Here is a 288,358-nt window from a genome sequence, read left to right on the forward strand (position 1 = left end):
GTAGATGACTGCACACACATTTTTATAAGAAATGTGCAAAACAGGAGAAATCACATTTTAATTCAAATATTGGTCTGAAAGTCTGAAATTTGCTAAGTTCACATTAAAATGTGAGTTAAACTACTGACTCTGACAAATTGTATCAGAACTATAGCTATCAAAAGCATTGGACTTAGGAGGAAGGATCTAGAAAGACTAATATATTATGAAACCTTTTGTTTTAATATTTGTTGAAGAAAAATGGAAAGAGTGTCCTCTTGTGGGTAGGAATATGAATAAAATGAAACAAAGGGTAATAATTTTAAGTGAGGGACTATTATAAACATACATCAGTTGTACTTTTAAAATTAAGCAAGTTTGTATCTGACATCTGACTAAATAATAATGCAAATAGAACTCATAACTGGAACTGTACATTACTATATTAAAGGTAGTAGATAATCCATTTAGTTCCTGCTTGAAATATTGTTCCTGTTCTCTGCTTCTTGATATGTTTTTCCCATTTTTTTTTACCACCAAGAGATATCTCAGCCAATAGTAATTCACAGAATTTGATGAAAGCCTTGAAGTTTTCTTCCACTTATTCTCCTCCAGTGTTTCTTCAATAATTTCTTCCATATTTTTAGCTCTTTTTCCCACCAAAGAATAGGCACATTTATTGAGGAAGAAAATAATAGCTGTTGCCATTTGATTAGTTGTACTAGGAACTTCCAGTGTACAACTTCACATCTACTGACTCTAGATTTTATTTATTCAAAAGACTCTTTCCAATAGATTTTAATAAAAATTAATAAGTAAAAATGTGAAGATGCTTTCAGTAAGTATTAATTTATTGATACATTTCTAAATCTTATTTAGTGCAGTTTAAGTTAAGTTATTGATCTCTTCTTATGATTGGATAAGGACTTCAGAGTCCTTCAGACAGAAGTTTCTCTGCCCTGTTAGGTAGCAGCCCATACCTATCCTTGAGTGACCTGAAAAAGCTAAGCAAAATCACATCTAGTTAGCACTTGGGTGTGGGATCACCAGGAAGTAGCAGGGCTGTAGACTACGGTGGAAAGTCAGAACATCCCAGAAGGCAGTCACAAACCCAATTCTATATTCTTTTCCAAGAAAATTGATTACTATGTGTATGTTATCAGGACTCAAAGGTGACTCAAACAAACTTTGGTTGCTGAACAGATTATGATGATGGTAAGTAATAAGTATAAGAGAGACCTAAAATGTGCCTCTTCTCCAGGACCATGATCCTAATCAGATAAATCTATATCCTCTGGCCTTTGTAATTAACCTTACAAATTAATGGTTGGAAGAAATTGACTTGGGAGTTACCACATTCACTACATACAAAATAATGTAATATTTATAGCCAAGCCATGATATGTATCAGCCCTGCAGACTAAATCTGCCTAGAGTTTGATTCCTTCAATCTTAACTGGCTCAAGGTTGATTCAGCTTTCCATCCCTCCAAGGTTTGTAAAATGAAAACCTAGATTGTTGGGGCCAATATGCTAACTTTGTAAATTGCTTAGAGAGAGCTGTAAAGCACTATGAAGCGGTATATAAGTCTAAGTGCTATTGCTATGTATCCATGAAGTTTTTCCCATTTACACATACATAAAAAAAAAAATTCAGCTGTATTGTATAACTATTTTTCTTTGAGCAACAAATTATTATGTGCAGCTGAAGATTCAACCACAGCTCCTGAATTAAATGGAGTTTTCACACACAGAGCCTGTACTTCTAATCCCATGTTTAAGTGACAAACGGAAAAGGCCAACCCTTGATGACCTGCTTTGAAGCTTCTCCAGGCTTATAGCTGGCCTCTTCTTTCCAATTCATTCCTGCCCCTTCAGTTCATTTATTCCATATAATTAATTGCCTCATCTATTTTCCAACCCCCATAATTGTGAGCAGACAATTTCAAGTTTCCCACCAGCAGCTCTCTCTCCCTAGCTCCCTCAGTTACCTTTTTCAGATTCTTCTCACTTAGTGCAGTCAGTTCCTTGGTAGGAAAAAAAGATTTACACAACTTTAAATTAGCAACTGCTGACTGACTAGTAGCATCTTTTTCCTGCCCTGCAAGGTCTTTTATGCTCTGCCCCTTTGTATTCAGTTCCAATCTATGGAAGAATTAGGATCTGAAGGTTGCTTTTTTGAGGGAAGGATTTGTTTTTCCCCATTCTGCTCTCAAACCCATTTTTAAGATGTGTGCCAAGGCAACTGACTTTCTATACTAGTGCTGTTACGAAATTTTAAAATTGAGATGTTCTATGTTTTATCAGTGCCACTGTTTAAATAAATATTTGTGTTAGATTAATTATATTGTGTTAGTCCCTTTGTAGCTGTTATTCCTTTGGCAAAACACAACATAAATATTTGATTTTTTAAAAAATGCTGATTATTCTCATATAGATTCATTTTTAAGAATTTCTTCAACAAGATCAGTTGGCACATTGAATGAAAATAAAAAAAAGGCCTAGGCTATATAGTGTTTCCCTACCATGACGGAGGAGGAGAGGAGGAGAGGAGGAGGTCCTGGTGGTCAGGATAATTAAAGGTGATATACAGGAATATTCATCTTTCATTAACTTTGCTATATTTCAATAAAATCAGTGCACTTAGTCTCCTTGAAGCTCCAATGCATCTCAGACCATCAGACTGGGAAAGCCAGCCCAGATTTGGTGATGCCAAGCAACTAGTACCAATCAAAAAGGATAATCGCGCCCTGTTCTTCTTCCTGGCAGGTCTCACGTGCTTATAATTAGAGCTCTATCACAATCAACCAGTTCCTGCAGCTCCCCAATAGAAGGGGTGAAGGAACTTCTCCGGTGGACTTTGTTGAATGACCAACCTGCAGCTGCTCTTCAAAATGTTCTGCTGGGAAAAGGCGCCCGTTGAACAGAAAAGGGAAGGAACTTCGTCACCTTGCCCTCAGAGCATTTAGACAAAAGAGGCGCCTCGGAAACCGGAACAGCCCTTAAAACCCAAACTCTGAGACGAGAGCGAAGCTCAGCGACGGAAGAGAAGCAGTAACTGCCAACACGGGGACGACGCTCTGGGCACCAATTGCGCCAACGCAATAGGAAGACCTCCTATCCAGCGACTCCAGCTAAGCCAGCTTTGATCGACGCCTGCCTATTGCTGGTGCGCCATGGCTGAGGGGACAGGCTGCGAGGCGCCCAAGGCATGCTTGGCCAAGATAGTGATGGTGGGTGACTCCTTCGTGGGGAAAACCTCCGTCCTGAGGCGATACACCGACCTTTGCCCCACTGCCCGGGGGCTGCCGCCTTCCTATATCACCACCGTCGGTGAGTAATAAACGCGCCCCGACGTCGCCCGTTTCCTGTGCCTGGTATGCCCAAGACGCTGGGCGAAATTACACTGGGCGAGCTTAGCCCCGTATTTCCTTTGAGCATGCGAACCTGGGTTAATTTAGCCAGCGAAATCGAAGGGCGTACCCGCCACGTCCCGCCCGCTTTATTTCCTGGTTAATTATAAACTAAACGCCGGTAGTCGCTGAGATTTCATTCAGCGAGATACGGTTATATTCTGTCAATGTCTCCAAAGTGTGAGATTTAACAATTTGCACTTGAAACCTTTGCACCTCACACACAGTACAGTAAACCATACTAAGATTTATGTATCTAACTTGATATTCTGTCAGTCTGGGTTTGAGTTAATGTAGGAACCCAGACACTGTGGCTTGTAAATCATGGTTTATGACTTAGTTCTGGATGTTAAGGAAACCATGACTTCGCTTGTGGGGCATTTTCCACTAGTGACTTAAAACATCTTCCAGCATTACCCAGTCCCCAGGCAAATATAAAGAGTATTCCCATTGCTGTTATATTGTCGCAGCAATATAACAGAACCCCTCTTGTATCATTAGTAAGAAGATACCCCTTTCACCACTATGCGTACATAATAAACAAAAACAAAATCTTTCCTCTGTTGCCTTGGATATAACTTTGTTCTTCTGCACTCTTCTAACTTTATCTGAAAGTAAATTGCAATCATTAAGGAAGAGAGAACCAAGGTCTGAATAAGGATACCTCCTCCTAGTTAGTAATCTGTGACTCTGTGTATAAAACTCTAAACTAGAATGAGATATTTTGGACTTAAAGGTATACAAATTCAGCTAAATATGCAAATCATAATGAAATACATCCTGTGGACATAGCTCACAGATTTTAGTTTTTTAGTTTTTTCAGATAAAAACTAAAAGCCTAGGGTCAGTTGCTTTTGTTGTGTATAACATATGGACTACGTTTTCAGGATATGTTAAGCTATAAATTTCTGTTAACAAGCATAGATTACCATTATTACATAAACCTAGCCTTTTAAGTAAAGTCTCTGGTTTATCATATCCGTAGTGAAATGCATGTCACCTTTGAGTTCCAAACTCAAGACTTTGTCCCCAAGCTTTATCCTAGGTTTCAAATTCCATTTCAGATCTGCTCAAAAGTAGGGATGCCACATACAAGTGGGGACGGGTAAATATGGATGTAGAGGGAGTTTAGTGGTATGATATTCTATTAACTGAATTTTACAACTTAACATTTCATGTGAATAAAGTCATAGTTATGTTTGAACTAAGCATAAGTCTATATTGTGAGGCAAGCACATTTTCTTCTTCCTGTTTCCTATGTTGAAACTGAAACTCTAAATTATTTAAGCAGGGCAAAGGCATGATCAGTCTATTTTCTATATGTGTTATGTATCCCCGTGTTGGTGAGTTGTTCTAAACTAGGAAATTACTTGGTATTTTAAGGGTTTCATCCGCAAAAAAATCCATGGTCCTGTCTTTAAAGACAATACACTGAACATTCTGATAGTGATAGCTGAAGAAGGAAAGGTAGTGGATAAACACTGGTAAGTGCAATTATCCTTGCTTACAGATAAGGTTATAATTGACATGGGAAATCTATTGCCTATCTTAATAGTATGAGAGATTTAATTGTATCTATTGACTATAATCCAACCCTGAATAGGTTATGTTTGTTAAATTGATTATGCAAGTCCAATTCTGTGCTTCATTGTGACCATGAAGTTTAAAAATTCTTTATGCATGTTTATGTGAACATACATGGAATCTCTTTGATTTCTGTAATGGCATGGACATATACTATAAATAAAACAATTCATTCACATATAAATTATACTATTTCTCTAAGCATTCTTCAGTCCCATTGATTTCCATTTGGTTGTCAAACTGAATAAAAGTTTCAGAATCTTTATGGGAGATAGATGAATTAAGACTAGGTTCTGTCAATCAAATTTAAATATGCTAATGAAGATCTGCTCTTTATAGTCAACCCCATCTGGAAGTTTACTGTTAAAGCAGCTCTCACCAGATCATTGATTCTAGAAAGGAACTCACTGGCAGTTGGTTTTGTGAAAGAGAAGAGATTTATTGAAAACCAGGCTGTACATTTGTAGAGATATTCGTGTAGTTATCCTGGCAGAAAACAGATTAATAGAAAAAATAAACTGATTTAGCTTAAGTGGCTTCTCATGTATTTGACTTGAATTTCAGAAAATGCATATTAAAAGCCACCAGGTAAAAAGATTATATGTGGACAAATTAAGCATAGGCTTTACAACACAGCTGCCGTATTAGTACAAAACAAATGTTTAGAGTATTCTCCTTTCCCAAATAAATCAATACAATGTTTTTTAAATTATTTATAGAATGTGGTTGTACACACACATATTTTATTTTCATATACACATAACAATTTAGCAATTCATATTTTTGGGAAAATATTTTATTGATATTTTTAAGAGAATAACAAATATGTCAATATTGTACTTGGAAGGTGGAAGAATATCAGTTTTGGATTCTAAGATTGTGGGATGCCTCTGCCACAGGAGAGGGCTAGTTTTGTTTTCAGACAAAAGACTGTAGTAGTTAGTTAATGTGCTAGAGCCACACTTTAAGCTGGGACAAAAGTATTTTCAGTTTATTTATTTTAGATGTAATTAAAATAATATTACCACAAATATTATTTAAATTTCTCTGTACCTATACTGTACCAAAGCACTGTTGTTATTATTATTGCCCTGATTCAATTTTTCAGCAGAGGTAGGGCAAAACATATTTTGAGATCAGAACTTTTTGAATGCAAAATCCTTTTGTATGTCTCTATTTTGAATAAAATAAAGTATGTATCAAAGTAGAGGGAAATACATCAAAGAAGAAAGAAGGTTTTGTGCATGGATGAAAATTCAACAAAAGATTCACAGTAGGAGAATTTTTTTTAAAAAAAAATCCAAATTAAATTAATTTTTCTTTATTTTCTTTTCCATAATGCTTAGTCTTGAATTATCAGAACTGAAAGTTCTTCAGACCAATTCTCAATTAGAATTTAAAAATTCATCTTTGGAGTTGGAAAGCAAGGTTCTCAACACAAAATAGTATGTACAAAAATAAAGTTATCAAATATTCTAGCTTTAAGGAAGAACTAATTGTGCCAATGACATTTTTTGAAAAGAAGGATCATATGACAGTTCACAAACTTTTGCAATGGCATGATAATTTGTAATCTGTATGCATGATAACATCGAACAATAATACTTCAGCAAGTTCACATTCAGTTTGGGTTGAATAAATTCCTGTTATTAATTAAAAAGCCAATTTGCTTGATTGCAGAAAAATCTCATGCATAATATTTAGATTGTAGGGTTGCATATGTGGGGAAGGAAAAATCTTTGATTTTTGGTGTGCGGGCGAGCATTATTGTGAATCAACACCACACCGGAAGTCAGCATGCCCCGATGCTTGTTATGGATGGCTCGTCTGAGTTTTCGTAACATTTCACAGTAGACTTCTGGATTGATGGTCAAACCATGCTCCATGAACTTCACTAGCAGTACTCCTTTGGCATCTTCATATTTGGCAGGATTTTCTATGGCACCACTTCCGGTGTGGTGTTGCTTCATGATAATGCTCCCCTGCACACCACTAGATGCACCCAAGAACCTTTGAAGCAGTTCTTTTGGATGTTTTTGAACACCCCCCATAGCCTAGATTTGGCGCCAAGCGACTACTACTAAGGAATTTCAAACCTTGTAAGACATTATGACAAGTGCCTCAATTTGAATGGTGATCATGTCGAAAAGTCTTGTAATGTTGGAGTTTTCTAATGTGCATAATAAAAATTCTGTATCTGCGAGTATCTGTCATTGATAACCAAATGGAGGTTTATTTCCGAATTGCCCTTGTAGAATGCCCATCAATATGAAATAATCCACATTATATGCAGAATAAATATAGCTTTTTTTCCAGAATAACCTCTGGAGTAGCAACTGAGCTAAAAGTTAATCAGCTCAACTTTCAAAGCTCTCTGGAAGTATCTTAGCATTATGGAAACGTGGGCGCATCATCTGTCTCAGTGTAAAAGGGAACATAGTTTGATTAGATGTAATGGGCATCATTCTGATGGAAAAGTGATTCGGAACCTGTGAATCAAAGGATCTCAGCAAGATAGAGAAGTAGCAGTATCTAAACTGAATATTCTCATAATACATGAGAATCTGCCTTCAAGTTTTAATTGTCCTTCTTTTGGCATATAGGAACAGCAAACTACTCAGTCATGGAAAGTCATTACTGCAATTGAAATGGAAAAAACAGCTTCACTTCTTTCCAACCATGTTTTTACCTTGGGCAAATATTTCTGCCATAGCTAAACTCTGCAAAATATTCTGATAGTTTATCTTGATATAGTTCGCTGAGGGCAATACATGCTCTCTTGTATTTGATTTCAAAATCCAGCCAAGGCATAGAGGATTAATCACTCCTGGGCCATTCTGAGCGGAAGAGCATATTCTCTTCTTGCAGCACCTGCTGTACTATTGGATAAGCTGTGTGGGAGGAATTGTCCTATAACACAGCAAGAGGAGTCTGTGATTTTTGAAATGTTGAGTTATTATGTTGAGCATGACCCTGACCTTTCCCCCCCAAAAAATCTTGCCTCAACAACCCACTGATTCAACTTACCTGTTTGCCTCTATTGCTCCATTTCTTTTGATTGCATAGCTTTTTCAAGATTCTTTTGATGCATGACCAAAACAATTACCTGTGAAATAGATATAGATATACAAAATATAATAAAATGAGTTACTTTTAGATTTGAAATAAAGGGACATAAACAAGCAGAATTTTCATTTAATATGACCAAAATGTTTATACTTGAGCAATCATTTCAGTGTTAAAATAGATAAGATTCATAACGTACTATAAATAAATCATGTGGCGGTATCATCTAAAGCTAATTCTTGAAGGTTTTAGATACAGCAGCTTTGTGCATGCTTTGGACTGATTTAGGCTGTTCAGCTAGACTTGATGTTTAAAAGGCCTATTACAGTATGTGACTAGCTTTAAAATCCTCTTACAAATTGTTTTCTAGCTAGGGCATATCTAAAACAGTGTACGTAGGTGAAAATCTGCAGACTGGTTGCTTACATTGGCTACACAGCAATTCACAACCAAGTTATAGAATGTACTGTACATAGTGGAACAGTTGCTGGTGTGATTGTTGTGCTCACATCAACATGGCATCAGGATCCATGTCAAAGCTGGATTGTGATTTTAAAAGTATAATTTATTATTGTGACTTTTGCCTAATTTCTGTCCTTCAAAAGAATGAAAAAAATTACTGAGACTGCAGCTCAAGCTGTGATTCTTTTACCAGGAAATATGGTTTATGTCTATTGTCTCTCATTCTGTTTTTCCCTTCTTGCAAATAACTTTATAGGTAATAAAGTGTAATACCTTGCTCTTTTGCTCCCTATCTGAAAAATGGACAGTGGCTACCAGTCTCAGGACTCTCCTGCACAGCAGCCTTAATTACTGACCCCATGGTAAAATCGGTTGGAAATAATCCAGCTTAAAAAGTAGTTGTCGTTCTTCAGCTTTGACAATGAAGTACTAAAGGTACTTGTGCGTTATACCCAACTGGTGTTATTTCCCTGCTTCTTTAGCCATCTTTCCTAACCATGCTAAGAGAACAAGTACCATATTGAAGGCATGTGGTTTCCATTGTCAGAACTTTTATATGAACCCTCCTCCACTCCCTAATACTTGACACTTTCCATCTGTGGAACACACTGCTTTACTATTCTTACTATATTAGGTTAGAACTAAAACTCTTATCAGTTTCTCCCTTTTTAAAAAATAAGGGAAAGTTCTCCATTTTAGTGGCCCACCAGTGAAGCTGTTTTGGGAATAGGAGCAGGGGAGAGTCACATGACTCTATTGCTGCCCCCTAACTGTTGCAACAATGGTTAAGCATCAATGAACTGGTGTTTCAGAGTACAACTTATTAGAGATACAGAAGGAATCCACATAATGCCCGAGGGAGAAGCATAGTGTGATTCAGAAGTTGGAATGGTCTGTTTCTTAGATGGATGTCCTGTAATTGGTTATTGATGGCAGTAACCACTGACCAGAAAAAAGAGGATATGCTGGCAAATCTACCCAGTGATCAGTAGGAACTTAAAATGCAGCAGAGAAACTGCATGAGGAGGTTCAGCCTAGGCAAGACTGAAAATATTTGAAATGGAGTGAGAAGACATGATTGCAGGCTGCCTCCACACCAGGATAAGAGTGATTTGATGGTGATATCATCATTAAAACTCTCTCAATGTGACTGGTGAAGCATTGCTCACCCACGGTCGGTAGATTATATAGAAGAGCTATTAGGAATGGGAAGTGGCAATGGGTGCGATAGCCATACAATTGCAATTCATACTTGAATTGGATCTTGCCAAAGGGTGGGGTGCAATTCAGATGCCATCTATAATACATAATAGTAATAACACTTAGACTTATATAACGCTCCATAGTGCTTTACAGCCCTTTCTAAGAAGTTTACAGAGTCAGCATATTGCCTCCAACAATCTGGGTCCTCATTTTACCAACCCCGGAAGGATGGAAGGATGAGTCAACCTTGAGCCAGTGAGAATCGAACTCCTGGAGTGAGTAGTGAGTTAGTCTGCAGTACTGCATACTAAGTAGCTAAGTATCCAGTTGTATAGATAGGCTAATGTAGTTTTTATTTCTCTACATATTTGAAATGTTTAAAGATAAGAGGGGCTATTTGTGCCTAGCTAGTGTTTTATGTTTTCCAACTATAAATTACAAATTAAAAATATAGTTGTGGAGTTTTATAATACTACACAACTTTGTAGCAAGAGCTCAGTGTCAATTTTTTAAAAAGTAACTATGAAAATGTCAGATCAGATTTCAAAAAAAGAGGACTTTTAATGTCAAAGTCCTCTCTCATCTCCCCCTAGAATTTCCTCTCTGAAAGAAATGGGAGTTCCCTCACTTAGCTTAGAGACAAAGAAATACAGTGAGTAAGATAATATGATAAAATGTCATTTCTTGGTGCTTAAATGCCTGTTTCTCATAGTTTGGGGCACTTCAACTCCTGCTCACAATTCCAGTGTTATAATTGCATGTTGCTAATTTGCTAGCAATATTGGAGGTTGCAGCTGTGGGTAGTGTGTTTAGTTGTTCAAGATTTGCTTTCCTTAAAAAAACAAAAAAGCATTCACAGTAAATTTTCATTGAAAGCACTTTATTCAGCACTTAAACTCTCAGGGATGGTTGCCCTTCTTCCTCTTCAATTATACAGTTTTTGTGAATTATAAGCAGCTATAGTTTTCTAATTAAACTTATACGGATCATAAGGCAGACTCATCACATTGAGAATAGCAGACTATAAAGAATAACTGTTTTTTGTTTAAACAATGGCACCTCATTGAACACCAGGGAAAAAGTTTATGGCAAGAAAGATTTGCATGTCCAAGTGAACAAGGAGATGCTTCGCCAGATAAATTTTTGAAATATTCTGTGACATATTTTCTTGCAATGAATATTGTATTAGGAAGTATATTCAAGAAAGTACTGAGTTTTTAGAACTCTTTAGAGGTAAAACTTATTTTCTGCAGAGGAATTATGGGCCAACAGGATCCTTTCTTTCATCTTTGCTGTCAAAGTAGAGGCACACATACACACACACACACATACATCGCACGGGCTCTCATCTAAATACTGGCCAAATATGGCCCTTCCTCAATATGGTGGTTGCATCATGTATCTTCATCTGTTTTCATGAACATTCTTTCAATTGCTTTGTGGCAATACTGAAATGCATTCTTACATTGTTTTTTCCTCCTAGAATTTTCAGATAATTACATACTTATTAATAATGTCTCAAATGTCAGTCCTCCAAGGCAAACCAGATAGGAAACATGACAAGACAAACTAATTTTATTTTGTTGCAAGGCTAGATTGATAGAATCTTGAAAGTGAAAGCTAAATTTCCTGCCACCATTTTAAACCACTTGATGCATTAGGGCAGGTTCTTCCTGTGTTTCTTTCTCTGACTATTAAGCCACTGGCAGCTCTTGCTTCTCTTTGTCTAATTGTTTCCAAGGCAGCGTCTCTTTCCCCAAGGTCTTTCCTACATTCCATTACATCTTTTCATCTACTCAGAGATGAACATACACTTAAACAACATATGTTATTGAGAAATGTATAACTGTTTGGACTTCCGAGAGCAGCAATGGCAGATTGGTGAAAATAGGATCCGGTGAATGGATTGGCTCCTCAAAATTCCTCTTTGGATCAAGAGGACAACAAGGGTCGCCCACAAGTTTGCTCCATACAGAATTTCCCTGCAAAGAGATTGTAAAATAGCGATTTCCAGTTCCACTTCCTCTCTTAATTACTTTGGGAAGCTGCTTATTATTGACTTCTTAGAAGTTAAGAATCTTCCAAACAGCCAGTTCTATTACAAAAATCCCATCTTTTTTAAAAAGCCTGGTAGCATGCAAGTTAGTCATGACCGACTTAGCTTAGAAAGGGACTAGCAAAAATGTGGAGATGGATTAGAACAGCCCTCTTAAATTCTCTGCAGTTTCATCTCCAGTTTAGTAGCTACCCAAAATATTCTGGAATATTTTGCTTAGGAACTGAGGATACAGTGTGCCATTTATTATTCTTTTTCAAGGTCTCAATCCTAACTGATAATTCAGTGTTTTTCAACCTTGGCAATCAGGAATTGAAGTCCATCTGTCTTCAAGTTGCTAAGGTTGAGAAACATAGTGATAATTCATCCATACTGGAAGGAATAAGATGTTGAAGTCTTCTTCTTTACTCTCTCATTTACTGTTTCAGGTGTTGAAGGAATCTAGGTGTGCCTCTTAGAATTAGGTTTGGATTGTTGTGTACCATATTTATAATAACTTTTAAAAGGCAGGATGAAAATTAGGGAAAATACATTACGATAGATTTAACTTTTTACAGCCATGCAATTGGATTGCTGAGTACTATTGGTGATACAACTGGTACTCTTATTTCTTTCTCTTTTTCCCTATTTCAACCTTGTCCATTTGTGAAATTTGTTTAAAATTTTATATAAAGCTATGAATAACTCATGCATGCAATGCTTATTGACTTCTGTTTTTCACTAACATTCATTGGCCCTGTAGGTCAATAAATGTAAAGTTGATTTAAGAAGTCAATATGCCTTATTTTAATTTAGATTAAATTTTTGTCTGATTCAGCACTTTAGCTGTCTTATATAAATAAAAATCTCATGTCAATTTATTATTAAAATGTATGTCAATATAAAATGTTTTCTGTAGGACTGGAAATCCCCTGTTGACTTAATATTTTTTAAGCATTTCCAACCAATGACCTTCCTGTTTTTATTGTGCCCTTTTATATGCTGCCTCAGCTATTGATCAAAAGAAATTCAAACATTAATTTATGCAACTGGCTCCCTACAATAAGGGCACACTTTATTTTTTATTTTTTATAGATCTTACAGTACAGAAATATCAATGTATTAGACTTAGATAATCATTTTCATTTTTATGTTATCTTTCTGGAACTGAAGTTTTAATAAAATGATTACTTGTTGAACTTAAACTAAACCAGACTTCTAAATATGCATTAAATGCAAAAAGATAATTTAATTTAGTTAAATAGTGTGCTGCAGAATGTTTCTGAGGATGAGATGATTTCTCAATGGGAAAATATAGCTGGGGAGTTTCCATTTATGTGAAAATTGCTCTTTTACTGTGTACTCCCCTAGATAAGATTATATTTTTTCTCTGTCTTTTGATTTTTTTATTAATAGTTACATTAATACATTTGTTTTTCTTCTTAGGCATTGATTTTAAAGTGAAAACAATTTCATGTGATAACACAACTATGAAACTTCAAATATGGTAAGTTTTATAAGAAATATAATTAGTTTTGGTCTTCTAAGAGTTGATCATAAATAGCTACCTTTAGCAGAGAAAAAACAATGAATATATTGTTGTTTTCAAATGCATGCTAACCAATGGATTAAGGTTGCTAATGTTCCAGTTAGGTATCAAATGTCCTTGTGAACAGCTCCACTGTTGTCTTCCAGATCCTCCAGAACATCTGAATTCCTGAATTTGTGAACATTTAAAAAAATAATTTCATGCAGAACTTTGGCACATCACAAAACACCAGTCTTTGGCATCATCTTACATCTAAAAATATTTGTGGGCTTCACATGTAAAGAATTTAGAGCACAGGTATCAAATTTGATTGCATCACATGAACTATTGTGACGTATGATTTTTTTGCCTTTGCGGAGCCAGGGTAGGCATGGCCTGCGTATGACATATTTGGCCTACGGGCCACCAGTTTTATACCCCTGATCTAGAGGATACCCTTGATCAGCACAGGCAAGATCTGCAAATATCTGTGGGTTAAGCCAAACCAAGAAAAAGATTTATGAAAACAACTCAGAGAAGTACCCCCACACACATTAACTATTGTTCTAAAAAAAGTAATTTTAGGCCTAACAATGTCCATTTCTTAGTCTGGTCTATCCTACTGGATGGACATTTCCCCATAACAACCATTTACATTTCACTCATGTCTTCCTTGAATATATGGAGATTCTTGATGTATAAATCAGGATATTTATATTTACAAACCTAATGTGTAGCTCCTGATGACTACCTGGATGACGCCCTGGAGCTTTCTTGGCAAGATTTTGGGAGTGATTTGCCATTGTCTCCTTCCTAGGCTGAGATAACTGGCCCAAGGTCACCCAGGTGGCTTCATGCCTCAGAGTGGGATTAGATCTCATGGCCTCCCAAATTATAGTCTGGTGCCTTAACCACAGCACCAGACTGGTTCTGGTGTATTCAGAATAGGCTATAAACTGGGTGTAAAGAAACTTTACTTCATAGAGCAAGTCTTCAGATTAAGAATATTTTCTATAGCCATAGTTCCAGTTTTGAAAAGCGTCTGCTCTGGAACAAATCTCTTGTTTAGAAGGCCTAAGATTTAGAATTGCCCCGATTACATGTGGCTCTTTGTCCACATTTCTGCAGTGAAAACTAGTGCTAAATTATCTATTATAATGTATTTTAGGGATACAGCTGGCCAGGAAAGATTTCATACCTTTACTACTAATTTTTTTCGAGGAGCACATGGATTTGTTCTTGTTTATGATATCACAGATGCAAAAAGCTTTCAAGGAATTTCACACTGGATGAAAGATATATATGAGGTAAGCTTCTGCTCTTCTGGACACAAAATACATTACATAATAATAATAAGCAGATTCAGGGAAGCTAACGAGACCACAAGGTTCCTTTATGTATTATTCAAACACTTTTGGAGCAAAGCAACACCTTCTTGAAGTCACCTGTCTCTTTTTATAACTGTTTCCATCTGTGCACTAATTCAACTGACTACTCAATTATTAGTAGCTGAACTCAATTACTTGTTTGTTCTTTCCATTCTCAGCCCATCTTGATTTGTGCAGACAGAAAGGCCATACATTGGCACACATATGCCCACTATTATATTGTATCCCATAAAATGAGATCGATACGTAGTTGTATAGATTTTTTAATACTATTTATGAAGCATCAATGTAGCTCTATACTCACTTCAGTTCCAAGAAGAAAAAACCATGGATATAGAAATGTACAAAATTAACTATAGGAAAATGAAAGATAAGGTTGCTGATATAAACCATGGCAGTTTCTCCAAGTGTAGCTCTTCATTTATCTCCAAAGAAGATCTCCCTGTCCCTCTTTTTTGACATTCATTATTTGTTGCTATCATCTATCATTTTCAAGACTAGACCAAATTCTATATTTTCTAAACCAAAGTAGTCTGTTAATGAACTTAGATATACACAGGGAGCTCTTCAAAAATTTTGTGATACTGAGACCTCCCTTCTCCAAGAATAAACTTAATGGTCAGCCGAAATAGGAGACCACCTAATACTGCTGTTATTGAGATTGGCTATAATAACAGAATTTTGCAAGTTTGATTCTCCTGATTTCCTCCCTCTTCTTTTACTCCAGTGAATCAGGGTGGTAAGTTTCTGAGCTGCTTTTGAATATTTTCTCCTTTCTGTGGACTTAAAAAGCACTTCAGCCTATTTTGCCTAATTAATGTTTCTTGCACATTATCATCAAGGCCATTTTCCTTATTCTCCATTAGCCCAAGGAATATACAGGTAGTCCTTCCTTACTGACCAGTTGTTCAGCAACCATTCAGTGTTGTGAGTTTGTTGAATGAAGAGTACTTATGATCAGTCCTTGAGGTTCCAGCCACTGCATCTCTCCCATGGTCACATGTTCATTATTTGCAGGGTTGGCAACTGGCTCGCATTTACAACAGTTGCCATGTTCCATGTTAAGGTGACTTCCATTTATAATCTTTTCTGCCAGCTTCCCACAAGCAAAGTCAATGGGAACGCTGGCAGGGAAAGTCACAAGTCACTCTGGTAAGCCCCCCACCCCCAGCTTTCCTGCATACCATGCTGCATCCTCCTTCCCTCACCCTCCCTGTACTCCCATGTGCTCACACCATACTATGTACTACTTCCCTCAGCCTTCCTGCACTCATACAAACCTGTGCCCTCCTTCCCTCAGCTTTCCTGTGCATCAAAGCACGTTCTCCCCCAACTTGTATGTGACCTGCACTTGGGCCTCCCAGGGCCACTTAACAATCTGTGTGTCTTTTACAATGGCAGCCAAGTTTATAATGGCAACTAAGCAATGTGGTCATGTGACATTACAGTTTACAACTGCATCACTTAGCAATGACAATCCCAGTCCCAATTGCCATCATAATACAAGGAATACCTATACTACTTTAAGTAATTAAGACTATCCAATATAGCAATGATAGAACTTTACAACTTTATAAAATTAAAAAAAACATCTTATAGCAGTAAAATATCAAAATTTATTTTAATGAAAAGAATTTATTTTAATGAAAAGAAATTCACTAATTTTTGCCTACTTAGTGAAATTGAGGTTTCATTTTCATTTATCAGTTATCCAAAAATAAAAAGGGTGTTTCTTTGCCTTAAATTAGATTCTCTTAAGTTACTGTAGCTTGCAAAGAATTAGTAGGTATAAAGTTTTTTTGATGTCTCCCCCAGCATAACTATACTGAGATAACGGCCACCATTCCCTCTGTGCATCTATTAGTGCTTCAATAATTCTTTGACCATCAAGTGCCATTATTTGTAGTCATTGCCATTCCAGGCACCATTAGAAAATACATAAAATTATTTATGCAATTTTCTTTATCCTGTGTGTTTGAAATAAACTTAACAGAAAATTTCTTAGGATTCCTTCATCATCTGAATGAGACTAGCAAGTATAGTGTCAAATGTCTCAAAACATTTGACCCCTATGATTTCATCAGTGGTTATTATAGATACCTATGACCCCAAAAAAGAACTGTGTCAGCTGGATGCAGAATTAGTGGAATTAGCTTTTAAATATCTCTGCTGTACCCAGAGGAACTGCTAAAAGTTATCTTGGTAGATAAGACCATAGACCAGAAAGTATAATTTGTCAGATGTGAGGAGCTAGGGCAGTTGCCATAAATCAAGCTAGATAACTTTCTTTGAAAACCCAACAGAATCTATCTCTATTCCAAATCCTGGAATATATCATCTGATGGTTGGACTATTGTAATGTGCTCTACATAGGGCTATTCTTGAAGAGCATTCAGAAGTTACACTGGTTCAGAGTGTAGCAGCAGGCAGTTCTTAGAGCCCCAAGAACGGCCTGTGTAACAAAGCTCTGCGAGATGCATTGGCTGCTAGTTTACTTCTGGGTGCAATTCAAGGTGTTGGTAATCACCTTTAAAGCTCTTTATAGCAGGGTATTTGAGGAACTGTCTTATCCCATTGGGATTGGTCAACCTAATGTGTCCAAAATGAAACAAAAGATAAAATGGGTTAAATGTTTCAAATATTTTGGGTGGTATTTCACTGTTCAGGAATTATATTAGGCAAAAGCAACCAAAATCATTCATGACAAGTCTCAACAGTAGTTTTATTTCTAATTTATTTTATTTATTTATTTATTTATTAAAATTTATAGACCGCCCCACTCCCGCAGGAATCTGGGCGGTTTACAATAAAAACACAACATAACTTAACAAACAAACAATACAATAACATTCATCCAGGGGTCAGATTTTATAAACCCCAGGCCTGCTGGAAAAGCCAGGTCTTAAGCAGCTTGCAGAAAACCAACAGGGTGGGAGCGGTCCTAATCTCCGGGGGGAGCTGATTCTAACACGTGGGCGCCATCACAGAGAAAGCCCTCCCCCGCAGCCCCGCCAAATGGCACTGCTTGGCTGACGGGACCTGAAGGAGGCCCAGCCTGTGGGATCTAACCGGACGAAGGGAACTATGAGGTAGTTAAATAAACTATGTAACAAAAATCTTGCCAGACTGGCTGCTTTCTCTTCAGACCAGCAACATAAGGCTTCAAAGAATCAGGGAACAGTCCAGTCTGTGCCACTTACTGCAGTGTAAAGACTCTAAATTTGGGTCTCTTTAGGGCCCTCCCTCAAGTCCATCACAAAGTGTGAATCCACAAATGGCACATGCAGCACAGGAAATCAAAATGAGCACAAAAGCTAAATTTGAATTTTTTTCTCTATATGGGGGAGGGAATTGGTATTTGCCAGCATTAAATTGTTGTAAACAAAATCAGTGTTCCAACTTTCGTATTGTGCTCATTTATCTCCTATTTCAATTATGGAATCCTTAGAGGTAAAATTCCTTTGCAGAATTTTATGGCTATCCAGATATATCTGGATATCTCCAAAAAGCCCACAAATAAGTGTGATAGTAATAAACTTCGTATGCTGTTGCTACTTCGGTATTGTATTCACTGAAATGTTCCTGTAACAGTTAAAGTTTCCTTTAGCCAGTACTGCTAATAACTTGATAGCTAATTTTCCATGCTATTGTTTATGATATTATTTAATAAAGCTACTAAAACCAGCAATTCTTATTTTGTAGTGTTGAAATCCATGTATTAATCATTATGAAATAGAAGCACTTCTTCCAATTTGTTTCAAATTTACAATTTCATTGAGTGAACATGCATTTCAGATTTAAAAAAATTAAAGTATTCTTTTCTTAATATTCTGCTCTAGTAATTAACTTGAGCTAAATATTAGTCCTCTTAGATGAGTGACTATAACCTGTCGAACTGCATGCTAATCTAACTGAAATAAATGACGTATTTACAAAACTGCAATCTTCATGTTAGGAGCTTATGGCTTACGAAGCACTTTATGCATCTTAGGGAGCCCTCTTAAGGACATTTCAATTTCTTGCTATTACTTTTTAATAGCAAGAATTAATCTCTCCTTCAAGCAATTACAAATATTTTGTTAGTACAAAGTATTTACACATGTTCCTGTTCTATGCATGAGGTATACAGAATTGCTATTGTGACATTTTCTTGCAGTATGTATATTGTATGGATGTTTGGATGTGAAGGATACTTGTGGTTATTTACTGGGCAAAATATGTGCTCCTTGCTCCTAAACAAAATTAATTCCTCACCTCCTAATTAAGTGGCTGTATGTAAACTTTAATCCACCAGGTGATTTGGAGTGATTAACAATTAAGGAATAAAACATTTATTTAAAAAATAGGGAAAAGATTAAATGAGGTTAAAAAGCAGTTAAGCAACTAAAACCATGGTTCCTTCAGTTGCACTAATTATAATAATTCAAGCAGTTGCTACCGATTGTGTCAAATCACATCTCTCTGCATGTTAATTACAAAGATATGTTAAATAGCAGATCTGCTTAGGCTCTCACATTTTTCAGATAATCCAGAACAAAGCTGCCCTTGCATTGAGCATCTCTATGTAATCAATTGTTTTTGTATACTACTATTGAACTACTCCTCCTAGTGGCTGATAAAAAAAAACATAATGCTGCTCATAAGGAATCCAAAATATGAATTAATTGTTCTTAATTTTTAGAGCTGAAAAATGAGTCTCAGGTTCTCCTGGAATGAAGAAGCTACCTGCCCTTGGTTTAAGGAATAATTGGGAAAAGAAACCAAATTAAATTCTAGATTTCTCAAAGCAATGAATTGTGCAAATAGCCACACAATGAAGGAATCTGTGTTAAGATTTTAATAATAATAATAATAATAGTAGTAAAGTTGGAAGGGACCTTGGAGGTCATCTAGTCCAACCCCCTGCTCAGGCAGGAAACCCTACACCATTTCGGACAAATGGCTGTCCAGTCTCTTCTTAAAAACTTCCAGTGTTGGAGCATTTACTGCTTCTGGAGGCAGGCTGTTCCACTGATTAATTGTTCTCACTGTCAGGAAGTTTCTCCTTAGTTCTAGGTTGCTTCTCTCCTTGATTAGTTTCCACCCGTTGCTTCTTGTCCTGCCTTCAGGTGCTTTGGAAAATAGCTTAATTCCCTCTTCTTATGGCAGCCCTTGAGATATTGGAATACTGCTATCATGTCCCCCCTTGTCCTTCTCTTCGTTAAACTAGACATACCCAATTCTAGCAACCGTTCCTTATATGTTTTAGCCTCCAGTCCCCTAATCATCTTTGTTGCCTTCTCTGTACTCTTTCTAGAGACTCAACATCTTTTTTACATCGTGGTGACCAAAACTGGATGCAGTATTCCAAGTGTGGCCTTACCAAGGCATTGAAGAGTGGTATTAATACTTCACGTGATCTTGATTCTATCCCTCTGTTAATGCAGCCTAGCACTGTGTTGGCCTTTTTGGCAGCTGCAGCACACTGCTGGCTCATATTTAGTGATTGTCTACTAGGACTCCGAGGTCCCTCTCACAGTTACTACTATTGAGCATGGTGCCACCTATGCTGTACTTGTGCATTTGGTTTTTCTTGCTTTTTTCACCATTGAATTTCATTTTGTTAGTTAGTGCCCAGTGTTCAAGTCTGTCCAGATCCTTCTGTATCTTAAGCCTGTCTTCTGGAGTGTTGGCTATTCCTGCCAGCTTGGTGTCGTCTGCAAATTTGATGAATTCCCCATCTATCCCTTTGTCCAAATCGTTGATGAAGATGTTGAAGAGCACTGGGCCCAGAACAGAGCCCTGGGGCACCCCACTACACACTTCTCTCCTTATAGATGCAGTTCCATTGAGGACCACTCGCTGAGTACGGCTGGTCAGCCAGCTACGGATCCATCTGGTGGTGATTCTGTCTACCCCACATTTTTCTATCTTATCAAGTAGTAGGTTGTGATCTACTTTATCAAATGCCTTACTGAAGTCCAAGTAAATTATGTCCACAGCATTCCTCTGATCCACTAATTTTGTCACTTGGTCAAAGAATGCAATAAGATTTGTCTGGCATGATCTATTTTTGACAAACCCATGTTGGCTTTTAGTAATGACTTTGTTTGCCTCTAGGTGTTCGTTGATTCGTTGTTTGATTATCTTTTCCAGGATCTTCCCAGGTATTGAGGTCAGGCTGATAGGTCTGTAATTTCCTGGATCCATTTTTTTTCCTTTTTTGAGGATGGGAACTACATCAGCTCTTTTCCAGTCCTCTGGTAGTTCCCCTGTGTTCCAGGATCTTTGAAAAATATAGTTTAGTGGTTCCGATATCACATCTGCCAGTTCCTTGAGAACCTTGGGGTGTAATCCATCTGGTCCTGGCAATTTGAACTCATCTAGGCTGGACAAGTGCTCACTTACCATTTTCTTGCCTATCTTAACTTGTGTTTCTATTTTGTTTTTTATGGCACTATTTTTGATAGTCTGTTTTTTCCCTTTGTGTAAAGACAGATGCAAAAAACTAGTTAAATAGTTCTGCTTTCTCCCTGTTGCTTGTCACCTTCTTGCCACTTCCACCCACTAATGGACCAATCATTTCCTTCACTTTTTTCTTGTTTTTTACATGTTGAAAGAAGCTTTTTTTGTTATTTTTGACTTTGGTCGCAAGCCTTAGTTCATTTTGAGCCTTGGCTTTCTTCACTTCATCTTTGCAGGCTCGGGCTATTTGCTGATATTCTGACTTAGTTATGTTCCCCTCTTTCCACTTTCTATACTTGTCCTTTTTATCTTTCAATTTGTCAGAGAGTTCTTTATGCAGCCATGCTGGTTTCTTTTGAGAGCTGTTGTTTTTCCTCTTTGTTGGTATTGTGCTAGACTGTGCTTTTATTATCTCATTTTTCAAAATTTCCCAAGCTTCTTGAGTTGTTTTCCCCTTGAGGATTCTCATCCATGGAATCCTTCCCAAGCCCTCTCTAAGTTTATTGAAATTAGCTCTCTTGAAGTCCAAGACTCTAGTTTGACTGTGTTCTATTGCTTGTGCTTCTATAATGTTGAATTCTAATATTGCATGATCACTTCCTCCCAGGGTTCCTATGGCTTCAACACCGTCTATCATTTCATCTCTGTTAGTGAGAATTAGATCCAAAATGGCTAATCCCCTAGTTCCCTTCTCTACTTTTTGGGATACAAAGTTGTCTGCTAGGTTTGCCAGGAACCTGTTTGATCTTCCACTTGGTGCGGAGTTTGTCTCCCAGTTGATGTCAGGGTAGTTAAAGTCCCCCATTACTATTGTGATGTGCCTCCTACATACCTTAGTTAGCTGACTAGCAAAAAGTTCATCTATTTCCTTTGTTTGGTTGGGTGGTCTCTAGTATACACCTATGGCAATGTCATTTTCCCCCCCCCTTTTATATTGACCCAAATGCATTCAAGACAGTTTTTTATCATTGTTGTGCTCTATTTCTGTAGAGATGTAGTTATTTCTTATATAGAGAGCAACTCCACCTCCTCTTTTATTTGGTCTGTTTCTTTTAAATAATTTAAATCCCTCTAGCTGTGTGTTCCATGTGTGGGTTTCATCCCACCATGTTTCCGTAATGGCAACAATATCGTATCTGCCCTCATTAACCTGAATTTCTAGTTCATCCTGTTTGCTGTTCATACTCTGTGCATTGGTGTATAAACATTTGAGTCCTTTGTGAGTGGCCCTGTTTCCTTTCTACATAACCTGTGTGGTGGCTGAGTTCCCCTATTGTCTTATCACCTATTTGGTTAGTGCACTTTGTGTGGCACTCGCTATTAGAGGCTTCATTTTGCTTGATAGCAAGGTTGGTATTCTTGTCCACACACATACTTTAATTTAAAGTAATATGTAACTGTATTTTTTGGGGAAAAAAATAAGTTTGTTATGTATTTTCTGATACGACTACTTTAAATCAATATTAAAGTTAAATAAAGATACACATATCTAAAAAGTAGGGAAGAATGTCATTGTTTTTCAAATGTTAGAATTTTTAGTCAGTTTTTAGAAAGCAAATAAAATTAAATATCTTTTCTAATTATTACAAATTATCGTATGATATACTTATCTATTCACAATTCTGAGTTTAGGAATATAATATAATTTTATGTAAAGGAGCCATTGATTTTAATGAGTAAAGCTCCAATGCCTACTGAAAAAAATCAACATTTTGGTCTACCACAGGTTAGATCGATTCATTATTTTAAGCCTGTACTCTGATAATGAGGTTATTTCATTTTAGAAACTGCATTATCTTGAACATCAGCTGCATTTATGAAATGAGATTAGCTGAGTAAATTAGAAAAGATAGAATGGCAGACCTTAATAAATCTTGTCTAGAGCTTTGCTACTAAAACTAAGCAATACAGTTATGAGTAGGTATGCAGGATGCTAATAACTCCATTGACTGTCATGAATAACAATGTTGCTCCTTTGCATCTTTTCTGTTTGTTGGAATGGCATTTCAGTTTTAGGCTAAAATATATGAAACCACTGTACTAATGCAAAGGTACTCACGTAACTTAACAGATGCAAAGCAAGTGGTCTTCTTATTTTATTCTATTTATATGTCTTTCTTTTTGCTAGGAGTTAATTATGTCACCTTTCCTGGTTTAGGCTTGAGCAACATCATAATTCCATTATAATTCTATAGACTTTTTTTTAATCTAAGGGCAAACTGACACTCTTCTTTAGGGTCACATCAGTTCTTGGAATCCTTAGGTGGGAATTGGGATCTATAAATTTTGAAAGAAGTGGTAAAGTCCATACTTTGGGAGGTCATTGATACATTTACATATAAACTTCCAAATTTCAGATTTAATTTTTGGAATACACAGAAGAACTTTGATTTTACAGTCCTTCATTTAATGGATTTCAGATGCAACAACAGAAAAAAATGCACACTGTATGCTTTTGCTAATGTGTAACATCCAATTGGCCACGTTACGCATGGGTGAAAATACATAAAATTTGAATGAATAAAATGCCATTTCAGTTTTATATAAGGTTAAAATAAGCACATGTAAAATCCCATTCCCATTTTATGCATGCATAAAGTACATAAAGTACATTTAAATTTAAGTCTGCTCTGAAGACTTATTGTATTTTTTAAAAATGTTCATGTGTGTCTATATGCAATTAATCTTTTTGAAGAAGAAAGTTTCCATTGTATATCATATTTTATATTAATGTCTTAAAGAAGCATAATATCTTTTTCTTACTTTGACTTCAAAGAATTTCTCAGTTGTCAGGAAGCAGCAGGAACAATTTGTAAGTCAGTGACTAGAATTAGAAAGTTTCCATTCCTAAAATAATAGATTCCTATTTCACAAATACTTTTTAAAATATCCACTTATTATTTATTTATCTATACAGGACAAATAGAGGAAAGCCCAGCCAAGGCTTCGTTCCATTGTGTGTGTGTCTGTGTGTGGTATGTATGTGTGTGTGTCTGTGTGTGTGTTTGTATGAGTTGCCTTATTTTGGCTAGAACAATAGATTCTATCCCATCCTTAGTGAAGTAAAGTGTGTTTTGAGGAAGATGATCAGATTCTATCAAAACTTACTGTTTCAAGGTAAACCTGCTAAGTGAGGAAACTGAAAGCAAAGCCTTTCATAATGGTGGTTTGTGGAAGCTGTGGATTTTTATTACATCTTTCTTGAAGTATCTACCAAGTGTTTGCAAAATTTCTAGTGTAGGATGGTTACTTATTAGGCAATACAGCACCTTGGATACAGGGTCTGAAAAGTCTTTCAGAACATGGGGGATGCAATGCATCCCCATCTATATTATTTTAAAGCAGTTGTATCCTTCCCTTCTATCATATGGCTGAATACAATTGGAGATTTATGCTGTGCATAACTGTTGGTTGTCTTAACCTAAGAATTAAAATTAAAGCATTGCAAAATCGGAGGACTGATCATCTTCATTACCCTGTGAAATTATGTGCACTGTGAACAGATACCTGTGGTGTTTGTTCTTTTTGTTTGCTATAGGTAATGTCTAATTCATCTGGTCCATATTGTATTGAGTAATATGTGACTTGTTTTAAAAGTATTTCATGCATAATTACTTCTAATTTGTGACTATTTTTTAATAGTTAACTATCTGGCTTGGCTCAAGTTTTCCTAAACATCTGTAGAAATGTTGTAAAGTTCATAACATCAGTGCAATGCCAGAATGGGCTAAAGACTGGGCATTTTCTTATTAACCCAAAAGCAAATAAGGAATGAGGTGTTCATTTGTTCAGTATTCATTCATTGAATATTTTGTTCTCTTGATTAGTTGAATTTTTCCTTAAGTTTACATTTTCTCTTTGCGTATAGTAAGATTTTATTTTTCAGATAGAGAAAATGTATATTGTAAGACTAAGCAAAAGAATACTATAGCTATATTTCAATGTATTGATTCTCATTTTCTGTCTATTTATAGAAAGTAGGTGAAAATACAGATATAATATTGCTGGGTAACAAGTGCGATAAGGAGGCAGAACGTGTAATTTCAAAAAACAGAGGAGAAAAGGTAGGCATGTATTATAGGAGATTGCCTTGTTGCTTAAATATTTTGGAATGTATTATAAAAATATACATACAATATGATCATAAAATGCAGTTATTTACTATTGCAGAATAGCAGCATGTTTCAATAGTAAAAAGCAACATAGTGAGGAATTATTTCAAACACTGCTTCTATACTTCGTAAACTGCAAAAATAAACCAACAACAAAAAAAGCTTAGGCATTTAATCTGAAACTTCTATTTTTTTTAATTTCATCAATTTTTTAAAAACATCATTTAAAATTTGTGGGAGCTTTTAAAAAAAAGCATGACCCACCTGCTAAGATTTATGTTATGCCTTTCAACCTTATTAAGAATGCTAGAAAGTAGAAAATAGAACATTTTTAGAAACTATTATATTTCTATCTTCTTCCACTCTACATATTTAACTTTTAAAATAATATCTGTAATTAGGAATTATATAATTATTCAATATAATTATATAATAATTAAATAATTCCCTTCAGTGCAAAAGAAAACCAGTTCATTTGTGGCTTCCAGAATTCCTTCCATTTCAGCTGTGAAAAACCAGTGTTCCTGCATTTTATAACTCCTCAAATGAGTAGAAAAAGAGAAAGTGGCCCAACAGACATACCCAAGGAAAAACACCTTAATGGCATAGATTGAACTTGGCTTCATGACAGGTATTTCAAGTGGCATCCCAAGAAATTACAGTAGTTCTTTTTTAAGTATTTGCAACCACACAACTATGGTAAAAATCATCATGATAGACGATCACAAGGTGGCAGTGCTGAGAGATCTCATTGGCTCACTTAAAATGTTTCAGCTCATTTTCCAATTTTCTATGACTACCCTGCAATTAAGTTAATTTACTAATGGAACAAAATTCATGGTACCTTTCCTTAATTTGCCTCCTGCCTCGGTTTTCTTTATGTTTTGAATTGCTTTTCTATTTCTTTGTCAGAATATGAAAGATTCTGATTTTTTTTTATTACATTTTTATGCTGAACATCTTAACTTCATTAATGAAAGCTTCCTATGAAGCACTATTGGACTAGTTCTGGGCAGCCGCAACTTCAAGTCCACTCTTGGAAACTTACTTAATGACTTTATGTTAGTCACATTATCTCAGCCCAACATACTTCACCAGGTTGCTGTTACAATAAAAGGAAGGGTGGTCCCATGTTAGCTGCCTTAAGGTCATGAAGGAAAGATTGGCTACAAAGCTGAATGAACTAATGTCATTTCTTATAATAGTATTAATAAACCGACAAAAGTATATTAATTACATTACATTTGTAACAGCAGACAATAGTGACTAAAAACACTGTAAGAGGCATTTGAAGAACAAAACAGCTTTCAACATTTCTGCTTTCTCTCTTCACTGTTGTACGCATAATTTATTGACTTCTTTATGATCTAAGGTGGCAATTTTAAATCATTGCTGAGATCAGTTTTTAAACAATTAACTTGAACCAAATTTCCATTAAGGAAATTCATGTAAGGGAAAATTCTTGTTTCCTTCTCTACCATATCCAAGTCTCTCATGATTCTTTTTTTCCCCTTTCACATTAGATTTATAACTTGAACATATAAACATCAGTCACTTTATTTTTGCAAATTATCATATAAGTACTTTATTTTGTTTTTAACTGTGATTGTAGGATACATCTGTGGCACAGGTGTCCAACCTTTTGGTTTGCCTGGACCACTTTGAGTGAAGAGAAATTGTCTTGGGTGGCATATAAAATATATAATATGGTCAATGTATATAAATTCTATAATAATGTTAAAAGTTTACAATCTGGTATGGCTGCACTACCCAAGGGCTGCATGTGGTCCAAGGGCCATGGGTTGGACTCGCTTATCTATGATTTTCTTATTAAACCAAACTTATCTCTTGGATTCACACAGTACACTGAACCATACACTCACCACATGAACTGGCTTCACATAACATACTCGGTTGAAACCTAGCTGTTAGTGTGCAAACCCAGAAGAATCTTCCTTATTCTTTTAATTGAAAATATAAAATGAGTCAACAGGCAATGTTAGATGATTAAAACAGAAAAGGAAGGCACTTTTTTTTCATTCACACAACAGTTTCTAGATTTCTTTTAATACAATTTTCATAGCATGAAAAAGAAGTTCATAAAATGAAAGATACAAGCCAGGCTTTCACTTGAGCGAGATTGTAGAAATCTTTCTGTTATCCATGTTTTCATTTGCTTCCCTCAGATTTGCTTGTGTTATTATTCCAAACAATCAATTATAGAAACTAGACAAATTACAGGTGCTCAAAATAGCTATACATTCTCTGCTTTCCCCCATACTAACCTGAAAAAAAAGATATTTGCCATGGAGCTATACTGAATTCAGGTGACACAATGATATTTGCTACTCAAAAAAGCAGTCTTTTTTCCCAACTCAAAATATTTGTCTTTTCTTTCCTATTTTTCCAAAGTCTCTCACAAATGGTAGCGTGAAGAATATTAAACATCTGAAATCATATTATTTAGTTACTTCTGCAGACTCATTGATGGCTCGTGGGGGGGTTTATGTTCATAGAGACATCAACCGGGAGTATGAGAACTGTCTATAGGATTACTGTCAATTGAAAATATACTTGGAAAGTTTTACATATCTTGGAATGTAGTACATTTTTTTAAAAAAATATTAAGTCCCTAATAAAGTGATTATAATCAAACATTGGGCTAAAACTCTTAATCTCAATTATAAGTACCTTGCATTTTTAATCCAAAAAGAGAGATGTATGCTTGGAGGAAGACTTTACATTTTCTGAAATTATTGTATATGATTTTAAAACATTTGTATTTAAATAGTTTGAAGCTTAAAGAATTTTTCAATTCTGTAGGCTTATCTAGCTCAGTTCAATCTGGCAAAGATCCTTCACATCATTCACTATCTGATCTTTTTACTGGGTATCTCAACAACTAAACATGATTGTGCTTGCATTCAAACCATATGCTGCACCATATGCTCCATAATGATATATTTTCATCATTTTAATGTAAAGTATCTGCTGATTATAAGTAACAAATGTACCATCTTTGAGAATGCCAATCTTTGTGTACTGCAGATTTGAACCTAGTTAATAAAGGAAGTATCTGCTACAGGTTAAAGAAAGCTAGATAAACTGAAAGTGAAGAAGCATCCCTTCAATCATTACTTAAGTATCCCATAATAAGTTTTAATTTAAAATTTTAATTCAATAAATAAAGGAGCAAATATGTGTAGTTGGATGGTCCACAACTTCACCATGGGAATTAGTTTATAATCACAGTGTATGAGCCATCTTTTGAGTTAATTTTACTAAGAATTATATTTTAAAGCAAAGCATTCCTTTATTTCATTTTTTTGCATTCCAGCTTGCTTGGGAATATGGAATACCTTTCTTTGAGACCAGTGCAAAGGATAATATAAATATTGAAAATGCATTTTCAGTTCTAGCCAAAGAAATATTGAACAAGGTAATCTAATTGAAAAACTTTTTTTCTTAAACCATTTCATATGAATTAAAAGAGACTTTCCAATGTAAGAGATCTACCTCCTACCTTTGTGTATTTTATCATAATAATCAAAAAGCTTTAAACAAAGAAAAAATAAACCAGAAAGGCTCAATTTTCAAAAGGTCTGCAATTATTATTACTGGTTTGTTCACTGAATACAATTCTATGGCTTTTCCCCCCATCAGAATTCCTGTGTATTTCTTGACGTAAACGTGGTGGACCTAAATGAAAAACTACAAACAAGATCTTGCTGTAAATTGTGACTGTACAAAGAAAGAAAAAGCTACTAATATTGGTAACTTGGTACATATCAATCCCTAACATATAAATTACTCAATTAAAGTACTGATACTAACTAACAAATGAACAGGTTCTTTATCCATTATCATTTTATTTATTTGCTGTTATAAACCAAATATTAGATTTACATTATACATCATGACTGTAAAAGTTATTCAGAATGGAAGAGTAAAAAAAAATACAAATGATCTTTGAATGTTGGCCATCATAGCTTGTTTATGCAATAAATCTAAAAGGTAAACATGACATCTTTGTGAAGATTTGAATTCATATTTCCTAGTGAGCACTTTTAAACACTTTATAAAATGAGAATAAGGAATAATCTAGAGTGAACTCAGGAATGGTGGTCACTTCAAAGTCTCCAAAGCAACCCAAAATCATAGACGAACACCCAAGAATGACCTGCAAATAGAGATTGAGCAACAACTGATTTCTCCATCTCTCTCCAAGATTCCCAAATGCTTTTACAACACATACTTCTTCTAAGGCTGCTACCAGTTCTCCAGCACCTCTAATTTCCATCAGGAAGGGACAGAATCTTATAAGTAAGAATGCCTCAGATTTTATACTTAGGATATGCCTTTTAACAGTAATTGGAGACAGTTGTTTCTATTTTTGACTACTTACCAATAAGCAACAATTTCAATTCTTTTAAAAAGCCTTTTACCAGAAACAAGTAGAGAAACTAACCACTTACAGAAGCACAAACATTGAGAACAGCGTGGATTTAACAGAAAAGATACTTAAACTCCAATAGGAGAGAAATTCCCTATTACTGTATGATGAAAAGAGGGAGGGGGCAATTAACAGTTCGCTCCTTCAGCATATCCAGGTTAGGTTTTCCTACTTATCAGAGCTTATAAGAGTTGTTGGGACAACAAAAGGGCTCTTGTTTTATCTTTAAGCAAATTCCTCCAATGTTAACTGCATCTGATATACTTACAAGCAGCGAAATGGTTACCCAGTAAAATAGGATGTAAAAGAGATTTGTTAACATTCAAATACCCTATAATCAAAATGATGGATATATTTCACACACTCATTTTTTTTCATTCAACTATACAAGTTGGAGATCTCTCTGTAGATACAAGGGTAAAAAGCTGCCCACTGCAAATAGCCTTAACAAAGAGAAAATCAGATATGCTACTTTTTGACAATTAACAACATAGATTACAGATGAAGCTGTAGAAGTATGGCTGATTCATTCTTTTACAACACTGCCAAATTGTGTGTAGCTCATCTAGCAATGTTCCTGTCTTGTCTACCTCGTACGGCGCTGGAGACTTACATAATAACCTATGAAAGCACTGTAGCTTAAGCTACAGATGGCCTGATTTGCCTTTGGCTACTGGAGGCTTGCAGTGGTTAGATTGCAGTATTGCAGGCTAACTCTCCTCACAGCCTGAAGTTCAATCCTCACCAACTCAAGGTTGACTCAGCCTTCCATCCTTTCGAGGTTGATAAAACAAGGACCCAGATTGTTGAGAGCAATATGCTGACTCTGTAAACCACTCAGAGTATGGGCCAGTACATAAGTTTAAGTGCTATTGTTATTGCTATATTTATATCCTTACTTAAAAAAATAAGAAATATTGGGGCGTCCAAGATAAACTATTGTAATTCTCACATGTAATTAACTTGTACTGTATATTACTAGGAAGATTGTGGTTTTCATATCAAAGACCACTCTGAAGAGGATAACCTAGAACACATTGGGGTTATCTTGAGGGTGATTATTTATTATGAATATGTCCTATTGTTTTCTCTGTATTGTTTTTATAGCTTATTGACATGGTCAATGACTAAGCAATTAAAACATTAATCATATAATTATACAATTTTAGATAATTTGCCATTGAAGGAAAATTCTAATGGTGCTTTTTAAATTAAAGCAGGGGTCCCCATCCCCCAAGCTGTGAGCTGTTCAGAACTGGGCCACCCAAAGTAGTGGGTGAGCACACATGTGCGTGTCCATGCCTACTTGCATGAGCAGCGGGCAAGCATGTTTGTGAGTGCTCCATTTGCATGAGCAGCTGGCACATGTGCCCGCTGGTCACACAAATGGAGCTGTGTGCGTGTGCTTGCTCCCATGGAACAGCCCCTCCCCCCGCCAGTCCACAAAGCCGGAAAGGTTGGGGAACTCTGAATTAAAATTTATCTCAAAGTTACCAGCCTATCTTTCTAATATAAAATAGAATATTACTTCCAAATATTCCTTACGGATTTTTTTTTAAAGCCCCTGAATATTAAATATTTACCCCCCCTTTTGAGAATTAACATTAGGATAGCTTTGATATCCTCACACTTGCAGCTTTCATGGGCTTAAAAATTATTACATCTTTTTAAAGAACCGGATAAAGCAAGTGAAAAGAAGAGATGAAAATATATTACCTATTTCTTATCCCATTATTAAGGCAGCAGGAAACCTCAGGCTCCCACATGAATCATTGTTAAGTTCAAATGTTCAGGCAGCATTTATAACATAAGTCACTTTCAGTTCCACTTTGCTCAGGAATAATTTTATTACCTCCCTGGATGAGGAAGGTGGTTATCATGGCTGGCAAAAAATGCTATTGGTTAGTTAGGAAGATAAATTTATTTCTGTGTAAATAATGACACTTATAAAACTTGTTATACCAACCGCCAGAAGTTGAGGTCATTTGAGGATTTAAGTTGAATGCAGAAACATTGGAAAACAATCATATCTTGAGTTCACACCAAAGTTTAGTAGCAGAGGCCAGTTCCACTGTATCATGCTTTACAGAAGAGTTAAATAGGTCAGGCATAATGTTACAAAGATTCTGATCCTTCATGGTAGAAGACTCTCAAAAGGTTTGTGCTAGAAAATTTCTGTTCCACTTCACGATTATCAGCTAAGAAGTGCTGTAAAGTTCCATCTTGTGACCCAAGTTGTAATGAATCTGTACGTTCTGGGGAAAGTCAGTATGATTGTCACATTTACCTTTCACTTCTATCTACTTACCCCATGAAACTACAGAACTCTTAAAGGAGCATCACAAGGCTTCTTGTCATGGACAACAATGAATTTAAGGAGGCTTAGATCAGGTCTTTGATGAGGCTGTATATTTGAAGGATTGTATATTTTGAGAAACTTTTGCCATCCCATTACATCAGCCCATCCCAATCGATCAGGCAGGGAAAATACATTGCAGATCCTGTCAGTTAAAGAACTCTGACTGCTGGGATCTAGAAAGAGAAAGAACCATCTCTGCCGTTGCCCCTGCCCGGTGGAGTATTTTCCCCACTGAGGTAAGGCAACCCCCTACTCTTCTGACTTTCTGAAAAGGAGTCAAAGCATGGTTCTGTGGCCTTGCATGGAGAATCCAAAGGAGCACATAGCCATGGAGTTGGCTGATACCCTGAGAACCTTGCCTTCAACTTTTTAACTAATTTTAACAGTGTATAATCATCCTTGATTGCCTCTAAATCTATAATTTTTATATATAATTTTTATATTTTAACATTTTATTGTACACTGCCCAGAGACTTTCTCTGAGGGAGATGGGCAGTTCAAAAATGTAATAAATGAACAAACAAGCATTCTGTACAAAGCTGCCTTTAAAGATTATCTGCAAACTTGAATTGGTGTTAGAATCTAAATACCCAGGAGTTGGTAAGAACAAGAAGTCAGAACATATGATACCTGTAGGGCACTAACTATGATTTCCAAAGCTAATTAAAATTGTTGGTATTCTGGGACCAAGATACGTGAATAATAGTTTTCACCTATATCAACATGTCAATACTTTTTAAGACAGGAAGGGGGACTCATCACATTTACAAGTTGTTCTCTTGGTTTCCATAGGCTGTGATATCCATATGGATTGCCGTCTCAGTAAATTCTGACATTTTTCATGAAAGCCCTAGAGTCCTATCTGTTCCTTCAAAGTTCCCCATGACTGGCTCTCTTTTGAGATTTAGCTGCAATACAGTCTGTTTTCAATACTCTAGGGCAATGTTTTTCAACTTTGGCAGCGTTAAGATGTGTGGACTTTCATTCCCAAAATTCCCCAGCCAGCATGCTTTTTTATTCTTAAGAGCTTGAAATTACTTTAAGTATAGGCAGCACTCATTCATAGTTGTATGACCACAGTTATAAAAACCCTATTTTTTTAAAGATCTACCTAATATGCCTGACTTCTTTAGTTCAAAAACTTATTTCTGCCTTTCCTTTGGGAGACAGTGTCAGCAAGGCAGGCTTGAGATGTTGTCACATTGAACTAGGTATATTTTCTGTCAGACATAACTTACTTTACTGAACAAAACAACATCTGTGACATTCCCATTGGTAACCAGTCAATTACCTTAACGCATGAGAGAGCACTAGAAGTGAACATCAGTTCTTTCCCATGTCATTTTTTCAAAGCAGTCATAATACCAAAAGAGAGGATATATTTATGTATTTTACCATAGAGAATCTAATGGTAAAGGCACTAGGCTAGAAAGCAGGAGACTGTGAGTTCTAGTTCCTACTTAGGCATGAAAGCTGGCTAGTTGATTTGGGCCAGACACTATGTCAGTACAGCCCACCACATAGAGTTATTGCTGTTGTGGGAAAAACAAGGAGAAGGATTTTTAGATCTGTTCACTGCCTTGAGTTATTTATAAAAATAATAAATATGTTGGATAAAAATCAAATATATTTTTAAAAGCTATATTATATATTAATTATTCTATATAAATTGTGTAACTCCAGGGGCTCTTGGCTAACTATTGAATTGAAACTATATAATGAATAATGGTTAAAAGCAATTACAGGTAGTTCTCACTTAACTAGTCACTGTACTATTTGAAGTTATGATAGCCACAGAATGGATTTTTTTATGGCCTGATAACCACCCCTGGGCTGTCATAAATGGTCATGCTGCCCTCCCATGGTCACTCAGCCGCATTTGGGGGGGGGGGTTATGGTGTTCCAGTCACATTTTGCAATTTTTTTTTTTTTTTTGCAGTTTCTGGCTTTTTTTGTTGTTGTTGGTTACCAGCAAAAAGAGCCCATTCAAATGAATGTGTTCACTTAACAATTGTGGTGTTCACTTAATGACTACTATGAAAAAGGCTAGAAAATTACTTCTGGTCACATGGCTTGATTTATGACTACAATGACTTACAATTGTAATTCCAGGCTGAATGATGATTGTAAGTCGAGGACTGTCTGTAAAATCTTAAAAAAATACCAAACAATGATGGCCTACTTAGTCACTAAAATTGTAACTGTTCTTTCGATGGCCTTGGAGGGGGGAACTCTTGTGCCTCAGGGAAAAGGAAAGCAGCCACCAATAACACCTCCCTACATGCCCCCTTCAGTCATACCTTTTGATAAGAAGGGCCTTCAGGCAAGGACTCCCTATTCTCCTGGATCGGTTGGGCAGAATTTACTTAGGATAGCTAGTCTCCAAGAGACCTGTAGCTTTATTGACAATAACCAGCATATTGAATTGCACTTGGAAACAGCAGTAACTAGCACAGCCCCCATAACTGTGATGTTGTTAGACAATACCGCATTGCACAGTAAGCACACAGGCTGTTGCATTATGTATTAACTGAAGTTTCAGAGTGGTCTTCAAGAGCAACTACCCCTCCCCCAAGTTAACTGCAATAATCCAGGCATGAGATGACAAAGGTATGTATAACCATACTGAGAGCATCCTGTTCTAATTAAGACTGCAGCTGAAATACCAGCTGGGCAAAGGGCCTCTTGGGCATGGTTTATACTTGGTCTAATTTGGATAGAGCAGGGGTAGGCAACCTTGGCTCTTTTATGACTTGTGGACTTCAACTCCCAGAATTCCTGAGCCAGCTATCCACGAGTCATAAAAGAGCCAAGGTTGCCTACTCTGGGCTAGAGTGAAGACAAAAAAACAAAACACAAAACACTAAACTGCCAATACATAAAATAAGTATATCTCTTTTAACTTATGGCCATCTGCCACAATTGCTACAAATGCTAACATTTTAGGGTCATTATCTCATTGTTTACCTGAAGCAGTACACACATTCCTCCAAAGCAATAGTTTTAATCAAAAATGTCTTTAAGTTATATACATGAATTTTCTAAACTGAAAGATTCAATTCCATCTTCAATTACAAGAAAATCTTGTGTAATACTTATGTTTAATGGTGTATAATATGGATTCTACTGTGCTTTAGAACTAAGAACAAAAGTACAGTGGCATGAATGTGGCACCTGTCTGTAATTTATAAAAATATACATGTCTTTTTTTGAGATTACATGGTTGGCTTCCACCACTGCCATTTGATTCTGAGGTAAAAAAGCATTTGGTTTAAGAAACTGCAGAAAGGTGTGTGTGTGTAATATTTTTTAAAAAACAGGGCTACCATACATTATATTAGTTGTAAAATCTAGATGTCCGTTTTAACAGTTAAGTATTAGTTCTTTCTAATGTCTCTGCCATCCTTGATTAGCTGGATTTTTGTAATCTAAAAATAGTAACCCTAGGTTTTGAACCTTGTAATTCTCATTACATTGACATGTACTTGTTATTTGTAATAGACCACTACCTTAAACGTAATATATACCGTATTTTCCGGCATATAAGACGACTTTCTAAACCATGAAAATTTTCTCAAAAGTTGGGGGTCGTCTTATATGCCCAGTTGTCTTATACGCCGGAAAATATGGTACATCAAAGCAAGCTCCCCCATATCCTGCGCCCCATGCTCCTCACCCCTTGGCACGGGGATTGGCTGTCCGGATGAGTTTAAGTGTCCCACACAGCCAAACAGCCCTAGAAAAGTGTCCCTCCGAGAAACAGCTGGGAGGAAGGGGCGAGGTTGGAGTGTTGGCAGACCAATGGTGGAAGAGGAGCACTGGGGGAGAGCCAGCTGAGTAAGAATGCCCGTGTTGGGTTAGCGGCGGGGGTTTCCCGAGAAGAAGTGCCCCTGCCCCCCTTGCTGCCGAAGTGCTGCTCAGTGCTTGCAGGCCAGTGATTTTGCAGAAGCTGGGAGGGGCAGCTCAGGCGGGGATCCTGCCCCTCCCAGTTTAGGGCGGTGGAGGGAGGCAGTGCGAGCAGGGCTTTTCCTCCCCAGGGGAAATCCCCCTGCCACCAGCCTCTGCTCGGGTGGGCGGCAGGAGCAGCTGGTGGGAGCCGTCGGGCTGCACAGAGGGTGCCGCTTCCTCGGGGTTGACAGCATCCGGTGCCGTCGCGCTGAGCGCCAGAAGCCCTGGGACCCCGACTGACCGACGCTCAGAGTTTCCTCCTCTGTGCTTGGCCGCTTCTTTGACAACCTGCTGCCGTGGCTGGTGCTCTTGCTGCGCAGATGACAGAGCGATCCGCCCGCAGGGTGTCATCCCAGAAGCGGTCTGTTGGACAGCTGGGCTTGGCTAGTGCCGCGACCTGCTTTCGTCCCCCCTTTAAACCTCCCTGATCAGCACCTGGAAGAATGACCTCAGCTCCACCATGGAGATCAACAGCGTCGGTAACACGGGGGTGTTCAGCTGCCTCTACAAAACAGCAGTCTCGGCTCCGACAATCCCATCTGGCCATCCCCGCCGCAGGGCATCCAGCACCAGGGGCCCCAGCCCACCTTTGGCTTCACTGGAACTTCTGGCTCTGCCAGAAGGCCAGGATTGTGTTCCTGTGTGTCTGGGGGGGGGGAATCTCACCTCTGATGGTAGAATATTCTGGGGGGGGCACAACAGAAATCTTCTCTTGGAGCCCAGCAGCAGAAATTCTTTGGCCAGTAGGATCCAAATTAGGCTGCTTCCACTGGAATGAGAGGGGCCAGCTAGTCCCATTGCTAGTTCCTCATATACTGCAAAGCTTCACAAGTGCACTCCCATGCTTATTATGGGATGTTACCCAGCTACATTTATCTTCAGCAGATCAGGAACAAGCGATGAAATATAATGAAATGCTAATGTGTTTAGGGCTTACATTACTTTTATTAGAAAGTTAAAGTACCCGTATTTTCCGGCATATAAGATGACTTGCTAAACCATGGAAATCTTTTCAAAAGTTGGGGGTCATCTTATATGCCCAGTCGTCTTATACGCCGGAAAATACGGTATAGTAATCAGAATTAAAACCAAATAAGTTTTCTAATTAAATATGGATATATATTTTGAAGAGAAATTTCATTTTAATTTGCATGTTTTGTAAGGGTACTACTCTGAAGAGATTATCCAGGATTGGATAATCCTGTTTTCTTGGTAGCTCTTCCTGGTACTTATCTACTTAGCATTTAACAAACCTATAATGCCGAGTTACTTCAAAGGAATATTGTTCTAACACAATTATTTATACCATATTGAACCATCATTGTTATGTTTCATTCCTCTGGTAACATTTACTGCCTTTATCACATTTGCAGAACTGGAATAGTTTTCAATTAAATCATTGGGTTACCTTAAACTTTGCAAGGTTGTGGGATACCAAGCATTTTTTATGAGAAATACCTAGGGCATTCTTTTTTAGCTGTGTTTTTAACCTTAGTGTATAGGTTAGCTCACCAATTCACCAGCTGAAAGCTGCTTTTCTCCCACTTTTTAAAAATATACGAACTGCTTTTATTGGGACTTTTCTTGTGGGAAAGGAGCGAGATTTGACCCTCTGTTATACCTGCTGCTGTTCTACATTGTTTTATCTTGTCCCAATGCTGATGCAGAATGTCACACTTGCCTTTCAGAGACTGGAATGGAGCAGGTATAGATGATAAGACTGATGGCAACAGGGCTGGGTTCTGGCTGGAATGCAGACACACTTGCTGTGAGGTGAGGGCTGGAAACATAGGGAACATCTTACTGCCTTCCTCCTTGCTGTTTTCATAATTCTCTGGTAGAGGATCATAACCAGTGGGGCTGAGCTCAAAAAATACATGACTTAAATCTTTATTACAGTCATAGACCAGCATTTGTGACTTACATTCTGTCTTTCCTCCAGCAGCTCAGGGTGATATACATATCAGTTCTTGGGCTTTAATTTCCTCATCCCATCACACCCCCAGCAATGTTATCAACTAGGAAGAGTTGAGAATGACTGGTGCAAAGTTGCACAGCTAATTTCCATGGCTGAAGGTAGATTTGAACTTGGGTTTCTCTGCTGCTGATCACTGTTATAACCATTAACTTTCTCAGTAAGTAGTATAAGGCTGCATGTCATGCTAGGCTGTGTGCGTTTTGGATCAGTTGTGCTCATATGGTTCACAGTGCTAATAGTTCACATAAGATATATTAAAAAGCACTGTACCAGCATCTTCTATAATGGCTGTCATTGTGTCCTACTCCACATCTTTATATGTTTTCAATCATTTTGAAAGAATAGTAAAAATTGTCCTTGGTTTGCCCTATAACAAAAAACTTGGGTCAAGATTACAAGCAGGTTGAGCAAGTACCCGCAAGTACATTTTGTGCAACTCAATCACAACTGGTTTAATTTGAAAAACTACATTAACCATGATTTAGTGTATTGTGTGAACATAGCTTCAAGGAATTCAAGGGGATTTAACTCCCAAATGAGGCTGTTCTGCTGCAGCAGAACACAGCAGCCAAAAAAATATTGGTCAGGCTTTCTCATTATGATCGGCACAAGCTATTTCTTCTGAAGGTAAATCCCAGTTTTTTCTGCTTCTTTCCTTTAAGCCGAAGCACCGAAGCTTGCAGTTTTAAGAAAAAATAAATAACAATAGTAACATTTTACTGATTCCAGCCTGAACTGGGGTAGCCAAACTGCATGCCTTTTTAGCGGTCGGGAGAGGGAGCGAGAGGGCCAGAATTGGCGGCAGGCGGGCGGGCGGTTGTCCGTCCCTCTCCCCCCCCCTTCCCTGGTTGATTAGGGAAGGAGGGAGCGCCGGGGCTTCACTTTCCCTGGGAGTGGAGAAGAGGAGGAGCGCAAACTGCGCAGGCGTCTCTCGCACCTTGTTGATTAGTCAGTCCCCTGTGCTGGGATGGCGTTTACTGGGTCAACTGGAGCTACTAGCGAAAGAGTCAGGGGGAGCGACAGCAGCCGCCTTTGCAACCCACGCCGCGGCCGGCGGAGTAGCAGCGGTCGGTGCCAAGTCACCTTGCCGTTGAGCCAAGTCCAGAATGGCTCGGGAAGGCGACCGCAGCAACACTAGAGGCTGAGGGAAGAGTGCAGCTTTCCCCAAAGACTTCGCCGCCGCTTGGATCTTCCGATCGAAAGAAGGGCGGGAAGATGGATGCGGCCCCCTCGCCGGGCTTCAGTCTGAAGGATGTGAAATGGAGCTCCGTGTCCATCCCTTTGGACCTTCTGGTTAGCACTTACCGCTTGCCCCAGGTCGTCAAGCTGGACGGCGGTAAGTGGAACCGCAGCGGCCGGCGGGGCAGAAAGCAGCCTGACATGCCGCTCGGCGAGAGCTTTGGCTGCGCTTGGGAGCGATAGAAGGGGCAAGAAGCCGAGCCGTCAGGGGAGCCTTTGCGCGGCAGCGGCGGCGGCAGGAGAGACCCACTCCTGTCCCTAGTGAGGCGCCGCCAGCGCTGCCTCCCTCCGCTTGAACGCTGGCCAAACTCCAGTTCCCGGCCGCTAGTCCTTCTGGGGAGAAGAGCCCATTGGGGAAAGCGGCCACGTGACCAAAATATGAATGGGCCCTAACGAGGGGGGAACGCCAGGGCTTTCAGCCGGTGGAGTAATGCGGTCGGGAGGGAGGTCAACTCTGTCGCCCAGAGAGGCTGGTGCCGTCTGTGCGCGACGCCGGGAGAAGATCCTTGAGCTGCGCTTGAATGATACTGTTGGCTCCTTTGGAGTCCAATTCGAGCAATTGCTATTAGCAAATGCGGCAGCTTAAAGTCCTGATATTTTGGATGGAAACAACCAAAGAGAGAAGCAACCTAGAACTAAGGAGAAATTTCTTCACAGTTAGAACAATTAATCAGTGGAACAACCTGCCTTCAGAAGTTGTGAATGCTCCAACATTGGAAATTTTTAAGAAGAGACTGGACAACCCATTTGTCTGAAATGGTATACTATAGGGTTTCTGCCTGAGCAGAGGGTTGGACTAGAAGACCTCCAAGGTCCCTTCCAACTCTAGTAGTAGTAGTAGTAGTAGTAGTAGTAGTAGTAGTAGTAGTAGTAGTAGTAGTAGTAGTAGTAGTAGTAAAATTCAACTCCATTCCTACTGAGTTTTCTTAGCAAGTGCATTACCATTACCTTCTTTCTAATCCAGACAAATTCAACCTGGTTTGTGTGTATGTCTGTGTATGCAAATACACTTGCCCAATGTAGGGGGGGGGGGGTGTTAAAAGTTAGGACTGAGCTCCTGAGCAATGTAATTGGAAATTAAATCCCATAAAGATCTTTGGGGATGGAAAAGTAACATCAGTGGATGGAATCCAACTTAAGAATTAAGTATACTAAATTTGTTTGAAATAAGTGGAAAACTGCAGAGAGACTTGGATTATGGCCGAATCCTCAAAAGAGTATTGAAGGTAAAGGTTGGCTTGGTACAAAGCGGTGGTTTGTTGAACTACTAGCCATAGACTGGGCTATTACCGTAGATCTGAGCTACAAAAATCCAAATGAAAAGATACAAAAAATGCTGCTATTTAGTGGTCACTTGGATTTTTGCAACCCAGATCTTGTAGCTCTCCACACTAAATCTAAGCAGGAATTATTTATTTCTATGTATGATCCTAGTCTAAATCAACTTTGTTTTAATTCATCCTAATTGGGTCTGTAGGGAGAGAAATTAGAAGATTGAAGTAAAAATAAACATTCACCCCTCCATCCATCCTGTATGCAGAAACCGTGATCTTCACTTGGGCTAGCATTTTTTTTATGAACAAACTTTGATGCTCCACCAAGTTCAAATAGAAGAAACCTTGACCACCGGTAGTTTGTTTAGTTTGTTTGTTGTCCAGCATGCATTTGTCCACAATTAATGTTACATTATGTCTCATGCCATGCCAGAGTGCTCTGTGACATAGTAAGAGGCTTGAATCCAACTGAAATTTAAAAATAGTCTTAGCTGTTAATCTTTTAAAATGATTTTGTTTCCCAAATTCTCAGAAATATAACTCTATATTTAAAGACCCATTAATATATTAGCTTATTCTGACAGGTTATATTTAACTTTGAAAGAATGCATTTCGAGAAACTGCTGTTCATGAAATACATTATAGTAATAGTGACAGCTATTGCACACTCCTGAAGTCTCACTGTGCTTCCAAAGTGAGTCAGAAGCACTCACAATGGTTTGTGATAGGTGTCTTTTGACTGCTTGTTTTGAAGAAAAACTTTCTTATACTGATTCTGAATGTTTACTTTCTGTGCCAAGTGTTAAGTAAAATTTTACTCTTTGAAAACATTTATGTTATGCGTTTTTGAGACACAAATACAGTTTATAGTAAAATGCAACAGATTACAATGTTTACTAATTTGAAGTTTAATGTCTACATACCGGTAGCAGTATTTATGCCTTCTTTAAATATTAAATAGATTCTTACATCACCTGTTCATCCATTCTTACATCACCTGTTCATCCAGATCTGTCAAGTATTTTCTGAACTGATTATATCAGATCTTCAGTAAATCAGAAACAGTGCCTTTCATAAGTATTTAATTTTTTTCTGTAATATTAGTTTATACTTAGTTCTAATGCAATATAAATTTGCGTAATATTGCATTAGAACTAAAGCAAAAAACCAAACTGCATATCGTGTTTTGCTAAAGTGCACAAAGGGTGATTGGCGTTTTCATTGCTGGGAATTCCAATTTTATGTTTTTCTCTGCACCTTTTATTTTCTCTCATATGCAGCAGTACTAACAATGATATTGATGTTCACCTTTCTTTCCTTTTAAATAAATTGATTTCTAAATCTAGACCAGCCTCAGTTGTGATTTATATATCTGAAGTAGGGAGATTTTTCATTGAATTTAGATTTACGTACCTGCCAAGTTAAATACAGTTATGTAGTTTATTTAATATCAATGTGTTCTATTGAAGTTATAAAACTTTACAGCTTGGTATTATATGTAAAATAGTCACTGAGTTTTTCAACAAACCATGGTTTAAAAGCAGGGCTTTCCAACCTTTTCACCCATTGTATCACTTTTAGGATATGGCAACATTCGAGTACCACCAGCCACCTAGCAAGGTGTCAAAAACTTGATGACCCCCCCCCCAAAAAAGGAAAAAAGTGATGAAGTACAGGTAATCCTCAACTTACAACAGTTCGCTTAGTGACTGTTCGAAGTTACAATGGCACTGAAAAAAGTGTCCCCCAAGCCTCAGCCGAGCAAGACACCTGCCTGCCCGCCTGGCGGCTCTCTTCCTCCTGTCCGAGTTTTCATTGTTGTGAGCATTTCTGTTGAGGGTTGGCAGCGGGGTTGGGGGGGGTTGGTTTTTATTCCCCCCGTCTGCTGGGTGGTTGCAGCAGGTTTTGGTCCCATGACCCTGGGACACTGTGACCGTCATAAATATGAATCAGTTGCCAAGCATCTGAATGTAAATCACAAGACCCTGAAGATGCTGCAACATTCGAGCTGATCGGCACTTCTTTTGGGCTCAGCAGAAGTGTCAGGATTAGTGCTGCTTTCCAGCTGATTGGTGCTTCTTCAGGACTCAGCAGAAGCGCCAGGATCAGCGCCAAGCTCCAGCTGGAGCCTGGCGCTGATCCTGGAGCTTCCGCTGAGCCCTGACAGCCCTGAAGCGCTGATCAGCTGGAAAGCGGCACTGATCCTGGCGCTTCCGCTGAGCCCTGACAGCTCTGCAGCTCCAGCCATTTCTTGCTCAGGCTTGTGCGGTGCTGCCACCAGTTCAGCTCATTCCCGTCCCCTGCTACTTTTCTAGGGTGGTCGCATACCACCTGCCAGGTGCCAATATACCACAGGTGGTACCCGTACCACTGGTTGAGAAGCCCTGGTTTAAAAGGACAAAGACCTAGTGTTATATGTGGCGTCAACTACTTTCTGTTTCCTGTATGTATTGCTCCCAAATGTTTTCAGCAATATTTCCTGAAATCATAATTTTATCTTGGCATTCATCCCATTATCTTATTTACTACTTTCTATTTTATTCATTTATATCTCCTGTCTCGGCTGCAATTCTTTGAAATCATGTGGACATCTTACCAAATCTACTGGCCATTCTGTCTTTTATAGTCATTTCGTTTGTACCTAGTAGCACCATTATATGGATATCAGTTCAACAGTCAGTGCCATTGAGTTCAGCGAGGCTTATTCTTAATTGCTTAATTATTTCATTACACCAAAATCTTTGCTCCAGAGTTTTCTGTTCTTTCATGCAGTGGCTACATGTTCAAATACACTTATGTAAGACTTTCTTTGCTTAACATTTTACTTACTTATTCTGTTTGCATATTACCAAACCAATACAGACTCGGAAGAGTTTATAGAACTCCAATAAAAACAGGTGGTCAATTAAAATAACCACAATTGGTATTATAAACAATCTAAAAGACCATTAAGTAACACCTGCCTATCCCAGGTCCTTGGGAGGGACTCGATAGGTGGATTAAAATGCCAAATCCAGTCTGGCTGGCTATACAGTGAACCATAATAAATAATGAAGCTGAACAAACAGTGGACTACCTAGTTAGCTGCTGCAAGAAGATCACACAGATTTAGGCAAATATTTGCAAAACAAAGTATCAACAATGGTACATCAGAATGTCTGTAATAAATACCTGGTGGGACCACAAAATAGACAAATAAATAAACTAAAGTGCTTTGGCACTTTAGAATTCAAATAGACAAATACCTGCTACATAAAACCCCAGATTTAACACTTATCTGTAAGAAAGACAAAAGAGTCTGGATGGTGGACATTGCTGTATTTGGAGAGGAGCAAAATCACAAAATACAAAGTTCTGCAAATAGAACAACTGTGGCAAAAGAAACTAAGGATAATACCAATAGTAATAGGCACTTTGGGTACAATCACAAATCAACTGGAACTCCAGCTGAACATCAGCATTGACAAAGATCACTATCAGTCAATTGCAAAAGGCAGCTTTGCTTGGAACAATTTACATCCTATGACATAATACCATTAAACAACATCTGCCTATTCCAGATCCATAGGAAGGAATCAGGGGGTGGATAAAAATGCTAAATCCAGTCTGGCTGGCTGGCTCTGTGACCAACCATTATTATTTGTTTGTTAAATTTATTTGCCACCCATCTCACTATGGGGCTACTCTGGATGGCTTACAACAATGGAAAAAAAGATAAAAAATGTAAAAATAATAGCAAAGCAACAGTTAGCAAAACATAAATTAAACCCTGGAAGAGGAAAGGGCTTTAGAAAGAAACTTAAAATGAACCTGTCTTGATTTGCTTTTGGTATAAGAGGGAGGGGAAAAAATGCTGTCAGGTTTTCAAAATGTTGTCAGCCTTTGAGGCAGGTCAAGAAACGTACTCCACAAGAAATACTGGAATTTTATTTTACTAATATAAATTATAATAACAGAATCTTGAAAGAGTGTCAACTTCCATTCTTTCTCTCTTAATTCATGTTTGCTAATTGCTACCATCTTCCTTCCCCAAGATCTCTGTGGTTCTGTATAGCATCAAATGCTTTATGAAAGACTTCCCTCTAAAGTTGGTCCCAAAACATTAAGAGAGTTGATGCAAGCCTTAATTTCAAGAGGGTCTATTCCACAAAACTCAAATAGTGATTGGAATACAGAGCCTTTCACCCATCATTCCCTTTATCTCATGAGAGGGGGAGGGGGTATAAACAGATCCTTTCCCCAGGAAAAACTAGATAGATGACTGAAAGTCACTATTGGGGCATTAACACATTTTTAAAAACTTGATTGGTTAAAGCCAATACTTTGGATTGCATCTAGAAATCTATTGACAACTAATGTAGCAGAGCTTGAAGTACAGTTGTAATGTGCTGGGGAAATAATATATCACTTGAAATGGGTAACTTGTAATCTCTATAAGGTTTGTACTCTTATACTTATCATTGCAGGCAGTTCCAGAGAGTGTGGCTGATAGTATTATAGTGAAAAATATCTCAAAAGATAAAGCCCAGATAAGATTTTTGGAGAAATTAAAGGTTGCTCATTATGTTGTAACAATTTAGTTGATCCAGTATTATCAGGTTTTCCGCCTCAAAACTAGTGCACGGTATTTTTTGCTATTACTGAATAAAGTAGAACATCAGACAATAATTCTCATTAGCATTTGAAATACTTTTCCTTAGTTCTGAAGATAACTCACATGTTATTTCATAAATATCTGGAAAGTGAACAATAGTTTTCTTTATTATTTACAGATCTGTGTCACTCACAGCTTATATTTCATTCACTAAACCTCTAAACTATGTGCTATTTATTCCCTTAATTCTGGTTTTTTTTTGTTTTGTTTTTTTTGCCTATATTCACTACTGATTTTGTGATCTGGTGTATAAATCATTTCAGCATAGTGGTTTAAACATAAGGACTACCAATTTTGCAGGAAATTGTTCAGTCACCGGGTTGGTCACTGGAACCAGAGGTTTTTGTCTTCCGAGCTTTGGGATTCGTGCTGGAGCCCCCATCCTCGGGAAGATCCTCTCTAGCCTAGAAGATGAAACCTCTGATTCCATTGATTGACCCAGATTGAATTCTGCACATTATCCTGGACACTTATATTTGTCTTCATTCGTACTATCAATTTTGCTTCCTTTTAGATTTCTCCTTTCAGTATTTCCAGTCCCTGAAAAAGATCTTCATAATGAAGCTGAAAGATATGGTCTTGTATCAGTATTTCTTTTTTCTTTTTGGGGGGTGTGTGTCTCGTGCTATCAAAATACATACCTGAATGTGAAAATGTCCCATGTGTTTTTACCCTTCCCAAATTAATGATTAATCTTGATAATTTATAGAGAAGGGTGGGATGAGCATTCTACCCCAGTGCATCTTGACTTGGACTCTTAGAAGAAGAAAAGCTACAGTATCTAGAACAGGGGTCCTCAACCTTGGCAACTTTAAGACTTGTGGACTTCAATTCCCAGAATTCCTGAGGCAGCTTTGCTGGCTGAGGAATTCTGGGAATTGAAGTCCACAAGTCTTAAAGTTGCCAAGGTTGAGGACCCCTGATCTAGAACATATATTGCATGTTGTATTTCTAGACAATTTTTATTTTATTTTACTTATGTTACTGACTTAACTGCATCTAATTTACTGATTAATCTGCATCTACCACTGTTGACTGAGAAAATTAAATAACTTCATGATTAAAATTTATGACAACATTTTAATATGAGAGTGATTCCTGAGAGAAATATATACAGAAACATAGTTAAAATGAACAATACCAAGTCAATTATGATGACTTTGCCTGAAAGATTAGCAAGCTTTTAAAAAGAGGCTTGAAAAGAAATGAGTGAGAATGGAATGTCTCTATAGGAATCTTGTACGTCCTTGCAGGAGGATGACAATGAACATATATCAGTTTCAGTGTGTAGGCTTAATAAAAACTCATAAAGCATAAACTTATAACAGCTGGCCAGTGCACATATGCACTGCAGTGTAGAAAATGAATATAGCTGGTCTTTCTGTTTCAGTGCAGCTTACGTGGGTTTCCTTCCTGTATAAAGGAGCAATGAAAGAAATTTTAGTTATGTTCAGATAAATTAATTTTGCCTTAATAAATTAGAATGTGTTCTACTTTTGGTTCATTAAGTTTTTACCTTTTTAAAGCTAAACTAATTCATTCTTTGTAATTTGTGCTTATGAGTGAAATATGTTAATATTTCCAAAAACTGCAGCTTGAGATGTGGCAGTCTAATGCAGTCATTGATTTTGTACAAATAATCATTACATATTTTAGTAATCTATAAATCTGTGGGAGACAAGGCTGTAGAAAAGCCTGCTTATTGAAGAATGTGGTCATATAGCTGTGAAATGAAACTCTTCCTAATAAAAGGTTTTCTGTATCAACACATACTAAATAGCATCCAATGGATATTAAGATCTTCCACCCCGAGCCACTCATACTGTTCTCTGCATTCTGTGGATTCTATTATGTAAATCAGAGGGCAAAAGCAACACTGATTTGACTTTTCTATGAAGAGACTGGTTTGTAACTTGATAGGAAAATGTGTGGTTTATTTTAAACTCCTGCTTCTCCGTTGTATTTGCAAATGAGTGTCACAGAGTTGCTATGTTGGTTTGAAGTTATTGTTTTGGAGTTAGTGTCTAAATAAATAGTTACACTTCAGAGTCAGCATTCACGTTTTGAAGATAGATTGTGTTTTGCTTCTCACTGCAAGGTACAATTGGATGTGAAATGTATTTGTGAGAAAATCGCCCTGAACTCAGTGGGTTTTAAATGACATATTCAACATTTCAAGTGTTGCCTTTTTAACTGAGAAAACATCTTAAGTTCAGAAGTAAATAGGTCAGCTGTGGCCACTTCCACCACATTACACTGCCTTTACTTTTTCCAAGTCCCATGGTGTGGTTAATGTGTGGAAATAACTTTCAGTAAGAAGCAGAGGGTTTTATTCCTTAGCACTTTAATGTTGTCAGAGGAAGCCCAGAATAGTCTTCCTTTATATTTCTATTTTTGCTACCAGTTTTCTAAACTCTTGAAAATGAAATTCCTTCATCTAGATTTCATACATGGTGCAGCTGTCTTAGGAAGAGGCTTTTAAAATGTATTTTATCAGCTATAATTATAGCCTTCTTCCTTTCTGTTATGGAATTCAAGATTGGGGTACTTGGTATCATTCTCTCCTCCATCCCCATTCCTGTTCCTCTAACAGCAAATTGAGGTTTAGAAATTGGCCATAAAGCATTCTATAACTTAATAAGCACACTTCGTTAGAGGTAACTATAGTGACCAGTTGAAATTAAAACAATGTTGTTCTTTACAAAAGTGAATTGTTCCTAAGCTTTGTTGGCATCTAAGAAAAGTTACTAAGTTTGTTTAGCAAGTACCTGGTCCTTAGTTGCAAATGTTATTATTTTCATAGCTTCTGTTTTTTCTTTTTTTTTTCCAGAATTTTTTTGTGCCTTTAGATCATTGTCAAAGTCCCTGCAAATTTCTTGGCAAGTTTTTCGAATTAGCTTGCCATTGGCTTCTTCTTAGGGCTCAGAGAGACTGACTGAACTAAAGCTGCTCAGCTGATTTTGTGCCTAAGATGAGACTAGAACTCATGGTTTCCCAGTCTCTAGCCTGGTGCCCTAATCTCTTACCCCAGATTGGCTCTTTTTTTTTAGGCAGTAGGTAGCCAGAATTCTCTTGATATTTCAGCTGACCAGTAGTTTAAAAAAATCTTCCAGTGTGCAAAATACCCATTGTGTGTCAGCCTATCCATTCAGAATTCTATTGAAAAGGACCCCCACACTAACACACATAAGAATTTCTGATCTGTGGCAGAGAAGAATGAAAGATCTTGCTTGATATCTTGCAAAAAGAGTCTAGTATCTTACCTTTAATTCTCTTTCTGTCTTGGAGCTGGGAACTAACTGGATTCTTTAGTTTTCAGGATTTCTTTCTGATGCTAAAGCAAGCATGTGTAAGGGTTAAGTACACATATAAATTAAACCAATTTCCTGTATATCATTTTGCAACTTACTGTATATCCCATCCATGCCTCTGCCACTGTTTGGAATTTTCACAAAAAGCGGTGTGCTGCAAAATATACATTCAAATAATGCAATACATTATTTCCTAACAATCCAGTGATTGTAGTAGCATTTCTATAATATGCCTAGACAACCTGTCAGGTTAAAAAACATTTCCCAATGGAAATGATTGTCAGTGATCTCTAAATATTTCCCAGAATCTGTCTAGGGGAAGTCTGAATGAATGAATGAATGAATGAAGCTGGAGTAAGAAAATGGAAGTTCCTTGTACAATAGATACTCGTATAAGTTGTATTAAAATTCCCCAAAAGTTGTATTAGCAGATATTGGATTTGCATCTTTCATTATCCTGTGAGGAGAGAGGTAAGGGAAAGATTTAATTTTACTTGGGTCTTAATGTTTGGTAAAAATACCTTTATAGCTGCTAGATTTCTCCAGTGTTTAAGCTCTTTTTAAAAGAATAATGGGAAAATATTTAATTGCTGTAATTGTTTGTTCTGGAATTGTATATACTGTAAACCTAAGCCTGACATAGCATGATGTCTGACATAGTGGTATTACTTGGTGTATTGCTGTAAACATTGATTCCTGTTATCAGAGAAGGAAAAGATTGTTCATATGTGTACATGAGGATCATGTGCCTTTTCCTAAAAATATTTACTTTATTCAATACCACTCTGTTGAATGCTGTGTGGAATATGTTCTGCACTAGGTAGCTACTATGCATTCTTAACATTACCAAAGCCATTACAGTCAAATGTTAAGTATGTATGGAGTGGAAGGAAATTCAAATATCTAATATCCTTTGTACCCTCTAGCATAACATGATACATGTAATTTGGTTGTTTTGGTTCTAATGCAATATTAGACATACTCTTAAGTACAACTAATGTTATAGAAAAAATTAAATACTTAATGAAAAGCGCTGTTTCTGATTAACTGAATATCTGATATAATCAGTTCAGAAAATCCTTGACAGATCTGGATGAACAGATGATGTAAGAATGAAAATCTTTTTTATTTAATATTTTAAAAAGGCGTAAATACTACAGTATAGCTCTTGGTCTGTTGTTTTATGTAGATAAAAAGCTTCAAACTAATAGATAATCTAATCTGTTGCATTTTACTGTAAAATGTATTTGTGTCTCAAAAGTGCACAACACAAATGTTTTCGAAAAGTAAAATTCTACTTACACTCAGGATAGAAAATAAACATTCAGAATCAGTATAAGAATTTTTTTTTTTTCAAAACAAGCAGTCAAAAGACATCTATTACAAACCACTGTAAGTGAGTGCTTCTGACTCACTTTGGAAACACAGTGAGATTTCTGGAGTACAGTGTGCAATAGCTATCACTATTCATCATCATTAGTTTAGCCATTGTCTATCCACTGCAGGATGAAGGCCTCTTCCGCATGTTTCCAGCCAATATGGTCCTGAGCTTTCCTTTGCCAATTGGGCCCACAATACTTGCAGATGTCATCGATCCATCTTTTAAATTTCATTTGCAGACACTTTTTATCAAGTGGGATCCATTCTATGACTGTCTTGATCCACCTGCCATCAGTTCTTCTTGCTATCACAATTACTATAATGTATTTAATGAACAGCAATTTCTCAAAATGCATTCTTTTCAAAGTTAAATATAACCTGTCAGAATAAGCTGATATATCAATGGCTCTTTAAATATAGAATTATATTTTTGAGAATTTGAGAGACAAAATCATTTAATAGATTAACAGCTAAGATTGTTATTTTTGAATTTTAGTTGGATTCATGCCTCTTGTTATGTCACAAAGCACTCTGGCAGACATGAGACATAGTGTAACATTAACCATTGACAAATGCGCACCGTATAACAAAACACTGCCGGTGGTCAAGGATTCTTTTACTTGAGCCAGCTGGAGCATTAATATTTATTCATTTTTTAAAAATGCTAGCCCAATGAAGGTCACAGCTTCTGCACGCAGGATGGATGGAGGGGTGAAGTTTATTTTCGCTCCAAGTCTTTTAATTTCACTTTCTACACATCCAATTTTATTTTATTTAACTGCAAGGCCAAGGACAAAAATCATGAACTATATCTCCAGTTTTCCAGTAACTAGGAAGGCAGACAGACTAACTGGCTGGTTTTGAAGCAAGTCTTTTACTGTGTACATAGAAGAGATTAATACAGGAAGAATTCATCACAGATGAAATAAGATATGGATAATAGTGTCTGTTTTGGTTGTAAGCTGGGTAAAAATTAATACATAGTTCTTTAATAGGTGGGATCCTGATATGCTGTTTTCATTTGTACATCTAATTTAGTTTTTAGTAAAAGATCTCAGCTTTTGTTTGTGTCAGAAGCACAGAAGATATAAGGATATAAACTAAAATGGTTTTAGATGAAAAAGGCTACTTGGTTGGGTATAAATATTGATACACTTTCTTTGCTGCTGTGATGTACAAAATAGTCCCATATCTGAGACGTTTCTTACCTGTTTTGCAATTTCCACCTATTAACTCTAATATTTCAAAAAAAAAAAAAAAAGGCAGAGGAAAATAGACTGCTTGGATCATTTTGCCTTTTTCAAGTTGTTAAACTCCTTTATAATAGATAAAACAGATTTTGTAAAAATCATAATAGCTGTAGATTCAATTGTACCTATCGTGGCATTTAAAAATAGAATAATGCATATGCTGTGGCTATACATTGCCTGTATTATACCTATATCATATAACAGGCAGAGAGTTTCTTTTATTGGAAAGTATAAATATTTATAAAGTGCTGGCATTATTACTATCATTGTTATTACTATTATTTCTGTATTATTTTAAAAAGAATAAAATCTTTATCAGGAGACTTTGATGGGTCAAGTTAACTAATGCGGTGGCATTTTCATTGTGGATGAGAAAGTTCAGCTGAGAAATGACTCAAAGCAATGTTCATGCAGCCACTTCATTGCAATGTATCCAGCCGTTTTGTTGTACTTCTGTCAATTTCTTCTCTCCAAGTGGCCACAGCATGGAATTACTGATTGGACAGATGCTGCCAAGTCGCCTCAACACAGATTTGCATAGCTTTGCTGTGCAGTATCACAATTCCTTCAGGCTGAGCATCAAACATGGACAAGCAGAAACCACCAAAGGTTGCCAATTAAACCAGCATTCTCAGTACACACAGACTATTATTAGTAGGCAAGATCATAGCCAGCATAAAACTTCCTGGTACAGGTAACAGTGCAGTTACCAGATGCACCCACCCCAAGTTACAGCTCAAAGTAGAAGTTATAGGCCTGGTGCTTAACAATCTTTGTGAACTTACACATCCCCTGAACCAGCCATGTCACTGGACAGAACTAGACTCAACACTTATATCCAAGACACTTCACTTTGGACAATATTCTACCTTGGCTGTCTTCTCAGAGAAGATCTGCCAGTTCTGATTTGCTAGCCTTTGCTGCTATTGATATTTCCTTCTGCTAGTGGCTGGAAGAAGAGATACAACAAGGAGCCAGGATCATCAGCTGCCAACATGCCATAGTTGCCTACGCATCATGTTCATTGCACATCATGTTACTTTCCTGATTGGAAAAAGTTGATGTTCAGGAAAAGGAATATGTTGCAGCCAGGATTGGCCTCTAACAATCTAGTTTTAGATTATTTTGGTACTTGGGCTGCCTATCCTGTTCTAAATGGACAATTTAAATGACCTATTCTAATCAGGGCTGATCTAACAGTTCAAACCCATAAGATAGTCACATGCATTCTGGTGAATAAGATTAAGAAGCAGTTGTAAGATGCTAGATACTTGGTGCTTCTGAATGTGGACATAATGCGAAATTGACTTCAATAAAAATCAGTTGCAGCATAAAGAAAATAAACATCCTATAAACTTAGTAATAAAAAATAGCATGTGGAAATAATCAAAAAAACAATGTTAAACCAAGCACATCCTCAAAGCAGAAAAGAGGGGCCCTTGGTGCTCTCTCAGCTTGATCATGTTACCTAGTTTGGGTAATGTAACATCTGCAAGAAAGCAAACAAGCTCAGAGAGCACCAGGGCCCTCATTTCAATCCTGAGCTACAAATATTATCCTTTACTGATCTCAAAAAGACATGGTAAAATATACATTCAATACAGAGTACAGAATAACAGAGTTGGAAGGGACCTTGGAGGTCTAGTCCAATCCCTGCTCGGGCAGGAAGCCCTATACCATTTTAGACAAATGGTTGTCCAGTCTCTTCTTAAAAATTTCCAGTGCTGGAGCATTCACAATTTCTGGAAGCAAGTTGTTCCACTGATTAACTGTTCTAACAGTCAGGAAATTTCTCCTTAGTTCTAAGTTGCTTTTCTCCTTCATTAGCTTCCATCCATTGTTTCTTGTCCTGCCTTCAGGTGCTTTGGAGAATAGGTTGATTCCCTCTTTTTTGTGGTAGCCCCTTAGATATTGGAACATTGCTATCATGTCATCCCTAGTTCTTTTCATTAAACTAGACATACCAATTCCTGCTACCATTCTTCATATGTTTTAGCTTCCAGTCTCCTAATCATCTTTGTTGCTCCTATTTGCACTCTTTCTAGAGCAGGGATCCCCAATCTATGGTCCGCGGCCTGGGACTGGGCTGCGGGCTCTTGGCCAGCAGGCATGGAAATGGCTGGCCGGTACACGCATGCATGGGCGCGCATTTCCTCCCACTTGTGCTAGCGCCCACGACTGTTTGCGCATACACATGGATGCAAACAGGAATGATAGCGCGGGACAGGTGTCTGCAGCCCGTTTGCGCATGCACTGCTAGCCTGGGCAGTTTGTACAGCCTGTTTGTGCATGCGGGAACGGGCTGCTAACTGCCGTGGGGATGTGTGGCTGTTCGTGCATGCACACGGCGCCAGCACATGCCACATGCGCAAATGGGGCTGCTAGTGCCACACCAGTGTGCGTGGCCCTGTGCACGCATGTGCACACGCACACTAATTTTGAAACTGCTCTCCTTCCCTCTGGTCCTCAAGTGCGGAAAGGTTGGAGACCTCTGTTCTAGAGTCTCATTATCTTTTTTACATTGTGGGAACCAAAACTGGATACAGTATTCAAAGTGTGGTTTTACCAAGGTTTTATAAAGTGGTATTAACACTTCACATGATCTTGATTTATCCCTCTGTTAATGCAGCCTAGAACTCTGTTGGCTTTTTTGGCAGCTGCAGCACACTGCTGGCTCATATTTAAGTGATTGTCCATTAGGACTCCAAGATCCCTCTCACAGTTATTGAACAAGTTACCACCTTTACAGTACCTGTGCATTTGTTTTTTCTTGCCTAAATGTAGAACCTTATTTTTTTCACCATTGAATTTCATTTTGTTAGATAGGGCCCAATGTTCAAGTCTGTCAAGAGCCTTCTGTATTTTAAGCCTATTCAATAGATGGGATTGGCTTAAAAACAGTGCTAAGTATGGTTTGTTAAATAAGGTGTAAAAGTTGCATTCACACTTACTGAGAAGTTAAACCAATCATGTTATAGTTTAAAACAATGTATGAATCCAGCTAGGAAGGCTTAAAATATTTTATACAGAGGGTAGGCTTGAGATTTATGGACATATTGCTATAATTTGTAATAGCATATTTCTAAGAAATATAGAATTCTAAGTGAACTCTGATTTTTGTAGTATGAATGAACACATTTTCAAAAATGTTAAATGATGGCTTCAGTAATGTGATAAATTTTGGGCAGATTCAGGCATACTGCAGTACTACAATTTTGTGCTCTGTATTGTGTTTTTGGTCTCATGATTTGAAAAAATACACGAAGATTCTTTTACAGTCCCAAGCATGTAATGTTTATTGCATTGGGTCTGGTAAAACAAGGGTTCATTGTATCTGTATGACACTATACACAGTCTGTTCAATAGAAGAGACTCTGCAGTTTGTTCACGTTTGAAAATGTTTCCATGATGCCAGATAGGACATTCATTTTTTTAACCATAATAAAAATAGTCTTTAAGAAGCATAGGTACAATTGTGGCTGTCCAAGTTATGATTTTGGTTTGTTTAATTTTAATTAAATTAAAAAATTAAAAACACCTGTCTCAACTACTTTTACTGATTTTTTACAGTTGAGCACGGAGATAAATAGTATGGAATACCATAAATGATGTGACCATATATGCATACAAACATAAATCTAATTAAAGCTGCTTCCTTTGAGCAAGCAGGTAGCTTTTTTGTTTCCTCAAACTTGTCTGAAAGATCATGTGCTAAATACTTTGGGCATGGGCATACAATGAAATGAGTGATTTATTTCATATCTGCTCATTTTTCTCCCACGTAGGCACAGAAAATATCATTTCAATGAATGGGGAAATGGGTTTATTATCATTTGCTCCCATACTAGGGCAAAAAGGCAGTGGCCTTGTACTGTTTACAGAGCTGTAAAAGCAGTATCTTTCCCCTGCCATTTATGATAATGACATCTCCAGTCAATTGATTTACAAAAAAATTCCCTGCATATCTCCCTCTCTCTCTCTCTCTCTCTCTCTCTCTCTCTCTCTCTCTCTCTCTCTCTCTCTCTCTCTCTCTTGAATATTAAAAGGCAGAGTTGGAATATTAATCCCTTCCCCCATGTTCTTGCATCTTCTCATTGCTAATTTATATAATTTATGAAGTTATACCGCTCAGACCCTGCCTCCCTGAGATGCCTTTTACCATTTCAGCTTATCTTCCAGGAAGTGCAATGAATTAAAGGCAGCCACTCTTTTTATTTTCTAAGATTGCATCTCAGTAAATCTTAGAAAATAAAATAAGAACCATTCTTGGAAGTAAAAATGGTGCCTGGGGTTAGTACAACATGCTAACTTCCTACAGCATTTCTTTATTTGGAATATATATTCATTCCAAATAAAATTAGATAGAGCCTGGTTGATACTAAGGCAAGTAGGTGAATCTGCTGTAGGAATAAGCAATTTTTCAAGTCTATGTCTGCATTCATTCATAGGTAGTATGATGAACTACTTGTGCAATCAAACCTCTGTGATGACGGGCACACAGAAAACTTCTTCCTCACAATCAGGTAGGGATAAAAAGGAGACCTCTTCTCTAGCATGACAGCATACTTCCTAGCAATAGGCCAAGCAGATGAATGAGGATCAGCAATACTTACACACGCCCAGTGCATACCTGCTATATAATATAATATAGTCTGAAGTAACATTCCTTAAATATACTGTGTGCATTTTGTAAGCATAGAAAAAAAATGCTTTTTATTTTATTCTCTAAGATTTATTGAGATGCAATTTTAGAAAATAAAAAGAGTGGTTGCCTTTAATTCATTGCTTAATGGCACCTAGATATATGAATTTCTGTTTTATGTTCCTAACATTAATTTATCAGAAACCCCTCCATTTCTTTTCCACTTTTCATTGTATATAGCAGACATGTCAAACACAAGGCCCGGGGGCCGGATGCGGCTCGCAAAGTGGTTTCATGTGGCCCGCGAAGCCATCCTGGAAACAGTGAGGGAACGGCCCCCTCTGCCTTGGCCCTGGCCCAGGCCACCTGGGAGCCAATGTACAATTTTGTGGTGGCCATCTATGCTGAAACACATTCAGTCTTAGCTCCATAACCCCCCCCCCCTCCGCATGGCCTGAGAGGAACAGCGAGGCTCCTCCAGTTGACCATGCCTTGGCACTTGTCCTGATCTCACCTCCTTCTGTCAGAGACCCTCAGATCTGTCCCATTCCTGCCCAGGCCCCCACAGGCACCCTTGATGCAAACAATGTAGTGCTGGCCACGCCTACTCCATCCATGCCCACCCAGTAGGCCACACCTACCCTGGCCACACCCATCAGCCCCCTGAGGGCAACCACAATGCTGATGCGGCCCTCAATGAAATTGAGTTTGACACCCCTGGTATATAGTAATCCAGCTTTAATATATTAGCAAACAGATATTATTGGGAATATTTTTCATATATTATATTATATTGCGTAGTATTGTATTATATACTATATATGCATACACACATACATACAAATACACATACATACTTACATACTGCTTTGGGACTGAATTATGTTTAATTTCAAAAATATAAACATACATACAAGTAATGAACTTATAGCTACAAGCAAATACCACCTTTTTTAATCCTTAAAGTTCAGTGATAGCAAAACTCTAGTTGAAACCTAAGCTATAGTATAAATTAGAAGCTACTTCTTATTGAATATAAAATTGTTATTGATACATGGGCCACATGATTGAAGAAAAAACATATGTAATTAAATATATTATGCCTATTTGTATAAAATACAAAAGATGTCTAATATGTGAGAGCAGTAAATAGCTCAAGTTACAAACTGAAATTGCCCTGTTGAAAAAGATAAGTTTCTTTAACTGTAGCTGCCCATCAGACAAGCTATATGTGATTTGATTAATATACTAAATATACTAAAATTCAAATAGTTTAATTAAAATTAAAGTTGATTAAAGGGCTATGTTCATTCTATGTTACTGGTTAAAAACAGAAATGATAGCATTATTTACACATTTTCCATGATTTCTGTCAGAAAAGATGTGCTCTGAAAATTGATGTGGCTGTGGAATCACAAGCAGAGAATCAGGCAAAGGAGCATATGTGGAGAGAAGAAACTGAAGAAATGCTGACAGAAAAGAAATTTATGTTATGATGATGAATAAATCAAGTAGAGTACTTACTATGTGTTTCACTAGGATAGACAAAGGAAGGAGAAGGAAGGGAGAGAGAAAGAAAGAAAAGAAAGAAAAAGAAAGAAAAGAAAGAAAGAAAGAAAGATTTGGCTGCCTTTAATTGCCGTTTGTGAATGCTGTAAGCTGAGTCTGTTCTTTTCCTTCCATCATGTCCTCTTCAAATACCTCCTCAGAAAACTTGCTTAACTTTTTGTTTAGAAGGGGGATGCAATTTTTTGATCAATGAGGAACAACAATAAATTATCTGCCATTTCTTGATAGAGAAAGCTACAGTACAAGAGGCAGTTGCTAGCATTTTAAAAAAAATTCTTTTAAAGATTGTAGCCTTATAAAATTTGTACCTAGTCAAGCATATATGAAAGATCAAATCTTTTCCAAACCTGTCATTATATAGAATGCTATATTGAACAGGCCCTCAAATAATACTTTCATTGTTTGCAAAATATTTTTATTTTTAAGAGTTTAACTGAGCTTACATTTGAATTTTTACACAAAAATACCAAAGAACAATATTTGCCTTTCACCTGTTTGTCTCATCACCTGAAAATGGAATATTTTCAAACTGTTACATTTTGGTCGCATCTATCTAGACCAAATTTCAAATATTTATAGACATATTTTCTTACTGCTGTTAAGTATGTGTCAGGATTTGTCTTACAGCTCTTAAAATATTGAGGAAAAAACCTTCACAATATTCTCTCCAGTTACTAATTTGGAAAAATTATTATGTTTGTTGAATTGGTGACATGGGAAACTGCTGTTGATAGGAAATTCAGCTATACATGTGAATCCTAATTGCAAACACAATCTTGCTATAGCCACTAAACTGGATATTTGTTTGCAATTTGTGGATGAATCATAATGAACAACTCCCTCTCTTCACAACATAGAAACTGTTCTGTTTGTCTGACAGTCAAATCCAGTTCTGTTTGGAAGGCTCTGAAACAAACACTTCAACAAAGAACTACCGTAGATACTTCAGGGAAGTTAAGATCAAGATTTACCATGATATGAGCATAGTCAAAACAGCAAGGTTATGAGATTAAAAGATTGAAGAGTTACTTTCAAGTATTATTTTAGCAGTCTGCAAGCCTGACTTATACAGCCTGATCTCTTAAGTTCCAGCAAAGTTCGTGTATGTATGGATGCATCTCAACCAATAGCAGAGGTTTGGCTCTTTTTTTCAAGACGACTTCTGCTTCTGACTTCTAGATGGTGTGGACTGCCTAGGTTTCACCCTTTGATGCCAGTGCTCTTTACTAGGGTAATTCAGATCCTCTCCCTGTACCCAGATAGAATTCCTTTTATCTCAGTAGAGCATATTCTAGCTGAGTAGAACCTCCTTGATGAAGCATTACCTTGGATCTTCTGGTTCAGAGTGATATGATTTTTCCTTCAAAAAAGAATTGGCCAGTAAAAGAATGATAAAAATACTGTATAACAAAGTATGGCCTTACATTAATTTGTGAGCTTCTCTTTTACCAGGAGAAGTTAAAATATTATATGTAGGTAGGTAATCATCTTGAAATCACACATTATAATTTTGCCATCCAACAACAGTGAATAGGAAGGCGGTACAGGTCAGATGAGTTTGCCATGAACATAGTTTTCAGTGACCTGGTTCCCACATAAGAGGAATTACAAAGCAGAAAGGGAAGCAGCTAAACTATACTGGAGTATAACAGTAACATGGTGTTTGTTGGTGTTGCACAACCAAAAAATATCTGCTTGAATCACAAAACAGGAATTTGTGATGGATAATTTTTAAGTTGGGAAAGAGCAGGAAAGTATAATTTTCTGTAAAATTAACTATAAAAATGATTGAAACCATTTTAGTTTTGAAGAATCTTTAAGAAGAATAGCGATGAATTTTCATGAATGAAAATGGATAATGTTAATATATAATTATCCTGTCTAAAATAGATGAATATGTTTGGGAGGTTGGGAACTGTGATAGGTATGTTTGCTTCTGATGATATGGGGATGACTCCGTATTATTAGCTTCATAAGCCCAAGGCAGTAAAATCTAACTTAAGTCATAGTAAATTAACTAATTGGTTTAATGAAGAGAAGGACGAGGAGGAACATTATAGCAGTGTTCCAATATCTCAGGGGCTGCCACAAAGAAGAGGGAGTCAAGCTATTTTCCAAGGATGGAAACTAATCAAGGAGAGAAGCAACTAGAACTAAGGAGAAACTTCCTGACAGTTAAAACAATTAACTAGTGGAACAACCTGCCTCCAGAAGTGGTGAATGCTCCAACACTGGAAGTTTTTAAGACGAGACTGGACAGCCATTTGTCTGAAATGGTATAGGGTTTCCTGCCTGAGCAGGGGGTTAGACTAGATGACCTCCAAGGTCCCTTCCAACATCATCATCATCATCATCATCATCATCATCATTATTATTATTATTATTATTATATAGACGAAGTTGGATACAAAATAATGCTATTTTCCAAATGAAACTGGATTCTGCTGGGTGCTTCACAATTTAAAGCCTCTTTTTGTATATGATATATATTATTGATATTTAATATTTATATTTTAATATTTAGGAAAAACATGATGTAACAATGGAAGGTCTCTTTGAACTGCAGTACTTTAAAAGAGAAGGCTTGCATGGTTCTTTGTAGTTTCCTGAGTTGGTGAAACACACTATATTTTTTCACAGAAATTAGAATTTTTCTGAGAAAAGGGGCCCTCATTTATTAAAAAATGTCATGTTACAATTTCTACTTGCATAAAATTAATTACCTCGTACCATACATTGTATAGCGACAGAAGGACTGTTAGAATTTTCCTTGTCTCTAGACATCCTTGGTCCTGCTTTGCATCCTTTTCTTTGCTGGGGCAGCGTGGGGAATAGAAGGAAAAGCTGAAGGATTTCAGTGGAAACTGAAGACGTACATAAATCTTGGTAATCTAGCTGCTATTGTGACATTAATTAATATCTCATCATTCCCCTGAAAGCTCATCAGTCTGGGTTTTTCCTAATTTTATTTTCAAAAGACTTAGTGAGGTGGTTGGATTGAGGTAAGAGGTACCTATCCACCCAATCATATACAGATAGCATCTCTTTATAGCAGTGGTTCTCAACCTTTTTAATGCCGCGACCCCTCCCAACTGGTCGTAAGTCGAGGACTACTCAACTGGTGCAGCACCGTTTGCAGAATGGGACTTTTGGCGGGCTCAGCAGGGCAGAGACAGCCTGGACAATTCCTATTGGCTTTTGAAAGCCAATAGAATTAGACTCTATTCAAGAGAGTCTATTCTATTGGCTTTCAAAAGCCAATAGAATAAAAGGGAGTAGCACAGCTAAGGAAAAGGGGAAAAAAATGGCGGACTGCGTTGTTTGGCGACCCCCATGAAATGGTCATTCGACCCCAAATGGGGTCCTGACCCACAGGTTGAGAACCACTACTTTATAGGCTGGGGCATATTTAATATTTTGAGGAAAGAAGAGAGGCATGGGCTCTGTTACTGTTTCTTTCCAGCAATATTTTGTGAAAATATACTTTGTTATTAAAACAATTTTAAATCTAGTTTAGAGACTCTACTACATTTGCACAATTTCCTCAATAGGGAGAAAACCATGTTTCTGATTTTCAGCAACTGTAGATGAAGAGAGCCTAGGCCCTAAAGAGTTGTAAAAGACAAAGGGGGATGTCCATGGTCTCAGAAGAACTTGAATTTAGATCTTCCCAGTCCAATAACTTAGCCACTACACCAGAGATTTGAAGTGATTTCAAGAGGCAAAATGGCTATGGCATCTTAATGTCTCCTAAAAATCCAGAACTCTCCCCCCCATTGGACATTTTTTCACATTTTTGGGTAGTTTAAGCAGCACACTAGTGCTTTAAACCTCCACAATTTTAGTCCTTAACTCTCCCCCCAAAAAAAAACATTTCTAAAAGGATTTGTAGTTCTGCAAATATTGCCCAAGCCACTTGGATGGCACCCCTCATCCTTTGGCTTCAAAACAGTCTTCAGATGAAAAAGTACTGTCCAGCTTCTAATTGAAATGATGGTGAAAAATATCTGACTTGCAAAGTATCAACATAGTTGTAATAATGCATAGCATTGAATTTGTATATAAAGCATTTCCTGTAAATTCCATAATCCTTATAACAGCTCTAAAGAGTATTCAGGTTTGCCTAATATTGTAGTTTGTAGGACAGAGTTAACAGGAAATGGTCTTGTAATAAATCTTAGATTAGATTAGAGAGATTAGATTAGATTAGAACAGAATTTTGGGCTTAGATTTTAGTTTCTACAACATACAATCTAAAGGATTAGAGTTGAAGATTAATTTACTTTAATGATTAATCAATCATGACTTAAATTTCAATCTCTTTTTGTAGGAGAACCTATAGAAGGTCTTCGAGAGAGTGATTACCTATTGATTCATTCATGCCGACAGTGGACAACTATTACAGCTCATAGTCTAGAGGAGGGCCATTACGTCATAGGACCGAAGATAGAAATTCCAGTGCATTATGCCGGTAAGTGTAACTTCAGCTGTGGACTTCAGAAAACTGAATAGTTAGCTGCCCAGTTTATCAGCTACAAAAAAACTACCCCTGAGAGAAACCATGACAATTTTAGCAAATTAAGACATAGAAATATTGTAATTTATCTCTACAGCTTCTGATATGCTTCTGTTAAGAGGTGTGATTTATCTAATAAAGTTTCATTGACTGCTGAAGGAAAATAGTATTTGTCTTATGCAAAGCTATTACAATGTACAACAAAGATTTTGCTTCCTGAACACTTTTGGGTATATCTTGCAGATTTTGGGCTATTAATTAAACATGAACATAAACTCAAATTCAGCTTATCACATACCATTTTATAGAAATCTGTTTTTACAAGTGGCAATGTACACTTTCAGTACCTTTTGACTAGGCTGAATATATAAAAGAAACATACTAGAACTTGGAACTATTGTTGAAGCACATTCAGTACAACAAGATCTCCAATATCTGTGGAGATCTAAAAGTAATGACTCTACTACTTGGAATGGAGCTCAGATATACCAAGCACTGTTGTTACACATGCAAATGAGACAGCCGTGCAAGAGAGTTGCATTACATGAAAAAGAAATGGCTACTCCAAAAGAATTTGATTCCAGGACCAAAAAACATGGCACATGAACCACTTGTTGATCCAAGAAAGATATTTTTGCCTCCACTTCACATAAAACCTGGACTGGATGAAAATTTTTGTGAAGGTAATGAACAAGGAAGGCTCTTGTTATTTGAGACAGATGTTTCCAAAAATAATTGATGTCACGACTGAGGAAGGCATTTTTGTTGGTCCATAATCAGATATATCATCAATGACAAGTGGTTTGAAGATCTGTTAGTGGGGCCAGAAAAAAAATGCCTGAAAAGCATTCAGGAATGTCTTTAAGAATTTTCTAGGCAGATACAGACCACCAAACTACATTCACCTGGTTGACAAACATCTTACAGCACACAAGACTATGAACTTGCAATATGTCACTGAATATTCATTTTCTGCATTCACACTTGGCTTCCTTTCCCAAAAATATAGGTGCAGTCAGTGATGAACATGCTGAAAGTTTTAACCAGGACATTGTCACAGTGGAAAAATGGTATCATGGAAACTGGAATCCATCAAAGTTAACAGGCTCTTGTTTGACTATGCAATGAAATGCATCAAAAACTGAGTACAAATGAAAACCAGCAGCAAAACACTTTTAGCCCTGTTGAACTCATGCTGCATGTCAGAAACATTATGCGATTACAGTACATTATAGTCATGAAAATTTTATTTCATATTTCTCAAGATTCCCACGTAATATAATTATTTTGAAATTATAAGTGATTCGGTGATTCAGTTTGAAGGGGTATATCATAAAAAGTTTTTCAGGAAGCAAATTTTTTGAAAGAAAATGTCTACTGATCAGAAGATATTGCAAAAAATGGTCAAGATTCAGCTGTATTGTGTTTAAAATGTTTAAGGACATGATACCCTTCTATTCTCCATGTGAGCTGTGGAAAAGGTGTCAGCAGAGAACATATAGTTATTGATTGATTCTGTTGTAAACAAGTATTGGGTAGCCTCTTCCGGTGTACTTAGATTGCACTTAATCTTTGTGGGTAACTATGTTGATGATGCAGATTGGGTGGAGGCAATCTATAAAATTTTATTGGGTTTATGGGATAAGCCTGGATTTTCTTTTTTCTTTAAAAAAACTACTTTAAGCATGTTTTAGGGGTTACAATTTTAAGTTTTTCTCATTTCAAAATGGAAGGATATTTTTTTATAATTTTCAACAACCACAAATAAGGTGTATCTGAAATTGCAAAAAATTATTCAATGATAGTAAATTGCATATCATTGCTGTACTCATTACATTATTTAAAGCTCATCCTGATCTTTTCTTTCTAGCAAACTACAGGAATTCAGTGTTCAACAGGTTCTTGTTCAAGGCAGACTTACTGCATTATCATCCCATAGATATAATTTTCTTTCATTTCTGGAGCAATCAAGACTTTATTTACTACTATAAACTTTGTCAGCCATACATATCTCTGCATTTGTTCTTAAAGACAAACACATTCAAATGGCAACCCCCTTTTTTTACTATCTTTCAGTAAAAATATTGTATTCCCACTATTTAATAAAGGGCAAAAAATATCAGTAACTCCAAAAAAGATCATGTCTTAAAATTTCTGTGCACAGCACAGACAGTAATAAAATCATTGCTGTTGTATGGCAGTAAAATCAATTACAGTTTGATTTAACATTGAATAGCCCATAAATCAATTTCCCCATGTTCATGTTCTGCATTTGTATAGTATAGTATAGCCAAGCCTTTTTTTTTTCTCTTCCTCCCTGGAGACTGTTGTGAGAGAGTAGAAGAATACAGTGGAGAAATTGTGCAGGAAGGAAGGAAGGATAAGAATAGGGTAAGTTTCATGGCAGAAGGAAGTGGCTGGAGGAAAAGAAAGACATCAGATTGGATTTATCATCTGGAGAAATGGTATTAGAAGGCAAAATTTGAAGATTGGTTGGCAAACTAGAGACTTGAGACAGTGTTTGGTAAAAAGAAGATAGACACCCCCCCCCCAGAGCTCTATCCTCTGAAGAGCTGCCTAAAAGCAAATATAGCATGTGGTGGAAAAGATGAGAGTCTGTGACACTCCTGCCTCAAATTTGATCAGCTGGATAAGGCTAATGCAATAAGTTAACATTGAGTCCCCTGGGAAGATGTGCCTGAATTGGGCCACTTCAGGATTTGCTGGCCTGGGTGAAAGGCAAGGAATAACTCAGAGAGCTCTTTCTAGAATGAGAGAACAAGGAAGCTGATCCCAGACTGAGGTCTTTAATGAAAGCAGAGCCCTGTGTGAGAGGATCACCGTAGAATTGTTGGAAAGATTAGCAATGTAATTAAAGAGTTGTTTCATGGGATATAAACTTGAGGTGGTTGAGAGATAGCAATAGGTGGGCTAGTTGGAGTAGTTTTGCTTGATTTCCAGCCCATCCATGGAATGATTGAGAAAGTGGGGGTGGTCGAGAAGAAGGAGGCAGAGGCTCTTGCAGTGGTCCTGTTCCCATAAAATGGATGTTGGGAAGGACATTTGGAGGGGCTGGGGAAGAAGAGTTGAAAAGTGGGTGAAATTAGGTTATGGTGATCAAGGAAGTTATAGTGCAAAATAGTGGGCTGGCTGGTCCAAGTAAAAAAAAAAAATGAGGTTGATTTCCTTTTCCACTCAACTGCCTAAGTCCTGAGTTTGAGTGGCTAGAATACTGGAAGCTGGGAACCCTGGCCTGTTCCTGATAAATGACACAATTTATAATTATATTCACAATTCAACTGCATTCATTTGTGCCTTGATCATAGATGGCACCTGGTATTATTACTGAAATCTGTTGGATGGATGTGGCCTATCAGTAATTTGCTCTTCCAGCTTTTAGATCCCAAAACAAAAGCAGTTCCACGATAGGAAAAGTGAGAAGATAATGAACCACAATTTATCTTATAGTGACCAGAAGCCCTTCTATAGAGGTGACAGGCTATGAAAGCTGTATATGAAATTGAGTTGTAGGGCGAAAATTGGGATTGTGTGACATCTTGCTGTATGGCAGAATGTCAGCCTGAGTTCTTAGACCTCAGTGCAGGGTTTGTTTTTGGAATATTATTGTCTATTGACACTGGAGGATTTAGAATCCATTATTGTGTAAGGAGATTGATTTCCACTGGTCTTGTTTAAGAAAATCTTACTCTCCTTTTGGGGTTAAGGTGCAGGGAAGTTGTCTTATTGGCTGCCAGGAGATACTGCAATACTGTACCAATAGAAGTGCTAAAATTCTCCCAGATTCCATGAGCCCTTCCTGGATCTGGAGGTCCTGGTGGGAGTACCTCTTACCCTTTAGTACTTAAGGATTGACTACTTCAATTCACTTACTATGGGCTATTTATGAAGACTACCTTAAGGTAACATTAATATAAAATACAGTGCCTACCTGTTGTTTTCATATTATGATTAGTTCTGTGTGCTGCATTGGTTTTCAGTAAGCTTCTGACCAGAAATTGAAAAGCTGCTTTTAACCTATACAACCCTTAATGACTTGACACCCAGCTACTTTCAGGATCACCTTCTTCAGGTAGAACCTGTTTACCTGGTTCACTCTTCTTGAATTGGGCTACTGAGGTTTTCTCAGCATGTGGGATTGCAGGGAAATGGCCAGGAAATAGTATTGTGCCATCTTTTATTCATCCAGCTTCCATAACCTCCATCTGGAAAATCAGATGACATGAACTCTGATTGTCTTCAGAGAGGCATTTAAGACAGAACTTTTCCGTAGCATTTTAATACCTGGTTGTTGGATTGCAGGTATCACTGTGGATAAATGTTTTCATAATTGATTTATTTTATATATTTGGTTTTTTATGGGATGTTGTAAATTCACAGAGTCCTTGTGGATTTGGCAGTACATCAGTATCTTAATATACTTTAAATAAATGTCTAGTTAAAGAGTTCTTCCAAAAGCCTTTATAATTTGACCATTATATAATAAATTACCTTACATTTGTTTAAAACAATGTATATCTCAAATTAAATTCAATTCAAGTTTAAATGTAAAACAAAACGTTTTTCTAGATCAGTACCTTAAACATGCAAAGATGCAGTTTAGAAAAAAAAATCCTATTACATATTATTACTTCTTTTTCCAGAACAATGTGATTTCTTTCAAACTCAAATCTGCTTAATTTGAAATGGCAGGGCAAAAATGTTTATTCTGTGTAGAACAAACGTAAACATTTCAAATGTTCTAGCCTACCTGCACTCTCATCTCTCATTTCAAAGCCACAAAAGTAGATAAGATAGTAGTCTGCGTTGACTGGTACTTACCACTTAGCCTAACTGATCAACCAAGGAGATGATTTTTATTTTTTCTTATTAAAAAAAAAACCAATTAGTAGAAACAGCATCTTTAGCAAGACTGCGTGCTTTGCATTTCTTGCCTGCCTATAAGATACAATTATTTTTTTTCAATATATTTTGGTACTGGCAGATTTATATTTTATTTTAGGTATCCTTAGCTACTTTAGGATGCTATCATTTGGACACCTCTTTGGAGAAACCAAATGTCATATACTTTGTGCTATGTAGTAGCCAGATCCAAGCAGGCAAGGTGTTTCAGAACTGGCATGGGCACCCTCACTGTGCCTGTTGAGAATTCCTTAAAAGGAGCCATACCTTTTCTTAGGTTGGCACTGCAGTTACAGGGTTTGGAAAATATTTTGAGTTTGGGTGGTGTTATGGATGTGTTGATGGGATGCAGTCAAATATTGCCACCTCCTTAATACCTCTGTAATTCAAACATATATTTTCCTGAGTCGATTAGCTACTTTGCAATCTCCGAAAAGGGTAAGATTTCTCACAGGAGCTGTTAACACGTACGAGGTACCCACAGTGAATCCAAAGCACCTTTAGCCATTCCACATCTCTGATGAGAATCACACTTTAAAATGAAATCTAAAATATTGCGTGTGAAGCCTCATTTGTTTTTTATATTGTGTTATTGTCCACATTTGTTAAAGAGTGAAATTCTAATATGGGAATTACTTTGTTGTGAAATAGTTCAGGAGATGTTTACTATCAGTATGCATTCTGAATAAACAACTATTTATCTGCTTAATGTTCCAAGGTAGACGTGTGAGGATGACTGATTTTGTCAGACTTCATGCCAGGCACAGCTGTTAAACTGAGGCTGAGGTTCAAGAGCAGATAGGAAATTTCCAGTATATCTAGATAATATATTGCTTTATTAGGGACAAAAGATGTGGCAAAAATCTGCCTGCTATAAAATTCAGTAATCAAGCCCTTTATGTAAGTGTGTTACGTGTTTTGTAGAAGATCTGTGTGAGTTTACGATGGCAAAAAATCAGGACGAATCTAGCAGTACTTCTTCCAACTAACCACTTTTATTAAAAGGCATAAACTTTTTGCCTCTGTTCATTAGAAGCATAGTCTTTTATAGGATTTGAATTGGGATGAAGGCTTTAATTCTTTAAACATTCTTTTCTCCTTCCCTATTCTGAAAAGGACTTTGACTTTTTCTTTCCCAATATTAAGACTCTGATGAATATTCTCCTTATTCATACTGTCTGGCTTGAGCAACACTGGTTGTCACTATATCAGCTTCAGTCATTACAGATGATAGTTGCCTTTTACTTAGAAACAAGCCAGTTTTAAGATCTTTTCATTAGATTGTCTATTCATGTCGGAAATTTAAGAATGTAACTAGTTGAACGTACATCCTTGTTCTCCTCGTTACTGAAGAGTAGAAAAGTTATACTGATTGAAATTATGCAGTATCGAGGCTGCTCCGAGGTAGAATATTACATGCATTACTCTGTGTGTGTGTGTGTGTGTGTGTTTTAGAAACCTTAACATTTAAGACAAATGGTTGCTGGAATTAGGCCACCTTCTTTTTAAGGCCAACAAAGGAGTATACATTTTGTTTATACTCTTCTTTAGTTGTTGACTGTCTGGTTCTTTGTTATAGAATTTCTAAATTATACATGTACATATGTTTGTAAAACATCTGGAGTCAAATTTTTCATTAAATTCCAGACACATAAAAGCGGAAGCTAGGCTTGCTGCCAGATAAGGGTAAGGTCTGTCACAAGACATCTCTCTTCATTTCTTATTTATTTGTTTGTTTACAATAAATAATGCCACTATTCTGTGAGAAATATGCCTCCTGCATTTCAGAGCGTTATCTTTTATTGAGCTTAAGCATAGATAGCATTATGATCGCCTCAATGGCCTCAGCAGCAACTTTTATCAAATCTTCCTTATTTCTTACAGTTTCTAAAGTGAATGGTGGGAAATGGCTGTCCATGAACAATGTATCCATTATTCTAGGGCAGAGATTTCCAAACTTTTTCCGTTCATGGCACCTATTGTGTCTCAGGAATTTTTTCATAGCATTCTTAGGCAAAAAACAACAACAACCTGCTAACAGTTGTGCTTATTAAACAATTGGGTCCAAACAACTTAATAACTGAACATTTTGTTACCAGGCTAGGTAACATCTTCAGCAGAGTTAGGGGATGTCAGTGTTCTTCTGTTTATAAGGGCTTCAAAGGGGCAGTCAAATGCCACAATCCCAAATGCCTAATCTCTTCACAAGCAATTCTATCAACAGACACATTGACCTACAACAAGCCTACAAACCCCTCAGGATCCAAATCAACCACAGAGCCAACAAGAGACAGCATCGACCCTCAACCAACCCACGTGAGCCCCCTCTCCCACCAGCAGTTCACCTCCCAATGACCCTGACCTGATGTAACCTCCCCATCACAAGACCCACTTATGACTCACACCTGACCCATCACAGACCCTCACTTGACACAGCCACACCTGAACCCCATATAAACAGAAGAACACTGGCATCCCCTAAACTCTGCTGAAGATATTATCTAGCCTGGTACCAAAACATTCAGAAATCAACTCATAAGCTCAGAGAATAAATTTTCACCCTCATCCTATACCTGAGCTACAGATATTCGCCACTATTGCCAATTTAATAACTATTTACATTTTAACAAAGCAGTCAATTGAAAAAACAATCCAGATAAAAGAAAATATTTTTATTTCATTCTTAAATAACTACATTTTTACCAACAGGATATGTATGCCTATTATGTAAATGCAAATCTTTGAAACTTGTTTCCTGTTCCACATTGATTTTTGCTTAATACTTGCTGTTCATCACAACAACTAGAAAAAACCTGGATTCACAAAGAAGTACATCAAAAATGGATGTTGCAAAACCCATCTTCGCAAATGCAGTTGCAAAAATTTTAAATATCCCATAGTGCCTCTGTGAGTTTACTGTGGTGCCCTAGAGCATTATGACACAGTTTGGGAACCACATAAATAATATATCTTGCTTGCTTTCTTGCATAGTAATATATAGTGAATGTTGAAAGCATAATGCCTCGGGATGTATTGGAAGTATGTACTCCACATTCAATCAGTGCACGTCCCATCATGTTACTTTTATGAATATTTCTAAATTTCTTCTTTTGCAACTTCTAATTTGCTAGCTAAATTTGAATGTATGTCAGACATAGATTGAAGAATGAGTGGTAATGCTGATTGGTTCAAGATAACTTCCATATGGTGTTCTCACAGTAACTTCCTGATGACTTCTGGCAGGAGCATGGTTTCTCTGGCAGTGTAGTACGTGCATACTGGCTCTTCTTGACCTTTTGATGGCATTTGATATCATCAACCATGGTATCCATTTGGGTCAGCTTTGGGAGTTGGGCATGGGAGCCACAGTTTTGTGCTGCTTCACCATCTTCCTCCGAGACTAATCTCAGTCAGTGTAGATAAGGAGCAAGAGGTTCTGCCCACAGCCCCTGCTTTGAGGGGTTTGATGCTCTTTCTGCTCCTTTTTAATATACTTCTAACAATATACATCTATAATATACATTTCTGTCATTCTTGCCCTTTGGTGCATCTTGCCCCCAGAAGTGAGGTATGCCCCCACTCTTCTGGCCTTCCAGATGGCTCAACCAACTGTTATGGGGGTCGAAAGGTAATATGTGATCCTGCAGGGTGGCTTGTGACATGAAGGTAGTCCCACACCTTTTTTAACTTGTAGTATCTTAATTTTAACTTTGTTTTTAACTCTGTTTTAACTGTTTTGCATTTACATACCACTTTTTATTTTGATTGTAAACTGTCCAGAGCCACTTAGGTGAGATGAGTGGTGTAGAAATGTGATAGATAGATAGATAGATAGATAGATAGATAGATGGATGGATGGATGGATGGATGGATGGATGGATGGATGGATGGATGGATGGATAGATAAAGTTTCATCTTAATTGTAAATTCAGCTATTCAACAAACACAGATAACTGAGTATATTATGTATGACAGAGGCCCCCAACCTTATGGGCACCAGGGATCAGTTCTATGGAGAAAGATTTTTCCGCAGACTGGAGGGGGCTTGATTTTTTGTGCTGCCTGCATCCCGCGGATAGGGCTTTGCTTGTTTGCGCAGCCCTGGAGGTTGGGAACCCCTGATGTATGAGCTCTTACAATATTTGTTACTTTTAGGCAAGTTAGCTTCACCTTCCCCATCCCAGATACATCAAGGGGATGTCCCCTTTCCCATCTCAACTCTTAAAAATTTCTAGCCGGCAAGAGCAGTAATAGTTCTAACACATCTGGACAGCAGGTTGGGGAAGGCTGGAGGAGATCATTGCAGCTTCTTAGAAATAAAACGGAGTGGAATGTTGTAGGGATCAAATTTCCATTGAAACAAATGGCTGGCTACCGAGACAGAAGTTTGGGCTTTTTTCCCCCAACATCATGTGACTTCCATACATGAATTATATTTCAAGGCTAATCTACTGCTGTTCTGCTGCTTCTAAGTGAGAAAGATATTTTCTGTGTCAAATAAATAATACTTGGGTCAGGGCAAAAACTTGGCAAGGAATTGAGTGTGTGAGCCAAAGTAATCTTCTACAAAGATCACTTTAACAGCCAAGCCTGAAAAGGCAAGAAGGGAGAATCTGCGAGTGGGAGGGAGAAAGAGGAAGAGTGAGACTCCACAGCTGTCTTCCAGCTGGCTAGGATTGCCATGGCCTTTGGATGGGGGAGAAGTCAACTTCTAAACGTTTTGCTTCCCCTGCCATTTACTCTACTAAAAGTAACCCTCTGTTATTTCATCTGTAGATCTGGTTATCCTTGTCAGTTACATTTTCCTTATTGCCATTCTTAACCATTGATACAAAATTATAGAACTAAATTATAGTCACACTCTTTCTTTTCTCCTCTTCTCTCATCTATTCTTTTCCCCTCTTCTCTCATCTGTTCTTTTCAAAGAGCTATTTGGGAGATTTATCAGCCTGCACTAACTTGCTGCTTTTGGAAATAATTGGAGTTCTGGTCAAACATATCTTGAAAGCTCCCAGTTGGCTGCTTGTACATATTTAACATTTTTTGTGGTTAGTCTTTGAGAGGAAAAGGAATAGATACATCTCCTTCATGCAGGAAGTGAACAAAGGTGCTCTAGTTGTTCCCATTTATCTGTGTCTCAAGGCTTGGCACTTCAGACTATTAACAAGGAACAGTCTATAGCCAAACGCTCTGTTCCAGACTATGCCCCAGTTATATCTCTTTGCTAATACACCTTTTTCAGGTTCCTTTCTTTGTCATATTACCAACATCGGTGCTCTTTCTCTGTTTCATTCTATTTAATCCCCAAATATTCTTTTTTCATTTACTGACTCAGCTTTTCCTTTATTTTTGTTTTCATGGCAGACACTCATTTGCTACTTATCTGTTTGAATTCATCTGTTTGTGTGTGTGAGAGGGAGGGAGGGAGGGAGACAGGGAGACAGGGAGAATATGAGTGTGGAGATTGATCCTACACTATATCCTGAATGTTGTTGTTGTTGTTGTTAATTGCGAAGTCGTGTCCGACCCATCGCGACCCCATGGACAACATTCCTCCAGGTCTTCCTGTCCTCTACCATCTTCTGGAGTCCATTTAAATTCACACCTACTGCTTCAGTGACTCCATCCAGCCATCTCATTCTCTGTCGTCCCCTTCTTCTATTGCCCTCAATCTTTCCCAGCATTAGGCTCTTCTCCAGTGAATCCTTCCTTCTCATTAGGTGGCCAAAGTACTTGAGTTTCAACTTCAGGATCTGGCCTTCTAAAGAGCAGTCGGGGTTGATCTCTTCTAGGACCGACCGGTTTGAACGCCTTGCAGTCCAAGGGACTCGCAGGAGTCTTCTCCAGCACCACAGTTCAAAGGCCTCAATTCTTTTGCGCTCAGCCTTTCTTATGGTCCAACTTTCACAGCCATACATTGCAACTGGGAAAACCATGGCCTGGACTATACGCACTTTTGTTGGCAGGGTGATGTCTCTGCTTTTTAGAATGCTGTCTAGATTTGCCATAGCTTTCCTCCCCAGGAGCAAGCGTCTTTTAATTTCTTGGCTGCAGTCCCCATCTGAGGTGATCTTGGAGCCCAGAAAAATAAAATCTGTCACTACCTCCATTTCTTCCCCATCTATTTGCCAGGAATTGAGAGGGCCGGATGCCATGATTTTGGTTTTCTTAATGTTGAGTTTCAAGCCAACTTTTGCACTCTCCTTCTTCACCCGCATCAAGAGGCTCTTTAGTTCCTCTTCACTTTCTGCCATTAGAGTGGTATCATCTGCATATCTTAGGTTGTTGATATTTCTCCCGGCAATCTTAATTCCAACTTTTGATTCATCTAGCCCTGCCTTTCTCATGATGTGCTCTGCATATAAGTTAAATAGGCAGGGCGACAGTATACAGCCTTGCCGGACTCCTTTTCCAATTTTGAACCAATCAGTGGTTCCGTGTTCAGTTCTCACTGTTGCTTCTTGACCTGCATATAGGTTTCTCAAGAGACAAATGAGATGGTCTGGTACTCCCATCTCTTTAAGAACTTGCCACAATTTGTTGTGATCCACACAATCAAAGGCTTTTGCATAGTCAATGAAGCAGAAGTAGATGTTTTTCTGGAACTCCCTAGCTTTCTCCATGATCCAGCGTATGTTGGCAATTTGATCTCTAGTTCCTCTGCCTCTTTGAAATCCTGCCTGTACTTCTGGTAGTTCTCGATCCACATACTGCTGGAGTCTAGCTTGTAGGATTTTAAGCATAACTTTACTAGCATGTGAAATGAGTGCAATGGTGCGATAGTTTGAACATTCTTTGGCATTGCCTTTCTTTGGAATTGGAATGTAAACTGACCTTTTCCAATCCTGTGGCCACTGTTGAGTTTTCCAAATTTGCTGGCAAATTGAGTGTAGCACTTTTACTGCATCTTCTTTTAAGATTTTGAATAGCTCAGCTGGAATACTGTCACCTCCACTAGCTTTGTTGTTGCTCAGATTTTCTAAGGCCCATTTCACTTCACATTCTAGGATGTCTGGTTCGAGGTCAATGACCATCTCATTGTGGTTATCTGGGATGTTAAGCTCATTCTTGTATAGTTCTTCTGTGTAGTTTTGCCATCTCTTCTTAATCTCTTCTGCCTCTGTTAGGTCTCTGCCATTTTGGTCCTTTATCATGCCCATCTTTGCATGAAACGTTCCCTTCATATCTCCAATTTTCTTGAAGAGATCTCTGGTCCTCCCTGTTCTGTTGTTTTCTTCTATTTCTTTGCACTGTTCATTTAAGAAGGCATTCTTATCTCTTCTAGCTACTCTCTGGAATTCTGCATTCAATTGGGTGTATCTTTCTCTTTCTCCTTTGCCTTTCGCTTCCCTTCTTTCCTCAGCTATTTGCAAAGCTTCCTGAGACAGCCATTTTGCTTTCTTGCATTTCTTTTTCTTTGGGATGGTTTTAGTTGCTACCTCTTGTACAATGTTGCGAACTTCCATCCATAGTTCTTCAGGCACTCTGTCTATCAGATCCAGTTCCTTAAATCTATTTGTCACCTCTACTGTATATTCATCAGGAATATGATTTAGTTCATACCTGAGTGGCCTAGTGCTTTTCCCTACTTTTTTCAATTTAAGCCTAAATTTTGCAACGAGAAGCTCATGATCTGAGCCACAGTCAGCTCCTGGTCTTGTTTTTACTGACTGTATAGAGCTTCTCCATCTTTGGCTGCAGAGTACATAGTCAATCTGATTTCTATGTTGACCGTCTGGTGATGTCCATGTGTAGAGCCGTCTCTTGGGTTGTTGGAAAAGAGTGTTTGTTATGACCATCGTATTCTCTTGACAAAATTCTATTAGCCTGTGCCCTGCTTCATTTTGTACTCCAAGGCCAAACTTGCCTGTTATTCCGGTTATCTTTTGGCTTCCTACCTTAGCATTCCAATCCCCCATGATGATAAGGACATCATTTTTTGGTGTTAATTCTATAAGGTGCTGTAGGGCTTCATAGAACCGGTCAATTTCATCCTCTTCAGCACCAGTGGTTGGGGCATAGATTTGGACTACTGTGATATTGAATGGTTTGCCTTGGATTCGAATTGAGATCATTCTGTCATTTTGGGGATTGTATCCCAGTATTGCTTTTCCTATTCTTTTATTGACTATGAAGGCTACTCCATTTCTTCTGAGGGATTCTTGCCCACAGTAGTATACCTGATGGTCATCTGAGTTAAATTCACCCATTCCTGTCCATTTTAGTTCGCTGATTCCTAAGATGTCGATGTTCATTCTTGTCATCTCTTTTTTGACTACGTCTAGCTTGCCTTGATTCATGGATCTTACATTCCAGGTTCCTATGGAGAAAAAATCTTTACAGCATCGGACTTTCCTTTCACCACCAGATATATCCACAGCTGAGCGTCCTTTCGGCTTTGGCCCAGTCGCTTCATTCTTTCTGGCGCTACTAGTACTAGCCCTCTGCTCTTCCCCAGTAGCATATTGGACACCTTCCGACCTGAGGGGCTCATCTTCCAGCGTCATATCTTTTTTCCTTTTAGTACTGTCCATGGGGTTTTCATGGCAAAGATACTGGAGTGGTTTGCCATTTCCTTCTCCAGTGGATCACATTTTGTCAGAACTCTCTGCTATAACCTGTCCGTCTTGGGTGGCCCTGCACGGCATAGCTTATAGCTTCATTGAGTTACGCAAGCCCCTTCGTCACGACAAGGCAGTAATCCATAAAGGGGATATCCTGAATAGATGAATTTAAAAACAACATTTTATCCAGATCTGATTTCAGCAGTGATGAACCCAAATAAGCCATCATTGCCTTTTGTCATGTGTTTCCCTTTTTCTCTTGGATGTGGATTTTCTTTGGGGTGGCTTCTGAATTTGGAAATTATTGTGATAAAGATGGTCTCCATAGGAACTCCAAAATAATTTTGATAGGAAAAAGTATATGGAGTCCCTGGTTGCCAATTATATTCATTTGATTAAGAAGGATTTTTTTAATGACTATTAAGTACAGTATGTATTATATTCGAGGCTTGCTGCTTTAAGAGGAAGGTGCTGAAAAAAATCTGTCTATGGTGTTGGATTAAGTCATCCTATTTAATGTCTGCTCAGATGTTCAAAAATATGTGTGGCTAGATTTAGAAAATGCTGGTAAGTGTGGTTGGAATACCTCAATCAGCATCCTCCCTATGGAAACCAAAAGCAGTTCATGTCTGGAAACCAATGCCAGTCACGTCAGCCTTATTTATTAAAGCAACTGACATCATAGATTTCTCAGACTGTGACTGAATTGTGGTACCAGGCAATGTCTGTTGCTGAACTGAAGCTTGCTGCTTGAGCAATTTGTGAACAAATGCTTATTGTGTACATTATTCATAATATACAGTCACAGAAAACTAATTGGTATATGTATATGGAAGAGTACTCCATTTCATTATGAAAAGCAAGTAATGAAAAATAAATTATTCTTAAAAAAGTGTTCACATAATGCGCTGGGTGTTCTCATTTAACTTGAATTAATTTAAGGTGTGTGTCTAAATAAAGCTTATCTTCTTGCCATTATAATAAAAAAATTACATTACACTCTGTACAACGGAAAAGCCTGAGGAAAAACTATGATCTTGTTTGACTAATAGATAATAGATGAGATACTAAACAAATCCTGAAAGTTTTCACCTTTGTAAATTAGAATTTAAAGTTCTACCAAAAGCTGCTATAGTGAGCTAGTGGGATCTGTTGCCCATAAAAATGTACCTTGTTGACATAGTTGGTTTCCTGCATTAAAATCTTAAAAAGAAAATACCGTAAATGCCGGCGTACAAGGTGACCCGGAGTATAAGACGACCCCCATCTTTATAGCCGGACCGCATTCCTAGAACGTCGTCTTATACGCCGGAAACTACCAGTATTTCCGGCGTATAAGACGACTCGGCGTGTAAGACGACTCCCGTCTTTGGCGCCGATTTCAGCACTCGCAGAAGTCGCCTTATACGCCGGCATTTACGGTAAGTCACCTTGTTGATACTGAAGTTATTATTTATTAGTTTTTCAAGAATCTTTTCTAGATTTAATGAATTTCTAATATAAAAGAACAGACTAATATTAATTTGCCAGTTGTATGAGAAAAACATATAGCATTGGACTTAGTAATATGATTCCACTCAGTAGTGGGCTGCTCTTTCAATTGGATTGAGGGAAGTTAGCCCAGAGAAGGAAATATTAAAAGAGCAGAAAAATATATTTTTCCTCAAAAGGATTTTTTAAACCAAAAACCAATCCTGGCCTCATCTCTTTGCCGCAAGCAGTAGCCAGCACTATACAAATGCAAATGTAAAACCATCAGGAAGGCTGGAGCCAGGGAACTCAAAAAGACAAAGGGACTTAAAATCTGCATACCCCAGCCATTAGCCCCATCACCAGGGAAGCAGGATATGACTTTTGGAACATAATAGGACTAACCCATTACCATCAAGTATACCAGAGAGGCACACCTAGGATCAAATCAGAATACGTGACACAGGAAATAGCCTCAAAGTTCATGCCACAGGAACAGGAAACTTCCAAACAAAAGGCTAGAGAGGGTATAAAAAAACTCTTGCCCATGTGCTCAGCCCTTCTCTCCTCTGCTCTTTCCTGCAAGAACCATCTTTCTGCTTCTTCAATATTTATTTATTCCCAGCTTGGATGAACCAGGATTAAGACTTTACTTCTAACAGGATAATAAAAAAAACCAAATGCATTATATTTTTATTCTGATTTTAAAGGGGAAAAATAATGTCATCAGAAAGCTAGGAACACAGACTACAGAACATCAACAGCTACAGAAAAATATAATGAATGTTTACTCAAAAGCAATCCTCACAGAAATCAGTGGATCACACTTCTATATTTTCAGCTTAAATTTCTGTAGTTAAGGCCATCTGAGCTGTAAACACATTGAAGATAATGGGCAATCAGTACGATTCAGTATGGAATTGTTCAGATGGATTTGCCAAATAAACATTACATGTAATCCTCAACTTATGACTATAATTGAGGCCAGAATTACAGCCATAAGTTATGTCAGTCATGTCTGCACCTGATTTTATGAATTTTTTGTAGATGTTGTTAAATAAAGTGGTCATGGTCATTAAGCAAACACTGCAGCTGTTAAGCAAATTCATTGTCCACAATGGGCATTTTTATTAGAAAGTGGAATCAAGTTTAATAAGGCTACATTTAATAAGAAACAACTGATTAAGAGGTGACACAAGGTTCAGCACTACCATGATTTCACTGCAAAAACAAAATTGGCTAAATCAACAGCTATAGAATTTTCAAATCATAGGGAAAAAATGTTCCATTTTATTGGTGAGGCCCCATCTGAAGAATTGAGTTGCTCATTCTAACGAGGATTTAGTGAAACTGTAATAGGTTCAGACAATAGCAGTGAAACTGACTGGGAACTAAAAATGAAAAAAGTTGGCCACAATTAACTTTGAGATTGCAGACAGTTCTCTAGTTATGACCATGATTGAGTCTGGCAATCCCAGTTTCAATTGTAAAGCAGGTCTCTATATGCTTTTACAACTTTTTTTTTTGCAGTGGTCATAAAGTGAATGCAGCATTCATTAAGTAAACACAGTGGTTACTATAGGATGGGTTTTGCCAGAAACTGGAAGTAAATGTTTGTTTCTGGCAAAACTGTTATAAATTGCGGTCACAGGACTATGAGGCACTGCAAATGATGTAAATGCAGGCCAGTTGCCAAGAGCCCAAAGCACAGGGAGGCAATTTCAGAACTTCAGAACGGGTCTGTCATAACTTTGGTTTCTAAGCAACAGGTCATAAGTCAAGAATTACTTGCAAATGAATTGGGTGGGCACTGATATCCCTCATCAGACACCTAAAGCCACGTGCCATTTACAAGAAATAGATTTCCCACTGGAACTTAGAAAAAAGAACATTATAAGAGCAACTGATAATACAGTTACATGGAGAGAGGATATTTTCTTCACTGGGTGTTTTGAAGCAGAGAATACATAACTATTGGTTAGGAAAGAGTTAATAAGTTCTGAGTTAAACTTTATGACCTAAATGCCCTTTCCAATTCTGTGATGTCCTCCCTTTTTGAGAGCTATCTAAGGATGAACTTGGGCCAGTGCTTATCATGAATCCTGAGAGTAGGTGGAGATTGTTGATCAACAGCAGCAAAACTAAGTGTGTAAAATACATTTCTCTGCTCTCATAATATATAACGGTGGCATTATATTTCTGGGATTAGAAGGCAAAGTTCAGAGGAAATGACTTCCTTTATCCTGCCACCCACTCCCACTTCTTCAACAAGGTTGATTTCTAGTTCTGTTATTGGCCTCCTGCCATTCTTCATTATTTTTATTATTTGAGGTATCTGAGTTCATTTTTTCTGGGCAGTCTTGGTCAGTTTAATTCTTGAATTAATTTATTTTTATGTGGGGGGGGGGAACCCTTTTCATTTACATTCACAGAGATGTCTTCCCTACCATATATTATTGTGTTGTTGACTAAGCTTTTTCATGAAGTAAATTGAAATCCAAAGAGACACATTAAGAAATTACTTTCAGAAAATGATACAGTCTACCCGATCTAAGAAAACAACATCTATTTATTTTGGTTTTTATTATTTCTTTTCTCTTTTACTTTTTTATTTTTGCTTTTTAGTTCCAATTTACAGTGTATGAAAGAGACAACTTTTTTTTGGATGACATTTCCATCTTTGTTGTCGTAAGTCAGCGGTTCTCAATCTTCGTGTGACGGTGACCCCCATCACACGGATGCGGCGTGCATGCGCAGCGCGCATGCGCGGTGGCGGCACCCCCATGCGCGGCGCGCCCCCTGAGGGGGAAAAATGGCAGATCGCATTGTTTCGCGACCCCCGTAAAATGGTCGTTCGACCCCAAATGGGGTCGCGACCCATAGGTTGAGAACCGCTGTCGTAAGTGGTAATGAGGTGGAGAACTATTATTTGTCTCTTGATTTTTATTTCATTGTATGATATTTTCACCTCCATTATCAGAAAGAATGAATAAACTATTCATGGATTGAATCAGTGGTTTGCTTCCTTAGGACCATTCTCTAAGTAGAGCAGAGATCTAGTGGCCTTCCAGGTAGTTGATTAACTACCTTCTAAGGATCTCTCACAATCACCATCACTTACGTTGGCTTTAGAATGCTATGAGTTAACAATTCAGCAATCCCAACAGAATATAAAATCTCTCCACCCCAAACAGAAGATTGTTTAAAATATTCCCATTGGCAGAAAGCCAGAAAGTACTTTTTGCCAAATTTCCTGTTGCCTGCACATATCATACACAACCTCAGTTCTGGCAGGTCCTGAGTAGATTATCTGGACAAAAAGGAGACAAGGTGGGGAAAATGAAGAAAGCACATTTTTTACCAGCAGGATTGGGTTAAAACTTTTTTCCTGGTATAATGTGTGCATTTTTTTCTAAGATACCAGTATTGGGTTATATATAAGAAAGCAAGCTTTGGTGTGTTTTGAATTGGGTCAGTCTCTACTTCTGTAATGAATTTGATTATTAGGAGTCACTAGTCCTGCAACCCAACTGAGACCTCATTTTTATGACAGTTTTTAAATGTTCTATTCTTCCATTTTAGGTTGCAGTTTCATAATTTGGTGTAGTTCTAGCATATTTTTGTTTAAAAAGTAACTATTTCTGTTTTGCTGTGACCCTAATGATATACTTTGTGCCTGTCATGGTGAATTTCAAACAAATCTGCCTTTTTAGAAGGAAGAACACTTCTGAGAATTTGTAAGGACAGTAGGGAATTCTTTGTTGTCCTTTAATCACATTTCCAAGGCTTTTATCTTTACTGAGGAACAGTAAACTGATAGATGTGGACATAATCTTGACTGTTAACATGTCATTTAGGGTTTATAAAAATGTAGTTGAGTCAGCATCTGGAGAAAGGTTATCTTAATGAATATAAATTGATATTTAATATCAACAAGTTACTGTGCTAATTTTTAAGAAGGGAAACAGGATAATATTGAAGTATTCTTCATATAATATATAAATCTTTTCCACTGATTTTTTTAAAATTTTCCTTTTCCTTCAAGGCAAACCTTGAATTCATTCCTCATTTGCAAGAAATTATCAAATTAAAATTTAGAACTAGCACTACTCATTTTAATGTATGTTAAACAAAACATTCCTATTTTGTTCCTACTAAACTGCATGAAACAATTGGTAAATAAAGAAAATTCAGAAATCTGTTAGTGTATTTTATATTTATTAGAACAATAAATGTTTAGATGCTGCTTAATTATGGTTTCTCCTAACTAAGCTTCTCCATCCCCTTCTCTTGCAACCTTCCCAGCCACCTTTCTTGGGAAGTTGGCAGAGAAGATTGCAAATGGCAGCCACATGATAACAGAGTACTTGGTAACCAATCGTAAATGTGAACAGGTTGCCAAGCACCCAAAATGTGGTCACGTAACTATGGGAGCAAATGCTGTTGTAAATGCAAACAGTAGTAAGTCAAGGACTGCCTGTATACCTAGGAAATGCTATTATGGAAGCAAGGACCTCCAGATCTTGATTAGAGTAGTGTACCAATGGTCAAAGCCTCCCACAATTAGTATTAAACAAGAGGGAAGAAAATCATAGTCCTGCTTCCCTTTTTAAATTTAAACATGAAAATAAATAGAAAAAAGGGAGGATAAGATAAAAAGGTCCATACTGTATCTTTTTGAGAAGTTTACTATATTCCTATGAGAGTTGTATAAGACTTAGAATCTTGACTGATCCTAAATCATACTAGTATTTACATATGTATAATGAACTCCTGCTATAGGTGTTTCCTTCCACTTGGTAATGAATGATAAGGGTTTATTAATTTATATATCAAGTACTCAAAGCTAACAAAATTTTAAAAACTGGAACACAATTTGAAAACTTTAAATATAAATTAATATTACTATTGTCTGTTTTAATAGATAATATGTCAGAAGTTCTCACCTTCTCCATTGCTCCAAGGGCTATAAAAATATATCAGACTGACTTATGTATTTGGCCCTGGGGTCAAGTACATCTCCCAGTGGAATGTATTTCATAATCTTGCCTTTTAGATTTGTGTCAGGTTTAGAAATAAATGTAATATTGCTCAGTTACCTATAGTGTTTTTATGTTCTGCTACATTTCCAGCTTGCAAACCTCTTGGGTTCCAACTTTCCTCGTTTTCAGTTTGCTTTTTTTTTTTTTTTTTTTTTTATTGAAATTTTTCAAAAGTTTTACAAATAAGAATCCACCCCCCCCTCCCCAACCACCCCACCCCCCCCCGACTTCCCAGAACTGAATATAGGATTATTTAACAAATATTTTAAAAATAACATTTGCAATTTATAAAATAATTAATAATAATAATAAAAATCACAGTAATAATATATATAATAATAATATACATAACATAAACTTTAAAATGAATAATATATACTAAAAAAGAAAAAAAAGAAATAAGAAAAGAAGAGAGAGAGAGAAAGAAGAAAGAAGAAAGTAGACGAAGAATAAAGCATATATATATATAAAAAAAAATATATATATATGAATAATAATACGTAAAAAATGTATATATATAAAAAAGAAAAAGAAGAAAGAAAGAAAGAAAAAACAATCATTACAAATTATAAAAAGGCTAAATAATATTTTTCCATATCCAAATTATGTTGTATAAAATTTATCCATTTTTCCCATACCGCAAAAAATTTTTCTTGAGATTGCTCCTTTAAGAAAGCCGAAATCTTTGCCATTTCTGCCAAATACGAAACTTTATGAAACCATTCTTGTAAAGTAGGCAAAGATTCCTTCTTCCAATATTGTCCTATTAACAACCTAGCGGCTGTAATCAAATTTAACATCAATATAACCTCCTTAGCATCACAGTCAATAACAATACCTAGTAAAAATAATTGCGGAGTAAATTTTACCCTCCTTTTAAAAATTCTTTGAATATTCCACCATATCTTAATCCAAAAAGCTTTTATATGCTTACACGTCCACCAAATATGGTAATAGGTAGCATCCAAATATCCACAGCATTTCGGCTGTAGATTAGGGTACATAATGGACATTTTCTTTGAGTCAAGGTGCCATCTATAAAACATCTTATAAAAATTCTCTCTTAAATTTTGCGCTTGTGTGAATTTAACATTTCTTATCCAAATAAGTTCCCAAGTATCCATTGAAATCGTTTCACCAATATTCTGTGCCCATTTAATCATACAATCTTTAACTAGTTCAGGTTCTGAATCTAATTCCACTAAAACCCCATAAACTCTCTTAATATGGGTTGGCCTTTGATCTCTTACTTGTTTTAAAAAAATTTCATCTTCTCTAAGCCAGCCCGTTTTACAATCCATCTTCCATCTATCCACTATTTGTCTATATTGGAACCATGAATAAGTTAAATTTTCATGTGTTAATTCTTCCAAAGATTTTAACTGCCAGTCTTGGCCATCCCATCTTAGTAACTGTACGTAAGAGACCTTGTCCATATTTACCCCTTTCCTTATACCTTCTATGGCATGCCGAGGTATAGCCCATAATGGTATTTTGAAGTCACTTTTATAATACTTTCTCCACACTCTTAGCAAAGAGTTTCTTATAATATGAGACTTAAAAACCCAATCCACTTTTTTATTAAATATTAAATAGGCATGCCATCCAAAAAGTAGGTCCCAGCCTTCCAAATGAAGTATTTCTGTATTTGTTAAATTCACCCAGTCGCTAATCAATGTCAATACTACAGCATCATAATACAATTTCATATTTGGTACCTTGAGTCCACCTCTCTCACGAAAATCTTGCATTATTTTAAGTTTCACCCTTGGTTTTTTCCCTGCCCAAACAAATTTATTAATACCTTTTTGCCATTCATCTAAATTACGTTCGTTCTTTAAGATAGGTAACATTTGAAACAAAAAAATAAACTTTGGCAGGACATTCATTTTAATAACTGCAATTCTGCCCATAAGGGATAACTGTAAATTATTCCAGTTTTTTAAATCCTTCTGTACCTCCATCCACAGCTTTTCATAATTATTTTTATACAATTTTACATTAGAAGCAGATAATGTAACCCCCAAATATTTTACCTTATCAACGATTTCAAAGTCTGTTAAGTTAACTAAAGCCTGTTTATCACCATTAGTCATATTTTTAGCTAATATTTTGGTCTTATTATTATTAATTTTAAAGCCAGAAACACGTCCATATTGTTGAATCAATTGTAATAATTTCACCACCGAAGAAACAGGTTGAGACAAAGTAACAACCAAGTCATCTGCAAAGGCTCTTAATTTATATTCTTTTTTATTAATTTCTATTCCTTTTATTTCTTGAGACTCCCGAATTTTAATCAACAAAATTTCCATTGTTAAAACAAACAATAACGGAGACAACGGGCATCCCTGTCTTGTTCCTTTTTCTATTACAAAAGCCTCTGACAAACCCCCATTTACAATAATTTGAGCAGTCTGTTTTTGATATATATTGGATAATACTTGTAATATATTTTGTCCAAAATTCATCTCCTTAATTAAACACAGCATAAACTGCCAATTCACTTGGTCAAAGGCTTTTTCAGCATCCAAAAATATCAGGCCTGCAGAGACTTGGTTATTCTTTTCTAAATACTCTAATAAATTAATAATTTGTCTAACGTTATTCTTCATATACCTTCCAGTTATAAAACCCGATTGATCCCTATGTATAAACTGCTGCAAGATCCCCATAAGCCTGTTAGCTAAAATTTTTGCAAAAATTTTATAATCCACATTTAAAAGAGATATAGGCCTATAATTTTTAGGCAAAGTAAGATCTTGACTATCTTTTGGAATCAATGATATAAATGCATTACGCCAGGATGGAGGGATCTCTAACCCCTGTAATAAATTATTAAACAGTTCACACAACGGTTGAATCATCTCTTCTACTAAAGCTTTATAATAAATAGATGTCAACCCATCCGTACCCGGCGCTTTGCCCAATTTCAATTGTTTAATAGCTGTAACAATTTCTTCCTTAGTAATTAAACCGTTAATCTTTTTTTCCTGATCTTCTGTTAATTTAGGAAAGTTAACTTTGCCTAAATAATTATTTATATCTGTAATTTGAATATTAGTACCCTTATATAATTTTTGATAGTATTCTAAAAAAGATTTCTTAATCAATTCTTTCTGATAAACCAATTTACCATTATAATTTATTTTATCTATATTCCTCTGTTTCTGTTTTTTTCTTAACTGATAAGCCAACCATCTCCCTGGTTTATTAGCATTACAAAATGTATTTTGTTTCATAAATAGCAAATTAGTTGCAGCTTGATCAGCCATCAGCATGTTAAATTGTGTTTTTAACAATTTTAAAGCTCCTTTAACCTTTTCATCTAAGGGATTTGAAATTAAAAGTTTCTCTTTTAATTTAATCTCCTCTTCCAAGTCTTTCCGTTTCTGAGTCTGTTTCTGTCTATGCAAATTATTCATTTTTATCAAAATACCACGCATAAAAGCTTTACTTGCATCCCAGACCATTGACATTGATGTTCCCTTGTTCATATTTAAAGTAAAATATTCCTTTAAACATTCCTTTAATTTATGAACATTTTTTTCTTGTTTAAATAAATTCTCATTCACCCTCCAGGATCTCCTATCTTCCTTCTCTACAAACAGTTCCATCCAAACTGGACTATGATCGGACAATGTCCTAGGAAAAATTTTTACATTCTTCACCCTGTTGTATAAATCTGTTGTGATCAAAAAGAAATCAATTCTTGAGAAAGATTGGTGTCTATCTGAGAAAAACGTAAAATCCTTTTCTTCTTGATTACGTTCACGCCAATAGTCTCTCAATTCCCAATCTTCTTTCATATCAAAAAAGGCTTTAGGTAATTTAGCCTGTTTAAAAAAGGTAGAAGAGCCTTTTTTGTCCATTTGTATATCTAAGACACCATTCCAGTCTCCCATTAAAATCACAGATCTATAGTCCAACAAAGTTATTTTCTGATGTAGTAACCTATAAAATTGCTCCTGTTGCTGGTTTGGTACATACAACCCCACAATAAGAATTTTCTTGCCATATAAACCAAGTTCAAGCATAACATATCTTCCGTAAGGATCTGATTCTAACAAGGTAGCAGATAAATTCTGTTTAACATAGATTACCACACCCCCTTTCTTCCCAGGGGCGGGAGATACAAAATGAGATCCCAAGCGAGGATTATTTAAATATTTTTGATCTTTAGCTGTAATATGAGTTTCTTGCAAGCAAATAATATCATTGTTATGTTGTTTCAAATAGTGGTAAATTTTTTTTCTCTTTTGAGGAATGTTTAATCCATTAACATTCCAGGACAGGAGCTTTGCCATCTCCCTTGGCCTTCAGCCTGGAGAAGATCCGCTCAAATTCTGCTGCTGATGAATATGTAGCAGAGCTTTTGGGTCTTGCTCCTCCCACCGGCACTGAAGCAATTTGCTGAGTAGATTCTTCAATTTCTTTTTCTTTTTCTTTTTTCTGTTGTTCTTTTTCTTTACGTTTATGTGCTGCACGGGTCATTCTCTGTTCTTTAACCTCTGGTTGAGAAATCCATACCACCTGTCCAGCAGTCATCATCCCTGTACCTTCAGATTTCTGTTCCATCTCTTTGTCACTCAAGACTTTATGCATCATGGGCAAAGGAGAGCCTGCTCCCAGGACCGTTTTATAAAATTCCTTAGCTTTAGCAACTGTATTAAGTCTATAACGTGTCCCCGCATGGCTCAAAACAATGCCCATCGGAATCTCCCATCTAAATGGCATTTGTCTTGCTTTAAGTTCATTTACTAAAAAAGCAAAATCTTTTCTGCTTCTTAAAATTTTAGGTGGAATTTCCTTTAAAATAATAATATCTTGGGCAGCAATCTGAAATCTTTTATTATAAAAAATTTGTAGAATCTGATTTCGCAGAGACTTCTTAGCAAAATATATCACCACATCTCTAGGCAAATTCCTCTGTTTTGCAATCCAAGAATTAACTCTATAAATTCTTTCCACATCCCCACGTAACTCTTCTTTATCAATATTCAAAATAACAGCCAAGTCATTAATCACCATTTCCATCAAATCTTGAGTTTTATCTTCTTTCAGACCCCTTATTCTCAAAGCATATTCCATCTGTCTATACTGGAACATAAGAATATCATCTTGTGAAGTCTCCACTTTTTTCTCCATATCTTGAAATTTATAATCCAAAAGTTCAACTGTTTCTTCAATTTCCTCTACTCTGGAGTCCAGCTTCACAACCACTGAGGCCATTCCAGATAGAGCTAGAAGTATATCATCCCTCAAAATAGCATTATTCTGTTCTAAAAGCTCCTTCATCTCTTTCTTCATTTCCTCCTTAGTTTCAGATTTATTCTGGTCCAAAAGTTGTTTCATTTCCTCCCTAAACTGTGAGACAGCACTTACCATTATTTCTTTAATGTCTTGTGCTGATGTGCCAGATGGGGGAGGTGAAGGTGGAGTGGATTTAGGTTGCTGCACTGAGGGTATTATTTTAAGTTGTTGTTGCACAGTAGAAGTAGCAGGAGAAGAAGTTACTTTAGAAGCTGCAGTAGCTGGTTGTCGTTTTGAAGCCATTTTAATTTATCTTCCTTTCTTCTTAAAAATACCAATAAAAATAAGTAATCCAAAAAAAAATTAAAAATAAGATAAAATAGAATAAAATAAGATCAATCTAAAAGTCCCCAAGAATAAAAAAGTAAAAAAGTAAAAAAAAAGCAGTATTAAACAACAATTCAGCCGATCCGTCTTTTAAAGGAAAAAACTTTCAAAACGCCATTTTACTTTCACTCTCACTTTTCCGCCCGAAAAAAAAAGAGAAAGCTCAAAAAAATAAAAAAAAATCAACACATACTAAATAAACTAAATAAACTAAAAAAAAATAAAATAAAGCTAAACTATAAATAAAATCCTTTAAACAGTTCTGTCCGGTTTAAGATTACTCACGGTTTCTTTAAGTACGGAGATGGTAGCGGCGTCTCGCTTTGTTTCCGAAGAAACAAAGACAGCTGAGAGGCGGAGAAGGCAATGAACTCCGAGGGAACCCTCTTTCTACCCCCCTAAAAATAAAAATCCAGGGAGAGTTAAGAGGTTCTACCTCTATTCATGCGATCTCTACCCCTTCCCTTCGCCCGGGAAGGGGATTGCGAGCCGCGGGCCAGCTGGTAAACGCTGTGCTCCGCGGATCTGACACCTTCTCAGGAGGACGGCTACAAAGTAGCCGCCATCTCCACCGCTTTAACCACCGGAAGTCCTCAGTTTGCTTTGATATGTTTCGAATTTACTTCCTAACATGGTTTAGAGAGACAATAATGTTCAGTGATGGAAAAAGACACAGCCCATTAGGAAGGAGGGAATCAAATGCACATGCTCTTTCAGCTTGGTGGCTTTGTAATGGTGGGGGGAGGAAATGAGAAAGGGAACATATGGAGTTGTGCTTTCCTAGGATGAAAGCAGAGAATAATGTTCAAGGCGTAATAAAATATAATTTAGAACATCTTAAGACATTCACCCTGGCATAGCATCAATTAAAAAAATGTGTTATGTGGCCCGCACACTCTTACAGTAATGTCTGATTTGCTTCCCCATTGCTCCTTTCCCACATATCTCTCCAACTGCTGTTGCCAAGTCTTTCAATGAAGGGAGAGCTTGGTGAGAAATGAATTTAGAATAATTACATCTTAAATCATAATCTCTTCCAAAGTCTGAAATTAAAGATTTGGACAGCCACTCTCAGAAATAATGTGGTCTACCTTGACCCTTAATCCAGCTTCCCAATAGCTGGGTTATGATGCAACTGAGGGGTAAAGGGATTATGTGCCATCAAATCAGTGTCAACTCTAAGAAATCACACAGATTTTGCCCATGACAATCTGTTCCTAACCTGACTCTTTTGGTTTTAGAATGGTGTAATCCATCCACCTTGATGTTGGTCATCTTCCTCTCTTTCCTTTTGCCTTTCCTAGAGAACTAAATCTCTAGAGAGCTTTCCTAGAGAGCTAAATCTTCACATAATTTGTCTGAAGTATAATAATTGGAATCTAGTCATTTGTACCTTGAGTACTTGTACTCTGACTTGATTTATTTGATGATGCATTGTTTGTTTTCTTGGCTTTCCATAGCTTTCTCCAACAGCAGATTTCAAAAATGTCAACAGTCTTTCTATCCTGCTTCTCCAAAGTCCAAATTTTTGCTTCCCTAGAATCTCACAGGATATACCATTACTTACTATTCTGATTATTGCATTTCTTTACTATTCTTTACTATATTTGTGTTTTTCTTGACTGCTTTTTCTTTACTGATGGTTGATTCAGAAAAGACATAAGCTATCCACTACTTCAGTATCTTCATTGTCAAATCTAAGACTGGTTGACATATCTGTTGTCCTTAGTTTGCTCTTTATATTTAATTTTAGTCCCATTTTTTCATTCTGCCCCTTGCCTTTTATTTTGAGATTGCAGATCTTTTGTATTGTCAACTATCAAAGTAAATGAGTCATAATTACACTATTTTTGACCAAGTTAAAATAGGCTGGAATGGTCACTGTACAAGATCTAAACTATTTATAAGGATAAAAACATAAAAGAAAACTAAATAGAGGTGGGCATCAGTCCTATGCTAAACGAAAGGGAAACAACCATTTTATTTTCCTGATGTAAGGAGAATATATCAGTTGTCCACTTCTACATTTTGCTGGGGAAAGGAAACCAAGCACATCACTTCAGTGCTTTTTCCAGTTACCTACCGTCTTCTGGCAAAAGACAGGTTTGTACACAGAGGCGTAATCCAACACATATAAAAAAGGATGAAACTCAAATCACAGTTGTGGTTAACATCTTGACTTTTTTTTTATTGAAAATTTTTTAAAAGTTTTACAAAGAACAAAAACAACAACAACAAAAAATAAAACAACCCTCCCCCAAACCCTCCCAAACCACCCCCCTCCATCCCCCCCCGAGCTTCCCAGAGCTGGATATAGGCTTAATTAAAATTTAAAAAAAATTCTAAAAAAAATTAATCAACTTATAAGGTAATTAACAATAAAATATATATAACAATAAAAACATAAGCATTAAAAAAAATACTTAGAAAAGAAAGAAAGAAAAAAAGAAATAAAGGAAAAGAAAAGAAAGAAAGAATACAATCTATAAAATATCAAATTTAAATACAAGTTATGAAAAAGCTAAATGGTATTTTTTTATAGCCAATTTGTATTGTATGAAATTTATCCATTTTTCCCATACGGCAAAAAATTTCTCTTGTGATTGCTCCTTTAAAAAAGCCGAAATCTTTGCCATTTCCGCCAGATAAGAAACTTTAAAAAAACCACTCTTGCAAGGTAGGCAAAGATTCCTTCTTCCAATATTGCCCTACTAACAGCCTTGCGGCTGTAATTAAATTTAACATCAATATAATCTCTTTAGTATCACAATCAGTAACAATACCTAACAAAAATAATTGTGGGGTAAATTTTACCCTCCTTCTAAAAATTCTTTGAATATTCCACCATATCTTAATCCAAAAAGCTTTTATATTTTTACACGACCACCAGATATGATAGTAAGTAGCATCCAAACATCCACATCTCCAACATTTAGTCTGTAAGTCAGGATACATACGAGACATTTTTTGTGGATCAAGGTGCCATCTATAAAACATTTTATAAAAATTCTCCCTTAAGTTCTGGGCTTGCGTAAATTTAACATTTCTCACCCAGATAATTTCCCAGGTGTCCAATAGAACTGGTTCACCAAAATTTTGTGCCCATTTAATCATACAATCTTTGATTAATTCTGATTCTGAATCCAGTTCCACTAGAACCCCGTAAATTCTCTTAATATGAGTTCGCCTTTGATCTTTTACTTGTTTAAAGAGATTCTCATCTTCTCTAAGCAAGCCCGTATTGCTATCCATCTTCCATCTATCCACTATTTGTCTATATTGAAACCATGAATAGGTAATATTTTCATGTACTAAATCTTCCAAAGATTTTAACTGCCAATTTTGACCATAACATCTTGACTTTTTTGACATCCCCCACCTCCCTGTACGTTTTCTTGTTTATATATACAGACACTAGTGGGAAGCGAGGATGATTTGCATTTGTAATAGACGTGTTTGCTTACTACAGAGAGCAAAATGAAAAGGTAAAGTTAGAATGGACTAAGTAATAACAAGAAGTTGTCAGTCCCTCAAGGTAGACCAGACTGGAAAACCAATGCCATGTAGGTCAGTGCTACTTTTACTATAAAGCTGCGGCAACAGAATCTTGTAGGTCTGACTATTGCCTCTTCTTCCTCCCCTTTAAGGCCATTCCCTCTTTCCTCTGCAACTACAGACACTGTATAATAGAAATGAGACCTTCTCAGTACCTCCTTTTATAACTACAGGAAGAAAGGAAGGAAGGGAGAGAGGGAGGGAAATTTTTTGAGCTTGTTCTCATAGATTTTTTTTAGAAAAAAGAGCATTGGTTTAATATTTCTTAATGGAATACTGCTGATGCATCTTTCCTGTAAAAATCCATGCGAGATGGCTAAAGCAGCAAGCCTAAGAATAACTAAAGGTCAGCTGAATCATGCAGTTTATCTCTGAGTAAACATGCTTAAAACTGAATTCCAGCTCTAATAGGATGTTCCTTATGTATATCATTGTCTGGAAATCTTCTGAAAATCTTTTCTGTGAAGTTAGATATCCTGGGAGTTGAGGGTGAAGGTTCGTTCTCCAAGCTTTTAGTTTGGTTTCCGAATGTTTCGTTACCAGGCTGCATAACATCTTCAGCAGAGTTTAGGGGATGTCAGTGTCAGTGCTCTATTTATAAAGGCTTCAGGTGTCGATGTGTCCAAGTGAGGGTCTTGTGATGGATCTTGTAATGGGGAGGTTACATCAGGGTCATTGGGAGGTGAACTGCTGGGTGGGGGGAACTTGCATGGATTGGTTCAGGGTCAGTGCTGTCGCTGCTTGGCTGTTACCTAACCTGGTTACAAAATGTTCAGAAACCAACCCACAAGCTCGGAGAACGAACCTTCACCATCATCCTACACCCAAGCTACAGTTATTCACCAGTATTGCATCATGGGATTTATTACATAGCTTGGTTTATATATGCGCATTTCAGAACTCTTTTGTTGTATTAGATATTATGAATTTTTTTGACGTGTTTTCCTCCCAATTTTTTTAAAAAAGTGTACAAAGATACAAAAATAAACAGTGAAGGAAACAACAAAGTACTAAAGATAATTCAGAAATCACAATTAAAAAAACCCAAACAGAACTAAGAAATAATGAGAAAGAACCTTCCCCCAATATAATATATAGTGACCTTCTTGCTACATAATTTTCTCTCTCTATTTATACAAACAAATCCCTCCTAGAATTCCTTATTAGTAGTATTATGAAACATAAATGGGGAAAAATGGTTGAAATATAATCGCTGCAGTCAGTTTACACCAAATTTATAACAGGATGGTTGCTCAGTCTTGCTTAATTGCATATTAGAGAAGAAACACCTCAGGAATTGAGAGTGTACATAGGCATGTTTAAAATCTGAAGCTTAAAGCACACAGGTGACAAATCTTTTAGAAATGAAATTCTGCTTCTTTTGATAACTACACAGCATATGATTTCTATTATGCTTGAACATTCTTTGCTGCCCACCTGAATGTAGTAGGTCACTCTAAAACCTTCTGTCAAGTAATTTCTATTCAGTCTGGTAGTGACTGATCAAATATGCCATCATTATTCTATTTCAATTGAAATGTATACATAATATACTTTCTGCCTTACTTTGCATAAAGGAAATTAGAAAATTGGTGTATTAGGGAGCAAGTCAGATAAAACAGAGTATTTCTAAGTAAATGTTCTTTGGATCTATAGTATGTATATTTAGAAACAGCTGAAGGTGCTCTTATTTATTGATGGTAAAATTAGGCTGGTGTTGAAAACTTTGAAAGCTTCCTAATTTGATAGCAGTTGTGATCTGCATAATTTTATTTTTTTTAAAGTCATCTATTTGTTCTATAAATACTTTCATTACCAGTAAAGCTCTTTGATGCTTAATACCTTTGAGCAGAAAGTAAACACTTATCCTCAAGCTATTACAGTAATTTATAAAGACTGGTATTAAAAGACAAGAAAGAAAACATTTAAAATAGGATGCAAGAAAAGTGGACCTAAGGACTCAACTTGAGAAAATAACATGGTTTTCATTTTAGGGAAGATAAGTCTTGTTTTCTTCATTAGCAAAAAACCAGGAAAGATGCCTTAAAGTGCTTCGGAGAACAGTCTTCTAATCTATTACACTTTTTCATGTGACAGTTATTTAGTTGGAGAGGATATGAAGAAAGAGGCACACTTAATTTTACAGTTGTGACTCATGCATATATTTAAAACATACAGTATAAAAATTAAGGAAATCAAGCAGTATTTTTTTTCCATGTTTACACTGGTAAGGCAATCCAACATTGGAAATATGAAAGGAATTTCATTGAAGCTTTGGTATGAAAGTTTAAATGTTGACCTCTATGGAAAAGAAAATTTATAAATTGAAATGATTAGAGAAACAGAAGAGAAAGGATTAATTTTTTTTGAACAGTGGTATGATTTCTTGAAAATAGTCATATATAAGATACATGCATTGAACAATTTCCGAGACTTTAAGAAAGATGGAAAATTACATGCTTTCTAAAGTTATTGCATGAGAAAAACATATTTGCATATAAGTGGAACAGAAAAATGAAAAAAAAAATGATAAGTTTATCTTTATTAATTGTAAGGCATATTTCTTTTCTTAAAGCACCTAAAAACCAAGACATTGTAGAGAAATATTGAAAGAAATTAGTACCTCTCTTAATTACAAATCCTACCTACTCATTGATAACTGCTTAAAAATACCAGAATAAAGGCATATTATGGAAGGTAAAATAAAAGGCAATAAAAGGGAATGTGTCTCTTGGAAAGATTTAAGGCCTTCTACAATACAAAAAAGTAACAACGTCTATCCATATCACTCAGATAAAGTTAGAACATCACTGAACTCACATTTTGAGGCTGTACATTCTCCACCCTGAAACGTTGCTTGCCCTGTAATAAATACACAATATGTTTTATTAATCATCCTTCACTGATGAATGAAGCTCACAGGATGGTTCACTACTCATACCTTTTTTTGGATTTCATAACCATCAGCCCTGTTTCCATAAAGGGCCTTTGAATCAAACCTTTCAGTTGAGTGAAAGCCCATTTCCATTGTAATGTTGCTGAGGTAATATGAGATTCTGCAATGAAGCAATAGCCTTCCATTTCTAACACAGGGATAATGAACTCAGGATGTAGAGGATATCTTGTACAGTAGAATTTACACACAAAAAAAATCTTTGTAATCAGTATCAGCATTAGATAAATCGAAATTTTGTCTGCTTTATAGATTTGTGGATACTAATTTTACATATAGCTAGAAGCCAAAAGCAATGAATCAAGTGAAGTAATCATTACTATTTTAAGCATTAATGGATTTTCACTTCATTAAATACACAGAGAGAAAATGTGGCTGTAGAATTGAGAACAAGTGCATTTGGGTTGACTGACTTTAAAGACAGAAAAGGTATTTAAACAAGCTTTTTCCCAAATGATGTCTTTCATAACAAGCAGGTGTGGTTTGTCTCTCAGTATTATTTTGCTAGAAGACTATTTGACAACTAGACTGCTACTTCATTGTATATCATGCACACATAGAGACACTCTTCCATCAGCTGAAACCTAAAAAAGGACAAGAATGCTGGAGGACTGATTGGAAACTACAATTATTTCCCTATTGCAGTGGCTAAATTACTGGATAAGAATGGTGTCATGACCGTTTTAGGATGCTGCTATGCCAGTTAAACCAGTTCCTAGTCTGTTCAAAGTTCCTGCTTGGGCTTGTAAAGATCTTTCATGCTTTAGGACCAAGTGATTTAATCAAGCATTTGTTTACATATATTCTTACCAATTCCTGAGTAAATTCAGTAGAGGACCTTCTGCAAGAATTATTTATTTCATTATTCATTTGTTATCTAATTTTGATTTCAGTTCCTTTTCATTCTTGCTTCCAATTGTTTGGATCTTCCTTCTTTATGTATATTTTGTATATGTATTTTGGATCTTCCTTCTTTACAATATGCATAAGAAGAGATTATATATGTGTGAATTTAGAGTGAAGGAAGATATGGTTAAGGCTGCCTATAATTTAGCTATTTTACTCATCATTTGAAAAAGGTGGATATTTTATAAATAGATATAAATGTGTCAGCATCACATACAGTTGATCATAATATTTATAAACAACTACAATATAGGTATACACTGAAAAGGATTCAGTTTAAGCAAAATAAAACTAACAGAAAGAATGATGTATTTGTATTTCTCTCTGTGCCCCCCTCTTTCTTTGTCTTTCTCTGGCTTTATAGCAGGATGTTACTTTGTAAATTTCAAAGTTAATATGATACATTATAAACTCTTTCACTCTTTCTCAGTCAGCTTGAAATCAGGCCAGACCTGTCCTTCAGGAAAATATAACTTTGTCTCCAAAATTCTCCACCCCTTTTAGAGGAAGCCTAAATGCCATCAGCTAAAAAGAACTGGTTGGATTGTTCAAGCATTATAGTGAACTCTTGCTTGCCCCCTCCTTTTTTACATTCTTTCTGTTCCCTAGAGTTCTTCACCAGTAGAGTTCTTACATTCTTGAATCTCTTTCTGGCCTTGGCTTCCCCCTCATTACAACAGTCAGGTGGACCATTTTCTTGACCTTCAGCAATGTTAGACTTCTTTTGAGTCTTTATTCCTTCAGTAACTAGAATGTTAATGAATGTCCTGTGACATACCATTCAGTAGGAATGGAAATTGGCAATCCCATATGATCATTAAACCAATTTCCATTTATATTGTTTCAATCATAATATTATTCTTCCGATAATGTGAAAAACAGCAATATATCAGAATTCTCATTACAGTATTCAAAACTCTGAAAGATTCTGTGACCAACTGGTAGTACCCGAATGATACTGCTGTGAAACACAAAGGATGATCTTGTAGGAGATGACCATGCTGAGCCAGAAGGAAGGGTTAAACGCGCCATAACCGTGTTTCCCTGAAAATTATATCTATCCCGAAAGTAAGCCCTAGCTTGATTTTACATGTGTGCCTAATATAAGCCCTACCCCCCCCCAAATAATCCCCAATTAAGACCCTACCCACTCCGTCCCACGATCTGCTTATACGAGGTGGGGCGAGGTATGTGTGTAAAAATCAAGCTAGGGCAGGGGTGGAGGGAAGGACCTGCCCTATGCGCCCAACACTCGCTTACTTCAGGACCTCACAGCCAGGCCTCCCACACCTCAACACCTGCCTTGCCTCATGGTGGCGGCACCAACAGCAGCCCCGTTCAGCAGGAGCCTGTGCCCACTGATTAAATGCACACCAACACTTCCATTTAATCCTGCATTAAATTTGCCCCATTCTTCTGAAGACATCTCTGCTCAAAACTTTTAATGTAGTGGTTAAGGTGCTGGTTTAGAAGACTGAGTTCTAGTCCATCCTTAGGCATGAAAGCTATCTGGGTGACTCTCTTAGTCTAACCCACGTAACAGAGGTGTGGTTATAGAGAACATAGGAAAAGAAAGGAAAATTAGGTAAGTTCAATGCCTTGAGTTGCTTATAAAGTAATAAAGGCAGGATTAAAAATCCAATAAATGAATAAATAAAGCATGAATTGCAGATTTTATAGGACTGGCCTGGTTATGAATGAGAAATGGCATTGGTCACACTTAATGATTCCTGTGCAACCATACTTGCTCTCCTTGACCATCAGTATTCTGATGATACTCAACTTTACATCTCCACTGCAGTGATCCACGAAATGCTATGGCTGCCTTTCTCATGATTCCTGGAAGCTGTGGGGGCTTGAATGAAACTGAAACCCTGGCAAGACCAAGTGGATTTGGGTCATGGAGATTCAAGACCTAGGGCTTTGACATTCTTGATTCTGGATGGGGTGGCATTACCCCAGATAGATTTGGTCCACAACTTGGGGGTTCTCCTGGACTGACAGCTCCTGCTCAAAGAGCAAGTGGCAGGTATAGCTAGGAGACCCTTTGCAGAACTTCATTTTATGGGCCAGTTACAACCTTTCCTGGATCAGGAGTCCCTGCGCTCAATCACTCAAGCCCTAGTCATCATATGTTTGAACTACTGCAATGAGCTTTACATGGAGCTATTCTTGAAAAGCATTTGGAGGCTACAGTTGTTGCAGAATGTGGCGGTGTGGGCAGTTCTTAGGGCCCCTAGAGTTACCCATATTATACCACTGGCCTGTGAGCTGCACTAGTTGCCAATTTGCTTCCGAATGCAATTTGGTTGGTTTACCTTTAAAGTCTAGCATGGCATGAGTCCAGGTTATTTGAGAAGCCATCTCAACCCAATTGGACTGGCCTGCCACACCTGTGCTGGCAGGGAGAGCATTCTGCAGATTCTGTCGATCAAAGAATTTTGGCTGGGGGTCCAAGCGAAGAGCCTTCCCTGCCATGGCCCTTGCCTTTTGGAACATCTTACTCCCTGAGGCAAGATTGGTTCCCATCCTTCTGACCTTCTGCAAGAGCCTTAAGACCTGTCTGCCAGATGGCTTGGGGTCCCAATGGGGGAGTATCACACTAGAGGTGGTTGATTAATTAAGCCTATGGTGGTACAGTGATTAGAATGCAGCATTGCAGGCTAATTCTGCTGACTGCCGGCTGCCAGCAGTTCGGCAGTTTGATTCTCACCAGCTCAAGATTGACTCAGCCTTTCATCCTTCTGAGGTCAGTAAAATAGGACTCAGATTGTTGGGGGCAATATGCTGACTCTGTAAACTGCTTAGAGAGGTTGTAAAGCACTGTGAAGGGGTATATAAGTCTAAGTGTTATTGCTAATTAAGAGCCAATCCTACCTCCCTCCCCTCTCCATCTGACCCCATCCTTTCCCATCTTGGTACTATGGTTTTACTTTCATTTTATTTTGTTAGGAATATTTATCTCTGATTGTTCTAATGTTTTTATGTTGTAAGCCTCCCAGTAAATTCAATAAATTTTATACATACATACATACATACATACATACATACATACATATTAATAATAATGGCAGATGTGTCAAAATTGTTTTAATGTGAAATTTGTACAAATGCAAGTGACATGTACAATAAGCCACAGACTATACAAACCATATATTGAAAAACAGTTGTCTTCAATAATAGGAAAGTTTTTTTTTCATTTTGAAATGCTAGATTCTGCGTAGAATGTTAGCCCACATTGTTATGTGGGATGAATATACATTATATTGCCAAAGTCTATATAAGCTGTTTCTTGGCTTTAAACGTCTCCATTTCTGTAAACTTAAAAGCTTCCTGCCCATGAAACAAGAAAAGTCTTTTACATGGAATTGATCTATGTATATGTTCAAAAACATTGCTTTCTGAAAGCAGTGTTTCTTTCAAGGCTTGTTTGTTCTGTTCAAAGTTCCAAGCAGAAGCAGAAATGTTTACATAATTGTCCTGTCAGATGGAATTTTTTACTATGCACCATCCTACACTTCTACCACAGTCTGTTTAATATGGACCAGAATCAAGACTGGAGAGACAAGGAATAATGCTCAATAAGCAGCTTTATGATGAATGAACCAAATCATTCAATTAAAGAAGGAGACCCTGGTGTAGGAGTAGCCACTCAGCAAGCCTTTTCAACCAAAGAATAGGAAATACTGAGAGTGGGAGTGTTCTGCCAATTCCCCTCTAATATCATATGTTTCTATAGCTTGATATTAGTATACAGAACAGTTGTAACCATTTCCAAATATTACTCTCTTAGGAAAGGATGAACACAACTTGTTTGATCTCTGTTTTTCAATGCCAGATGTAACACTTCTGCCATGAGCCAAAGATTTTCAGGCCTCCATAATGCAATAAAGCAGGATGTAGCTATTGACTGAGATACTAAGCTTTGTGTAGCTACCGGTAGTATAACGATGCAGAATCATCAGAGCAGTAAGCATACGATGAATATAGTCTGTTACAACCCAAGGTAACAATCCATTCTGCTGTTTTCCATAAGTTTTCCAAAATATTAACAGCATTGCTTTTCAAAAACTTTTCATTCACTGTAGGAAATTTGAACTATAGTGCTCATGCACCCCAACTAGCATGGCCAAACAACAGGGATTTGAAAGTTGAAAAAATATGAAAGGTGACTTATCTGTGATCTATAATCAAGAGATACTAAAAGTGCTGAATATGGATGGCAATTTAAAAGGTGGTGTTCATTCTTCCACTTTTCTCATTATATAACTATAATAGACCAAGTAGCAAGAACAGCATGGTATGGAAAGGCTACTTAGAACTGAAGGAAATAAGAACTTTCAGTACATTTGAAAGCATATGAAAAAAGGTGTATTGACTTCTGTCGATATATTCTGTCAAACATATTTGTATAAAGATGAAATTAAATGTGTAAAGCTTAACAGAGTCAACAGTTTCAGGGACTTTAAAACCTTAAAGTACAGATTTGATCTTGAAAAAGAGAAAGGTAAGAAGTTTAAAGAACCAAAGGCCAATGTATGTGGAATCAAACATAGTTGCAAAGATAAAAAGGTTTGGAAAGAAATAATGGATTATCTTGCTGAAGATTACTGTTAGGTATGTTTCTGATCACATTCATTATTTTCACTTACTATTTCATACTTCTTTTTTGTTCCTTTATACTGTTGCTTATCCAAAAATGGAATAGTATATGTGTGTGGATATATATGTATGTAACATTTTAAACAAAATGTATTTCAGACAAGATGCCTTTAAGAAATACTAGTACTGTATACTAACTGAATAAACACATCTTAGCTTTTCTTCTGATGTGATGAGACCTTTGCCCAAATAAATAATTGTGCACTATTAGCACATGGAGATATGCTTTAAATAACTAATAGATATGGAATTCAGTGCATTCCACTGACATAAATACATGTAATAAATAAATCCTTGTCTATCACTTATCTATCCTTATCCAATAAATGTTTACTTTCCCTAAAAACCATGTTACCAAGACTCATAGACACATGGCCCATACTAATTATCAAGGGACATGAGATTTGCCACTGAATCTATGTTGTGAGCCTTTTATTAAAATTGGAATGTTTTTATAATGCAGAAATTATATATGTGGGGGGGGGTTCCTATATGTGGAACATACCCATTTTCTTCTGGAATGTTCCTTTCTCTGGTCAAGCCAGAATCAACATAAGGAATTCTACCAAAAGAGAAAAGCGCAAGAACTTTTGTGTATGTCTGTAAAAGGATTCTTGGAAACTTGCTTTATTAGCTGATCAACAGATGTTGTTTAGTTACTAAACATCTATAATTGCCTTCCTTTTTTAAGTGAAACTTTTTCTACAAAATGAATTTTTTTTAAATATACAGTATATAACATGATGAAAAAGTTCTAAGTATACAGAAGCCTGTGTGAAGTTCCATCCTGAGAATGTGTTAATACTTTCAGTTGACTTCCAGAAAGGCTGCCTGTAAATTCTATTAAATCTCACATCAGCCCCCACACATTCTTCTAATTCCGGTTTAGCCAAGCTTGGTAGCTCTTTCCTTTTCAGGTTTGTGAAAATGTGTGCAATCTTTTCTTCCATTATTTAACTGTTAATAATTGGAGGAAACTGACCAATTTAAATGGGGTAGGGAGTGCGTTAGCAGTTGCCACAGAAACTGCAATCCAATATAAATATCTTACTGCTTGTCTATTTATCATCTGTTTTCAGGGCAGTTTAAGCTGCTGGAACAAGACCGTGATATTAAGGAGCCAGTGCAGTATTTTAACAGTGTGGAGGAGGTGGCTAAAGCATTTCCTGAACGAGTTTACGTCATGGAGGAAATAACATTCAACGTTAAGGTAGCCCCTTAACAAATGTTTATCCCAAGTTAAATTGTTTATGTTAAACCATTTTTTTAACATTGCAATTGAGCAATATATTGTGCAAAAAGTAATTTGGGATTGTTATTTTGTCTTAATCTGTTTATTTTGCTTAATCTGAATTTGAGGGTTATTAATTTTACAAGATATGAAGACCTTTTCAAGGAGGGAATCATTTCCAACCAGCAATGTTCTTTTTCTGTGTTCAACTAGAATATTGATTCCAAATTTTAGACAGAGCTTCTTCTGTTGTACACCCCCTTCTTCACCTCTGACCCCTTAGATTTTATTTGGTAAAGAAGCAGCTGTTTCACTCACTCTACACTACGTCTTAGATCAAATAGACAATAGATATAATATCTACTTTTCAACTCAGATGACTGAGAATAATCAATATTTCTAGAACAGCAAAATAATAATGCATTGATTTAAATCTATAGGAAATCAAACAAAAATAAAATGGTGTATATAGAAACAAAAAGAGCTCTTGTAGGTTTAAATGCAAAAATCAGATAATGTGAAATAAGACAACTACTCACAAATTCATGGGTGCAGTTTCTAGAGAATGTGCCCCTTTCTACTACAAGTCTTGTAGGATGGAATGAACTTGGTACATTTGACAGACTTCAGTGATTTCCATTGAGAGAAAGAGGGAAATATAATTCCCAAGTGTAATGGAGATTTTAGGGACATAAAAAAAATATTTTATTTATTTTTAACAACTAATATAACTGCCCATTTCATAAAAGATTTAGCAACTTTCTTGTTCTATAAAAGTTCTACTCAATGTGTCAACGGCAGCTGAAGATGAGCTTCAAAAGCAACAGATTCTAAATAAAAATTGATGATATTGATTGTAGTATAGAATTGATTAATCCCTGTTCTTTGGAGATTCTATTCTTCAATCTTCATGTCTTGCTTCAGTTGTCTGTTTTTTTTAATTGTAGCAACTATGAGATATACCAGATATTGTGTTTATTGAAGTATTATCATTATTAAGGTCACTGACCAACAAAATTTACATTCAGAACTAAAAGCCATCTCATTATGCCAATAGTCTAATCCAGGGGGTTTCAACCCCCAATCTGTGCACCGGCACTGGTCCATAGCATGCCAGAAACCGGTCCATGCAAACTAGCAAAGCCCCATCCACAGAATGCAGGCAGCATGCAAAACCTCTGGTCTACGGAAAAACCTCTCTCCACAAACCGGGCCCTGATGCCCAAAAGGTTGGGGGCCACTGGTCTAATGTACATACCATAAGAAAAACTAAACTAAAAACTAAAATTTAAGATACTAGAACAGATTTAAAAACTTAATAATAATACCTTTAAGATTATAAACATAACTGGAATTACAAAATCAGCTATGAATTTAATGCTATATAAATCTATGCAATTGGTATACTGTTCTACCTATTTGTTGTACCAAAAATTATATATAATTCTAAAAATGACTAATCGACTAGAAGTAGGAATGGCTAATACAGAATATAAAATCGGTAAATCACTTAATTCTATAGATATTTCCAAACTGAATATTAATAATGTAACAATAATGGCACAAAAATTTAGGAAGTGGATGCAGAGATTAAAATATAAAGTAATCAGAAAAAAAACTCAAGTATATGGGTGTTGCCTTGATTGTTCTAATAGCTTCAGTGTCTAAGTATGTGATTTATGGCAAATAAGCTAATAAACTGTATGGAATAAAATGCAATCAGCATCTAAGTACGTAACCAGCAAAGTAGTTCGTGGAAATCACAAGATGATCTTTTTGTTTCACATCATCATTTTGCTACTTGGAGAAATTTTGTCTGTAAATTCAAAGGTTTGCTTAAGTGTCAAAATTCATAGTTCTTGTAAGGCATATTCTCCAGAAATTGTCTCACATTATTTGTTTTTTAAAAAACAAAACAAAACAAAAAACCAGAGCCATAATCAGCTGAGCACTGACTTCTAGAACACTATGGTGTTCTAATAAAATGGATTTAAATTACAGTAGCATTGGTTGAATCAGGTGGAGAATTTTGAGCCTGTTGATTTGAAGATATTTAAAAAGTGCATCAAGATTAGAGACCAAAATATAAAACATTAATGTTTATGTTGATTAAGTATTACTGTGTTAAAAAGAACAATAAGTCTAAAATAAAATTAAAATTAATGTAAGTAGTACTATACTGAATTTGGTAAGCAGTGATTATGGGTTTTGTATCTCATTCTGATTTTTAGCCAGAGTGGTTTATAATACTACAGTGACAATAAAAATAACAGTTAATCACAATTAAAACAACTTAAGTTAACATGAAGTAAATAGTTTACATGAAAAATGCTTATTGCTAATCTTCTTATCTATTATTAGTTATTTACTGAATTATCCTGAACTTCAGCACTGCATGAACTACTTTTTATTCTTTCTGCAAATATTTGACCCTATCAATTAAGCTTCAAATCAGCATAGTCATATGCTTGTCTGCCTTTCCTTGGTTTGAGTCTCCTGTGAATTGCAGAAAACCTGTCTTGGTTCAGTAGATGAGGATAGCAAATGTACACATACAATACTAAATGCACTCTCCAACTTGGTCAGTAAAAGAAGGCTTTGTTTGAAAGCTCCAGTTCAGTTTCTACTGCTTAAAAACAATAGAGTTTCTAATTAAGGGATAATGGGTTTTTCATATCTGGACATGCTTTCCAGGAAGTTATGTAGACCAGGATGGGTATATTTCTGCAGTAGTGGGATTGCTTCAAGCTTGTGAAGTCTTTTATTGTCTTACTAGACTCTCAAGTTCCACCAACTAGGATTAGTTACACTTAAAATGAAAAACCTAGGAGCCTAACAATTTGTTTTGAATACAGTATTTCATTGTATTTCATGCATATAAAAATCCATTCCTGGTTCCCTAGACCAGGTTTTTTTAACCTTTTCACAGATTGTACCATTTTTAGGACATGACAATATTTGAGTATCACCAGTGATTAGCGAGGTGTCAAAAGCTTGATGACTTAAAAAAAAGCGGGAGATTTTGGGTTTTACTAGTTAGATTCATTTGTTGTTATAGAAATGGCTAGTGTCATGGTTCCAATAGATGAAACCAGTAAAAGAACTTCAAGGCAAGGGGAATTCTTCCTTAAAGAACATTTTATTTAGGAACTAAAGTATGGGCACTTACATAGTTGAATCCAAGAATGAGATTCCCTCCTCCCAGATACAAAGTAACAAATTGCAATTCCCACCCCACAAGAGCTGTCATAAATCACATTCCCCAAATGGCCCTTCAGCCCACCAAAACCTTATCAGAACACATCCTTGAGTTTCCACACTTCTACATTGTTATGGCTAGCTAAACCCCCAGGCATTTACCCCACCCCCCTTCTACATCTGAACTCTAAAAGAATAGAAGGGTACATTAAAAGCAAGAGAAAAAATGGCTGTTGGTTCTCAGTTGTCAGAGCGACAACATCCATCGTCACAGCGTTGAGAGCTAGTTTATAATATTATGGAAAAGTAAAAAGTTGAGGTTCAATGTTAATGCTTCCTTGTACTGCAACAGAGGAAGTCAGAAATCAAAGCCTTTTCTTTTCTTTTTCCCTTCTCCCCCTCTCTTTTCCCCCCTTTTTCCTCCCCACTGTGTCCTACTATTTGCTTTTGTATTTTAGTTTTTGTATTTTATTCTATAATCTAATAAAATAAAACTAAAAAAAGGAAAAAAAGTACCGGTTTTAATTTCTTCTGTGGCAGTTCCTTTGCTGAATCACTGTCCCTTTACACTGACAAATGTATGATGAATTTATCTATATTTATTAATATGCACCACTACCTTGATGGTCAGGTGGCTGGTTGGCCCTTCTTCTTCTCTCCTTCTCCTCTCTTTCTCCTCACCCTCTCAAAAGCCCTCCTCTCTTTCACACACACACATACAAAAGCCTTTCTGCCTCTCTCTCACACATTCACACATACACACAATTCCCCCCAAAAGCCTTTCCTCTCTGCCTCTCTCTCTCTCTCTCTCTCCCTCTCTCTCTCTCTCTCTCTCTCTCACACACACACACACACACACACACACACCCCTCCCCAAAAGTCTTTCCTGTCTCTCTCTCTCTGACAAAAGCCCTTTCTCTTCTGACTCTTTCTCTGGCATCTTTTTTTCCTCCCTCTCCCACCAAAACTGCCTACTTTTATATTCCTTTCTGTCTTCGCCCTCCTCCTCCTTTTTCTTCCAGGTGTGCCGGAAGTGCCGATCCTGGGACCTTTGTCTCACCTCAGCAGCAGCCCTGCAGCTCCTGAAGACTCTGTCTCAGGGCAAGTCCTGCACTACGCCACTTTGACTCGTTCCCTCCCTCACTACACTTGGCTAGGCTAGGCAGGGCTGCGTACCACCTGCCATGTGCCAATATATCATCAGTGGTACGAGTACAACCAGTTGAAAAGCCCTGCTCTAGATTTCCTTTTGTTCTGCTGCATAGTTTGAGATGGCAAAGGAGCTATTTTATCATTTCTATTATTAAACAGTTGGGAGTGTGAAATCCTGCACCATTGTACTAAAAATAGCCCAATATTCTAACAGTAGACCCCAATCTACTTTCTGGAATACTAACAGATTTATTAACACTAGCAGATTAATTGACACTAATATTTAATCATTTATCCCAAAATTATTTAAGAACCTTTACAAAATAGATAAAATGATTAATTTGATAAATAAAATAAATGCCCAAAGAACTCAGGCCTGAAAACATGATATCATTACTCACACACACATAAACACACTAAAAAGTAAAAGAAGAAGAAATGGCTATTTTCCAATTCACTGAAATAGCTGAAGAAAGGCAAATAGTAAAATGTAACACTAAAAGAGTGTGCCCAACTAAACACACTAAATCATCCCGAGAATCACTGATGGTGATTGGTGATAGTATTGGAAGCTGAAGAAACAGAAAGTTAACTTTCTTTAGCTAGCTCATTACTCCATTTTGAACGGTTGTAGTGATTCTAAAAATGCTTGCTTAGATATGACTAAGAATCAAAAGAGCAAAGGATATAAATGAAAGTAATATTAAATCTGGCAAGATAGCAAGTCCTTTGCAGGAAGATAGTATTTAGAATTATCTATAGAGACTATCAGGACATTAGCTACATGAAAAAGAAGTCAACGGATGAGAGAGTCAAGGTTTTTCTTCAAGTGTCACAAATTTTATGGATGAAACTTGGATGCCATATTGAAATGTACCGAGATCTTTCTTACCTGGTGGGAAGTTTGAGGCATTTGAAAAAAGATGAAGCAGAGGAAGCTTCATAGAAAGAAAGTACCACACTTAAAGCAGAGTTACTGAATTGTTCTAAGTGGCAGAAGAAGTTGGGGATAGAATCTGGAATATGGGAGAGGCTTCTCCACAAATAATTTGTCACTGCTTTAAGTACAGATGATGAAAGATATCTCAAAATTACCTTGTACATTTAAAAAATATACAATTCCCCTACTTCTCTGCACAGTGTTTGTTTTCTTGAAAAATTAATGTTAGCTTGAATGTTTGTCTTGTCATGGATCTTCTTGGAGTTAACTCTCAAATCCACTTACAGGCAAATTGTTTTACATTCCTAGGTATAGTCCAGCGATACCTGGAGAGCCATAGTCTTTTCATACTTGCTTTTCTATTAATGTCCAAATCAAAAGCTAGACAGTAGGATTTATGGACTTGAATAATATTACAGTATCATTTCCGTTAATGAGAAAATCCATTATGCTTCCTTTTACTGAAAGGAAGGGAGTGCAGGTTATACAATGGCAATGCTGCCAAAGGGCCCTAAAAAGATCACTTCAGTATTCTAATTCAGAAGATAATTCTTCAACAAGTTTCTGCTCCAGTTAAAGTAAATGCAAGCTCATATAATAGTTAACTTAAACTTTCAAGTCCCTAGAGGCAAATACTTTCAATTAACCAAATCATTATTTTATTGCCACAAAATAGCAAGGGTACACAATCTTAGTTCATTATTAAACTCTTTTACTAAACATTTTTAGAAAACAAGGGACTAGAAGCTGTCCAATATGGCAAGAAAAGTATTATTTTGGGGGCAAGAGTTTTGTGTGGATCATACACACCAAGAATTGCTGTTTCCCATGTTTTCTTTTGATTATTAAAGTGATCTGCCTCTTTTTCAGGAAAGTTCTTATCACTTATTTTCATCAAAATTAAAAGTAGATAATTTCACTGTTTTTTAAAAAAATATAGTGTAATGTTTTGTAGGGAAGCATTAAGCAAATGTTTTACAAAATAAAATACACATACTTGTTCTTCATAGCTATGATAATGTACATAGGATTCCCCGTATGATATGCAGATTTTCTTGAAGAAGTGATGTCACAGAGTAAAGATCTTTAATGGGGGCAGTGGAGGACTCTGGATTTTAATTGATAAGATGGTTGTTAATTTTCATGATGAATTATAATGTTTTGCTTTTGGGTCTGAATTTTGAACAACAATCATGTTCAATTAGATTTTTATTGTTTCCTGGATTAGCTGTATTGAGATAACACACCACTGGAATAACTTCCTGTCAGGAAATTCTGCAACTGTGCTATTAGCTTGATAAACTGTACATAACAAAGAGTTCAGTTTGAAATATTATTTCCTTTCCAATGTTCACATTAGATGGATTGTTTGCTAAACATATTACTGATTACTTTTTGTTTTCATATTTTTATACAAAAAAGTAAATAATAAATTAAAGTAGCGATGCTAAAGCTTTTATCTGGAGTAAAATCCCAGTGGGTTTTTCTTCTGAATAAGTTTATGTTTGCTTATTTTGTCTATTAGGTCATTATATAGGTCAGTTTTGATTCTACCCGCTAGTGCTGGAAAACTTTGAATAGGGTTCGCACCTTAGATGGTATCTGTCAAGACTCTCCATTTAAATGGGGCAGAGTGTCTTCCTTTGAATGTGACTGTGGGGCTCCCCGGCAGATACTGGATCATATGGTGATTAACTGTCGTCTGAGAGCTTATACAGGAGGACAAGTAGACCTCTTGCAATTAAAACTACCATGCTTAATTGGATAAATGACCTAGATATTAATAAATAGAATACTAATTTTATCTTTATGAACCAATGCATTTTAAAATGTAATTTTTAATTTAATATGTAACTTCTTGAATTTCTTATACCTTACAAAATTAACCATACATCTCCATCTTATGTGTATCATACTATTATGTTCTTTCTATACATCTTTACTCCTGCAATCCATGTCTTTCATGCCATACACAAACAAACAAATAAATAAATTATAGGCCAGTGAATGTTAACATCCAGAAATTATTTTCAAAAGACAAAAGATATATGATGCTGCTTTCTGTGTCCTAAAGTCATAATCAAGAGGCTGTAGACTTTCCTAGATTCTGTTGAAGGAGTTACCATTACATATGGTGTACACTGTATGTGAATATTGAAGATGCCCAGGCATGCCTGTTAGATTTGTTCCACTTTTGCATTTGCTTTGTGCAATTTCCAGTGTGACTGAAAGGGGTGGTTCTTTATTAGCCTGAATCTTAGATTGGAATGTTAGGTTATACATAACGTAGTTACCGTAAGGTGACCAACTTTTTTACAATGAAAAGGAGGACACAAATAAATTGAAGAAAAAATATCGTAAATAAAAGAAACATTTTATTCATTGCAACAATAATACAGACAACTTGCATGTGCAAAGTTTGCCAGCCAGGTGTTTTGGCACGCTCAGCAGCAATTCCTATTGACTTTCGAAAGCCAATAGTGGGAGTAGCACAGTTCATGCAAAAGTTGAAAACAAAACCCATCAAAAAAAGGTGCCAGAACGCCGTTCTGAGCATTCTATGAGGGAAAAAAAAGCCCTGCAGATTAGTCTTCAAATATCGAAAAGGAGGACATGAAGGAGAACACTTTTTGAGGGAGGACAGAACTTACAAAAGTAGGACTGTCCTTCCTAAAGGAGGACGTTTGGTCACCTTAGTTACCGAAATGTATATGAGGTAAAATATTTGATTTTAAAAGCCGATACATTTATGTGCAGAATTATGGCATGTCATTTCTTTACATATTAAGTTTTAGCATTTGCTAACTTTTTAAATTAACACTGCAGATCAGAAAGAAAAATGTTAATTTTTATTCTTAGTTGCAAATATGAAGTGTGATGATATAGATTAGGCAATCTAATTTGATTACTAGGCATTATTTACTTTTGATCACGTAATATTCATCCTTCAGAGTTTGCCAGCTGGCTATTTTCATGAAATAAGAAGCAATTATCTCTGGATGATCAGCTACACAATAAACTGGCCAATATTTTTATCACTCTAGTTGTGCTCTGTTTTCTAAGCTATAGTCATTGAGGTTATTTGTAGAATATATTAATATTTAATTTCAAGAAAGAGAGAGGGGGGAGGGAGAGATGCAGACAGCACACAAAACCACGCACCCTCTGGTCCGTGGAAAAACCTCTCTCCACGGAACCAGTCCCTGGTGCCCAAAAGGTTGGGGACCTCTGCTATAGTCCATAATTTCTGCAATCTAAATTCACTAGCCTTGCTGGCTAGAGCTATTGGTAACTGAATGTTCAAATTTCTAGATAATCACATTCATGCTTTCTTTTATTTTTAAATACAGAAGAGAGAGTGAAGGGGGGAAGGAATAACTATACTGCAACAAATTACAGGTAGTTAAATATAGCATTAAACTATAGTAGAATAGCAAAGAATCTACAATTACACCTCAGTGCTCATGAGCAAGCCTAATTGTATAAGGTTGTAGGTTTCTATACAATTTAAACATTTGCTGTTCTTAAGCTTTGTGGCATAGATTAATTATTTTTGTCTGATAAATTCATAATATTGTGTTACTCTTGATATATAGTTTCTTTAACAAAAAAAAGTAAGGTGATCAGTCATGTGAACATTCTAGAACAGTCTTTTTCACTTTCATACTATTTATGCACTGAATGTATAGTGTTATAGTCTAACATATAGAGAATACCAGGCAGAAATTGTACAAATTCTACTGTTCAGATTAGTTGGATTCATCCTCTAAGTTTAGAACTTGTTATGCTATTTTAATTTTGAATGCTGTGTTTTCTAGGTGGCTTCAGGTGAATGCAATGAAGACACAGAAGTTTATAATATTACTCTTTGCACAGGAGATGAGCTCACATTAATGGGACAAGCAGAAATCTTATATGCAAAATCTTTGAAGGAAAAGTCACGGCTCAATACCATTTTTAAGAAAATTGGAAAACTCAATTCCATTAGCAAATTGGGCAAAGGCAAAATGCCTTGCTTGATTTGCATGAACCATCGGACCAATGAGAGTATTAGCCTACCTTTCCAGTGTAAAGGACGATTCAGCACACGTAGTCCCTTAGAGCTGCAAATGCAAGAAGGGGAGCATACCATTCGAAACATCGTGGAGAAGACACGGCTCCCAGTCAATGTGAATGTGCCAAGCCCTCCCCCACGGAATCCTTATGACTTGCATTTTGTCCGTGAAGGGCACCGTTACAAGTTTGTTAATATTCAAACCAAGACAGTTGTGGTTTGCTGTGCACTATATAGTAATAAAATTATTCCAATGCACTTTCCTTTGCATTTAGCTCTTCCAAAGTTTACCCTTCCAGAAAGTCTTGTGAAAGGAGAAGTATGGCATGAAGCCTTTGTGAAGCACTGGTTTGGCCTCTGTCAAGAGCAGTTTGATATTGATGAATATTCTCGTGCTGTGAGAGATGTAAAAGCTGACTGGAATGAAGACTGCAAAAGCCCACAAAAAAGTCGACCCACCAGCCACAACCATGTGCCAAACTCTCTCAGTTATGCTCGGGATGAGTTGACCCAGTCTTTCCACCGTCTCTCAGTCTGTGTTTATGGAAACAACCTCCATGGAAATAGTGAGGTGAACCTTCATGATTGCAGAGACTTGTGTAATGAGTGGGCTTTATCTTCTCATGATGCTTTGCAAGATTCTAGGGATGGAAGCTGTAACTACCCTTTCCCTGAAATTAGTGAAGAAACAGTTTCTTTACCTCCTAAACTGGAACTTCCATATGAAGAACTATGGTTGGACAAAGAGGATAGGAAAGTGAATGATCAGCCACTTACTCGCTCACAGAGCGAAAAGAACAAATGTGACAACTACAGGAGTTCTTTCCGGTCCAAGGGTGGTACAGCTTCTCTGCCAGCACCTGGATCTTTAGTAGCAACAGCAAAATCCTCAGATGTTTCCCTACCTCCACCACCTGTGCCTCCTAAATCAGAAGCGGTAAGTTCCTAGCATTCTGCTTAATCCCCAAGATGGATGAAGTTCCTACCATATATATGGAACACTCATTTTTCATAAGGGGGTGAAGTAATCTGGATAGGATTGTGCCCAGTCAGCCTCTCTCAACCCATCAATCTCGTCATTCCCCATAGTTTATGGAGGAACTGAGAGAGATGAAGCGGATCAAGAGACGCTTAAGAGCGTCGCTGGCAGAAGACAAATGAATTTGACCAAACATGGATAAGAGCTGCTATTCGAGCCTGCTTTGTGGTGATTTGTGTGGTGATGTGGAAATACTTCTCAGCACAAATTGCATCCGCATCCTGGTGGCCTTCAGAATATGATTTCTGAAAAAGAATGTAAGTTTTAGGTAGATCCATAAGACTGAAGGTATTTTTATATTACTAGGTTTTAGTATATTTAGGACTAAATAGAAATAGGATTGGAAGCAATGCAGTTGTCAAAACTTCAGTGTAATATGTCAAACTGCCTAGTTTTAATTACTAATCTAACCATTATTCTGTGGGTCAATTACAGTTTCAGAACTGTTTTAAAAATAGCCCTGTGTACAACAGGTAGCAGTTGTCTAAACTGGATTTCGTCTGAGCAAGACTGGTTCATCATCCAGGAAGTTTCTGTTCTAGAATCAAACCTGAAATCCATCTGAAATATTTCTAGATATTTCAATTTTCCATCTGAAGAACCTAAATCAATTACTGTATGCCAGTGGTTCTCAACCTTTTTAATGCCGCGACCCCCAATCAGTTGTAAGTCGAGGACTATTCAACTGGTGCAGCACCATTTGCAGAATGGAACTTTTGGCGGGCTCAGCAGGGCAGAGACAGCCTGGACAATTCCTATTGGCTTTTGAAAGCCAATAGAATTAGACTCTATTCAAGAGAGTCTATTCTATTGGCTTTCAAAAGCCAATAGAATAAAAGGGAGGAGCACAGCTAAGGAAAAGGGGAAAAAATGGCAGACTGTGTTGTTTGGCGACCCCCGTGAAATGGTCATTCGACCCCAAATGGGGTCCCGACCCACAGGTTGAGAACCACTGCTGTATGCTTTTAAATACTTTCTGAATTACTTCCTTTTCTTATGAGAGAAAACCTTGAAATGTCTTTGAAAGTAAAATTTCACAATTTATTTTAAAGACGAGAGAGCAGTTCTGTATTTTGTTGAAATCTCTCCTTCAAGAGTTGTAAATAGTTCATTCATTGGAGCAACATGCTGTGATAATAGCATTTGTACCAGCTTTTTTAACCAGTCATCTTTCACCAGCTACCATCTGCCCTCTGCTGGTGGTACATAAGTAACATGTAAAATCCTCATTTTTAAAAAATAATTCTGGATCTCCTAAAAAAGAAAAGGACAGAATGCTTTACATTTTCAGTACAAAGATCATGATTTGGGTAACTTGGATTTATTGAAGGTGCAAATCGAAATCTGGGAGGACAATTAATTTGTTAACATTTGGCATTATAAATTCAAAGAGCATATGTTAATTAAAGAAGGGCAGCGCAGGAGCACTCAGTTGTGTCGTCCAAAAGAAGAACTGGTCCTTGAAGGTCAGAATCAACAGTTGAAGGCTACTGCTGATACTGTACTGCCATTTCCTATCTGTCTGATGGGAGAGTTGGCCTTGAATGGCTTTCTTTTCTTTCTTGTTCCATAACCTGGGGATTCAGATCAGTTTCCTCTATGTTTAGTAGTGTTATTCATCTACTTTCTCAATTTCTGCAAAGGTTACTGATCTGGTATGACCCTTACCCCCTACATACCAGAGCTACACATTGGAGGTGGTCGATCTCTATCACCACCACCACCCCAAGTGTCCTGCTCCCTTCTGTGCCATCTCGTGTCCATGATTTTATCTATTAATGTTTTTAATCTGTTATGTTTTTACAATGGATGATTATGTTTCTTGGTGTTTTTTATATTATAAACCACCCACAGTCATGGATATGAAATGGGCTGGAAATAAATTTTATAAATAAAAAAAGAATATGAGCTGCAAGTTCTCATATTCCACTTTTGCTTTAGGAACTCTAAGGGTCCTTAGATAAATAATTATTTCTTTATCCTTGTTTCATCCCTAATAATATTATTAGTTTTCAAGACACTTAATTACCTGCATGATGTGCTACATCATAATTGTGCATGATTTCAGGTCAGAGAGGAATGTAGACTCTTGAATGCTCCTCCTGTCCCACCACGCAACTCAAAGCCAACATCTACTAGCCCTTCTATTCCTCCACGGATGAGCAAACCTGTGCAGCAGCAAACTCGTTCTCCTAGTCCAACACTTTCATATTATTCATCAGGACTGCATAATATGTAAGTATTGAGTACTTTCTTTTCAAAGTCAGTCTAATGATGTATGGTTCAAGTGCGGAGCTGAGAAAGCACAGGTGTAAATCCCACCTAACAGTGGAGCTCATTATCTCTCAGCCTAAGCTAGTTCACAGGATTGTTGCTGTGAAGAGAAGTAAACAGAATTCTCCCCCTGCACATTCACAAATGGAAGAAAATTGGGATAACAAATAATTAATAGAAAATGGATGATTGCAATAACTGAGAAATAAAGAATCAGAGAGTTGGAAGGGGCCATTAGACCATTAAATCCAGTTCTTTGTTCATATCCTCCCAAATTTGTTAACAGAGTCATGCAAAATATATATGATAAATCTAAATAGATAAAACAATTGTAGCAATTATATATTGATAGGCAGACAAAAATGCCAAATCTTATCTGAACATATGGCTGACTATGCAAAGAACCATAATCATAATATGTACACTATTGCCATGGACCTTAACCTTATTGGCATGTGGAACTGTAAGGAAAGCTATCTATTCAAATATAGACTTTCGCTTACACAGAAATAGATGTCATTATAACCTCTGAGGGTGTAATTATTAGATTGCAGAAAACTGTGCAATCTAGTGGACTTGAGTATGGATGATGATTACACTTTCTTTTTATAAAATGGATTGCATATTTGACATAAATATTTGTCCATCATATGCAACCTGATACTAATAAAAGGAAAACACTTGCCAGGAAAGTTGTTAAATTTGTCCTCTCTGAAAAAAATGTCTGTATAATGGAAGCACTGTATAGATACTGTTTTACATTAATCCGGTGCTATTTTATATATAAAATAACAGAATTCTAAAGTGACTACTATTAACTACAAAAGTTATATACTAATTCTGTCACTTCTTTTTTAATTATCTCAAAGCAGCACCACAGAAGGAGATGCTGAAAACTCTTCTGAGATTATTCCTGTAACTTGTTATCCGTGTGTTATGGGGAAAAAAGACCTGCAAGAAGTTGACAACAAATTGCCTTTGGGAAGCCCGTCTGCTGATGCTTTGTTCTCTAGACTTTCATGGCCAAATCATTTTTCTGGAGCTGCTGAAGGCCTTACTAGGAGTGAGTTTCTGTTGGATCCAAGCAGAAGTTATAGCTATCCAAGGCAGAAGACTCCCAACACACCAAAGAGAAGTTGTCCAGCACCTTTTACATTCAATTTTGACAGAAATGAAGTCTCTGCAGGGGATGTACCGCCAGCTACAACTGAGGTAGAATGCACCATGCCCAGTTGCCCAAAATCAGCAAGTTACTCACTTGAATATACCGATGAAAAAAGTTTGGCAGTAAGTGGTACATTGCAGTCACTTTCTTGCCCTGCCTTACCCCCTCGTGCACCAAAGATGGTAGAGGAGAAGCCAGGGTTTGACTTGTGTCCCGGGTCTCTCAGAATAGATGGTGCTGAGGAGGATCCTCTCAGGAGCTCTCCAGACCTTTCTGAAGACCAGTATCTGGGTAAAAAAAGCATGCAAGACCTCTTCTCAGTTTCTTATTCTTTCTCATCACCCCTTCATCTTCAGTTAGCACCAAGATCTTGTGGTGATGGTTCACCATGGCAGCCACCCGTAGATCTGTCTGGGCTTTCCATTGAAGAAGTATCTAAGTCTCTGCGATTTATAGGCTTATCCGAGGATGTCATAACACTTTTTGTTACTGAAAAAATTGATGGCAACTTGCTTGTCCAGCTCAATGAAGAGATCCTTTCTGAGGACTTTAAACTCAGCAAACTACAAGTTAAAAAAATATTGCAATTTATTAATGGCTGGAGACCTAAAATGTAGTGCTGACCAGTTCAACAAAATGAACTGAAGTATGCTGAAACTAACTCACAATCTACCATTTTTAATTTTTTATTGCACTAAGTCCTTCCTTCCTTCCTTCCTTCCTTCCTTCCTTCCTTCCTTCCTTCCTTCCTTCCTTCCTTCCTTCCTTCCTTCCTTCCTTCCTTCCTTCCTTCCTTCCTTCTGTAAATAGTAGGAGAAAAACAGTAATTACTATGCAGATAATTTTGGGTGTTAAGCAAACACTTTTGTACATAATAGAAGGATAAAGGTGTGCCTTTTGCATCCCTGAACATTCAACAGCTGCTAAATAGTGGACATTAAAGGGAATTAATTTGTTCTCATGTAGTCTAGTGAGACATATTTATTACTATGGGTTAGCAAAACTGGTGCACAAATCAGTTATTTTTATTATTTTTATTATTGCATTTCCCTGTAATCTTTTTTTCTTTTTGGGTTCTTATTTTAATAATTATAGTCATTGCCTTCTGTTTTTATTGGTTGAACAGAAAGTGTCAAATATTCCATCTCTGCACTTTGTTCTTGTTGTAGATTCATTTTTATAAGATTCCCAGGTTGTAATAAATAATGGATCCATATTTCAATGCAAAAATAAAAAATAATAAAATCCACCACAGTCTTGGCAGATAGATTCTTGCACCCAACAGGAGGTGATTTTTTTTTACATAGCATACCATTAATGAAAAGAAAGCGGTAAAGGCTTTTGATGTCTAGTAGGCGCATAAGATTAAGAATATACTATTTTAATAATTTCAAAGATAATAGCTCGGTGTCAACCAAGAGCAGAATAATTGCATTTAAACGTTTTTCTAACTACTTTTCAAACTATTGAAATATTTACATATATTCTGAGCAAATGGCAATGCCTTAGTTTAATTTGGAATAATTGGTAAAGATCATTATCTCCACTGTTTATGTATAAAGTACATTTAAAATTAGAATGGATATTAGAGTGAATTTAAAGTTCAGTTGTAACTTCAGTTAAAGAAGTAAGAAACTGAGTGATTCAATGATTTCTTCCTGATGATTCATATTCTTTTTTTCCTTAATATTCTTAAAAATGCATACAATTAAGGAAGAAGAAAACCTGATCTATTAATCTAAATTAAAAGAATCCACATTCCAAACACTAAACCTGTCTAATCAAAATGAAACAGAATAATTTTCTTAAAGCATTTTTTTGCTTAGGAGAATAAAAATGATGTATGTATATTATAAATTTTTGGTATATCTGACATGCATTTGATTAAGCGGCAGTGGATGTTAATCTATTTACCCCATATTTGTTTTGACTGTAACAGACTTAAAATTGGACAAACCTCAAGCTTTTGGAATTTATTTTAGAGAAATCCTGAGATTCAGCATTGCTGGAGGACTTGTACTAAATATATTATAATATTGTGCTTCTGAGCACATGTTTAGTCCACATACTTTTTCCTCTCCAAGTATTCTTTATCAGGAACCCATTATGGTAGAGGGCAGAGGAAGTTATTAAGCAGTTGGAAACCAGAAACTGTCACCAATCAATGACAGTTTAAAACCAAAGATCTACTAGAACATCTCAATCTACTTTCTGTTCCCACCTATCATGTTCAGCAAAAAAACTAATATCTCTATAAGGGAAAATGGGTCTAATGTACCACCACTCATTCCTTTGCATATTTAACTATTAAATAGCAAGAATAAATGATTCCATGTATGTACTTTAAGTAAAAAAAACTATACACTCTCCCATCTCTTTATGGCCTTGTTGCAATATTTCTGAATGTGATATTTGCATTTGTTTTTCATCTGTTATCCTTGTATCAGGATACTATAAGGCTTGTTTGGAAACCTGACAGAAGACTGCATACCATATATGAGAGGAAGAAGCTATGTTTTGGCCATTAGAAGAAAATTGTGACCTTTATAATCTGACACACACACATACACACACACAACTTGGCAAATTCAAACAGTCCTAATTCAGCAAACTGTATAAAGAAAGTGATTTGAAAGTTAATGCCTTTAAAATTAATGGATGTTGGAGCCCATTTGCATAGAACTTTTTGGTATGAACAGGCCAGCAGTGCAATTTGATTTTCAGAAAGGTGTGAATAATTTGGCTATATGCAGACAATCTTAGAAATTTCTATGATATAATGTCTATCAGAAATCATACTTTAGTCCCAAAAGTGCTATGTACATGCAAGAAAGGAATGGTTTGAACTATTATCCTATTGATTGTGTTACATAATAGGATTATGCCAAGATGAGAGCTTCTAGGATGGGTAATAGGAAATAATTAACCGTAGGGTCTTCTTACACTAGTATCACCACCTCAGATTGGGCTCTGGTGCTAATAGGGCCTGTAAAGGCCTGTGATGAGAAGAAACATGGAGAAAATGAAGGAAATCCAGAACAATGAGTACTGCAAATTTCTAGATCAAGGTTCAGGGCAGGAGGGAATGAAGACATATAGACTGTTGCAGTAAGTAGAGACCAGTAGGGATCAACCTAATAACTGCAATATCCAGAGAGAGGAACTGCTAAATGTTCAATAAGTGAAGGTGACATGCTTTCACAGTTGCTGCTATAAATAGCAGAAGAAAAAGCATAACTAGCATAATCCTGATGTTCCTGATGATCAACACTGGAACTAGCTCAGAGCGGCTGAACAAGCAAAGGGAGAGATCTCATAACTCAGTTTGAAGTAGCAGGATCTTTATCAATTCCCACCCTGGTACATTGATCTTTCTTGCTCCTTTATCTTCCCTTCCAGAGGCTGAATTCGAGGTTTTAACTTATAATTGTCCACTGCCTGGATATATGTAATAATACTAGTCAGTTGTAAGATTAGTTGTGGTATTCATATGCACGGGGACTCTATGCAAGGAATGGTGCTAATTCTTGAAACCCTGTCCATTTATACAAAGACTCTAGTAACTTCTAACTGAATAGTATGTCCAGACTGGAACAATGTGAGACCACGCACTTGTACAGGTTACCATAACTTTCTTGTGCTGTTATGCAAATACTTTGAAGAAGGAAAAATATTCTTGTTGATTTCCTCATAGAGTGAATCATCCTGGACATATTTAGACACCATCTAATATCTGGTTCGAAAAATGATTGTGATGAAAACGATTAGCTGAAAATACAACATGAAAAGTTTGCTTTAGGCAGAGCTTTGAATATACTCTTGCTATTGAATCCCACAGTAGAGGATTTTGCAGAGGAAACACTTTATAATAATTCCTTAGACCTGAATACACAATGTTATACCACAGGACTTCAAGTGGATTTCCTTATACCTGTAGGAGAATGGAACCAGGGGAACTAATGCCAGCTATGTGTCTGCATTGTCATCGATAATCAAATGCCTAAACTATAATGCATTGTGTTGCAGAATTTAACAAAATCCCTCAGGGTTGTCCATTCAGCAGTGGCCCACTAATGAAAAGAATTCCTATTTTTACCTTCAATCTATTCTAGAAATGCATTCAATCTTTCAAGACAGATTCTAAGGATGCATTAAAGAGAAAACGAAGATACAGAACTCAGGAACACACATGAACACTATATAGCAGCAAAGAGATTCAAAAATCTCTTAACGTGTTGCTGTCATATTTTGGCAACTGGAGGCTTCAAATCAGTGTTGACTCCTGGCAACTACCTGGACAACTTGCTGCAGTTTTCTTGGGAAGATTTTTAGAAATAGTTTGCCATTGCCTTCTTTCTAGGACTGGGAGAGAATGACTAGCCCAAAGTCACCCAGCTGGTTTCATGCCTAAGGCAGGGCTAGAATTTGTGGGTTTCCTAGTATCTTGGTGCCTTAACTACTATGTTAAACTGGCTCTTTTAGATAACTTAGTGGTTATCTAACTTCTTGCAGCCCAGATCTAAATCATTCCCTATGAAAGGTATATTTATTTCATGAGATGAAATCCATTTGTGCAAAGCTGGATGTACAATCTTAATAATGTTTTCCAAGAAATAAATTTGTTTGAGTTAGAAAATATTATGGACTTTGATAATGATAGGTATTCTTCTAAGTATGCATATACTGTAATACAGAGATAATGACAAACTGCTAATGGTAAAAAGAAAAAAAATCTAATAGCTTTCTCCAATCTGGAAAATGTATCATATTCCATACATTTTGAGATTAGTCACAATGGCTAGAAATTTTGAAATTTTAGGTGCTATAATATCTGGAGGACCTCTGGTAAAGAAGAACATCTTACAGAATGCCTGATGTATAGTATACTTTTACATATGTCATATTGCAAGTGGTTCAATAGAATTAGAAAGAGTGGATCAATGTAATGGTTAAAGTTATCCTGAAATAAAATAACAATGTATGATTTTATAGATTCCTACGTAGCAGGTCTCACTCCTCAAAACTGCAATATTATAAAAAACCTTACTGTCACTTCCTCCCCATTCCCCCATATAGTATTTCAAACACAGTATTTAAGGCACAGTGGAGAATAGTGATGCATTGAGTCATTCCTGAAGGGGCATGGAATTCTCTTTCATGAAATGCATGCTATTAGTCTGAAGACTGAATAGGTCTTGGTTAGTTTGATTAAAAGATAGCTTAGCATTACCCATTCCAGATCATAAAAATCTTGTGTCTTATCTAAATCATCCCAAAGGTTTATTAGAAGCTTGAAATAAGCAAATTCATAATTTTACAATTACTCAGTTAAGTTCACAGCCTCTGAGAAATTAGAGGAGGATATATAATTATTAAAAATGAGGAACAAACAGCATCTAAAGTAAAAACAGATTTAAGTTACACAAATCCAATTTCACACTGGAATAAAGAACTGGCAACAGTATTCAGAAACTGTTTGACTGCATTGTAGCTACTTCCTAAAGCAAAATGAATGAATGGTGTTTAGGATGCCTTATGCATATATCCCTACTCAAAGTTGTGTTATGTTTGGAACAATTGCAATTTAAACATCAATTTCCAAAACTTATTTTTTAAATGCAAATTGTAATTTACCTTTCAGTAGAAAAATGATACTAGAAAACAAGCACCTGTGGCATCTCTCATTCATAAAAAGAAGCTGAAAGCTAAGTGGGATATAAAAGCCTTGCAAATATATTTAGGACAGAAGTTTTTGTCTTAATTAGCAATGGATTTAATTTGTGAATAAAGAAATTTGTTGGGCTGGGTATAAAATTATTTTATTCGCACTATATCAAAAAGCTTCTAGATTCCATACTACTATTCAGTTTCATGTTTCTAAGAAATGTTTCAGAACAAAATTGACTTAGTAAGAATATTCATTGTTACATTTGTGAAATTTGTGCTGGTCTATATATCTCCATTAAAATGTTAAGATAAAAAACAATTATTTAAACCAGGAGTAAAGAATTAACGCTATAACGTATATAAAGACATGTCAGTATTGTATTGTAAGTATATTTGTTTATTAAAGATACTATTTTCATGATACTTATGCAGAGTTTATTCATTTGACAAAGTGCCAAATTAGAATATACAATATTTGTAACCAAAGTTCTGGATTCGTGGCTGAAACAGCTGTAGTGAGCAACTGGTTTAGTTTCATGTTGATTATTGCCACTACACAGTTACTCAGCTTGCAGTGCTTCATTAGTAACTTTTGCTGGTTGGAGGAGCTGTTACTTAACACATGTGTGAAGCAACAGCTTCCCCATCCTGCTTTGACTTTTTTTCTTCCTAGGTAAGCAAAGGGTTAGGAGAACATTTGCAAAGCTGCCTAAGCATTTGTTAGATACATTTGCTCTTATTTGCTTAGAGCTGAACTCTTTCTGAGCTTGCACCTATGGCAATAACTGAGGATTAGTCTTGCTTGTTTATCTGGGATGAGTTTTAAACCTTTAGTTCTGAGGAAGCAGCAGAGTCCTTAAGATGTCAAATTCTACCACCTGTGTTCTAGATCCCTGTCCTTCCCGGTTGGTCAAGGTCTTCCATGAAATGTAGCTGGGTCCAAGCAGTGGTGAATGCTTCTTTACAGGAGGGAATGCTCCCACATGTTCTAAAGGAGTTAGTGATCCCTTCCTGCTTAAGAAGTCATCACTGGACTCCTCAGTACTGGATAATTTTCTTTGGTCTCCAGCTATTTAAAGTTTCAGATAATATAATGAAAGCCATGAAAGATTTTTCTGAGCAATGCTTTTTGGAAAATTTCTGTATCCAAAAAAATATAAACAGTCTGGACATTTGACACTTTTTTTTCCAGTTTTGCTCTCATGGAGCTAAATCAGCCTTATTCCATAGGATGCTGAGAAGAATGAAGAGAATGGGACATCGGCTGAAGTTTGGTGGGCTCAAGACACAAAAAAATCCAGACAACACATACAAGCATTTACATACATATTATTACTCACTACTCGCCACTACTGACTCTTCTCCATTCTCCCACAGTTACTCCTGTTACTGCTCCTCCTCCTCCTCCTCCTCGTGAGTACTACTACATAAAACTTCCATTTCTTGCTGATTTCTGCTGCTTGCTTCTACACACATATCTCCTTCCCTTTTCTCTCTACCATATTCTTTAGAATCCCTGGGGGTTCAGTTCACCTCACTCTGGGTTTGTCAGCCTTTTGTAAGGCTTTCTCCTTCTAGGACATCCAACTTGGGATGGCTAGGAAGGATCCCAGGATCCTTCCCTTCCTCTCCATCCTCAACTTCACCTTAGATTGGGCTCTTGAAGTACCCTTCCCCCCCCCCCAGCCTCCTTGAATCTTTTATCTGGGTCCAACCTTCAGTAAGTGGGAAATTATTCCAATGAATAGGTTACATAGTAAGTTAGGAATTACTTCTACCACTATTACTGAGGAGTCCAGTAATGACTTCATGAGGAATGGATTACTGTCTCCTTTAAAACAGATGGGAGCGTTCCCTCTTGTAAAGGAGCATTCATTTCCTGGTGCCTAAACTCTGGCTTTAATCAATCTGCCCAAACTGGTAAGGAGCTCTTTTCCCATAGAAGCTGCCTTTTTAATGAAATAAGGACATACTAACATCCGTTTACTCCCAGTAACTACTAGGTCCCTTACAATGACCACATTAAGTTTTGCTGAGGTCACAATTTTTCTTCCCAAAAGTGCTTGAATAACTGCAGAATAACTTTTTCCCTGGCTTTTCCCACAATTGTAACAACTATGGATCTCTTCAGCTTCCCAATACTTTCATTTAAGCAGGAGGTAAAGGCTTCTTTACACCTCTCTTCTTTGACTTTTCCAGCTTTTTATGGTTCCTACTTTCCGGAACAGACTATTTTTTCTTCTTCTGTATTTTCCTTCCAAAGATCCTCTGATCTTTTTGCTATTAGTAATCTTTTACTCCCCTTTGACCTGTTTCTGGGTGGTATTCTTCCACTCAAAAACTCACTTTAGTAGAGAGTACATGTAGAAATTGTTCTAAAATTTTCTATACCACTTTTTCTTTGCTCCTTTCATCTGGCTTCAAATTTTCCTACCTATATCTTCCAATCTTGCTCACAATTCATAAATCCCTTCAAGTTTGCCATATGTAATAGCTCCTAAACTTCTGCCTATAGATATGAGTTACACTATGCCTGCCTAGAATTACCTCTTTAATATGGTAATAATCCATTACTTCCCTCACTGGAAGATTTCTATAAGCTCTTAAAGCCTGTCCTGTTAAACATGGAATTAAAATGGCCATCCATTCACTCTCAGACCAATTACAAGAGGTAGCATTTTTTTTTTTCAAACATAGTAAAGTAGGCTTTCCTCTTGCTGTTGCTTCAGCACTTCTGGAATGATATTGGCTCAAATAATTGAGCCTAACCCTTTTTCTGACTGGTCTACCATCTTCTTTGGCTTAACTATGGGCATAGGGTGGATACTCATCATTATCAAAGTAGTAGTCTCCATGTCTGAGGGAGAATCTGCTCCATTTACCTTTTCCATCCTTGTCTGGTATAGGCTCTAGTAAGAAATCTGGTTTTTGCAGTCAAGATGTTGGCTATTGCCTGCAAAGTCTAATTTCTGTGTGGGCCAAACTCTTTCCAGCTAGGTTTTTCCTTTTCATACATACATTCATATTTAATGAATTTTTTGAGTTTGAGCCAATGCCATCTGTTTTGGATAGCCCACTGCTGCCACCTCTTTGTCACAGGTTCTTTTCAAATACTGTATATCCAATTTGGTGGGGTTGAGGCACAAAAGAGCCAACCCCACCACATGTCCCTAAGCAAAACACATAAGCACTCACATCCTCATATACTATTACCCACTATTCACTCTTCTCCACTCTTCCCCCAAAGCTGTTCCTACTACTGCTCTTAGTGAATACTGCTAGAGAAAAATGTCCCTTACAGTTTGTGATGTTTACTTTCAGATACAAACACATCCCTCCTTTTCTCTCCCCACACACACACACCCTCAATTGTTTCCCCACACACACACACCCTCAATTGTTTCCGCAGCCAAGCTTTTATAGTCAATGTGATGCCGCTGGGAGGGGGAAGGCTTAAAGAGAAGGGAGGAAAACAGTACAGGTGCTGGCAATTTTCTGGGCAGCCTGCTCTCTCACAAAGTAAAAGAACTCTTGGGATGCATGATGGTACACAAAGTAAAGCCCTCCCTGAAAGCCCATTTGAACTTTTTTTCCAAAACAGTGAAGGCAGCCAAAGGCACTGATTACGTCTCCTACTTGCAGTGAACAAATTCTTCTTCCATTCTGTGTTCTATATTTTAAGGTGTGCAAAGAGAAAGACAAAATGGTGGCTGAAGTGCTGTGAACAATTTGCCTTGCTCTTTGTGGGCAAAGATGAATTGGATGCCAGAGTTGGGTCAGGACATAGTTACTTTGGATTCTTGCCATTTATACTGAGGATCTGGACAAATTGCATAGAAGGATGAGGACTACAATCTGCTAATTCAATCCTTGCCCACCTGATTAAATTTGTCAAGATTTAAGCATAGTTAAGGGAGGTAACACCTCCTTGTAAGAGGAATGTGTTGTTTCCTGCCAAGGAAGGAAGACATAGATCTTTTATTGAAGAAATTCTCCCTTAACTGGGATGACCTGAACAATTAGCTGAGAAAAAAGGTCAAGGAGGTTGATTCACAGTTTCAGTTGTGTGTAAATGACAATGAACGTTCTGAATGTATTTCACTACTGGTTTCAGCCAGAATTCAGCTAAAAATCTGCTTTTGTTATTTTGATGAATGATAGCAGCTTTCCAACCATTGACCATGGTATCTTTCTGGATCATCAGCTTTATGTGATTCCAGCCTTTCTTTACAACATATGTAGAAGTTGGTGCTGGAGGACCACTGTTCAGCATGAATCTATGATATACATTGTTCAATAGGAGTCCTCCAGAGTTCTATCTTGTCCTTCATGCTGTTCAATATATATATATACATGAAACCACTGGGGGATATCCTTGGAGTTTTAGACCATATTGTCATCAATATGCTGATATTCAGCTCTACTGTTTCTTATCACCTGCTTGGAACCACTGCATTTCAGTCTGTATCCAAAGCAAACCCATTTTGGTCCACATAACTATCAAAACATTTTAGTTTGGACATGGATCACCCTAACTTAGCTGTTCTTTGCATGAAATAATCTGTGCATATTTTGCACATTCTTACCTATAATACATAACCAGTAGAGCATCCTTGCCAGTGAAGACTGTATTGAATACAATAGCCTCTAGTCTCCAATTTAGAGTACATCATTCTCATGGAATCTCTTGTAAAGCAGCAATAGCCTTTTCACATTTATTCTGTTTCTCACACCGAATGCCTAGCGCCAAATCTCTAACTGTGGAAGATTATGTGCCAGGAAAAACAGCTGTTTTGGACTTGGAGGCAATTTTTGCCCAAACTGCTCATTAGTCTTTTCAAAAGGGTTGTACTGAATTTTTCTGTGGCATGTTTCTCATCTTCCTTATTCAGCTGTGTGAAAAACTTATTTTTTTTCTTTTGTATCCCCAAAGGAATAAGAAAAAAAATCAGTGAAATTCTCATGGAGGTGTTATGGATTATTTATTTATTTTATTAATTATAAAATCATGGAAGGGTGTGTGAGAGGGACTGTCCTGTCTTGTAGACAATCTTCTCTTCAGCAGGCTGCATCATTTCTGGCTTCTCACCTTCCCCCTAAATCTCAAAGGAAGATGGGAAAGAAGGTTTTTTTTTTTTTTCAGATTTGGATGGGTAGGCAGGAAGAATATGTAATGGTTAAAAAAAAACTACACCTCCCCCACCCCCCAAATTGAAAGCACTCTATGAATATGGCAAAGGCCTCTTATATAAGGGAAAAAGGGTTCTGGGGGATTGAAAGACAGATTTTAGCACAATATTATGAGAAAGTATACTTCTAGCAATAGAAGATTGATGACATTCCTCTATAATGAGCACATTGTGTTTAACAAAGTTTGGAAGGGGATCAATTGCTTTCAGATTTACTTTAAACATGCTGATGGCTCTTTCTACTAGCAGTGCAGATGTTCAGTAAAAGAGATTAATGTGTATCTGTCCTTTTTAAACAAAACCAAACCATTGGCATAGAACCACAGGAAATTTCGAGTATATCCTTGAATGAAATATGCCCCAAATAATTCATATTAAAATTTGGGGGAGGGGCAAGAGAAGCACAACTTTCAAGTGTTCTGTGGCACACATTATGGATTCCTGACTTATACATTTTTTTTATATAATTGTGTAGTGTTTTGCATAAAAGGGGAGACTGAAAACTAGCTACTTCCCTAGAAGGGACTTTTTTTTTTTCTTTTAACAACCCTGTAATCCCTTGCATCGGGATGGAGTCGAGGTGACTGAATGGAGCTGAGCATTTACTGGCCAGATGCCCTTCCTGATGCCTACACTGAACTCACAGAAGATATTTTATCTTTGCACCCAGAGACATAAGTATCTGCCTCTACCTAGGATGGAACTCACAGCTTCCTGATTGTGACCCAAGAGCTCCACCTCTAGGCCACCACACCACTCAGAAGGGACATTAATAATTATCTTATATCTCTAGAGCTGATAAACTATTTGAGCAGCTAATAAGCTTTTTAACAGGCAATGGCACCAACAAACATGGACTTTCCAACTTCCTTTGAAAAGCTTTTGAACATCTAAAAACTCTGAAAAATCACTTTTCTAAATTCAGAAAATGGTTTTACTCTGTGAGGACACAGGAGACAACTATTTAAAAAAATCAACTCTGGCTAACATTATGCTCACACATGTTTGGATAAGGATAAGAAATAATTTTCTCATATTTTCTCCACTGAAAAAATTATTTGAGGCTACAAAATGTAAGGTGTTGAGAAAAATTTTGTTCATATGTTGTTACAAATCGCTATCCCAGGAATATGTCTGGCAATACTGGTTTTTTATTCCCAAACTTTCAGAAGCTTCAAAAACATGTTTGTTATTAAATTAAAAAGGGCAACTTATGAATCATACAACACAGTTAGGAACACATATATGAATACAAGCTGAATAACAGCTAGAAAGTTCTATATATCTGCAGAGAAGTTTACAAAGTTAGATTTTCTACCTTCAAAGATTGACTCCTGGGTCCTAAGAATTGCATCTTGCATTTGCTTATAAAGGTATAGGATTTATTTAAATAGCCTCCGTTATATTTCAATAGGAAAAGATGTCCTCTCTTACCTCATTTTGTTTGAGATGAGTTGTGAATTATAATCCTAGAAAATGAGAAATACAAAGATAATGCTTTGAAAAAAAAAGCCATTTTCAATGCTTCAAAACTCCAATAAGTACAGCCAGTTTTTCATCTTTTGATATTTAAATATTCTCTTAGAAAAATTCATACATAAGAAGATATGCAGATAATAATGAGGATCTGAATATTTGTATGTATACACACATACACAGACAGACAATATACTGTGAACATCTTGTTTATTAAGATTAATTACAAAGGACCACAAATAAATGCTGTTTGTGGGCCAATGTAGAGACGTCAGAGGCAACTTTTAAGAGGAGATAATTTCTGACGGATCATAGCCCAGTTTGGATGGAGCTGACTCAAGAGAAAGAGGAAAGGAGATCCTGGAGAGTTAATGAAAATTTGTTTAGACAAGAGAAGAATGTTCAAAAGTTAAAGGAGTGTTTAAAGGACTATTTTGTTTTGAATATGTATAAGGGGACTTCAATGTCAATGGTATGGGATGCAGGTAAAGCATTTATGCGTGGTGTTTTGATAAAAATGAATAATTGTCATAAGCGGAAGCAGATTCAGAAACGTAGAGAACTTGAAGACGAAATTAAATCAAAAGAAAGGGCCTTGATTTTAAATCCTTCTGATGAAAGTATTAAAGAATCTGTAAAGTTATTAAGGTCACAATTTAATATGTTGATAGCAGATCAAGCTGCAACCAATTTATTGTTTATGAAACAAAATACATTTTGTAATGCTAATAAGCCTGGGAGATGGTTGGCTTATCAATTAAGAAAGAAACAGAGACAGAGAATAATAGAGAAAATAAATTACAAGGGTAAATTAGTTTTTCAGAAGGAATTGATCAAAAAATCTTTTTTGGATTATTATCAAAAGTTATACAAATCTACTAACGTGCAACTGCTAGATATAAATAAATATCTAGCTGAGGCAAGTTTTCCCAAACTGACTGAGGATCAGAAACATGAAATTAATGGCTTAATTACTAAGGAGGAAATTGCCTCAGCAATTCAACAATTGAAATTAGGGAAAGCACCGGGTACGGATGGGTTAACAACTGTTTATTATAAAGCTTTAATGGAGGAGATGATCCAACCATTAAGTGATCTTTTTAATGGTATCTTACAGGGTTTAGAGATTCCTCCTTCATGGCGTAGTGCTTTTATATCATTGATTCCAAAGGAGGATCAAGATCTTACTTTACCAAAAAATTATAGGCCTATATCTCTTTTAAATGTGGATTATAAGATATTTGCAAAAATTTTGGTAAATAGGCTTATGAGGGTGGTGCATCATCTTGTGCATAAAGATCAATCAGGGTTTATAACAGGAAGGTATATGAAAAATAATGTTAGACAAATTATTAATCTATTAGAATATTTAGACAAGAACAACCAAGTTCCTGCAGGGCTCATATTTTTAGATGCTGAAAAAGCATTTGATCAATTGAATTGGCATTTTATGCTAAGAGTAATGGAAGAAATGAATTTTGGCGAAAAGATATTACAAGCCCTTACGGTAATATATCAAAAACAAACGGCACAACTTATTGTTAATGGAGGTTTGTCGGAGGTTTTTACAATAGAGAAAGGTACTAGACAGGGGTGTCCTTTATCGCCATTGTTGTTTGTTTTAACATTGGAAATATTATTGATCAAAATTCGAGAGTCTCAGGAAATTAAAGGAATAGAAGTTAACAAAAAAGAATATAAGTTGAGAGCTTTTGCGGATGACTTGGTTGTTACTTTGTCGCAACCTGATTACTCTGTAGTAAACTTATTACAGTTGATTCATCATTATGGTTTGGTTTCGGGTTTCAAGATTAATGTAAATAAGACTAAAATCTTACCTAAAAATATGTCTAGTCAGGAGAAGCAGATTTTGGCTAACTTGACGGGTTTTGAGATTGTTAATAAGGTAAAATATTTGGGGGTGATGTTGTCTGTTTCTAATGTAAAATTATTTAAAAATAACTATGAAAGGTTGTGGGTCAGGGTACAGAAGGACTTGAAGAATTGGGAGAAGTTGCAATTATCCCTCATGGGAAGAATTGCAGTGATAAAAATGAATATTCTACCCAAGTTTCTTTTTTTGTTTCAAATGTTACCGATTTTGAAAAATGAGATTAACTTAAGTGAGTGGCAGAAGGGTCTTAATAAATTTATTTGGGCAGGGAAAAAGCCAAGGGTTAAGTTTAAAATTATGCAAGACTTCCGTGAGAGGGGTGGACTCAAGGTACCAAATTTGAAATTATATTACGATGCGGTGGTTTTAACACTAATTAGTGATTGGGTAAATTTGACAAATTCTGAGATACTTCATTTAGAGGGATGGGATTTACTTTATGGGTGGCATGCCTATTTAATATTTAATAAAAAAATGGATTGGGTCTTTAAATCTCATATTTTAAGAATCTCTTTACTTAGGACTTGGAGAAAATATTATAAAAGTGATTTTAAAGTTCCATTATGGGCCATACCTTGGCATGCGATAGAAGGAATAAAAAGAGGTGTAAAAATGGATATGGTGTCTTATAGTCAGCTACTTAGATGGGATGGGCAAAACTGGCAGTTAAGATTACGGGAAGATTTAGCGCAAGAAAATATTATTTATTCTTGGTTCCAATATAGGCAACTAGTAGATAAATGGAAGGTGGATTGTAAATTGGGTTTTCTTAGAGAAGATGGAAATCTTATTAAGCAAGTCAAGGATCAAAGACAAACCCACATCAAGAGAATCTACGGGGTATTAGTTGAAATGGACTCAGAAACGGAATTAATTAAAGACTGCATGATTAGATGGGCGCAGAATTTTGGTGTCCCAGTCTCATTGGACATCTGGGAAACCATTTGGGTGAGAAATGTCAAATTTACACAAGCACAGAACCTTAGGGAGAATTTTTATAAAATGTTTTATAGATGGCACCTTGATCCACAAAAAATGTCTCTTATGTACCCTGACGTACAACCCAAATGTTGGAGATGTGGTTATACGGATGCTTCCTATTATCATATTTGGTGGTCATGCAGAGAGATAAAAGCATTTTGGATCAAAATATGGTGGAATATCCAGAGAATTTTTAGAAGGAGGGTAAAATTTACTCCGCAATTATTTTTGTTGGGCATTGTTACAGATTGTGATACAAAGGAGGTTGTATTGATGTTAAATTTGATTACAGCCGCGAGGCTGTTAGTTGGACAATATTGGAAGAAGGAATCTTTGCCTACACTGCAGGAATGGTTTCTTAAAGTGTCCTATTTGGCGGAAATGGCAAAGATTTCGGCTTTCTTAAAGCAACAAACGCAAGAGAAGTTTCTTGCTGTTTGGGACAAATGGATAAAATTTATACAATTTAGACTGGGTATAAAAAAATATCACATAGTTTTTTCATAAGTTTTATTTTTATATATAGAGAATGTTATATACAGATATTTTTTATATATATATAAATATAAATTTTTTAATTTAATTTTTATCTTTATTTGTTAATTTTTAACTAAGCCTATATTCTGCTCTGGGAAGCTCAGGGGGGGGAAGGGAGGGTGTTTGTGAGGGGTGGGGGATGGGGGGTTTTTTTTATATGTAATGTTTAGTTTTTTTTGTTTTTTTTTTGTATATGTTGTTTTTTGTTTTGTATTGTTTTTGTCTTTTTGTAAAATTTATAAAACTTTCAATAAAAAAAAAAAAAGAGGAGATAATTTGCCAGCAAGAGTTTGTTAAAACAGTAGTCTCTAAGCCAGTGTTTCTCAGCCTTGGCGATTTTAAGGTACACGGGACTTCAACTTCCAGAATTCTCCAACCAGTCACTGCTATTAGGGAATTCTGGGAGTTGAAGTCAACATATCTTAAAATTGTCAAGTTGAGAACACCACTCTGCTTTCCAGATACATTGGTCCCCACAAGATGGGGAAAGTTCTGCATTGGTGCTTCTTTAATGGAAAGTGCATGATCATCAACTAGCATGAATAGTTCTGGTATAAATGTAAAAAGCTATCCTTCAAGTTTGGAGTCAGGCTGTTAGTAGAAAATATAAAAGATGGATTCATTCTATAACCACATTTATCAAAGATGGAACTGTTATGTAAAAACCTTCAGAATTCTTATTTTTAGGGAAGTGAAATACTTAACATTTTTTAATTTCGGTATATTACCTTTTGCTTTTTACAATATTTCTTCCTAATACTACTGCTCCTTATAATGGTCACAAACAACTTGATCGCAAATATAAGAAGATATTGAATAATTGCTCTGTCCACAATTTCCTGGGTAGATTCTTTCTGTTCACATTTTTTCCACTTGTGTATCACCAATCTGCATAGCACAACAGCAATTGAAGCAAATTTCAATTGAACTGAAGGTGATATTATTTTTTAATTTTGTTTTATTACAATATTTAATATGTTATGTTCTATCTAAAGTACTGTATCTCCATTATATTCAACTAAACAATGAAAAAGGATGCAGCTCTTGATTAATAGAAATATTTGCACAATTGAGTATGCAAAAATTTAATGTGTTGTTTTAAGTTGTTCCACTTGATGGTGGGAGGCTGGATTGCTTTATTTGCAGTTAGCTTATTATTATATTTGAATCTAGCCTATTTTGGAGTTGTTGTTTTTTTCAAATCTTGCCTAAATATCAAGAGAAAGCAAAAACTGATAAGGAAATATTAGGAATTAAGTTTAAGGTATGTCTAGTTAAGCAAATTTTATTTGTATAATATTTGAATTGAATAGAATTTTGAGGAAAGCTATTGAAATATTTGCTACACATTTCTTTGGACTTCATTTCAGCAAGCTGATTGACCAAGGCCCATGAAACTCTGGTCTTAATGCCACCAGCATGTGGCTGACTATATCTGCTTATGAAACCTGGCTTCCTGTCAAATATCTGGCTAAAAGACATGTAATCAGCATAGAATGGATTTTAATTAAGAGTTGGTATCCAAAGAACTAGATAAACCTCACTTCTTGGGAAAAAATAAAGCTGAAAACAAAATATCAATTACTAGGAGATATGAAATTAGACTGTATGTATAAAAAAATTAAAGCATTGCAAGGTATTTAAAAATGAATAGATCATAGAATCTACTAAAATATATTTTTCATTTATTTTATCTGTATATATATAGATGAATATTGGACCTTAAGGCAACTGAATGCAATATATAGCTAGATAAAGGAAATCTATCAATTTGTGGGTCAATTGTTAGGCTCTGTTGATTTGACATTTGCTGAAAGATGCCCCTCTGTTGATTGAGGAATAGCAGTGTAACTTGTTGGTAGAGCCCAGGCTACTGAAGATGATGATCATTTGTGCTCGTTATCAGGTTGGACTATATTATCACAGTAGATGGAACAGTGATACCATTCACATACAAGACTGTCTGAAATGCATATCCTTTAGGAGAGGAAAGAAGGACTATATAAAGACTTGTTTGCAGAAGCTGAAAGAAGGTCAGTGATATGCCATACAGCAGGGGTAGTCAATCTTGGCTCTTTTATGACTCATGGACTTCAACTCCCAGAATTCCTGAGCCAGATGGCTCAGGAATTTTGGGAGTTGAAGTCCATGAGTCATAAAAGAGCCAAGGTTGACTACCCCTGCCATACAGGGTGAGGCACTGGGTTTCAGACCGACTGATGTCATCAATGGAAAGGCCACCATTGGATATGCTGGATCTTTTTATGCTTTCAAATTTTAATTCATTAATTAAGGAATGTGATATACTTACAATAGCTCACAGGTGAATCTGGGGGAAATTGCTATTATATTTACAATTCATTTCAATAACATATAGTGTTTCCTATGAGACATTAGAATCAGAATATGTACTTAATATGCTCGTCAATTAACTCCCTAAATGGTATTACAGAGAGTTACACTAAGTAGTACCTAGCAATACTATGATAATCTTATCCCCAAGTTTATAGTTTAAAAGATTAGCTACCCGAAAAAAAAATAAAGGGAGAAGCGGGGAAAAAAGCATGTGTTTTTAATTTAAAAATTCTTATTAAAGAGTTTGTTGTTTGTCTTTTCTGGCTAGGAAATCCAGAACCTGCTTTAAAAGTAAACCTCCCTATGGTCATCATAGGTGTCTCTTGGCAAGGCACAAATCAATCATACTTGCTGGTAGACTAATGAATAAGTTGTCCTTAATGCTTGAATCTACAGATTATTTCATCTTGTTTTTACAGTTTTCCCTGATTTAAAAAAATATCTGTGGGTTAAATGATACTAATCAAGATTCAGAAGAAAAGCAATCATGCCCAACCTTATTTTTCAGGGAACGCGGCTCCACCCAAAAATAAAAATAGGCTAATGCAGACAAATGAATATCGGCTTTAGCTCAATTGCAAGTAATCCCCATTTTGAAAAACTGCATTATTTATGATTCATCTTGTTACAAGGTAGATCGGGGTGGGCAATTATGGCAATTTTATGACCTGTGGACTTCAACTCCTAGAATTCCTGAGCCAGCCATGGGAGTTGAATTCTGGGAGTTGAAGTCCACAGATTGTAAAATTGCCATAGTTGCCCACCTCTGAGCTAGATGAAAGTCTATAGGAATGAGTGTAACTTTTTATCCAATATACAGTATGGAATCATGTTACAAAGTAACATGATAGGTGTTATTGAAGCTGAAGGGTTCTGAAGTGAATGGTAGAAGATAAAGAAGAAAGGTAAATTATCTTTAAAAAGTATTCTTAAGTGCTTATTAAAATGGTGCATCGTTAACCTGTAGTATTTGCTACCACAAGATAAAAGGATAAGCACAGAATTAAAGAGCATTAATTAGGGATATGGCTACTAGATAAACTGAAAATGCACTGATCTCAGAATTAACATGGCTGTTTGTATCAATTTTGGAGAATATTAGCAGGATTGTGGTTCTGTATTTAAGTTCTGCTTGTGGGTTTCCCCTGGACATTTGTTGGCCTCTGTGAGAAGAGAATTCTGGATTAGAACTCCAGAGAATTTTGGAGTAGTTCTGATGCAACTCAGTTCTTCCTTGTTATGTTGATGTCATTTCTTCAAATCTACCCACCATACAATACTGTCTCTTAAGGTAGTCCTGAACTTCATCTGATGTAACAATCTGTCTCTTTATCATACAGAATTTCTGCTTGAAGTAGGTTCTGGTTATACTTAGGCAGAACTTCTGAAAAAAAATCTGAAAAAGTAGTTCCAAAGGGTTATAGTAAAAAATATTAATAGGATGCCAGATCCACTAGCTCATAATTTTCCTGTGTGCTTATTGTAAACAATAGTTCAATTTAAAAAACTATAGATATGAAATTGCTATGGATGCTCAACAATGGAGCAGTTAATCTTTTAAATTTATTAATTACATTTATGCCCGCTGCAATCCCTCAGTGATCTCAGCAGTTTTACAGCAAGATACTGTCAGAAAGAGACTGGCCAAGCCAGGGGGAGGAGTCAAGCAGGGAATTAGTCTGGAATCTCTATGTAGTCCCAAGAGGTTGAAATCCAACCCCGCTCAGGAACATCCTAATGACAGCTTTTATATCAATCTTATTATACACTATCAGAATTTCAGCACTTTTATTTTCTCCTTTGGCCCTAAAACTAATGCTCACTGCAGCTAACAATAAACGTATGAGAAGCAAATAATTTGGCAGAAAATTTAATAGGGCAATCCATATCATTCTCCATCAGCGTCTTCCATATTGATACAAGAAAACAACCAAGAAAAATCATGAAAAAAATTTGTAAAAGCCAGGATGAATGTACAAGCACCTCTAATCCATACAATCAGTCTAATGTACTGCACATACCAAAAATCCTGATTTTAAGATCAGTCAACTGAGATTGAAATAAATGCAAAAACTGTAGCAAACTGGTTTTTTTTAAAGGTCAGTCATTGCCTATATTGCCAATTACTTTTCTCTAAATAAATGCTTCATATTTGCATGTAAAGCTGAATGTCATGTTTGGGAATATTCCTTCCTACCCAATAGACAATTAGCATAGTGAATGCACTGCCTCCAAAAACATGGGTGACTTGGTTTCTAAGAAAGTTATACTATGCTTGAATATTATATGACAAAGAATAGCATGGGCCTCTTAATTGAGATAAATTCCTGGAAGATGAAGATTCACTGAAGGGACCTTTTTTTTGCATTAAGTTATTATTTAAACAACCACACAGCCAACCAGAGACAGCACTGATCCTCAACTAACCCACGCAAGCCCCCCCAGCAGTTCACCTCCCAATGTCCCTGACCTGATGTAACTTCCCCATCACAAGATCTATCACAAGACTCACTGATGACTCACACCTGATCCATCACAACATCCGTCACAAGACCCTCACTCGACACACCCACATGTGAAGCCCTTATAAACAGAACATTGACACTGGCATCCCCTAAACTTTGCTGAAGATGTTACCCAGCCTGGTAACAAAACGTTCAGAAACCAATCCACAAACTTGGAGAACAAACCTTCATCCTCAAGTTATTATTTCTCCACATTTGCAAGTGACTCAGAAAATTGGCCATTTCATTGCTCAGACTAACTAATGTCCAGGTCATAACAAAATGTTGGAGAGCTTTGTAAGCATTGTTTTGTGGTGCAATATGATGCATTCTATTCATAAATGTGAATGATGTCTAAAGATACTGTTTACTTCTTTGTAACTCATCAAGAAAACCATAGGAGTCACTATAAAATACTGTTTTTTCTAATTTCTTCAACACCTTTGAACACAAGTATTGATTAGTTAAGTATTGTTCTAAAGGTACATCTGACCAACACCTAATAAAGGCAGAACAAGATTGCAATCTAAACTTGATTGATTGGGAGACTGGACTGAGAAGAACAAGGTATCTTTTAAAAAGATAAATGTAAGAATACACATAGAAGATGGAGATTCACGGCTTGGAAATGTTGGAAGAAAAAGGTCCATTCTCTCCAAATGGGAAGATGAAGTTGGCACAATGGATGAAATGAGAAGAAGGGAAAGCAAGCTGCTTGGAAAGGAGGTTTCTTTATTTCAGAAGCCAGAAACTGCAGTAACAGCAGCATTGGGTTCCAGGTCAGCTGGCAACCTGGTCGGGCGAATGGATGGACGTTTATATTATTTTGGGGCTGTGTGATTGAGATTTTTGAGCTTGTTGAGCAATAATTTCAAGTTGTTATTCTAATTGTGATGGCTTGGTTTCTATTGTGGCTGGGAAGTCATGTCCTGTCCTTGAGGTCGAGTGGAGGAATGCAGATTTTAGGTATCTTTTGTGTCTCTGCTTTTTAATCTGATCAGTTCCAGCCTTCTGTGGATGAAGGTGTTTTATTTATGAATGGAACAGTTTGTGAAACTAAATATCCATTCACAGGGGCTGGCCGCTTGAGTGGTTTTACTTCAGGGAAGCCTTTTCTCTTCCAAGGGTGTGGTGGGCATTACTTTGCTAATATGGGGGCTTTCTTATATTAAAAGGTGTAGGTGGGGATTCTCCCTAGAAGAACATTGCATAAGATAAGGATTTGAGAATGATCATTAAGGATAAGATTGTCCTATTAAAGATTAGATTGGCATATTTCTGGACTGCATTGGAAAATATATATATTAAGTGCTTATTTCCATTTATTCTGTACTGATAAAACCATACCTAGAGTACTATGTATAATTCTGGGCACTACTTTTTCAGATGGATATTAACAGGTTTATAATAGGTTCAGAGGCCACCAAAAATTATAAAAGTACTTCCCTGTGAAGACGAGCTGAAATTTTGTTGGATGTTTCCTTCAGGGAAAAGAAGCCTGAGGAAATACATGGTATCAATATTTATGTATATAAAATGGTGCCATAGGAAGTATATTCAGGAACTATTGTGAATTACCAAAGACCCCTGTAGCTAATTTAGAAGGAAAAATATAAGGAAGGGTAAGGAAATAAATATAAGGGAAAACTCAGTGGTAGGATTTGTATGCCTATATACATCTATAGAGCAGTATATCTGTGGAGAATTAATTGGTTTTCTGCACAATGCAAAGGATTTGGCTGGAGGAACCTGATGATCCCTGCCAACTTCACAATTCTTTGATCTCACGATTCATACATAAAAGAATTGCTCTGTAATGGAATGGTATAACTGTCATCATCATTGCAGCTGTAGTTTTACATTTTAACTGAAGTACAAGTAGGGCTTTTTTTCTCATAGAACATCCAGAACGGAGTTCCAGCACCTTTTTTGGATGGAACCTTGTAGGGTAGGCAAGACAGGTTGTATGACGTGTGTAGAGTTCCAGCAACTTTTTTTTTTTTTTAGAAAAAAAGCATTGAGTACAAGTACAAAAATAAAGACAATATCAGATAGAGATACAGTAGATAGACAGTAATCTATCTGTCTATTATATATGCTAGTCAAAATGTAGATTTTTACATTTTTTATATATGTCATGTTTATATTTGTGATTTTTATCCAATTGTATGCTGACCAGAGTTGCTTTTGGTGAGATGGCCAGCTGCACAAAGTTTTAATATATTAATAAATAGGTAAGCTAAATTTTGGGTAAGTTGAGTATTGAGTGAGTAAGCATCATGGAAAATCATTCTTGCAAAGTTGCTGTGGTTTGCCTAGAAGAAGACTTCTGCCTACATTATAAAATGGAGAAGGGATGGATTCCCCTGAACATTAAAATTGATAAGAGTTATAAGCAGAGCTATTTGGGCATAAGGTTTCTGAATGTCAGAAAGAAGACAAATTAGTGAGCAGGAACCAAAGGGACAATGCTCCTTAGGCCAGGGGTTCCCAAACTCTATGCTGCTGCCTACTACCGGGCCATGGCCTATTCAGAATTGGGCTGTGCGAGTGGCTGGCCGGAGCATGCATGTCTACTGCTGAACTTGTGTGAGTGGCATGCCGGCAGACAATCATGCATGTGCACGTGCTGGCCCACTACTTGTAAAAGGGCTGCATGCACATGCGCACCGGCCCACCACTCTCACGGCCCAGTTCCCCTCTCCTTCTCCCCCCCCCAGCTGGGCCATCAAGCCACAAAATTTGGGGACCTCTGCCTTAGGCTATGAGCTGCCTGCATTGAAGACAACTATGTAAAAACTCTTGTATGAAGCAAAGCCAATGGGAAAAGTGGCAGGAAGTTGCAAGTTGTGATCATGTGACCTGCACTTAATTACTATGACAATTTGCTTAACCACTGCCAGAACTGAGGTCATAAGTCAGGCACAGTCACATGATGTTTCACTTTATGATCTCATTGCTCAGTGACAGAGTTACTGGTCCCAAATGCAGTTTGGTAGGTGAGGATGAACTGTAAATGAATGTACCTATTGTACTTTATAAAGCAATTGCTATAGAAGCAACAGAGAAAACTAGCTGCATCAGCAATATATATTCCTTGCAATACTGGCCATATATTTATTTAGCCAAGCCATAAACATGTCATACTTTAGGCAGCCCACCTATCAATAACTCTGAGTAACCTTTAAAGTACCTTTCCAATTTATAACCATCTGGACATATTTACGAGTACTACAAGATAGACTTTTGACTGCAATATGTTTCTTTCAAATAAGCAATTCACATGGGAGTGCACTGATGTATACTTTTTTCAAATCAAGGATGTGTGCCCGAGGCTGCATTGCAAAACGTAGTGGAGGGGGCAACACTCACCCTGCATTTCATTTCCAGTTTAAGCAAAATATAGGTAAGATTACTTTCCAGTGATGTATTTAAAGACATTTTAATTTGGTAAAAGCTTTTGGAGTTGAAGTCAAGGAATCACATATGAGGTGATGCACCTCTGTGTTGAAGTGACATGTGTGCAGTCTGATCAAATCTTTCTTTAAAAAAAATTAATAGATTTTAAAGGGGTCTTGAAAGAGTTTGGTACCCTCTAGTGGCAAGACTGTATTATAACCCACCAGATGATTTTTACAATTATTAGAAAAGAAAAAGTCCTCATCTTGCATATGCCTGGCTTTTAGAAGAAAATCTTATCAATTCATCATCATGATTTAGAAATAATGTATCCCTTCACTGGATTATTCAAAGGACATCATGGAACTGGCATGGGCAATCTGCTCCCCTTTATTCTGGATGATAATTCCCATCTTACTGCTAAGGCTGATATCCTAGTTCTCTCACAGAGAAAGAAAAGTGTACCACTCTTTTTGGATTGCCAGAATTTGGGGACTGATACTATGCTCTCCAAGTATCTAGTAAGCAGAATTCTGGATTTCCATGGATACATGGGATCAAAGGAAGGCCACCCTGACATTACTGACATTTGATAAGAGGGTAATGTCCCTATTTTATCTTAGCCTTCCCCCACCTCCGGTCTCATGGAAAATAGCAGCTCTGACATAGCCCCACTATTTCCATGCCTTAGAATGTCTATCTGTGCTTTGCAACGTTTAGTCTCCAATGCCAAGTAAAGCCTGAGGTGAAAGCTTGACAGAAGATGACTCCATTTCAAGAGCCGAGGTGGCGCAGCAGGTAGAGTGCAGTACTGCAGGCCACTTTAGCTGACTGTGTTCAGCAGGTCAGTGGTTCAAATCTCACCGGCTCAAGGTTGACTCAGCCTTCCATCCTTCCGGGGTAGGTAAAATGAGGACCCATATTGTTGGGGGCAATGTAAATATATATATACATTGCTTACTGGTGTACACCGCTTAGAGAGTGCTTGCACTTAAAAAGCGGTATATAAGTCTAATAAATAAATAAATAAATAAATAAATTTCAGACAATGTGTCAGCAGAGGGAAAACTTGCTCTTTACCCCCAGCTCAACTAAATTGAAACAGACTTCTTACAACATAATTGGAACAAAGAGTTGGCATATAACAAGTGCAAAACAGATGTAAATAAGAACGGTATAGGTTTCCAAAACTCATGTTTCCCTGAACTTAGGTACCTGCTGCTGCAATTATAGTAAATTAACTGTCAATCAAATAACTTGGTTATTCCTAGCTATAGATCAATGGTTTGTTTCAGGCCATTAGTTCAGTTCAAACATATATAAAGTTGGCTGGATTGGGGTGGAGGTACTCTAAGCAAATCCCTGGATAGGTTGGGTTGTGTATGAAGTTTAATAAAACCTATTACCAAGCTACACAGATTTAGTCCCGGTTAATACCTGGACAAAAGGTCATGAGGAAATTACAGGGCTATAGGATTGAAAAATATATCCTAAAAGAAGATACTGATACCCCCCCCTCATTGCTAGCAAGAAAACATGAGACATCTTTACCTCTATCCTTTCTATAGCATATAAAAATATTCTTAGATCCTTTTCATAAAGCATATCTCCTGAAGAATTATGCAGACATTTCTGTGTACACAAGAATATTAAGTGAAATTATTGAGGGCAGAACAAGATGCATGTAGCTCTATCTTTTTTTCTATAAGAAGTGCTTACGAAGTATATTTAGTGGAATTCCATGGGTCTTACTTATGCAGAAGTGTACTTGTAGAATGAATGTCCCATGTCTGTTGAAGGACTGATTTGCATTAGCTGCTTGCCAGTTAGCTCCTTTCAGGCCCTGGATTGACTTTGTTTATTCAGAGATGATTGAACCTTTCTGAACCGCTTTCTGAGGTAGCAGAACTCATTGAAGAAAATTACATTTCATAATTTGAAAAGTGTGAATGTCTATTCTGACTTTTTTTGTCCATCTCTTGGCTACTGCTTTCTGTTTTAGCCCCAAAAGTGAGTTGCTCAGAATTTCTGGTTCCCCCTTCACCTGAATATTTACCAGAGCCCGTCTGGAACATGCTTAGAATGATAGTTTTTCCTTAAATAATTAATGGCAACTTAAATTCACTTTGTACCATATGATACATATTTGATTACTTAAATATCTTCATTAATATTGGTGTTGGTCTCCATTATGTGTTCTTTCACATTTTCTTTTCTCACACTGTACACAAATATGCTTTAAGTTGACATTTTCCAGATATCTGAATATTTTAGTTATTTGCTGTAGAAAAACATTTTGAATTTTTAATCGCAATAGCACTTAGACTTGTATACCTCTCCATAGTGCTTTACAGCACTCTCTGAGCGGTGTACAGAGTCAGCATATTGCCCCCAACAAACTGGATCCTCATTTTACCAACCTTGGAAGGATGGAAGGATGAGTCAACCTTGAGCTGCTCAGAATTAAACTCGTGGAGTGAGCAATGTATTAACCTGCATTCTAATCATGGTACCACCACAGCTTCTTTAAAATATACATGTGCACATTTTCTTAAAATAAAAATTGTCCTATTGGTCCATTAATCTGTATTCTGCTTCCTTTTAAATAAATGTTAAAAAAATACTTTCCACAACACCATTGAATTATAAGATACACCAATCAGTTTAAAATATTATGCAGGCAGCTAGGAACTCTCTCTCTGAAACACACTTATATACACACATTTTTACTATATCCTTCATAAATAGTACATCTTCCTGAAAGCTATTCCTACAGCATTCATAGCCAATCATCTGACACTGTTTCAGGATTCTCATATGATGGTTATTGGATTAAGACTGGGGAAGCCACTATTCAAATCTATCTCAGACCTGGAAGTTAAATGCATGACTTTGGACTAGTCATTATCTCAGTCCAATCTTTGTGATGCAGGGTTGTTAAAGGAGATGCCATTGTAAAGTGTTCTGAATTCTTGATGGGAAAATAGGATATAAATCTAACAAATAAATGAAATCAACACACAAAAAATCACACAATCCTGAAGTCTGCCCAAGGCCCATCTGTTTAAGATTCTTATTTACTGCTAGAAATGTGGTATTTATTTATTATCAAATTTATGACACTTTTTCAGCAGCACTATAAATTTGGCTTATTCAACTACATGAGTACAAAAGCAAGCTGTTTGTACAAATAATAATAATGTGATATAGTAGAATTGAAATTTAGTTGTAATATGACCTGGCCTCTTGAAAAATTCAAATGATTGCATTGCTGGTTTTCTTTTTAAGGGCAAAAGAAACAACACAGGTAGTCCTGAATTTACAACAGTTCATTTAGTAACCATTCAAAGTTACAATGGCACTGAAAAATGTGACTTATGACCATTTTTCTTTTCTTTTTTTATTAATGTATAATGTAAAATACAAAAATGCAAAAGAGAATAGTAGGAATGATAGGGGAGGAAAAAGGGAAGGGATTCATTTAACCATGCTGCTAACTTATCAACTGCAGTAATTCACTTAACAACTTTGGCAAGAAAGGTGTAAAATGGGGCAAAACTCACTTAACAAATGTCTCAACAACAGAAATTTTGGGCTCAATTGTGGCTGTTAAATTGAGGACTACCTCTACCTGGTTGGTAACACAAAATATTTAACCAACCTAGTAATCGTGACATCACTAAGTACCTAAGTTTGCATTTCTAATTACCAATGCCTAGATACCCCAATTCCCCCAATTCGCTAATAATGTCTTTAAAGTATTTTATGTAAAGTATTGCTTTGCAGCATGTGTTCTGTTGTAGGTAACCCTGCCAACTGCCTGAACAGTCAAGTGGATACCTCTAAATCCAGAAAGGATATAAGGAGTTAGTTTAATTTATCATGTTGATATTAACACTGCCTTGTACAGAATTATTAATCATACTGACTTAATATTGTGACAATATCAGAAAAAGAGTCAAAAATCAAACAATCCAAGAAATGAGAAACAGAAATACATTATTGCCTGGGGGGGCAGATATAGAGGGAAATCACAGTATTTATTATTTTTCACCACTCTGATTATTTCATAGAAAGGCTTATCATCTTATAACTTCTTCTTGCAGTTTACTATTGGTACCTTCTCTTGCTCTACATGTGTTAATTTAACTTAGGTTTATCTGAAGCCTAAACTAAATCCAGAAATGTGTTTAAAATAGTTACTAATTTCTGTTGTATTTCTATTCCATAGAACTTCAGAACAAAAAAAAGTGTTGTTAACTGTGCAGTTAAATATTATTGCTATTCTCAAAAAAAAAACTGAAGGTGGGGTGGGAGGATTCTGTAAATAGAAATCAATATATTCTTTACAATTTTTCAGTGAAGGAGTAATGTGTTTGGGGGAAAAAAGCCAAATTCATATATTACTACTTAACAATAAAGCAAAAATAATAATCAAATCATGAGCATGCATGCAGAGATTCCATTGTCTGCATTCTAAAATTCTCTTTTATTTCCTGAATATAAATAGAGCAATAATAAATATAGAATAATAATGCAATGACACAAGATCAATCTGCCTACCCATAATTATAATGCTACAATGAAGATAGTTTACTGGCTAGTTTTTAAAGCAAGTAGAATTTTACTTGGTTTCAGGATACGTTCAATTAGTAAAAATATCTTGTTAACTTAAACACTACAATCAACTCAATACTGGCCTAAGACAACACAGCATTTTTTAAAAAATTAAACTTGCTTAATATAAAAACAGTCTTAGTAATATAACATTTTCCAAGTATTAGAAATTTACTATCTAACATTTCTGTTCAAAGTGTCATTTAAGAAAAAAGAGGAAAAATGCTAATAAACATTGCATGTGAATTGTGCTGCATCTTAAGAGTCTTATTCAGGTCTTAAATTAATGTAAATTAATCACATAAAAGTAATGCTTAGGGGGAAAAAAGAGTTTTAGAAAAGCATAATGACAGACATGTTGGTGAAAAGAATCTCATTTTTTTCTAGATCAGCGAGTCATAGTTTCTAAATCTGAATTCTGCCTTTCTATTTATTTGGCTCAGTAAAATGTTTTTGTACTTAGAGACTTTGGGAAACAATTAAGAAAATCCCTGCATGCAATAGTTAAAGTTAAGTTATGGATCACAATAAAACCATTTAGCTTTTAACCTGTACTTCAAAATACAAAGTATACAAGGAAAATAGAACTATTGAAACAAGGATAATTATCCCCCTTTCTTGCTTTCTAATATATTACAATTTATTTCACTGCAAATAAAAAAGAGTTCTGTAAAATCAAACAATTTAAATAAAAAAGAACTTTTTTTCAAAGGCAGTGATATTTTCTTCAGATATTTGAAATATTTCTACTAGTAGTTGGAAAATAGATATTTTATACTACAATGCAGTAATACGTTTTTAAAGTATTGTAAAATGAAGTTTGCCTAGGGGAAAACAATTGCTACTGAATTGGACACAGAGTTCCTTTTTATTGACATCAGACCAGACTTGACTCTCTCCCCCCCTTGTAGATAGTAGTGATGTAAGGAAATTAGAAGCTTCAAAGGTTCACTTGATAAGATTCCTCAACAGCATTTTGAAACAGAGTTTCTTCATCCAATTGAAGATTCTAAATAACAAAGTAGCAGTGAATTAGAAACAAAACCTTTAAAGTCAAGCTATTTTTCTTTAATGGCCTGCATTATTACTTAGAAAATTGTCAAAATACCATTTTGTACGATTGATTTTATTTAGCTTTATCTTCATATTAAAAGCAACAATGAGACTTATTGTTAAATTCATTTACTCTGTTTCAAGAATGATGTTAAAAATAAACTAAATGAATTTATGTTCAGGTTTCAGAAAACATACGGAAAACTTCATTTGATTTTAATGTATCCTGCCATTATTTAAAGGAATCAAGGTACTTCCTAGTCCAATGGTCTTCTTTTATAAATCTCTTTGTTCTTCTATGAGAGGGAAGAAAAGAAATTTTAAGACATAAGAACTGACTTCCTGTACTTGGATAGTTTTTTATATGGAAGGATTTCTATCTTCTCATTAAACAAGTTTACTGGTGTTTCTCTTTAATGTGCCACAATTGTTTTGAACTTGTTCCTCTCACACTACAATTTTTGTTTTGTCCCATCTGCTGGACATGCTTACCTACCATAGCATATTTTTAAATTAGACTTGTCCTAATCCTTATATCCTTCTTTTTTTTGCTATTTTATATTCTTTAATTACTTGCATCTGAACTTAATTTCTTTAATTTTTGGCCTCCGGTCTGATCTTTCACTTTAGGATTGAATGCAACTTTGGTTTTGGTTTTTTAATTTCGATATTTTGTTCTTCTGCAACTGTCCCTGCGGTACTGTAGGCAAGCTGATTAGTCAGTTTGATAGGTGATACTTTAATCCTTGCAAGTGCCTTATTCACATCCTTCATTATAGGTGCCAGGTCTTTTTTGGACACTACTTTCAATTCAGTCATTCTACTAACAATTCTGCATATGCCATAATTTTATCTTTTAATTTTTTTATTGGGGAACGGTCAGTTTATAGATTGTTTCAGTACTGGCCTGTACTAGTTCTGTTATTATTACTTCTTCTAAGTTATCAAGGAGAGAAGCAACCTAGAACTAAGGAGAAACTGCCTGACAGTTAGAACAATTAACCAGTGGAACAACCTGCTTCCAGAAGTGGTGAATGCTCCAACACCGGAAGTTTTTAAGAAGAGACTGGACAGACATTTGTCTGAAATGGTATAGGGTTTCCTGCCCGAGCAGGGGGTTGGACTAGATGACCTCCAAGGTCCCTTCCAACATTATTTTTATTATTATTATTATTATTATTATTATTATTATTATTATTATTATTATTATTATTATTTCTGTAATTCATATCTGCTCCTTCCTCTATATTTCTAATTGTTGTATCTACTATTATACTCAGTCTTTGGGTCTTCCTTTTTCACATTTTTCTGAATCTCTTCCAATTATGCGATCCTGAATATTTTATTTCTGATAATGAATCTCCTTTGATCTGGTAATCATTGTTCAGTGATATTTGAGCCATGGTGGCGCAATGGTTATAATGCAGTACTGCAGAATAATTCTGCTGACTGCTGGCTGCCAGCAGTTTGGCAGTTTGAGTCTCACTGGGTCAATCCATCCTTCTGAAGTCAATAAAATGAGGACCCAGATTGTTGGGGGCAATATGCTGATTCTGTAAACTGCTTAGAGAGGGCTGTAAAGCACTGTGAAGTGGTATATTAGTCTAAGTACTATTGCTATTTGTGATATTGTTATATTTGGTATTTGATCCTAATAAGTAGAAAGTTGTGGAAGGAACAGGAATAGAATAGACATCTCTTATTTTAAAAGTACATATAGTGTTTCTTCTTTTAAAAGAGAAAATACTAATCATGCTGTACCTATAAAGTTAAAAAGCCTTTAAGAATAGGGGTAAAGTGATGTTAAAAAGCCACTAGTCTCCACTAGTGCTAGTACCAATCCACCTCTGGCTGAGCTTGAAAAAACTAAGCAAAATCTGACCGACTTAGTACTTAGATGAAAAAAAAAAAAAGGAAATCCTAGGGATATAGACCTAGGGAAAAATTAATAGAAACTATTTCTGAACTGTTGCCAGGAAAAATAACACAGAGATCTCTATGTAATCAGTTTGAGTAAGCTTGAGTAGATTTTTTTTTAAAAAAACTTAATCTCTCCCACCCGGTTCTGCAATGCTGATATGGTATAATTTTTCCAAATCTAAATATTTTAAGTGCTCAGATATGTTTAATGAATGAAATGCAACTTCTGTGTGCCAAATTTAAGGAAAAAAGTAAAAATACGATTATTGAGAATGGAAAAGTTCTGTCAGAAAGAGATATTTTTTAAAAAAATATGTCATTTCATTCTGCCTTATTTTACACACCCTGTAATTAACATAATTTCAAATAAGTATTCTTCAGAAGGAAAAATCTTTTTTTTTACATAACACGTAATTAAATTTTATAATTCACTACCTCAGATGTAGTGCTGGCTACCACTTGGTTGGCTTCAAAAAAAGAGTTGCACCAATTCATGGAAGTCTTGGGGATTTATGTCAAATAATCTGGATGGCAATGTGACTGCCTCTGAAGGCCATCCGCTGGGAGATAGGGAATTCTTTGCATAGTTAGTTGCCTGGACTAGACAGGCCAGGGGTCCAATCCAGCAGTATACTGCTTATATTCCTAGGGCTGACTTTAATAGTAATAACAACAAAAATAACAAAAATTATTAAAACTTTTATCCTTAAATATTAACTCTTTGTTATACTATTTGAGCTAAGCTACAAGAGTTTTTATTATTTTACATACAACAAGCTTTTTACACATGTACTCACTGCTGGGTCTACTTGATAAAGATGCTTATCATTACAATGATCCAATAGAGTCTGCCTTGTGAAGTTACTTTCTTGACATAGAGGGCATCTGAATGTAGACTGCTCACTGAAATACAAACAGCAACAGAATAAAAAATGAAATAAAAAGTAGAGAAGCAGCATGCAATATGTACAAGGAACTCAATGGATAAAAAACAAGCTCAAAGGTCCATCTGATGTTTGCAACAAATGACTAATTCAATATGATTTTGCAATACTGACAACAGTCAGTTGTAATGATTGAATAACAGAGTTGGAACATTGGAGATCTTCTAGTCCAACCTTCTGCACAAGGGTTCAGACATATGGCTGTCCAATATCTTCTTAAAAGCCTCCAGTGATGGAGCACCCACAACTTCTGAAGGCAACCCGTTCCACTGGTTAATTGTTGTCACTGTCAGGACATTTCTCCTTAGTTCTAGGTTGGTTTTCTCCTTGATTAGTTTCTATCCATTGCTTCTTGATCTGCCCTCTGGTACTTTGGAAAATAGGTTGACCACTTTTTCTTTGTGGCAGCCCCTCAAATACTGGAACACTATTATCCTGCCATTCCTAATCCTTCTTTTCACTAGACTAGACATATCCAATTCCTGTAACCGTTCATGTTTTAGCCTTCAGCCCCCTAATCATCTTTGTCGCTCTTTTCTGCACTCTTTCCAGAGTCTCAACATCTTTTTTATATTGTGGTGACCAAAACTAGATGTAAGCTGTACTAACACTTTATGTGATCTTGATCTATCCCTCTGTTAGTACAGCCTAGGATTGCATTGGCTTTTTTGGCTGGCTCATATTTACGTGATTGTCAACTAGGACTCCAAGATCCCTCTCACAGTTAGTGCTTTTGAGGCAGGTTTCATTTAATCTGTACTTGAACATTTGGTTTTCCTTGCCCAAGTGTAAAATCTTACTTTTCTCTGTACTGAATTTTATTTTGTTAGAACTCAATGTTCAAGTCGAAATTCTTCTGGATCTTGATCTTCTGGGGTGTTGGCTATTCCTGCCAGCTTTGTGTCATCTGCAAATTTGATGAGTTCCCTTCTATTTCCTCATCTAAATCATTGATGAAGGTAATAAGAGTAATGGGCCTAAAATGGAACCTTTAAGTACTCCACTGTTACTTCCTTTCATATAGATGTAGTTCCATTAAGGACTACATAGTGAGTGTGATTTGTCAGACAGTTACAAATTCATCTAGTTATGATGCTGTCTATACCACATTTTTAAACTTGGCCACAAAGTAGGTTGTAGTCTACTCTGTCAAATGCCTTACTAAAATCCAAGTATACCATGTCAAAAGCATTTTGCTAGTCTATCAATTTAGTCACTTTGTCAAATAATGAAATAATGCAGGCCACTTTAGCTGACTGTGTTCAGCAGGTCAGCGGTTCAAATCTCACCGGCTCAAGGTTGACTCAGCCTTCCATCCTTCCGGGGTAGGTAAAATGAGGACCCAGATTGTTGGGGGCAATGTAAATATATATATATACATTGCTTACTGGTGTACACCGCTTAGAGAGTGCTTGCACTTAAAGCGGTATATAAGTCTCATAAATAAATAAATAAATAAATAATGCTGGCTTCTAGTTATAACTTTACTTGCTTCTAGGAGTTTGCAGATCTATTACTTATCTTTTTCAGGACCTTCCCAGGTATTGAAGCTAACTGACTGGTCTGTAGTTTCCTGGCTCTGTTTTTTTCCTTTTTTGAAAATGGAAACCATATCAGCTCCTTTCCAGTCTGCTGATAATTCCCCAGTGCTCCAGGATCTTTGAAAAATATGGTTCAATGGCTCCAAGATCACGTCTACCAGCTCCTTCAGAAATCTGTGATATAATCCATCTGGTCCTGGTGATTTGAACTTATCTAGAGCGGACACATGTTCTCTTACCATTTTCTTGCCTATTTTAATTTGTATTCCTAGCCTGTCTTTTACAGTTCTGTTTTTGGTAGGTTATGCTATTTTTTCCTTTTGCATTAAGACAAATGCAAAGAAGGAATTACGCAGCTCTGCTTTCTCCCTCTGCTTGTCACTTTCTTGCCATCTTGATAAAGACACCACTTCTGATTGGTAGCAGGGATCAGAGTATCCCTCTGTTGCTTTCGTAGTTGCAGGCAATTAATAAATACCTGGTTTTTTTTTTTCCAGAGCGGGGTGCCCAAAGGCTTGCCAGCAATTTATTCTTCTACCAATGGCTAGGGCCAGCATTGTTTTCCTTACAATGGAGTTCTTCCAGGAAGAATCTGCTCTTCCTGAGGGAAAGAAGGTATAACTTTCCCATTATCCTGGCCCCTATGATCAATGATGCAGAATAGTTTTATTATTACCAAATTGGCACATGTTGCAATAGCTATTTCTTTACTACTTCAGACAATACTTTAAAAATTAGCAGTTCACACAAACGTATTGTAACTTTCGTGTTATTTTGGAATATATTTTTGTTAAGTCCACCCTCGTCCTAGTCATAGAAACCAATAGTTACTAATAAGCAGGGTTATTCCTACCTTGCAGGTTCTTCAGGAACATGTAGATTAGAATTTTCTCCCATTTCCGAAGTAGAAGAATCACTCCCAAAACTGAGTGAGAATTTATTTTACAGTAAATAAGAAATCTTAATAGTTATGATTATTAGATAAATCCCTCTATCTTTGGTTGATACCTCTAAATTTGAAAAACAAAATTCATTTGAATAAAATGTATGCATATTTCTTCCAGATTTTCTCTATGTATTTATATGTGTATGTATTTATATATGCATACACACACTTATAATTGGAGGGAGAAACAGAAATAGGAACCAAGGAGGTAGCATTTTTTTTCCTAAGAACTGTTAAAAAAAATACTAGTGAAAATGCTCTCAAGTCATTCTACACTGCAGTTGATTAAGTGGACTGCATTTCAGCCCCCTACTATAGTCTACAGAACTTGGCTTCAGGTGGTTTTCCAAATACTAACTAGGTCTGTCCTTGCTTCCCTATTTACAACTTCACACAAGACCTCCAGGACCTGCTATCAGTTTTACCATTTCTGTATAATTACAAAATTCCCTCTAGTACATTTAATATTAATTATAACTATATTTATGTGGTTAAATCTTAAAATAGTTATGCCTTCATATCAGTCAATAGGGAACATATAAATATGAATGATATAACACTGCATTCAGCATTTTTTCTCAGTAAAATTAGTGATACATATTCAAAATAAGGAATAGTTGTTTTATCTCTTAAGTTTCTCCTGAGAACTAGTTCAGAAATAAAAGATATTTTTAAATTTAGAGGAAAGGGAGAGGAAAAGACTAAAGAACAGCAGGTTGAGCAAAAGACAGCAGCATGTGTATTAATCAATTAAAGTGACTTACTAAGTTATACAAACATGTTCTGTGCCTAGTTGATATACCAAAAAAAACCCACCCCAACAAACCAGGGGTTAGTCTTTAATTTCTAAATAATAAAATTTTATTGTAATAAAGATTATCTAGACATAATTTAAATTTACAAGTGGAAACTTGACATAGATGACTTTGATAACAGGTAGAAACAACTGCTTGTTCAGATTTAGTACAACTCTCTCACCATGTCAAGTAAAAAATATAAATCCTATATCTGTGTTTCAGCACAAAATTAAATCAGTTGCTATAGAAGAAAAATCAGTTGCCATAGAAGAAAATAGAGATAACCTCGATGAAGAATGCATGAATTACTACAAGAAAGTAAATGACAAAGGAGAAAGCATGAGGAAGAAACTGAAAACACTCCCAATTTGATTTTGTTTGGAATAGGATTCTGGCATGTTAGGCCCAAGCAACCAGAACAGCCCCAAGAAAGATCAAATAGTTTTATTTAGTGTTAATCACCAATTTACAAGAATCTAACCGGACTTGGGAAATGACAGGCAAACCTAAGTGTTTGACCTCAAATGTTTCCTCCCCTGAATGAACTATAAGCTGCAATGTCGTTTGTTTAAACACACCCCCCCCTCCCATGGGGCTTCTTCTCCTTCAGCCAGTGGTTCCACCACAGGCAGGCTTTCAGGATTGCTATTATATCTTACAACAGTAAAGTGGTATTCCTGAAAACCTTGCTGTTTATTTCATGATCTGGCTGACTCAGCTGACAATAGCTCTTATCTCCATTCAAAGTTTAAGAAATCTGAAGAAATGCATTTAAAAAAACAAATACTGATGCAGTTATATATTGAATAATTCATTGACATAGAACTTCTTGGTTCTGGTTCAAATATATAAAAGTACTTTTATATTAAAAAGTCATAGTTTTATGAACCATATATGTAGATTATTATATTTTAAAACAGATCACTACTTCAATAGAATAAAAGCTTGCACACTAAATTACATAAGGAAATGTTTAGAATTTTATTTTATAGTGGAACTAAAGTTCCAAAGTTTAAGGGTTTATTTTAGCCCTGTCCTAATCACATTGGAAATAACATTAAGAAATGTACAACTCTGTATTTCAGCCATTATCATGAAGAAAATTCTGTAGTATAAACATTATTCATTAATGTTTATAGTACAGAATTACTGTACTATAAAGCATTAACATTTGGTTTGGATATTCTTTGAAAAAATATAAACTACACATCACCTGTTTCCTGTTGAATCCTGAGATATGTCTAAGTTTGGAATTATAGAAGGAACACCATATTCATCTTGATACCTCTTACATGATTTATAATGCTGTCTCATACGAGAGAATCTAATCTGTAAAAGATGTATTTCATTTAGATTTTTAAATAGTGGTATAAAAAAATACTTCAGAAAGCCACTTTAATGATGTGTTAAGATGCTGGGAGTGTCTAACAGATGGGAGACTATTAGTTCTAGTCCTCTCTTTGACATAAGAGCTGGCTGAGAGACTTTGGGTCAGCCTCTCTCAGCACAATGCACCAAATATGTTATTGTTGTGAGGAAAATAGAAATGAGGAGTATTAGATAAAGGTGGGATACTAAAAATAATAATCTCAAAGAGTAGATAAATCAAAGAGCTTATGCGATTTTAGGGTGCATTTTAATGAGTCTGCTTTTGAACGGGATAATGCTGATAGATTAGATGGGCTTTCTTCCCAGACTTGTTCTACAAGAGCCTCTGGATTAAGTATGTACTGTATATGTTTGCAGCAACAATGATCCACTTTTAAAAGTAATTATTTTGTATTTACTGTACCTGTTTTTCACAGCATCTACAACTCCCCACCAACTTCTTCATGTCATTTTCAACATCTAAGGCTCTGTTGGGACGTGCTTTTTCTTTTCTGGTTACAATGCCTCGACATAATGGACAATGTGGTCCACCTTCTTTCATAGCCATTAAGAAACATTTCCTGCAAAATCTTAACCAAATATAATGTGGCAGTGAATGAATAGACAAATGGCAAATCAGAGTCAAAGAAAGTGACATGCTCTAAGACAAATCATCATCCAGATTTCAAATCAACTGTGATAACTATATTAATGGGGGCTAAGGAGGAAATATGTGCTAATAACCATTAAAGCGTTATTAAAGCATGAAAGGGAACAGGTAGATTCTAAAAGGACAAAAACTCAATGCCTATTCATCATAATTAGAAGCAGAACATACATCAGCTTCACTAGGTAGATCAGATCAGAAAATCAAATCTACAAGGCTAATGTTACTTTTATTGAAATTTTCCCTAGATAATGTTCTTGCATATTCTGGAAAAAGGGCAATATTACTCCTATAGATGTATTCTTACAATAGAAAGGAAGAGTGGGAGGGAAAGAAACAAAACATTGAAAATGGGTTAGTCAGATACCCACACATGTTCACAAATGGAAATCCTGACAGGTGTTTTGAACACATCTTGGCAGACAGGACAATAATAATCATCTTCATTGAAACAAATTGTGGCAGGTTCCTCATTCATGATAGCAAACTGTGGTATTTCTGAAAGAAGAATTAACATCTAAGCTTGAACACTAGTGGCATTTACAAAATCATCATCAATCAATTGCAAAAGACACTTGGAAAAGATGGGAAAACTTGCATCCTGCAAGGATACCTTTAACACTATCAAACAACAGGTCCTTGGAAAAATGCCAAAATGTAGATAAAATGCCAAATTCAACCTAAACATCTGGCTGTGTGCACCAATCATAATCATAATAATAATACAACTATACTATACTAAATACTAGAGGCAATACTAATATTAAAGTACTATTTTTATAATACACACACAGAGTGCCATATATATCCCCATCCTGGATTAATAGAAAAGCAGAGGCAATGCATAAAACTGCAATTAACTGATCATGAGTAATGAATTGGGGGAACATATTTTTCAGAGTCATTTTGCAATGTGAGGAATTATAGCTCTCCTACAATTTGACTATTTCAAAACTGTGATTTTAAAACTGAAAATGAAGATTGAAATAATGTATGACCACAGCAATGGTAGTTTGGCATAGCTTGTCCACCATCATAGTGGATTTCTTTTGCCTCTGCTCTGGAATTTGGGGAAAGAATAGGCAGTCTCAACAGCCTAAAATACCATCTCTTTCTAATTTCTTTTCTAGGCTTCCACTCCACTTGAAATCTATTTTGTACAAACCCTTTGCGCAGGTTTCAGTCATGTACCTGGAGCCTTGCATTCTGTCAGCCACAGGCTTTTTTAGGGCTACATCCTCAACATTTGCCTTTTTCTATATTCTCTTGCCCTTTAATAAACAGTTGCCTGGATTTTGGGAGACCAAAAATAGACTGTAACTCACATTGAAACTTTTTCTATTTTACTAAAAATAAACAGGGCTCGCCTTGGTCATGTGGTCTTCGAATCTTGCTCTCTCTCTGTAGGGCGACTTATATATGTGTTGATAAAATATTTTAATGAGTGTTGAATTTCCTTCTCGTTTTGGAATCTGACTGGGAAACTTCTAAGTCGAAAAATGGATTTTAAAAATTAAAAAGAAACGGAAGCTCCTGTCACGCCCCCAAAGTGTAAGAGGCGCGCGAGCGTGAAGAGGAATCGCCCGCGTGACGCGCGGAAACCTCAGGAGAGGGATGTTGAGCCACGCGCTTGAAGCCTCTCTCGGGCTTCTCAGGTCTCTGTCAGACAAATCCTCCCTGAAGAGTGCCCGCCCTGAGCCTCCAGGTGCCGCCAAAAGCTACCGCCACTACCTGTCGAGAGAACGGGAGGGTCTATCGCAGGCCCCGGGACTTGGCCGGGATCTTCAAGGCTTCCCGAGGCCAAACCGGTCAAACCAACACCGCTCTCCATAGCTGTTAGGCCGCCGCAGGGGCGGCGGCCTAGTCCCAAGAGGCGGTCCCAGGTTGCCATAGCAATAACTCCCCCCTCTTCTTGCGGGAATTGTTATTGAATAAGAGTAGCTACCGCTGCCTCCCTCGGCTCTACGAGGGGCGGCAGGAAAGCTCGCTTTCTCGCTCCTCAGCCTTCTCACGTGTGAACTAACTGGCTCGGAGCTCAGCTGCATGTGTAGTAGCAAAGCCAAATGGCTTCGTGATCCGCTTGTTCGGGAGGGAGGTTCAAGAACCGGGCTCAGAAAGCCGTCAAGAAAAGAAGCGCCCTCGCCCCTTAGACCGCAGCCCAGGTCTTTTTATTTTCGAGGAAGCCCTAGTGAAGCTAGTGAAACTTCGGGCTTAATAAAAGTATACAGGATGGCATAATAAGCCCTGTACAAGCCATGATTCCTCAGCGTTCGGCGAATAAGGTTCATCTTTACAGCAAAACTCGCAGCGGTGATAGTTTGACCGGTTTGGCCACCCGGAGACTTGAAGATTCCGGCCCAGTTAGGAAACTTATTTTCAGACTTTGGTCTTTTGTTTTCTTGAGGCCATGGAGCATATGACTTGAATTTCTTAACTGGGCTCTGTTCGATCAGTTTTTACCGTTTTACCCATTAATGGTACAAACATTTTAGATGCTAAGTTACGCGGCTCTTTGTTATCCACCTTTTCTTCCCCCTCCTAGCACGCCTCCTGTAAGTTTAATTATGGACCTTGTTTTACCTGCTGAAGCTTTTATTATGTGGTTATTAAGAGAGCGGTCCTACGGGCTGGAAAATTTGGAAAGCCCAAGCCACCCAAGTCAATTATTTCCGTTTCTTTTCTGGGTTAACTTTGATTAAGAGAACACAAGATTTTCTCTTATTGTTACGTCGGCGATTTCTACTTAGGCAGCGAGGCTATGTGTAAACGTCAAAAGAACTCTGGTTTATCATAGGTAAGGTCGGTGTTTTTAAAAGGCGACTTCTGTCGTCCCTCTCTTGTCATAGCACGGTTTGGAGCATTGCGACCGCCTTCTCTTAACTGCGGTTTGCACCATAAATTGGCTCAGCAGCCTTATGGCTTAACCTCTAGGCAAGCAGACTGCAGCCTAGAGAGTCACCAAGTGACCGTCCCAAGCTATGGCAAATGAGAAATCAAGTCAAAAGTTCAGTGTTAGCGTAATAAAGATATACTGAGGCTCTGTATCTTCGTTTGTATCTCTTAATAGCACTTGATAGCCATGACATAGCTGACGGGATATGCCATTAAATCCAAAGAGTAAATTATTTATCTGCATCGGTGTATGCCAGGCAACGTGGTTTTGTAGAAGAAAAACTGCTTAAGGGGGTGGGAGGGATAATCAAAACATGAATTGAAAGTATTGTTGCCTTTAATATATAGTAAGATGCACCAAAGTATCTGATGAAAGATAATTAACAAATGTGGTGACTTTGAGTTCAATAGTTTATCTTATAAATTATTTACAGTTGAGAAAATGGGCAGTGGTTACAATCCTAAATCTTTTACTCCATCATTTACTTCCCTTTAAATATGTACATAAACATATATTGGACATAGTGAAAATTGTGATATAAATGAATCTATGTATAAGTACCACTTATTTGTAACCAACTGCTTTTATTTTTATAGGGGAATAAGATCTATTCTCTTATTTATCTTTTTTTTATTGAAAATTTTTAAAATTTTTACAAATAAGAAGAAAAAAAACAAAAAAAACAACCCTACCCAACCCACCCCAACCCTCCCTCTCCATCCCCCCAACCTTCCCAGAACTGAATATAGGCTTAGTTAAAATTTCTAAGAATCTTAAAAAAAAAGATTAAAAAAGTATAAATCATAAGTATATCTAAATACATTACATAAACAACTTATAAAATAATTAACAATAATATATATGTAGAAAAAAAAGCATAAATATTTAAAAAAGTACTTAAAGAGAACAAGAATAAAAAAGAAAGAAGAGATAATAAAAAATAAAAATAAGATAAAAATAAGAAATATAAAGAAAAAGATAAAGATAAAGAAAAAAGTACAATCTATAAAATAATAAGATTTATATATAAGTTATTGAAAAACTAAGTAATATTTTTTTATATCCAATTTATGTTGTATAAAATCTATCCATTTTTCCCATACCGCAAAAAACTTCTCTTGCGATTGATCCTTTAAGAAAGCCGAAATCTTTGCCATTTCCGCCAAATAAGAAACTTTAAAAAACCACTCTTGCAAGGTAGGCAAAGATTCCTTCTTCCAGTATTGTCCTACTAACAACCTTGCGGCTGTAATTAAATTTAACATCAATATAACCTCCTTAGCATCGCAATCAGTGACAATACCTAACAAAAACAATTGTGGGGTAAATTTTACCCTCCTTCTAAAAATTCTTTGAATATTCCACCATATCTTAATCCAAAAGGCTTTTATATTTTTACACGACCACCAAATATGATAATAAGTAGCATCCAAACAACCACCTCTCCAACATTTAGGCTGTAGGTCAGGATACATACGAGACATTTTTTGTGGATCAAGGTGCCATCTATAAAACATTTTGTAAAAATTCTCCCTTAAGTTCTGGGCTTGTGTAAATTTAACATTCCTCACCCAGATAGTTTCCCAGGTATCTAGTAGAACTGGTTCACCAAAATTTTGTGCCCATTTAATCATACATTCTTTAATTAGTTCTGGCTCTGAATCCAGTTCTACTAGCACCCCGTAAATTCTCTTAATGTGAGTTCGCCTTTGATCTTTTACTTGTTTAAAAAGGTTTTCATCTTCTCTAAGCAAGCCCGTATTACGATCCATCTTCCATCTATCCACTATTTGTCTATACTGAAACCATGAATAAGTAATATTTTCATGTGCTAAATCTTCCAAAGATTTTAACTGCCAATTTTGCCCATCCCATCTAAGTAATTGTGCATAAGAAACACTATCCATCTTAACTCCTCTCCTTATCCCCTCTATCGCATGCCAAGGTATAGCCCATAATGGTATTTTAAAATCACTTTTATAATATTTCCTCCAAACCCGAAGTAAAGAAATCCTTCTAATATGAGATTTAAAAACCCGGTCAACTTTTTTATTAAAAATTAAATAGGCATGCCATCCAAAAAGTAAATCCCAACCCTCCAAATGGAGTATTTCTACATTTGTTAAATTGACCCAATCACTAATTAATGTTAAGGCCACAGCATCATAATACAATTTCAGATTCGGTACCTTGAGTCCACCTCTCTCACGAAAATCTTGCATAATTTTAAGCTTTACTCTTGGTTTTTTCCCTGCCCAGATAAATTTATTGATACCTTTCTGCCATTCATTTAAGTTAACCTCATTCTTTAAGATAGGTAACATTTGAAATAAAAACAGAAACTTTGGCAGGACATTCATTTTAATCACTGCAATTTTTCCCATAAGAGATAATTGCAACTTCTCCCAATCTCTCAAATCTCTTTGTACCCTGATCCACAGCTTTTCATAATTGTTTTTATACAATTTTACATTAGAAACAGTTAAGGTGACCCCCAAGTATTTTATCTTATCAACAACTTCAAAATCTGTCAAATTAACCAAAGTCTGCTTATCCAAATTGGTCATATTTTTAGGTAATATTTTAGTCTTATTGTTATTAATTTTAAAACCCGAAACCCGTCCATATTGGTAAATCAATTGTAATAAGTTTACTACAGAATAGGTAGGTTGAGGCAAGGTAACCACCAAGTCATCTGCAAAAGCTCTTAATTTATATTCTTTTTTATTAACTTCTATTCCTTTTATTTCCTGCAATTCTCGAATTTTAATCAGCAAAATGTCCAAAGTTAAAACAAACAGTAGTGGTGACAATGGACATCCCTGTCTTGTCCCTTTTTCTATTGTAAAAACCTCTGACAAACCCCCATTAACTATAAGTTGTGCCGTTTGTTTTTGATATATAGCACCAAGAGCTTGTAAAATTTTTTCTCCAAAATTCATATCCTCAATTAAACTTAACATAAACTGCCAATTCAATTGATCAAAAGCTTTTTCAGCATCTAAAAATATCAATCCTGCAGAAATTTGGTTATTCTTATCTAGATATTCTAGTAAGTTAATAATTTGTCTAACATTATTCTTCATATACCTACCAGTTATAAAACCCGATTGATCCTTATGTATAAGCTGGTGCAAAACCCTCATAAGCCTATTAGCTAAGATTTTTGCGAAAATCTTATAATCTACATTTAAAAGAGATATAGGCCTATAATTCTTTGGTAAAGTAAGATCTTGATCTTCTTTTGGAATTAAAGATATAAAGGCTCTGCGCCATGACGGAGGAATCTCTGAACCCTGTAATATATTATTAAAAAGCTCACATAAAGGTTGAATCATCTCTTCTACCAAAGTTTTATAATAAATAGATGTCAGGCCATCCGTACCCGGTGCTTTACCTAATTTTAATTCCTTAATCACTATCACAATTTCCTCACTGGTAATTAAACCATTAATTTCTTGTTTCTGATCTTCTGTTATTTTGGGGAATTTGGCTTCACTTAAATAATTATTTATATCTAAAGTTTGTACATTGGTACTCTTATATAGTTTTTGATAGTAATCTAAAAAAGATTTCTTAATCAACTCCTTCTGATACACCAATTTACCATTATAATTTATTTTATCTATAATTCTCTGTCTCTGTTTCTTTCTCAATTGGTAAGCCAACCAACTCCCTGGTTTATTGGCATTGCAAAATGTATTTTGTTTCATAAACAATAAGTTAGTTGCAGTTTGATCAGCCATCAACATATTAAATTGTGTTTTGAGCAACTTTATAGATTCTTTAACCTTTTCATCTGTAGGATTTAGAATCAGAGATTTTTCTTTTAATTTAATCTCGTCTTCCAAATCCTTACGTTTCTGGATCTGCTTTTGTCTCTGAGCACTGTTCATTTGTATCAAAATCCCACGCATGAAGGCTTTACCTGCATCCCATCCCATTGACATTGAAGTTCCTTTATGCATATTTAAAACAAAATAATCCTTTAGATGCTCCTTTAATTTTTGAATATTCTTTTCTTGTCTAAATAAATTCTCATTCACCCTCCACTATCTCCTCTCCTCTTTTTCATCAACCAACTCCATCCAAACTGGACTGTGATCCGTCAACGACCTAGGAAAATTTTTTACATTCTTTACCCTGAAATATAAGTCAGTTGTGATAAAAAAAAAAAGTCAATTCTTGAAAAGGATTGATGTCTATCTGAAAAGAAAGTAAAGTCTCTCTCCTCCTGGTTGCGTTCACGCCAGTAATCTCGCAACTCCCAGTCCTCTTTCAAGTCAAAAAAAGCTTTGGGTAGTTTAGCCTTTTTTATCTCTTTGTATATCTAACACACCATTCCAATCTCCCATTAATATCACAGATCTATAATCCAGCAAAGTTAGTTTCTGATGTAACAGTCTATAAAATTGTTCCTGTTGTTGGTTTGGTGCATACAGTCCCACTATAAGTATTTTCTTACCATATAAACCAACTTCAATCATAACATATCTTCCTTGAGGATCTGATTCTACCAAATGGACTGATAAGTTTTGCTTAACATAAATGACTACACCCCCTTTTTTCCCAGGAGCAGAAGATACAAAATGAGATCTCAAACGAGCATTGACTAAATATTTTTGATCTTTAAGTAAAATATGTGTTTCCTGCAAACAAATAATATCATTATTATGTTGCTTTAAGTAGTGAAAGATTTTCTTTCTCTTTTGAGGGGAATTAAGGCCGTTAACATTCCAGGTCAGGAGCTTTACCATCTCCCTTAACCAGGAGCCTGGAGAAGACTGCCTGAAGATCTGCCATTGAAGAATGTGTTGCAGAACTCTTGGGTCTTACTCCTCCCACCGGCAATGAAACACTTTCTTGGAGAGATTCTTTAACTTCTTTCTTTTGTTGTTCCTTTTCCTTGCGTCTATGTGCTGCACGAGTCATTCTTTGCTCTTTGATCTCTGTTTGTCGCAACCATTCCGTCTGTGACTTTCCAGCAACCATCACACCTAATCGTTCAGACTGCTGTTCCACCTCTTTACCATCCAGAACTTTCTGGATCATGGATGACGATGAGCCTGCTCCCAGGACCGAAATGTAAAACTCCTTTGCTTTGGTGACTGTGTTAAGTCTATAACGTGTCCCCGCATGGCTCAAAACAATACCCATCGGAATCTCCCATCTGAATGGCATCATTCTTGTTTTAAGTTCGTTAGCTAAAAAAGCAAAGTCTTTTCTATTTCTTAGAATTTTAGATGGGATCTCCTTTAAAATGATGACATCTTGAGCAGCAATCTGGAACCTCTTATTATAAAAAGCTTGTATGATTTCATTACGCAGAGATCTCTTTGCAAAGTAAATCACCACATCTCTTGGTAAGTTCTTCTGCTTTGCGACCCAAGAGTTAACTCTGTAAATTTTTTCCACTTCTCTACGTAATCCATCTTTCTCCCTATTCAAAACAACGGCAAGGTCATTAACCACAATCTCTATCAAATCTTGATTCATGTCCTCTTTCAAACCCCTGATTCTTAGGGCATATTCCATTTCCCTGTACTGAGACATAAGAATATCATCTTGTGAAATTTCCATCTTTTTTCCATATCTTCAAATTTATCTTCCAGAATATCAACTTTGTCTGCGACCTCTTCCACTCTAGAATCAAGCTTCTTAACCACAGAAGCCAGTCCTGATAGAGCGATTACTATATCTTGCCTCAAAATAGTGTTATTCTGCTCTAAAAGCTCCTTCATTTCCCCTCTACTTTCAGATTTGTTCTGATCAAAAAGCTCCTTCATTTCCTCTCTGATTTGGGATACAGCATTTCCCATTATATCTTTCATATCTTGTACAGATAATACTGGCAAAGGAGGAGAAGATGGTGGTGTAGCTTTAGGTTGTTGTACTGGTAAAATTGCAGGAGAAGAAGCCACCTTAGGAACTGTAGAAGCTGCTTGCCTCTTTGAAGCCATTTTTTAAAAAATCTTGTTCTCTCTTTCTTCCTTCTTAAAAAAAAAAAATACTAAAATCCTCAAGAATTAAAAAAACAAAGGAGAGTCCAAAAGAAACTTCAGAACCATCAAACCACTTTAAAAAAAAAAAGCTTAGAAAGTTTAAAAAAGAAAGAACTATATAGTCCATTACACTCCGTTTAAATCACTTCTTTCCGGAAAAGAGAAAAAAAAAAAGGCACTTTCAAATCGCCATTTTACTTTCACTCTCCACACCAACAAAGAACAAAAGAAAGAGAAATCAACATAGACTAAAAAGCAAATAAAACTCAATAAGTAAAATCCTTTATCTAGCTCTGTCCGCTTTAAAAGTCACTCACCCAATCACTTTAAGCGCGGAGATGGTAGCGGCGTTTCACTTTGTTTCCGAAGAAACAAAAACAGCTGGGAGGCGGAGAGAACACGAACTCCGAGGGAGCTCTCTTTCTACCCCCCCAAAAAAATCCTGGGGGGTTTAAGAGGCTCTACCTCTATTCGTGTAATTCTCTACCCCTTCCCTTCGCCCGGGAAGGGGATTTCAAGCCGCGGGACAGCTGATGTCCGCTGTGCTCCGCAGTTCTAACGCCGTCCCAGTGTAGCCGCCATCATCGACGCTGACCACCGGAAGTCCCTTATTTATCTTTTTAAACCAGAGCAGTTCTGAACTTAATGTCTAACTAGACTAGGCTCATAGAATAAACTGAAATCAAACTATGTTAAGGTTTATTGTAATGTGTAAATCCTGTTACTAGGTTGTGTTAGAAAGTCTTGTTAGTTATGGTTTTTCTCATTCATAGAATTTTATGAGGTAATTATGCGCCATCAAGTTGCTTTTGACTCCTAATGACCATGTAGATATATTTTCTCTGTATTTTTCTCTGCCTGGATTTTTCCAGTAAAAATACAATGGTGGTTTAACATTGCCTTATCAATTAATTGGATACAAAATGATAATACCTTCCTATTTTCCAGTTATTGGGGTTTTTTTTTACAAAAGGAGAGAAAAATGAAAGGAAGTTGGAATAAATGAAAAGCGTTAAATAATTTCAAGAAGAATCACTTTTGGAAACAGCTTCTGAGTTTAAAGGATTTCATGTTTCTGACAGATTTTATTTTTTATAATAATGTTTTTATTTTATTATGAAATTTATTTGCTACCCATCTCATTTCAAAATGACTCTGGGCGACTTGTATGATATTCATACATAAGTATGCTGAATTACCATGCAACTCTATGCATGTTTACAAATAAATGGAAAATATGTCTGAATCTTCTCAAATTCCTTCCTGTACTTACGTGTCTTATTTTTATTTTAACTAAAAAGGTATGCCAGATGTTCAAGTTTGCTTTAGAAATGACCAGGGACCATGAGACATTGTTGATCTCTATGAGTAATTGAAAAAAAGCCAAACACCAAAAAGAAGTCCGTACAATATGCGATTATAGATTGGCATTTGATTGTCGATTATGTCAAATTGTGGAAAGTGCTTAGAAAAATAGAAATAATAGAACATCTCATTATCCTCATGGGAAACACATACAAGTCAGGAAGCCACACAGTACAGACAGAACATGGTAAAGGGACAACACTAGGTTTCCAAAGAAGTGAGATAAGACTGCATATTTGCCCCTTATTTATTCAACATATGTTCGATATATATTAAGGGAAGCTGGATTGGAAATTGAGCATGGTTTTAAAATTGGAAGAAGCGGTTACCTGCACTATGTTAATAACACTACCATGAGAGCTGAAAATGCAAAGGATCTATAAGCTCTAGTAATAAAGCAGAGTGAAAAAAGGGGCCTGAAATTACATCTTTACATCTAAAGACAATCAAACAAATGTCAATACATATAAGGAACAGCCTTAGAACTGACAATGAAGGTATTGGTAATATTTTTTGCCTTTTAGGATTAACTATCAACAGGAAAGAAAGAAGCAATCAAGAAATATACCACAGGCTAACATTTGGTAGAACAAGTACAGCATGGGTGTCAAACTCGCCGTGTCACATGACGTATCACGACTTTTTTTGCATTGTGAGAGCTGGGGTGGATGCCTCTTTGTGATGCAACCAGCCCGTGGGCCGGTAGTTTGATACCCCTAACTACAGTATGAAGGACTTGGAAAATATATTCAAATGCTCCGATGCTTAAAAAATACAGAATAGTGCAGTAATAGTATTCCCTATGACACAATATGAAAATAAAAGTTGGATTTTAAAGGAAGAATATTGATGTTTTTGAGTTTTGCTGTTATAGAAGATTCTTGAGAATATTGTGGACAGCTAAAAAACAAGCAAATTAAAACAAATTTGTTGAACAAATCACCCCCTGGTTCCCAAATAATAAGGCTCACATTATTCTACTTTGTACACATTATGCAAAGGCCTAGATGTATGCATAAGACTCTAATACTGGAAAAAGTGAAAGAAATTAGGACCAGCAACTTGTTCATTAAGCAAAGTAATCACTAAGTAATACTGCAACACTGATTATAATCTTACTTCAGTTTCCTTTGCATTAAAGATCTGTGAAGGTTATAGATGTGAGGACTGGTCACAGTTACTTTTTCATCACCAGTGTAATTGCAAAAAGTTATTGTAAAAGGCAGTTGCTAAACAATATTTGTAGCAAAAGTTTTATTTATAGTCTTAGCTTATAGAAACTGTTAGGTGTCTTCGATTTATTGTTAACTTATTTATTTGATTTTTATCCCTCTATAAAAATAACTTCATAAGTAATTCAAGACGGCAAACTTGTAATATTCCTTCCTATTTTTCTCACAACAATCCTGAGAAAGTAGGTTTTCCTCCTTTTACATAATGTATATCAGTGCTATTATTTATGCATGCATTAACAGTGTTCTTTATTTTTAATTTAGCAACATCGTCTTGAAGGACAAAAATTGAGGTAAAATATGGTAAAAAAATACTATTCCTGCCCTCTGGAACATTGTGCCCCCCCCGGCTGAAGCAAGATCTTCACCCACCCTTTTGGCCTTCCAAAAGGGCCTGAACATCTGGTTCTGCCAACTGGCCTGGGCCTGCAATGGAGTTGTGTCATTCTGGAGGTGGCTAAGGGTGGATAAAGACAAGACTTAACTTCCTCCCCATGTACCGTACATCTTTCTCCGGTCCTCTCCATTATGGTCAATTTTAATTCACATTTAATTCTTTCATTTATTGTTTTAATGTTTTATGTTGGCATTTTGATTGACTGATTGATTGACTAATTGATTGATTGATTGAAGCCACCAAGAGTCACCTTTGGCAGGATGGGCAGCATATAAATTAAATAAACATACATACATAAATGTAAGGCAAATTAAGCTACTTAAAAATATCAAATGGAACTGTTCCTGACAAGGCCCTGACAGATCTTACCAGATCTTACTTAAAAGAAAACTTGATGACATTACAGCGCAAGAGAGTATAGAATTCTAATGAACAAAAAGGTAACTTAATGTAAATAGTGCAAACTAAAACCTGAGGTAATAAAGATGTAGTTAAAATTCATATCACAGTTCATGGTAACACTGACAATAGAAAAAGTACATTACTTGTTTCAATAGCTCTTGATTTGTAGTGACAAAGGCGTTCATTGTATGGGATTTTCTGGAATCTACCTTCCAGAATCAGAATTTGTAAAGCATTGCAATGGCAAGTGTGAGAACCCTCTGAAATGTTAGTGTAGCAGATTGAGATGTCTGACAGGCATGTCTAGTGACATCACACCCCATTGTGATCAAAACTGAATGTAGAAGCCACAATAATGCAGCTTATCCTCCAGCCCTCTTTTCCATTTTTAAATGAGAAAGTTATTTAACACATGTGGAGCTAAGTTACAGAAAGTTATTAGCTTTAGTCACAATTTGAAGATGCGATTTCATGCACCAGCTCCAATTTTAAGAAACTTCAACAGTTTCTATATGAAGAGCAGCATATGAATAGTTTATTGATTGATTAGTCTTAAAGCCTTATCAATAAAATGACATAAAATACAGTACATATCTAATTCTGGAGTAAGATAGATAGGAGGAAATAGAGTGATAAAATATGTATGTATTAACACAAGGAGTCAAATTAATTTCCCTTACAGGATACCTCAATTTGTTCAGTGGGTCGGGTTCTTGGGACCACTGTCGTAGTTTATAACTTATATGACAATTATAACTTATATGACAATCAGATCCCCGTGGGGTATTCTTTCTAGTAGAGATGATTTAAATATTTAATAGGGGCATATAATTGACAGTCTAACAAGGTATGAGAAATATTTTCAATGGTTGCAGTACCTCATATGAAGGTTCTCTCATATGGCAAGTGGTGGAAATGCCCATATTTGACCATGGAGTCCAACAACTCAAAAGCTTGCTCTAGAATAGGCCCTTCTTAAAATTTGTGTCAGACCCAATGATAGGTATTTTTCAGGTTGAAAAATAGTTTTATTCATGGCCAATCAACCTATTATTTTTAGCCAATATTTCCATGTAGATTGGAATAATAATATCTAAGGCTGTTTAAAAACTTCCCGGCCTTGAGAATAGATATCAAGTGTTATGAAATAACTAGAAAGTTGGCTGACTCAGGAGTTGACTTGGGCCTTATCTGTTCTGTTAAGTATATTTTGGGAAGTCTCTCAGAGTCCATTGAATGGATCCTCTGCTAGTATGTGGAAAGCTTAATTATCAAGTGGCTATGTAAGAAACGGATATCTGTTTCCATTCAAAGTGGTGTCTTGTCAGTTCCCAGTACACATCTTTAAAAAATGGACCTGAACTTGTTCAAGTGGGGTAGCTTTATTAAAGCCCCACAATTCTGCACATTGGGACTATTTTTGCCCCTAATACTTTCAGTATAAAAGTACATGGATAATGTAATTAAATAATTTGTATAATCTTTTAGTATTTATCCCAATTCTTCCCAAAGTTTTTTTTAAAAAACAATTTAACTGTGACCCAATGCTGGTAAACTCACTAAGTAGGTAAAATAATTCCCTTGTTCCAGACTCCTCATTTATCTTCCAGCTATATTTCACACTTTTTCTGCTAACTACTGTCACTTTTAATTTGGTTTTGCTGCTTAAAGAATTAAGAGCACAGCATGTATTTAGCTTTTGTAGCAGTCTTCTGAGATGGATTCGGGAATGTGCCATTAAAACCATGTCATCAGCACATAAAAGGATGTTAATAAATTTTCAGCACATAAAAGGATATTAATAAATTTATCATGGATCTTTGGTATGAGTGTTTTATAGCATACAGGTAAATCATTGACACAGAAATTAAAAAGCATGGGGGCTAGGATACAACCCTGTCTGACACCATTAAGGGTGGGTATACTCTTCGTTAAAGAAGAGTTACACCTGTGCAATCTTTCAAATGGGTATTTCGGTTGAGCCTTAACCAAAAATAAAGAGTCTGGGTTCCATATTTAAGCTGGCCAAATTTCATCCACAGAATATTTGTATTTATGGAATCAAAAGTGCATTAAGTTGATAAATATGGTAAAAAGTTTCTTGCGATTTGTTAATTGTTAAAGAGTATATAAAGTAAAACTATGTATTGTTGAGTGCTCTGGTCCGAATTCAGCCTGTTCCTCTACTAAGATATTTTTTCCCTGAATGAAGGCAAATATATCTGTCCCAGGATAATGTTGCAAGATCCAATCTGGGTCGGTCACTGGGACCAGAAGTTTAGTCTTCTGAGCTTTCAGACTCATGGTGGAGCCCATCCTCAGGGAACTTCCCTCTAAAGATTTTTTTCTACGGTATTTTGCTTAACAGGAGTTTCACACACATTTTATCCACAATTCCAATAAGGCTTATGATTCTATGTAGTTAAGATAGAAAGATACAGTCACCAGTTCTAGTTTTGAGTACAATTTTAACTGATTCAGTTATGGTTTTGTTTTATAGAAATATATTGTACTTCACAGTCCAACTGTCAATTTAAGATTTAGCATTAAAATATCCAATTAATTCTCCAGGACTATGTAATGATATACTCGTTTGTCAAGTTAGTTTTTTTACTGAGAAATGATGCAATATTTTAAAAAGTAAATAATTGCTCATTGACATTGCAACATTTTCATGATCACAAAGACTCTGTCCTTCTCTTAGAAATGCAGTCACAAGATGATCTGAGCTTTGGTCACTTTTTTCAAAACTATAGACAATAAGGACTGATAATAAGTTTTGCTTTTCGGGGAATGAGTAATAACAATTTGGAAGAATTACTTCCCACTGAAAGAATCAGGCATAAATATTTAATTCAAAAAACTTAAAACTGTATTTTGATAGCTAATTGTTTCTTGATTTATTTTACATGTATAACTTGAAAAACAAACCTTTTCCTAATGTTGAAATTAAAGGATAACAATGAATTAGAATTGTAATGAGTTTTGTAGCTTGACAACTTGTTTAAAGCAAATGTAAAATTTTCTGCATAAACAAAACTGTAAATATATGTTTTGTTCTTATAACTTCCTCTGATTATTTTTATACTGTGATGGTATAAAAATCTGGATACTAACTGATCTTCATTAAGATCTATCTTACTCCATGATTGGCTTGTGTAGTACCATATAGGATTAATGATCAGAGCCAAACAGATTTCTTTAAAGTGTTTAAATGTAGGTTTTCCAAATCTGAATATATATATACATATATATATATATATATATAGGGTTCTGGTATGCATTCAATCTCAGTAATTCACAACCAATTCTTTGATGCTAATGTTTATATTCTGTTTAAGGAAAATAATGGCATTTGGAAACTTAAATATAATTAGCAATTATAGAAATGAAGGAAATTCATACACAAAAGTTTTTATTCTTGAAATATCTCATTTTGAATCTGAAATGTATAGGTTTTAAATAGAATGGTCAGAACAGTTGTTCATACCTGAAATAGAATGTTTCACCTATGAAATATTTACAATTCAATTTTTTTTGTGTTATTAGTTAATAACATAAACAACCAGTTCTTTAATTCATAACGTAATCCATTTATCTTCTCTTCGAATTGATGATCATGCAGTACCTGGATTATTTACATGTACATGCTCTAAAATTGATCTATCCAGAACTCTTTCAATGAGAACTTCTTCTACAATACTTATGTCCTGAAATAAGAAGGAAAAGAAATCAGACATTCAAGTAAAATATTGCAACAAACAAAATCTTGCTTAGCTGTGAAAGCAGCCAAATTGTAGGCATCAGTAATAACTTTATTAGCAATAATAAGGTTACACCCAGCTTAGATATTTTAGGATGGTAACCCCTTGATATTTCATTCACATATATGACAACCTATAAATTACAGTTCCAAATAAAAGGAAACTATAATTGGATGTATTTCCCAATAAGTTCACAAAAAAACCAACAGAATGTCTTTTTACAACAAATTCCTAGTATGCTTCTTAGAAAGATTTGTAAATAGAAGGTTCATGATCCAGAGAGCAAACAGGATACTATCTTCCTCTGAGAACTTTGTATAAGAAGAATGGATTCTAGTAATTTGAAAAATAAACACATATAAGTAACTTGTTCAGTAAATTCTAGATTGGTATTCAACATCTGAACAAATTGCTCTGGCACAGCACTTTCAATCTAAATTAGTTATTCTCCACTGAAGTCTTTAGTCTTTGCAACCTATCCACCAAATAATGCTTTTGGAATCTACAAATGTCCTTGTACATTATGAGAGCTACAGAGAGATAAAGAAAAATTCAGATAAAGATTCAGCAGGGGTTAGGGAAAAATGATATAATTTACTCACAATATAATCTTCATAATAGAATGTATGTCTCAGCTGAAGATGCCTTATAAAACTTCTGATGTAGTAACTTGGACCACCACCAGGTAATAAATGACAGATTGGACAGTACTGTAGACAGTTCAAAGTGGGGAGAAATAAATAATAATTTTTGTCATTATTATGTACAACATGAATTATTACTGAAAAAGAAAAAATGTTAATTATATCTAAATTATTATTGGTTGAATAGAAGCTTTCAGACATTATTCCCTTTCTATCAGCAGTAAATTCAGTTTATTTCTTCCATAGCCTATATTACAAATGCTATACAAGAATGTAAATATCCTGTCTGTAAAAGCAGTTGGTCCTGCTTTAGATCTATTTAGATCATGGGGAAAATACAAAAATAGTTCATTGTTCCAAGAACATTTTCAACTTTATGCATCTATAAACTAGTGCCCTCTATTCATGTAGACCTCAATGAGGCATAAGAGATGACCAAATTCACAGGTTAGACAAATCACTGATTTTATAAATATTGTTAATTAATAGATCAAATTTATCTGGGTTCACACAAAATAACTAAGCCATAAATTATTATTTATAAACTACAATGGGTGTATTAATGCAAAAGCACAACAATAGGCTAGGCAACATTAAACCCATGGACATATTCCTTGGTACACAGCAGGCTCCGTCTAATAAACTTTTTTTTAACTTAAAACATAAATGGGAACCTTGCATGGTAAGGTAAACATGTAGCATCATTTTTATTTCCAAAAGTGCTTCTCGATCCTACATAGCTGGGGAAAACACCCTCACACATTATGGTGTTTTCTGACTGGTTATAACCACCATATACTGAGAGAGGTCTGTTTGGTGTAGGGATTTAGCACATCAGGCTAGAAACTGGGAGAATGAGTTCTAGTCCTGCCTTAGGCACAAAGCCAGCTGGGTGATCCTGAGCTAATTATATACCCTCTCTCAGCCCGAGGAAAGAAGAAGCCATGGCAAATCACGTCTAAAAACTGCCAAAAAATTTGCAGGCACATGTTCAGATGTTTGCCCAGTCAAAAAGCTGACTCAAAGGCACAAAGCAAATAAACAAAAACAAAATTCCCCACCACAACAGCTGTTTTGCAAATATATGTCTCCTGCCATTTCAGGAAAGTTCCTATGATATAATCTCTAAATTTCAAACATTCCAGAGAATAAATATAGTTTTCTCCTATAGTAAGCAAAATACGAAAACAAAACTACCTAAAATTTACAGGTATTTCTCCACTTATGTTTCAAAATTATTGCATGGGTAAAAAAAGTGGACTTTTGACCCATGCCCAAAATTAGAGTTGTTAAGTGGTCACATGATCAAAATTTGGTTGTTTGGCAGCCTGCTCATACTTACAATCACAGGAATAGTTCAATTCCCCCCCCCCCCAATCTGCATGTTTTCTAGTGATTTTCCAAAGTCAGCTTTGGACAACACAGCATTTCGAAGGCTCAAGGAGCCACATGTAACAAACATTCATCAGAAAAGCTGGGTCCAAAAAGGAGATGGCAAAGGCAGTGGGGTACTTCTCCTTCAGCCATGATGGTTGGGTGGAAAGGGGGAAAGGTCAGTATGGGGAACTGGAAGAGAAGGCAGCAGGTTGAATGAATACTTGCTGGGGTGGGCTGGGGGGAGTCCCCAGGGTGGAGCAGTGGTTCTGGAGCTGCTTGCCATCCTGCAAAACAAGGTGTAGGGTGTCTAAAGGGCAGAGATGGGGAAGAGGAAGCAATCCCTTACCTTACTGAGGCTCGAGGCTAGGAGGGACCAAAACTGGAATGCTTGCATTGGAATGTATAACAACCCACAATTCTTGGTTAATGACAATAGGAAGTGCTTGGATTGCCATTGTAAATTAGTGTGGTCACATCATATTTCTTTACAACTTCATTAACTTAGACCACAATCTCGGCCCCAAATGTGATCATAAATCAACCTGTATGGTTGGTGATGTGTGAACCCAGTCATGAATTTGTTTTTATAGAAAGTATAGTTCCAAACTATAAGAGGACACCTCACACCACTCTATTTTATCTAATTGAACGTTCAGTTACGCTCATACTAATTCATGGATAGATACAAGATGTAGAAATGCAGCAGAATAGCCAGCTATTACAGGTTACAACAACAACCAGCACTTTGCTGTGCTATATTTTTTACTTTACTGTATTTATTAAAAATCCAGCACTGGATTTTTGGAAGACAACTCAGAATAGGTCTCTGCCCAATTACAGACATAAAGGAAACCTCTTCCATGGATGAATGTTTTGTAGCCATAGGTAGTTTTAATTACTGAACTATTTTTCTTCTGACATATGCTGGCAGTTCTCTCAAGTGAGTTTAACACCTCAATGAAGCTTTAAATATATTTTAATCTAAGAAAATTTACGATTTGAAATTGAGAATTAAAATTATTGCATTTGATCACAGTGAATGATTATTTAATAGTTGTTTGATTACTGTAAATACCTTCCTCTTTCTAAATCTATGTTTATTACAATTTCTCTGATCAAAGAAGCACACTAATGCATTGTGTTACAATGAAGAGTCATAATAGATTTTCAAACATGCAAGATTGCCAAGATGAAACAAACAGGAGAACCAGCTTATGTTAATGAAAAAGTTCAAAGAAATGTTCTAACAATTTTAGAGTATTTCTATAATGCCACAAATGAGAAGTTTTAGTTCTGGAGCCTTTGAAATCTACATTTCACAAAACCTTCCTTAGTCAGCAAGCTGCAGAGATACTTTTTCATTAGATGTATTGTTATTAAGAAGTATCACTTATTAACATATCACGACATACATATGTACATTTATCTAATTTATCATGCAAGTGATTATTAGGCTATGGACATAAATCCAAATGTAAGAAAAGTTACCACTGGTCTTCTTTCAGTTCTGTGAAAAGTGAGAAAATGGTCCAAGAGATCATTTTCATCCAATTCATGCTGACAGAAAGGACAAGGATACCTGAAAACAATGAACAGACATGTATAAATACCCACATTTTCAATGTTAGCTACTAAATACATTCTCCAATTGGTAGTTATTTTGGACAGCGAATCAATCTGCTCCTGAGAAATAAGTCTGTAACAGTGTCTCCCCATAACAAGTTTTAATACTCACACCCAAGCCGCTGAGATATGAAAAGCTAAAGTAGCTAATAAATCTATAGACTTGTCTATCCTTAATTTTACCAAGATATAATTTACCTTGTTTCAGGGTATGCAACTTCTTGTAGAGGCCCATATTTTTCTATATATTGGCCACAAGTCTTCAAATGAGCTCTCATTTCACTAAGGCACACCTGAAACATGCAAAGAGATACCTTGCTAATTAAAATTTTACACTTACAGGTTAATACTTTAAAAATAATTTTGACTTTCATAAAAGTGAAGTTACAAAGCAAGGCCAGTTCAAATTTCTCTCAGTTGGGTATCACATATTACTTACAACTCAATATAAATTACTTTGAAAAATTGTGTATAGGAATATGATTTAGAAAGTTGAAAGTAAATTATGGAGTATCAATCATTATTTACCTGTGTTTTACATTCTGAACAGTTTTGGTGTGTATTTTTCATCATTTTAATAATATCAGTTGCTGGAATCCCTTCAGAAGAAAGATGTGCTCTGCAATATGGACATGTCCATGTATGATGTCTTAAACATGTGGTAATACAAATGTGACAAAATCTGTCAAAGAGAAAAAGAAAATGTTTTTCTACAAAACTCTATTTTAAGGAAAGCAATCTAAAATATGGACACACCCTAAAAATGATTTCTGTCTGTTAATAGTTTTCTTTATTTGAGCATTCCAATCTGTTGGACTACCGATAAAGAATAGCTACAGAAGATAGTATGCTTTGATATAAGGCTGTCTCTGCATTACCTAGTTACAAATTAGCATCAAAGTATTTACCTATTAGTGACTGAAAATAAGTGACTTGTAATACAACTTTAATATGAGAGGTCAGTGCTACAAAAAGAACATAAAATAAGAGGCTTCAGTTTTAATTTTGCTCTCATTTGTATGCATAATTTGCAGTAATAAATTTCATGAATGAAAATGTCATATATTTATATTTTCTTCCCAATATACTTCCTCTTGAATTTTCTCAAATTGAATCAGTCAATGAAGTACCTAATGGGGAAGGAAGACCACTGTATTTCTGAAATGATTATCTGTGACTGAATGAAATCAGCTGATTCATATAGCCTTGCATTGATATGCTATATAACTCCATGGATATTTCTGTCAAATGGCTTTGTGGATAATGCTGAGAGAATGATAAAATATGTGTATAAGCTTATTGTAACAAAAGGTAAAATAGCAACACTTTTTCAATCCTTTTCAAAGCTCTCTAAACTTAAAATACAGCAGAATTGCATTAGTATTACTGTATGTGTGTGTGTGGACAATCTAGTTCCTGAAATCTGGAAAATATCATTTGAACAAAGAAGTCTTTGTAGTGCGGAATTTAGGCCTGGATTATTGTCCTGTATAGTAAATTGAACAGACATTATAATAACATATTGGAATAGTGCAAAAAACAAGGTGGGCAAGATATAAACTCTAAATTTAAACAAATAATTAGGACATATGTTAATGTTAATTAAATCACAAAGCTGAGTACTCATACTGCTCTATGAACGTTAAAAATATATATGTAATAGAAGAATCAGAGAAATCAAATATTACAGTCATAGCTAGGGTGAAGTACAATCAATTAAAAAGCACAGAAGATGCATCAGAGTCTTCTTTTGTGTCGCTAGTGGGCCCTGAATATCTCCATCAAGGTAATCTTCCTTACTCTCTACATTTGATGTATCCAGAATATAAATTAAGTTGGTAGTAACTCTGCTAAGGAAAGTCATCTGGTACTGCAGAAAATGACAAAATGTCTTAAATTGACAATTGTCAGGCCTAGGTTTAAGCATCACATTAAACAATCAATTATGGTTCACTCACCTCTATTTTCATATTTTTTTACCACTTTCACATTGCTTAGCCACAATGTGGATTATCTGGCTCAGTTTAATATTATGTGTATATCCAAATACTAATGTGGCATGATTTGTTAATCAATAATGCACTGAGCATTACTGTCTTGGTTTGTTGCCTATATCATCTGAACCTAAAAACAAGATTAGTATTTGATTAGGTGAGTCCTTATCAGCCACAATTATTAACTACAGTTTTTTACTGGCAGCAAGGCCAGCCTTAATTTAATGTGATGTCTGAACCTGGAAAATAGTGCAGGACCTTTTACAAAGTAGAATAACCCTAATTTCTGCTTCTCCATTTTCTTTTTCTCTACCAGGCCACACGTGATACCTACTTTTTGATAACAAACTGGCCAGGAGGAGAGGAAAAAAACTAATGACAGCAAGCTAACCAATGCAAATGTTGTTGGAATATTAATCAAACAAGAAATGGACTAGTAAAATGGAGTTGATTCGTTTTCTTAGTTATATTCATTAGGTAAGCGCCTTAACCATTGTTAACACTAAGCCATGATAAATCTATCATGCAAACATATGGGCCGAGTTCAGCTCCACTAATCACATAATTCCTAAGTATGTCAATCTATAACAAAATCATTTTTGCAGAAATATGAATTTGCATAGATTTAAAATCTATTCTGTCTCCTAAATATTAGAAATATATTTATATTTTTATACAAATACTGTGTTGGTATTAGAAGTTGCTATTTTCCTTGCTCTTGCCTGGTATTTTTCCCCTGTATTTGTTTCTTATGCTATTGGTTTGTTTGTATCCTGCCTTTATTTCTTCTTTAATTTCCAATGTTTTGGTGATATATATATATATAGGTCTTTGGTTGTTCGGGTTTTCTCCTACGTAAAATTGGAAGTGTCTTGGCAACGTTTCGACGAAGTCCCATTCGTCATCTTCAGGCTGGTGTTTTCAGCTTCGTGCTTTGAGCAGCAATGTGTGGTCTTAGCTGTTTCTTCCTTTTAACTGCCAGTGGGGGTATGAACTGATTGGGTGGGAGCTTGGCTGTGTTCTGATTGGGTGGAGGTGTGTTCTGAATGGTTAGGGGCTTGGCTGTGCTCTGATTGGCTGGGGGAGTGTTCTGTTTGGTTGTGCTCAGGTTAGTCTGAGTTGCAGAGGGGTTTAAGATTTTGGGCTGCCTTGCTATTTTTTGGCTTCGCGTTCGTGGTTGTGCCTCCTCTTCATGGAGGGTGTCAGTTTGCTTCATGTATGGACTGGAGGGGTTTAAAGTGGCTAATGATGCAGCTGTGGTCTGGCTTCTGGTTTGTGGTCGTGCCTCGTCATCGGTGTGGCTTTGGGTTTGTTTTTTGCGTGGATGTGTGGTGGTGACATCCTGTGTGGTTTTTGTGAGTGTGGGTCTGGTATCATTTGTTGTGTTAGGGAGTCGTTTGTCAATAAGGGCGGGTTTCCAAATGGCTGGTAGGCGGGAGGTATCATCTCGCTTGTTCATGCTGTGTGGGCGTTTTTCTATCTCGATGGCTTCTCTGATTATTCTGTTATTAAAATGTTCACTTTTGGCAATGGTTCTGGTATTTTTAAAGTCAATTTCATGTCCTGTGGCTTTAAGGTGTTGGACCAGGGAAGATGTTGGTTCCTCTTTTTTGACTGAGTTCTTATGTTCTTCAATGCGTGCACTTATTCTTCTGTTGGTTTGTCCGATGTATGTGGTGGGACAAGTGGTGCATGGGATTTCGTATACTCCTTGATTTTCTAATTCAATTTTATCTTTGGGGTTTCTAAGGATGGTGGATATTTTTCTGTTTGTGCAGAATGCTGTTTTGTAATCTTATTTCTATGGAAGGTTTGTAGATTAGGTTTGTAATCTTATTTCTATGGAATCCATTGGATGTTAGTACATTGGTGAGAGTGTGTAGTTCGGGTTTTAGGTGTTGTTCGTCAGCTAAGCGTTTTGTTCTGGAGATGAGTGTCTTGGCTACAGAGTGATACCAGACCCACACTCACAAAAACCACACAGGATGTCACCACCACACATCCACGCAAAAAACAAACTCAAAGCCACACCGATGACGAGGCACGACCACAAACCAGAAGCCAGACCACAGCTGCATCATTAGCCACTTTAACCCCTCCAGTCCATACATGAAGCAAACTGACACCCTCCATGAAGAGGAGGCACAACCATGAACGCGAAGCCAAAAAATAGCAAGGCAGCCCAAAATCTTAAACCCCTCTGCAACTCAGACTAACCTGAGCACAACCAAACAGAACACTCCCCCAGCCAATCAGAGCACAGCCAAGCCCCTAACCGTTCAGAACACACCTCCACCCAATCAGAACACAGCCAAGCTCCCACCCAATCAGTTCATACCCCCACTGGCAGTTAAAAGGAAGAAACAGCTAAGACCACACATTGCTGCTCAAAACACGAAGCTGAAAACACCAGCCTGAAGATGACGAATGGGACTTCGTCGAAACGTCGCCAAGACACTTCCAATTTTACGCGGTAGAAAACCCGAACAACCAAAGACCTACATACAAACACCCGCGAAAACCTCAGAAAACATATATATATATATATATATATATATATATATATATATATATATACATACATACATACATACATACGTATGTATGTATATATTTTTCTTCTTTTATTTTATTATATATATATATATATATATATATATATATATATATATATATTAAAATAAAAGAAGAAAAATACATTATCAGTTAGGAGAATGCATGGATAGAACTAGTAGCATACTAGTAGTATACTAGTATACACTTGAATAGGTCAAAGGGGTCAGTGTATTCATCGAAGTCTCATTGCCACATCCTGCTTGCTCTGGTACAAGGGCACCCACCCATCATGAATGTACAACATTGTCCTCAACCAACTTCCAGCCTCTGCCCTTTATGGCTCTTTTGGTGTCAGTGCTGTTTCAGAAAGGTGAGATTTTTGGCTGCCTGTTATTGGCACCAATAATGTGTTTCCCCACCCCCCTCCTCTCTTGCTCCAGAAGGGAGTGCCTGGACAGATGCATTTTAAGGAACTTTTACAGGAATGAAAAGACACCTCAAGAAAGCTTTTTGAACCCTGATTGGATTAAAACAGACTCATCAAATTTACTCTAGAAAAGCTTGGAGATTAGAAATTAGAAACTGATATGCAAAACCAAAGGTACTATCAGGATGACCTGTAACAAGCATACTGTCTTGGAGATGTTAAAGAAATGCAATTTACATTACATTTGCAGTTTATCATCTTTTTCTGGATAGGTTTTTATAAGGACAGTTTTATAGATCTTTAAAAACATATTCATTCTATTTATATCTTGTCTTTCTTTCAAAAGCAAAAGGTGACTTAAATTTTATCATAGTAACAATTTTTAGATGTAGGCTGGGCTGAATGGGTGTGATGGGCCCAAAGCTACAAAATTTCCATGGCAGTTCACTTGGCAATGATTTTTGGAAGTGGTTTGCCATTGCCTCCTTTCTGCCTTGAAGGGAAGTGACTGGCTCAAGATTACCCAGGTGACTTCATGCCTAAAGCAGGAATAGAATTCACCATTACCAAAGTTCTAGCCTGACCTGAATGAATTTCATGACAACAAGCCCATAGTGTTGTTTGACATTCTGGCTCAATCAAATGGATTTCAAGGTTTGTCCAATGTTGCACTGATAGAAAGCTATCGCAAGGAAAACATATCTAAACTGAAAGAGGCATGGCAGTCAAAACATTATTTGGCCAATCAAGCAGATTAAGATGCATTTGTTTTAATTTGTGTGAGAGGGGTTTTGTTTCACCTAAATTTCTTGGAGAGAAAGGGGTGTGAGGCTGCTAATCATTGAACATTTAAATATTTACCCAAAAGAAAAAATAAGGTATTCATCAAAAAAATCAATTATCTTTTGAGAAAGCAACTAAAATTTAGGGCTGGCTTCCATAACAGTATTTTTATTTTATATTATCTGTATTCTGCCAGGATCACATGACATATAAAAATGATTTCCTTTTCAAAATATAAATTTTTAACCAAATCATGTATAAAAATACCTATAGCAAGGTATTAGTTCTCTTTTGCCAGAACATCTTGTTTAGCTTATCAAAATATTGAAGAATCAGAGGAATGAATCAACCTCTGTTTCAGCAATATAGTTTGATTCAAATTTAATTTTCCTTTCTTTTTCGGCATAGGAAGAAGTACATTTTGTTTTCTAATGCCATTCTCGAGATAAATTCTCTTGCTTAAAACTAAAATCATCCATGGAGCTTAGTTGGACCAAATTTGGAGCTAAATGCAGATAGAGGAAACGGATGAACATTTTTATCGTTCTTTGATTTTAAGAAAAATCTTAAATGTTCTTACTGAATTTACCTATACATAACATCTGAGACTTATATTTCCAATACGTTTGTGTTGCAAAGCACAGCAGACGTAAATAGAAACAAAGTTTTACACGTGAATAGAAGACAATCTATACTTCCTCCAACACAAGTTTCCCAAAGCAGGACCAAAGTACGGTTCAGCTCCCGTTTCCCAACCTGAACTAACTCAGAGAAGTTGCACTTACACGTGGCCACATTTGGTCCTTACAGGCTGGTCGAACACTTCCAAGCAGATGGCGCACTCAAAAGAGGGAATTTGCTGCTTTTCCACGTCTCTTGCTCGATCTGACGGTTGTGGGAACTGAATACTGCCTTGGGGGTAGCCAACATCCGGCGTCCTCGCCGTCTCCCGTCCTTCGCCGCTTAGCACTGATCCCATCGCCTAAACGAGCTCTCACGCTTTGGCGATGGTGCTTGCGGCTGCTGTGCTGGAGGCGCACTGCTCAAATGCTTTACACCCAGAATTGTAGCAGTTTTGCAGGATTTCCCCTTGAAGCAAAACAAAAGCGTCAGCTTTCCCACTTGGACCTCTTTGGGGAAGAAATCCCGGAGACGTTCAGCCGCGGCTGCAAACCTACGCAAGCCTTATTGGTGGTGGCGAGACCAGTCCCAGTCGGCACAGTGAAACCTGACACCTTCAGATAACAAAGTGGCGATCAGAGGCAGCCCTGGCTTCGTTTATTGGCTGGCGCAATGTTTTGTTTTGTTTTTCCTGGGATCCCAATGATTTGCGAATGGCCTCTGCATAGATGACCAAAGATGATTCTTTACCGGGTCGAAGGGAATTTGTTTCCCGGTGTGGCTGGATTGAACTCTAAAATACTCTTTGCTACGTGCGGGTGTCATCCATTATTGTGGTCAGGAAACAAATTACTTATTTCGTAACCGAGCTCATCTCTCTCTCTCTGTCTCTCCCAGCCGAATGAATGTACAAAAACTAAACTAAACTAAATCCCGAGAAAAAGGACGAAATCTACAAGGGAAAACACTAAGCAGCGGTCCTTTTCTGAAACTAAACACTTAAATTCAGATGTTGCCTTAAGGCAGTGGTTCTCAACCTGTGGGTCGGGACCCCATTTGGGGTCAAACGACCATTTCACAGGGGTCGCCAAACAAGGCTGTCCGCCATTTTTTCCCCCTTTTCTTTGGCCATGCCCCTGGCACCCGATGATGTATAAGTGGTTGGGGGTCACCACAACATGGGGAACTGTATTATGGGGTCGCGGCATTAGAAAGGTTGAGAACCACTGCCTTAAGGTAATGGTTTTAGTTAGCCTAATCAATAAATCATACTAACCCAAATATTTCCTTGTTCATATTTTATTGGTAAGTTTGCAAAAATATTTTAAAAATCTAATTATAAGCAATGACTAGATTCACAGAACACAGCAAGACACAGACCATGTGAACTGAAATCATGGTTTATGGTTTATTTTAGTAGAAGAAACCATCTCTCCCCGGTGAGACTGGACTATGGATCTCATCAATCAAGGAATTTTGGTTGGCGGGGTCCAGGAGAAGAGACTTCCTTACAGTGGTCCCTGCCCTTTGGAATATCGGCTTCCCTGAGGTGAAATGTGGCCCACTCTTCTGACCTTAAATTGGCTCCTTTAGACCTGGCTCTACCAGGTAGCTTGGGGCCCCAGGGGACTATCACACTGGAGGTGGTAGAGCCAACCTCATCTCCCCCCATTTGGCTTCCGCCTCCCCCCTCTTGGAACTATGATTTTACTTTGATTGTACTTTCATTTTATTGTTTTGGGAGTACTTATCTCTGACAGTTGCAATGCTTTTATATTGTAAACCAAGGAGATTGGCTTACAGCAAATAAATAAATTTTTGTCTTAAAAATAGTTTAAGAACTGTGGCTTGGTGCAACTTGCAAATGAGACTATTATGCTGCATTCTGCTTTCTGGAAATGAGATCTAATCATTGTGATTTACATGCTGTTCTACAAATGAACATAAAACATTAATAGTGTTCCTATTCAGAATCCAGGAAGACAACTATACCTTCCTCATTTTCCCATGTATTGGCTTTGCCTTTACCCTCAAAATCAGTTGGCTCTTGGCTTAAAGCCCAAGGTAAGTGTTCACCAAATGGTTTTCTTTTCCTGTTTTATTATTATTATTATGGTTGGTTGCACGGTAAGCCAGAAATTTCAATACTGGATTTGGCATTTTTATCAACCTATCCAGTCTTTCCTAACAACCTGGGATAGACAGATCTTGTTTAATGGCATTAGATATCAGCTGTTACAAGTAAAGCTGCATTTTGCAATTGACTGATAGTGATCTTGTCAATGCTGATAGTGTTCAAGTGGTGCTTCAATTGTTTTGGGATTGCACACAAAGTGCCTATTAAAATTCGTACTACTTTGATTTCTTTTGTCATAGTCATTCTATTTCTTTTTGCATGTCCTTGTATTTTGTGATTTTCTCCAGTTCTTCCTCTTCTGTTCTGCTATTATTATTTTACCCTACCTTTATTATTTTTTATAAATAACTCAGAGTTAATAGGATCATGTACTTCCCTTTTTTTTACAATACTTTAGATATTAATTTGTGTCACAAGTTTCCCTTGTGTATCATGCTGTTTTGAAAAATGTTAAAAAGTTTCTAGCCTACAATCCTACTTTAAATGCTCATGTATTTAATTCATCTCCTCATGTCACAGGAAATGGTTTGACATTGTCTTCTCTCAGGATTTTTTTTTTACTTCTCAACCTAGTGTACAGTCCTAGTATTTCATGAAAACTTCTAATCCAAGTATTAACCAAGTCCTACTTTGCTTAGCCTATCCAGGATGGCTAGGTGATCCAACCTAAATTGTTCTACTATTTTTAAAAGAGTTAAACTTCAGAGCAGTTTCATTTCTATGTTCTCAAGAGTCAGGTTTCAATTAAATCTAGGTAGGAGTATATAGGTTCCATATTCAAGTATATGTGCACAGTAATATGGCTGGCCTTTCATTATTCCATATTATGAGAAGGACAGATTGAAATCTCTTCATTCTACAGGTGGATTCACATGTTTGTGTAAGTCATAATTCCTTTGGTTGTGTGAACTGCGCCATTGTGATTTGTAAACCACAGCTTATAGTTCATGTTGCAGGAATCCACCCAATCTTGAATTATTAGTAAAATTAATAAAATTGATACACATATTGGTACTTATTATATTGTTATTGTTGCCATTTGGAAGCCAACAGTGAGACTTATAAGGCCATAAATTTATCTATCAATCAATCATATTTTAAAAACCACCCAACTCCCTCATTAGTGACCAAAGTGCAGGGGAACAAATGGACCCTGAGAAGTTGTGTAGCAATATAATAGGACTAGGCAGCAGAATCAAGATGGGCAATTATATAAATTCAGTAAATGCATGTATTTTGAACTGTAGCAACATGTTTGAAAAACAGTACTGTTTTATATGAATCCCATTTTTAAATAATATAATCATTCTGGAAAATCACAGTTGTATTTCTTATTTTTTGTATTTTTATGTCTCTATAAACTGGTGTATTGCAGCCAAAGTGCACATTTACATATCTTTTATTTATTTTTTTTCTTTTTGGGCAGCTCACATTTTGATCTTTCCTCCATTTCACCTTTTTTTCCTTGCCTATTGTTCATTTTGCCTAAGATAAGAGACTGAAATAAGTGGCCATTCATATTCTTGAACTATGGGAATCAGCCATTGTTTCTTTGTCTTGATATAATCTGAAAGCTTTAACTCCTATTTATGACTAATTTAATCTACAGTTCTTATCTTTAGACTGTATTTAAATTGCATGCTTCAGGATCCCAAGTCTTAATTATTGGACTTTTTAAAGATTTCTTTTATTTTAATGCTATTTAATATGATAAAAAGTTCTGAAGAACTCAAATTTTTGCCTTTTCTAAAAAATGAACTGTATTGTCTAATTCTGCATTTGGGTGTTTCCTTTGTTTTGGTATGTCTTACTAATCCAATCAGTTTTTTTTTTTAAAAAAAGCATTGTCTGGCTAGACTCTTCCCCACACTGGGAAATTGAAGAGGCCCTTTCTTTCAATTTTTACCCTAAAGCAGAGTAAGGTATATTCTTATCTCCCTTATATTCAATTACTCTTGAATTTACATATTGCAATAAGCATCATGTGCTGTGTTTTTTTTGGTGCTGGCTTTCATGTACTGTATGAATTAAGCCAATGAGCATTGTATATAACAGTTTACAGGGAGTAATCTCTGCCTTGCAGGATTCCTCCTCCCCCCCCCTCTTTTTGGTAAATTCCTTTCCAGACATGCTGCAGATTTGGCTATGAGATTTTGGATATTTTACAAATTGAAATAAAATATCTAAGGGAATTATTGTGTTAAGTTTTTACAATACAGGTAGTCTTTGACTTCAACAGTGCGCTTAGTAACTCTTTGAAGTTACAACAGCACTGAAAAAAGTGACATGAACATTTTTCACACAACCATTGCAGCATCCACATGGTCACATGATCAAAATTCAGATGCTTGGCAACTACTCATATTTATGATGGTTGCAGTGTCATGGGATCATGTGATCACCTTTAGTGACCTTCTAACAAGTAAAGTCAATGGGGAAGCCAGATTTACTTAACAACCATGCTACTAAGTTAACAATTGCAGTGATTCACTTAACAACTATGGCAAGAATGGTTGTAAAATGAGGCAAAATTTGCTTAACTGTCTCACTTAGCAACAGAAATTTTGGGTTCAATTGTGGTCATAAGTCGAGGACTACCTGTATAATCTCTCTTCCCTTCATAGTTCATCTCTTGAGAGAAAAAAAAAACAGAAATCCTTAAGTTTTGTCAAATGTTCCTTGTCAGAAAAAGCCCAGCAGGGGGAACCTTACTATATTCCTCTTTTAGTCCTCATCAAGTAAACCAACTTTATAAATCTTCCCTCAGTTTTTAAGGATCTCACTTTTTAATCCAGCCCTAGTTTTCTGTTAAACTATTTTTGTAGTCACAGGGCTCTCAAAAATTTTAATAGGTTTTTTTTTTGTATATTCAATAAATAACATTTTGTCCTTTAGTTTATTCCTATTAGAGAAATCATTCAAGACCTTAAGAAAATTATTCTGTATAGTCAATAAGAAAACAATTATCCAAATCCAAATGGATTTCTTTGTTCAATTGTTGTACATCTTTAGGGAATAAAACATCAATTCCATTTGTATTTCCATATCTTTCACTGCTTATCATGGTTAAATTTCCCTTCAAAGCAATTTCAAAATTATCTGTTCCAGCTTGTTTTACACTGTAATCTCACTGCACTATGCATTTGAGTAAGTAGTTTATTTTTTCAAAAAAATTAGCAAAAAATGTACAACTTCTCTTATAGAATTCTGCTTCATTTTTTATCTTTTATCTCCCTCTTGTGTGCAGCCTTCCAGGTTTCCTTACCATAAAATATCCAAAACAAATATATTTTCTTGTAATTAAATCAAATCTATAATTCCAAATCAATTGGGACGATTGATCATTTTTAACTTTCTGAAATCCATATTCCGAGCATTTTTTTGTTGTATAATCCAAACATTAATATATTTCAAAGGTTTTTAAAAATTTGCATCATCTTCCTGTGATATTGTTAATCTTAGAGCAAGGGGTTTTGTATGTTATGTGTAGCTCTGTACGGAAGAAAGTCAGAAGTTATTTTTCTATTTTTTCTTTTCCTGAACTCCTAACCTTGTTCCCTTCTTAACCTTTTCTATGTTATTTTTTCCTGTTTTTGTATATTTTACTCTTTGTTAAAACTTAATAAAGTTTTATTTAAAATATTGTATCATCTTCCTCAAAGGGTTTTCAATCTCTCCAATATAATAAAAATAAATCCAAAAAATGGTTATTAAGCTTGGTCGAGCTTATTGTCCACAGAAGTCTGCAATGCAGAGGTAAGCTTGGTGGAACCCCATCGCCCACAGCCAGTGTCAAATGCAAACAATAAGGTCCATACATGAAGAATTCAATTAGCTGATTATTGCCCAAGTCTATACATAGAATCTTCTTGGACTAATGGTTTACACCTGAATGAGACAATATACAACAGCATTCAAAGGAAGTTATTAGCCCTTCAGAATAATCTGTGGAACTGTTGGTACAGAAGCAACAATCACCAGTAGGGACAAGAGCTTTTATACAATATTTTATATTTGCACTTGTATCCATACTTGTTTTAAACATTTCTCAGTAATATTACAGGAAAACTATTGCTTGTACAAAGAGGTATTATTAAAGAGGTATTATTAGAAACACTTTTAATTCACTTTACAGCTAGATCAACCAATTAAATTAAAAATCGCATACACCACAGATACAATGTATCACCTATGCCGGAAGTCCTCCAACCTTTTGGGCACCAGGGACCAATTCCGTGGAGAAAGGTTTTTCCACGAACCGGAGAGTGCATGGTTTTGTGTGCTGCCTGCATCCCACTGATGGGGCTTTGCTTGTTTGTGTGAACCGGTTACCGGTACCGGTCCATGGACCGAGGGTTGGGCCTAAACCCTTCCCATGGCTAACTGAATTAGTTGTTCAGTGGAGCAAATTTTCAGTTCAAAACAGTTGACTCACCAATTGATCGTTCTAAATAATTTCACACAAAATATTAGGCTAAAACATAGTTGGCTAATTTGTGTTCAACTTATCGGACAACCGCAAAAAAAAAGGGGGGGGGAGAGGACAAATTTGGAAGCCTACACCGTATGGATAACTATTGGGTGCGGAGTAGATAACCCACGTTCAACTACGACAGCTGCAATGGCTTTGGGCCAGTCATTGTCTCTGAAATTATTGTGAGAAAAAAGTCTTAAGCATACATATCGGTCCGGCTACTCATCGAAGAAAGCCGTGGTCAGCCTAGGTAACCATCCTTCTCTCCGCATCCTATCCTAGAACAGACACTGTCAAACTGACAAACATTAAAGTTGCAGCCCTGTAACAGAACTTCGCTTTTGGAAGTCTAATGGAAGAACTGCTGCCAAACCGCCAGCATTTCTCACCCTTTCCCATTGTTTTCCCAGTTCTTTCAGCCGCAGTAAAAAAAAAAACGCGGCTCATGGGATGTACGTCAGCGGCCGTCTCCGCCCCATTTCTTCCTCGCTAGATTTTTCACCTCTTCCTGTCCACTCCCATCACGTGGTAGCCGCAAAGTCTGCCGGCCTAGTTTACCCAGTTGTCTGACCCTTTTCAGATCCAATATGGCGGCTCTGGGCGGTCGATGAGGGGCCGATAAGGTGGCAGTTGAGGCCACGGCTCTTAACCCTGGACGGGGTGGGGGGGGAGGACCGTGTACATTGGCGCGAATTCGGCTCCGGCACGGAGGGGAACGACGAGAGAAGAGTGGGCCAAGGCGGGTAGGCCGTCCGGCAAGTCGTCCGCTGGAGCTTGGTGTGTTGGGCCATTCTGTCGATCGGAGATATGGCCCAGCGGGTGCAGTCGGTTCAGGAATTCCTCCAGGACTCGTTTGTGCCTTTAGGAGCGGCGTTGTGTAGCGAGGAGGCAGAGAGAATCACCCGCAAGAACAACCTGGGCTTCTGTGAGCTGGTAAAGCCCTTTTGCCGTCTCACTTCGGAAGGTCGGTATCGCTCGGCGGGAGAGGAACTGGGTTGTTTACATGGATAGGGAGATGTTAGCACCATCGCCGGCTGGGCGTGTGGGAGGCTCCTTGGCCTTTTAAGGCCTCTCCTTTGAGCCAGGACATGAGCGGGGAGCCTTTCTGCTGTTTACCTTTCTCTAAAGTTTGACAGCCCGTAAGGCAACTGCTGCCCATCTTAACTTTCTGCCAGTTTCTACCTTCTGGTAAAGCCGAATAGTTGTGTAAATGACGAACTCGGAGATATACACTGGATTCTGCTAATATATGGATAATATCTAGGAATGAGACTTAAAATGCCTTACCAAAATATTTTCTTAATAATAAATATGTGCCAAATATTTAAATGATAAAGCTACACTAATCCCTGTATTTTAATTTTTGTTTTTTTTTGGACCAGGAAGATCTTATGATGGTAATTTATTCTCTTTACCTCATGTGTAAGCATCTACAGCAAACTTTAGATGGGGCTGTCCTTGAAGACAACTCCAAAAGTGTTATCGGTAGAACTACAGTAGTTCAAATCCTAACAAGGATGTGGTATTATTACTGTACACCTTCTTGGTTGTTGCGTTGGCTACTAGTAGTAGGTTTGTGGATATAATTCAAGTTGATGATTTTTACCTAAATGTCCCTATGTGTGCCTTGGCATTTGTGTGGTTTCCAGAGTGTCTTTTCTGCTCAGATTCAGCCTGAACACATCTTGAGTGATGGCCAAGTGTCCCTACCCCATGTGAAAGGAAAGAAGTTAGTTCCTTAAATATACCTTCTCAATAGCAGTCCCATGTAATGAAACACATTGCTCCCCTTATTTTTATGCAGGAAATACTAAAACAAAAGCAAATACAATATGTGCCTTAGAAATGCAAGATATTTGGGGGCGGGGCGGATCCACATCCAAGGCAAGTTTCTATTTGGTGGCAGTTTAGAAAATGGACTTAACATTAATATAAATGGGTGGACAACATAGTCAAAAAGGTAATACACATTTTCTGAGTTGCAAGTACCCCTGATTTATATTATACTGCGTTGGGCTTATTTGTTCAGGTACTGGTATATCTTGCATAAAACAACTAACATCCCTTCTGTATTAACTAGTGTGCACTTCATATATCCAAAGTTGTGACATATAAGTCTCAAAATAGTACAGGTAATTCTCGATTTACAACCATTCATTTAATGACTGTACAAAGTTACAATGGCACTGAAAAAGTGACTTATGATCTTTTTTCATACTTACGACTGTTGCAGCATCCCAATGGTCTTGTGATCAAAATTCAGATGCTTAGCAACTGGCATATACTTATGATGGTTTTTGATGGTTCCTAGAATTATGTAATCACCTTTTCCAACCTTCCAACATATTAAGTTAATGGGGAAGCCAGATGCACTTAACAACCATGTTACTAACTTAACAACTGCAGCGATTCATTTAACAATTGTGGCAAAAATGGTCATAAAATGGGGCAAAACTCAGTTAACAACTGTCTTGCTTAGCAATAGAAATTTTGGGCTAAATTATAGTCATAAGTTGAAGACTACCTATAAAATAATATGTGCCTTGTTCACAGAAGTCAGAATATTATATGAGCAAACTTGATCTTTTTTTCAGGAGAAGTTGTTACATTTTCTGGTTTTCATTGTGAAGAACACTTCATTATTTTTCATAGTATTCCTGTTGTGTTATTTAATGCTGGCTTTCCCTATAGTTTGATTATAATGAATAGAATAGACTAAACTAGAATAATAACTTTATTGTCACTTTGAATGTACACTAATCAGCATACATTAAAATGAAATTTTGTGGCATACAGCTGTCAAAGGGTCACCACCTTCAATATACACTACATAAATATGACATAAATAAATACAGAATTATTCATATCCATATATATTATATGACACAGAGAAACAACAGTCTAGTTCGGATTATGTATACGTGTACCTGGCGAGAAAAATGAATTTTGCGAGTTTACCAGACGGATAGCATAGGGAACAAAGCTATTACAGAATCGGGTAGTCCTGCTAGAAATACCTCGAAACCTTCTCCCAGAGAGGAGCAACAGAAACAGTCGGTGAAGGGGTGTGTGAGGTCTCTAACAATGCTTTGAGCTCTAAGCACATAGCACTTATAAATAGCATCCTGAATACCAGGAAGTGAGCTTCCTATGATCTGCTCTACTGTCCTTACCAATCTCTGTATGGACTTTCTATCTGAAGCACTGCTGCCACCAAACCAGACAGTGATGCAGTTTTTTTAAAATGCTCTCAATTGTGCCTTTATTAAAAGTGGCCAGGACAGAAGGAGAGAGATGTGCTCTCCTCATCCGATGCAGGAAATGCAGACACTGGTTTGCACGCTTCACTAAGGATGAGGTGTGACCAATTCAGATTGTTAGTTATCTGCACCCTCAGATACTTAATGCCATTGACCACTTCTACGGCTTCCTTCTTAATACTGAGTGGAGTATGATTATGCTGGCTCTTTCTAAAATCTGCAATGATGTCCTTTGTTTTATCACCATTTAGAACCAGGTTACTTTTATTGCACCAGTCCACCAGAACTTTCACCTCTTCCCTGTAAGCATCTTCATTGTCATCCCGGATAAGACCCACCACTGCCGTGTTGTCTGCATACTTCACAATATGATTCGTGGCAGATTTGGCACAGCAGTTGTGGGTCATCAAGATGAACAGTAGCAGACAGGACACTGTATTCAAGAAGATGGAGTTGGAAACTTTCTTTCCAACTTGCACAAACTGGGGCCTATCTATAAGGAAATCAAGTATCCAATTACATAAAGGAGTATTAAAACCTAATAGGCCCAGTTTGTTCACCAGATGCTAAGGAATGATTGTATTGAATGCCGAACTAAAATCAACAATTAGCATTCGCACATGATTATTCTTCTCCCGGTGCACCAAACTAAGATGAAACACACAGAAAAGTGCATTAATGAAATAATTTATATTTGAGTCAAATAAATTCCTACTACTGAAAACATGTCATTATTTTACTTTGAACATTTTTATTTATTTTTATTTGACCCTGAATGTACTCTTTAAAAGGTTAAGTTTAAAACTTCCACATACACATTTGTAATCTGTAATAAAAACAAAAAGTTAAATCTCAGAAAGTCCTCTTGTTGTAATTTATTCATATTTTGAACATTTGGAGCTATATCCAATTAAAATTAAGTATTAAATACATAGTATCAGAACAGGTTAATTTTTAAACGTATTTATTTTCTTATTTCAGTACATATGAGAGACCCTAACAATCAACTTCACATAATCAAAAATTTGAAAATAGCTGTCAACAACATTCTTACTCAGCCACCTCAGCCTGGAACTATTCGAAAACTTCTGAATGATGTGGTGACTGTTAGCCAGCCTGCTGAAGGATTATTAGCTAACGTGATTACTGCAGGAGATTATGATCTCAACATTAGCGGTAAGTAACAAAAAGATCCTGTATATATTAGATGTCATAAATCATTTAAAATGAATATTTTAGACATGTGCATGCATACACATATGCACACTATATATATATATATATATATATATATATATATATATATATATATATATATATATATATATATATATATGTTTTCTGAGGTTTTCGCGGGTATTTGTATATAGGTCTTTGGTTGTTCGGGTTTTCTCCCGCGTAAAATTGGAAGTGTCTTGGCAACGTTTCGACGAAGTCACATTCGTCATCTTCAGGCTGGTGTTTTTAGCTTCTTGCTTTGAGCAGCAATGTGTGGTTTTAGCTGTTTCTTCCTTTTAACTGCCAGTGAGGGTATGAACTGATTGGATGGGAGCTTGGCTGTGTTCTTACCCTCACTGGCAGTTAAAAGGAAGAAACAGCTAAAACCACACATTGCTGCTCAAAGCAAGAAGCTAAAAACACCAGCCTGAAGATGACGAATGTGACTTCGTCGAAACGTTGCCAAGACACTTCCAATTTTACGCGGGAGAAAACCCGAACAACCAAAGACCTATATATATATATATATATATATACACACATGCACATGTTCTTTGTGGGAAAAGTACAGTTCTACAAAATTCTGACTATTGTAAATATAGTTTGTATGCAACATATTTACAGAGTTTGAAAATTATTTTTACCGTTATCAAAAACAGAGTCCCCAACCTTTTGGGCATCAGGGACTGGTTTGTGGAGAAAGGTTTTTTCACAGACCGGAGAATACATGGTTTTGTGTGCTGCTTGCATCCCATGGATGGGGTTTGCTTGTTTGTGTGGCCCGGTTTCTGGCATGCTGCAGCCCGGCACTGTCCAGAGACCAGGGGCTGGGGACCCCTGATCAAAAACAAGGAAAGATTTGATCACATATATTTGGAATGATGTTTTCCTAATATATCATTTAGTATTAAAATAGTTTATGCTTGTTATTATTGCTAGCAACTGTAATCCCTATTACCTCTTTTATCCACTCAGTATTTTTGTGCAGAATCATAGAATTGGAAGCAATCTCTGAGGTGTAATTTAGACCAAATCCTACTTTGTGCAGAAAAATTCTCAGAGGTAGCACTGATCATTGGCAATATTTTCCTGCTGTTTCTCTTACTTTATTCATCTTCCTTTAGTAAGAAGATGCGGAGGAATAGGACTCAGCCCCAAGTATTGCCTGAATAGAATATATGTTAATAATATGGTAGAAGAGGTCTATTAGCCCCGAATTCTGACTGTACTATGGAATGATTTTATTTCTCTGTTTTTAAGTCTCCTTCAAATTCATATTGGCTGATCTTGAGAAATCAAGCTGGATCAGATCTGATTAGTATTGGAAGTTAACCAAAAATTCCAGTGTCATAGCTGTACAAAGAAAGCTATGACAAATTAGTTTCAAAAAACTGTATCCAGAAAAGTTACATTGATATGTTTGAGAAGTCCTTAGGAATTGAACTCAGTATGCAAAAACTTTTTTTTTAATCTTGATAGTTTTGCTAGTAAGATTCATTAGCATATAGTTCAAATCACTTAGAGAGGCAAGGAAGTGACATTGGAAAAAAACTTTTAACAGGAATGGGAAGAGGTGAACTTCAAAAAAAACACATTTCTGTCTTAAAATATCCTAAAAGGGCTTTTACTATTTTTCAGTTGAGGTTTTCTTTTTATCTTAAAACTTCTTTACATTTTTTTTTGGGCATTCATTCTAAAAAAAAACATTTAATGAATGTTTTCAATACACAAATTCCAGTAGTTTATTGTTGTAGTGAAAGGTATATAAAATTATATTACATTTCAGCGTGGGTTGGTCACAATTAATGCAGATTTGAATAATGTAATATTCGTGTAATATTAGTGCAGATTATAAAGTGATACCAGATCCATTTAATGTGATTCAGTTAATGCAAGGCTAGTATATATGCAGCTAAGGGTAGTATTTATGCACTTGCATTTCAGTTTTTATATGCTTTTAATCTTTGTGCATGCAAAATGGAGAAAAGAAAGAGGAAAACAGTACAGCTTTTGAAAAGAAGAACTTATATTAGAACAAAAATTTGATATAATTGAATGACATGAATATGGATATAGCAACACTAAAATATAATGTAATCAGGTTTCTGATTTCTGGTATAATTTTTTGCTTTTATTTAGGTTTCTATAACTGCTTTTTGTTAGATTTAAATTCAAAGTTTTTTCTTTTATATTTTAGAGCAATACACATGCACACAAACACACATAACTGTATTTAAAAAAAATAATTTGACTTTTTCTTTCAAGCTACAGCCAATTTTATTTTCCATAGAAATATGACTGAATAGTGTGAACTTAATCATTTTGTTGGATTCATTAAGTACACTAATTAAAAACTACTTGTACATATCTGTTAGCCTGCACAGATTTTTTTATTCTGCATCCACACTATTGTGAAAATTAACTTATATAATTTAGTAGTGTTTGTCAAGTCGTTTTGCACAAAATCATTACATTTTTGGGTTCCAATTCAGTACTGATATTTGAGCTTTTGTTTGTTGGATGATGTAATTCCTAAACATCTTAATTCAGCAAAAATAGTCATGCATAACTAAAGCTATAATTTTGCAATACTGTTGAACTCATTAGTATATAAATTGAATTGTACTCCAGGCTTTATGTATTTGAACAATGCTTTATGTTTTTGCTCCTCTTAACTGGTTGTACTTGAAATAGGTGAAGAATGCACTATAACAAAACTGCTATTATATTATTTACATGTATGGTAGCATCTTGATTATATGTATCTTCAGAGTATAAGAGAACAGCTCTCTTCCTCAAAGTGTTTTCAGTCTAGCATTCAATGTAATAAAGCAAATGTTTATTTTAATTTCTTACGCTTAGAAATCTATTTTTCATTGATTGGCTTCATTGTAAAACTAATGAAGGATTTAAAATGATTCACAGATATATAAATAGTATATTGAGGAATTTGAAGAAACTGAGATGAGGGTGGAAGGAATAAAGATTATGTACAGGATATATTAAAATGGTGTGGTTGAGCAACATTGTGAACTTTGAAGGGAATGTGCAGGAAGTCAATATAGGGATTTAAAGATAAGAATGTCATCATGTGATCAGAGCATTAAGCAAGATGGATTATTTTGACTGCATATTCCTGGATAAACATCAGGAGACTAAGATGAGAAAAAAGATTGCAGTAGGCTTGTGTTCCTGTCAAAGGGAGAGGAGTATTTTTGCACTTTATAAAGGCAGAAGTGTCCCATTCTGGAAAAGAAAGGAAGATAAAGATAAACTCACATAAGTGCAGATTTAAAAGTGAGATGGTAATATTGTTAATAAATAACTAAAGCATGTTTGGAAAGCAACAATGAGATAGACAGTATTTATTGAGTGAGTAAACACACTCAAGCAGAAATACTGGAGAAGTTTAAGATGAAAACTTGAAGTGAAGGAAGAACATGAATCAGATGCTATCTCCGTAAAGATGATACCTTATAACAGGAGTCTCCAACCTATGGGCTGCAGCCCACCACCGGGCTGCGGCCTCTTGGCCAGCGGACCGCGGAAATGGCTGGCCAGTATGCGCACACATGTGCGCACACTCCCCGCCACTCACACTAGTGCCTGTGGCCCTGTTTGCGCATATGCGCAGGTGCAAACGGGGCTGCTAGCACCAGGTAGTTGCATGCTGCCCATCTGTGCATGTGCAATCGGGGCCGCTAACCCGGGCAGGTGTGCATAGCCCATTTGCTCATGTGCAAGTGGGGCTGCTAGTGCCAGGTAGGTGTGCGCTGCCCCTTTGCACATGCATGAACGGGGCTGCTAGTGGCGTGCCAATATTTACATGTGCATGTGCATGTGCACCAATTTGGAACCTGCTCTCCTTCCCTCCGGGCCGTGAGCCTGGAAAGGTTGGAGACCTCTGCCTTATAAAACCAGGCAGCACCTCAGACTTGCAGGCAAAAAGATATTTGGTATGCAATATAGATTGGGGAAAGACTCATTTAGTTTGGACCATTTAGTTTAAATGCTGGAAACAAATACTCTGAAATACCCTTATAATACTTTAATGTCCTAGTACTGAAAGGCATGGATTTGAGGCCATCCAGGAGCAGTGTGTTGAAAGGAAGGGATTGTAAGCCAGAATTGAATCCTTCAGAGTTCCTAGTAGACAAACGTTTTTAAAAATTGAAAAAGAGAAAAAAGGAAGAGCTTATATGAATACTCATTACACATACACGTGTACATTTATATATTGATTTGTTTACATTTAAATAAGTTTGGTTGAGATGAAGAAGAAAAAGCAGATATTAAGAATGTATGTGGTATAAGTCCACCATATTTTTATATAGTCTTCTGACAGAAATTCCTGGTTAAGAATGCTTGTTCAAATGTAGATAGGTGCCTTAGGATTTAGATCATTGTGTAACTGATAGCAAATTGGTATCTTTCAGTCCTTTTAATATTAAGATTCTTTGCAATTATAACAATGTAACATCAATTTCTTGTGCCTGTTTTTAGTTTCCATATTATTAGTGTGTAGTTAAAATGAATATAAATATCATGAAAACCAAAGAATCTTCCTGAGTAAAACTGATCTCTTATGATTCACTGTGCATAATGTTGCTTTTCTTTGTTTGAAAATAGCTACCAACCAGTAAAAAAAAAAAACGAGACGATTTTGGTTTGATTTTATAAGTTTTAAAACTCTTTAGAGCTAATTATTAAATGGAATGCAACTAAGATAAAGACATAGTTTTTCATTCTGTTTGTGATAATGAATCTTGGCTTGTAAAGAGATCAATAACCAGGATTTGTCCTACAAATAATTCCTAAGTCAGGACTAGGTATTATTTATTTTATTTAGCATAAGGCATATCATACATGGACTAGCAATATATATTTACATTTCACCTAGATTAGTAAAACACAATAAAATATAAATGATAAAAAAGACCTTTGTTCAAATACCAAAGTCTAGGCCATCTAACTTTGAAGCAGAGCATTGTTTATTAAAAAAAATATATCAGATACTGGACTGGTATATCCCATCAGCTTGCAGCTGGCCCCAATAGATAGATAGATAACCTTTATTGTTATTTTTTTTACTGTGGGCACACTGGCACACATTAAAAATGAAATCCTGTTGCCTGCTCTCAAAAGCGTACACATATATGTACACATACAATGTGATCTACAGTTTGACCTGGGACCCCCGTCACACTAAGGGAAGATAGTGTGCCCCATCTATACAGAGAGTCCTGGCAGATGCCATATGAAGTACAAATCCTATTCAGGATTGTCCGTTGCCGATATGATAGTTCAAAACCTGGCATCTTTTTTGTGGGGTCATTTATATGTCTACCCACATCTGGGTGTTCAGAGACTCATTTGGCTTTCCATTGGGAATCGATGTTAAAAGTTGTTGGGCAGATGTTGTGCAAGTTGCCAGTGGGAGCTTCTTGGATTTGAGTCTTCCAGCTGATAACTTGGTTATCAGGGCTAGGTAACTTGGTGCCAGAATCTGATGTTTCTGGATTAATTCCTACAATCTCTTGTGATTAGCCATGCTGTTTGGGTTTGATGGGTCAAAAGCATATAGAAGCACCTTTGCATTAAACAAATAATTTCTGATTACATAACACATTCCCATTAATGGAAGGAGGAAAATTAATTGTAGATTCCAGTGGATAGCTTGGTTTAGAGCAGGGGTGTCAAACTCAATTTCATTGAGGGCTGCATCAGCATTGTGGTTGCCTTTGGGCGGCTGGGTGGGTGTGACCTACTGGTTTGGTGTGGATGGAGTGGGTGTGGCCTATTTGATGGGCATGGCCAAATCTACATCGTTCGCGTCACGGGTGCCTCTAGAGGCCTGGGCAGGAGTTGGACAGATCTGAGGGTCTCTGGCAGAAGCGGGTGGGACCAGGGCAAGTACCAAGACATGGTCCCCTAGAGGAGCATCACTGCCTGCTGAAAGCCCTCCGCTGGAGGCCCTCAAGTCGGATAGGTGAAGTAGGCGAGGGCCATTTGCTGGCCACTTCCAGGCACTGGTGCATTTCTTCATTCCTCACAAAGGGTGACACCTCCCCAGCATGCGCTTAGGGGGTGGGGGCAATGTGGCGGGGACTGGCTCCTCGCTGTTTCTAGACGGCCTTGTGGAGCTAAGACTGAATGCATTTCAGCATAGATGGCCACCACAAAATTGTACATTGACTCCCAGCCGGCCTGGGCCAGGGCCAAGGCAGCGGGGCCGTTCCCTCACTGTTTCCAGGATGGCTTCGCGGGCCACATGAAACCACTTCGCAGGCTGCATCCGGCCCCCGGGCCTTGTGTTTGACATGTCTGGTTTAGAGTAAATCAACAGTGTACAAAATTCTGATTTTTGCATACAAATGTAGCAGTTTTTCCTGGACCATTGATTTGCACATTTCAATTAATTTTTTGAATAATATCTCTTTTGACATTAATATGCTTAAATTGGATAAATCAGTAGTATATTATTAACATAAACTAAAATGTTAAATTTATTTTAGCCAAACCCAGCTGTCAGCAATATCTTTGGTGAAGGAGAATATAAATAAGATTTACTATAATGTGCCTCTCTAGTTACCTCTCTACGCACCCAGATTTCTAGAGAGTACAAATTTATCTTATGTATGGGATATGAATGTGTGTCATTTCTGAATTAACTTTCTTTGCTATGTTTAAATGTTATTGATTGATCTATATAAGGAGTGTTAAAGTGGTTGTTATCCAAGTCATTAAGAAACTAATCTAGGAAGGGCTACTTCCACAGAAAACAGAATTCTTACCCTTGTTTTGTAATGGGAAGAAATGAAGTTAATTTTTTTCTGTTGGGTTTATCTTCTGGTGATTAAAATAACACCTCATAGTAAGTCCAACTAATTTAAACTTCCTTAATTTTTGGAAAGATATCAATTGCCCATAAAAACTTCATTATGCTTTAACTTATGTACATTTGCCTTATCATAAATTTGAAAATTAGGTACATTTCATATATTTTTATTCCAACAGGATACCAGCTTCAATATGCTGCAAATAGATATGTTAATGTATTTTTCAAGTTTTGTTCAGAAAGTGTGAACTATTCCAAAAAGATCAGTTTGAACTAAATACATATTGGCTATGTGTGTATTAAAATTTAGGAAACATAACATGGTGAGCAAGATATTTCAAACTCTATTTTTTTAGTGTAATAATTCCATGTTTTCTCTGTCAGATCACTCAGTTAAAGCTAGTGTTCCTTGGTACAGTAGTTGGAAAGACACACTGATGGGACTGAACACATCCACATTTTATTCAGGTATTTTGTGTGATAGGTGTGGGTTTCTATACCATTTCTGTTCCTCTGTTATATAATACTTCCATATTTCTTTATAACCCAATTGTAGCGTAGTGCTTTCTTAAAATTGTCTTTTTTTCCTGGAAGAATATTGGTGGTGGTTGTGTTTCTCTCGTTGATTCGTATACTATTGCTGACTTTGATTGTGAAATTTTAAGTGCAAAAACAATCATATTTTCAATTTCTGATTAATTTGATTGTGCATGCTGACTTTTATAATATCTACTGCATCAAAAATACTTTCCTTTCTCTTATCTTAAATAATGTCTATGCATACATGGTATCAGAAGTGCTCTTGGAATTATATCTGAATTTCTGTTCATTTCCTTGTTAAAATAACTTTTGAATGGTCCTTTATTATCACATAATAAATGTATTCTTACATATGTGCTTTGCTAAATTTGGTTGTATCTCATCAAGAAAGTTTTCTTTTTTTAAAAAAACCAACTGATTATTCCCAGGGCATTTTTGCAGAAAAGAGCAATGATATAGTATTTCTCTTAAAAATAACAGTGAAATTTGTATGAATAAAATTGTGTGTTACCATTAGAATCTGTGGAATAATACTTGAGGTGCATTTCTGAAAATTATTTTCTCTTCTAACATGCTACTTACCTTCTAAAAGAAAGTTGCATTAGAAAAAAAGGTGAGATTTCAGCTGCCTGTGTTATAAATAGTCTGTTGATGTCCTTTATTCTTCTATATAAGTAGCCAGAACAAAACTTACTAAAAATTTTGTTGGGATTCTGATTTTGTAAATCATTTGTCTTTCTCTCCTGTACCTAGATTCCTTTTTTAACACAGTTTATGAATTAGATAAGATGTATCCTGACTGTGTGTCAGTTTATTGCATTTATCTCTTAATTGATGGGATGTAATAGGTTGGTTTGAAAAATAATTTCTAGATTAAAGATTCTGACTTTCCAAGATTATGTGAGCACATGTTTGTGACATACTGGCTAAAATTGATCAGTATTATCCTTGCTATTTTCCTATGCCACAGGTATAATGTACATCTTGTCTAGATTAAAAAGTATTTATGTGAAGCACTGATTGACATAAATAATGATGGGCAGAAAATCTCAGTGTCTCTATTCTGATCTGGTGATAACTGAAGTGTAAGGAAAATTATAACTTGGAATGTAAGAAGAGTTAATGGTACAAATGAATTTATGAATAAAAAGAAAATAGGGTATACAGTATGTCTGAAACTAAATCAAACTGGAGGGATATAATAGATTTGAAGATAGCATCTTACACAGTAGAGTTGTTGAATACATGACTAATTATGAATGAAAGGTCTTAAAATGTAAAGTCTGGAAAATATGAATCGGTGTCACTAAGGAGTTGTTAGTGTATACAAAAGGAGAAAGAATCCATATTTTGGTGATAGTTGCATGTTATGAATAATGAAAATGGAAAACAAAATAAGGAACTTGAGAAAAAATCTTGTAATCTTCTGAAATAATGTTATCCAATGGGGAAAAGATATTCAACGATGTGCTAGGAATGAACCAATGGGAACAAGGAAATGAAATTTTAAAAAATGGCTGGACCATTTTGAGAGCTAAGAACAAGTAATGGTGATTGGTGAGTATTTGCTTAAGAAACTGACAGTATGTTTAGAATTAATAAAATGATGAAAAAGAGAGAGAAGAGTCATTTGTAGAACAAAAAATAAGTATGAAGTGAAGGAATTAATATGGAAGCAAAGATTTTTTGCAAGGATAGATAAATACATCATATGGTGGTGTTGTTTTCTGTATAACATTGCTCATCCTAAAAGGAAATAGCATTGTGATTTATGTGGGTATGTCGATCAATATAGTACTGTTATAGTTGTGATTTGCAGGAGTCTATTGCAAAGGCTTGTTGAACAGTAGAAGCATAAATTTATGGATACATCTGTACAAATTGTTACTACTAATTTTCATATATTTATGGTTCTTCCATAAAATATAGGTTTAACACATTGGCTATATTTGACTATAAGTTGTCCTCAAACAGTGGTCACAACTCTGATTTTGCACTGGAGTGCGGAATGTGTTAAGGACCCAATTTCCTGGCTATATTACTTAGCTGGTCAAATTTTTGCTCCTGTTTTTATTTAATCTGGATATTTTTTTAGGGTTTTTGCTGTTTTAAAAGACTTTTAGTATTTTAATTGTAATATATTTTTTGAGTTGTAAGCCACTCAGAGTCATTGACTGAGATGGGCGGCTGTAGAAATTGAATGAATGAATGAATATTTTTCTTTAAGAAGAGCACTGAAATATTGTCCTTTCCTCTCAGTGGAGAGAAGGCACTGAGTCTTTTGTTGCAAAACACTGTTGCCATCTGAAAATAGTTATTATTACTTAATAGCTAAGCTGCTGAAAGCAGAAGTATCTTTGTCCCTTCTTGCCACCTTTTAACTATCAGAAAACATTTACACTTCAGTTGCAGGAAGAAGCAGTCACATGATTTCATCTATTTATATGCATTTTTTTTTTCCCAGTTTAGGATTTGGTGAAATATTTGCAGTATTGATTTTGAAAATGCTTGAGATAAAGAGGTTTATCTTTAATCCTTTACCATATCACATACATGGATACATTTAAAATACTTCATGCACATATATTCACTTTTTAAAAGTTTTAAAAAAATAAATACTGCATTTGCACATCACAAAATAGTCAAATCAGTATAATAATATAACAGCTAATGACTTGATAATGATTTTTTCCTAAAAATTAATTTTATTCTGAAATAGAATAAACTTCTACCAATGTGTAATGCATGCGTGCATAATGCTCTTCCGGATTCTTAATGAGAACATTGCACAGTCTGTAAAAAAATAGAGTTCTCCTATTCTTACATCTTGTGACACTCTTCAGCATTGTGATTTTGTATGCATTTTTTTTCAAATTGATACATGCCTCTATTATATTCTTTAGTATCAAAACATTCCTAAAATGCCATGACACATTTTACCTTAATTATTTTTCTATTAAAGGTAGCATCACTTTTATTTTTAAGGCATACGTAAACTAATGTAAACAAATTATTAATTCTAATTCTGAAATATTGAATTTCAGGAAAATATCTGTAGAACTGTTTCAGTTTTGCCTCCTATACAAGCAAGAAATATTTGAGAATGGCAAATATTAATAAATGGAATCCAAAAGTGCATATGAATTTTGAAAAATATCTAAAAGTTGGAGTGATTCATTGAATAATGACTAATAATTACATTTAAATACTAGCAAATCTATAGTAGATACTGAAATCATATGCTAGTCCTTCCAATCTTCTCTCACCAAAAATATAAAAAATTTCTTGGTCCATTTTTTAAATTAGCACTAGCTAGTTTTTTTTCAAATTGTATTTCTGTCTCATAGTACAAATTAACTGGACTAAGTATTACATAGTAGCAGAGTCCAATAACAGAAGTATTACATCTGCCTGATGCTTCATTTATCACTTCTTTGAAACACTAATACTATAGCAACTATATAAACCCAAATCATTTGGCTGAGTGAAGATTCTTATACTGTATATCTGAGGCATTTGTCTAGAAGTGGTACAAATCACACTGAGGTGATATTTTTGCTAGGAGAATGAAGTATTAAACCCATTTCACTGTGCATTAGTACCTAGTTGGAAAATTAGTTTAGTCATTGTTTTATGCTATTGAGATTCAAAAATCCAATAATCATTGGCAGCAGAGAGGATTCTAAACTCACTTCTGCTATCTTCTGGTTTTTGTTTTTGTTTTGTACTGCTATCATTTGGATTTCTATAGGTTATCTAGAAACTTGCAGCCAAATATTTGCTGTGATTAATCTGCAATTTCCATCTTTACTTTTTTGTGTAAAATATGTAGTTCTTTTTCATTTATGAAGAATGTTTTGTTTAATAAATGCATCAATTTGAAGGATTTGCTGTGATGATGAAATCTTAAATATTATGTGTAGCATAATAGTGCTGCCTTTGAAAATGGGTTTTCTGCAAGAAAGAAATACTGTAATATCGTATCATATTGTCCCCAACCTTCCTATCTTTTCATAAGGGCCTAAAGACATGGCTGTCAGTTGGCTTGGGGCTCCAGTGGGGGATCAGCGAAATGGAGGTGGTTGATTGAGTAATAACATATCCTACCTCCCCCCGCACTCTGCCCCCGCCCTCCCCATGTGTTTTTTGTTATTAGGTTTGATTTTAACATTTTATGTTTTAACTAAGATGTAACTGTAAGCTCCCCAGAGTTACCCTATGGGCGGCCAATAATATTTATTAATTAATTTATTTATTAATTTATAAATTTATGCTTTATGGACAGGTAATTTTAATGCAGGTAATGCTTGTTTAGCAACCACAGCTGGGACCAGCAACTTGGTCATTAAGCAGAGCAGTTACCAAGTGAAAGCATGTCTTATAAACTTACTTCAGCTTTCCTTTGCTTTATAGACTTGCAACAGTTATAAATGTGAGGTTTGGTTGTAAAGTTACTTTTTCATCACTGTGATAACTGTGAATGGTTGCTAAATGAAGATTACTGTACCTGTATTGTTAAAAATACTATTGTAATTACAGTTTTAGCTTCTTAAAAGATACTATATTTTTTAAATATCACTTTGGATAGCAAGGTGGGCTGCATATATATTTCATAATAAGATACTTATTTCTGCTTCCTATATTTCTAATATGAATAAAAATAACCTAATGATCTATTTATATTAAGAATGTTTATGGTTTATAATGCAAAAAATATATATTACGAGTGGTAAAAATTTTACAAAATGTAAGTGGCTATCCTTTGTATATATCAGGCCCAAGCCCAGAGTCATCACAGTGAAGTCTAATTGACTTTAATCCTTTATTTGCTTATACCGAATTTGCCAAACTAAAGTGACTATCTTCTAATCCACTAAATACTGTATTTCTTGAGTGAGTCAAGTATGTGGCTACCCCAAATCTCTTTCCCCTTCCTCCATTCAATTTGGAAAATTGGATCTCTCTGGAAAAGCTCATATGTTGCCAAACTCCCCCACTGTTTCTCTAGGTGCACATGCCATCTTATCATAATACAGGTAGTTCTTGTTTAATGACCACAATCGAGATCGGCAACTCCATTACTAAGCAATGTAGTCATTAAGCAAGACATCACATGACTACCATAGATTTATGACCTCATTTCTGCTATAGTCATAAGTAAGCAAGACATCATGTGACCATGACTTGTGATTTTTATCACCAGCTTCTCCATTGACACTGCTTGTTGGAAGCTGGCTGTGAAGGACACAAATGTGATCATGTGATTGCAGGATGGTGCGATGGTTGTAAGTGTGAGGATGATCATAAAGTTACTTTTTCAGTGATGTAACTTTGAATGGTCACTAAAAGGGCAGTTGTTAAGTGAGGATTACCTGTAAGTAAATTCTTGTTGAACTTAATGACTTGTATTTTTTAATAGGTATGCATAAACTGTCACCATACTACTCATAGATTCTCAGATTATCTTTAACTTTTTATTTGATTTGCTTCCTGGAGATAAATGAAAATGTACATAATTATATATAAAAACATAGATGCAATTTTTAAAGCTTCCTATTGTTCTAATACATGGTTATGGGACATATTGAAAACTCCTAAAGTAAAATTCTTCTAATTAAGTAATTGATAATGCTGATAACTTCGTATATTTTCTCAAGCCTTCTTTTGTAATAATTTAAGTAGCAGGAATGGTTTTATAGCAAAAAGGTTTATAACCATCTTTTAAATTTCTCATTTATTTCAGCTACCACCCCATGGTTTGAAGCTTATCGAGAGAGCTTTCTTCAATCTATGCCAGCATCAGACCATGAGTTCCTAAACCACTATGTAGCCTGTATCCTTAGAAATGGATGGATATGATATATTAGTTTCAGATAGACCACGTCTCTATAGTTTGAATAACTCAAGAAGTGACCCAAGAGGAGGAAATACCACTTGAAAACATGGTATAGTGATTAGACATATCTGTCCGAGGTACACAATAAAATATTGGAACCAATCCTCTGCGTATAGTCAAGTATTCTTCCTTTGCAATAAGTTTTTGGGTAGTCAGATTCTGAAATTTTAGAAGATTATAAACAGAGGACAATTTAAAATGTCTAAAATATTGAGCCAAGGTAAAAATCAATCAAGAAAGCTGGATGAATAACTGTAGGGTATAAGACAAGTAATAATATATGAGACTGTGATGAAACCTGACAGTTATCTTGAATATAACTAGACTGAATTTATGAATAACTTTGGCAGGACTACAACTGTGATCCAGTTGAAACCAGTGTACAGGTGATCCCTGAGTTACGAATGTTAACACTCGTTCAAAGTTATGTGATGAGCTCACCTAGTGCTTACGAGCAAGTCCCAAAGCTATGAATATTGCAGCACCACGGCAGTCATTCAACCTTATGAGCGACTGCAGTGACTCTGCAACATTCACCATGGTTATTCCCTCCCTCCCCATCCCATCTGGGGTCTCCCTAGGCACCAGTCCTTCAATACTCACCCTGCGAAGATCGAGATCCTTTGCTTTCTTGGCTGTTCCAGGTCTTCAATGTGTTTGCAGAGGCCTAAAATAACACAAGATCAGCGAGATCTCACGCTACTGATCTCACATGACCTCATGATACTTTAGGCCTCTGTTCTCTGAAACAGAGAATGGAACCTAAGCCAGGGTACGCTTCCATGTTCCTCCAGAGGCTGGATTGGAGCTCCAAAGACATTTTTCAGGCCACTGCGGCCCAGATCTGAGGCTGGGAGATGCTTCTGCGCCCCCTGTGGCCCAATCTGGGTCTGGAGGTCTATTCCAGGCCGCTGCTGCCCAGATTTGAAGATGGGAATGCTTCTGCACCCCTCCGCGGCCTGATGTGGATTCCAGATGCCTTTTCCAGGCCACTGCCACCCGGATCTAATGCCAGGGGATACTTCTGCGCCCTGCTGTGGCCCGATCCAGGCTCCGAAGGCCTTTTCCAGTTGCTGCCACCCGGATTTGAGGCTCGGGAACATTTCCATGCCCTCCCTGTGGCCCAATTCAGGCTCCAGAAGTGTTTTTCAGGCCCGATTGGGCCGCAGGGAGGGTGCGGAAGCATTTGCCTGCCTCAGATCCAGGTGGCAGCGGCCTGGAAAATACCTCCGGAGCCTGGATTGGGCCACGGCAGGGCAGGGAAGTGTTTCTAACAGTTCTCTGAAACACTTTGTTAAATTCCTTTCTGAGATTTTTGTCTTTCCTGGCTTTGGTTTATCTTCTTTGCAATTTCCATGGTTTGTTCCAATAACCAGTTTGTTTTCTTCTCTTTCTTCAATTTTGACCATCTCTTTTCACATTCATCCTTAACAACTTAAGTTTATTACAAAATTCCTCTGGTTCTCTATCAATGAGGTTCAGGACTTCAGAGTTATTCTTGATGTTCTTCTTGAAAATGGTGGGTATATATTCAAGATCATATTATGGAAACTGACTGGCTATCTTCTTTAGCTAGACTTGGAACTTGCATGCGAGCAGTTCATGATGCGTTCCACAGTCAGCATTTGGCCATGTCTTTGATGCTACAATTGAGGTCCTCACTTCCTATTAGCAGTAATATAATCAATTTGATTTCTGTGTACATCTGGTAGTATACATGTAGAGGGGCGTTGTTTGGTTGTTGGAAGGCGGTGTTCTGCCTCCTCTTCTGCATTGTGGTCAGAGCACAAGTTTGAATTATCGTTATATTAAAGGATTGTCAACAAATCTAACTGTTATCACTGATTGCATTGTAACTAAGTAATGTTCTTGCTATAGCTTCCTTAACTATTATAGCAACACTGTTTCTTTGTTTTTAAAATCCTGAGTATTAAATAGTATAATCTTATGACTAAAAATGTCTGATCCAAATCCAACTTGATTTAGTGATCCCTAAGATGCCAACATTTAGTCATTTCATTTCATCTTTCAGTGTATTAAACTTTCCCATGTTCATGAGTCTTACATCCCATGTTCCTTCTGTAATTCTCTCTTTGCAGCTTCAGAATTTTTTTTTCTGTTCAAAGAGGTCATACTTAATTGGCTTAATTAGGATCAGAATTTCCATCTCCAAATGATGTTGTTAAGCTAAATATTACATGATCCCACTGCTCAGAGATGGCAGTTCTAATAGTGGTTGTTTAGGCCAGGTTTGTGCCATCATTAGGCAAGGACTCAGCTTCTTCTGCCCTGCCACCCTCGCCTCCACTTCTATTTCCCCTACCCACCTGTTTTATCCATTTTTGTCCTAAGGGCTGTCCTGCACTTTGCAACTGTCTCCTTCTGCTGCCCCCATCTCCACCCACATCTGGCCTTCATCATCTTCCTCCTGAGTAGCCTCATGAAGAGCCAATGGCTACCTCAGCTAGGCATGCTTCATCGGCAGTGGGAACAAAAAAGTAGCAAAAGTCAGCTATGGGGCTTGTGTAGCAGGGATAGATAGCTGAGTACAGGGTGGCCAGAAGGACAAAGAAGGGTGACACATGGATAGGAAGAAGTACACGCTATGGTAATAAATATGGGTGAGCTATATTTGATCACATGACTATGGGGGGTTCAATGGCCATAACTTCGAGGATTGACTGCAACTTCCAACCAATAGATAAGCGAGTATTATCTATGTGGCAACATTAGCAATTAGACATCGTGAATGCTTTAATTTAGCCAGTAATACATGAAATGTCCTCAGCTCTTCCTCAACAGTATTTTGAATGTCATTCAACCTGACCATTCTCTAGCACAATGGTTCTCAACCTTCCTAATGCCGCGACCCCCAACCACGTGGTCGTAAGTCGAGGACTACCTGTATTTCCCTGTGGGCGGGCCAGGAGGAGGCGCGCATGTTCCGCCTCCTCTCCTGCGGCTGGAGCGCATGCTGGGCAGGCCGAGCGTGCATGCAGACCGTCACCCAGCAACCGCCTCGGCCCGGGAGCACCGCGCATGCGTGGTGCCACCCCCTGCGCCAGCCGATGCATAGCTGGCAAGCAGCAGTGACGGCGTAGGCGACCACCGGCTGGGCCACCAGCTGGCCCAGCCCAAGGGAGGTAAGGCACCTGCCAGGCCCCACGCGCGCCAGCAACCCTCCCTGCACCTGCCGCTGCCCCGCTAGCCTTACCTTGGCCACCGCACATTCGGTGCGGCGGCAGGCAGGCCCAGGCGCTCCTGGGTGGCCATGGCATGAGGCAGCGAGGGCGCAGGGCGACCATCGGCTGGGCCACCAGCTGGCCCAGCCCAAGGGAGGTAAGCCACCCGCCAGGCCGTACATGCACCAGCAACCCTCCCTCCGCCCGCTGGCCTCCCAACTTCCACCCCTGGTCCTCTTTTACTTACATTTAGTAGTTGCTCAGCAGGGAAGGGTGGAAACGTCCAAAAACCTTGCCTTAGCTGCAGACAACTTGCAGCACTGTTTGCAGACAGGGGCTTTTGGTGGGATCAGCAGGGCAGAGACAGCCTGGACAATTCCTATTGGCTTTTAAAAGCCAATAGAATTAGACTCTATTCAAGAGAGTCTATTCTATTGTCTTTCGAAAGCCAATAGATTCTATTGGCTTTCGAATGCCAATAGAATAGAGTCTCTTGAATAGAGTCTATTCTATTGGCTTTCAAAAGCTAATAGAATAAGAGGGAGTAGCACAGCTAAGGAAAAAATGGCGGACTGCGTTGTTTGGCGACCCCGTGAAATGGTCGTTCGACCCCAAATGGGGTCGCGACCCACAGGTTGAGAACCGTGCTCTAGCACTATATTATCAATCATTTTATATTTCTATCAATGTGGGCTTTTTGGTAAAAATACAGGTTTACCATTGCCTTCACTTATGCATTATGAATTGATGCCTTTGCCATTGTCACTAAAGTGATCAACTACATCCAGTATTTTCCATGCTTCTTTAGTATTCGTATTAGTCATTAACTGACTTTTTCAGTTGTGATTCCGCCTTAACATTAAGTAAGGTATGCTCGTGGTATCATCTAGTGAACCTGAACCTGTGGAACAGTTTCTAAAACTATCACAAGAGCAACATCGGATTCAACATAGTAATGAATATTCCTATCCAAAATGGTTTATTCCAAACACATTGAAATATTATGTGCTGTTGCATGATGTGAGTATAGGAGAGGAACAAAGGTGAGTAGGCACTGCTAGTATTTCATTAGGCTTCTGAAATATTAATTTCAGATTTGTCCATTTATTTGATTTAAAATAGATGAAAAGGTAGCCTAAAGACACCTAATTAGTTTGGTCATTAAGATAAATCAGTAATGTGGATTTAAATGATTTTCACCAGTGGGAAATAAGTTAGTGCTTGTCCAAAGCCATTCTCCATCACCTTATAGAAAAGATTTTGGAAGAAAAAATAATTGATTGTTCATTATTTAATATTTTTAACTTCCACTGTACATAGTGGAATTTTCTAAAAATTAAATAGTATTAAACATGGAGAATCTTTAGCCTAGGAGACTTGTATAAGATAGAGTCATGTTTTAATTTCTTTTTTACATTCCTTTGATAATTCTACATTGGGCTATAAAATATGTATAAAAAGAAAAGATTTTTTCCCCTGCTTATGCCATTACTATCATTCAAGGCAATAATTTAAAACAAGCTTGCATTCTGGCTAGTTAGGGGAATAACGAACTAGGAGTCCAGCCTGAGTATCTTATTTTGTCTTGACTTCATTTACACTGCAGTTATTCTAGTTTTACTGATGAATAAATGTTAATTATTGACAATGCAGCCATTCTTGGATTTTTCATAAAGTAATTTGTCCAATAAAATTTTTTTTGATAACATAATTGTAATTCATTGATGCCTCTAAAAGAAATTGAAGCTAAAATCAAGTGGCAATTATAATTTGGTATATTCCATCTGCTAGCAGAAGGAAAAATAATTATCCAAGAATAAAATATTTTCTCTACTTAATCACCCTTATGTCATATTTTTCCTTTTGTATTTAAAAATGCAAAGCTCAAATTTTGCCTTACTTCAGCCAGAAACCATTCTTGTGCTACTTATAATTGTATTCATATTTAATAAATTTCTTCTCATTAAAGTTTCTCCTATTCTCTCTTTAAGTCTTCAAAATGTCATAGTTTTCTCTTGGCCATATTTAACATCTTTGCAGAGCTGATTCAATATATGAAGAAATGAAACAGAGATATGGAACTCAGGGTTGCTACTTGCTTAAGATAAATTCTCGTGTGTCTAATCGAGGAATAGATGAACAGATTCCTGATCCTTGGAGCCAATACCTTCAGAAAAACAGTTTACAAACTCAGGTATCTATCTGTCCATCCATCTATCCATCCATCCATCATTTGTTTATTAGATTCAAACCACTCTGCATCCATTTTATATTTCTGACATGTTGACTTTTAAAAATTATCTCGAGCATTTAATAAATGAGAAAATTAATATTTTTAGATGAGAATATAAATATAATATATTAGATGAGAATTAGTCTTATCTTAAGAAATGTGCCTAATATTTTGAACAGCTTTAAGCATCTATTGATATGGGACAATCTTTGTTCAGAGTTCATAGAAATAATTACCGTATTTTCCGGCGTATAAGGCGACCCGGTGTATAAGACGACCCCCGACTTTGGCGCCGAGTTGCATGCCTAGAAAGTCATCTTATATGCCGGAAACTACTGTTATTTCCGCCGTATAAGACGACTTGACATATAAGACGACCCCCGACTTCAGCGCCTATTTCAATGCTTTCGAAAGTCGTCTTATATGCCGGAAAGTACAGCAATAACCTTGAATATACTATCTGTTTATTTGAAGAACAAAACACAATAGACTTAGAGTCACACAAACACATCTAATATGAATAGTAATTTAAATATATTAGCATATGTATATCTCTGTGTAAGTATATTAATCTTGACTTAATGTTAATTTTACAACATTTGCCTTTTTCCATAAACTCAATAAAATGTTTAACTATGTATGTTGATTTTCAAGGTAAATTTGATATATTTATCTCTAAAATGAAAACCTGTGGATTTTTGGATTTACCCTTTCTAGTTCTGCAACAACTGAACTCTAATTATTACAAATTTCCATAGAAACCTCAGAGCCTATAGAATCTTATAAAACTTTTTCCAATTAATTGAATATCCTGACAAATTACCAAACTATTGCACAATTTCAATACACTTGGTATAAAAATCTATAATTTTAAAATGAGACATATTATTAGCATATAATTTTTATTTAACTCAAACACTATTATACCTGAAACATATCTTCTGTCAATAAAATAGAACAGCTGTTCCAATTGCAAATTAAAAATAAGAGAGATTAAGGACATCATCAATAACTTTCATGAAATACTTTCATAGATCAAAATTTTATTAGTAATAATTTTAACAAGCTTGGGGCCTTTCCTGTTGCCAGCAGTTTTGATTTTGAGGAGTAGAGGGATTTGGCAAAGCAGCAGAACCATCAGTTGGGTAATAAAGGACCTCTCATTTCAACCCTGAACTACAAATATTCTCCTTTATTGGGTAATAAAGGAAGATGGTAGAGAGACAGATTCCCTGACTGTCCTTTCGGCTACCAGACTGAAGATTGGTTGCCAGAAAGAGGAAGATCTCTGAAATTGTCTGTGTCTTGCTAGCTCCAGCCAAAGAGACCTTCAACAGTGAAAGCTGAAGGAAGGGATCAGAAAACACTTTGAGTTAATTTAATGGAAATTTTTAGTATGAAATAGGTCACTCTTTCAAAAATAGATCTTAGAACTATGTAGTGTAATGCTTTTTATTTTCCATTCTTCATATATTAAAATACATATAAAGTACATGCAGTCCTTGACTTAACAACAGTTCATTTAGTGATTGTTCAAAGTTACAACAGCACTGAAAAAAGAATCTTATGACTGTTTTTCATATGTGATTCACTTAACAACTGTGGCAAGAAAAATTGTAAATTTTTAAATTTAAAAATTTTTTTTTAAATTGAAAGTGTTTTTGTATATTTTATTCTCACAGGAACTTTATGAAGATGGCACATATGCAGTTATTTCAAATAAGAATTCTGATCACTTCATACCACTGGATGGGTTAGATAATGATTCCAAAGGTGCATTTTTAAAAAAATAAATAGACCAACTATCATTCTAAGTATTTTATATCGCATTTTGACTACACTAGAATTTGCCATTCTTTTATCAGTTTATAAAGAATCATTTGTCGCCAAGAACATGTTATTTATTGCAGATGAGTTCCTTTCTTTTTCCTTTCACTATACAAGTAGTACTTGACTTACAGCCATTTGTATAATGACAGTTCAATATTAGGATGGTTTGGAAAAAGTGACTTATGACCCATCCTTGAAGTTAGGGCTATCATATCACCCCCATAGTGAAATGATTGTAGTTTGGGCACATGCACCCAGTTTGCATTTACAATGGTTGCAGTATCTTGTAGTGATGCGATTGCCATTTGTAACCTTCCCAGCCAGCTTCCAACAAGCAAGGTTGGTTGGGAAGTCCTAATGCTTTGTGATTCACTTAATGACTGTGGTAAAAATGGTTGTAAAATTGGGTCTTGTCACTTGACCATTCGCTTTACCAATACACTGACATACGATGGAAATTCTGGTCCCAATTGTGGTTGTGATCCCAAGTCGAGGATTACTTGTATATGTTGGATGAAGAGAGAAAAATGTATGTATATTTATAGGTTTCTGTATGAGGTAGTGGCTTCTGTACAGGACAGAAAATCCTTGTCTTATGCAGTTGAGGATCATTTAATTTTGTTAATGGGATTACTTATAGAGAGAAATTATATAACTTATTATTTACTTTATCTATTTCTTTGGGGGGGTGTATATGCATATTGCGGTAAAGGCACGCTTTATAGGATGAATATTTTTGACTGGAGTTAGTAACTCTAGTTGCCACAAGGTGGGGAAGCAGGTATTTTTGCTTGCTTATAATCTTGTGGTTTACAATACTTCCTCTTTTGCGGAAATGGTCTTCAATTCAGAGGGATCTTCCTTTCACAGAAATATGGTATATCCTACTTTTCAAATAGCTATTCTACCGAGACAATTTATTTAACAGTATGATTATAAATACAGACTTCAAGCTTTAAAAAGCAAAAATAAGAGCTTATCACAGGGCATTTGAAAGCAAGAAGCCAATGGGAGGAGAGTCCAGAGGAGCGGACTTCTTCAATAGCCTTTGTCTACCTTCTTTTTTTTTTTAGTATTTTGTAGGAAAACATAAAACAAAGGTATGTTAAGCTTCCACTAAGGCAACATACTAATAATTATCTTTTAAAATCTACCCTGAAACTGAAAACTTCAGTCATGTCCCCTCAAGATTGTCACTATATTATACCATATTCCCTGCAGCCTTTGGAAGCTGGAAAAAAATTAAGATACTTTAGTAAATAAGGTGCTGAAACTTGCCTTTTATTGTGATTTTATTGATATATGTGTGTGTGCATTGTGGGTTTGATGTGGATATGAAATATAAATATTATGAAAGTATGAAATCTTGCAAGACAGCTAAACTTTATTATGAATACAGGTAGTCCTCGATTTATGACCATTCATTCAATGACTGTTCAAAGCTATAGTGGTGAACAAATGGTGGTTATAGCTGGTCCTTGGAGTTTTAGCCATCCCAGCATCCTCATGGTCATGTAATCATGCTCTAGGTGGCTCAATTTACTACCTGTTGCACAACCTGCAAACACATGATTGTCATTTGTAACTTTCCCTTCTGACTTCCCCAGAAATTCAGTGGGGAAGCCAGTAGGAAATGTCACAAGTCTCTCCCACCCATGCACCCCCCCTCCAGTCCTTCTGTGGTTGCACTATGTCAGCCACTTGTGCAGGCCCTTCCTGAGCCTTGATGTGTCTTCCTTGCATGCTCATGTACCTCTTCACACCTTCATGCACCTTTCTTGATCCTCACCACATCTCCCTCACATCTTCATGGAGTCCCACACACCCTCCCCGACCCCCCCTGCATCTCTCACTCTAACAAAGGGGTCCCCAAACCCCAGTCCGTAGACCAGCACTGTCTGTGGCATGCCAGCAACTGTGCATGCAAACAAGCAAAGCCCCATCTGCAGTCCGTGGAAAAACCTTTTTCTACAGAACCGGTCCCTGGTGTTCAAAAGGTTGCGGGATGCTGCTCTAACACATACTTTACCCCCCTCAAGACACACCATTTGCACACCTCCTTATCCCATTCCCTCTTCCACGGCTTCTTGGCTTGTTTCTAAGCTTCCTGTGACTTGCAACTTCCTTCCGTTGATCTCTTGTGGGAAGCTAGCAGGAAGTTGCCTCACCTAACAGTTGTGGGATTTGGTTAACAACAGCAGCTGGGATTGCAGCAATTGCTGTCACTAAGTGATGGGGTTGTGCTTTATAACCTCATTGTTTAGTGATGGAAAGTCTGGTTCCAATTGCCATAGTAAGTTAAAGATTACTGTAAGCAGTTTTCAAATCATAATTTAATGAATAGTTATTGGATATAATTTCTTTTTCTTAGATGGTTTATCAAATAACTTTAAGACTCACCCACTTCAATTGGATCATGCTAGCGACAGTAGTTGCTTCGATGGCACAGATTACATAAAACCAAATCTATCTATGCACGAATCAAAGAAATCAAATATGTGGACACCTCATGGCATTTGTTTGACACTCACAGATCATGATCGAATTCGGCAATTCATACAAGAATTCACTTTTAGAGGACTTTTACCACATATAGAGAAAACTATTAGGCAACTGAATGATCAAGTAAGTAATTTTATTTTTATAAAATTGGGCAGGGGGTTGGCTTAGCTGAAATGTAAACTAGATTCACAATCAAAACCTGTTATGTAAAATCTTGAATATATTCAGAACAAATCCTGTATATTATTTATTTCAGTGAAAGTCCTTAGTTCGGCTTATGTCAAAGTACATGTACATAGTATAATTGATATTTAACATGCAAATTTAATACAAATATCATTGCCATTCATTTATAGAGATGATATAATGCTCTAGAAAACCAATACAATGTATTTTAAATGATCTGAAATAACAAATGAAACCTAGAGCCAACAAAGGCAAGATTCCTTTTATGTAAAGCCCTTCAGATTACTTTGATAAAATATATAATAACAAATAATGAACATTCTTGCTTTTGAATTAATATCTGCTGCTGAAGAGAATTATATAGCAATGCTCAATAGATGAGTGGATCTGTAAATTCATTCATTTCGTAAAATAAAGCATATATTATGCTTTCTGAAGATAATAGGTAGCAGTATTTGACTGAAGGTATAGCTAAAAAGAAAATTATCATTTTTTTTTTACTCTTTCTCTGTAGGTATGCACGTGCACATGTGTAAAAAACAAAAGTCTAAAAAAGGCAAACGATATATATGTTTCAAATGTATTCTTATTTTTTTAAATTCTGTGGATTTTTTGTCATAGTATTTTGTTTCAAAAAACCTTTTATTTTACCTTTGTGCTGGTCTTTGACTGTAATAAAGATTCTATTAGAATCTAGTATTTTGCATGGAATACATAGTTTTTTAAAACAGCTGTAAATCTCTGAAAAGTGTTTTCAGTGAATAATAAACTATTGCAATTTAGTAAGAAAATATTTCCATCTTTCAGTTAATATCCAGAAAAGGCTTGAGTCGCTCTTTATTTTCTGCAACCAAAAAATGGTTTACTGGGGGTAAAGTTCCAGAGAAAGGTGTGAATGAACTGAAAAGCACATCTGGTTTGTTGTAAGTAGACCTGTTTATAAAAATGCAGAATACTTGAATTTTATTAGGTTTTGCCTTTTCTGATTTCCATGTCCATTGCAGTTGTGTGGCTAATAAATTTAAATTAAAAATAAGATAAATAAAATGCATGTCCTTATTATTTTAATAATATCAACACAGTTAATAATAACTACTTTGGGATGATTACATCTCCATCACATCTCCATCTTTTGCTTACAGATGCAACCCTGTGATCTTCTTTATGAGCTCATCATAATTAAATTAGTAAACTTTCTCTTAACCATAGTTTTTCTTATATCCAAATTGGAGGCTATTGACAATTTCATAACAAGCCAGGATATTTATCCAAATTTTAATGTGGTTTAAGATCTTGATTTGTTCTACTCTAAGTAATTGGTCATTTGTACAGTGATGCTTCTATTTCAATAGTTTTGATCTCAGTATTCCAAGCATGGAATTTATTTATATATATTTTTATAGCAACTGGATGCTGGGTTAACATTCATCAAGTGGTCTGCTGTGATTCTAGGATCCCTTTTCTGGGCAGACACTGCTAGCTTAGATTCCATTAATGTATTAATGGTTTACATTATCTGCCAGTATACAAATCACCCATTTATTCCTACTCTCTATTTTCTGTTTTTTAACCAGTTGTCAGTCCATGAGAGCACCTACCTATTACCCCATGACAGCTGAGTTTGCTCAAGCTTTTGGTGAGGGATTTTGTCAAAGGCTTTTATGAAAGTCCAGGTATATATGGTCTATTATGTCATCATTGTCTACATGCTTGTTGACACTCTCAAAATGTCTAGAAGGTTAGTGAGACAGACTTAATCTTTATGGAATCCAGAGAGCCAAGGACAAGGGAGGCTCGTACTTATATGCTTGTTTTTTTAAAAAAAGACATTTTTCCTGGGACAGATGTGAAGCTAACCGACCTATAATTAATTTCCTTTATAATTTATTTTTTAAAATGGCTCATATTGGCATTTTCCATTTCTTAGGAACAGATGGTAATGTTAAAGAGCAGTTGTATAATTTTGTGAAAAGATCAACACATTCACATTTAAGTTCTTTAAAAACTCTTAAGTGAATACCATATACAGTATAATGAGGGATAGATTCCCTTTTTGCCCATCTCTTTACGTTTGCTTCTCTCGTCTTGTCTGATCTTGTTCCTGAAAAATAAAATCCCTACATCTGTATCAGGGAAGATAAACACAAATAATTAATTCACTCACTTGCTATTTCTTTCTTCCATTCTAACATGTCTTTAATACCCCCATCATTTCCTTAGTTTCCTATTCCAAATCAAACTTACGTGAAGAATTTGTTATTTTTTGTTTCAGTGTTTACAAAGTAGGGTTTTTTGGGGAGAGTGTCATTTTTTTTTGACCTCCTCTAGTTCTCTGGCCACATTTTATGTTCCTCATTGTACAGTAATCCCCAGCTGGCCCAAATTTCATTTTTTTAAAAAAAAAATAGAAGCCTTGTCTTTAATAGTAACTGTGAACCTGCTTATTAACTACTTAGGGTTTTTTTGCCTACATGGTACCTCTCCTGATTTTAGGTGTATATTCTAGCTGATAGACTATTGTATTTATGAATAACTTTCAAGCATTATGAAGAAAATGGCCCTTACTACTATTCCTTCTTTTTTCTTTTCAATAATGCCTTTGTTGTTTTTGGAAGTATTTTCTTCTGAGATCATGTTGGTGGAAGCATCTATTTACATTCCAATTGATGATTATAAAATTATGATCAGTTCTCCTAAACTTTTAGATCTTGAATAAAATTCTGAGCACAATTGAAAATTAAGTCCAGTGCTCTTTGGGTTTTTTTGACTAGCTGTTCCAGGACATAAGCAATTTGGTTTTTGCCATATCCAGAACATGCCTTTTCTGAAACTTTATGAAGGTGATTGCAGTCACTAATGACTAATTTCCATCTATACAACAGCTTTAGATTCTTGGCCAGGGAGATGATAGTATTTCCCAAGTACTAACATACTTTTGCGGATTGATATGGATATCCCCAATGAATCAGAAGAATCTATGCCCTCATTGACATAGGATAACTCTGCTTCCATTATACCCCTTTCTGTCTTTCTAAAAGCCTTTTTCAAGAGATATGTCATGAAAAATTTTATTCCCCCAGGGTTGTATAATGTTTGTAATACTTCTTTTTCTTTCAACATGAATCATTCTAATTTTCCCAATTTGACGTGAAGGCTCCTGAATAAGCTTGAATAAAAGCTTCTGTGTTGGATATTGTATGTGGCAAGCTCTTTTTACTTTGTTCCTTCATGATGGTCTGTTCCTTCACTCTGGGGTGATTTTTTCCCCCCCTTAAACTTATTTTATTAGATTTAAGGGCTGTCTAACTCCAGAATGACTTTGGATAACATGTTTTAAAAGGATAATTTTTGTTTTAAAAAAACCATTATCATCATCAGAAACCATGTATATCCAACAGAATTAAGATAGAAAGAATGCTGTACTTCATATAAGAAAAAATAAGTCAACTTTATTATCAAAATTGGTTAACAATCTTCCAATTTTATCCTCTGTAAACAAATGTATTTTGTCCACTTATCTTTTCTCTACTTTCTTTCAGGGGATCAGTTTAAGACTTGCTCTAACACCTTTCTAATATTGCCCAATAGTATTCTAGTACCCTCCTGATTCAAAGCAGTTTATCCTTTTGTACAAATGTGGCTTCTCCTGAAAAGTGTCATAATATCTGACAAATCTAAATCCCTTCCCTACATTCAGCACCATTCTCAGATTGAGATTGCTCAGTTCTACTGGTCTGCTTTGTACTGTGTCAATACAGATAGCATTTCTGACAAAGGCACCTCAAATTCTCCAGTTATTTTCCTGATATCATTAATGCCAATATGTACCCCATCCACTGGCTCCTATCCAGCACTATTTACCATACTGGTGAAAAATCATGTGTTGGCCACAGGAATCTCAACTGAGTAACTGTGGTTAATTGAAAGTTTTCTCATTTATTTAGAGAGCACTGAAAGAGGAGGTAGGAAGAGGTTGCATGTGTGGTCAAAAGATATGGGCATATTGAACAATATGTGATATACAATATTTTGTATGCTAAAAATGAGCTTGCTAATATAACAAACTTATCTTAAAAATAGTTGAATATATGATCTTCAAATTCGTTGCTTCTGCTTTCAATATATTCAAAATGTATATGCTACAACTGTAAATTGCATTTTGATTACTGCTATCCTCAACTTACAACCATTTGTTTAGTGACCATTCAGAGTTACAGTGGCACTGGAAAAAGTGACTTACCGTGTTTCCCCGAAAACAAAATCCAGCCTTATTTTTTGTTTTGGCCTCCAAAAGAGGCACTTGGTCTTATTTTTGGGGTATATCTTTTCCACTTACCTTGTGGTGTTGGTGTCAACAGACCCGCTCTGCCATCCCACATCTTCTGCAGCCGAAGAAGCAACTTTATTCTGCAGCTGACAGTGGAGCTCTGGCCTGCATTTTGTAGTCAGAGGCCTTTCCTGATGGCCTCTGCAGCCAAGTACTGAGGTACGGATTGAATCCCTAGCTTGGTTCTCAGCTGCAGAGGCCTTCCAGAAAGGCCTCTGACTGCAAAATGTAGGCTGGAGCTCCATTCTCAGCTGCAGATTGAAGCTGCCTATTCGGCTGCAGAAGAAGTGGGTTGGTGAGCCAAGTGTTGATCTATGGGAGGCCTGGCTACAATGTTAAGCTCCATCCCCCCGCTTGATTTTTAGGTATGTGCCTCGCCCCAAAACTAGGGCTTATTTTTGGGGTAGGTCTTACTTTTGGGAAAACACTGTATGACTGTTTTTCACACTTACAATTATTGCAGCATCCCCACAGCCACATGATCAAAATTCAGATTCTTGGCAACTGGCATGTATTTATGACACTTCTATTGTCTTGGGGCCATTTGAGCACCTTTTGCAACCTTCTGACAAGCAGAATCAAGGAGAAGCCAGATTCACTTGATAATCACGTCACTAGTTTAACAATTGCAGTGATTCAATTAACAACTGTGGCAAGAAAGGTCGTAAAATGGGGCAAAACTCACTTAACAAATGTCTCATTTAGCTACAGAAATTTTGAGTTCCAGTTGTGATCGTAAGTTAAGGAGTTTCTGTATGTGGCATTCAAATACATGACCTGGGATAAATTTGACAAATTGTACACCGGGATAAAAAAACAATATTCTTATTTTTGTTTCCAGTGTTAGTGTATCGTTGAGAGAACATACAGGTAGTCCTTGACTTACAATCACAATTTGAGCCTCAAATTTTTGCTGCTAAGCCAGGCAGTTGTTACGTGAATCATGTAGTTGTTAAGTGAACTTTCCTTGTCAGAAGCCAGCTGGGAATGCTACAGTGGTGATCACATGATCCTAGGACAGCGCTACCATCAGATACATGACAGTTGCCAAGTGGACAAATTTTAATCGTGATAATGGTGATGCTGCAATGGTCATAAGTGTGAAAAATGGTCATAAGTGACTTTTTCCAGTGATGTTGTGATTTTGAATGGTCACTAAATGAATCATTTTAAGTCAAGGGCTACCTGTTTTCTTTTGATTTTAGAGAAGAAAAGAAAAACAGTTCTATATAGTTTTGTTGAAATTAGAATTGGTAATCCTTTTTTAATAAAATATTTAATATGAATTAATTTCTTCTTGTTCCATGAACATAAGTGTTCTCTTGTAGATGAAAAACTTTGTATCCAGGCACACCTGTTTTCTAACAGATTTGAAACTAGAGGAGAAGAGGAGAAATCAAGCAATTAGTGTTAACTATGATATATAACTTCAGGGGACCAATATATCTTTCATTTAAAAATGTTACAGATAGGCTAGAAATGGCTGTTATCATTATGCCTTTCCTTTGAACATATAGAAATATTAAATTGGTAATTTGGACTAGCTACATTGTGGTTTGACGCTGATATCTTTATGAATGTGGTATGGTTTATTTGATAAATTGTGCATTTTTATTTGTTTTTATGTTCAGATACTCTCCAGAAGCACCAGAGCTTCAAATCAGGAAAATGGCAGATTTGTGTTTTTTGGTGCAGCACTATGAACTGGCATATAGTTGCTATCATACAGCAAAGAAAGACTTTTTGAATGATCAAGCAATGCTGTATGCAGCAGGAGCACTGGTTGGTGCATTAGCATATTTGAAAAAATATATATATTTGTGTTTTTCTACATGTTGTTTTACCCCCCCCAAATTCTTAAATGAATATTACCCATCTGCCACCTTATGTGTTCAGTTGTTTCTCTTATCTAGCTTACAACAATGTAATCCGTTCTGAATTCTTAGGATTAAGCTAATTGAAATCAGAAGTTGTTACCAATGCATATAATTTAATTACAGGGAGGAGACATTTTTTAGAAAATACATCTGTAGTTATTAGACTTGATAAGACAGTTTGAACCATTGTGCCCATTCTACAGTATCAATACTAGAATCATGCTAACTGCCTATTAAAGCAAATAGGCTGACAAATAGAAAGGTTAATACCCATTCAGTAGTTGCCTCCATTTATTCAGTTAGCATTTACAAGTTCCCCTAAAGACTTTGACCATTAGTTGTAGGGTCATTGTCATTGTCATATGATTTGCCACTGGAAAATTAAATGTGGGATTATAAAAAGAATAAGATATTGCTGCTACAGGAGCCTCAGCAAGTTGTGACAGTAATTGGAAAGTTAGTTTAGCAATAGCATTTATTTATATACCACTTCACACAGCCCTCTTAAGTGGTTTACAGAATCAGCATATTGCCCTCAACAATCTGGGTCCTCATTTTACCAGTCTACGAAGGATGGAAGGCTGAGTCAATCTTGAGCCACCGTGGATCAAAACTCTGGCAGTCAGCATAGTTAGCCTGCAATACTTCATTCTAACCATGGCACCACCACGGATCTCTGAAAGAACACAGATTTTCCACAATTTTACTAGATCAGGCATGTCAAACTCGCGACAATGGAGTGGGTGCGGTTTTGGCCGGCAATTTCACATGCCTGGACTAGATGGACCTTTAATCTTTAGAATAACAGAGTTGGAAGGGATCTTGGAGATCTTCTAGTCCAACCCCCTGCTCAGGCAGGAAACCCTGTTCTATACCATTTCAAACAAATGAAATGAAACAGGTAGTCCTTGACTTACAGTCACAATTGAGCCAAAACTTTCCATTGCTAAATGAGACAGTTAAGTGAATTTTGCCCCATCCTACAACCCTTCCTGCCATGGTTGTTAAGTGAATCACTGCAGTTGTTAAGCTAGTAACATGTTGCTTGTTAAGTGAATTAGCATTAGTTTATGTACTTATAGAATAATAAATAAAGCTACATGAAGTTACAGAATCTATAACTTTTATCAGATTTCAAATTAACTTTTAAAATATAAAAATATTTTGAAAAGGATTAAAGATTAAGCTTTTCAGCTACATAGTATATCAACCTAAAAGTGAGCCAAAATATGTGTGTGAGTATGTGTATGTGAGAGAGAGTGAGAGTGTGAGAGAGAGAGAGAGAGAGAGAGAGAGAGAGAGAGAGAGAGAGAGAGAGAGAGAGAGAAAAGAAATGCTCTGAAAGGAACAAAAGCAGAGAATGTTGTTTTATATATTAAAATATTTGAAACAAAAATGAATTAGTGCATTAGCCTAGGTATATTGTCTTGTAATATCACCTATTGCATATCATCTGTCATTTTTTTTAATACTTTGGGGCATTATGGAGATATACACATATAATCTTTGGCATCAGATATGTTTTGTTTACATTTTAACTATGTAAACAATACTTATGTAATGCCAAAGATTATGTATATAAATACTTCATAATGTATGTAAACCTTGGTCTCTTGCAGATATGGAAGAGAGCCAATGTATAGGAGCAGGATACTTATATTGCTCTTTTTCTTTTTCCTTAATTGTAACTTTAACTTGATTTTTGCCAGCTTAGGTTAAAAGAAATGTGCCTTAACTGTTTTTAATCAGAGTTCTCAAAATGATTTTCAAAGTAAAATGGATGTCCTACCTAGAGAGTCTGTGGGTATTGTTTTGATTTTGTCATTCACACTGTTATGAATTATGTTGAATCTGTATCATGTGCTTGGAAATTCAAATTTATTGTAGTATAAAATGTACCGTATATTCCGGCGTATAAGGCGACCCGGCGTATAAGACGACCCCCGTCTTCGGTGCCGAGTCGCATGCCTAGAAAGTCGTCTTATACGCCGGAAGCTACCATTATTTCCGGCGTATAAGACGACTCGGTGTATAAGACGACCTCCGACTTCGGTGCCGATTTTAATGCTTGAGAAAGTCGTCTTATATGCTGGAAAGTACGGTAATTGATTCATGGTTGGATATGTGAGTACTTATGCCCAAATAAAAAATTCAGATTATAGAATTGTAGCAAAGTTATTTATGAATGACCACTTTTGCTTTATAGGAAATGGCAGCAGTATCTGCTTTTCTTCAACCAGGAGCACCAAGGCCATATCCTGCCCATTACATGGAGACTGCAATTCAGACCTATAGAGACATCTGCAAGTAGGTGGTTATTTTTGCTTCTTCTTAGACAGAGATAAACCAATCTTATTAAATATTTATCATTATTCCATAATGATGAACAAATAATTAATGAAATATCAACAATAAAAATAATGGCAGTTGTAGTTTAACTATAAAATTATTTTCTTCAAATGAAGTCAGAATTATTGCCTTCCTGAAGGCAAAGGCAGATTCTTATTTTAAATAACTATACACTGCTCTACAGCAGTTCATAAGTTTTTATCATTATTTTCTAAGTTAAATCCTCAGTAAGTTTTACAAATGGCAAGACTATTATTATAATACTGTTTAGAATTGTTCACTATTTCATAATCAAAATTGGAGAAAATAAAAAACTTTTAATTGATTATGTTTAATTAAAATATACAGTGCATATTTTCTATGAGAGTGCAACAATGGGATATTAAATTATACCCAAAGAATTTATTTTGTGTTTCATAGGAATATGTTGCTGGCAGAGAGATGTGTGCTCCTTAGTGCTGAAATACTAAAAAGCCAAACGAAATATTCAGAGGCAGCTGCTCTCCTTATTCGTTTAACCAGTGAGGTAGATAAGATTTTAATTGTTTTGTTTTTGTATGTTGCAAAAAAAAAAAAAGATTTTAAAAATATGCATTTCTTAAGTAGATGGAATAGTATCTGGAAGAAAGGTTTTTAAGATTAAAATAATATTTTTTCTGTATGTAATTGCATGTACACCATGTGACATTTATTTGTTTATAGGAAAATTATTCATCTCTGCTATGGCTACAGATTAATCCCTTATATTTACTCACACTCATATTGGCAACATCCTGATAGAGTTCACTAAAAGATATAATAATTTATAGCACTTTTTAGCTGAAGAAAAGAAAACATGTTCAAGTAAACAGATTTGATAGATGTAATATAGATGCTGAAGATTTGTAACTTCACATTTTATGCCTTTTAAAGTCATGCATGTTCAGATAGCAGAATAAAAAGTTTCTGTTTAGAAATCATAAGCTAATTAAAAGGCAAAATAGTGAATATAAGTGTTTCAAGGCAAGGCCTTTAAATTATTTAAGCATATTTGTATTGGTAATAGAATCATAAGGAATGTTATTCTAAAATTATTTAGAAACTATTAATATTTTGAAACCATATAAATGACACCTCAGTTGTCTATTATCAACTATAGTTTTTAATCAGATTTTAATGAGCATTTCAAAATTAGATTTAGGTTTGTAATATTCAGTTCTTGTTCCCAATCTTCATTTTCTTTTTGTTTAATTGAAATATTTTAAAGCTTACATTCTTGTTTTTTAATTTTTCTGTGGAAAAAATGGCAGCAGAGCGCTTGGATGGGCACGGTGAGTGTTAGAAATGTCAGCTGGAATAGCTGGAAGATTATGATGAAACGTGCTAATTTCTTTTGATTACTGGGTAACAAAATAATTCATTGTTATTGATGCATATGTGAGATTCAGGACATGGAATAGGTGCATTAAAGTATTACTGTAGTCATACAGAATGGACAATTTTTGAGGTACAGATGAATAAGAATAAAACATGATAATCTAAAGCAAATCAAGAGGATATCCTTGTGGAGTGCATTTTATTATAATGTTTACCCTTGAAATAGGTTTTTTTTTCCTATAAGCATTCTTTGTCTATCCTGTTACTGATGCCTAGCAAACAATGAGGTAATAATGCTTTTTAAACTGATATTTCACTGGTTTATAAATCAATTAATAATATGGCATCAGCTAGAAATATAAGCTTTTTAACAAGCTCAGTCTTTTCATTCAATGGCAATTCTGAGAAATAACACTATATTTCAAATAGGTATATAAATTACATTCAGAGAAATAAACTGTGAGGATAGAAAATTAATCAAATTTGATTGATAAGATATAATCTGAAAAAATATTTACTAAAATGTTTTAGAGATAATTTACAATACCAAGAAGCTTCTCTGTTTAGGAAACCAAAATCATGTACATATTTTTTAAATTCAATAATAGAACTGTATATTATCTAAAATAATCCTGTCTGAGATTTATTTTCCCCTCTGATGGATGTTTCTGTCCAAGATAAGAAATGAGATTTGATCATGAAGTGGATTTAATTATGCATATGAGCCGTTTTCAGGGGAATTTTATAGATAATTTATTCAGTGTTAGTTATGTGTAAAACAGGCACTGTTTTACTGCAGTAAATGGGTGTTTGCATAGTTTTGGTCTTCAGAGCTTGTTATTTTTAAGATAGTTGCAAGTTGTCTAATTATTCACTCTTTCTAATAGGATTCAGATCTTCGAAGTGCGCTGCTGCTGGAACAAGCTGCACATTGTTTTATAAACATGAAAAATCCTATGGTTAGAAAATTTGCCTTTCATATGATACTGGCTGGACATAGATATAGTAAAGCAGGACAGGTAAGTGTGGCAAATCACAAAAGAAATTCTCACAATTTGATTGATTTGTTCAGTGTTTTTTAAATTATTTAATATTATACACAATACTGTTACTCAGGAGGGAGGAACAAAGCGACCCACGGATTGCAAGGAAAACTTCATCCCAGCCCCCCATTCTGGCATGTTCCTGATGTAGCTTATACAATACAAATCAATCTGAAATATTAGCTATATATAGATAAGCATAGCAAAAATTTATAGCATATCAAGTTCTAAAGTCCTTACAAGTTCTAGAACAGGGGTGTCAAACTGCTGCCCCGCAGGCCAGACATGTCCACCTCATTGCCGGCAATGGGAAAACTGTCCCGATACATTGTGCGTTGTCATGTGACGTTGCAGGTTTGACATACCTGTTCTAGAAGAATATGTAGAATTTGCCAAACCACTGAAAAAGAGAACAAAGTTGATAAATCTCTGAAGAGAAAATTATATAAGTGACTCATCATAGCAGAGAATTAATTCTGTAACATTGTCATATGCTGTATCTCTGATAATGGAGGCATCTGAATTAATATATTGGCAAATTATTTTGAAATTCTTTATATAACTCTTGAAATAGTTTGCAATGTCATATTTCTGTCTTAAAGTGGAGTATAATTCTTTTTGGTGGATGTTATTATTTTGCTATTAAATTAAAATGTCTGATAACACTAGAATTTTTGGAGATGAAGAAAGAGGAAGGAACACTTACAGTCAGTCTATGGCTTCATATTAAATAAATATAGATAATTTTAATAAATATTTGTATAAATAATCTTTGAAGCTACATTAAATAATCTTTGAAGCTACATCTATTAATTCCCAAAATTATTTACATAAGAAGAAGCTAAAAAAGATAATTATTTTCTAACATATATTTTTATTTAAAGATTTGTTTTTACTTGTTTGTATTATACTAAACAACTCATGACCTGCTGGGTCATCATTTCAGAAATACATCCTTAGCAGATTCCTTGATGCCTTTACAATAGTAGAGCTTCTACTGCATTGAAAAGTTCTTAAAAATTCAGAGGGATATTCAGAAATATAGCTGCCTTGAAAATAGTCCATGCTGAGGGCTGCGACCACGGCGTGCGCATGTACGAACACATCCTCTCATTTGTGCTAGTGCCGTGGCCGTGGCACGCGAAAACAGTGCTATACCTTGGGTGCAAAAACAGGCCGTGCTGTGGGGTATGAAAATCTGTCGCCACACCACGGGGCACAGAAATAGGTTGCCGCTGCGCCTTAGGCCATGGAAATGGGCCACTGCTGTGCGGCACAGAAATGGCGCTGCTGCACTGCGGGGCACGGAAACGGCGCCGCTGCACCACAGGGCACAAAAATGGGCCATCGTTGTGCAGCAAGATGCAAAAAAGGACAGCGAAATGTGCTGTGCCACGCAAGAACTGGGCAGGGCTAGCGAGTGTCATGCGGGCACTAACTCCGCCCTGTTTGCGTGCTTGCGGCCCCGTGTGCACATGCATGTATGCATGTAAAATGCTTCCCCCTCCCTTTCCCTCCAGTCTGCCAACCGAGAAAGGTTGGTGACCTCTGGCATAGACAAACCTATACAGTTAACCACAGGAAACATTTTATGACATTATTTATTATAAGATAAAAAGCTTTATGGTAATATTATGTGTTATGTCATAAAATTACAATTCCATGAGAATCATGCATATCATTTTTTTAAATACATTCTGTAAGTTAGCCCATTTGAGGTACTTTGGTTGAAAAAGTTTGTCCTGTGAAGCACCATTTCACCCAGTTGGTTGCAGGAACAAGAATTTTAGCAGAACATAAGATTTCTTATTCATTTATCAGGAATGAAAAAAATCAATAAAATCATCTGTTGCCTTACTTCTAAATGTTTACAGCATTAAGAATTTTATAACAAACCATTTCCTTTATGATAATGATTAATATTGTTAGCTTCTAACTTTGACTCCCCCAATATTTAATAATATAAGCAATATTGATAAGAGATAAGACATTGGTTTGCATTTTAATGTTAATTTACCTGTTTCTACTTTCTGAACAATATGCAAATTAAAAGAAATGTATCCAGTATTTTCCTTTCCAAGTGTTATGATAGAGTCCACTAGTTAAAAAATGTATATAAACTACATTTATAAGAGGTACTCTACACAAATGCTATGTCTCAGCAAAAAACCACAAAAATATATTGCATGTCTAGATATCACTCATAAAAGCATATATATTTGAGAAAATTGGATATACAAAATTTTATATTTCATGAAATGTATAAATAGATGAGTACATATTTCCACATAGACATTAAGGAAAAGAATAATGATCTGAAGACTAAACAAAACAGGCTTCAAATAATGAGAAATCAAGCAAAACTGAAATTTGCAGATTTGTGCATTCCTCACTAACATAAAATACCTTTTTGTATTTTTTAATAATATGCTTTCAATTATACCACATAATTGTTTTTACACTTAAAATGTTTACAGAAAAAACATGCTCTACGATGCTACTGTCAAGCAATGCAAGTTTATAAAGGGAAAGGGTGGTCCCTTGCTGAAGACCATATCAACTTCACAATTGGCCGCCAGTCTTTTACCCTTCGGCAACTTGATAATGCTATATCGGCCTTTAGGCATATTTTGATCAATGATAGCAAGCAAACTGCTGCTCAGCAAGGAACCTTCCTCCGAGAGTATCTTTATGTTTATAAGGTAAGTCACCAATGTAACTCTCAGTAGAATCTTAATTTGTGAGTTTGCCATTAAAATATTTTGCACTAAAATTTGAAGGTTTTGCCTTTTTAGTTGAAATAGTAAGTTCCTTTTTGAACATTTTTCTGTTGCTTTGAGGACTTACTGAGAACATCACATTTTGTTCTACCTCAAGATATTTGGTGCCTGAGAAAAAATTGAAATGGCAGTTCCCTCTCTCTAATTAAGACAGAGTACAATCCAGTATTCTGCCTCAAACTTGTTTGTGTACAGCAACTAAAATGTAATACATAAAGTAGACAAATATGATTAATACTATCCCTGATTATATTGCAATCTGACAACTTTTCATTCAAGAGGTGGGTTGGATACCCAATAGTATTTTTTTTAACTCAAAAGATAAACAGTTTTTACTCGCTAAACATGAATGAAGTTCTGTTCATTTGCTTGTTTGCTTGTTTGTTTTTGCAGAATATAAGTCAGTTGTCACCTGATGGCCCTTTACCACAGCTTCCTTTACCGTATATTAACAATTCTGAAACACGTGTATTCTTTGGACATGACAGACGACCAGCAGAAGGTTATTGCTTTTTTAAAAATTTATGAGTCTACTAAGATATTATATAAATGACTGTAAAATTAATATTTTAGGCAGAATGAAGTGGTAAAATATACTTCATGTGATATACATCCTGCAGTTGGGGATCTTTTTTTAATATCCGCCATATAAAATTCCCAGCAAATAGAGAATTAAAAAACTATGAGCTTGGGAAATGCTCTTACTCACCACTTTTCTCTGCTGAATATTGCTTCTATTTTCATTTTCTTCATTTTCTGTATATAACTTGGAGATAATTAACATTTAATGTCCTCTCCACGGTGGGCTGAAAGAGTGCAGTTCACTTTACTTTTTCAGAATTGTAGCTTCTAATTTTGCTGTATACAATAGCTCAAGTTATATTTTGTGTCATAGAATATTTATTTTTGGATGTATTTATTTATCTCTATGCTCCATCTAAATGAAACAAATTTAAGTTTAAGAGGAAGCAGGCACCCTTTTTATGACTTGAGGCTGCATCTTGTAACTGGCAAAAAATATGATGGTGATAATATTCATGTCAAAGGAAGGAGCAGGGCAGAATTTTTCTTCTTTTTCATTCCCCTATTTTGAGGAAATTGAAAGTTCTGTTTTGTTGTTGCTGTTGTTTTCTTGGGGGGAAGGGGAAGCGACCAAATTTATATAATAACATTCTTTATGAAAAAAACAGAAAGCAATGCTGCTGTTCATGAGCTTTCTACCAAATTTTAACACTACAGTCTGGGGGAGCTTCAGTGTCTATATATATAAAAAAGGCTAAGGTTAGCCTGCAAATTATAGACTTCATACTTTATTTATTTTTAAAAACTCCAGGCCTTTCCATTATCTCCTTAGTTCCCTGCCCATTTAGTTGTTTTGTTTCCTATCTCACAGTCAGTGACTTGAATTACGGACTTCTGCTTCTTTCCTGATAATAGTACATAAAAAGGTACAAAACAGGCATCAAAGAAATCATATGAACTTTTTTTTTAAAAAAAGCATAACGTCATATGAAAAAACAACAGGTGAATTATAGAATAAAAATTAAACTTTTTATTTTTATTTTAATATTGACATCTAGGTGAAAAACAGGCAGCAACACATATAAGCCTTGATCAGGAATATGTTTCGGAATTTTCACAACAGTGGAAGGAACTTGAAGAGCAAGTTGTATCTACAGTTAACAGAGGGACAACACTTCCTAATTTCCAGCCAACACAGTATTGTTTGAACAGATATTCGGATAACTCTAGGTTTCCACTTGCTGTAGTAGAAGGTAAACTTGTGTAGATGTACAGATAAGGAATATATGAGATAAAATTATTTTAGGAATGGCAATTTTAATCTAAAATTTACATATGGTTTATTAAAATTATACTTAGAAACAGTCTTTCTAAAAATATGTATACTTTTTCTTTTTAATAGAACCAATAACAATAGAAGTAGCTTTTAGAAATCCACTAAAAGTTCCACTTTTATTAAGTGATCTGTCACTACTTTGGAAATTCCAACCAAAGGATTTCAATTCAAAGAATAATGGAGAAACAAAAGAATTTGTAAGTAATTAGAAATTGTCTGTAATAAGGATTTGTAAAATGATAGTAATGTCAAAATGTAATTCCATATTTTATTAGATTGATTTCCTTTTTAATTTTTAGATAATGATGCATTAAAGCTTAATATTAAACTAGAGGTTAACATTTCAATCATAGTTTTGCCCAGTCCTCGCACATTTCCTTTCGTCCTTAGTATAGCAGCAAGATGTTTTAGAGCTTCTGTGTATATTCTGTGTAAATTCACAAAAATCCAACATTTCATACTAATCCTAAACTAGTATTAGGCCATGGACACTTGTGTACAGAAAAACAGTTTTACTGTTGCCTGTCTGGATTTCTGTCCCCACCTGCTTTAACTTAAAACATTAATTTAAAAAAATATTGAAAACTAGGAATAATGCAAAACAAAGCACATTATCATACTTCAACCTTAGGAAATGGAAACAGCCAAAAATTGCATTTGAAGGATTAGCGTGCATGTCAGGGAGCAATTTCACCAGTTTGTAATCTTGTAGTGCTAAGCTGGGGTCTCCAAATAACTTAATACAATTGTATATCTAGGACATTTAGAGGTATATTTTTTTCATCAGAAAATGTTGACTATGTAAACAGATGCAGTGTTTTTGAAAAGTACGAATGGCAAAAATTCATTGTAAGTAATGAATTTGTTTTCTTTTTTAGGAAACATGTGGAAAAGATATGATTGGGGTTGAAGTGATATCAGATTTTTTGATTAACAGTGAAGAAACTAAAATGGTAGGTAGGTTTGTTTCGCACCTTTAAAAAAATAGGGATGGTTGCTCACAAAAGGATATGGAGATTACATATGCATTAATAACTCAAAAATGCATTTTGTTTATTTAATTTAAATGGCCATCCATGTTAAACATATGATTTGTAGCTAAGAAGAAATAAAAAACAAGATAAAAACATAACTAAACAGTAAATAACAAATATAATATACAACATAAAATAAAACAGCACAATCAACAAAACCACAGTATGGGCTCAACCACGTCCCGAGCCCCAGGCTTAATAACAGAAGTGTGCCTTTAAAATCTTATGAAAAGCCAGTAGAATTGAGCCAGATTAATTTCTGGATGAATGATGCTCCAGGAAGGGATACCATGACAGAAAAGATTTTTCTCTGGGGACCTGCCAGGTGACATTCCCTAACGGATGGGACCTGGAGCAAGCTTCTCTGTCCTATCCCAGTTCACACACAAACAGCATAGATAGGGTTAAGCATATTTATTTCGCACAATCAATTTTAATCATTCCCCAAATCCCAACTCTGTGTGTGCAGTCCTTAGTTTCAAGTAACCTTTCCAGAAAATGCCAAATGAGAGCAACGGGAGCAAGACAAACCACAGTCTCTTCCATGACTCAGGCATGAAGGCAATGCCAGCAAGGTGAACTAAGAACTTTGGGCAGGATGACAGCAAGGGGAGTCAAGGGTTTTCATTCAAGACAACAGCAAGATGAACTAACAATCTCAGAGCAGGATGAAAGCAATGGCTGGTTACAAGGCCCAATGAAAACAACCACAATTCTCACAGATTTAAGGCACGATGAAGGCAACTTGACTTAAATGGGTGCAAGGCAAGGAATTCGACTTCAGTGAGTGCCAGGTATAATGAGCAACATGGTCTCAGTGAATTCAGGGCAACGAGACACAAGCATTCCTGGATGGATGGATTACAAATGGTTGTCTCTGTCAACTATCGGGTTCCAAATGCCAAGGTAAATAGACATTGACTGATGCACCTCAGTAGGAAGGGCAAGGATGTCTTCTTGTGAGTAGCCTCACTGACCTCTGTTCGCACGGCTCTGCATGACTTGGGATAGGGTGGGGGTGGCAGCTCCTCTTCTGTGATGTCTGCTTGCAGCTAAGTCTCTTCTCCAGCCTGTGCAACATGCTCATCATCTGTGCTGACCAGCTGCAGCTGTCCCCTCTCCAGCCTGCGCATCTGGCTTTTTGTCTGGCTGCTCTCTCTTGGATTCTCTCAATGTTCCCAGCATAGCATCACTTTGACCATCCAATTCTGCCACAGAAATTTCCATGTCCCCCGGTGCTCCCTGTCATCCCTCTTAGACTTCTCCAGAGCTAGCTCTTCCTCATCATCTGAGCCAGCCCAAGGGAGCCATCGCACACTCCTTCCAGATCCCACAAGACATGGAGATACAACCGACAGATGACCCCATAAGCAAACATGGTTCATGTTTCATGAAAGGCTTTACAGGCCTTGAATTGAAACCAGAAGCATGCTAGCAACCAGTGCAGCACTCAGAGCACTGAAAGGGTGTGCTGAATGAAAAGGCCTGTGCCTTTCATTCAGCACATTTTGCAGTGGGTGAAGCTTCCAGATGCTCTTCAAGGACAGCCCTATGTACAGCATGTTGCAGTAGTTCAATCAGGAAATAACCAGGGCATAAGTGACTGGGAGCAGGTCTCCTAGTCCAGAAATTGGTACATGCAAAAACCCTCCTAACCATGTGGCAAGTCCAGGAGAACTCCCATTCTGTCTGAGGTAGTGTCCAGAATAAGTGATGGAAAGTCCATAGACCCCAGAGGTTCTAAAACCCAAAGCTGTTCAATCTTGCTATGAATGGGCAGCAACACACTGTTTCCTATCCAGATTGCCCCTCCCCCAGTCTCCAGATATCAACATAGGACCTCTATAGCATTACTCAGGCAGCCTGGGATGGAGACATAAACTCTGCCAGCATACTAATGACACATCATCCCAAAATGCTGGAAAACTTCACTGTGCAGATTCATAAAGAAGTTAAAACAGGAGAAGAGAGAATACTGAGCCCTGTGATAGCCCATATAAAACAGACTGAGTTAGACCTCTCTTCCCCATAATAGTGACTGGAACTGACCCTGGAGGAAGGAGAAAAGTACAGTACCACCTTGAAGCAGGTACTGAAGGCTACTGAGAAGTCAAGAAGAGCAAGGACAGATGCGCCACTCCAATTTCACTTCTACCAGAAATCATCTAAAAGCGCTATCAGTGCCATCTCAATCCCTCCAGATAATCTGTTCTCTGGAACTACTGCACAACCATCTTATACATAACCTTTCCCAAAAAGGGAAGGATGGAAAAATGGGCAAAAAAATCAGAATTGTTGGATCTAGACAACATACAGAAAATATATTAAGTTTATATATAGCTTCTTATAATGAGTAATATAGATTCAATGTCTTAAAATGTGTGACATGGGTAGTTGCTTTTATATAGTAAGTGATTTATAAATGTAAAATAACTACAGTAGCAACAACAAAAATTTAACGTATCTCCACAGGCAAGACTAAAGCTCTTTCCCCATCAAACAGGGGAGCTACACATTCTGGGAGTCGTTTACAATCTTGGCACTGTGCAGGGTACTACGGTGCTAGATGGATTAGATTCTTCTATTGGATTATTGAGAGGTAAGCCTGTGTTGCATTTTCCGTTCACTGAAGCTTCATGTAAGATTCCTGCCATATTGTTAGATTCAAGCTGTTGTAGTTGAAATAGTTGCTATCTCCAATAAAAGACAAAAGCTCATGGCTCCCAGAAATAGGATTAATAATGCATATCATTTAAATCAAAGATCTGATTTTTACACCTCAGGATGTTTTCCCAATGATTATACATCACTGTATTTCAATACATCATATATTGGAAGAGTTACCTTACATTTGCGTAAATTTGAATTTAATCAAATAGACAATAATATTTCAAAAAGTGTATATTTTGATTAATTAACAGCTAAATGAGTAGTGAAATTTCATACTGTAAAATCTTGGTTTATATTACTTTATTCATTTGAAACATGGTACCCTGTTCTTGAGTCATCAAAACTCACTAAATGATCCTCAAATTAATAGAAGCCCCAAGCTTCTAGAGTAAAAATTGGAAGAGCAAAAAAGAAAACAATATTCTTAAATTCTCAATAATTTAATATAATATACTTAATATTATATTAATATACAGAATCTGACCTGATCAAATATAAAACTAATATATCTGATCTGTTTTTAAAAAACATTTTATTGCAAGTAGTTGCAATGGAACATTGCATATGTGTAACACCTCTTTGAGTAGATCTTCTTAGCTGCTGCAGCATCATGCAAAGTATTGGATGGTAATTGTGGGAGAAGAAAGAATAACGCTAGCTTTTCAATGGAGTTGATTTTTCCTTTTGCTCCTTTGCTGCAACCTTGTTTTTTCCTAGTATCCGAGCTACACCATAACTGTTTTTATACCTGCTTTAAATATTATCTTAAAATTGCCATTGAAATTGTGGCTTAAGCCACAATGATGCTTGGATTATCGATTCATTTGATACACTTTGTTTTAGAGAAATATAATTCTACCGAAATGTCTGTGCGAGGGCGGCAAGATTTGGAAATCCAGGGCCCTCGCTTAAACAGTACCAAAGAAGAGAAAACATCTATTAAATATGGGCCAGATCGACGTTTAGATCCCATTATTACAGAAGAGATGCCTTTGCTTGAGGTACAGTTCAACAGCTGGCAACATCTGATTACTATTAGATAGTTTAAGAGTTTTCTGAATATATGAACCATCTTCCTACTTTTGAATTTTATTTTCACTGTACTTCAGTTTCAAATGTTTATATTATATTTAAAATCAGGGTTATAATAAAATAAGTACAAAATACTCTGCTCTGGGAAGCGAGGGGGGGAGGGTTGAGGGTGGGTGGGCGGGTGGGTGAGTGGGTGGGTAATGATAATATAGTCATGGTAAACACTTGGGCATTTCCCCTATGCTGCGTTCATGTGTGTGAGAGGGATGAGGGGGAGGAAGGAGTAGGGAGGAAGTAGGAGGTTAGACGAGAAGGGGAGGGGAAGAGAGTAGGAGGGGAGGAGAGAAAGAGGAGGGACGTGGGGCAGGATTAGAGAGGGTGGACACAGCCTGGGGGGAATGGGCAGGCGGTACCAATGGTTAGGAATTTAGTTGTATTTTGTATGAATAAATGGAAAATAAAAACTTTTTAATAAAAAAAAGTACAAAATGTGAAAATTCCTCATTGTATTTTGTGGAGGTTAGAATAACAATAGACCTTTCTAAAATGAAGAATGTACTGTGTTTTTCCCCCTCCTTTTTCTCATTTTAAGCTGTTAAAATTGAAGCAGTCAGATAAAGTAGCATTTTAAATTTTACAACTTTATCAAAACATTGATTTCTTTCTTTTTTTAAATACAGGTATTTTTTATAAATTTTCCAACACTGCTGCTTTGTGGAGAAATACGAAAGACATATGTAGAATTCATGAATGTAAGCAAATGTCCCCTAACTGGAGTGAAAGTTGTCTCTAAACTACCTGAGTTCTTTACTTTTGGTAGTAAAGATGCTGTTTTAACTCCACTAAGCCCAACAGCATCTGAACATTGCAGTGCTTATAAGACTGTTGTTACACATTCTACCTCAGTATGTTCACTGGTATCCTCAGCTGTTGCTTCAGAATTTGGGGTTGGCACAGCAAGTCAACCTGAAATAATAGATGTCCCACTTCCTGATTCAGTTCTCCTCCCTGGAGTATCAGTACAGTTACCCATGTGGCTACGTGGTCCAGATGAAGAAGGAGTTCATGAAATAAATTTCTTGTTTTACTATGAAAGTATTAAAAAGCATTCAAAAATGTGGTAAGTCTTTTAAATCTGTATTACTTTATTGAAGAACTAAAGTTTTCCAAGAAGATAACTAAACAAACGGAAAATAATGTTTTATAAGATTATATTAACCTTTGTCATGTAACTATGGCTGAACATTTCACCACAGACAATGCTAGATGGCAGTGGTGGCGAACCTATGGCACGGGTGCCAGAGGCGGCACTCGGAGCCCTCTCTGTGGGCACATGTGCCGTTGCCCTAGCCTTGCTTTCCCCTGCGACCCCTTCCTCACCAGCAGCCCTCCTGGAGGAGAGTCGCCCCCGAGCGTGGCCCACGCGGAGCAGTACAGCCAAGGACTTGGCAGCCATATGGTGTAGACAAGACTTTGACCTCACGTCCCATCGCGCACAGTTGATGCTGCGGAGCGTGGGTAGAGGGCGTGGCCACTATGGCGCTGCTCGGCGATCTGGTGGGCCCTGGAGGCAGTGAGTGGCCCGGTGGGCTGGGGGTGGGGCAGGGGGTGGAGCGGGGGCGGGGCCAGTTTTGGGGCACTCAGTCTCTAAAAGGTTCGCCATCACTGCTATATGGAAAACTGTTGTAGTAAAGAACATTGTCAGTATATCCTGATAAATGTTAAATAACTCAAGTCTTCACAAATGTATTCCTCAGCTTCTGAATGTTCCTATTTGTAAATATATGGGGCACCATATGTTTTAAGAACATAAATTAGTGTGGTTCTGCAGACAATAAAAATTAATTTTCTCACATGCATTAATTCAAAATATGGAAAATTAGATTTAATGTAAAATATTAGTGTTGTACAAATTTTGGATGCAATCCAGAAAAATCTGTTTTCAACTAGTGATTAATTTTTATTTATATATTCAGTTACTTTAGTCATTCATCTGAAACAAGTGACTCGGTGTCATAAATTTACTAGGTTTATTATAGATTTATTATGAAATCTATAACTATTCTTATTATTGACTTTCAACTCTGTAAAATGGATCTACTAAAATATCCTCATAAAAAATTATGATTAGATACAGTGAAAATAAAGCAGACCTGCTAAACATGGTCTCATTCCAGCTAACTCTTTTGGACTTCCATGAAGGACCAGTTTGATGTAGTTAACTGTTGGTCTAGAAACCAGACACTGAGTTCTTGGTCCCTTAGGCTTGAAATCAGGCTGGGTGACTTTGGGTCAGTCATTCTCTCTCAGCTGTTACACATGCATCTTCGTATTTTGGGAAATATAATAATTGTTGTGCACATGATCTGTTCAGATTTTGCAGCAAGGTTTTGGAGATTCTTATAACAATTATAAGAAAGCTTAATTTTAAAACCTTCATGTTTGTACTCTAAATTGTTAGCATCAATTTATATGATAGCTGCTAAATTGCATTTGAAGAAAATTTGACACATGGTCTGTGAGATATTTCTTTTTTCCAGTCACAGAGTATTGAGACACACTGCAGTTATTTGCACCAGCCGATCTTTGACTGTGCGATCTACTGTGTATCGGAGCAATGCTCTTGAGGATGAAAAAGGTGAAGGTGACAATATGCTAGTGTTTGTGGATGTGGAAAATATCAATACTGTAAGTCTTCTCGGAATTGGGGAGTAACATTGATTGCATTTTAAACAACCTTTCTGTTCTGTTATGAAATATTTGTTTAATTCTTTAAAGTATGTAGAAAAAGTCAATACTTTTAATCATTTTCCTTCTTCAGGACTTCATAGAAATTTGGAAATAAAAAATTTGCTATATAAACAAAATCTAATGTAATTTCCCAACCAACCGCTTCCATGTAGGAATAGCTGCTCATGTTGCTATTATGTGTTTTATTTTTAATTGCTTAGTGTGTACTTCGGGATTCAGATAATTAACTTTTGAAAAGTATCTAGACTAAATATAGTTTTAAAGTGTCTCTGTAGTATTCAGCCATTATTCAAATGGAAATCCTTATTTAACAACTTTTAAACTTTTTTTCTCTGGGATGAAGTCAGCTAAGTTTTAGACATTGCTCTTTTTCATCTCTGTCTAATTTGATTTGCTACAGAAGACAGTGAGCAACCAAACCTAAAGATCATGCGTCTTTGATTCTCTAAGATATAACATTTCTATAAAGCGAATATATTCCTGCAGTCTAAAATTAAATGTTCAATATTCTGGTCCAGATCTCTGTTTTTCATCACAATGAGGGGAACTGAGGAAAGAGTGGATAAGATCAGAGCCTATTTCTAATCTTCCCACAGAGATAATTCTGGTTAAAATACAGTGCGCTGGATAGATATAAATTATACTGGAAAAGGGACTAGCACAAGAGCATCACAGAATTGTGCTGATGTGAAGGGCATAGGGAATGAACTTGAAGTACAAGAGAACCATTCTAAGAAGCTAATTTGAGTAAACATCTTAGACTCCTTCCTAATTCACACAAAGATAAAGTAAGGAATGGGGGAGCACATTCAGACTTGGTAAGATTCTGTTACTATAGCTCAATGGTGGCGAATCTATGGCACGGGTGCCAGAAGCGGCACTCGGAGCCCTCTCTTTGGGCACATGTGCCATTGCCCCAGCCTTGCCTCCCCCTGTGACACCCTCCTTTCCAGCAGCTCCCCTAACGGAGAATCACCCCCGAGAATGGCTCACACGGAGCAGCGCAGCCAAGGACATGGCAGCCAGGAAGTGTAGACAAGACTCTGCCCTCACACCCCATCATGCAGTTGATGCTGCAGGGCGTGGGCAGAGGGTGTGGCCGCCATAGTGCTGCTGGGCTGCCTGGGCGATCTGTGGTGGCCCTGGAGGCGGTGAGTGGTCCTGTGGGCAGGCTGGGCAGGGCAGGGGGTGGAGCAGGGGCAGGGCCAGTTTTTGGGCACTTGGTCTCTAAAAGGTTCGCCATCACTGCTATAGCTGTTCTAATAAAATTGGCTTATATGGCATTGGTTTTAGTCTAGTCTACTTTATAAGGCTGATGTCTGTTTTTAACAAAATGATGAAAGCAGTGTTGATTGCAAAGTCCACCCCTTTTGTTTGTGCATATGATATCACAATGCACAATCCAAATACTTGGGGCTTGCATCACAACACCAGTTGTGTCATTCTGACCTCAAGATTTGTAATTCTGACCCTCTTCATGCCCCAACAGATGTTAGCAGCAAATGACATTTCTATTTCCTTATTCTCTTGACAACATTTCAGAACCCAAGAGAAGTATGAAATCTCTAAGAATTTTAGATTTCAAGAAAAAGATTCAACTACTCCCTTTTTTTGGTATGAACATGTAATGAGATACTGGCTAATGGCAGTAAGTGCTGGTGCATAGGTGCTGAGCAAGTGCAATGTTCATTGAATTAGGAACATTGGCTATTTATATACCATGTTTTCCCCAAAATAAGACCCCAGTGTTTTTTTGTTTGTTTGTTTGGGGGTTTTTGCCTCCGAAGAGGCACCAGGTTTTATTTTTGGGGGGGTGTCTTTTCCACTTACCTCGCAGCCGGAGCACCAACAGCCCCATCCAACCAGCCCACTTTTTCTGCAGCCGAACAAGCAGCTTCATTCTGCAGCTGAGAATGGAGCTCCGGCCTGCATTTTGCAGTCAGATGCTTTTCCCGAAGGCCTCTGCAGCCAAGAACCGAACTACAGATTGAATCCATAGGTCAGTTCTAGGCTACAGAAGACTTCCAGAAAGGCTTCTGACTGTAAAATGCAGGTTAGGGGATGCTGCAGAAGAGGGCCAGTGAGGAGAGGGAGGTATTGATTCATGGGAGGCCTGGTAAGTGGGTGCGGGGCGCGTGGGGCAGTTCCAGCTCGCCCTGCCCTAACTTAATTTTTTGGGTGTGTGCCTCATCCCAAAACTAGGGCTTATTTTAGGGGAAACGCGTTAGTTGTATATGGATGATTTGTAAATTGTGCTACTCTAATCTTTCCCCATCCCAACCAAAAGGGTTATGTATAAAATAAACAACAGAATATTTATTTATAATTTTAGTTTTCAGTTAATATTTTATCTGAGACAGATGAATGATTTGCATTTCTTATTTTGATATCTCCCTTTTTAGAGTGAAACTGGTGTAAAAGAATTTCATATAGTCCAAGTGTCTAGTAACAGCAGAAACTGGAAGTTACAGAAGTCCATAAATTTCTCTGAAGATAAAGGTTTGTTAAATTTATAATAAGATAAAACTTCAAATTCTTTTTAATCAAATGGCCATTGGATCAGGGATGGTACAAATCTAGGCAAGACACACTAACACCCATAAGGAAGTAATTTATTACAAAAGTGATTTATACAAAAATAAAACCTGTTCCTTGGTAGCAGTGGTGTGATCGTTTTTTTAGATTTTCTGTACTAACATTTTTATGTTAGCATCTTCCCAGTGCTGTTTCTGTGTTTTATTTTTCTTACCTATTCATGTGCTGACCTATAATCATTATATTCTGTCTTCATCTTTCTAAAGCAGGCATGTCAAACTTGCGACGTCACATTTTTCCCCATTGCCGACAATGGGATGGGTGCAGTTTTGGTGTCATGTGTCCGGCGCACGGGCCAGCAATTTGACATGCCTGTTCTAAAGTCTCATTCCTTAATTTGTTTCTTTTAGCCTGTAGTTCTATACTTTGTGTTACATTCTTATTTCAATATGATCCCATGTTCTAGCATTTAGTCCTTTCTCTATTTTTATTTGATAATACTATCTTCTATTTTTATATAACTATATCTATCTTAAGTCTTTTCCTAAAAATATTCTATTTTACATTCTATGCCTAACAGACGCAGCCCCGACAGCCAACAAACCCTCACTACCATATTTTTCCCTTTTCTCTTCGGATTCAACAATCATCTCCCTTTGGAAGAACCAAACTTCTTTTTAAAATAGCCAGTTTTTTGCTCTAGCTTTTAAAAAGGCAAATGCATGGGAGATTTTTAAAAATATAAGCATGTGTGTGGATGTTCTTGTTGCTGCAATTGTTCTCTCTCAGATAGGGTTATTAGATCCTAATAACCATACATCAAGTTCTATTTTCTTATTTTCTTTTGGCTGCTGCTCTTTAATTATTTGGAAAGGCACTCTTGGGAATCTGGGGACTCTGTGCAACTCATGTAACTTTATAATTTTATTATAGTGTGGAGTGCTGTAAATCTGTTTGAGAATTGGTAGAGAAGATATATTACAGGGTATAGTAATCATCCAGAATGATTTGTATACATAGAATTGTCTAGTCTAGTATAATGTAGTAAAAAGAAAAAACTTAGTTCACTGATAGTGTAATTGGATAGCACATTAATCTCATATATTACTATAACATTACTTATACTATGCTTATTGCTATCTTAATGCTCTTTTTTTCTCAGAAAATGGACATAAGCTCTGCATGTTTACTGACTAGGGTTGTAAGATGGGAGGAGTTAAGACAGTAAATACATTTTAAGTATTTATTACCTTATAAAACAGCACAGTGAAGAACTGCTTCTTATCAGTATTAAAAATATAAATATTGCATACCTTAAAATCTTTAATCCTCAAGGCAAAAATCCAAAGATTATCCCTCTATAATATTGAAGACAATGGAGTATGCAAAAATTTAAAATGAATTTTTGAATTTGAACTACTGTATAGGTAGTCCCCAAATTATAATTGCAATTGACTCTGGAATTACAGATGTAAATCATTGTGGTCATAAGTCAAGGCATCACATGTCCGGACTTGATTTTTTAACATTTTTTGCATTAGTCATTAAGCAAATACTATGGTTGTTAAGCCTTTTCCCCCAATGGCCATTGTTTTTTTTTTTTTTTTTTTTGCTGAAAACTAGATATAAATACTGGAAACCGGCAAAAAAGTTACAAATTCTGATCATGTGACTATGGGATTTTCTGTAAAGGTGAACTAGTTGCCTTTGAAAACAGGTCGTAAGTAGTTCTGGGGAGGTCTGCATTAACTTAAAACAGTTGTAGATGGCCGGTCATAAATCAGGAACTATCCATACAGTTTTTTTGTGGTGTTTTTAACTTCAGTTTGTCTGGGAACTGTTTGCATGCAACTATAGTATAACTGCAGTCCTGTATTCCTTAGTAGAAGTATGTCCCTGTGAAAATAGCACTGGCTATTTTTTAATAGATGTATGTAAAATGTCAGCTTATGGAGATCACTGTTGGAACTGTTACTGATGAAGCCTGCGTATGATGTGCAAGTATATTGATTCTGATGTAAAGCTCCTTTTTTGCCATTTGACAATTGGCCAAATCTGTTACATGGAACAAAGTGATACAGTTACATGGAAAACATAATCCAAAAACCAAATAGATTTGTTTGGAGACCATAACTTTTAAAAATAACCGCTGAAATTTTGCTAATATACTATATCTCTCTAATCCAATTGCATTTATAGTTATGGTCACAAAAATGCATATATTGCATTTTTTTTCTTCCAACTACTGTACTTTCCATTACTTAGTAATATCTAGATGGACAATAGCCTGAAAAGTTCACTTTTATTAGAGTTGTATGTATATTTCTGGCACCCTACTATACTTAATATTATTTATAACGTAATTTATATGTTATCTTGCAAAAATGATACAAGTATGCATCTTTCTATAATATTTATGTAGTGTAATTTCTATGTACAACATTTTGGTGAATTATTTGAATTTGGTTTTCAAATAAATGGTGCAACCCGTACGAATGTATTTTCTTAATTTTCTTTGAAACCTGTGTTTTGGAGAAACAGATGGTTCACATTAAATTATTTTGACCTGATAAGCAATTCATATTTTATCATTCTTTTTATCAGATATTAAACTGGCCAATAGAGAAAAAGGAAAATTGTGCTTAAAAGCAGTCAGATGCAAACAATCAGTAGGTAAATAATCACTTCTTTATTTTTTATTATTTCATTTCAGTTAATTGTTTTCTCATTTGGGAGACTGACTTTTTCCTTCTTTCCTCATTCCATAGAAAATTATACTTTTGCAGATGTTGTTTTTGGAAATGAACAGGTATGCTCATCATATTTTGATTTCATAAGGGTTGTTTAGTTTCATAAAGTTTGTGACCTTACATGACAGAAATATCCCTACAAAATACAACCAGGAGAAAAATACAACAATGCCAAATTGCTGGCATCTGTGCAATAATATCTAAAATAAAAGCAGCAAAAAGAAAGGGACCTAGAAGTTACAGAAAACTTTATGAGTCTGCACTTTTAAAAAAATTAATAATGTGATAGTATTTTCTAGCCATACAAAATATAAAAAGACACATACATACACAGATGTGTACATATGTACCGTATTTTCCGCTGTATTAGACGACTCTGCGTATAAGACCCCCGACTTCGAAGCCGATTTGCATGCTTAGAAAGTCGTCTTATATGCCGGAAACTACCGTAATTTCCAGCGTATAAGACGACCCCTGACTTTGGAGCTGATTTGCATGCTTTAGAAAGTCGTCTTATATGCCGGAAAATACGGTATGTGTGTCTAGAATAGGTATATTCTATGTAGATATTCTGTTTAATATATATTTTGTATAGAATGTAATCAAAAATAATACATAAGTCTAGATTTTTCTCAGAAATAATTTCTTGCTTTCTCTGAGAATAACTTTTATATTTAAAACAGACTCCCACTCCTAGCATATTTAAAACTAGCTATTTGTGTTGTAGACAAATACATTTGGAAGAGAAGAATTAATTTTGCACTAATGTTCAAATTATATAGTTTTTAATTTGATGACCATTTTTGAGGTACTGGTGAATCATCATATAAATGCATATCATGGTATATATTTACGAGTATAGTTTTGTGGGAGTTTTCAAGATAAAATTATGCTGTTCTTTTTAATAGATAATCAGTTCAACCAGTCCGTGTGCTGACTTCTTTTTCCGAAGTTTATATTCCAACTTAAAAAGAATAGAGACCCAACATGACAGTTTGCAAGGCTCTTGTGAAAATGCTGTCAGACAGATACAGAAATGTAGTGAAGTGGATCTGAATATTATTGTACTCTGGAAGGTATGTATAATAAAACTGCAATAGGCAACTAATTATTCCAACTTTAAATAATTAAGTATATAGTTCAGTAGTGATAGATTGTTCAGCATTATTATCATAGTCTAGAGCAGTGTTTCTCAACCTTGACAATTTTAAGGCATGTGGACTTCAACTCCCAGAATCCCACAGCCAGTATTGCTGGCTGTGGAATTCTGGGAGTTGAAGTCCACATGCCTTAAAATTGTCAAGGTTGAGAAACACTGGTCTAGAGAGAATGGGATAGTTTCAAGTGATTCCTAGGGAAAGTACCTAATGATGCCTAAAGTTGTGGTGGTGGTGGTGGTGGTGATGATGATGGTGATTAATCTGAGATATCATTACAAGAAGGCTATGTTTTTGTATCCATCATATTTTTGAAGTAAAAGGATCTGTCTTAGGTCATATCTGTAGCTGGACCACCTTTAGAGAGAAAACAATACCCTTCTTGATTAGTCCTAGATAATTTTAATGGTTTAAAGTAAAATAACTTTCCATTTAAATATTCTGACTCAAGTCCATAAAACAGAATGTTGGAGCATATATATGCATATGTATATATAGCCTTTTTAGAATGGATTGAATAGTACCTATATTGGTTTGCTAATTGTGCTTTTTTGTAGTCTAAATCAATTTGTATTTATAATTTTAAATCCAATTTGTTACTCTCTATTCAAGACAGCTAGTGTTACACTGAAATCTATTTCTCATGATTAGATTTTAGTTTTACACGCCGAAGTATTTATTTTTTCAATATATACCCCATCTTCTAATTCAAATGAAATTTGAACCTAACTCAACAAATTTTAAAATACATATATCTACAATCTGAAAAGTTGATACAAATATGAAAAATACTACTAACATTGATGAACAATGAAAAACCTTGTGAAAGAGCTGCACCTTTAAAGATTTTCCAAATGTTGAGAAAATGATAGCTTAAACTCAACTTCCAATGCATTGCATTCCATTACCTGAGAATAGGACTGCAGGAAGCCTTTTCCAATGTGATAGATACGTCAGCAGAACCATTTTTAGAAGTGCATCCTTTTCCTCCTGTCTGGAACTTAATATCCAGACAGAATTCATAAAAGGAGAGGCAGTTTCTTGGATAATCGGTCCTAAATTGTCTATTATTTTTGTAAATACTTACTGTACATATTAATATCTGTGAAAAAACACATTTATACCCAATGAATTGAAGAATCTAACATGTTATGATTATTTCAACTTTATCCTCTAAAGGCATATGTTGTAGAAGATAATAAGCAACTCATTTTGGAAGGCCAGCATCATGTCTGTCTTAATGCAGTTGGAAAAGATGCATTTTCTTTACCTCAAAAGCAGGTATCATGGAAAATTTCACCTCTGATTTTGTCTAAATCAATAGATTTAATTAATTAAAATATTTCAAATACTGTAAAAGAACACCTGAGTGTAAAAAAAAAAGATTTAAGAGTTCCAACTAATTATTCTATTATACTTTTTTGTTTTGCGAACCACTAGTATAAAGGTAATCCCCGAGTTATGAGCGTTCACTTAACGCTCGTTCAAGGTTACGTGATGAGCATGCCCTAGTGCTTACGAGTAAGTCCCAAAATTACGAATATTGCAGCACCACAGCAGTTGTTCGCCCTTATGAGTGACCGCAGTAGCTCTGCAACATTCACCCTGGTTATTCCCTCTTTTCCCACCCACACCCTGGATCTCCCTCGGCACTAGGCCTGCAATACTCATCCTGCAATGATCGAGATTCTTCATTTTCTTAGCTGCTCTTGGTCTTTGGGGTGTTCACAGAGAATGGAGGCCTAAAGTAACGCAAGATCACTGGAGCGAGATTTCACACTACTGATCTTGCGTGATCTCATGGTACTTTAGGCCTCTGTTCTCTCTAAAAGAGAATGGAACCAAAGCCGGGGGATGCTTCCACGTGCCTCCAGAGGCTGGATCGGGGCTCTGGAGACTTTTTCCAGGCTGCTGATGCCTGGATCTGAGGCCGGGAAACGTTTATGTAGCCCTCCGGCGGCCCGTTTCCGGGCAGCAGCAGCCTGGAAAAGGCCTCTGGAGCGTGGATCAGGCCGTGGGGGGCACGGAAGAGTCCCCAGACTCAAATCCGGGCAGCAGTGACCTGGAAAAGGCCTATGGAGCCTGGATTGGGCCGCGGGGGGACTGCGGAAGTGTTCCCTGGCCTCAGGTCCGGGCAGCAGTAAGAACCACGGCAGAGGAGATGGATCTTTTCCAGGTGTGTCTGACGCAGCAGGAAGGGAGGGGGGACGCATGCGGTATTTAGTGGGTCGGGGAGATCTTGGGGGCCTATTCCATCACTAGGCCCTCCATGGCTTTCCCCACCCTGAGATACTTCATGTTCGCTTAATGAGCCACATGTGTTTTAACAAGCAAGGGAGTGATCTCGTTTGAGGTACAAGATTCACTCTATTAGTTTTTGAGTTACGAGTGGAATGGGCAGGCTCCATTACACTTATAACTCAAGGATTATATGTATTAGAGTTTTAATATGTTGCTGAATCAGAGATCTTTTTTAGGTACTGAATATTGTATGATTTCAGACTATATAAAGGATTACAAAAATATAAATCATATTTTAGAACTTAAAAATTCGAAGTTAAAAATAGTAACATATCTAACAAGGCCACTGCAGAACAAGCATAAATGAAAATTGAAGCACTGCATGGAAATGAATTTCACCTCTGAGAAAAGTCAGTTTGTTATAAAGTAGAGAACAGCTTTACCAACACACTGTGTCCTTATGTGTTGGAAATGTAATCCCCAGAATTTCTAACTAGGATTTTTGACTTTTCAATCTCAATACCTTGAGGAGAAGTCAGCAGTCTCTACCTTGAAAATAGCCCATATTGAACTGTATAGCACAATCAAACATCATCTTAGGAAATGTTTATAACTTTTTGAATTATGTCATAAACTGATCTTCCCAGCACGGCTGACTTCCTGTCCACCCTCTGTGCTGTTTCCCACTTCCTTTTGTAGCGACCTTTCCAGCATGGCTGACTTTCTGTCTGCCCTCTACAGCTGTCCCCCATTTCCTTTTGCAGCATGTCAATGTTATGACCTGGATGGTCAAGGCAAGGCAGGCCTCTAGAGAGTCCTTTATTTCTCTCAACAATGTTGCAGCAAACAGTCCTCCAACAACCAGTAAGACTCCATTCCCCACGCTACCCTGAAGGCAGCCACCCTCAGTCCCCCAAACAACAGCCCCTAATACTATAAATAAAGCCCACAGAGTAGGAGCACACTCACAGGGCAAGGTCCAGGGTTCCAAGTCCAGTCCACAAGGCAGAGTCCAGACACAAGACAATGGTAGTCTTCAGGGCAAATAAAAGGTCCAAGGCAAGAAACAGTTCAAAAGCACAGTGAAGCAAAGGCCAAAAGCAGTCCACGAGAGAAGGGCTAGGTCCAAGACAAAAGGCAAAGAGCAATCTTCCAAGTGAGGCAAGACAAACGGCAACAGGCACGAGTCAAAGCAGGGGGAGTGTAAGCCAAAGCAAACAATTGTTCCTGGCAAGACTAACTCCCCTCGGCTTCTCCTTAAATTACTCCACACCAAGAGTTCCTTGTGAGGAGGGGTGGGGCAACATCCTCCTGAGTAGCCTTGAAGCCCTTCTCTGGGCTTGTCTACACACCACGCTCCTTGCCCTTGGATTGAGTGGAGTAGCCAGCTGTTTCTCATCAGAGGAGATCTGCTGTCTATCAGCACCACTGCCTATCAGCAATTGATCCTCTCCATGTCTGTATAGACAGGCAGCTTTCCATCTGGTGGACTACCTCCCCCAGTGCTTGAAGGACCTAGGACCTCAGCCCCTGGCCTGTCCAAACATGTCAAGGAAGATGTACCGTCCCTGTTGGATGGTCACAGTTCCAACTCCACCTCTTCCGAACTGGGCTCCAAGTAGCAAACAAATGAGTACCGGGGCAACATTTTCATGTCAAAATGTGTTAAGTACCAAATTTGCCGAGTTTTGAAGCACAGCCTTATATAGTAAAGCTCGGCTTTCTTAGACAACTTAGCAAAATTATGCCTAGGTTAGTAACTTGGGTTTGTATGGAAAGCGAGTCCGGTCAGGAAGGGAGAAGGCTGGTGAGGGTGGAGGTATTCCGGGGAGGGGAGAAGGTCGGAGCATCCCGGTCATGACTGGGATGGGCAGATATGGCGGGAGCCGAGGGGCAGGCCATCTTTGGGGAACGAGGACTCGCTATGTTAGAGCGATTCCTTGTTCCGGCCCCTCAAAAGGCTCATCCTGTAGTACTGGTGACAGGGGAGTACAGGGCCCTGATTGCAGGCTGCTGTTGCTTAATGCCAGGTCTGTTGTCAGCAAAGCCCCCCTTGTCTGTGATTTAATATTGGACAGCGGGGCGGACCTGGCATGTATAACCGAAACCTGGCTGGGCCCTGAGGGGAGTGTTTCCCTCTCGGAGATGTGCCCGGACGGGTTTGTGGTGCTTCATCAGCCTCGACATCAGGGCAGGGGTGGGGGAGTGGCAGTCATCGCTCGGAAGTCCTTGAGCCCTCATGGGATTCCTACCCCGGAGGTTGTTGGGTGTGAGTCCCTCCTATTGAAGTTGGGTTCACGGGTTCAGTTGGGCTTGCTGCTGACGTACCTACCTCCCAGCTGCGTTGCAACAGCCCTGCCTGCGTTGCTGGAGTCAATAGCCTGGTTGGCGGTGGAGTTCCCCAGACTTATAGTACTGGGGGACTTTAATCTGCCATCACTCGGCGATCGCTCAGAGGCGGCGCAGGAGTTCATGGCTTCCATGGCAACCATGGACCTGACCCAGGTAATTCAGGACCCAACTCATAGGGGTGGTCACACACTCGACCTTGTGTTTCTCTCGGGGCAATGGAGACTTGATCTGGAATTAAGGGGAATAGAGATCTCGCCCTTGTCATGGACAGATCATTTCCTATTGAGGCTGGACTTCAGAGCATCACTCCCCCATCGCAGGGAGAGGGAGCCGACTAGGTGGTTCCGCCCCAGGCGCCTAATGGACCCAGATCGGTTCCAGGAGGAGCTTGGGGAAATAGCTGACTCCCTTGTCTACAACTCGTCCGGGTCCCTGGTTGCGGCCTGGAATGAGGTGGCGTCCGGGGCCCTGGATCGAATTGCACCTTTGCGACCTCTCTGTGGTGGTGGTCCCCGGAGGGCCCCTTGGTTTACTGAGGAGCTCCGGGAGATGAAGCGCCACAAGAGACGTCTAGAGCGACGTTGGAGGGCCAGTAACTCTGAATCTGACCGATCACTATTAAGAGCCTATCTTAGGACTTATTTAGTGGCGATAAGGGCAGCAAAGCGTGTTCACTTTTCCGCACTTATTGCGTCCGCAGAATCTCACCCGGCCGCCTTGTTTAGGGTGACCCGCTCCCTTCTTAAAGTGGAGGAGGCGGAGGAACCCTTGCAGGGGAGAGCTGAGGAGTTTGTTCAGTTTCTGTCGGACAAAATCGCTCAGATTCAGAGAGACCTGGACTCCGACTGGGCAGTGCCAGCCGAGTTGCCAGGGGCTGGTCTTAGTCATGTTATCTGGAGCGAGTTTGAGCCTGTGACCCCTGATGAAGTGGACAAGGCCGTGAGGGCAATGAATGCCGCCACCTGTTTATTGGACCCGTGCCCCTCCTGGTTGGTTTCTGCCAGTAGGGAGGTGACACGAGGCTGGCTCCAGGCGATAATCAACGCCTCCTTGATGGCGGGGTCTTTCCCGCAACCTTTAAAGGAAGCTGTGGTGAGGCCCCTCCTCAAGAAGCCTTCCCTGGACCCAGCTGTTTTGAAGAACTTTCGTCCCGTCTCCAACCTCCCCTTTGTGGGGAAGGTTGTAGAGAAGGTGGTGGCGTCTCAACTCTTGCGATCCTTGGAGGAAACCAATTATCTGGACCCTTTTCAATCTGGTTTCAGGCCCGGCTACAGCACTGAGACTGCTTTGGTCGCACTGACCAATGACCTCTGGCGAGCCCGGGATAGGGGTTATTCCTCTATCCTGGTGCTTCTTGACCTCTCAGCGGCTTTCAATACCATTGACCATGGTATCCTTCTGCGTCGTCTCGGAGAGGTGGAGGTGGGCGGCACCGTATTGCGGTGGTTCTCCTCCTACCTCTCTGACAGGTCGCAGTCGGTGTTGGCGGGCGGACAGATATTGACCCCTAGGCGCCTCGATTATGGGGTGCCTCAGGGCTCGGTCCTGTCCCCCCTCCTTTTTAACATCTACATAAAACCGCTGGGTGAGATCATTCGGCGACATGGGGTGAGGTATCATCAGTATGCGGATGATACCCAATTGTATATCTCCACCCCGTGCCCTTTCAGTGAAGCAGTCGACGTGATGTGCTGGTGCCTGGAAGATGTGAGGGTCTGGATGGGGGTGAACAGGCTTAGACTCAACCCTGACAAGACCGAGTGGCTCTGGGTCTTGCCTCCCAAAGGCCAACTGGATTGTCCATCTTTAGTCCTGGGGGGGGGGGCAAATTTACCTCCCTCAGTGCAGGCACGCAACTTAGGTGTCGTCCTGGACTCACAGCTAAATTTGGAACAACATCTATCGGCTGTGGCCAGGGGGACCTTTGCACAGGTTCGCCTAGTGCACCAGTTGCGGCCTTATTTGGACCGAGAGGCTTTACTCACAGTCACTCATGCCCTTGTCACCTCAAGACTGGATTACTGTAACGCGCTCTACATGGGGCTACCCTTGAAGGGCGTTCGGAGACTGCAGTTGGTTCAGAATGCAGCCGCGAGAGCGATTGTGGGCGCTCCAAGGTACGCCCACGTGTCACCTATCCTCCGCGAACTGCACTGGCTTCCTGTGGGTCTCCAGACACAATTCAAGGTGTTGGTTATCACCTTCAAAGCCCTTCATGGCATAGGGCCAGATTACTTACAGGACCGCATTCTGCCGCACAGCTCCCAGAGACCGGTGAGGTCCCATAGATTGGGCCTCCTTCAGGTCCCGTCGGCCAGACAATGTCGGCCGGCGGGCCCTCGGGGAAGGGCCTTTTCTGTGGTGGCTCCGACCTGGTGGAATCAACTTCCCCCCGAGGTTCGAACTACTCCCACCCTGCCAGCCTTTAAGAAAGCCGTTAAAACTCTCCTTTTCTGGCAGGCCTGGGGCTGATGTCCCCGGGGGGGGGCGGGATATGATCGGACTCGCGGTATGACTGGATTATTTTAGTCTTTTATGACTGTTTTTAACCTTGTACGCCGCCCTGAGTCCTTTGGGATTGGGCGGCATATAAATATTTGTAAATAAATAAATAAATAAACTTACAGTCGGTATATTTATATAGAAATTAAATAGATTTGAGGCTTCATACAATTATCTGTATTAGATAGGCATGGATGATGATTTAAATTTCTTGTAGGGACTTTCCTTTTGGTTAGATTCTGATACTGTTTACAGAAGTTATATAGAGAGTCACATGTTTGTTCATTTGAACTGACATGGCTGCTCATCTCAATATCATGTCTCTGAGAAACTAATAATAATATAAAATGACAGTATCATAGCAAAATCCAATATCATAATAAATACAAATTGGTAATCAAGGTAGAAAAAAGCCATCACAACCATGCCTTAGCTTTGTCATATGCCCCAACCCCAAGCCAGATGAAAGAACCAAGTCTTCAAGATTTTGAAAGGCTGACAGGGTTGGATTGATTGTTGTGAATTTTTATATTTTAAAAGTATATTTTTATATTTTAAAATATATTTAAATTAAAATAAATAGAATCAGGCATAGATTTATCATTACTCAATTTGATCTAAATAACTTCTGTTCATCTACAAGAGCTGCTCTCTGCCCAGCTGGTCTAAGAATTTGTAATTCAGATATGTAGTATAAAGTTTATTTATGTCAGCCAATAAATTGATATCTCTATAATTGGCATGAGTTTTGTTCCTCCTTTTGTGAAACAGGCTAATAATTGGAAGTCCTAATCTTTATGCTGTCTGAGGGTTGCAGGTACAGGGGCCCATTGTGAATTTGTTTCAACAATTCTGGAGGAGCACACAAAGAAGGAGTATGATTAGGAAATATTGAGGCTTATCTCTTTGGTTTGGAAAGCCATATGTTGCTTTCTTCACTTACAGATGTCAAATAAGTTTAAGAAAATGCATTTTGTTTTGGAAATGTTCCAGTATGAGCTTCATTGCTTTATAACAATATAGTCTACACATTGATACTTCTTGCTGTAATCTATTTTTATGTTTCATAGGGCTTTAAAAAAATACTTGGGAATTCTGATTGGGAGGACTTGGAGCAGGTACTGAAATTCTAGGAAAAATACATTTGTATAGTAGTATACATGGTTTATTTTCTTATTAGTCACTTGCAACATAAGAAAAAAAATGAGGCTTTTTATAATCATGGGACATGGCATGAGCAAAATTTAATGTTTTATCATAAGATGGAGATTTGTTAGTATTAGTGAATTTGTGATTTCTTAATCCATTACCCTTTACTTTGAAAAGCATTAACTTTATTTTTAAAATGTTTATTATCCATATGGAAGTATTTTCATGTAAAATTGGCAAAAAGTAGATGTCTGAGCTACTTGCACTTGCAGTATAATAATAACACTTCATTGAGCAGAGGCTAATTTAAGTACAAATAGTCCTTGACTTACAACCATTTGTTTAGTGACTATACAATGCCACTGAAAAAAATGATTTATAACCGTTTTTCACACGTACGACCGTTGTAGCACCCCTATGGGTCACATGATCAAAATTCAGAGGCTTGACAACTGATTCATATTTATAACCATTGCAGTATCCCAGAGTCATGTGATCACCTTTTGTGACCTTCTGACAAGCAAAGTCAATGGGGAAGCCAGATTCACATAACAACCATGTTACTAACTTAACAATTGCAGTGATTCGCTAAACAATTGTGGCAAGAAAGGTCGTAAAATGGGGAAAACTCAACAACTGTCTTGCTTAGCAACAGAAAATTGAAGCTCAGTTGTGGTCATTAAGTTGAGGACTATCTGTATATGAAAGATTATCCCAAATTATACCTCGGTATAATCATAAGTATAGAAGAGTTAGGAAAAAAAATGAAAAATGTTTCTAACTGATCAAATTACTGGCTTCTCATAAATCTTAATCTGACACAAGATCTCATGTACAGAATTAAAGCAACATATTTCTCAACTTTGAATGCACACTTCTTTATTTGTTATTATTTACAGACATAAAATAAGAAAAACATAAATATGGCTGATGTAGAAGTTTTGATATTCTTTCAGACAATAATTAGCAATACCACCTTCAAGAGAAATAATAATGTTTTAGATCTTGTTTGCAGAATACATATTTGAAATCTATCCTCAGATTTTTAATCTGTTCAACTTGGTGATTGATTTGAAGGTATATTACAGATCTTGCCTTCCTGAAACACCCAACCATTTTCCTACTTTAATTTTTTCATTAATTTACATTAGCTTGAAGACTAAGAAGAATCTTCTTAGAACTGCATAAAAATTGGTTAGATCTACTAAACAGAACACACAGATCACTACAGATGTCCTGCTAAAAGGTTTAGCTGGCAGTAAAATAATGGTCCACATGTTAATACAGAATTGTTTATGCAACAGTGATTTGTATGGGAACATTATCAAAGGGTAACATCTTTTCTGGCTTCGTTATAAACATTTTTTTTTTAAATTGTGCAAAACAAATCTGTTGGATTTGTTTGAAAAGGTTCTGGATCTAAAATGTTTGGGCCATTTTTTTAAAATCAAACTGTTTAGCTGCAACCATATAAGATACATTTGGATAAAAAAATATAGACCATTTGAAATTTTAAAAAAAATTGTGTCAACCATTAAGGATGGAGCTGGTTCTGCTATGCATTGACAGCCAGTGCTATCTCAACATATACAAATTTTATCATTGTTAATTGCTACCATACTATAATTTATATATGTGTTACCAACCCTAGCCTTTGCACTCTTGCCTCCCCACCTTACCTCATTTAAAACCTAGATTAGAATTAATTCAGTTTATTGCAGTCAAAGACCAGTGCAGGTAATAAACAAAATTTAAGACATAATTATCATCCAATAAGTGAGACCCAGGATATAGCCTATGTTAAATTATAATGTAAACACTAAAATTATATTAAATAAGATATCTAACATTACAACAAAGTAAAAATAGCTAAATATTAATATCAGTAAAATGATAATATCTAAATTCAAATGAATTATAGTTACAAGTAATGCATTGCGGGATATTGGCTCAGAGTTTGATGGTTGTTTTGTGCTGCTGTAGAAAAGCTAGCTATGTGCGTAGTAACAAGGGGCACTTAATGTATGAGCAGCATCTGGGCATAGGCTGAATCTGGGCAATCTGGGTATCTACTAATTAGAGAAAGTATGAATCTAGTTTGGAGGGAGCAGCACAGACAGACATATTATGTAATACTGTATCTACCTCTCCAGAATCACAGGGCAAAACTCTTCAGTTCGGCATTAAGCAAAAGTTTATAAAAGCTAAATCACTTTGGACTCAAATTTATCATACCTATCTCCAATTGTAAATGTTCATTTCAGACACCTTGTGGTATTTGGAGAGCTGCTCTGATGAGTTTAGATTGTACCCTTTCTAAACTGAAACATGAAGCTAGGAGGCCAGCCAGAGTCCCATAAAGGAATTGGGCTAGAGGTTTAGCCTGAAAAAACTAAGGTAGCCAAAGTCAGGGGGAGTCTGGTATCATCTAGAATGAAAAGTTCCCTGCCAACAATACCATCAATAATAAGTACGCATTGATATTTGCAGAAATATTATATTTAATTTTGTACAATTATGCAAGCTTTATTAGGTGAATCATATCCAATAACCGGAGATATTTAAACATCTGCATATAATTGAATATCTGCCATTAATCTCCAACCTGATTAAATGAAGTCTAGTCCACAAATATTTATATATGTTTTTAGTAATATTAACTGTGGTGAATGTCTAGAAATAAGCAATATAGGGTGTAAATAGAAAGCAAATAATTTGCAGGTGATATTTTAGTAGAGTGCAAAATTTTGAATTTAAATCATTTTGAAGTTAAAGCACCTCATTTTGAGTAGAAAGCATATATTTCACGTTCGAAGCAGGTTATTTTGATCATTCTGAAAGTATTTAAGCTTAAAAGAGTGTTTGAAACTGAACTCTTTTGTGCTTGAAAGGCTTTCCAGAATAATTTGAATTTCAAGTGTTTTGCACATTATAAAGGCAATCATTTAATTATGTGAATTTTCTGAAATTATGTCATCAGGTATATAATCTTACATATTTTTGTATTTTTATCTGGTGCACTTGATTGATAAGTACAACTCACTGACTGATTTTTTTCTTTCATTTATATAGTATAATCTATTTGTCATATATAGAATTCTAAATGTTTCTTGAACCTAACTAACATTCTCTGAATACTTTTTATGTTATAGGAATCTACAGAAATAAGCCTTTCAAATCTTTTTCGCCCAGAAAGTACATCGGTATCATCCAGACTATCTGTGGAACAGTTTTCCAATCTTATTAAAACTAGTCTTCATTATCCTGAAACATTTAATCACTCCTTTAATCGGAAAAGGTTTGAATATTTCTTCTTTTTACTCTAGGCTATAACCAGCATTAACCTTCCAGCCATTTTCCTTTCTTTTTCAGAAATATGTATATGGCACTCATTATAACATTTCACTGCAAAGCATAAAATATTTATACAAGTCTAAAAGTGAGGTCTATTTTCTCCACTGAACGTGAACAAATACATTTGCTTAGGGAGTGATTTGTTTGGGGACTATTGCTAAAGAAGTACATCTGTGCTAATGAGATGGAAAGGATGAAGAAGTTTGTTTTCTGTAGGGTTCAAATTCTATTTCACATACTGCCTCTAGCTTAATTCCTTTTTGAACAACACAGAACACTTAACAAGAAAATCCACAATGAATTAATTTCTTGGGCTCTTGTGTTGAAAATAAATAATTTTTAGCTAATCTTCATGATATTCTATGAAGTTACTTTGAAATCCTAATTTTTAAGAATTCATAGCCCTAGCTGTTAGGTTCCCTATCTTTACCTTAAGAAATACTTCCCATGTACAGTTTTAGCAGTAATTGATACAAATCTTATAAATATAAGACAGAAATACTCTTGGGAGGCTTATAGTTAGTGGGTTGGATCCAAAGTTGCATCCAGTAAACTTTTTTCTCAATTAGAAATAAATGCTTGAGATTCTTCCTTGCTATTGTACTACTGTGCCTTCTGAGAAGCTGCTCAAGAGAGGCCTTCTGGGACAGAAAAATAAATTATACTAGGTACTTCAAGGAGAGTAAGCAAAAAATGCTTTCCCATCCTTTTTTCCAATAGAAAATACTTAATAAATCTCAATTCTTCTATGAATGTAAGAAGTCCTTCCCTTCACAGATAAACACACCTAAACCTAACATACACCTAAAACTAATGTAAACCTAACATATATAGTGGGGCAAAAAAGTATGTAGTCAGCCACCAATTGTGCAAGTTCTCCCACTTAAAAAGATGAGAGAGGCCTGTAATTGTCATCATAGGTAGACCTCAACTATGAGAGACAAAATGAGAAAACAAATCTAGACAATCACATTGTTTGATTTGGAAAGAATTTACCGTATATGCCGGCGTATAAGACTTCCGTAAGCACTAAACTCGGCGCCAAAGACGGGGGTCGTCTTATACGCCGGAAATACTGGTAGTTTCCGGCGTATAAGACGACGTTCTAGGAATGCGGCTCGGCGATAAAGACGGGGGTCGTCTTATACGCCGGGTCGCCTAATATGCCGGCATATACAGTATTTGCAAATTATAGTGGAAAATAAGTATGTGGTCACCTACAAACAAGCAAGATTTCTGGCTCTCACAGACCTGTAACTTCTTTTTTAAGAGGCTCCTCTGTCTTCCACTCATTACCTGTATTAATGGCACCTGTTTGAACTTGTTATCAGTATAAAAGACACCTGTCCACAACCTCAAACAGTCACACTCCAAACTCCACTATGGTGAAGACCAAAGAGCTGTCAAAGGACACCAGAAACAAAATTGTAGACCTGCACCAGGTTGGGAAGACTGAATCTGCAATAGGCAAGCAGCTTGTTGTGAAGAAATCAACTGTGGGAGCAATAATTAGAAAATGGAAGACATACAAGACCACTGATAATCTCCCTCGATCTGGGGCTCCACGCAAGATCTCACCCCGTGGGGTCAACATGATCACAAGAACGGTGAGCAAAAATCCCAGAACCACACGGGGGGATCTAGTGAATGACCTGCAGAGAGCTGGGACCAGCGTAACAAAGGCAACCATCAGTAACACACTACGCTGCCAGGGACTCAGATCCTACAGTGCCAGACGTGTCCCCCTGCTTAAGCCAATACATGTCCGGGCCCGTCTGAAGTTTGCTAGAGAGCATTTGGATGATCCAGAAGAGGATTGGGAGAATGTCCTAACGTCAGATGAAACCAAAGTAGAACTGTTTGGTAGAAACACAACTTGTCGTGTTTGGAGGAGAGAGAATGCTGAATTGCATCCAAAGAACACCATACCTACTGTGAAGCATGGGGGTGGCAACATGCTTTGGGGCTGTTTCTCTGCAAAGGGACCAAGATGACTGATCCGTGTACAGGAAAGAATGAATGGGGCCATGTATCGTGAGATTTTGAGTGCAAACCTCCTTCCATCAGCAAGGGCATTGAAGATGAAACGTGGCTGGGTCTTTCAGCATGACAATGATCCCAAACTCACCGGCCGGGCAACGAAGGAGTGGCTTCGTAAGAAGCATTTCAAGGTCCTGGAGTGGCCTAGCCAATCCCCAGATCTCAACCCCATAGAAAACCTTTGGAGGGAGTTGAAAGTCCGTGTTGCCCAGCGACAGCCCCAAAACATCACTGCTCTAGGGGAGATCTGCATGGAGGAATGAGCCAACATACCAGCAACAGTGTGTGCCAACCTTGTGAAGACTTACAGAAAACGTTTGACCTCTGTCATTGCCAACAAAGGGTATATAAGTATTGAGATGAACTTTTGATATTGACCACATACTTATTTTCCACCATAATTTGCAAATAAATTCTTTCCAAATCAAACAATGTGATTGTCTGGATTTGTTTTCTCATTTTGTCTTTCATAGTTGAGGTCTACCTATGATGACAATTACAGGCCTCTCTCATCTTTTTAAGTAGGAGAACTTGCACAATTGGTGGCTGACTACATACTTTTTTGCCCCAGTGTAAGTGTCTTGTTTAAAAGAGATGTGAAAGTTGATGTTTGATTTATATTTCAATTTGGAATTCTAATAGAAACCTGTCAAAATAAGTTTCCATTTAATCCGCAAGTAGAACATGCTGCCCTACTTTTTTTTCCAGAATGGTCCATTTCTGTTTGGCATTTGACTGCAGCTGTATACTCTGTTTAAAACTAGCATATTTTACTGTTGTTGTTTTTTAAAAGCAAGGGTGATTGTGCTCTGCAGTTGATTCAATTGCTCAGTTGATCTAGTTGCAATTGATGCAACTTTTCTTTCCAGCCTTTGTATAGTTCCAGTTACTCTTCTACTTTCAAATTGTTCTGAAGCTGATGTTGATGTGATAATTGATCTGCGACATAAAACAACAAGGTAATTTTTACAGATTATAAGCCATTTATATTTGAGAAGATTTTTTAATTAGATTCCTGGAGAAGATTCATGAAAATATTATTTCTTGTCTGATTCTAAGAAATTTAAATTTCAGAGCTTATCAAAGCATATTTCTAATTTGATTTTGGTTTAATGGTTTTACACATTTCAGACTGGTGAAGTACCAGAAGGGGCATGTTTAACTAGAACTAAGAATTATTGACTGATAACCTAAATAATTCTGCAGGATGTCAGCCTTAAGCTGTTAGACTGACCTGGGATGCTTAAAACCTTTTTTATGCAATGTTAATAGTTTTCCTAGAAGTTTCCAATTTATAGTTTTATACTAAGTACAAATATTTTACATAAAATTCTTGTTAACATCCAGAAATGTTGTGTTGAGGACAAACAACATACTGTTTTCATCAAGAGTATAAGCAGGAAGAAAATGTGACCCCTGTGTGCTTTCTCTTTTCCAGTCCAGAAACCCTTGAAATCCATGGTTCATTTACCTGGCTTGGGCAAACACAATATAAGCTTCAGCTAAAAGCCCATGAAGTATCTAACCTTCAGTTAAAGGCTTGTTTTGTTCATACTGGAGTGTATAATCTTGGAACCCCACGAATATTTGCCAAGCTTTCTCATCAAGTTACTTTATTTGAAACAAGTCAACAGAATTCAGTGCCAGCCCTGATTATTATTAACAGTATTTGACTTATGGGTTTGTTTTAAAAACAAAACAAAGTACTGTTATTTCGTTGAACTTGCAATCTTGGCATATAACCTGTTAAAAAGTTGTAGATAAATCTTCCACATAATATGATTACATGCCTATTTCTGTTTCATAATACCAGGCATCTTGGATTCTAGTTTTTCTTTTTAAAAATGTTTCATAAGTTAAATGGAAATAACCACGTAACTTTTAAGATTCCTAATAACAAAATTGGGAAGTCCTTGGATATCTTTACTGCTGAAAAAAAATGTACAGCATGTGTTAATATTTGTGGCTGTATTAGATGGCAATTTAGGAAAAAGGTTTGTTGGCTTTTTTGAGTAAGCCATAGATCGATAATTATATCATGTTGTTTCTGTGAAGTTAACTAGGATCCAATTTATTCCAGTCCAATTCTTCTGTTTTTCATTTTCAATTTGAATTCAAGTTGAATTTGAGACTTTCTTCATATACTATTAAGCAATTCTCATTGCAATTGCATATATAACCCCACTTAATATTCTACAATTTTTGACAGCAGTTTGAATATTTTCTCATTCATCTCAGTACAAAACGCACTGTTTCAAACAAAGAAATGTTTTGTCAGTTAAATTCATTCACTTTATTATGTAACTAGAGCAATTCAGTTGATCTGTTTTTTTAAAGAAAGTTAAGCTTTTCAAGAAATGTATTATATTTATAACAGATTTGCTGTAAATAAAATAAATAAAATAAAATGTGCATCATATTCATTACATTCCCCACTGCGATTTTTTTTTTTAATTCTGTGAAATGGAGGTATCAGGATGGGCAAATGTTTTGTGCACAGGTTAACCAACTTCAGTTATCAGTGTCCAACCTGAAACATAGATTCTTGTAAGATTTAAGATTTTGAGGTAAGGAAAGTAGAAACAAATAAGGCTATTTTCAGCCATTAAAAATGAAGAGGAAATCAAATTGACTTATACATTTTCAATTTTTATCTATAGTCCTAAAAAGAGATGGTTATTCATATTACCATTAATGTAATAAATATTCTTGAAAACAATTTAATGAGAGAAACCAAAGAATACATACATACATGCACATATACAGAAATAATATTAATTACAGTGTATTTTTATTTCAAACCAGGGAAAAGAAAAAATCTTAGTATAATTAAATCCACATTTATTATTCTACAGTAAGTTGTGAAATGATAGACTAAATTTATTTGATTGTTGAGTACTCCTTTAGTAATTTAAGAAAAAAATAAACTGTCAGCATTGTGCCAAATATGAGAACAAGACAATTAATTAGTGCTTTTCCAACACTGACCTCAGATTTTGGGAGGGCTCCATAAACGTACACACTGAAAATTGTGCTAAGGTCACAGTAACTATATAAGCTATCTACAACAGTAATTCTGAAGACATAAAAGCCATTGTACTGTGGAAAAAGTATTCTGTTTCTTTCATCCCTTTTTAAAACCTGGTACTTTGAATTAGCTGATGGTAAAGATTTGTTTTCTCTGGGTTCCTTGCAACTCACATAATTATATCTAGTCCATGCAATTTGTGGAGACCCTGGAAAATTTGCTAATTGTTTGGTCCAGTTCTGGGCCTCTGACAAACAATTGGCCTCTATTTCAGTCAAGAGATAATCGTAATTATGCATTCCATTTATTTCATACAGTACAAAATCTGCAGAAACGTATTCCACAAATTCATCGTTGTCCCATAATTCAAGATCTGGTAGCCATGGTTTATCATAATATAAGAAAAGAGGACATCCCCAAGTGTCATACTTATAGGACACATTAAGATCTTCCTGTTCTAAATTTTTTCTACCAAGGAACAAAGGATCGTATAGTTTCTTATCAATTGAATAAACAAAATTCTGTAGTAGTATTGGTTCAAAGAGACCTTTACTACAACCTGTTGTACTCCTTAAAATTCTGATGTGTTTCTTAGGTGGACACTCCACTGCAATAAGAGCTGTCAATGGATACATGTCAATGCAGAATATGCCTTTGTTATAGATGTCCACACTAACAGATGACAGCTTCTTTAAGAGTGATATGTTCTGTTTTTCTGACAACATACTTGCTACGTGTTGTTCTTCTAATTTAATTTGCAAGCTGTATTTAGTGTTTCCATTAAAAGTATAGCCATCCTCCACAATGTATGCCTCAAATGCTAGCACACGTGGATTGCTTAACATGACATATGGATAGGCACCAGTCCCTGGCTTTGGTACAAATGTGGCATTAAAATGAAGACGCTGGTTTGTATCAATATAATACATCCTGTTGTGGAAATCACCAGTGAGGATCTCCATTGGACAGGATTGCAGTGGTGGCTCCACAGTCATGAGCTTAGCCTGGACGTTGATGATGCATTTATGAAAATGGTAATATTTAGATACATTGCTGGGAAATGGACGGATGATGCTAAGTGTTCCAATATTTTCAAATGACATAGCTTGACAAGAAACGTGGACTGAGGAAACATTATTGTCCCCCAAATGTACCATTTTTCCAGAGACCATGTCCAGGTTTCCGTAGAAAAGCTGAGTCTCGGTGAGGACTGCAATCTCATTATCGGTGGCTGCTGCAAAGCAAATACTTTCTGGAAGAGTTTTATTAGGATAGCTGTCTGTGGGAAGGACAGTAATAATATTTGTCGTCAATCCATCATTCGAGGAGCTCATAAGTGTTTTGTTAGTCCATAGTAAGATAAAACCTTTCATACCAGGGGGGAGTGTGCTTTCAACTTTATAACCATTTAAGAATTTTCCGCTAAAGGATGTTCCTATTTCATTCTTCATGGATTCAATAGTTCCATATGTGAAGTATGCAGTCTCAGAATGACTGGCATCCTTGAGGAGCATTCCAATATGTGCTGAGGAAGCAAAAACATAGATACCAAGTAGAATGCCATCCCTCAAAGGTCTACTTTTTAAAGATTCAAATATGCTGGCCCCATTTTTTGAATAAAATATCTCACTTTTGCTAACCAAATTGCCTGGGTTATACGCCAGAACAAGTTCATTGATTTTGTCACAGGCAGGATCATTTAGAGCAAAGCAACAATTGTAGCTAGCAAGTTCAGTAACCAGATGAGTAATCCCTTTTGAATGCAGCCATTTCTTCGATGTGGCATAGAAGTAGACAAAGACGGCACCATTCACCACTGCCACGATTGTATCTTGCACAAAGACAGCAGCACTAACAATGGCAGGTGGCCTTGTAAAACCATTGGGGATGGTTAGAGGGAGAATGCTGCTTTCAAACATATCAAGGCTGATGAATAACCTTTCTCCAAGGTAAAGAGCTGGGGAAATACCACGGAAAAAGTTATTTCTACATGGGTGATGCAATATATAAGGATGATTGTGGCTGAAATTAAGCAGCATACCTGATGATGACATAACCAGATGGTGAGACCAAACTGAAGAAATCAATTGCTCGTAGCTGCATGGCCAGGAGTCAACTGCCATAATGGGGGATAGCCAAAACTTCACTAACAGGGGCAATAACATGGTGTGGCTCCTTTACTTTAACTGATATAATGCCTAAGAGCATAAATATCCCTTCCGTTGTTTCTCTTGAAGTTGTTTGTAATGGTCGTTGAGGGAGATGGTTCTAGAAGGCAGTTGGCAGATTAAGACTCTGAGGGAGAAGAGTACAGATCTACTGTGTCATAAAGCATACCCAGGAGCTACTGGTAACAGACCATATTTATTACTAAAGAAAAACTGATGGATAACATCAGTTGAGATCTTCCTGTTCTAAATATTTTATGTCAAGGAACATTGGCTTATGGATTCTTATCAACTGAATACATCAAATTATTTTTTACCTTCACATCCATAGAATTCTGATAGATGACTTAGAGAGTCAGTGGGTGCATATTTATCTGTCTTATTTGATCTCTATCTATCTATCTATCTATCTATCTATCTATCTATCTATCTATCTATCTATCTAAACTATCATCTACCTGAATAACGACCTATCACCCTCACAGAGTGATTCAGTCAGAATATACTTTGATTGTAGGTGTGATAGCAAAGAACATGCCTTTATAAATATTATCTAGGAATTCAGGATAAATAAGAGAATTGCAGCTTAGTTTTCAAAGATTGTTTACTATTTCCATTAAAAGTGTAGCCATCCTCTAGTCCAGTGATGGCAAACCTTTTAGAGGCCGAGTGCCCAAAAACCACCTCCCCACTCCAGTCCCCACTCCACCCTGCCCACTTGGCCACCCACCACCTCCACTGCCTGCCACAGATCACCCAAGCAGCTCAGCAGCCCCATGGTGACCATGCCCTCCGCCCATGCCCCACAGCATCATCTGTGTGCAACGGGGCGCAAGGGCAGAGTCTTGTCCCCACTGCCTGGCTACCATGTACTTGGCTGCGCTGCTTCGTGTGGGCCGCACCCAGGGGTGACTCTCCTCGGGGGGGGCTGCTGGTGAGGAGAGGGCTGTGGGAGGAGGCAGGGCTGAGGAGACAATGTGTGTGCCCACAGAGAGGGCTCCGAGTGCTGCTTCTGGCACCTATGCCATAGGTTCGCCACCACTGCTCTAGTCTATAACCTATTCCAGCTTGGACATATACAGTATGTAATGAATAGGATGTTGCTGCATAATATATTTAATATATAATATATATTTTTCTCTAAATAATACCAATAAGGATCTCTCCTAGACTTGAGTTACAACAGAGGCTGAAAATTCATAAATATTCCATTTATATTGCTGGTGCATTCCCCCCCCCCCCCAAAAAAAACACTGCAGAAATATTGGACATGATTCAATCCTTGAGTTAACCTGACTGTCCAGGTTTTACCCGAAAAAATACTTTTGAGATGGTCAGATGGGAATATTTCCATGACTCCCAGAAATCTGAAATCTGCCCATTTCAAGGCCATCTCTTATACTGCTTCCATGGTCTTGAGTTCCATTGGAAAGACTTGATTCAAGATCTAATCAAGCAGCAGGGCACTTCTTAAGTAATGCACTCAAATTGCATCAATTCTTCTATTTTCTCAATTGTCTTGGCTTCTGCATATTTGCTACAGATAACGTGTTCTTTTCACATTGTGGGGAAATCTGATAGGAATACAAGTTCCACCAAAATATCTGAAATTTTTAAGTACTTTTTGGTGTCAAGTCTTAAGCTAGATCTCATCAAAAGCGTTCATTTTTTACCAAGGCAATAAGAAGGCAAGGGAAAAGGAGAAGTTAGAGTTGTCATCCTCCCTCCTTCCATATTAACCGCTAGGTGAGTTAAAGTATTAGTGGGTTAGTATTCACCTGGGAATCAACTTCATTCCTCTTCTTTGTATCAAACAAGCAAGTTTTCTCATTCAGCCTATCCAATCCTGTGGAGTTCTTAAACAAATTGATTTGGCTTTCTTCAGATTGAATGTGGCAAATCCTTTCTTTTCCCCTTGGCAAAAGCACAAAATGAAGACATCTTCTGATTAGCTGTGGCCTCATAAGTTGAAGCTCCAATTTTCCTATGGCTTCAGGTTGCTTTTGGATCATCTCCTTTTCCTAGATCCTTGAAGACTTCCACTAGTTTCCCTTTAGCCTGCTTGCCTCTCTTGTCTTCTCTCATCTCTGTCTCTCCTCATTTGTCCAATTATGTTTTCTCTTAGCCCGTTCTTTTCTTCCACTTCATGCCTACTCCTTATACCTCTCCAAACTATTGTCTTTTTTGTGCACAGCTCATTATGTTCCTATCCATCCTTCTACACGTCACCAATTATTGCATCCCTATAAGGATTCCGTATCACCTGAATCTCCATCAGTTGGGGAATCAATGCTTACATTATATATGCAACTATCTCCAAGAGATGAGGTGGAAGAGTGAGAGAGAGCCGGCTCTGCTTTTCATCTGTCGCTGGGAGAAGAAATAGACTACAGCCTTCCCCACCATCCTGTACAACATCTATTTCCCCTCTGCTAATCACAGCCGATTCTTAGAAGGCTGTATATACCGGTAACAAGACTAAAGCTTCTTTCTCACCAGGTTTCCTAGTGCTGGCAATATTTAGTAGTAGCGATTATTTTAAGGTATCGAGATATCTCAATTCCTCCCCTTCCTTTGTGTGACGGAGGCCACCAAGAGTTTCTTTCCGCCAGCTGCCCCCTCGGACCGATTATGTAGCCCGGCGGGCTTGGCCGGTTCGCGCGGGGTCGGCAGCCGGGCCGCAAGGAAGAGGCGCGCGCTCCGGCTCGTTCCCCGCAGTTCTGCAGTCCCTCGCCGCGTAGGGAATCCGGGGCGCGCACGCCCACGGTCGTCGCAGTCCAGGCGCCTGCCCGGCCGCTCCTTCCGAAGCGAAGCGGGGAGGGCGAGGTGGGGTTCGGGGAGAGAGAGAGAGAGAGAGAGAGAGAGCGCAGGAGCCACCGCCGCCGATCGCCTCTCAGCCGACAGGAGGACCGGGGTGGGCAGGGCGGCCATGCGGACCGGGGAAGCCACGAGATTTCCGCGGGTCCAGCGGACGCGGGAAGCGAGGAAGAGGAGGAGGAGGAACTGCCACACCTGAACTAGCAACGCCGGGAGCCGCTCTCCACTTTGGCTGTGGGGAGCCCCGCGGTCCCCGATTGACTGAACGGGGGCCGAGCGAGACGGGGCCCTTTCGCTGCCGGTGCTCCACCGGGAGCCACCGACCACCCGGCCGTGGTAGGGTCTGCTAGTTCCTATCACTTGCGTCACGAAGCGTCCCCCCGACCTTTTCGCTCCGCGATCGCCGCTCACCCTCCTTGGCTTTAAAGCCTCGCCGAGAGCCCCCCAGCCCAGCCCCAGCCCCACCCGCGGGGCTCCGCTCCGCTCCTCTCCACACGCCCCCTCCCCAGAAGAGCCTCCCCACCCTGGGATGCCATGAGTCATCTCTGCTGCTGCTGCTTCCCCGCTGCCGCCGGCGGTCTGGAAGCTGCTTCTCCGGCATCCGTTCGGACCCTATTCGGCGGACAGCGCTTTCCCCGGGCAGCGTAGCGGGCCTCGGGGAGCGGTCCCTCCTGCCCTGGAAGGAGGAGGATGCCTCTCTTCAGGACGGCGCTGCGAGTCTCCAACCGCTCTATTCTGGTCTTCATCTTCTTCTTCTCCTTTTCTTCCTCTTGCCTTTACTTCATCTATGTGGCTCCTGGCATGGGTAAGGCCAGTTCTCTCTCTCGCCCTCCTCCAAGGTCGGTGGGTGGGATTACAGGAGGCGCCGCCCTAGAGCTGCCTCCCCCAACGGGAGACGGTGGGGGCAGATTCTGCCTTGTGGGCTGGGAGACCCGGTCATGGGCCACCAGCTCCGCTCCGGAGATGGTTGAACGCTACGATTTCAACCCCGATCTCAGTTAGTGTTAATAAGCGTCGCCTTGGAGGTGATGGGAGGTGACATGAGTTTGAGGCGGCTGTTTCCCCGCATGTATATATCTATGCCCTGGTTAGATGAATTTATCTGAGTCCACCTGTAAGTTCCCACGTGCCGCAATTTAATGTGACAATGCCAAAATAAGAAATAATTTCTCTTGGCTGCTTCTAGAGACCTATCCTGTATAGGCAGAATATGGGAGGCTTCTGGGGATTGCATTTTTGAAAGACCTGGATATTCTTGTGTCCTACTGGGAAAACAATGCACTTTTTCTACAAATGATCCTATGTTGCTTCAGGGGCTTAAATCAATATTCCAGATGTAAATTGTTGCTCTTGACAAAATCACATACACCTCCTTGGTGGTAAAGCTGGAATGTGTGAGATGACTGGAAGTTATTGGACTTTAGGTTTGTTGGACAAATTGTAACTGAGGGTGTGGCTCACCCTCAGAATCAATTATATCACATAAATTTTCTATAATAATTCTTTGAACAGTTTCTTCTATCAAAACATCATGTCTACCTCTTATTTTATATTGTTTTGAAGGGGGAGGTTAAATATGCTTATTATTCTTTGGTAGGACTCTTTGTCTCTTGTGGGCTGCTTGTTGACTGCTTATTGAAAAATAGAAAAATGTTTCTTTTTGGTAACATTTTTCAATGCCACACTGAATACAAAGCTTGCATACTGCTTACAATATGCAGGTGCATCTTAGCTGCTTTTGAAGAGATTTATTTCAAGAAAAAAACTAATCAATATCATTTACATAGTGAGTGCCTTTCAGTGTTTGCTGCCTAAAAGCAATTCATATATCATTTTATAGCACATATAACAGTACTTTACTCATGAATTTGATAACATTAATTTAAAATCAGTGGCACTTAAAGTTCTTCAACTCAACATTATTTTAGAAAATATCTGGTCCTTCCTTCCTTCCTCCCTCCCTCCCCCTTTTCTTTCTTTTTTTCTTTCTTTCTTTCTTTCTTTCTTTCTTTCTTTCTTTCTTTCTTTCTTTCTTTCTTTCTTTCTTTCTTTCTTTCTTTCTTTCTTTCTTTCTTTCTTTCTTTCTTTCTTTCTTTCTGCAGTGATATTTCTAGGGAAAAGCAATCTTTCCCTAAAGGAAGTCCAAATACATAAGGCCCCTACTATAAACACCTTGTACTTGATTAAATAGTTTTTATATACTACAAGCCTGTTCCCAGGCTTGAGGCAGATTAATTGATGGTGAATGGCCCTTCAGATCAGATGATCTGAAATCATATCTGATTTTAAAAGCCAAAACTAGCACATTGAATGAAGATGCAGCAAGTGTATCTAGCCATTATCTGTTCAAAAAGTTTTATCTCTTCAAAATTCAACTCTCAGCATAGCTCTGTCATGAGCTATCAAAATGATTTGAATATTTACTCAGCGTCTCTTTAACCACAACTGGAGTGTCTACCATGACATAACAGCAAAATTTGTTTCATTCCTTCCAGTAGTTATATTTTCCATTTACCCTCTACAAGACACATACCCAGTGCTTTTTTGTAAAAAAAAAAAAAAAAAAAAAAGGGTGTTGGAACTCACACACGTTATACAACCCGCCTTGCCTACCCTATAAGGTTTACCTTAGTAGTTGAAAAAAACCCCTTCAATTTTTAGTGTATCTAAAAGACTAGGATGTTTTTCAAGGTAAGTTAATATTATTAATGTTATCATGCACTGTGTAGCTTTAATTACAGGAAGGCATTTTATTAATCTTTTGGGACATTTACCACTGGCATACCCATTTAGTTTAATGAATGGAAATGTCAGCTTTCTATGTGGAATGAAATTGGCCCAATAAAACAAAATTTGGTTGCATGTAAAAGATTGAATTATTTTTAAGAAGTTATCAAACAAAGTGGAAAAATTTACATTTGGAGTTTAATATGGATATTGACTTGAAACAAATTAAAGTTGAAACTTTGTCAGTGAGCAGATTACTTTTAATTTACCTTTAAGTTAAACCCAATTTAATAAATAGATCTGATTAAACCTCATACTGTAGGTCTACCTTTACATCTGACCAATGCATAATTAATATATATTAATAATAATAATAATACCTCCAAATCACAAGACATTGGCTTTATTCTTATTCTTCCCCTCTGCAGTTTGAATATAAAGTATAAAACACTAAAAAGAGATAGTTGTACACATTCCAGCCTTTGAACTACACAATGCAACACAATGGAGCTTCAGAGAAACAGATTGGGAATGAAACTTCATAGAAGTCCAGAAATGAAAATTCTTTTTAAATTTCTTACTTCCACTAGTGATATCAGCTTTGGCTGAATTTGAAATATATCCAACTACATCATATAATAACATTCTCTGATGTAAAGATTTCATATAATGACATTCTCTGATGTAGAGATGTGGAATTTTTAATATATGTTAGCATTTCATTATGTTTTGCATTTTTATATAGTTAGATTAATAACATTGAATTATTTTCTGGGAAGATAAAAGATAAAGGTGTCCCTGCAGATTTTACTCCGCTAGTGATTGCCGACTGTAGGGATGGTGCTCATCTTTGTTTCAAGATCATTGAGCCAGGGCTGTCCAAAGACATGTGGCTAGCATGACGTCATGGAGCACTGTTACCTTCCCACCTATCTGGTAAGATAGGACATAGATAAAAATTTATATAATGCACATTAATTTTAAATCATTGTAACTAGTAACAAACATAACTGAAACATTAGTTATGTTTCTTCACATGCATTCTACAGAGAAAGTTAATATGACCATCAAGTATGACTCTTATTTCCAAGTTTTAGAAACAATATAACTTTAAAAGTTGACACGTAATATGTAACCAGTATTTTTCTAATTACAACCGTAGTTCTGTTATTTCCTAGAAAGAATTTAATGTTGGGTGGAATCATTTTAATAAGTCGTCGCACCCTGTGGGCTTGATACTTTCCAATGTTACAAATGATAACATGGAATGGGATTTTGTAAAAGTGCATTTAGTAATGTGAAGTTTTGTTGCATTTGCAGATTGATTATGTGCTGAATGATCAGTGCTATTAGCATCAATCACTTGTGAAATTGGAGACAAGAATAGAAGTTAGACCTATGACTAATTAATTATTCCTTTTGTTCAAGTAGATATGCTCTATGTCTAGTACAGCTTTCAAAGAGGGCAGAAAGCTATTCAAGATAATTGCATTTCATATTCCGGTTCCACATGTTTATTTTTGCCAATTTAAATTATCTATAATTCATTTATTTTAGTTGTCTATAATAGTTATCCTAAAATTATTCATTCTGCCTGATTTAGAATATTATCTGTCCATCTTTAAATTTTAAGTTGAAGTTAATTTTGATTTTTTTTTCCTTTACAGCAAATACATATTTATTTATGGTACAAGCACGAGGTATAATGCTGAAAGAAAATGTGAAAACAATAGGACATATGATTAGACTGTATACTAATAAAAATGCAACAATAAATGGCACAGGTAGGAATACTATACAATACTTTGAAGGTTAATGTAATTATGAAAATTATTTTTAGTAACATTCTGGGCTAATTATGAGTCAAAGCTCAACAAATTATTTAAGATATTTAAGGTGGACATATATAAAATGATAAAACTATATAAAATGATTTGGGAAGACAACCTTATAAACATTACAGAAATAATTAATGGAAAATATTTTTATTTCTGTTAAGATTATCCGGAAAGCAACAGTACAAGTGATAGTATTGCCCAAACAGCGACGTATCTTCCAGAAAACTTCACTTATTCTCCTTCTCAATCTTGTCCAGAAAAATTGCCCTCCATGAGTAAGTTTATTTTCACCTTAACAGAAAACTATTAATTTAACATATCACAAATTGTTTTGAAACACATTTTCAATAAAGATTTTAACAGCATTACAATTTTTTTAATGTACAGTATAACTATAATTTCCCTAGGAAAAGAAAAATATTTTTTAAAATAATTTGTAAACATTTTACAAAAATAATTTTAGAATTTCAGAATTGATTTTGGCGCACTTTTTAATTTCCATTTTTAATGTAGCATTTCAGTCAATTGAGGATTCAGTTTAGTATATAATATGTAACATTTTATATTATCCCATAATGATCTTAGCATGATTTTGTTAATGCCCAATTGCATGTTCAGTAGATGTGGTTCTTAGATTATAATTAGTTTTCAAGTTACTAAAGTTCAGCTCTTTGGGCCAGTTTGAACCAGTCCTTATCAGAATTTCACATTCCTGCTTCTTTACTTCAAAGAACTAGAAACATTAACCAAAGGCACCCCTAGCTGCTGAAAACATTACTCAAAGGGCTCCCTCTCCTGTTCCCATCACCTCAGTTTCAAGCAGAAATTCTCCTTTTCTTAATTATATTATGTGGTAGCATTTGAAAATCTGTATCAGATTTGTGTATTACTGGCTGTTATATGTAATATGTCATTTACACATCTTAACTTTAAATGTGGGGAAAATCTTAATCAAAATTTACATCTCGCCATCACTTAGGAGGCTTTATTGAAGCAAATATGAGTGAAATTAGTTTGGAAGAAATTCAACAGATGTTTTCTAAGGATTTAGATATTGAACCAGGTGGTCACTGGAAGCCAAAAGACTGTAAACCACGTTGGAAGGTAAAGTGCAATTGAATTTCTAGTAATCCAGAGTCTGTGATTTTCTTAAAGTTAGAATCTGGTTGTTTTTGCAATATCAGAACCTATTTCATATATACCTGACACGCTGAAGTATAATTTATCTTTATTTTTCATTGAATCAAGAAGCTCATAATAAATTGCTGTTTGAAAAGCATGCTAGAATAAAGACAGAATAATACCTTGTTATCTTTTGCCCACCTGGCCGTCTCTGTAAGCATCTTGGTATTCAATTTAGGTATAGTCCAAATCATTAGCCATGGATAGGCCTCAGACCATAAAAAGAATGTGATAAGGACAACCAGATTTAGATATTTGCACATTTGCACAGGATGGAGGTGAGGAGTGATGAAAATCACTACCATCCTCCTCTTCCGTTCTGTACTTCAGGCATGTTTGTTCCAGCTTCTCTTCTTGGAGGTGTGCTGGAGAAAAAGGAACGAGAGTTCAACTTCCTTTGCCCATTTGCTTACTAAAATGAACATACTGTAGATCAGGGGTAGTCAACCTTGGCTCTTTTATGACTTGTGGACTTCAACTCCCAGAATTCCTGAGCCAGCCTGCGTGTAGATGGTAGTCTTTGGAAGATACATTTCTAAGCTGCTACTATTGAAAAGGCTGTTCCCTATATTCTCAGGGATTTAATCTGGCAAATGATGGAATATGGCAATGGTTCTCAACCTGTGGCCTGCGGACATTTGGGGGGTGCTACAGTCGGTCCATGAAAGCTGGAAGAAATGTTATCATTTAAATCTTGAGTTAAGTATTGGGGTTCTGTGGCCATGGTCCATGGCCACAAAGGGTATTTAAAGGAGGTCCGTGTGAAGAAGAGGCTGAGAACCAATGGAATAGGGCATAACTTTATCTCAGGTATACCAGAATCACATATTAAAATCAAGCATTACCTAAGGTATGGTGATTGCAAACTGTTTATTTTATTTTTATTTATTTTATTTATCACATTTAGGTGCCACCCATCTCACTCTGAGTTACTAAAACAATAAACTAAAGCATTATTCAGAAGGAAGCTGAATATGTCAATATGAAGACAAAAAATGTAGTTCTTACATTGTTTGTTGTCATAAAAACTTAGCAGTAATAGATTAAAACAGATTTTTCTTAAGAGATCTTTAAAATTTGAGATTAATTTTCTTTAGACAGTGCACATATTTAGATTAATTTGTAGAAAAGTAATTAAAATTAATTTTCTGTGATCATGCTTGTTGCATAACCATAATCATACACACCAGTAAATAGTTTTCCTAAGATTTATGTTTAACTTCTGCAATTCAGTCTGCTAGCATAGCTTTCAGATGTTTTTTTTCTATTTTTAAAGGTTGCAATACTCATCCCTTTTCGCAATCGTCATGAACACCTTCCTATATTTTTTAGACATTTAATACCAGTGTTGCAGAAGCAAAGGCTAGAATTTGCTTTCTATGTTGTTGAACAGGTGAGTTTACGTATTTATTTATATCAGAATAAATTTAGATATTATTTTATTACACATGTTTGGATTAATATATTCAACAATAAATAATGTGCATCTGCCAGTGTTGTTGAGCAACATTTTTGCTGTGTTTGGGCATATTTCCTTAACACAGAACTTCTATAACTTGAATTCCAGATCAACAACAGAAAATCTTTGGAATATTAAAATATATGTCAACTTAATTGGAATCTTCCACATCTTCTCTAGTGTGACTCCAGTATTTTTAAAATATTGTTTCTATTGTTCTCCTATTAGTGGGAATTGAGAATGTAATTAAGGACTGGATGTATACCGATAATATACTTAAATTAAAATGGGCACATTAAAATTAATGACATGAGCTATCATAGCCCAGATTCATTGATTTCAGTGGTTATATAGCATTATGCAATTGTATTCCAGTTGTTAATCTGCATATCCTCATTAACTTTCTTTAACAGTTTATTCTTCTATTTTGCCCTCTGTTAAGGTAGGAACACAGCCTTTTAACCGAGCAATGCTGTTTAATATTGGCTTCAAAGAAGCTATGAAGGACGGTGACTGGGACTGTGTAATCTTTCATGATGTGGATCATTTACCAGAAAATGATAGAAATTATTATGGATGTGGTGAAATGCCACGTCACTTTGCTGCAAAATTGGATAAGTATATGTACATGTACGTAACATGTAGAACAGTGATTCTCAACCTTTCTAATGCCGTGACCCCATAATACAGTTCCCCATGTTGTGGTGACCCCCAAGTGGGTGTGGCCACCAATAAGAGGGAGTAGGACAGCTAGGGAAAAGGGAAAAAAATGGCGGACAGCATGGTTTGGCGACCCCCGTGAAATGGTCATTCGACCCCAAATGGGGTCCCGACCCACAGGTTGAGAACCACTGATGTAGAACTTCTAACCGCCTGTATTTGTGCAATTAGTCAAAATAAGCAGTACAGTTAGACCTCGCTTTACAACAATTGAGCTCAAAATTTGTGTTGCTAAGAGAGACAGTTGTTAAGTGAGTTTTGCCACATTTTATGACCTTTCTTGCCACAACTCTTAAGTGACTCATTGCAGCTGTTAAGTTAGTAACACGGTTGTTAAGTGAATCTGGCTTTCCCCATTGATTTTGCTTGTCAGAAGGTCACAAAAGGTGATCACATGACCCTGCAACGGTCAGAAATATGGGTCAGTTGCCAAGCATCTGAATTTTGATCACATGACCATAAGGATGCTGTAGCCATTGTAAGTGTGAAAAAAGGTCATAAGTCACTTTTTTCAGTGTTGTTATAACTTTGAAAGATCACTAAAAGAACTGTAAGTTGAGGACTACCAGTATTGGAAAATATTTTCAGTTGATCCTTACATTCCCTGAATATATTTATTGATATTACCAAATATTCCACAGACAAGTTCATGAAGACAAAATGTTATTTAAAAATGCATCTGAGCTTATAATGTTAAATTTCTCCTTTTTCTAGAATTTACAAAGAAAAAGTTGTGTTTTTTAGAAAAAGGACAGTGTTAAAATATTACGAAGTATGTTAAAAATCCTTTTTCATTTCCCACCAATGTCATTTTATTTTTACTTTACCATTTGAAAAGTAGAGTATTAATACACTATTCAGTTGTTTTGTAGTTACAGCTATAAATAATATTACCTTATCTAATATATTATCCATTTACAAAATTCTAAATCTATTTAAATATATTTACTTAGTAATTTAAATTATTTATATATAAGATGTGAAAACTCTTGCCAGGAAAAAGAATTATAAAAATATACTAAACCCACGTTTGGTGGTAAATTCTTGTCTCTGTCCTGTCTCTCAAATCCCAACATGAATATTTCCATGAGGGCAGCAGGAACTGAACTTGACTCAAAGAACGCTTCCCTTTTATCTTTGCAAGCCCTAAATGTAAATGCTTCCTCTTATTTTCAGACTTCCATACAACGAATTTTTTGGTGGTGTAAGTGGACTAACAGTAAAACAATTCAAAAAAATCAATGGATTTCCAAATGCTTTCTGGGGATGGGGAGGAGAAGATGACGATCTTTGGAACAGGTAATTGTATTGTATTAACTTTATTAGGTCATTGGCCAGAATATCTAAGTTCTTTTTGTTGCTGGCATGAAATATACATGAAATGTAGAGATTTATTGGATCCAGTCATAAAAGGACCCACTCCCCACCATGGATAAGTCAGCAGTCATTTACAGAATTGACTGTGAGGACTGCCCCAGGAACTATGTTGGGGAGACCGCCAAGAGAGTAAGAACTAGGGTCCATGAACATAAACTAGTGGTGAAGAGGGGCGAAAAATACTCGCAGATTGCGGCACATATGACTGAATCAGGCCACCGATTTGATTTTGAAAACGTACGTGTCTTGGCTAGTGACAATACGAAAGGGGGCCACTTGCTTAAGGAGGCATGGCTATCCAATAAGGACTCAATTAATCGGCATATCGATCTTTGCCCAGCCCACTTAACGCTGAGAGCTTGGAGCATGGGCAATTCCCCACCCCATTGGAGACATCCTAAAGAAACACTGAATATACCAATGGAGAGCATTGTGGAGATGAATTCCCCCTTTCACCATCCACAGCCCGGGAGTACTCAAACGGAATGTAGACAACGATCGGGACTTCCCCCCACCCCCAGAATGGTTAGACATCTCCGAGCATCCGAAGGAGCGTCGGGAGATACAGGAGCACTAACGTGTGGACTGGGGGATTGCACGCACCCCTCAGGATACCCGGAGGGGAGAGCGTCGCCTGATAAGAGACCCACATTTAAAACACCCTTGGCGGGGGCGTTGAATTGCCTGCCATATTTGGGAGAGGAAAGGGTAGCTTCTCCAGCTCTACCACCTGTAACAACTTGATCGCTCCGTTCAGCAGCACCAACTCAAATGTGCCAACGGGGTGTGTGGAACGAACCCGATAAAGATGTACATGGGAGGAACACCGAGAGTGGAGGGGAGAGAGCAATGAAGACTGACACTCCTGATTACTGTATAGAGAACACCCAGGGTGAGTTGATTAACACTAGGATGGAACGCACCAAGATCGGAGATAAAGAAAGGAGACGCCTGGGGGCAACAACTACCAGATCGTACTCTAAAAGGGGAGGAACAACCTCATTAGCATGTTTGGGGAATAAGACCCGCCCACCCCACCTTGTAATGCTGATCTATCCGTATCAACAGACAGCACGGAAGAGCTCTCAAAGCGACACCATGCAAACAAGGAGCAAGGAGGAAACAAGGGGTGTGGCAGTAATTAACTCGAATAACATCTGTGGAGACCATGACTGGGGAAAATACAAAGAAAACAAGAGACAGTGCGTTGCAACGGGGCAATCAGAATGGAGTGGGGAAAGGGGAGAAGGGAGGGGCACAACTAAATGAAGTAGGGGTAGCAATAAAGCAAAAAAGGAGAGGGAGGATGTTCCATCAAACCCCGAATTTGGCAAAGAGAAAACACCCAATGACAGCTACACAAGCAAAAAATGCAAGAAAGCAATCATTGCCAATAAGAAACCGGCAACCGAGAAACAGCCTATTGCATCAGGCCCAATGACAAGATCTAGGAGCCGAGTGCAGACTCTGGCCAATCTATAAAGAGGACTCTCCCACTGACCGGCATTTTGAGCCCTGATGATGTCAGCAGTTGCTGACGAAAGCTAGGCGTTTTATTAATTTTTATGGTGATTTTATTGGTATTGTATTAAATTTTACTAAATTTTACTAAAATTTTTAAACATTCCCTGGTGCTCACGTTTATTTGCTTGGTTTTAAATATTGATATACCCAGGGATCATATTTTTAGTGTAATTGTTAACATATATATATATAAAACCCTTCACCATCAACTTCATTATTCTAGAAGTAGAAATATTGAGGGGACACACTGTATGATATAGGCTTGCTCTTTCATTGCCCAATTTTGGTTTAATTTTCATACTTTTTAAAGTGGTTTTTGTATAAGCAACATGGCTTAGATGTGAATATGATACTGAATTATATACCAAAATATGGATTTTCTCGTTATATGAAGAAATATGGTTTATTGAGCATGAGTCATAACAAAAAAGGTAACAAAAATATTATGATAAATACTTGCTCTCCATATGTACTAGCTCTACTGGCTTTTTGTTGTTGTTTTAGGCATAATTGAAAGATTATGTCTAACAAGACAGGAAATGTATACAGTTGGGATTTCTAAATCATGGAGCAGTCAGAATCATTCTGAAGTGCTGATTAACTGTTTCTGTTTAGAAATGCTTTGGAAGATTTTATTCTGAATTTTTTTCTTTGCAGTCCCTCAGTGGTTCTGGCACATTTTTAGATCCAAACTTCCTTTTGCTTCTCCTCAAACACCAAATCTAATTCAGTTCTATTCTTGGTTTGTTGTTTTGGTATCATTCATTTGGTATCATTTCTTCTTCTTTTAGTAGCTAAAACTATTTTAAAAAGCCTTTCTGCTCCGCTATGAAATCAGCTATGGCAACCTCCCTCTCCCACCAAACATAACACACATAAAGTTGCCTCTGATGTCTGTTACTGAGTTTATTTCTTACACATGTTGATTATTTCACTTGCAGGGTCCACTCTGTAGGATTTAATGTGACAAGGCCAGAAGGAGAACTTGGGAAGTATAAGTCAATTCCTCATCACCACAGAGGAGAAGTTCAGTTTTTAGGACGGTGAGAATAAAAATGTTGAAATACGTTTTTATTTTTGCTGTAATATCGTGCTTTTGATAGTTAAACATATGCAACATTTTAGCATTCAGAATATTTCTTAACAATTCCACTGTGGAATATTTATTATTATTATTCCTAGTTTATAAATGATGAATTCTCTCTGTCTTGAATACTGTATTTAGTGTGATGGTTCAGAAAAGTTTGGAATAAATACTTTTAAAAGAAATTAGCTAATACAAGCAGTACATAGGTTTCTGCAGAAGGTAAAGGGGAGGTAAATGATGAAATTTGTGACATGATGTTCTGACAGAAACTCTTGCTACTTATCTATTTGTGTCATTATGTTACATGCAAGTATATATGGGACAGCACATTTAATATCATTCCAATAAATTTTGCTGCAGGTAACATATTGAACTTGTATGCAGCCTTTTCTAACATGATGCCTTTCAATTCTGCTTGAGTTTAGTATCTATCCATCTGGATAGGTATTATTTCTCCTTACCTAACAATCTGTCCAGTATATTTATTGCAAAATAAATGTTTTTGCTGAATACTTTGCAAAAAATCTACCTAGTCTGTTTTTTATAGAATGCTTGTTGGACTTTTTCCTGTGTTCAGTTTGAGTTCAAAAGTATTTATTTATTTTTAACATTTATTAGCTGTCCATCTTAGCACAGGGTAACTCTGGGATGTTTACAATATTAAAAAAGATAAAATTATATAAAACCTATAGATGATTTAAATAAGATACTATAAAGAACTCATTTCATTCTGAAGCTGAAAATATTTTGTTCTGTAAAATGGCAATGACTTTCTACATTTTATCAATGTTCTGAATATTTTTCCCACAGATACAAACTATTAAGATATTCCCGAGAACGTCAGTTTATTGATGGTTTAAATAATCTAGTATATATGCCATCTATATTTGCCAGTAAACTGTATACTAATATCACTATAAACCTGATGCCAGAACTAGCTCCTGTTCAAGATTACTGATGGAATAGCAGAATAAACTACTGGATCTACACTTTGTAACACTGGAAAAATACTAAATCAGGTATTTCAAATGACTGCACAATCATGTCTCAATTAGAGAATGCTTCACATTAAGAAACCAATAAGTACTCAAGTCTTGTTAGCTTTTCTGTAGATAATAAATACAGGTATAGCATGCTTAGAAATCAGGAAAATTCCTTTCTCTAAGAATGCGTGCATTCAATGAATTATAATTATTTTTTTAATGTTTTCCATATCATGTAAATATCTGTTAAAAAATATTAGGCTTTTGACCATGGCAGCATTCTGCATGTTTTAGAAGTATTTGTGTTTAGTATTTCTAGAATTTAGGCATGAAATGTAAGCAATTAAATCTACATAAAGATTTTGAATGATTTAGAGGCTGATTTATAAATATTGACTATCTGTTATAATAAACTTTTATGTTTATTTTGAGCTACAGCCTTTCCATGTAACACATATGCCTGTGATTTTGCCACTAAACCTATGATAAATATTTTTTCAATCTTTATTCTACCTATTACCAGGGCAGTTCCCTGAATATGCTTGGAAGAATATTATTTATGCATATTCCATTCATGGAAACCCATCTATGATGTTGCATGTCATTATGGTTCTTAATGTGCCAATAGTGTTAATGTCAGATTTATATTTTAGTCTATTTTCATATTGTTCTTTTGTGGATTTTTGTAATAAACACCATTCCATCCAAAGTCAAAAGACCAATAAATTAGAAGATGAATGAATTTTAATGAGAAAAAGTGATGGGATAAAGTGGAATGTTCAGAATAATTGTCATTGGTCAAGTTTTTTCTCATTGAAAGTCATTGGATTGGAGTCAGCCTGAGGAGAAATGTGTTGAAATTTATCTTAAACCAACTGCCATCCATATTAAAAGTTTTCCATTCTTTTGTAAACAATGCAAGCTAAGATTCTTTTGTTTATGACTTCTACATTGGGTGAACTTGCTCGCTATTTTACAATGTTGTTTTGTTCTTGTTTTTTTGTGCCCAGTACACAAAACTGAGGTATGTCTCATTCTAGTTTTTATTGGATTGGACGATGATTGACATATAACATCCTTTTTTGAGTAATCTTCTTTGAATACTTGAGCTATTATCTTTACAGAGTGAATCACTCTGTTCTAATATAGGCATTTCAATGTTGAATGTAGTTATGAACCAAGATTAAACATTTGAGAACCAAAGAATTACTGTACTTCTGTTTCCTTTCAGAATGGAAAAATGCATTGCTCAACATCTCAAAAAGAGTAAAATGGATACAAATGTAATTTGAATTTACATTATGGATTAGTTTTTCTGTAGATGTCTTGCAGTTGTTTGGGATAAAAATTAATTTGTTTTCTCCTTACAGCATGAGCATAAGAAATGATTATAGGCTGCTCATTAAATATAAAAAGTGATATCTATCATTCCAAATAATTTGTAATTTGAAGATATTAATATGGAACAAAGTGGCAGATAAATACATAATTTTGACCAAATTACATGAATCAAGCATGTAAAAAAAATCCTTAACCTTTAAATGTAGATACCATGTTCTTTACACTTTTTCTCAATTCCCAGTTAGTGGATTTTTGCAAAGCTAAACATAGTATTTATAAATCCTAATTCAATTATGTATGATCACACATGAATGGAATGGCTTGTCTTAAATATTGCCAACTTGATACATACACTTCATAAAAACACAGGATATGTATGTTTACATACACTTAAAATTACATTTTTAACCTGCCAGGAAAAAAATGAATTATAATGCATATCTTTTCTGCTCAATTATACCATTCTGTAATAGATCTTTATATGCCATGATAGCTTAAATTAATTTGTACTTGAGGTGGGAGTCATTTACTTTCTTTGTGACCTCTAATGTAGAATGATTGCAGATGGATTTTGTTCTCTGGTTTCAAGCAGGGTTCCCTCTAGAATAGATTTGTCATGAGTGAGATAAATACGTTTCAGTTGAAACACCAAAAATCATGTAAATTATGAAGGCTTAGTAAGTTGTTGTGTACTGCTGATCTGGTCTAAGCTCACTAGTGCAGGAGTAGGCAACCTTGGCTCTTTTATGACTCGTGGACTTCAACTTAAGAGGGAAAGTCCAATCAGAAAAGAAGGCAATAGCAAATCACTCCTCACTTATCGATTGCAATTGCAACAGGCAGCTCCATTGCTAAGTTGTGTTATCATGAAGTGAAAAACCACATGACTTAGCCTGATATACAAAGCAGTTTGTGAATTCCAGCTATGGTCATTATGTAAATCACTCAGTCACTAAAACTGTGATTTCTTGCTGTTCGTTGGAAGCTGACAGGGAAGGTTGCTAGTGATGGTAAAGTGGGACACTGACCATCATAAGTATATGCCAATTGCCAAGCAGAAATTACAATCAGGTAATTTTGGGGAGCTGCAACAGTTGCAACTTTGAGGATTGGTCTTAAGATTCATTATTTAACACCACCGTAACTTTGAAAGGTCACTGAACAATTGGTGCTGCTATGCAAAGTACCTGATTTTGTTGATGAAATCACTAGTTGCTGAAATTCAGCTTGGAGAAGTTGCTTTTATGAAAACCTTGATTAATTTAGATTTTTCTTTAGTTCTCCTGACACTGTATTTTAGGCTGAAATGAGCATTTGTCATATCTGTAGTGTCATTTTTTGTTTTGGATTTTACGTCTGGTTCTTCAACTGAGTGAAACATTGCGTGATATTTATATGTAAATGAGAAGAATGGTATACATATAAGGGGAAGTGTACTTAATCTGATCTTATTTTTTCAGGTGAAAGAAGCACATTAAATGTATTAACAACTTCTGAGTGCTGTACAGAATTATGCTAACGCTTATTAGTTTGCTCATTAAAATATTTATACTTTTTAAATCCATTGTTTTTCTAAAATACAGTGTGCTACAGAGTATGGTTTTGTTTACCTCTACTCTTTGGGGTTCTTGGGATAAGAATCTTGAGAAAATCTGCTGCCAAAGAGATGAAAGTTAACAAAAGGAATCCTATGGTGCCTGTCCACATATACTGTGATATCACAGAAAGGGAACTGGCACAAAAATGCAAAGTAGAGATTAGGTTTAAAACTCAGAACATGAAATCCTTTTTCTGAAGTCACTGTTGAAATAAAACCTATTTCATGGGAAAATCAACTGATGAAGTTAAATGCACCCCAGAATTTGGCTTGAAGGTAGAAAGGTGAGCCTAAGTCTTTAATCACAGACCCACAGGTCTTCCATTCAGGATTACTAGTTCAAATACACTGACTTTCATATGCACTTTTTTGCCATTTTCTGTTTCCATTCCATAGCTTTTTAACCTCCGATGCTTTATGCAGTCCTTTGCATAATATTATATCAGCTCCTTTCTAGTTTTTCTGTCTGTTCCCTCCCTCTTGTTATGTTGTGCCTCCCTTATCTTCCTTTTACCAAGCATACAATTTCTCTCTTGACAGTACATGACCAAGCTCAAGTCACTTATTATTATCTTGTTTTTAATCAATCTTGAAGCCAGCACAGCCAAGGCACTCATTTAAGTAGTAATGAATGCCTTGGCTGTGCTGGCTACAAGATTGATTAAAAATAGTCAACTACATTGGAAGGTCACCAAGTTGGAAAATGCAGCTGTGCTGTGCCTAAAGATATTTCTCCTCCTTTTTCCACATAAACGTTACACTGTGCCAGTGGCTCTGCTTCCTCCAGATGCACTTACTAATTGGCTGAGAATAGAACAAATTCTAAACAGATATTAATGAAGCAATCACAATTGTTCACAAATTGGTGCTTGCTGAATGTCTTAGAGCAGAGGCCCCCAACCTTTTGGGCACCAGGGACCGATTCTATGGAGAAAGATTTCTCCACGGACCAGAGGGGCATGGTTTTGTGTGCTGCCTGTAACTCATGGATGGGGCTTAGTTTGTTTTTGCAGCCTGGTTGTTGGCATGCCGCAGCCCGGTGCCAGTCCACGGACCAGGGGTTGGGAACCCGTCTTAGAGCCTGCTGTTGAATGCAACATAGGGGAAAAAAAGTACTTCATGTTTCTTTAAACAGAACTATATTGTGTTTGTTGCATATATGCAAGTATTTAGAGAACATTTATTGATGCATTTAAAAAAACAGCTAAGCCGTAGCAGTTACATGCTATTGCAGGAAGCAAGCCATTTGCAGTGCAAATTAACTACCTCCTTTAAAATATTGCTACAAAAGTGTAATAGAATTTTGAATGAATTATGCATGGTCTTATTCCTTTGGCTCACTGACAACAGCTGTGGTTGAATAAGAGAAAGGACTAAGAAGAGCAGCGATAGTGTAATGACGATGACCGGAATCATTAGCAGTAAAAACCACCTGTTAAAAGAAAAAGACAAGCAATTTGGGTGTGTTTTTGGTTAACATGATGATCTGAAAGTGAGCAGTGCTAAAGTAGAAAGATTGGATTAAAGAAAACCCATTGCTTTCTTTCATTCTGCAATTTTTTTTTTTTTACTGAAAATGATTAAACTTACCACACATTTAAATCCAGCTGGATATGGAGATTGAGACACGTATGCATGTATGAAAGCACACACATTTTAATGAATATTATGAATCTTTGGTATTTTTGAATAAACATAAGTGATCTTAAAGTTTATACTTACCAAACACTTCCATTTATATTTCTTTCCTCCCCAAATATATGTTTATATAATAGCAGGAATTATTGGATCAAACTGCATCATAATTTTTGGGAATTAAACATTAAAGGAAAAACATCTTTTGCTAGTGGTTTAACATATATTTTAATATTTTCAAATACTTACATCAGCATATTCATGAAAGGAGGAAATGCCAAGCGCTCTCCAGTACAAGCTAGTGTCAAATTCCACCTTGTACAAGCCTTCTGTAAACAACTCATCAGTTGTAAGCTCATGGATTTCTCCAAATTCATTTGTTTTCCTTAAATTAATATATGAGAGTGACACAGTCAATAGCTTTACTCAAAACAAATACCATACTGTTTTATTCTGGCCATGGGATGGATTCAGAGTTAGTCATACTTAAAACATACACATTGAAAAGAATGGGACTCCTATCAAAATCAATGTAGTATAGGTGATAATTCACATAAATAAGAACCATTATTTGCACCCATTTCCTCACCGAATCAAGATTTAGGAGGCGATAGTGCCATCATCATGCTAAAATAGCGCTGTTCTGAGGAAACACCAGATCTACAATACTTCAAAAATGACAACCTTGTGGCTAATGAAAGCTTGTAGCTAATAGTTTTGTGCTGTTCATACAATCCATTTGAAAAGAAAATAGAGCATGATCAATGGATTTTAGCAGACACTTTTCATGTGGTCTTACCCACTGGAAAGCTCCTTCCAGATTCCATCTTCACCCTTTTTGAATACTTTTACTGGGAGGCTGGTAGCTGGGATTCCCCGGACTGCATCAAGGACTTTCACCATCAGAGGACACTTTGAATCAGCAGAACTATGGGATTCCTCAATACAGCAAAAGAGGTTTCTATTAGAATTTTGGTAGGATATAGCCTGGTTTGTGAACAATAGATTTTGCTTTACTCATGCATTTTCAAAGGACTTCTTTTGGTAGTGGTGGTGTTATTGGGGAAGCCTTAGTTTGAGCTAACAATAAGTGACATTTAAATTAGCGTTAGAACTAGAATGCAACTTTAGATATTGTTTATAAACTGATATTTAAAACATATGCAAGCACACAGATATACAAAATCCTGATGAAAGCTTTTTTCATACCTGAAACACTGCCCCCCCCATATTAGTTCTGCCACAGGCATTGATTTATGAATATTCATTCATTCAATGATTACAGATGCAAATAACTGATAGTCAGACTTCCCAGTTTCCTTTACTTACAAGTCAATCCAATTTCATTATATTGCTACTGTAGAAATGCAATCATTTCATAAATTTATCTGTGGAATTTGATTCAACATGAAAGACATCTCTGTGCCAACATTTTAAATCCTTTTAATTAAACTAAAAATGTTACTAAAATATATATTCTAAAAATATATAAAAGAAAAAACACATTATTATTTTATACATTAGATTGGTTTTTTAAACCTCTATTTCAATTATTTAAAAGAAATTTATGCCTAAAATACTTTGGATAAAGATGCAATGATCAAAAGATAGAACTGATGCCATGGATTTTCCTGTAGCAGTTATTTTATAATACTTGCAAACAAAGGCAAAGGTGTCACTTAAATAATACTCACCACTGGTGCAGCTTCAATGAGATACACCATTGTAGCCAAGCAAAAGAAAAGCAGAGAAGAGGGAGCCATTGTAAATGCAAACTGGGAGACTCTACCAGCAGCTGCAGGTTAGGTAGGATTTAGGTTTTTATACTCCATCCTCAAACAAAACAGGCTACTTATCAGGTGCCTGTATGACTTGAAACCTGCTGATTCTGATTATTTACTTAACAAGCATCCCACTGTGCAAAGCTCCTATCCAATGGCCTCTGGCTGAAAGCTGTAGAATTACAGTAGATAGGTGGAAAGAAGGACTACACAGGTGCTAGGAATAAGAGAATCAGTAACCTATGCAAACATGAACCTTGCCTATTGGGATAAGTCTGTTAGCATAAGTATAAAGAAAAATGTGTTAAGCAACAGATGTCTGCTTAGATTTTACTGACTCCAGCAACCTATCATACAATGTGAGCCTGTGGGCATCCTTGTGACATTCACTCAACTAAAAAATTCTGTGACTTGTCTGGTTTGTATCCACTTCAGATTTTGAAGTTAAAGTGCTCCTGGATTGCTTTGTCTTACACTATTCATATTTGATATAGAGAAGTAGCTTGTATTGCAGGAGAGGATACTTCTCAAAGCAGTTGATATTTGTGTGCATATACCATTGACTGTGAAAGCATGGAGAATGTTCATTCTGTTCCCCAGTGTTCAGCTGACATCTCTTCTAAAGCAGAAATTTGTTTCCTTGCCCCATTAGTTTTTAACAATAGATTGCTGTATAGATGGCTAATAAATGATAGTAAGGATCTGGGAACTGATTATGTGGATAAATCATTGATATAATCCAAGTATATTGGGATTACAGCTCCCAATATTCCTAGCTTGCAGGCTATTGGGAATTGTACTTCCAACACATTTGGAGGCTATCTGGCTGAGAAAGGTTGCTATGGACTAGGTACAAGATAGCGCCTATGCTAGTTGTCCTTTTATTAATTGAACATATACATTCATATGTATTGCACTTCCTCTACCTTCTGAATACTCTGCATTTTCTCTCCCGGTAGGAAAGAGGTAAGTAAAAGTTTAGTTACATAGCTGAACTTTCCATGGGGACTTTGGAGGCTATTTCTAAGGGCTTATATTTCAGTTCTGTTGAGTCCGTGGCGGGAAAACAGACACGAGAAGCAGCTGGAGTTCTCAGTTTCATTTATTCAGCGTTCAGCTTACAGGAAGATGGCTTCAGCCTCGCCCAAACGCCTCGCAGCCTCTTATATAGGCAACTCCCGGGTAAATGAGTTACTTTTCCCGCGCCAGCACCCGCGCATGCGCACGGCGCTGGCGACAGCCTGTTTGGTCCCGGGCAGCTTTGCACCTGCCCGGGACTGCCTGCAAACGCCCGAGCCGTTTGCAAAGGCTCGGGACATAACACCCCTTTCCCCCGGGCTAAAACTACTACCAACATACAACATTTATTTTATATGACATTTTGCTCCCCAGTGCTCCCACTGTTTACTGGCTTTTGCCTTGCCAGCAATGTTATGTAATCTTCTAGATACTTAGGAGATTTCTTTGCTCTCTGTGACCTTCTTAGCTCTGGGTTACTGGCATAAGTCCCCTGACTGGAGGGAGGCGTGAGCCTGTTCTCTCTATTGTGCCCTGGTGTCTTCCAAGGACTGTGCCCCGATGCCTGGCCTGCTTGCTTGCCCACCGGGCTCGTCAGGCCAGGGCTTCTGTTACTTTGTGACCTGGTTGACCTACCTAGCTGTAGACCCTCAGGCCCCTTGAAGTGATAGCCGCTGCTGGGCGTCTCTGTAGAACCTCCTAGGTCAGTCCAAGACCTGTCAGGAGGCTGTCCATTCCCTGAACCCCATTCTGTGTTCGGGCTCGTGTGGGTTTCTGTACTTTCCCAAAACTCAGGTGTTCCCTGATTTGTGCTAGGGTTGTTGTAGTCGGGACTTGGTTCCTCGACTAACTCTGTGTATGTTTGACCCCCTGTAGGATTTGGGGTAAGGTCAGGCCAACCTTGGGAATTGTGTGCCAGTTCTCTTGCGGGGAATGATTTGTTGGGATGCCCCCGGGTATCCTCCGTTGCTGGAGTGCTGTGTGATGTGTGTGGAAAGTGAGTAGTATGCCCCCGGGGTGACTCCCTGGCTGGAGTAGGCGTGAGTGCCTGTTGTGTGGGTAAGCTCCATGACTTTCTTTTCGGAGCAATTGCAGAACCTTGGGACGAGCCGTTTGTGGCTCCCTCAGTGGAGATGGGCAGTAGCTCTTGCCCTTCCCTTTGCTCCAAAGGGTCCCCCTCCCCCCCTGGAAAAGACCCAGGAGTCTCAGCAGAAAAGTCTCGCCTAGAGCGAAGTTGGTCGATGTGCCGACGCAGGACACGACCGTTGTCCAGGGCAACCTCGTAGGAGAGAGGACCTGTGATCCTGGACACAGAAGCGGGGACCCATGTATGACCAGGCCCGTAATTGCGAGCCCAAACCGGGGCACCCACAAGTAGTTGTCTAGGTGCCCTAGGATGTGAGGTAGATGAAGGCAGTCTGTCCGGATGCAACCGGTCAAGTCTAGTAGTAAGTTGGCGCCCCCAACGAAGTTCAGCTGGACTTCTCCCTGTAGAAGTGGACGGTGTGGTGCGATAAGAAAGGAGAAAGTCAGCCAACCTGTGATGCCAGTCCCCGTAGGTGAGTCTCTTCAAGGCGTCCTTTGCGATGCGCACCATGCGTTCAGCCATACCGTTGGTGGACGGGTGAAAAGGCGCAGACGTGGCATGACGAATCAGGTTTGCCTGTAAGAAAGCTTGGAATTCGGAGGAGGTGAATTGAGGGCCGTTGTCAGACACAATGACATCTGGCAGCCCGTGTGCAGCAAAAATCCCCCTCAGTACCTGAATAGTCTTTGCAGTGGTGGTGGATGAGACAGGCACAACCTCAAGCCATTTTGAATGGCTGTCAACAAGGACCAAGAAGAACTGGCCCTGAAAGGGCCCAGCGTAGTCAATGTGCACCCTAGACCATGGGGACTGTGTTTCCTCCCATCTATGCACAGGAGCTTGGGGCATCTCTGGGCGAGATCGTTGGCACAGGTGGCATGCGTGTACCTTAGCCTCAATATCTTTATCTAAAGCAGGCCACCACAAGTGGCTGCGTGCAAGAGCCTTCATACGAACAATGCCAGGATGACCCTCGTGGAGGGATTCTAAGACCCTAGTCCTCATTGAGGTGGGAATGACAACTCTGTTTCCCCAAAGCAGACAACCCTGAGAAAGGGACAGTTCGTTTCTTTTGGACCAGAAACTCTGAAACTCAGGACTAGGGCAGTGCTCAGGCCACCCGGACAGGACCCAGGAGCGGACACGTGAAAGTGTGTGATCTGTACCTGTTTCAGCGGTAACATCCCTGGCACTAAGAGGGAGCTCGGGCAAGGCTTGGATTGATAGAATGTTGACAGCTGGCGCGGGGTCAGCTTCTACTACTGGCAGAGGCAACCTACTGAGGCCATCAGCATGGCCCATTTCTTTCCCAGGCTTGTGGAGTAATGAAAAATCATATGCAGACAAGAAAATAGACCACCTAAGCATTCTAGGGGAAATGATGTGGGGAGTCTGCTTACGTGTGGTAAACAGTCCCAGCAGAGGCTTATGGTCAGTGAAGACCGTGAAATGCCTGCCATATAGAAAATCGTGGAATTTTTTAATTCCAGCAACAACAGCCAGAGCCTCCCTGTCTATCTGAGCGTAGTTGCGCTCGGCAGAAGACAGTGTTCTGGAGTAGTATGCAATAGGAACCTGAGTTCCATCAGACCTGAGGTGACTCAGGACAGCTCCAACCCCGTAGGGGGACGCATCACAAGCGATGCACACAGGGAGAGACTCGTTGAAATGTGCAAGAACACTGTTAGAAGTGAGCAAGGCCTTGACTTCTTTAAAGCAAGCCTCATGCGCTTGTGACCACAGCCACACAGCCTGTTTGTCTAGTAGCCTGTGAAGAAGCTCAGCTACACTAGCTTTATGTGGAAGAAAAGAATTGTAGAAATTCAGGAGGCCTAGGAAGGCCTGAAGTTCGGCCTTAGACTTTGGCCTGGGTGCATCTAAAATAGCAGTTAGTTTGGATTCAGCAGGATGAATCCCAGCAGCATCAATTTTGAATCCCAGAAATTCAGTAGAAGGCACCCCAATCTGGCATTTGTCTTTTCTGAGCTTGAGGCCTGATTTCCTGAATCTTAACAGGACAGCCCTAAGCCTTTCAGCTAGAATGTGTGTGGAGTCTCCTGCAATCAAGACATCGTCAAAGTAGGGGCAGACCCCTGGTATACCTCGTAGTGTGTTTTCCATTACGCTTTGGAAAATCCCAGGAGCGACATTTACTCCAAACTGTAGCCTTTTTACTTTAAAGGCTCCCCTGTGGGTCACAATGGTCTGAGCTATGGCAGCATCATCATCAACAGGCAGCTGTTGATATGCTTGAGCTAGGTCAAGCTTTGCAAAAACACGCCCCCCCTTGAGAGAGGCCAGGATGTGACTGACCACAGGAACAGGATAGGCATGTTGCTGCAATGCCTTATTGAGTGTGCATTTGTAATCAGCACAAATGCGAATGTCCCCATTTGCCTTTAGAGGTGTGACAATGGGGGTCTCCCACGGGCTGGAATCAACAGGTTCTAGGATTCCCTGTTGGATTAGTTTGTCTAGTTCAGTGTCAATCTTACTTTTTAAAGCAAAAGGGACCCTTCTTGCTTTAATCCTAATGGGAGTGACAGTGGGGTCTAGCTTTAAGGACACAGGTGGTCCTTTGAATGTGCCCAGCTGGGGGCTGAAAACATCTGCAAATTCTTTGCAGACTTCCTGTAGGTCGAGTGTTTGTAAGCTGTTGAGTCCTGTGACGTGTATCCCCAGGGCCTCAAACCAATCGAGTCCTATGAGACTCGTTCGTTCACCCCCTACTACTAATAAGTCTAGTGGACCTTCAAAACTCTTGTATTGCACGTTAAGGGTGGCCTCCCCTTAACACACACTCTTGAGTTCTGAAAATCTGTTAATACAATATCAGAAGGCCTTAACTTGGCCTTAGACCCACTCTGGAACAAATCTTCCTAAATGTATGCAATGAAATGATGGACAGGGCAGACCCTGTGTCTAGTTCCATAGATAATGGAACCCCTTGTAGCTTCACGTTGAGTGACAGCTTTTTCTTCATGGGCTTGTGTGTGCCTGTTCTACAGATGCTTCTTCGCGAAGCGCAAAAACCTACCCTATTCTGGCTGG

General features: G+C 36.9%; 8 protein-coding genes across 26 annotated transcripts; 4 read left to right on the forward strand and 4 right to left on the reverse strand.

The window, feature by feature from the left end:
* The first annotated feature begins 2,014 nt into the window (after positions 1-2,014).
* On the forward strand, positions 2,015-29,356 carry LOC120303824 (ras-related protein Rab-10-like). Of its 2 annotated transcripts, XM_039333676.1 has the most exons (6): positions 2,019-3,311; positions 13,188-13,248; positions 14,438-14,576; positions 25,076-25,165; positions 28,551-28,652; positions 28,877-29,356. In XM_039333676.1, exons 1-6 carry the CDS (start codon positions 3,155-3,157, stop codon positions 28,952-28,954), a joined length of 627 nt encoding a protein of 208 aa, XP_039189610.1. In that variant the 5' UTR covers positions 2,019-3,154; the 3' UTR covers positions 28,955-29,356. The 2 variants fall into 2 exon arrangements, with proteins under 2 accessions (XP_039189611.1, XP_039189610.1); XM_039333677.1 differs by lacking the exon at positions 25,076-25,165 and having other exon boundaries at positions 2,015-3,311.
* An 8,699-nt stretch (positions 29,357-38,055) lies between these two features.
* On the forward strand, positions 38,056-120,641 carry GAREM1 (GRB2 associated regulator of MAPK1 subtype 1). 4 transcript variants are annotated; one of them, XM_039333657.1, is made up of 7 exons: positions 38,056-39,287; positions 55,508-55,582; positions 61,601-61,741; positions 100,578-100,708; positions 109,838-111,010; positions 113,181-113,347; positions 114,256-120,641. In XM_039333657.1, the coding sequence occupies exons 1-7, from the start codon at positions 39,167-39,169 to the stop codon at positions 115,166-115,168; spliced, it is 2,721 nt and encodes a 906-aa protein (XP_039189591.1). In that variant the 5' UTR covers positions 38,056-39,166; the 3' UTR covers positions 115,169-120,641. The 4 variants fall into 4 exon arrangements, with proteins under 4 accessions (XP_039189591.1, XP_039189592.1, XP_039189593.1 ...); XM_039333658.1 differs by having other exon boundaries at positions 114,259-120,641; XM_039333659.1 differs by lacking the exon at positions 55,508-55,582.
* Positions 93,779-154,290, reverse strand: RNF138 (ring finger protein 138). 8 transcript variants are annotated; one of them, XM_039333664.1, is made up of 8 exons: positions 154,138-154,288; positions 152,778-152,904; positions 152,164-152,329; positions 151,585-151,700; positions 149,482-149,553; positions 146,941-147,046; positions 126,842-126,876; positions 93,779-93,839 (listed from the first exon to the last, which is right to left on the reverse strand). In XM_039333664.1, exons 1-8 carry the CDS (start codon positions 154,235-154,237, stop codon positions 93,794-93,796), a joined length of 768 nt encoding a protein of 255 aa, XP_039189598.1. In that variant the 5' UTR covers positions 154,238-154,288; the 3' UTR covers positions 93,779-93,793. The 8 variants fall into 8 exon arrangements, with proteins under 8 accessions (XP_039189598.1, XP_039189605.1, XP_039189606.1 ...); XM_039333671.1 differs by lacking the exon at positions 154,138-154,288 and adding an exon at positions 153,774-154,115; XM_039333672.1 differs by lacking the exon at positions 154,138-154,288 and adding an exon at positions 153,732-154,115.
* Positions 154,291-168,091: 13,801 nt separating this feature from the next.
* RNF125 (ring finger protein 125) lies at positions 168,092-185,570 on the reverse strand. Of its 2 annotated transcripts, XM_039333674.1 has the most exons (7): positions 185,487-185,570; positions 178,651-178,954; positions 172,634-172,787; positions 172,304-172,398; positions 171,971-172,061; positions 169,064-169,171; positions 168,092-168,407 (listed from the first exon to the last, which is right to left on the reverse strand). In XM_039333674.1, the coding sequence occupies exons 2-7, from the start codon at positions 178,842-178,844 to the stop codon at positions 168,315-168,317; spliced, it is 735 nt and encodes a 244-aa protein (XP_039189608.1). In that variant the 5' UTR covers positions 178,845-178,954; positions 185,487-185,570; the 3' UTR covers positions 168,092-168,314. The 2 variants fall into 2 exon arrangements, with proteins under 2 accessions (XP_039189608.1, XP_039189607.1); XM_039333673.1 differs by lacking the exon at positions 185,487-185,570 and having other exon boundaries at positions 178,651-179,593.
* A 77-nt stretch (positions 185,571-185,647) lies between these two features.
* Positions 185,648-258,365, forward strand: TRAPPC8 (trafficking protein particle complex 8). 4 transcript variants are annotated; one of them, XM_039333504.1, is made up of 32 exons: positions 185,648-186,061; positions 189,339-189,533; positions 196,798-196,881; positions 202,697-202,786; positions 206,900-207,074; positions 208,072-208,225; positions 209,947-210,037; positions 212,466-212,719; positions 213,590-213,705; positions 218,741-218,891; positions 221,193-221,293; positions 221,756-221,861; positions 222,625-222,645; positions 223,579-223,710; positions 226,212-226,436; positions 226,908-227,016; positions 228,095-228,289; positions 228,439-228,569; positions 229,251-229,325; positions 231,879-232,005; positions 232,920-233,077; positions 233,789-234,228; positions 235,649-235,796; positions 238,262-238,358; positions 240,999-241,067; positions 241,163-241,203; positions 242,053-242,220; positions 243,481-243,582; positions 250,467-250,514; positions 253,698-253,843; positions 256,809-256,898; positions 257,378-258,365. In XM_039333504.1, exons 1-32 carry the CDS (start codon positions 185,905-185,907, stop codon positions 257,610-257,612), a joined length of 4,431 nt encoding a protein of 1,476 aa, XP_039189438.1. In that variant the 5' UTR covers positions 185,648-185,904; the 3' UTR covers positions 257,613-258,365. The 4 variants fall into 4 exon arrangements, with proteins under 4 accessions (XP_039189438.1, XP_039189440.1, XP_039189439.1 ...); XM_039333506.1 differs by lacking the exon at positions 196,798-196,881; XM_039333505.1 differs by lacking the exon at positions 222,625-222,645 and having other exon boundaries at positions 185,649-186,061.
* Positions 258,366-258,613: 248 nt separating this feature from the next.
* CATSPERD (cation channel sperm associated auxiliary subunit delta) lies at positions 258,614-261,775 on the reverse strand. Of its 2 annotated transcripts, XM_039333692.1 has the most exons (2): positions 261,009-261,775; positions 258,614-260,492 (listed from the first exon to the last, which is right to left on the reverse strand). In XM_039333692.1, the coding sequence occupies exons 1-2, from the start codon at positions 261,130-261,132 to the stop codon at positions 258,820-258,822; spliced, it is 1,797 nt and encodes a 598-aa protein (XP_039189626.1). In that variant the 5' UTR covers positions 261,133-261,775; the 3' UTR covers positions 258,614-258,819. The 2 variants fall into 2 exon arrangements, with proteins under 2 accessions (XP_039189626.1, XP_039189625.1); XM_039333691.1 differs by having other exon boundaries at positions 258,614-261,775.
* A 619-nt stretch (positions 261,776-262,394) lies between these two features.
* On the forward strand, positions 262,395-277,762 carry B4GALT6 (beta-1,4-galactosyltransferase 6). Of its 3 annotated transcripts, none has more exons than XM_039333698.1 (9): positions 262,395-264,757; positions 268,347-268,463; positions 268,679-268,792; positions 269,497-269,621; positions 270,976-271,092; positions 271,601-271,788; positions 273,055-273,177; positions 275,721-275,822; positions 276,677-277,762. In XM_039333698.1, exons 1-9 carry the CDS (start codon positions 264,643-264,645, stop codon positions 276,822-276,824), a joined length of 1,149 nt encoding a protein of 382 aa, XP_039189632.1. In that variant the 5' UTR covers positions 262,395-264,642; the 3' UTR covers positions 276,825-277,762. The 3 variants fall into 3 exon arrangements, with proteins under 3 accessions (XP_039189632.1, XP_039189633.1, XP_039189634.1); XM_039333699.1 differs by having other exon boundaries at positions 262,395-264,288; XM_039333700.1 differs by lacking the exon at positions 262,395-264,757 and adding an exon at positions 267,417-267,615.
* Positions 277,763-280,909: 3,147 nt separating this feature from the next.
* TTR (transthyretin) lies at positions 280,910-283,274 on the reverse strand. Its single transcript, XM_039333701.1, has 4 exons — positions 283,117-283,274; positions 282,222-282,361; positions 281,672-281,807; positions 280,910-281,219 (listed from the first exon to the last, which is right to left on the reverse strand). The coding sequence occupies exons 1-4, from the start codon at positions 283,183-283,185 to the stop codon at positions 281,112-281,114; spliced, it is 453 nt and encodes a 150-aa protein (XP_039189635.1). The 5' UTR covers positions 283,186-283,274; the 3' UTR covers positions 280,910-281,111.
* Between the last annotated feature and the right edge of the window lie 5,084 nt (positions 283,275-288,358).

This window comes from Crotalus tigris, unplaced genomic scaffold, assembly GCF_016545835.1.
Source record: "Crotalus tigris isolate CLP2741 ecotype Arizona unplaced genomic scaffold, ASM1654583v1 scf7180000024506.7606697, whole genome shotgun sequence".
NCBI classification, from domain to species: Eukaryota; Metazoa; Chordata; class Lepidosauria; order Squamata; family Viperidae; genus Crotalus; species Crotalus tigris.

Excerpts from the sequence above, each read along its gene's own strand:
- RNF138 (XM_039333664.1), bottom strand. The coding sequence starts at position 154,237 with ATGGAGAGCGGTGTTGGTTTGACCGGTTTGGCCTCGGGAAGCCTTGAA. Across the intron at positions 151,701-152,163 it reads GTAGATGCTGTGAAAAACAG|ATTAGATTCTCTCGTATGAG; the intron begins GTACAGTAAATA and ends CATCTTTTACAG. Across the intron at positions 93,840-126,841 it reads CTCATCTCAAACAAAATGAG|GGCAAGCAACGTTTCAGGGT; the intron begins GTAAGAGAGGAC and ends TATTTATTACAG.
- RNF125 (XM_039333674.1), bottom strand. The coding sequence starts at position 178,844 with ATGGGATCAGTGCTAAGCGGCGAAGGACGGGAGACGGCGAGGACGCCG. Across the intron at positions 172,399-172,633 it reads GTTCAGAATGTAAAACACAG|GTGTGCCTTAGTGAAATGAG; the intron begins GTAAATAATGAT and ends TGCATGTTTCAG. Across the intron at positions 169,172-171,970 it reads GAACTGAAAGAAGACCAGTG|TACTGTCCAATCTGTCATTT; the intron begins GTAACTTTTCTT and ends AACTGTCTACAG.
- CATSPERD (XM_039333691.1), bottom strand. The coding sequence starts at position 261,132 with ATGTTATTGCCCCTGTTAGTGAAGTTTTGGCTATCCCCCATTATGGCA.
- B4GALT6 (XM_039333698.1), top strand. The coding sequence starts at position 264,643 with ATGCCTCTCTTCAGGACGGCGCTGCGAGTCTCCAACCGCTCTATTCTG. Across the intron at positions 264,758-268,346 it reads CTATGTGGCTCCTGGCATGG|CAAATACATATTTATTTATG; the intron begins GTAAGGCCAGTT and ends TTTCCTTTACAG. Across the intron at positions 268,464-268,678 it reads TGCAACAATAAATGGCACAG|ATTATCCGGAAAGCAACAGT; the intron begins GTAGGAATACTA and ends ATTTCTGTTAAG.
- GAREM1 (XM_039333657.1), top strand. The coding sequence starts at position 39,167 with ATGGATGCGGCCCCCTCGCCGGGCTTCAGTCTGAAGGATGTGAAATGG. Across the intron at positions 39,288-55,507 it reads GGTCGTCAAGCTGGACGGCG|GTAGTATGATGAACTACTTG; the intron begins GTAAGTGGAACC and ends ATTCATTCATAG. Across the intron at positions 55,583-61,600 it reads AACTTCTTCCTCACAATCAG|GAGAACCTATAGAAGGTCTT; the intron begins GTAGGGATAAAA and ends CTCTTTTTGTAG.
- TRAPPC8 (XM_039333504.1), top strand. The coding sequence starts at position 185,905 with ATGGCCCAGCGGGTGCAGTCGGTTCAGGAATTCCTCCAGGACTCGTTT. Across the intron at positions 213,706-218,740 it reads AAAAGCACATCTGGTTTGTT|ATACTCTCCAGAAGCACCAG; the intron begins GTAAGTAGACCT and ends TTTTATGTTCAG. Across the intron at positions 243,583-250,466 it reads TTTCTTTACCTCAAAAGCAG|GGCTTTAAAAAAATACTTGG; the intron begins GTATCATGGAAA and ends TATGTTTCATAG.
- TTR (XM_039333701.1), bottom strand. The coding sequence starts at position 283,185 with ATGGCTCCCTCTTCTCTGCTTTTCTTTTGCTTGGCTACAATGGTGTAT. Across the intron at positions 282,362-283,116 it reads TCATTGAAGCTGCACCAGTG|GAATCCCATAGTTCTGCTGA; the intron begins GTGAGTATTATT and ends TGCTGTATTGAG. Across the intron at positions 281,220-281,671 it reads CCTTTCATGAATATGCTGAT|GTGGTTTTTACTGCTAATGA; the intron begins GTAAGTATTTGA and ends TTCTTTTAACAG.
- LOC120303824 (XM_039333676.1), top strand. The coding sequence starts at position 3,155 with ATGGCTGAGGGGACAGGCTGCGAGGCGCCCAAGGCATGCTTGGCCAAG. Across the intron at positions 25,166-28,550 it reads CAAAAAACAGAGGAGAAAAG|CTTGCTTGGGAATATGGAAT; the intron begins GTAGGCATGTAT and ends TTTGCATTCCAG. Across the intron at positions 28,653-28,876 it reads CCAAAGAAATATTGAACAAG|AATTCCTGTGTATTTCTTGA; the intron begins GTAATCTAATTG and ends TCCCCCCATCAG.